The sequence below is a fragment of the Hirundo rustica genome, chromosome 1 (assembly GCF_015227805.2).
Source record: "Hirundo rustica isolate bHirRus1 chromosome 1, bHirRus1.pri.v3, whole genome shotgun sequence".
Lineage (NCBI taxonomy): Eukaryota > Metazoa > Chordata > Aves > Passeriformes > Hirundinidae > Hirundo > Hirundo rustica.
In genome coordinates, this window is record NC_053450.1 from 70,536,929 (window position 1) to 70,825,286 (window position 288,358).

Consider the following 288,358-nt stretch of genomic DNA (forward strand, 5'->3'; position numbering starts at 1 on the left):
TGATTTTGCAAGCCATAAATGAGAATATATAGTTTGAACTCTATCTCCTCCTATTGTCATATAATTTTGAATTTTTCTTCTAGTGTTATTTGGCATCCTAGTTAAAAACATATCATTCATCAGGAAAGCAGCTGACTTTGATTTGGGGCAAGTAATCACTTTTAAAGTGTCATTTCACTTAACACCTTTGATGTCCAAAAGTGCCCATTTTTTTCATCACTTCATTGGAACTGAGAGAATACAGCAATTTATAATTCTTAGTGTTGAATCAGTCTATGTGTTAATTTTGGAGCTAGCAGTAGGAACAGATGTGCATTTGTAGAAGGGTGGGCTGAATGTACTTGTGTTTTAAATGTAGTTTCTGTTTGAATGATCAGTATCACTTAAAACTCCCCTCTCCTCCACACCACCTTCAGTAACTGCTCTATTTTGTACAGTCCAGGAAGAGCACATATCTCTCGCTAGAGCTTAGGACTCCATCTCAAATTACAAAATGTCCCTGACTATTCAGCCTTTTGAAAAAGCTGTAAATAGAGATATAACTTACCTAGCAACAAAGAGTAGGTCTCCACAATGTGGTCTATGAACACAGGGAGTTTATTCAGTTATGGTCATGCCATAGCTTTTCTTTTTTTCTTCTCTTCTAGTCTTTAGACATAGACTACAGAAAAAAGTCTTTTCTATACTCAACTGATATTAAAAAACATCTTGATAACAACTGGGCAAAAGATGAAGTCTCTAAACTTCTAAAACTAATGTATTTGATTAAGTTAATCAGTTAAAAACCAGAACTGAGCAAATACTTAGTGGAAAACATGTAAAGTTTTGAAAATCTCAGTCTTTTCAGTCTTTTGGTGAAAACTGAAATTTCATTTGTATCCTTTAGCTCATACAGCTATATTTAGTGAGTGTTTTTACAAACTTATTTAGATTTTTTTTCTTGGTGCTTTCATTTCCCCTTTCAGCTTACAATCTCCACCATACATTGAGTGATAAAACTGCTTCCACCGTGATGTTAAAAAGGCTTATTTTTTTCTGGACAGCTTTTAAAAATATTTTAAGCATTTGCTTCATTTATAGTAAAAGCAACAGAAATAATTTTGAGTTGGCTTTGTTCCAGATTAAGCATTATTAAAATTCTACTGTGTTAGAAGGCTTCCTGTCTATTTAAGGTGAAAACTTTGTCCATGACAAAAGAAACTAATTATAATTCCAAAGGTTGGTCAGCACTTTTGCCTATATACCTTCCAGGCAATAATGACCAGGTTGACCCTTTTTAGATAGCTGGATTCTTTTATCAGTGCATTCTACTAGTTAAAGATCATGCTTAATGCCGACTTTCATATAATGCTTTCATGAAAGTTCCTTTGAGAGGGAAAGCATTGGTCAGATTCTGATCTCTCCTTCTCAGATCTTCTGCTATTGGATTTTCATTTCCTAAATCAACGTAATAGAAAAGAAAATTATGCCTGTTCTCAGTGTATATATGAAATATAATAATGTTTCTAAAGAAAATTTCATATCTACTAGACAGTTTTCATTAGTCTATTTAATAAAACTTGAAAATGACCTTTCTCTCTCTTGGAACTAACTGAATTGTAGAGCTTAATGTCCTTTGGCTAAATTCCAAACTGAAAAGTCACCCTGCAGAGTTCAAGTCTTTGTGGAAAGCAAACCAAGTCCACAGTATTCAAACTCCACCAGCCATTTATTATCAGGTATTGAGTCTTCAATGTAGTGCTAAATTGGGAGAGAATGCCTATATTCTGTTTATATTTTGGACCGGGTTTTGAACCCTTAACACATGAGAAACTTCTGTTAATGCAAGTTTCCTGAGGAGTATAAATGGTAAAAAGAGCTTTTTCTGGGCTTTCTGGATATCTTGAGGAAGTACTTTGGAGAATAAAATGGTATCCTAAGCCCAGTTGTGCCACAGGCTCTGAACTTGGAAGCTGCAGCAAGGGCAGCAAGACCTTCTCCACCTAGGAGGGGACTACGCCCCCATCCTCTTCTCCCGCAGTGGCCTGTATTCCCTTGAGCACAGCCAGGGACTTTCACTAATTCTTCCATCTTCTTCTTCTTCCAACATGGGTTAGAGGAATGTGTCTTAACCCAAAACTTAACCACTGCAGAAAGAAGACAGCAGGGAGCTGGGACAAACTTCTCCTGGGAACAAAGTCCTGAAGGCATCAAGGCTTTTGCCAAGGCTGTTTGCCTTTACTGTTTAGACTGTCCTTGAGCAGGAATAATGTTTACATAGTCAGAGTACATTACTGCCAACATTATTTCTTGTGTACTTTTTCATGCAGAAAATTATCATCTTTTTTTCTTATAGAAAATATCAGCGTTTTAGGCTGCTATTTTCATGATACAGCATTGTGTAGGGTGTTCCCAGAGATCCATTATTTAAGAGAAAAGATAAGCATGTTCTTCACTGCTACTGAAAAGATGCATTGCTACTTCTCCGCTTAACCATTTTAGTGGTGCTATTTTGGATAAACAATCTTATGACAGTACAGTTTTGTCTTGAACGATACAGCTGTAGTCTAGGAAACTAAACATATCTTTCCTAGTGTTTTTATTTGTCAGATGAGTATTTTCAATATTCACGTGTATCTATTTTTTTTAACCTACCACAAAATGAAAAATATTATACTAATAAGGCTTGGGCAGTTGCGCTTTTTTTGTATGTATTAGAAAGAAATTACAGATACGTGATTAATAATAATTCAACTGAACATGCTATCATTGTCAAAGGCCTCTTTAGAGGAATCCATCAACTTTTCTGATTTCCATACAAGTCAATTTACTGTCTTCAAAATGTAATGTTAATGGCACTCAGTGTACACACTATAATCCTTTAAAATAATGTACATGGCAAACGGATATGTTCTCATGCATTAATAATTTAAAAGTTAATTTTAGGTACTTAATATTATTAACTGATGGATCAGCAGTCTTATATATGAGAAAGAGTGAGCACACTCAAAGGAAGAGCATACTGGAAGACAGCCAGGTGGCTGCCTGCGTGATGCTTCAAAAATACCTGAGTTTTATTCCTCCAGTTTCCCTTCAGTGTTGGACGCAGAGCAACACAGTCATAAAGGTGGTCTGGTTTTGAGATGAAGCATGTAAATTTCCTTAGAGGTTGAGGCAGCAGGATTTTTGGGGAAAAAGAGGATGTTTTGGAAAGCGGGAATCCCTTCAATGCAATCCTGCTGGTGGCTGGCTGGCTCTGCAGCACCAGGCCAGTTATATAACTTCTCTGCTTTCACTTCTCACTTTTTGAGGACATGCTGTAACGCTGGGCTGTAAATTGATATTCTAGGGTGGAAATACTACAGATGACAAAGTATAACTGTTGCATTGCACAGCTAAGGAATGTGCCAGAGGCAAATAGCATTAAACAGTGTGTAGAAGAGGTATGTGTTGGAGTCCTTGGCCGTGCCCACAGCACCAGATTCCGTGAAAGCAGTGAGAATTGGACACCTATTGCACAAACCCTGGTCAAATCATACAGGTACATGTACGGCTGCAAAAAGACAGAGATTTTCTCTTTACAGGGAGGCACAGGGAACAGACAAGCGACAAGTACAAGCTGCATGAGGAGAGGTTTCACCTGATTTTGATTCACTGAAAAAAATTTTTTTTTTTTTTTTTACAGTTAGAACAATTGGCCATTGGAAAACCATCCCCAGGGATAGGGTGGAGTCCCCATAAGTGGAAACTTTCAAGATACAGTTGGACTGGGTGACAGTCTCATCCCTTTCCCATAAAAAGTTGTACCAGGCAGTCTTTGGAGCTCCCTTCCAATCTGGGCTGGATCTACACGTGCAGAAAGTTTCTTATGTGGGACTGTGATGGCAGCCTACTGTGAGTAAGTGCCTCCTTGCCTCTGGAGTAATCTCAGGCAGAATCTGATACCACCTGCATTCACCTTTTCACTAAATAGTAACCTGAACAAGAGACAGCTTCTCCTTTGGTGAGGCACCAGCACTCTGAGGCTGGACCCACAAAACGCAAGATCAGGGTGAATAGTGGCTAGCAGGAGGGCAGGACAGACCAGCCCAGTGGTTGGGAAGAGAGGGCTGGGAAGTGACAGCCCACAGAACAAGCTCCCAATGGACTGGGTCAGGACAGGACAGGACAGGACAGGACAGGACAGGCAGCAGTGGCGCTGACAGACTGAAGAGCAGCGCTCAGCATCAAGTGGAGATGGCCGAGGGAAGTGCGGTGCCAAGGAGAAGCTGGGGGACCGGTGGCATGAGCAGCGAGCAGGCAGCAGAGTGGCACGTGTGTCCAAGAGGCTGAGGTGACACACTCAAGGAAACGGGAGAGATTATTTGAGGACTTGAACAAGGGAGAGCGAGTGGTGAGAACAGAGCGAGAACAGAACAAGACCAGAGCATGGCTGGAAACACGGGGACCGGAGGGGCAGGCTGATAAGAAAAGCATTCCTTTAAATACAGTAAAGAAGAGCCATGGAGGAAGAAAGAGCAAGAGCAAAGAAAGTATCATGTTACATTTCAAAATACATTCAGCTCGGGCGCTCAGCCACAATACTCCCATTAGTGTACATGCATCTGTCTAGAGGGAAAAGCCCAGAGATTTCTCCCACTTCTCCTTGGGCTCGATTTCCTTTTATAGGGCTGACCACTTTCCTATGAGAGGTGTTTTTGCATCTAGTGAAGCAAATACTCCTCTCCTCACGGAGAGTGTGACGACTCTTGTTGGAAGTCAATACGTTTTAAAACGTGCAACTGTGCTTCCCTTTTCTTTTCAGCTTTTCCACAGCCCGAGATACTTGCAAGCTCCTTGCAAATCGGATGGCTGGAGCTACCGTGGTGAAATAGCAAAGGTCCCAGCGCACAGAAGTTCGCAGCAGCAGTCTGCAGGAGTGCAAGTGGCAGCCTGAGGATCCCGGGAGAGCAGGGCACTTTGCAGTACGGAGGAGCTCTGAAGAGCCCACGGTACTGTGGGCACACGCACGCCGGGAGCCTGCTCCGTGCTGTCCGGAGCGTAGGAAGGGGAGCTGGGGCATTTGCCCTGCGCGGTTTTGCGGGGAAAAATGTGAAAACAAGACCGATGAGGTTTAAGAAAAAGTCCAAGCACAAGTGCCTCACGTGTGCAGATGCTCCGTCGGTTTTATTTTAAAGAAAAAGCAGCCTTTCCCAAGAAAAGCACGCGCCGGTGCTACCTGCGGCTGAGCTTTTGTTAGAGGGCAGGACACCCGCCACAGCCCCACGATCTACCGCTTCCAGCGCCGCTCGCCCCGGGACGCGGCAGGGCGGGCAGGGACGCCGCCGCCACGCCGCCCGGGGCTCCCGGCCGCCCCCTGCCCTCGGCGGGCCGGGGCCGGGGCTGCGGCTGCGTGCGGCGGGGGCGGGCGCGGGGCGGGCGCGGGGCGGGGCCCGCCGGGAGTCAGCTGGGCGCGAGGGGAGAACGCGGCGGCGGCGGGCGCCGTTAGCACCGGAGCCGGCGGCGGCAGCGCGGACGGGCAGGCAGAAGTTTTCCCCGCGGATTCCTCCCGCAGCCCGGGGACGCCTTGCGGAGGCGCGAACGTCGTCGTTCGCGTTGGGTGTGTTTTGCTTTTTTTTTTCTTTTCCCTTTTTTTTTTTTTTTTAAACTTGTTTATTTTTTTTTAAATTTTATTTTCAAATTGTTTGAGTTTTAATTTGATTTTTTTTTTTTTGCAGTTTTAATTTTTTTCTTTTGTTATTGTTGGTTTTGAGGCGCGTGGCTCCGAGAGCTCGCTCTCTCCCGCCCGTGCCCCACTCCACGCCGCCGCCCGGAGGATCCCCCTCCCCGCCCGCTCTCCCGTCCCCGCCACCGCCGCTCACGACCCTTCCCCCGACTCCCTGCGCCCGCCCCAAACTTGGCGGGTGCGCGGCGCCCGGCGGGGACGGTGCCGGCCGCCCGCCCGCCCAGCAGGTAAGGGGCCGAGGGGCGGCGCGGGGCGCGCAGGGGGTCGGCGGCTGCTGCTGCGCCCGGGGAGCCGCAGCGGGGTGAGGTCGGGCCGGGGTGGGTGAGGGCTCGCCGGCTCCTCGGTAGCGGAGGCCGGTGGGAGGAGGAGGAGGAGAGCAAACTTCCTTTTCCTGGGGCCGCCGGCGAGCCGCCCCCCCCCCCCCCCTCCCCTCCCCTCAGTGCCCGCGGGGAGCGCCCCCCGCCCGGCGCGGAATCCCCTGGGTCGGACGGGGTTCGGCCTCGGGGCTCGGCCCTTTTCCCCGTCTCGGGGCTTCCTTGCCGCGTTTTGTTTGCTCGACTGCTGCGCGCCTCGCCCCGGCGGTGCCGGGAGCCGGGCTTTCCCGTCGCCCCGCGCTGGAGGAGAGCGAAGACCTGCCCCGCCAACTGCTGGTGCTGCTGCTGCTGCCGCCGAAACTCCCCGGCGTTCCCCCCGCTCCGCTTGGGGCTTGCGGGAGGGCTGGCGGATGGGCAGCTCGCAGAAATGCCACCCCGGAGTGCTGCCACCTTCCTGCTCATCCGCGGCGGGGATGTGCGGCGGCAGCCGGGCGGCCGTGTGCCCGCGGGGGAGCGGGCCTGCCCTGCCGAGCCCCCGGCCCCTCGCTAGCCCGGGAGACCCTCCCTGGGGGGCAGTGCGGAGCTTCTCCTGCCCCAGCTCCCCGCCGGGGAGGGGCGCGCACGCATGGCTCTCATTGTATAACTGTGGAACTGCAAGCCGGGGCTGAAACTGTGGCATCTTTGTAAGAACAGTTTGCAGTTAATTGGTTTGGCAGATGAACTCCTGCACAATCCTCTTGCCCGCTTCTGTTGCTTAAGTGCCAGCGCCCCCTCCCACCCCTTTCCCCCTTTTCCGCGCTTTGCTTTGAAGCGTCGCATAACTCTGTATTGCCAGCAGGATGGAAAGTGCTGATTCAGCAGCCAGGAGCCCCGCTCCATCTGAAGTGGTGGTCTGCCTGAAACGCTCCCATTTGTTGAAATGGGAACATGTGTTGCTGGTATGTCAAAGCAGCATTGATCAGGTTTTCTAAAACAGACCCAAAGAATGTGGTTTGCTTTTCTCTCCACTGAGGCAGAATGAATTTGGGTTTGGGGCAAAGCAGGAGGGGCCAGGATAGAAGGGATGTGGGCATCTGCCACCTTCAGTTAGGCTTCTGAGGGGTAGCTGAAATCGTTTTGCCTCATAAAGGTGCTTATGTGTTTTAACGGAGATGTCGTGGGATGTGTAGCAGGGATGCATTAATACTCCAGCTCCATCTATTCCTGCGTTCTGGGGTTGGTAGTTGTACTTACAGCCCTGCAAAAGGTACAGAGAAGGGCAACAAGGCTAATCCTAGGATTAAAAGGAGTGAGTTATGAGGACAGGTTAAAAAAAAAACCACCACAAACACATGGAGATTAGAAAACCGGCTTGGAAAAGGGGAAATATGCTTGAAACTTTAGATGAGAGCTCTGGCTGTGCTTCACGATCGTTTTGGGGCTGAGGCAGTGTGCGGGAGGTAAGCAGGATGCTCTTTCCATGCTTTTAGTCTTCCTCCAGGGCTTTACCTCTCAGAGCAGCATAAGAAGGAGAGCTGTTCCAGGGCTGTATTCCTCTGGCTGCCTTTGTACAGGTATATGTTAATATCAGAGCTGCTTGGGTTTTCTTTCTCTAGCACTGGATTCTTTTTAAAATTCAGCGCAGTGTAGAGCAAACAGCAGAGCCAGTAGAGTACTGTTCGGTAGCCTTGCTACAAACAGTAAACTGACAGAGCAGCAGACCCTGACGCTTGCCTCCGGTGATCATTTTACCATGTTAAGGTCTGATTTATTTTCTTCACTTGGACGTTATTTGTTCTTAAAGTAGGTCTTGTTTGCCCTGGCTACATATTAAAGAACTTGTGGTACTTCCATGGTTTTCCTTGGTTTTGTTAATCAAACTATCCCCTCTCTTAGCACTGTGTGAGTTGGCTTTTATCCTCACATACAGCCACACCTGGATTTCAGTAGCGTATTCCTGCGTTTTTTAATGCATAGGCCAGAAGCTCTGCCTAAATGCAAAATGGATCTCTGCATCTCAGTTCTGCTGAAGTGTATAGTGTGCACTCTGAATAAAACAAGTGTTTGCAGCCCTCTTTGCGAGTACTTAAATGACTCTAGCAAGAATAGTTCTGAAGGTTTTTCAGAAATCTTTGGTCGTGTTCTCATCTCTGCTTGGGATGTAAATGGGCAAAAAGTATCTGGATCTTTCTGGCAAAGGTATCCTTCCAAGGCAGGGAGTTCCCAGCTGGCAGAGGAGAGGCATAGCTGGGTCATGCACTGTTTCTGCCAGCAGCACCAGAGTGTTGTGCTGGGAATTTGTTTCCTGACAGCCCCAAATGAGCAGATGTCCCTCTAGACTATGAGGCACCGTCAGCTTCTCTGGGTGCACGTAGCAGTGGCTGCAGGCAAACTGAGGGGCTCAGTTTGAGCCCCAGGGTGGTGTCACTCTGGGTGACACTCTACTGTTACTCCCTTTTGCTGTGCCTCACTGCATGTGGCTATGGTGGTGGGGATGCTAAATGAGGCCAGATTTCTAGGTATAACTTTTGCTTATACTGGCTCAGTTCTGTCTTGGGAAGTGTGTGTGAAATGCACTCAGGTGCTTCTTCAGACCACTGAAACGTGGGAAATAGGTGGAGGGGTGCCTTTTGATGTCCAGTGGTACGTACTTTTAGGATGCATTTAAGTGTTTGCTCAATTAAAAATTTCACTGGCTGCAGCAAACACTGTAGTGAAACCCCTTACTATTTTCTGCTAGCCTTTTTATTCTAAACCTCTGAGTGAACTTTATTAATGGGGTCAGGGGAAGAGCTTTTCCTCACTTTGTGCCAACATTGCTGTCCAAACTAAAAACTAAGAAAGCCTGCTTTTCTTTGGATTTATCTCAGCTATGAAAGTATTGATGCCGGTTCACAGTGCCGTGTTTCTCAAGTGTGCCCACCTGGCTCAGTGTTTTCATAAACAAGGAAGATAACTCCTGAGACCTCTGCCTCTGTCAGGATTGCATGCAGCTTGCCAACTGGCTTGGCTACAGTGTGATTGCATAAGCTTCCTTCTGTAGGAAAGCAGGCTAAGAAGTTAGGATTGTTTTTCTTGGAAACTGGACCTGCTCCTGCCCATGTCCAAAATATACCGGTTGCAGCTCTTCACCCAGGGAAATCTAGGAATGGAGATCCTTTACCAAAAAGTTGAAACCCCACAATCTTTTTTAGGAATTACCAGGAATGAGGTTGCCAAGGAATCCCTTTATTAGCACTGAGCTTTATTTACAGGTTTGCTATCTTTACACTGCCTGCTGGTCAGGAGAGCATGTTGCAATCCAAATTTGGATGTGGCAAAATAGTCTTGATTCCCATTACTTTTTCTCCCAAACCAGTGGTTGTTTTGAAACGTAATATTATGAAGTAAACAGATGCCACCTCACTGATTTCTCTTTCTTTATACAAGTTGAACTGTGCACTTCTGAACTAGTCCTGTGCCAGGTCCATCCTATTCTCATGCCATCTGTTGAATTGGACAGCACTTCTCCCATTAGCTCAATATGGCTCCTTTGTCGTATTGGGGATGTGGGGAGTACTATCCTAGAAAGCCAGATTCCACTGTGCGAGCATCATTAAAGAAAACTGTTGATCAGTATGAGGCAGCCTGTCTACAAACAGTCTCTTAGTGTCTTCAGTGATGAAACAATTAGAATAGCCTGACTTAATAAGATTTGGTTGGATGTGTTCAACATTCTCTTTTCTTACATGCTTTATTCCCCTGGATACTATCTTGTCAGCAGGTACTTGTGTACAGAGACAGACAGGCGCTACGTTTTTCTTACAGGTCCATTCATCTGAAGATGGTGGTGTTTGTGGTTTCGAGCAGCTTTTGGACTTCAAATGTACATAGGAGCACAGGCTATCAGTGCCAAGGTGTCCTGAAACTCTTCAATAAAGAGATGTTCACATTCACACTAATGTGCATCCATTGAAAACTTCTTCCCCTCTTTGCCTTCCTAGGATCTTTCAAAAGTCATAGATGTATCAGTTCGTTCAAAGCATATGGACGTGGCTCTCAGGACTGAAGGCATTGCAAGTTTATCCTCTGCTTTAGAGTAGTGCCCTTGTGAACAGTTCTATCTTTCCTGGTATCTGTAACTGAAAAGACCAGGGAATTCTGTTTAATGGTGAGGAGTCACTCACAAAAATATGAGATTATGAGCACTGGGTGAGTCACTTTCCATTAGAAGGTGGCAGCAGCTTTATGGCTGCTGCTTGGGTTTTTACAGGCAAGCAACCTGTAGTGGGATTGACCAGAGACTCAGGTGTAAATTGAACAAAAATATAATCAGGATGAATAACGATGGGTTCTTCAAACCCCGACACTAATGCTCATTTACAAGTCAAGAGAGCTTTTAATGAAACCTGCTAATTGCATCCCAATTAGTTAACCCATGGGGAATACAGATTACCACCCTTGAATGGCTGCAGCAAATGCTGTCATGAAGATCAGTTGTTTTAAAGTAGATGATCTTTTTAGCAGAGTAGGACACCTTCTCCCATATCATGGATAATACATGGATAATGTAACTACTGCTGTGAATTAGTGTGAGGGACCTTCTTCTTGAATCCTTTCAGAAATCTTTGGTAAGTCATTATATCCCTGCATATCAGATGGTAACTTTGGAGCGAGTAAAATGGTAGAGGAAAATGTGTAGTTCTTTGACGTATGATGCAAAGTAAAATTACTATCAAGCTTGTAGATTGCCAAACTAGGTCTGGAATAATCTAGGCACGTGGCATGAAAGTCTGCCTCATTGATACTGAGAGAGGTGAAATGTGTCTCTTTTGGAACTCTGCAGCTTTCAAGACTGCTGTCTTTGAGATTATGCTGTTTTGGGTATGATGGGATAAGGCATATTTGCTAGAATAGTTTGACTTTTTCTTGGAGAAAGGAATGAGAAATTACCCCTTTACCACATGATGATGGAACAGACTCTGTTTATTCTTCTCTAAAATGACAACTGGGGAGAGGGCGAGGGGGGTTGAAAGTCTAGATTATGTTGTGCTGCGTATTTCTGAAAAGAGCTTTGGGACAACTGTGATAGTCACGGTCCTTAGATGCAGAGGTCATGAATACTCTAGACAAATTACTGGGAACACCATGGCCATCTCTGCATTTTCTTCTTGTGGGCAGATGCAGTAGAATATTTGAGAAAGTAACATGATGCCCTGTTTCTGTTGTATTCTTTTGTTGGACTCCAGGTGAAGACTGCAAGAGCTTTTCCTATTACCTTGCCTTCCTGCTGTTGACCTGTCATCCTTAGGCCAACACCAACAAGTTGAGCAGTTCTGTTGATCTTAATGCCCAACAGTTGCATTAATGGCTGCAATATTAACCATTGGACAGTTTTGTTGCTCTAGCTGTAATATTCAAACAACGTATTTCTTAGTGAGTCTGTTTCAGATTTTTTTGGAGGCCAAATCCAAGGACCATGGGGACATTCCAAAAAAGACAGTTTTGCACAGACAGGGATGAATGGGGTAATTGTAAACACATGTTTGGTTAAACCACTTGCAAACCAACCTCTCATTCTTCCCAGCCTCCATCAATGCCAGCTTCTACTAGCTCATAACAGGACAAAAATAGGAAATTATTTTCCTGGCAGGCAAACCATAGAGGAAATACCATACCATCCTGTTGGAATAAGCCTATAGCCCAGTGGGAAGGACCTCTCCTGCTGAACAGCAGTGGAGATTTCTACATTTGTTCACACAGTAAACATCAGAGCGTGGTCCTTGCACTCCCTTCACGCTTTTGCTGCAGAATTTGTGTCAGCAGAGAAATCTGAGAAACCGAGTGTCTGCATCCAAGCTGAGCCTGTGGTTGCTGAAGGCAGCTAAGGGTGAATAATACTCCATGAGACCAGTATCATTCTTCCATTATGCATCCCTGATGAGAAAATCAATAAGCAGGGAGAATCTGTAAATCTGTAGACTTTTCATGTTGGAGATTAGCACTTGATGAACACTTAGAGACTTCTTTCAGCACCCAGCATCTAAATTTTCCCTTTTGATGACGTGATCTAGTGGTTGCAGCTCTGTCCAAACCCCTGTTGTTGGTTTGTAGCATGGACTAAATTTTCAGAAGTCACCTTTTTATTTTGCTTATCTTTATTTCTAGGTTATCTTCAGGTATTAATTTAAATTTTGAAACTGTGAGGAAGGGAATCCATTAAACGTCAGCCAGATCTCTTTCACTGCTGATGTTGCTGTTAGTGAACGATCTGTGCTTCTGTGATTCTGATTTGACACTTAAACATATTTTTGATCAGGGAGTTGCAACAGGGCTTTGTGTCTGTGCATGCTTCATATATTTGTAGATGTCAAAACTAACTGGCAGCAAGGATTTGAATCCTTTTCCAGAGAAAAAAAAACTGCTAGAAAAATTCTCCCAGATACTGCCTATTGGAGGATGATAGGACAAGATAGTTGTATATTAGAAAGGATTGGAGCAGAAGTTTTCAAGGCTGAAATAAAAATGGGGGGCTGGGGGGGGGGGGGGGGTGTGATTTTTTTTTTTTTTTTTTTTTTCCTCCCTGCTTACTTCTTTCCTTCCTGTCTGTGATGTTCATATCTGCCAAACTACTAGGTACAGATTCATATAGGAGAACGTTCTCTCTCCTTAAATGGGAATTGAGAGAGGGGGTGAGAAGGACTGGGGGAAGGTAAAATCTGTAGGTTGGTCTTGCTTAGTGTACTGTTAAAGCTCTGAGCATCCTTGGAAAGGAATGAGGAGCTTTTATTATATCAAAGCACAAGTAGGGAATTAAACTTCAAGGGGTTGGAAAAGCTAAAATTTCAGAAGGCTTTGGCACAAGACGAAAATATCACAAGCTTTCTTAAAAGGCCTGTTTTCCCTTCTGGCTCAAATGTATTAAAGTCCATTTAGGAGAATGTTTGGGGAGAAATATGTATTGCAAGACCATCAATTATTTCTGAATTAATGTCTTGCGGGGGATCATTCTTCATTCTAATAGCTGCTCATGCTGACATCACCCGAGATGTCAGGGGATTATGTCAGAATTCAAGCCTTGATATTGTGCAGAACAATAGCTCAAGTGCTGGCAGATGCTTTCTTGGTGGGTCAGGTTGCTTTTGTATATTCTGACCATCTTTAACTGTGATATTCCAGTTACTGTACATGGTCATAGCTGGAGATGGAGTAAACAATTTCCAGGAGAAGGATATCTGTGCAGCATGATTGTGAGGACAAAGTACTTCTTGCTCTGCATCTTATGCTGGAGGCAGATTTGCCGTCATCTAGATGCACAGTGCATGCATTTTTAATGCTTTATGAAAAAGCTCACCAGCTGTAACATTGTTGTCTCTTGTTTGTTTCAGTTATTTGTTGTATTATTTTGTCAGTCATTCCAGGAATTCTGAAGTCAAAAAGTTGAGGCCAAAAGTGATTGGGTTTGGTGGTGGAGGTTTTTTTTTCCCCCCCGGTCTGTCAGTTGTGTTGTTTTTTGGTTGGCTTTTTTCCTCCCTCCCTGGCTGTTGGGCACCTAGCTTTAGTTTTTAAATGATGAATATAATGAAGGTCCTTGTGGTTTAACCTGTCAGACAGTTAAACACCACACAGTCATTCACTCACTTTCCCCCGTGTCAGTGGGATGGGGAAGAGAATTGGAAAGAAAGCCAAACTCATGGGTTGAGATAAAGACAGTGTAGGAAAACTGAAAAGGAAGGTAAAAGAGTAACAACTTAAAAAGAGTATACGAACAAGTGATGATTAGTGTAATTGCTCACCACCTGCTGATTGATGCCCACTCGTCTCCAAGCAGCAGGCCACTGGCTCTCCCCAGATTTTTTGTTCAGCAGAATTACATATAGTATGGAGTATTCCTTTGGCCAGTTGGGGTCAGCTGTCCCGGCTGTATCCCATCCCAGCCTGTTGTTCACCCCAAGCCTCCCTCACTGGTGGGGTGAGAAACTGAAGAGCTGTCGACTTGGTGTGAGTGCTGCTCAGCAATGACTATAACATCAGCGTGTTATCAGTGTTATTCTCATCCTAAACCTGAAACACAGCTCTGTACCACTTCAAGTAAGAAGATAATTCTACCCTAGCTGAAACTTTGGGACAGGCTTGTGAGGGGTAAGCAATTAAAACATCCCATTATGATGCTCTAGAAGTGAATAAACTGGAATGTCACAGTCTAGGTGTTATATTCGTGAACCAATTCTTTCGATATACTTTACTGGTAGGTTATTATAACATGGCATGTAGTCATCACATTTAGCAGTTGAAAAGTTTTGGAAGAGGCATTGTGGTTATTTTCTAAAAGGCTTCAAGAGAATTGAGCAGCGAGACTGAGATGAGCTGTAGGAGTGGAGAGCAAATGCTGTTCGAGTTGCTGACAATGTCTAATGTGTACTCAGACTTATTTCACATTTGGCATGCATTTTTTTGTTCTAGAGTAGATGCTAAAAAAGGTCAGGAAAAATCTCTATGGAGTTCCTTGCTAGCAAAGGTGAATTATTCTTTTAATGCATGAGAAGTCAGAGAAGCATTGCAAAGCCTGTTGCAGCTGATACAGTTTAGGTGTGCGATAACACTTGTAGTGCCTGGTTGAGTTGATGGATAATTTTCCTCCCTAGGGTCCTTTGAACAAGTGTTGATAACAGCCTTCAGTAGGAGAATGGCATTGCAAGGTCTTGCTAGTCTAAACCTTATCTAATTTTGGTAAATGTGTAATTTGTCTTCATTTACGTGGAAATGATTCCACTCTTCTTCCCAGGAGCAGGAGAAGTTCTCATAGGTGTTTGGAAAATAGATGGTTCTAAGAAATTCAGTGAAAGAGTCCTGTGCCGTAACAGCCTGATTTTGTTTTACTTGTATTCATCTCTGGGAACTTCTTACGTCCTTTATGTCCAACAGTCCAGCTCTTCCTTAGCAAGATTTATTCCTCAGGGGTCTCATTTAAAATTCACATGAGCTAAGATGACATGTCCGTAGGTGATGTGAAGTTGCCTTTCAGGTCAATTTGACAGTGCTCAGTAGAGTTTCAGGAAGACAGCACACATGCAGCTGTCAGAGAGGCAGGTCACTTTTACCTCTTTGAGTATTTAAATACTAATTTTTTGCATATCTGAAAGCTCTACATTTTGAAGAGGTCAAAAAACTTTTCCCTTGGAAGAGAGGCACATCTTCATTTCTCAAATGATGTGGGCCATGCTAAGAGCTGACTACTATCAAAAGCTGATAATGTTTTTTTGGAGCATTTGGGTGTCTTACCTAGGGCCATCTTGGTGGTTCTCTACGTGCGTGCGTGGCTGACTCTCTGACTGGGTAGGAAAGCTATCCTGTGTACTGTTTTATCTGGGATTGGTTTTCTTCTGGGTTAAAGGATGGGATCGGTTCTTGGAAGCATGTTGTGGGGCAGCTGAGGTGAGCTGAGGTGCTGTTCCAGGGAAAGGAACTGAAATGAGAAAAAGAATAGATCCCATCTCGTTTCAGTGGCAGCAAACTCTTGGGCCAGCTTGGCAACCCATCAGCTTTTTTTTTTTTTTTTTTTTTCCTTTGTAAATTTCAGCAAATCTTATGGAGCTACAGAAGCAAGCAAGCTAATGACTAGACCTGGCTTTGTAGAGGGTCTCCAGAGCCTGCCTGTATTTGCAAGGTTTACCTGGTGTGAAGGGAGTTTTCTGCAATGTGTGGGAGTTAACCTTGTGTTTGATCTCTTTGCTGCCCTGGAATGTGAATTATGTGATGTCGATGTTGTCTTTATTCGTGTCTTTTTAATTTTACTCTTTTTCTCTCTTTCTCTCGCTCTCTTTTTTTTTTTTTTTTTTTTTTTTTTTTTATACAATGGACCCATGGTGCTGGGTTGTTTTCTTAAAATGTATATGAAATGTGTCAGTGCTAGGTGGGGTTTTATATTGAGCAACTGAGCTGTAACAAAAATGTTACTATTGCTCTTGAACATTTAAAGAAGATAAAAATAGCACCTTCAAAGTTTCAGGAGATTATGTAAGGTATGTGTAGCCGTATCTTATTATATGATCATCATGAAACAGAGCAACTGAGGAAGCAACTGGCAATAAATCCGTCATTATTCATATTATGAAAAACAGCAAGCATAATAGCTGTTCAAACACCAGAGATTTGGTTGACTTGCTCTGAAACGTAGTGGTAAAACATATTTGTTTCAGACCAGTTACCAGCTGAAATGTGGCTTTTTGGTTTTTGGGTTTTTTGTTTGTTTTTTTTTTTTCCTGGAATGTCTCATCTGTTCCCAGTCTCAGAATCCCAGAACTGTGAGCTGGTTCAGCCATTCTGCTCTGATCAAGAAGGGTTTCTGTAGCCACAGTCAAATAAAGGCATTTGAGGTGACTGCCCTGGTGTCTGCTAGGAACTGGTCTTGATGGCTGTGGGGCAGATCTTGTTCATGAACTCCTGTGATTCTTGAGGGGCTGCCTTAGAGCTGCAGTTTCTCAGCCATGCTGAAGGTAGCCTGCTTTAGCCTGAAAAGATCCCCAACAACCAACAGCTCTGCAGACTAAAACCAAGTTAAGTTCTTCAGTAATTTCAGCTATTATTCTTGTCTATGGTAAATGTGGAAGGATTTTGGCGGCAAGGTGGTATGTCACAGATTCTCTTCATTTTACCAAACAGAGTTTGGGAAGACTTGGAGTTCAGGTTCTTGGGTTCAGGATTGCACAGCAGGGACTGGGGTTTCTGTGCAGAAACATTTCTGAATAGTTTTTTCCATAATTTTGGCACAAAAAAGATTGAGTTTTGACTAGCTTAGTCCTGGCTGGATATCAGTTCCATTGTATGTGGACTCCTGGATGGATGGAGGAAGATATCTTTTCTCAGCCACTGTTGCAGGGACTTGCCTCCATCTAGAAACAGTTTCTGTCTTTTGCAAGGTCATTTGGAGAGTGACAAAATGTGTGTTCAATGTTCTCCCAGTACCCTGTGTTTTACTTTGAGCGCTCTCTGTCAGCTGCTGACTGAAGTTCAGGTTTTATAACAAACGCTACTCATGATGCTTCAGTTGCTTTGCATAGCTGTGTTAGGTTTTGGGGCTGTTGAGGTGAAGGAAGTAGTGAATGAGCAGTATTTTCATGGGCACACTGATGTGGTTGTGTACAAAGAGCAAGTTTCTTCCTCTTCTTGGGATATCTGGCCAATTTGTACGCTTGCCTGCAGCCATGTCATATCTGTACTGACTTTGGCAGTGGTTCAGAGAAGATTCATCCAGCTAGAGAAGCATTCATGGGACAAGTACTTTTAAAAATTAATTGCTTTACATATTTTTTTAAAGTATGTGGGGACTAAAGCTTTCTTCCTGTGTGCAACTGTGGCTTGTCTAAAGTCAATGTTTGACTACAGATCAAGTGGTGTGGTCAGAGTGAATTTTTGCCTAAACCTATGTTAGAGCCATGAATTGTTGCATTTTGTGAGCACTAATGCTTTCATCCAGTACCTGGTCTTAGTCACCTCTTCCTGCCGATATCCCCTAATTCTGCAGTTGTAACTCTGTGAAACCAAGCAAGGAAGCGTGTGCTTTGTGTGAGGAGTTGAAAACTTTAAATCCCGACTCACCGTCTTGAAAACCTGAAGGTTTCCAAAATGGAATATATATGTACACTAGATATATTTCTATATTACAGAGCCCTTTTAAGGTGTCTGAGAGAGGTGTATCTCCTCTGTAGTTCAGTGCATGCTGCATCCATCATTTCTTTGGAATCCCTGGGACCTTAGGATGAAGCCTTTCAGCAATGTGGTGTGTGCAGGGCTGGTTTGTGTTGAAGTTCTGAATGGGGCTAGGGGGCTGCTGGGCTTAGGGGTTGTGTGGAAGCTTTGTAGGGCTGTGGCTGTGTGTGGAGCTGAGAGGCTTGGAGGAGGGAGCTTCCGGTTAAGTCTTCCTAGAGTCTTCTGGGATCCTCTTAAAAGTAGAGCTGTAACGGGGTAACTCAGGATACCTGACACCTTAGACATGTCAAATGAGGTCCCTAGAAAACCAAGGGACTAAAAGGTTTTATTAAAAGTGATTTTCACTGAGATGCCGTCTCTGAAATCCATTAGCAGTTTAAAATTAACCAGATATTCTAGGTAGCTTAAATGAATTTTAATGACGTTCTGCCACTTTTATAAGAGTCTATTTACGACCTTGTTGCTTTAAGCGCAGCTTGGATTGCAAGTGTTTTATTTTATCAATGGAGATGATTTCGTAGCATGGTAGTAATCTTCCTAAAGCTTTGGATTTGCCTGGTCAATGGAGAAGTAAAAGGATTTGTATAAACCAAAGCAGAGCAATCTGAAATAGCTGTATCCTAAAACTGACCTGCCCTATAAAGCTTTGAATCTTCATGTCATCTTCCACTGGGAGACACCACAAAGTCTCCTGCTCTTTGGCATCCTGTAAGAATGAATTGAGCCATCCCGTAATTAGGGAGGAAAAGCAGAATACAAACTAAAGATCTAAAATTTATCTAAGAGTATAAATGAAGTCCAGCTAAAAAGGATTGGATTTTTTTTTTTAAATTGTGATACATGCTGAAAAAGAAACATTAGAAACTGTTTCAGTCTGTTTTTGAGCATTTGATTAGCAGTTTCTAAGTGACCTCTCTGCTCATATGTGTTTTGTAGCGCTGGGAGAGCAGCTTTGCTGCTTTAAAGACCCTGTGCTGAAAACCTAGAAGAGAAGGCACAAAGAAGGGCAGTATTGATACAGCTGAACTTTTTTATCCCCTTGATCTTTTGGAGTTTTTCCCTGCTCGTAGTGCACCCACTTCTCTGCAGAGTGAGGTGAGACAGAATCAAATTGACTTCCATAGTCATGTGTGTCTTTCTAGTGCGATATAGGGAAAAGGCAAAGTAGCTGCACCCCCACCCTTCTCTGGTGAACATGATGTGATGGGTGGGGGAATGTCTTAACCCACAGCATGGCTAAGTCATAGCTCTGAAAATGATTACTGATATGATTATCTCTTTGGAGTAATGCTAACACTTTCTTGGAGCTGCTGTGGGGCATCTGTATGAGAAAAGCCTGCAGTTCTTGGTGGATGTGTTTTGCCTGTGTGGTGGTTTTATCATTCTGTGTTTGTTTTCACATCCCAGCTAATGGAAGTTAAATTCTCTGAGAGATGATGGCTTCTCCAAAGGTGGAGGAAGTGCTATGAAAAAAAATGGTGAGAGAAGTAGTATTCATACCGCAGTGCATAGTAAACATCCATCTTGTGATACAGGTAGCTAAGTTGTGTCTAAAACTTTGCCTGGCTTCAGTCCTGGTCTAAACCACGAGTGTTACTTTGGAGTGGGTGTCTGTGTGCTGTCTCCTGTGGCCTGGTGGCCATTTGGACAGTCAGGGATTCCAGGGATAACCACATGGTGAGGCACCTGAGCAAAAATCCTTCTGCTGAATGCAAACAGTGGCACAGTTGAACTCCGTAAAATGGCAATGTACACTTAGCTTTCTTGACTCAAGTGTCTACACCTACTGATTTTATTTTTTAAAACCATTTTATTTGTCTTTCTTCTGTTTTCCAGTCCTGTTACTATTTAGGAGTGACTAGTGCTTTGCTTTTGTGGACTGTCAGTCTCATGCTCCAAGATCCCAGTATCTGCGATTGTAAATATGCAAAGCAGAGAGCAGAGGGTCATTCCTGATAGGGAGGGATGGGCACTGCCACTAATCCTGTAAATCCACAGTGGGTCCCTCCCATGCACAGAAACTTGATCTTTAACTCCTACATATTAACATCTATGTCTCTTTCCTTCGCTGTGATATTTACATATAATTCCTACTTCTTAAAACAAGAGGGAGTTGAATCTAGTCAGATTTGAGGAAAACTGCATGAGCTAGCCTTATGAATATTTATCTCTGCATCAGCATCTTACTCAGGGATACTCAAGAAAAGATGACAAATGACTGTCTTTTTGACATGCACAATATAAAGCAAATGCAGTTTCAAAGCCTCCCATAAGCCTCTGTGGCATGCTTAAGTGACTTCCAGTTGCACGGTTAAAAGCTGAAATAAGTCTTGAACCCTGGATTTGGGAGATTTGTGAAATGCCGATCCCCGGCTGCTTCCATTGATGCAAATGGTGGAGGTCGAACCGGTGTTTGGGGAGGGGGGCTAGAGTGAGAAAATTGGCTGAATAAGGTGATAGTGCTTGCAGTTATGTCTAATCAGAGCTCACTTCCTGTAGATATTCCCAGAGGTTTTGCATAGTGAGAACAAATGCAAATGCAGTTTGGAATACACTGGTGCTCGCAGTCCGTGAGCTAAAAAAAAAAATTGAAGGGATTGAGGTTCTGTTGGTTATCCCTGCCCTCCCCCAGCTTCCAGAGATGCTTGCTACTGAATGAGTGTTAGTGCCAAGCTTCGGCATGATAGGATTGCACCTGGCAGTACTGGCTTCGCTTAGTTGTGCTGGGGTAGCCATGTGAACCACCTTCTGCAAGAAGAAGTTTCTCTGTTCCCTGCGTCCTTCAAAAACCTGACAGGCAGTGGAACCATGGGGTTTCGATCCGCAGATTGTAGATTGGGGCTAAGCATAAAAAAATACATGACATTACAGTCAATGTGGTGTTTGTGCTATTTGTCCTCCAGACTGAGCTTGAAGAGCAGAATTCGTAGGGCTGAGGGTATGGCCCATGTGTCTCTGTTGTCAGGTCCTGGTTTGTTTGTGGTGTTGGGATATAGCTGGCTCCGTGTATCGACAGAGTGCCTGTGTTACACTTCTTGAAAAGGTATTTTAACACCTCAGGTTTTGAGTTGGTTGGGGGTTTTCTGTTTTTTTTAGGACAATTCAGCCCTGAAGGTTACAGTTGGTATGCAGCTTGTTGGAATTCTCATTTTGGGTACTGTGCTTTGAAGAATGAGAGGAGACAATGCATCTGTTAAGCTTATTTTTCTTGTAGCACAGTGGTAGATCTGGAGAGGAGACTTGACACAAGTAAACTAGTCAATGAAAAGCTGGAGTGTAGCTGTGTTGCTGATGGCAGCTTGGTGGCAGTGGTTGGGGGAAGCTGTATATTCCTCACACAGTCTTGGGTATTGACTCAGTGTTTTTTCTCCCCTTTAGCGATTTTGACTTGGTGCTTCTCTTTTATCTTTTCCCTATGCCCTCACTCCACCCAGTGCAGTAATGTTTTCCTAAATCTTTGCTTTTTAAACCTTTCTGTTTCTTCTGAAAGTTGTGGGCATGGAGAAGATACTATTCCCTCTTTCTTTGCAGCAGGCTTTCATAGATTGGAAAGATTTCACCATGACCCTTACTTTTGCTTCTTTTGGCTGAGCTCCAGGTAATTCTGTTTTTTTCTTTTTTCCTCCCAGATGTCATGTTTTTCTAATTCTGTGATGTTCCTATTGCTTTTGCTTGGATTCTTTCCAGTTGATCTTTTCTGAAATTTGCTGAAGATTGGGTACAGCTTTGTGCTGGAAGCTTTATCAGCCACAAGTAGAGCAGATCTGTTGCTTCATGATTCTCGCATATGTTCCTCTATACGCTCCTCTATGGTATTTGCCTCTTTCTCAACAAAGAATTTTCCAGTTTCTAAAACTTGCTTTGAATTAAGTCTTCCAGCAAGCCAACAGCTTTAAGTTAGCAGCTTCCCCAAGTTTAATAAATGTCATTTTCTCCTTCATTATCTAGATCATTAGTGTTAGAATAGTGTGGGACCAGGGCAGATCTCTGCAGAGGTTATTCAGTATGTCAGGCTATTATGTGAGTATTTCAAATTTTTTTGACAGTCCAAGCAAATATAAGTCAGTGCAGTTTTCTCAGTCACTTTCAAATCTGCCATAAGATGACTGTTTTCATTGATAACAGTATGACAAAGTTTTCTTATCTTTTTGTAAGAAGGCAGTTGGAATCTTTTGATGTGGTTTTGCTAATGTCAGGATTCAGTTTCAGTGTCTGTTGCTTCTATGTTCCTAAAATACATTATTCTGACATAGTAGGATGTTGAGTTGGTTTGACTTGGCTTATACATGAACGAGCAGTTTTTGTTGAGTTCAATCTTTTATTTTCTTCTTGGTGCTAGCAGATGGATTTAATGGCAAATGTGTGAATTAAGCAACAAGTATCATTCTTTAAGTTGTTCTTTCCACTCTTTTCCCCTCCCACTTCTGTAGGAAATCACTGTTTGCCATTCTCCAGCCTCTGCTACCTTGTCAATCCACTATGGACTTTGAAAAATAACTGCTAATGATTTGAAGTTTAAAAAAACCCAAACAAACAAAAAAACCCCCAAACCCCCAAAAACCACCAAACGGTTCAATTAATTACTGAGTTTCATGAAAACCAGCTAATGTGAGAGAAAGTGGGTTCATTTTTAGTTTTTTTTTTTTTCATCTTCTCTTTCCTATCATCACTAGTAGTAGTTTGGGTTTGTTCGTTTGGTTTTTTTGTTGTTGTTGGGTTTTGTTTTGTTTTTTCTGTTTTGGTGTTCTTACCTGTAAATTTTTTGAGAAAGTGATGAGTTGACTGACCTTTCCCTTTATTATTATTTTATTGCTGTGGAATTACAGAATGAGTTTTTGATGTCTCTTGTTTCACTTTCACTTATTTTGGTCTTGCAATAATTGTCTGCAGGCTATTGCTCTTTTAGTGGAGTGCAGATGTATGGCCTTTGCTTGACCTCTTTACTTAGTAAGACAGACAGACAAACTGTTGCTTGCTTTTTGTCATGTATGGGCAACAGCAAAGCTTAAATATCTTGGATCTGAGGTTTAACTAAAAACTGAAGATGAGAGAGAATAAACACTCAGTGGCAGAAGGCTCTCTTCAAATTCAAAGCAAGTTCTTTTATCCAGAATCAATATACTGAAATGGTTAAAGGGCAAATGGCAAAAGGCTGAACTTTTGCTTCAGCTTTTTTGTCAGACTTGGGTTTGAGAAGAACGTTTATTTGGTGCCCCTGATCAGCTCAGCCATAATTCAGAAGCCCTGAAAGGTTTTACATATGTTGCTTCTGCTACTGTTTGAGGTTAGAATAATTGAGAATAGGAGGTACTGAAATATACTGATGAACCCAAAATGATGAGATAATGATATGATAAACTAGAGGCTTAGTCTTGTGTCACCACCAGATCTAGAAGCATGTTGGATAAGGGGATGTTGACAGAGTGGTGAGAGTGAACAATGCTAATGCTGTTCACAAAATAAGAACCCTTCTGAAAAGGAACGTACAGTTTCAAGAACAGATGGTCTAGTGGTAATAGAGACTAACAAATTTTTTTTGGCTGGCAGCCGTCTTTCAGGTTAGGATTTTGTCTTTAAAGCTCTTTCATAGAGTTGACTTCCTTGCTGCAAAGTACTTGGTAAAAGGACAGAGTAAATTCCTCCTGGGAACTTGTTCTTCCTGGTCTAACAAAAACGAGATTATAGTGGGAGCACGAGGCAAGGGGCGGTCAGCTCACGGTGACAGGTAAGGCTTTGTTGGAGCAGCCTATGGATATTTTAGATTTTGTTCTGCTCCCTGCACTCCAGAATTAGCATGCTGCAGGACGGTTGTCACCCCTGTGATAGAAGGTGGGAAGAGGAAAGACTGACTTGGAAACATGCACAAGTCTCGCTTTGATCTTCTCATTTCTGCTGCAGAAGAAGCATATTGTTTGTGAGACAGAGCTTACATAATCCTCCTTCTGTGGTGTGTATAAACATATTTAACACAGGCCTTTTGTTTCTTGGCTAGTTTAAATTTTATCAATAGTGTATGTGCAGTATGGAAGGGGACAGACAGAAGAGGGGTGAGTTAGAGTGCATTTTAGATTTATCCTCTCCTCCAGCGCCCCAGAACTCGTGTGGATGCAAACCAAGCAAAATGGAGATACAACAGTCCCATTCTTGTCTTCTATCTGTGCCCTAAAAAAACCCTGTCTCTAACAAATCAGTGGTATCTCTAATCCTCAGTTTTCCCTTGCTGGGTTGGTTCTCTTGTTGCACAGTAGCTGGGAGAGAGGCTTTAAATGCAGAATTAGCATATAAGCCTGTGCCATTTTTGGATGGCTGTTAATGTTTAAAGTCGCCCACTGAAGACAAGGCAGCAGAACAAACGTCGGCCTGGGTATGTGGCATGTGTGTTCTTGTTTAATAACGGAATCTCTGGTATGGCCAGGGATGCATGCCAGCTTTGGCAGTACAGGGCACAGTTCAGATACTTAAGTACTGTACTAAAAATAACAGGACTATTTTAGACTGGGACCCAATTAGGGAGGGAATGACTTGTTGCTCTGCAATAAGTAATCTGAAGTAGCAGGCAGGCTGCAGCGCGCACGTAAATTCGGCTGTTTTGCTTGTGGAGCTGCCAGTTTTTACACTGCTTCCTCGCTGTTTTCCTTAGATGCTTTTCCAGAGGTTAAAAAAAAAAGAAAACAAACAAAAAAACCCACCCCAAAATACCCCTCTTCTTAAAGCAGACTTTATATGCATTAGTTCGCATTTTGATATTGCAGTGTTTAATAGCATTACAGCTCCTAATCCTCCAGTGCTGGCTTGGGAAATTCCTAGAAGGCAGGGAGCAGGAGGTGAGGAGCGATGCTCTCCCTGACACACTGGGTGAGCTTCACTCTGCCACGCAGAAGGGCAGCAAGGGTGAACTTGGGCAGTCAAAGAGCAACGGGGCTGTTTGAAGACAGTTGCTTTTCCCTTGGTTTGCCTCCTGGACATGGAGGAGAAGGGAGTGTGGTTCCTGACATTTGTTGCTGCTGCTGTTGCTTTTCAAGAAGTACGGTGAAAATAACTTGCACATTTAACCTCCTGAAACAAAGCATTACTTTATACTTCACTAGTTTCTCTCTGATGGTTTTATTTTTGGTGATGCTGCTGGCTGCCACCTTGTATTAGATTGCTTGGATTTCAGTGAAGCAAGTTAGAGGAATCTGAATTTCTGTGCACAGTGTGTGTGGGGTGATGGGTAAGGGACAAGCATGCTCCAGCATCCAAATCCTCTGGTCCTGGAGTGCTTTCAAGTGATTGGCTGCATCTGATCACAGTTTTCTGCTGCTGATCAGAGTGGGGTTGTGGGTGAGGGAATGCTTTATGGAGTCTTACGTGAATGCTGCGTTGGATAGACTTGAGCTGATGCTCGAGATGAAAGCGAAATGCACCTAAAATTTCTATTTTTGTAGATGTCTTTCTAGCATGCTATTTTGAGAACATGAAAAAGCCAGGATCTTTCTGGTGTTGTGACTCTCATGCTGTTTTGAAAGTAGCTCTGCATTTTTTTTTCAAAATAAAAAGCTGATAAGAGGTATTCAAGGCTTTGTTCAGCTGTGGTCTCTTGGCAGCTATCAGTATGGTGTTAGCCTTGTGATTTTGGGAGGACTTAATCAGGTTTCCTTAACCATGCAGAAATGATGTTCTTTAAAATCTTAGATTTCAATTTGCCCTTGCCCTGGCCTGAAATGCAAAAGAAGGGTCTTCCTAGATGCCCATTATGAAAACAGCACCTTTTGTATTCAGTGCTGAGATCATGGATGTAGTAAACTCCCAGGGAAACAGTGGGAGAGGCACTTTGGCAAAGCGGATCACGTTGTGTGTTGTGGAGAGCCAGCATTTTGGCATGTGCTTGTCAACTTGTGGGCTGTATTCTACCTTCTGCATACTGTAGCATGTATTCTACCTTCTGCATACTGCAGCAGCCTGCAGGACTTGCTGTTAAAAGTAAATGTTACATGGAGGATGCCTAGCAACTGTAGTTTTTAGGTCTGTGCCAAATTGTTAAAGGTGCAAATCTGTTAGATTGGTGCAGTGTTTTCTGGAGGATGCAGTGTGGCAGTGCTGAGGTGGTCCTTCAGCACCACGGTGATGTGCCTGTTCTTCCAGCTTTTCTTTACCACCATCCCCATTAGGTTAATGTTTAGAGCCCACAATGCTCAGCCAGGAGTATTAATTAAAAAAAAAAAAAAAAAAAAAAAAAAAAAAAAAAAAAAAAAAAAAAGTTGATTTGAATTGAAGTTGCTTAGGCAGAAAGCCAGCAAGGAGGTTTTTTTCTGCTTTTAGACCATTCTGCTTCATGGTGAGCTGTGCTGCAGTTATCTGGAGTGTGCACATCTATTACTATCATTGCTATCCCTTATGAGCTTTCTCCAGTGCTTGCCTAAATTTATATTATTATTTTAACATTTATGTTAATTATTAATAGTTATTAGTTATTAATTATTCATAAATACAGTTACCCCATGGGAAAGATTTTCATATTTCCTATTGGTTTCAGATTTTCTGAATTTTTCTTTTGAGAGGGAATGTTTATTCTCTGGGTACTTTTTTCATGTCCTCTATAGCTGACTTGATGTCTGCCTTCTTTTCTTTCAGCTGTCTCTTTTCTGTGCCAAATGATCCAGGACTGTTAGTTTCTTCTTTAGGAATTCCTCTTCTCTGTACTCTTTCTAATTCTGTTTTACCCTTTCAATGTCATAACAGCCCACAGTTTTCAAGAAGTGGGTGTGCCCTGGGTTTAATGGCTTGTCATGATTCTGCTTTGCTCGTGACAGTTCCTTGATTCTTAATACTGTATTTCCTTGTGAGATATTGCATGCTTTTTTTTTCCTCCCCTCCCTCTTTCCTCTAAGATGATACTTCAAACAAGACTTCAGACTCCTGACACTTAGTTCAGTGGTACACGCGGGCAGGGTTATTCTTCTAGCACATTGGCTTGAGTTTGTGGAAATTAAATCAGAGTTTCCCTTTTGGCTACCCATTTGTCTGTGATCATGAGATCCTTCCGCTGTGCTTTGCAGGAAGCTGCAGCTCTGACTGAACACGTCATACTGCTGGCAAACGTGATGTCACATTTCAGAGAGCTTAAGGGTATGTTGAAAAGAATGGCCACTATGGTAATTCTGAAGACCTCTTGTACAGAAAAAAAGCTCCATGTTTTCCTACCTTTAACTGTTATCCTTTGGCTGTGTGTTAAAGGGGGGAACCACCCCTGCAAGCTACAGCAGCTCAGGTCCTTCGAAGAGCCCCTAGGGATAATGCCCACTTGTGTCTTGTTCAAGCAGTGCCATAAACTTTGGGTGATTTTGAGTCTTAACATCTGCAGAAGCTGTACTGACATTTGCTCATGCCATCTTGTTGATTATTCATGTCTGTGTTACCTAGTTTTAGCTAGTTCTTTCAGAAAAGAAGTTTCTTCTGGATTTTTAAGTTCCCTGCTTTTACCTTGAACTCCTTTCTAAAAACATATAACTTAGTATCTTTCATGCTATGTCCAATTCCCTTTAGGTATGACAGGGAGAATGCAGCAATTAACAGCTTGGGAGTTTGATGTCTTCCTTTAGAAATCTTGGCTGAATTGTTTCTATTGTGCAATTTATAACAATCTTTTAATGCTGTTTTTAAAATGTAATGTGTGAGCAGTTTTTTAGTATACGTGGTGCCTGGTTGGCTTATCTATTTAGACTGTTTTTAATGTACAAATGTTACATCTCTTAAGGAACTAAAACAGTCCTTACCTTTTCTTTCTTTCAAGAATCTTTGAAGACGTTTGCAGTTAAGGTGAGTTTTGATGCGAAAGGTGGGGGGAAAGACTTGATTTCCTGTGTTTTGCAGCAGAGCTGGTATCTGATGCCATTCTAGTGTGGCCTTTGGGTTAAGTCTTTTGCCCCAAGTTCTCTCTGGGCATTTGCTTGAAGGCACCATAAACATTAAATTGATCTTCACTATCCTGACTTCTGGGGCTCCTGCCTTAAGTTATAGGGCATGCCTGCATCAGTACATCCTGGGTTTCATTGCTGAACTTGTGTCCCTCCTCTGCATTGCCTGGTCTCAAATTACTGGGACACCAAGTTAACATCCTCGAGTACACTTGGCAGAACACAGTCAGAGGAATGTACTTCTGGGTTAGAAAACTTAAATCTCCAAGTCCTGCAGCAAAAAGACTGATAACAAAATTTCCACACCTGAGTGAGAAGTCAGGCAGGCTTCCCACTAGCAAAGGAAAAGACTTGGGGAAGCCCTCATGTATCTTTTGCAATGTTTCTAATACAAAATTAAATGCTGCTTTCTAGTCCCGTCTGAGAACTTGTTTATGAAACCTAATACTGCTCCGTGAAACTCAACACTTTGCTGCTTAATACTACAGCTTTAGTGATGCTCAGTGAGGTGGACAGGGTGCTTTGTGTATCCGCTGTTCCAGGCGTCGTGAAGGCTAAATACAGCACTTCCTTCCCTGACATTTGGAAGTGCCATTCCTGGGGATGGGGGAAGAAATGTCCGTGTCAAGGTTCAACCCTGTAGCAAATGCATCCTTAAAAAAAAAAAGAAATAAAACAGCTGAGTCACTTGTTCATTCTTCTTCCATGCTGCCGGCCAATCCCAATCCCCTTGTATTTCACACGGGAGGGAGAATGCAGACAATACTGTCTTTTATTATCCATACCCTGCAGCTCACTATCTTCACAAAATATGGGTGGCGTCTGTCTGTCTCCACTTCATGGGAAAGATTAACAACAATTAAGGTCAGCAATTAAGGTTGTGAAAACCTTTGAATAACTGCAACATCTGTTCTTATACTAGAATAAATAAAATAAAGCTGGAGCTCTAATTGCCAACAGAGTGCTTGCTCATATCTGTTTTGTAATTGTGGGCTTGTGAAATTCGTATTGTTAACTGGTCCCTTGCTGGCCAGCATCACTGGTCAGCAGTCAGTGCAAGCTTGCACACTTTTCCCAAGAGCCGCATGCTTAAACTGAGGGTGTTGGATGAGAATGGGAACTGTGTGTCAAGTGTGAGGCACTGTGGCAGTGGGGGTCAGGTGGTTCCTGAGGTGGCTGTGGGATGTTGTCAGCCCCTTACCTTGGACATAGCAGTTTATCCTCTGAACCTCCCATTCTGTTTCAATGTCAAATAAAACCGTTTTTCCTAAACTGCTCTTCACTCTGACTGGTTTTCCTCTTACTTTGAGACAGAACAGGACTGTTGATGGGAAGGTTACTTTTTCTCAGTTGACTGCTGTTTTTTCCATAAGCTCAAATTTGATGGCAAGAGAGCACCTGAGTATTCTGAGATGGGCATTTCTAGAAGGAGTTATTTCCAGTGCTGCCTCAATGCCTGACTTATGTCAGAAAAAATAAAATTACAAATTAAAGAAAGAGAATGTCCTGAACTTCAATTAAGACCATTCACCCAGATAAATAGATTTTGGTATTAGAGAAGGTTCCTTGAATGGAACATTGACTGATGAATGGAATAGAACATTCTGATTGGGAGGTACTTATAGTGGTCATTCAGTCCAACTGTTGACCACTTCAGGGCTCACCAAAAGTCAAAGCATGTTGTTAAGGGCATTGTCCAAGTGCCTCAAATACTTCAGGTTTGGGACATTGACCACCCCTCTAGGAAGCCAGTCCCAGTGTTTGACTACCCTCTTGGTAAGAGTTTCTGTGTACCTAGTGTGAACCTCCCCTGACTCAGCTGTGAACCATTCCCGCACATCCTGTCACTGGATATCGGGGAGAAGGTTTCTGGTAATGAATGACACATTTGCTTAATTTTGTCTGACTATACAGAGTGATTTCTTAACGTGTCTGCAGTGCAAATGATCAGGTGGTGTCGTACTTTCCATCCAGAGAATGAAAACTTCATTGCTGCTCGAGTGCCGGGAGCTGGAGCCTTGTCCTTCTTGGCATATGTGGCCTCCACAGAAGGAACTGTTTGTGTTCTGACTTGGCGCAAAAGCAGAGTGATTCTGCACTTTCCAGTTGTCTTTTTTGGTGTGTTTGAAAGTGGATCTCATTAGGCCTTTAGACCTTAAAGTATTTAACCTGCCTAAGACAGATCTGTGTGAAGACTTAGGGCTCTATCATCGAAGTCTGGTGGAAAATCAGTCATGTCTCTCCGTCCCTTAGACCATGGGGGCGATTCAGGTGCTTGTTTCCTGGTGTGCTCAATATTTCTCCCTCCTATCACTCCCTCTCTGGATTGGTAGTGATTTTCTATAATCCTGCATTCCTTACCTTCAACTGCAAGCTCTTTTCTGACCAAGTGCTGCTACTTGCTGTCATGGGAAAAAATTATAGCTGCGTCATTCCTGCTGCTTGCTTGTCCCACTGAGACTGACTGGAGTGCTGTGTTAGGCAACGTGTTGTTGCCCTTCTGCAGGAGCAGAATACGAGGGTATGGCTGCAGCTTAAGAGACAAGACTAGGAAGTTCTGCAACTGGGACCTTCTCTGGGAACAGTGGCTATCATCACCTGCCACAGAGAGAAGAGCACTTCTGTATGGAGCAGCCTTCTCAAACCTGACTCCTGAGAGGCATCCAGCATCAATGAACTTTGGCTTCTGTCTTGTGTTTTGGAGAGAAACCTTTTGGGTTTGTATAATGAGGAGATTGTCATTTAGTTAAGTGGGAGAGTCCTCATGAAAATTGCGCTGCTCATTTTAGGCTGTTGACTTACACAAGTTATTGGGCTGGAAAAGATGCGTAGGCAAAGATGTTGCGGGAAACAAATGTGGTAGTTTCCAAGCCATAGTGCAATTTATCTAAGTCCAGTAACGCTGTAGAGAGGAGAGACTATCAGGCGTTGGTGGCAAATTCTGTGGTACCGCTGTCCATTTGAAGGAGATGGGGAATATTACAAGCTAGTGATTGCTGAGATCTGTAAGCGTCAGAGCACTAGGTGAAGGGAATATTCTCCCTCTTCCAGTGACAGAAAGTAGCACGAAAGCCTGTGGGAGGTATTTGTGTAAAACAGGCAGTTGTGTGAAGCCATCTCTTCATGCAGAGCTGGTTTTTAATAAAATAGAACTGCTAATTAGCAAGGCTGAAATGAAAATCAAGACTTTTCTGATGCATCTGTCAAATTGTATTAATGATGAGTAAATGGTTTTATAGCTTAAAATACAAAATAGCAAAAAAAAAATTAGAGTTGTTATTTTATCAATTAACAACAGCAATTGGAAATTCAAATTTCTGATATTCACAGAGGCTTTTGGAAGAGAGCTCATCTGCTCCTTTGATAAATGTTTTGTTTTATTATACTGTAGTGTATTTTGGGAGAGGGAAAACTTTTTGGAAGAGCAAAGTGTGAACAAAATCTCTGCATCAAATAGTGAAAGAAACTCAGGGAAGAAAACTGAGATTTTTTTTTATTTTTCATGAGGTTGACTGAGTTCTGCCATGTCATCTTGCATTCTGTGCTGCTGCTGAAGAATCTCTTCATCTAGAGTTCATAGGGCTCACAGGCACATGTGTGTAATATATGGGTATAATGCATGTATTGTACCCACTGAGTGAAATTAAACCCTAAAAGTTGCTGGGAGAAACTGGAACTTTGTCAGGATTGACTTCTGCAGTACAGAGACCAAAAGTCTGGGGAGAGTGCATGACTACATAATCGTCAGTCTTGTCCAGAGGTGTTGCTGAGACTTTGACGTTTCAGTGCTGTACACTGAAGAGGGATTCCTTTGGCTGTTTTTTGTTCTCCAGATCATGGATGGCTACATCTGAACCGGTTTTCTAAATTCCTGTTGTCATCAATGGAAAGAAGCGGGTGCTCCAGTGGTATGCTTCATTGAATTGTGTAGGTTGTAAGTAGCTTCTTGAGCTCATCTCATTCAAACCCCAGCTTTCTCTGACATCCAGATAGCTGCTGTGGAGTGAGATGGACTGCACATAAGGAGAGCCTGTTTCTCCTCTCTGACTGATGGCACTGCAGGCATGTACATTTCTCCTATACCACCACCACCTAGGGTATGTGACTGCCTTCATATCCTGTCATAGTGTTGTGGTTGGCTCCGTGTGCAGCCTGGCTGTTGATTTGCTTCTGTGGGCAATGTACTACAGGCCTATAAAACCATGTTGTGTAGGAGGACACTTACATGCTGTCTTCTCCCTTCTTTCCACTGCTGCCAGTACCAGTTGGACAACCTTGGAGGTGGGAGAATGCAGATGGGACCTGTGTGTGGGTTCCAGGCTTGGAGTACAGGTATTTTGTGGATTAAAGGACTTTGGTACACAGGGAAGGCACTTTGGCTACATCTGAAGCCTACACCCTTGGAGAACAGATGTTCCCCTTCGGCATCTTTGGACTCTGAGGGGACTAGGGATGTTCCTTGTTTAATGCACATCTAGTAAACCTTCAGTGCTGGAGGTATTCAGCATTTCATACCACTGTTAAACAGCCTCATAAGGCCTGAAACAACAGATTTCCTTTATGGCACCCTGAAAGTACAGGGAAGTAGCTCTTAATGTAGGTAGCTTGGCGAAATAATTCTAGTCGAGTTACTTGGCCTGCTACCCAGCCTTCGATATGCAATCTTTCGGTACTGCCAAAATACCATTCTAATTAAGTTGACATAGTCTGTGAAGCCTGGGTGGTATTACTTCAGTTTTCTTCCCCGTGCTTTCCAACACTGCATTTTGAAAGCGTTGGTGGAAGCTGTGACACCATAGTCTTCATTAAGCTGGGATTTTGGGCACCTTGTGACCTTCAGAATCAAAGGAGGAATATCCTCTTTCTTCCTCTCTGCAGGTACAACTTAATAGCAGTAAATAAGTGCTCACTAATGCACATGAAACATGTGATCAGTTGGCCAGATTTCAGCTTTTTGTTGAACATTAGCTCTTGTACAAAAATTAACCTATTCTGTAGGTTTATTTTCTGTTTTGTTTACTCTTATTTGAAAGAGCTGTGCCCTGTTTGTCCCAGAGTGGTATTATATTTGCAAGTAGGTCAGCATACTCGCTTTGGAGATGTCAGCTTGAAATTGTTTTTCAAGGGCTAAAAAATGTTAGAGGGTAAGAAAGACTTTTGCATTGCTGATATCCTCTATTTTTTTTTTTTTTTTTTTTTTTTATTTATTTATAGAAATTCTTAGCCTGCTCTGTTCAAGAATAGAGCACTGGTAACATTTTAGTTGTGTTCTGAAAGTCAGCACTGATTGCCTGCTGCTAACCGTAAGCCACCCGTGGATTTGAAGCTTGTGTGTTGCATAATGCCAGCAAATGCATTTGAGATTACAAAATGGTCCCTTTGCTCTAAGAAGAGATTGCTGTGATTTGTTAGTGAGGCGGCGTTAGAGTACGCGTGGGGCATCTGTGACATGGGTATCTTAAAACCACGAGCAGTTTTTCTGCAGTTGGGCGAGCTCTGGCACTGCTGGTGCTTCATTGCATGGGAGTGAATGAGCGCAGTCTCCAAAGTGGGTACAGGTTATGTTCCAGTCAATCGAGGCTGTACGTATTCCTTTAATTTCTGTGTGTTATCCTTTGCACTTCTTGCACTTCTTTATTATAGCCCTCTTGAACAGACAGGGTTTTCTGTTCATCTCAAGAGCGGCACAGTATTTGTTGGAGTTGCCTCTTCGCACTCTTTGCAACTAGAAGCAGTGTTGGTCGTTGCCTGCAGTTGATGTAGTCCAGGGTTCTCCTGTCTGGTGAATTATCACTTACAGGCCATTCTGTGGTAACCCTCAGCCCTCTGTGCATGAGAGGTAAAAGGGGTTTGCTTGTTTATTTTTTGCTACTCGCTACTGTTACTTACTATGGTGTCTGTGTCAGAATTGTTTCAACAGTTGAATTCTTTGGAATAAATAATGTTTGGGAATAGTTACAAAACTACTTGGAGGGTGAATTAACATACTGTTGAACCTGGGGAATGCATCTCTGCTCACAGAATGTGATTTTTTTTTTTCAGAGGCTGAGCAGAAAGTCTTTATTTTGGGTGTTCTAACCATACAAATTAGGTATACTGAGAGCAACTTTCTAACTGAAGTGTACCTTTTATGGTATCTCAAAAAAGATACCATCTTGAGAAGCTTGCAGTTTGAGTTGAAATGTCTAAACTTGCCTTCTAGCTTCAACCATTTGTATGGGATGAGGCTATGTAAAATAAACCAGCGCTTATTCATGAACATAAATCACAGATAACTGTAAAAGCCTCTTTCAATTGATTTTCCTCAAAAACACAAAGCTTGATATCTATATAAAAGCTTCTGATAATCCTAGCTAATAACTCTTCCCAAAAAATCTTGTACCAAGAGAACAGCAAGTGATGCATGTACAATTACCGTGCTAACTATCAGCATTAAACCCTGTAAATTGTCAAAGTAAAAATCCTAATGTCTGATGCCATTGATATGCAATAATGAAGTTTTAAATCCAAGAAAAGTATTTTAACCCACCTGAAAATGCTGGGGAGCAGGAGAGACCCTAAGGAAGAATGTGAATGGTATTGATAGGTATCTGCCTGTCCCTTTCTGTGCACAAGTGTGAGTGTTGAAGTCAGCCTTATGGTCAGCCCTCTGTAGCTAGTGTGGTGAACCTAGCAAGTTCTTTGAGAAGCTTTGGAGCCACCTGCATAAAGATCCAAGTAAAGAAAAATAGGCTGTGAATAATTGTGATGATTGATGGATGCATCATTTGGATAAAACAGGCTTAAAATGCTTGGAGAACTGATCAGTAGGTCATGTGATAGGAGATTGCCTTTTCTTCTTTGTTTCTCTTTTTTTTAATATATCTTTGTATTTTGCATCGGCTAGGAGGGGAAAATGGCGTTTTGCATGCCTTGGAAGATTCTCCTTCAAGATGAAGGAGTGTTGTAGAGAAATAAGAGAAGAGAAGCTGGAAGCAGGGCATCCTTGCTGCAGATTGTTACTGTGTGAATTTAAAGGTCTCTCTATCAAACCTTTGTGTATATATTTAAGCTATTATTATGCTCTCCTCAGCAGTTACTTTTACAGCCTCTTGACTTTTGTCAGGAGGCTGTAAAAGTAACAGCTGAGGAGTGGATGCTGCCATCTTGTCACCTTAGTAAAAGGCAAGTTGAGTCTGGTAGATATTCCAATGGATGTTTATGGATAGGCATGTAGATTAAGCTGTGGTTTCAAACAGAATCTGTAATGATATGACTTTCTTAAAAAAAAAAAAACAACCAAAAACAAACAAACAAACCCCAAACAAACAATAAAAAAACACAAAACAAGAGCAACACTGTGCAGAGCGTGATGAACTTTAATTGTTTAGAAGAATGTCTTTGTGTAGTTTAGTTTCTGGGTTGGGGGAATCTAGAGCCCTTGGCTTTCAAGCCCCACCGCAGAGCAGAGGGAAGGACCATTCTCACCAGTTGCCTGTTGGAAGCATAAGGGCTCAGTAGTGTGTTGAATGCAAAATGCTATGTTTTGGTCAGTATGCAACAAAAGCAGATTTTAGTTAGAGTTGGTACCAGAAGGTGAAAGTAAATGCCTTTGAGAAAAACTTCATATTTTGTTTGGAGATTTGGAGATCTCTCTGAATGTTTAACTTCTGTGAGATGCCTGGAAAGCATTAATTCTCACGGATGTGCAGTAGGAAAGATTTGCCAGCTCCTAATGGCAGTAAACAAAGAAAATGAAAGTTCACAGGTTGCCTTGGCCGATGTAATAGTTTGCTGCCACTGGAGAGGGGTTGATCCTGTTCGCTTCCCCTCTTGCTCATGGTCTCCCGCCGTTCACATTGTGCCAACTGAACTGCCTGTCAGATCTAAGTTTATTGCATTTGCTTCCTTAGCAGAACACTAACCCAGCAAAACAAGTGTGTTAATTAACACAAGCTGAACTCATTAAGGGCCATACATGACACAAAAAGGGGAGAAGGAGGGAGTGCCATGAAGCTGCTGGGAGGAAGTGGAGGAAGAAAGCAGAGCAAGGGCTGATGAAGAGAGTGGGATGTCTGTCCTGTTCTTGGCAGTAACAAGCTATTAAATCATCTTGACTGTTGTATAACTTCACTCTAAGTCTTCAGGTTGGATAATAGAAGCTTAAAATAACATAAGGAAATAATTATTAAGACTGCTTCCCAAAATTATAAAATTTTGGATTCTGTTTTATGAGAAATGTGACTAGGTTGGGGTGGGGAGGGGAGGCAAGACAGTGACAACACAGAGAGAATGGAGACAGTTTTTCTAGCTCTCTGGAGGCAAAGGACGTAGCGAGAAACAGTATATGCAGAGTTGGAGACCACTAGTCATGGCATTGTCAGATGAAGTTCCCCTTGGGCTGCCTCACTCGTGTACGTCTCATGTCTCAGTCGTGCATCCCTGCACCTTCCCTACCTCTGCATATGGCTTGCTGGTGGGGTTGTCTGCTGTGTACTACATGGGTTTTTATTTCAGTTTCTGTCTAATTAACGTTTCATTTAGACTTTGGTACAAGTCTCTGTTAAGTTGCCAAAGTTCCTGCTTCAAAGCTATGGATTTGAAGCTGTTAGGAGACAGAAGAGGATTTTCAAGGAAGACAGTGAAACTGCAGAGTTTTGTAAATATTTGCAAAGTTCATTATTGGCTTGGGATTTGTTATTTGATGTTGTTTTTTTTTTTTTTTTTTTTTTTTTTTGGGTTTTTTTTTTTTTTTTTGGTGGTGTTTTCCAATATTATTGGGCTAAATGCTGGGGTTTTTTTCTCAGGACCTTATCTTTGCTGTCAATGAAGCTGTTCTGTGAGGAGCTGACCATGAATTCACAGGCTATGAGTCTTAAGCCCTTTCAAAATTTTAGGCAGATTCAGGAAAACAAAAAATGCTGAACTGAATATATTTTATTTAATTTTATTTGGCAAGGCTCAAAGTGGGATGGCATCAGCTCTTCTGTGCTTCTTCTGAAGTATGTATCTGTTTTGGCTTTCAAAAGCCTGAATTGCCGTTGCCAAGATTCTTCACTTTCTGGCAAAAGTACAATGGCAAATGGCTTCCTTTACAAGGTGTAATATTTAGACTAACAGCTTTGCAATTAAGAATGGCAAAAGAGAATTATATTCCCTTTTTTTATAAGACCAGATTTTTTAGTATGGTTTCGTGGGAGTGTTTGGACGTAACTGAAGTGCTTTTGATTGATGATTTATATTTTGAACAGTGCTTTTCATTTTAGTGCGCAACACTCGCTTGAAATTTTAGCTAGAACAATGCTTTGTTTTCAAAGATGTTCAAAGTATTCCTCTAGTTATGCAGTTGCTCCATATCATAGACTTGCAAATGCCTTTTGGGTATGTATGTGTAACAAAATGAGTGTGAAGATATCAATTCCTGTAAGGGAAATGGGGAGAAATTGGGAAAGCTGCAGGTATTCTTAAATATTACCTGCTGCTAATCTCAGCAGGCCATCAGGGTGTTGATGATCATGTCATTAAGTCTTTTGTGGCTGGAGAGTAATTCCTTTCTGGAGTGTTTGGGGACGTGTTTTGGAGGAAAAACAAAACAAAACAAAAAAACCCAACTTGTTTGAAGGGAAACTAGCCAGGTGTTATGTTTCAGCATGGGCAGACTGGAGACTCTGGGTGTGAGGAGGGACATGAAGAGCTGAGAAAAGAGGCAAGTGTGTGTTTGAGCTGAGTAAGCTGAGAAAGTGGTCAATAAAATTGAGGTGATGAATCCAGTCCTGCTGACCAAGCCTTAGGGAGGCTGAGGGGCATACTCAGTGTTGTAAATTGACAGTCTCTACCTGAAGCTATCACTAAAAGAGGGGAAGATGCTTTAGAAATCCTTACATGTACTGGCTGTTGAAGCTATGATGAAATCTGATCGCAGACTTGTGTGCTGCCAAGGGTGTTTTAGTCTCCTTGGTCCAGCCAGCTGAGGAATCTGATGGCACTTTCTTTTCAGCCCACATAGTTATTCAAGCTTCATTTTCGTGAGAAATTGTCTGGGTCTTGCATGCAAAAGCACATCTGGGCCCTGCGGTTTCAGTGCAGCTGGGGACATTGCTAGCTGTCAGGTCTTTCAGCTACAGAAAATTCACTGGCATGCCTCATGCTGCTTGTATCTAACTTTATTTCCATTGTAACTATGGCAATGGGAGTAGACTGGTAAGAAAGTGTCAGTATGGGTACTCGTGCCTGTGTTGCAGAGGGCTGCTCCATGTATCCACGTAAACCTGGATGCACCTCATCTTGTAAAACTGCTTCGGTGATAAATGCTCGTGTGTGCATATGTGAATATATGTATGTATGCACATGTCTGCAGAAAAAAACAAATCACTTTCCTAGTGATGATGTGAAGTATCACTTTCCTAGATGATATGAAGTAGTAGGGAGCATACAGCCAGGAGAACAGCCAGTTGAAATCTTGGAGATTGCTTCTTGTGTAGACTGAGATGAGAGGATCTTTTTCTCTCTGGATTCTCCATGATGGGAAATTTTAAGTCCACTAGACTTAAATCAGACAGTCCTGAGGATAAGTTAGAGGAGAATATTGTATTGATTCAGTTTTAAGACCTTGTTCTAGTTTCCTACGAAAATCCAGGTTTGGTCTGCTAAACCTCTTTCAGTATTTCAGTGGGGAGAAATGGAATAGTGATACTTAGTGTCTGAGAGAATAAAAGATATACGTTAAAAGGAGGAAAAGGGTTTTAACTTGTATGTAAAACCTGAGATCTTAGATCAAGGTCTTCAGGTCAGAATTAAGGCTACGTTGAAGCTTTCTCTCCTTCCCTCTTTCACAATAGTTCAGCTATAGAAAACAGAACATTATAGAAGAAAAGTGATTAAACACTTAAAAGGGTAAAACATTCAATAAATTTTTTAAGTTACCTTTCATGAAATAGCATAAATCCAGTTTTCAAGAGCTCTGGAGCTTGTCTTGCAACTCTGCCAGGTTAAAATCCTTTTCTTTTTTTTTTTTTCCTCCTCCTCCTGTTCCTAACTAATCTGCAAGCAATTGCGTTTTAAAAATTATTTTTCTCTTGAATTTAAAGACTTTGACAGATGGCACATGTAGAACCTGGAAAACTTCCTGAATTGGCAGAGTGACCATACCCCTGCCATTTTCCTACCACAGTATCTGTAGGTGCGTAGGCTGTGTCTGCTTCCAGAGTGCTGGGCGAGATGCCGTTTCCTCTGCTGGGAATGTGCAGATAACAAGTGATAAATCAGAAAAACATACCTGGTGATGGGCTTAATATGCAGTTAATAGACAACTTAATCTGCTGGTTATCTGAGTAATTTGATTGTGACTTAAACAATCCATTCAGAGCAGTGACAGTCTCTAGGGTTCATACATGCAGTGTCTTCCATGTGGGATTAATATCAGTCTTTTAGGTGGTGTGAATTTGTTTAACACTTTTGAGAGCTCGAGACATCAAAGCTGTGCATCACAATAGTCCGTTCTTTATTCTGGAGAATGTCATACCGAAAATTAGTCTCATGACCTCTGAAACGTGGTTTATCGCGACTGTCCTTTCAGGGCCTCTGCCCAAGGCAGAGCTCTGCAGCCAGTAAAAGCACATGGAATCGCTTGGTTCTGAATGCGCCCAGGCTGTCTCACTGGATGCTGCGTGACAGTTCTCACCACTGGATGTCCTGAGTTTTGTAACAGTAATCAACTACATAGCTTGTTTCCTATTTACAGTCCTTTGGAATTTCCCTCCCCCATCTAAGGCATTTTAGGAAAAGGGCAGTAAGCTGGCACTCAAATAGCCCTTTGTGATTTGTTCTGTGTAAATTGTGTAGAAAGAACATGTATGTCTGTATGCAGCTACAGTCTCAGATGAGAAGTGACATGCTAATTACCATGTTTAAAGACAACAGCGCAGGAAAAATGGATCTATTTTTCTTTTTAAGCTCTAATATTTATCTACTGAGCACGTGAATTGGTGTAGAGTTCTGTCCCTATGAAATTTACTACTTGTTGATGTGGTACAAAGGACCTTGGGTCTTAAAGGTGAGCAAAGGCTTTTTGTATTCCTGGGGTAGGACTAGGTCGATAAAATGTTTTTAGATGGACAAAAGAGATGAGATCTTAAATCAGTGTTAATGTGTGACTGACCAGGAATGATACCATCTAGAGATTATTGCTTTCCTCTGTTTCTGCAGCGTTAACAAATGAATACTCAGGAATGTATCAGTGAAGCAAATGGTTCTTGATAAATTACGCAGTCTTGACTCCAGCTATTGTTTGAGGTAATTTATGATCTTCCATTGGTGTAATGGGGCTGTGGCATAAACTGTAGCACGCCCTAGAGTAGACAAATTGGTCTGGTATTGTTTAGGAACATATTTAATCTGTCTTGCTATAAGTGAATTGGAGCCTTTTGCTGAAATGTCAGAAGACCAGTATTTTGATATTCAGTCCTAAATAACCTACCATTAAATCTGCAGCAGTTGTGCCTTTTCCTGATGTCTAAATACTGAAGTGGTGGTAAACATAAAAACTGTTACAGTGTAAAGCTCAGTTCTTTTCCCTTACCCCTTTATGTAAACTTTCTTTAGTCTTGGTGGGTTTAGAAGCTAATAATACAGTTCCCTTTGTTCTTGATGCATTTTACCAACTTCATAACAGCTATTTCAGTGGCTCGCTTAATTTCTCTGAAGATGCGCTAACAAGAAAGAAAAGAAAGTGCTACTCCCCCAAGTGAAAAAAAAATTAAGAGCTTTTCTTAAATATGTGCTTAATTCTCCTGGAACAGACTGGGTAATTAAAGTGAAATCTTCAGATTAATCTTTCAAACTGACTGCAAACTTTTAGGTGCGGAGAAGTAGTTAGAAGGCTGTAGACCACTGTTCATATGTTTAAAGACCAGCAGTAGTGAAAGTTGAGTGACATGCCTTTAGAGTTAGATGCTTGATGTGGCCTCCCCCTCACTTTGAATCCTGTAAGATTTTGAGGTTAAATTTTTTTCCCATAGTATTTACTTACCTAGAATAAACAATCGAATTTGAGCATATTTGGTTAAATGGACATTCAGACTTGCTTTTGCCAAAACCAGTTTCCTCCCAGGGTAATTGGCTTTATGAATTGATCACTGCAGAAGCTCAGTAACTACTTCCTGGAAAGCAGTTCCCAGGAGTTTGCCTGCCTTACTGATAGAGGAGGGAGCTACCATTCCTCAGCCAAACTCAAACTGGAACTAGGTAAAATAAAGCTTCCTTAGAGAGTGCATGGTTTGTGGACCGTAGGCAGGAAGCTGTCCGGGAACAGTTCGTTCAAGATGTTTTTTTACCCTTGTCCCTCACTTAACTGTCCCATAAATTCTGCTGGCAGCTTTGCTTTGGTGACAATTCATGCTTACCAGAGAGCAGTGGGTAGCCTGTTTAAAAGTGGGGCTTTTGTTTTGAACACATAATTGATAAATAACAGCGAACCAGACAGGAGCTTGCTTGCGGTAGAAGTAAAAGTTCTGACTGTGTTTTGCAGCCTGCTTTCTCTTCCCCAGTCATGCCTTTTTCATCTGCTTGGAGATGGCATCACTTCTCTTACACTGCAGGGATGTGTCCACCACTGGTAGGAAGAAATGCTGGAGCAGCAAATAGTGCTTTATTTATTTATATTTATTTTCGTTTCCTTTGTTATGAGGCAGTTAACTCTAATAACTTCCTTGACATTGTCTTGCCTTATTATTTTTAGTTCTTTAGCCATATGTACCTCTAAATGTTTGCAGATTTCTTTCCAAGCTCTATTTGATGACAAAGTGACGCTTTAAAGAAAACACAACTCACCTTGCAAAGTTGCTATTAATAATCACTCCGAAGAACAAGTGCAAGACTTGAATGAATTTGTATGTAACACTCTGATATATTGTGTGAGAATAAAACCCTGGGGGAAAAGACAGGCAGGAAAGGGTAAAGGTTAGAAGTTGTGTACCTGGGCATTGAAGGCTGATGCTGCATAATGATCTTGGTGATATTATGTGTTTTTTCCATCTTAAATGATTCTGTGATAAGTGACTGTCATCTTAATTAACTCAGATTTCAGTGTTTTCTTTCCACAGTTGAAAACATAGCCTCAGCTGGTGAAAGCCAGTTTTCAAGTAGCTAGGGTTTTGCTGTGAAGGGAGGCCTTCAGTTTTGTCTAAACAGTGGAAATAAAGCAGGAACCACACAGCCTGAGAATAGTTATATTGTGTTTTTAAATGAAAAATGTAATTGAATGTGTTTACTAGGCTCCAGGCAGCAAATGTGCACATTTTCTACTTCAAGTTGATGCAAATCCTCATCACCTCATCTTGATCTTCTCAGTCTTCCTCCTCCAACTGTTTTCAATAATAAGTTGATGAAATGTCTTCAGTATGGTTTCTGACAGTTTGTTTGTACTCTGCAGGTCCTGGGAAGCAGTAGATGTAATTTGAAGAAAATTTGAAGGAACAAATGGCTTTAGCTGGCTGCCCAGACTCCTTTTTACATCTTCCTTATCGGATAGTAAGTTGTGAAATTGCATGTTCGTGTCAGCTTGTAGCATCATATTGCTGTGTGCCGGTGATGGATTGTGCATTCAAACTTTTCATCAAACTGTTAATAGCTGTCTGGCAATTCCCTGGGCTTTGCTAACATTTTGGAAACAGAGCCTCTGTTACCATCCTGTAGTCAAGTTCTGCTGCTGAAAAACTGGGTCATTAATGTACATGGATTTGATATTTGTCTTTGAAATAGCCACTTCCTATTTGGGAGAAGGCACTTGTTTCCAAAGAAAATGTGGCAAGCTTCAATACCAGTGAAATGCCTTGCACCAAAATGTATCAGTTTGGAGAATGCTATATTTATAGGAACAAAGGCAGAGATTTTTACACTTGCTTAGATCCTATGCTTTTTGAGTCATTGTGCTGTATCTAAGCAGCCAATATGGCATATTACAAAGAATATATTTTAAAAACCCTTCAGCTAAATTTGAAGGTACTTGACAAAAATGCACGTAAAAGTTCTCTTTTTTGCCTGGGCAGTTTTAGTTGGCATAATGCTTGCTTTGTATTTTTTATGAAACTGTAAATTGCTAGTTTGGATATGATCTTTTCTTTGCACTTTTCTGTTTTCATAATACGATTACCACCCGGAGGATTCAGTTATGATTTTGGACCCTGCAGAAACACAAATAATTAAACAGTGTCATGTGATATTAGAACCTTTTCCTCTTGTCCCAAGAGAAACATTGCTAGTAGTGATTACAACAGTCATGCTACTCATTTGGAAGAAAAGCAAAAAAAACCCAGATAAAAACAAAAACAAAATTTCCAACAAATCTTTTTAGGATTAGGATTCATACATGTTGTGTAATATGTCAACTTAAAATATTTTTCCCAACAGGAAACCTCTAATTAGTTAGAAGTCTAATGTTAGTATATGCTGAGTTGTCAGCTGAATGTACCTCAATGCTTTTCCCAATAACAGGAAAAACATAACAGTTCTTTCATAGCTTCTTTTGCAGCTATATTTATAGACTGGACTTGAGAAATGGGAAAATCTGTTACTATACTTGGATCTATGAGTTTAAAAGAATATGTGATTAGATGTGCCTGGACTTCATAATTTTGATGCGCTGTGAAATTATGTTTCCAATTCATTTAGAGCATCATCTGAGTCATGGTGTGAAGCTGAGAGAAAGGAGAGCTATGTAAGAGAAACTTGACATTCTAGGCAGTCATTTTTGAGCCACAAATTCTTTAACTGAGTGTCAATCTCTTCTGTGAAGGCACTGTGAACCACTCTTCAGTGGCTCATAGGAAGTAAAAATGTAAATTTTCATTTTGGTACTTCCCTTTCTCTGACAAACCCTGTAGATAATCTGCTTTAGTCTGGGGCAGTCAGCAGACTGGAAGTGTCAGAGGAGCATGGGATGACTTAAGATGGTGGGAAAGTGACTCAGTTCTTTTTGGTCAAAGCTTACTGTGTATTAACTACCCTAAGTGCTTATACCCAATTTGAAGACTAGCTGTGGAAGCCCATTCACAACTACTGTGCCTTCTGTCAGAACTGAAGTTTACATTAAAAAAACCCTGAACATCTGTTTTTCCACCCCTACTAAATCTGACTTAGGAGCTTTCATCAACTTGTCTTTCAAATTTGGCTGCAGTGAAAGCATTTTGTTGGTAAAGGGCTAAAAGAAGGTTAAACTAAATATGTTCTAGATGAGAGTGTAAAGAAGTATTCTATTTTTTCAGCACATTTTCTTACTTAATGTGAATGAAAAGCTGTGGACACAACCCCAGAGATCCCAAGGTTGGGACCTTAATGCTGTAAATTCAGTTTTAGAATAAATTGACGCGTTGGAGGTTGGGATTATATTAAAGGCAAGAAAAATGAGAATCTGGGTGAGAATGCCCTACAGAATATCTTTTAGAATGTCTTGCTACCGGTCCACATTTTCTCTCTCTCTCTTTTTTTTTTTAAATGTGTTTGGAGAGATAGGCAAGGTACAGATGTCTGACTTTCTTACTGGGCTCTTTGTTTGTAAGGTCTAATGCTTTCAGAACCTTTCAGGTCTTGTTTAAGAGCTTTTTTCTTCTTTTTCTTTTAACTTTCTCAGGAGTTAGCACATAAACGAGGCACACTGAGTGCATTCTCCTAGGAACAATCTCTAGCTCTGGGGAAAAAAAAAAAAAAATCAATACTATCTTTCAGTGGCTTTCAGGAGTCCTTTCCAAATTCTTGAACTCTTCAATAAAAATCCAGCAGTGAGAATTGGCAGTATTTGTCTTCTGTTCCTGGAAATTCAGTCCCAGAATTTCTCAGAAAAAACAGGATGATTTACTCTGTTTCCGTTCTTTTGCAATCTGTAGTCACAACAGTATTTATGTGCAGTGACTTGAACTCTTGGGAAATATTTAGTTCTTTAACCCTTTGCTTTAATTGTACAAGTCTCAGTGACATAAATAACAAAAAACAAAAAACCAGGTTTTTTTTCTAAGTTGATGAAGATAAAATTTTAAGCATACAGGAATGTTTTGTTCATCTTCCACCTTCTGCTGTTTGTTTTCTCATGATCAAGATGTAGATATGGCTTCAGTAATAATTAATATAGTTTGGTTTTAGTGAGCTGAATTCTTATTTGAGAAAGAACTTGTAACTTGGTATAAAATGGACTACAAACACTTGGCCACAAAGTAAGGAGAAAATGGAAATTGCTTTCTCTTATAGGTACAGAGCTGTGGATTTCAGGATTGCTAATAATCCTCCTGATCAGATAAGAGTGCAGAATATTGCACATCATACTTGAGAAGCTTTGTGCACTTCAAGAGGAGTAATTAAATACATAAGAGAATTAATCAGACAGTAGCTACTATAATGAAAGTCTCTTTCAGTGATGTCAGATTTGTGGATATGAAGGTGATTTGCTGCCAGTGCTAGAACTACAATAGCAGCATCGCTCTGCCTTCATCTGGAGCAGCAGTTAGGCCAAGGTTCCCCAGGTTTTAGTATGGCAGCTTTGATCCCTGTTTTCAATCAAATGATACTGTAAGTTGGGAGACACCTTTGGAGGTCATCTGATCAAAGTCCATGGCATATTGTTTTCCTAGAGTGCTTCATCTTAGTGAGTGTGGTTTTTCGGGAAACTTGCTTTTTTTTATTTTCAGGGGTGGCTTGCTTAGATTGGGCAGTTAGAGAAGAGAGGGTTTCTCTTTTATTGAAAGGGGAGGATAAAAACCCTTTTGATATGAATAAATCTCTAATTTAATTAGAGAATCACCTTGATGGATGCAAAAATCCTCACCCTTGTGACAACCAGGTGCCTTCTATATGACTCAGTCATCTCTGCCACTTTGGTGTTGAACATAACAGTCTGTTATTTAGTGTTAATATACGTATACATGCTGCAGTCCATGTTTGTGTGCATAAAATGTCTTTTATCACAAAAAAACCTGCATGAAAAACATTTGGTTGCAGAATTTGTCTCCAAGTAGGCTTGGAAAGGGCTGTCGAAACCTATGTTTTGGCCCTCATTGTCTGCCTGACACCAAATATCTTTGTTAGCTTGGTTGTTGACAATGTTTATCCATTCTTTGGAGATATTGCTTGCCAGCTGTGGTAAGAAAGACACCAGGCCAGAGTGGTTCTGGTCATTCCCCTCCTCAGGTGGATGGCGGAAGAAAATATAATAAAAGGCTTATGGGCTGGGATAAAGGCAGGGAGAAATCACTCACTGGCTACCATCACAGGCAAAACAGACTTGACTGGGGGAAATTAGTTTAATTTATTACCAATCAAATCAGAGTAAAGTCATGAGAAATAGAGCTAAATTTTAAAAACATACTCCCCCCACCCTGTCCTTCTTCCCAGGTTCTACTTCACTCCCAATTGGCTCGCTCTCTTCCCCTCCAGTGAGAAGGGGGATGGGAAATGGGGATTGCAGTCAGTTCATTACACATTGTCTCTGACAATCCTTCCTTCTCAGGAGGAGGACAACTCACACTTTTGCCTTTTTCCAGTATGGGGCCTTTCCCAGGGAGATAGATCTCTGTGAACTTCTCGTGTGGGTCCTTCCCACATGAGCACAGGTCCTTTCCATGGGTTGCAGTCCTTCTGGAACAGGCTGCTGTGCCTTGGCGGGGTCATAAGGCATAACCTGCTCCAGTGTGAGCTCTTCTCTCCATGGGTGCACAGGTTCCTGCCAGCAGCCTGCTTCAGGGCTTCCCACAGAGTCACAGCCTCATTTGTGCCTCTGCATGCTCTGGCACAGGGCCCTGGATGGGCTGTAGGTGGATCTCCAGCTCCCCTGTGGGACTCCACGGGCTGAAGGGGCACAGCTGCCTCACTATGGGCTGCAGGGAAACCTCAGCTCTAGTTCCTGGAGCACCTCCTCCCCCTCCTTCTTCACTGACCCTGGTTTCTGCAGAGCTGTTTCTCTCACATATTCCCACTCCTCCTCGTGGTTTAGGAATGGCACTCCTTGATTTCGTTCTCCCACTGAGACTCTCCAAACCACACCATGACTGGGTTACCCCCTCCAAGCCCTACCACTGGGGGTGGCCAGAGAGGAGAATTGGAGGCACAAAAGATAACAGGTTAAGATGAGAACAATTTACTGGGAACAGCCATGAGATAAGAAAAGGAACAGTAACAGCAGCAATATTGACAACTAAAGTGTTTCTTGAAGAGTGATTTCACATGCAAAATGCTCATGCAACCTGACCAGTTCCAGGCTTGCTCATCAGGAAGAAACCCCTTCTCCTCAGAATCCCACTTTTTCCACCCTGGGCAAGGAGGTGAGGTGGTATAGAATAACCTCCCTGTCCTAGCAATGCTGCCTCCCAGCTACTGCAAACAATAACCCTGTCTTGGTCAGAACCAGGGCACAATTGAACAGATGGGTTTTTTTCTACCTGACAGAAGCCACCTCGTCCCTCCCTGCACTGCCAAAGGCTTCTCACACAAACCCAATATGTGATTTTCAAGATTCAAAACAAACTGGTTTGGATCGTAAGCCTACTCTTATTAGACTTAAACATACAAGGATTCTGCTTGCATAAATCTAGTCCCAGAGCTTGGATTTTTCATGCTAAGTGGACAATATGGAAGGACCAGAGTACACAAGCAGGCTTTCAAAGTCCTTGGGCATAGCTGAGTGAAAAAACACCAGATGCATTATTACATTGCATCATTCTTCTACATATTGCATAAAGAAAAGCTGAAATGTTGCTACTGCCAATGCAGAAAGTCATCAGATTTGTGAAATATGGTGTCAGTAACAAATCTTTTATTGCCGATACTCTTGCTTTAACAGTTTACATGTATGTGGTGTAGAGGGTTGACGGACTGGAGCAGACAAAGTACAAAGCAGCGCGAACATTAGTGAATGTTTTTACAAGACATGTTGCCTCCGAGATGAAGTTATGAAATCTGTCTCCCTGAGTGCAGACTGCAAATGTCTTTTACAGATAGAGTTGATGCTGCTTGTTAGTTTTCATTGAAGACCAACCAAAGCTGGATTTCTAGCCTTTATTTTTCTTGGAAAGAAATCTGTTTAAAAAATTGTCCCGAAACCAGTTGTTTTCATTAACATTGAAATAGAAGTGTGGTGCTTACCTCCTAAAGAGGAGTGGAAACGCACTTGCCACCATTATGATGTGTCATCAAAATACTTTATAAGAAGCAAAGTAACATCAAAGAAATTTGTATCTCGCAGTAAGCTTATATATAATTGGTTATAGTTTCCCTTCTTACAAAAAATAATCGTCAATTTTTTTTGTTGTTTTGGTGGGGTTTTTTTTTGTTTTTGATGTACCCATTTATCTTTCTACATTTCCATTCACAAGTGTGTACCTTACTGTTTGCACTTCTGCTTTTGTATTGTAATTTACAGAAGTTGGTTGACAAAAACATGAGGTCTATTTTTGAAGGTGAATGCAAGCAAGAAATTTCAAGTGGCTCAGTCCACATTTTCCAATTACATGAACGTTTTCAATCTATTGAGAAAAAAGACAAAACACTCTAGTGGTCAGTCATACCATTTGCTGCTTGCATTACTACTACCACTGGTTAGGAAACAACATAGGTGTTGCAAATCAAGTGAGGAAATAAAGTAAAGAAATATAATTTTGCATCTTCCTGTTAATGATTTCATGCTTAAACACTAGACATACCCTGTTGTTAAATGCAAGCAGTCTCTTGATTTAGCTCTGGTTTTCATTTGTGCTTAAGCCTACAGTTTGCTGCTTTTATACTTGAGAGAAAGTTGAGGGAGGATCTTAGGAATGTATATGAATACTTGAAACATTGTAAAGAGAATGGAATCAGGCTCTTTTCCTTGGTGACCAGAGCCAGTGGACATGATCTGAAACACAGGAGGTTCCCTCTAGATATTGGGCATTGCTCTTCTACTGTGGGAGTCACGGAGCACTTGCAGAGGTTGCCTAGGAGAGGTGGTGAAATCTCCATCCTTGGAGATGATCCAAAGCCATCCAGACATGATCTCAGGTAGCTGTCTGTAGGTGGCCCTGCCTGAGCGAGGGATTGGACCAGGTAACATCCAGAGGTCTCTTCCTACCCCAATCATTCAGTGATAATGTGAAAATCAAAAGCAGTGGGTCTCCTTTGGTTCTGACTTCTATGCAACTTGTAATATGATACTTCCACACTGAAAACATATCCATGTTGATAAGAAGAGATATATTTTCTGTTGTTGTCTTACAAAACTTCATGAGAACATTCTGAAACAATGGTAACAGTCAGTTTAGCAGACTATAGCACCAAAATCTTGCATATTTTTTCATGAGTTGGATCTTTTCCAAATGAGTAAATATTTAACAAGCTGTTTACCAACTGGTTATTTTGGAGAAGTACCAGTATGAGTTTTTTCATGTTAATAACAGCTCTAATTTAACAGAAGACAGTTGATGTACCAGTCCTAAGACAGCTTCACACTTCAAATGCCTGCATAAATATAAAAAGATAGAAACCTGAAATACAAAGGAATTTAAGCTTTTTTTTTTTTTTTTAACTGCATTGGTTATAGCCAACTGGAATACATTAGTGATAGTTTGGGGAGTGTGCTTTTAATGTGAACCTTCCTCCTACAGATGTTCTGTGCTCTACATGTGAGTAAATAGTAACCAGTGGAGAAGATTATTTTGTTTTTTAAGGGAAGATAATATCGCTGTGTATTTGGAGCTGTCACTTTTCAAGAAAGCACTGTGGCTCAGATAATTCTTAGTGTTGTTGTCCATGCCAGTTGGCTCAGAGAGATCTTTTTCTATCCTTGGAAAAGACCAGTGATACAATGTTGCCTTATATTTAAGTATTTCCAAGAAATATATCTAGATACAGGGCTTGCATAAAATTGTGCCCAGTACATTTTCTTGCCTTACATAGTCTAAAGAGAATCTGTTTGATCAAAGGAAGGACAGTATTTCATAATCACTTATTTTTATTTTTTTTTTTTTTAAAGTTAAAAAAGAAGGGAGGAAAAAACTCCTCCAAACTACCACTCCAGATCCTGTGATTCTGCATGAAGCGGTTTGTGTCATGAAATCTGAAAGAGAATTTTCCTGTTTCTAGAAAGAAACTGTGGGTACAGTTTCTAGACTTTATTGTTCATGTGATGCCTCATGGCAGAGATCTCCTTGTTTCTACACTTGCAGACTTTCTACTCCAAATTGAAGCTGCTGATTCAAAGAAGGGTGGAGAGCCTGAACTCACCATGGCCTTGATGTCGCAAAGGTGCCATTTACTCTGTAAAGCCGGAGATAAATGCATCACGTCTATCTCGTACTAGCTATGACTGAAAACAGTCTTTACCTGCTCTTCTTGCATCCCCTAAGAACTGTGCTTTCCACTCCTAATATAATGTAATCTAAAGTGTTTTTTTTAAAAAGTTATTCCTAGGTTCCCACAGAACTCTGCTGCTTTTTAAGGTGTATCTTTCATTCCTGCTGTTGCAGGTATGTTCCCATCGTGGAGAGGTGGGATGGGAAGTGCTGCACAGAGCAAGGACTTTAATCTTTTATGGCTGAGTTTGCTTTTTCAGGATGGAATTTTACCAAATGGATCAGCTTTCAGGAATCCTTCACAAACGAAGGGCCAGATTATTGGTATTAATGGCCTTTTATGCTAGATAGTATTGATATTTTAATCTGAGGCATTAAGATACAGTGGTTTTATTTCTGGTTTTGAAAGAAGCATGAGCAATCAAAAGTAGAACACAAACGCCCAGCAAAGCTCTCAGGCTTCACTTCTATTTTAAGATAGCTTTGGCCTGCGTACTGCTACGACCAGCGTGCATGTTTGAAATTCTGGTCTCTACAATGAAAAGGCAAGCCCTCGGAAACAGCCAGTGGTTTTGGAGCATGCTGGTCCTTTGCAAGCTGAATGTTAAACAATGACTTAAGACTCTACTACACACTGGCTGTAGCTCTTGTTGTCTTACACATTGGCTCAATTTTTTGACATAATTTTGGCAAGTGGGGGAGCCTGGCAATCCTTCATGCTAGAGGCCTTAGCTCTAATAAAGCGCTTTCGTTATTAGCACAAGTAAATAGTTGTCCATTTGTGCTTCATTAATGCATATTAGTCATACGGTAAATACTGTCATGTTGGCAAGTTCCCCAGAATAGTGAATACTTCTGTACAGTTCAGGAGGGGGTTTCTGACAAAGTGGTGTTGGCACCTTTCTTGAAGAAGTTCTTGAAGCCATTAGTGTAGGAGAGTGACTGGCCATTATTTCAGCTCATGAGATTTGTAGAATTGATGCTTCGGTGGAGGCGAAGAGGTATTTTTGATGAATTTTATGCTGTTGCAATAGGTTCTTCTCAAGTATTCAGTTGACTTTTCTACAGCCTTCAGCTATATTAAGGCAGGTTGCTTTGGGCTGTGGGGAGTAGAAATGAAGTGCCTGCACTTCTAATGAAAATAGATGTTCCAAAAATCCCATATGATTGTCCAGTATTGTAAAATTTTAACTGTGTATTTGAAGAAACCTAGTATGTGCAGCTAAATGGTTTCTACGTTTCCAGCTAAGTTTCTTGAGAGATAAGACCCTTAGTACAAGTAGTATAAAATTGCAAACAAGTATGACTTGTTCTTTGCAACGTAAAAGTTGCCTTTTTTTTTTTTTTTTGTCCTTTGAGTTCCTGGCAGTGACTTCCAGAAGGACTTGCTCCATAGTCTTGCCAAGGCTGACCAGTTCTGGTTCTTCATATTGTTATCCTCACCTGTTTTGAAGAGGAATGTGTTTTCTGCCTCTGCAGTCATCAGGATCATCTTCTGACTTACTCTTTTGAAGATGAGAGAGTAGCCTTGCTAGCATAGTATTGGCTAGTGTTCTCAGCATCTTCTAATGCATCCTATTTGCCCCTACTTAGCCTGATCCTTAACTTTCCTTTGCTGTGAGTAGTGGTTCAGTCCTCCAGATGCTGACACTGTACTCAAAGAACTGGGAGAAATGAGGAGCAATTGGAAAAGCTGAGGCAAAAAACTATTGATCTTTTTTGTCTTTAGCTGCTGGATCCTGTGCACAATTGAGAATTAACAAAACTAATATTAGCCATCCTTTTGTCCTTACTTGTCTATATAATAATTCCTTGTTTTTTTCTTGGCATCCTTTGCTTGCTCCAGCTCTTCTGCACAATCTCCATGTTCCTTTGGTGTAACCTCTTCCTGCTTCAGCCTTCTTTGCGTTTCAGCATTTAAGCTGAGGCAGATGCCTGTCCATTCAGCTGGCTTTCTACCATTCCCCTGTGACTTTCTGCATGCCACAATGGACCATTCTTGAGATTTGAGGGTGCTGTCCTGCAAGATCAGATTGTTCCCCTTGTTCCCTTGGTTCTTCAGAGAAGTCTGCCATAGGAACCTTGCATGCCACGGACCTTGAACACGCCAAAACTCTGCTTTCCCACAGTCCAGGACTGTAATTCTGCTGGTAGTCTTGCTGTCTTTGCTTACTCTTTACTGTCATCTCTGCATCATCTCCACTGCCATCAACCTCTTCTTCCCGAAATGGCTCTTCTTGGTCTATCAGATGGCTTTGCCAGCTTGTTGGTCAAGCAGGAAAATGCTTTCCCAGTTGGCTCACTGATCACTTGTGAAGTTACCTTCAACCCACTCCAGAAATCTTTGTACTGTCTAGTGCTGGTTGCATTTGGAACAGCACTGTTTGTTTGTGAGTGGGTCAGAAACATGTTATAGCCAATTTGTGTGAAGTTTCTCCCCATCCCATGCACCTGGCTGCAAAAATGGATTCATTTGGTTTGAGCAAGACAGGTATTCTGAACATAAATCTTCTTAAAGATGGTGGGTGCTTCTTTTGGGAAGAAGTATTGAGGTGGAAAATGAGGGGCTTGGCAGTGTGACAGAAGGAAAGGAGAACCTAGAGGTGCTAGCTAATTGTTCAGGTGTTTTCTGTCCCAGCACTGTCCTTTTTGACTTCCCAGCCAGGCTGTTGGTACTTAGTCTTCTGTCATGGCACTCTCCTGGCTTCCCTGATGTTTACTCTCTCTCACAAGGCTTACATCCAAGTGAACTGTCCCCCAAGCTGTCTTCTGTATCTCTGCCAGCTGTATCTCCTCAGAGCTGTCTTTGGGGTGGTGTAGGGCAGCTCCCCCTTGCTGAGTGGCTTATCAGTGTCCGCCCTCAGATGTGAGTGATGTTGCTCTCCTTTGGTCATGACTGCCTCTGGCTCCGAGTCATTTGGTGGGGAGGCACTAAATGTGGGAGAGTCCTGGCCAGATCTTCCCCTTTCCTCACCACTGTGGGCCCATTGCAGAAGAGATGCCATCTGCATGCCTGGAGAGCACGGAGGCAATGCAGGTCAGGGAGCAAGGGCTGACAAAAGCCTTGAAATGCATGAAGTGTTTTATTGATTGTAAAGGGTTCATGCCTAACCTGGCAAAGCTAGCATCTCTCTTTCCTGCCTGTGGGTTTTCTACCTCTTCCATCTCTGGCAGAGACCTGACCTCCCAGGATTTCCTTGAGTGGTTATGTTTAGGGTGATGGAGAGTAGTGCCTGGAGGAGCTTGGGAGAAGGTATTCTAGCTCTCCTGGAAGGAGATCATGGGCTCTTTCAGGAAGACATCTTGGCAATGATGATGTCAGGAGACAGTTAACTGTGTTTTTGGCTAGTCCACTTCCATGAGCCATCTTTCCTCATCACGCTCTGTGGGCTCTAGGTCTCCTGCTACCTGGCTAAGTGAAGCTCTTTATCCTGCGCCGTCTTTCTGTGCGCTTGTACCCAGTTCCCTCTCGGCATATTCTTCTTCTTCTGGAGTTCTTTCTTGGGCTTATTCTCCTTGGCCACACCACTATGACCTCTTGTCATGACCTCTTGGAAAGATTTCTGCAGAAGGTAACTCCAGGATCATATGTAACACACATGTTACATACATACATAAATAATCCATTTATTAAAGCAACTTAACATGTTTACTCATCCATACATGCCCTCTCAAGTTAGGTGAATTTTTTTCCTTTTCAAATTCAGGACAGACCCAAGGAGTTTTTCAACGCAAATGTGTGTGCTAGTATTTGAGGTAGTCACCTGAGGTGTTTTGTAACTGGAAGCATTTGTAGAGCCTGTTTTGTAAGGTAAATGTGAATTGAGACTTCAGAGGGCCTGTTTCTCTACTTTGACTGTATAGAAGTATGTATGGTAGTGTGTTGCAAATTTGATAGAAAAAAATTCCTTCCTATGTGGTTGCTGGTGAGATTTCTGCATGAAATACATTATTTTTTGCCATGGTATGAACAAAAGGGCTAACTGAAGTGTGCCAAAGATGTTCTGAAAAAGGCATCTCTTGCAATCTTGTTTTTTCTGGAGTCCTTTATGTCCTCAAAATTATGACAAGCTGCTGGCTGTTAAACATGAACTGTCTGTATGGTTAAGTCTCAAACCATAACTGCTATGCTGGCTGAGAGCAAGTTGGAAAAATAGTTTTCTGACAGCATATCTTTTGAGTGTGACTTGCCCTGAAGATTAAAATAAACCCAAACCCACAAGACCAGAAACTTCTCATCCATCGACTGTGCCAGTAGCATCTTCTGAAACAGGGATATTGACACAATAGCAGGTATTCTTATGATGTAAGATTACACACATGCTGTCAGTATTGTGGTGTGCTAATGGGCTTCTAGGTTAATCTGTCACAATTAATTTTTTTGTTTTAGCTAAATAAGTAGACTTCTGTTTATCTGCATCCAGAAGGTGGCCCATTCTTCTCACCCACAGTTTGATTCTGAAGCCTAGTTCAAAGTTTTTCCTCTTCTCCTCCTCATCCTATGATTTTTTTTTTTCCGTCTCTGATTTGACTTTAATATCAGCAGGAATCTTTTCCACTGCCTTTTATTTCAAAGACCTGCATTTTTGGGTTAGAAATAATAGCTCAAAAGTAGAGAAAGCAGTACAATAAATACTGGTTGTGCTGTTAAAGGTACCATCCTGAATTAATCACCATTCAGCTGAAGTGTGGTAGCTGCTCGTGTGCAAGCTGCCAGCCCCTTGAACTGCAAAGTAAACAAGTTACTTCCCCTCCCTAGTCTTAGCAGTGGTTTCACAGAAGAGAAAGAAAAGCCACTTCACTACTGATGGAACACCAGCTCACCTATTTGCATCCCGCCTTTTCTTGGAGCAAACAGTAGAAATCCATTTGCAGAGATGTTTTTGCAGTTAACAGCAGTAGTGCTTCAGTGTTGCTAGAGCCAGCATGATGAAACATTGCACGTGGATTTATTACAACTGTGGGACTTCTTGAACTTTTCTTCTGGCTGACCAGCTTTGTAATCTCTGTTCGTATCTCCTTGTTTGGAGACCCTTTACCTGGGCAGGTCTTTGTTTGAGGTGGTTTGCTTGTTTTGTTTCATGTGCTGCCTTGGCAATGCTTGGCACACCAGACCTTCCTCCAGTAGCATACTTGTAGTTATGAAACTCTTTTTGATCTGTTGAGGCTTTAATGTAGCCTCAGAGGCTTTGTGTGGAATTAAAGCAGCTGCTGCTATCCATGTAGAAGAGCCTCAGTGTGTGTTCTGATGTACTGTGGATAACTTCCTTGGATGTCTCCAGTAGGTGTTAAAAGAAGTGGGGAGGTGCTGTATAAAATCAGTGGTCACTTGATACACTTACACTGTGAACAACTTTAAAAGAGAACAAAACAAAAAGAAAACCTTCCAAGCATGAAGAGGTGATTGACGTGCTTGCTTTTAGTGTGCCAGCTTCTGCAAAAACTGAAGATTTATATTTTGTAATGTGCTTTCTGGTACAGTGTGCAATTTTACATATAATTTGTTACTATTTAAATGCAAATTGCTGATCTTTTGTAAATTTTCTTCCTTCAGAGAATGTTAAGTCAATAAAGATTCTATGATAAAGCCATCTTCTTAATGCAGGATAACTGGTAGAGCTACTTGCAATTAACTCCCTTTCCTCAAGGAAAGGAAAACATGGCAGGCACTACCTTGAGGTGCATAGATACAAGTATATATTTTTATTGATACTGGAACAAGTGCAACAATGAAGCATATTTCATATGGTACTTAGATTTTTGAAAATTAGACAGATAGGTAAACAAGGCAGAGCACTGAGAGAAGTTCTTAGGCTAAGAAGTACCTTTGAGGTGCTTGGATTTTACTGTAGTCAAACCTAGATACTTCTTTTTCTAAGGACAATGAAGATGAAGAAAACCAGAATCATTTAGGTTAGATAAGACCTCTAAGATCATTGAGTCCAACCTTTGGCAGATAACCACCCTGTCAACTAGACTATGGTGTTTAGATCCATGTCCAGTCATGAACACCTCCAGGGATGGTGACTCCATCACCTTCTTGGGCAGTTTGTGCCAATGTTTAACAGCCCTTTTCGTGAAGAAATTCCTCTTGATGTCCAACCTGAACTTCTCTGGTGCAGCTTGAGGCTGTGTCCTCCCATCCTGTCGCTGGTTTCTAGGGAGAAGAGGCTAACCCCCACCTGGCTACAAACTCCTTTCAGGCACTTGTAGAGAGTGATAAGCCTGAGCCTCCTTTTCTGCAGGCTGAACAGCCCCAGCTCCCTCAGCTACTTGTCGCTGGACTCATTCTCTAGACCCTTCACCAGTGCCGTTGCCCTTCTCTGGACTTGCCCCAGCAACTCAATGTCTTTCATGTAGTAAGGAGCCCAGAACTGGACACCCAGAGACTCAAAGTGGGGCTGAGTACAGGGTGACGACCACTGCCCTGGCACTGCTGGCCTTTTTTTGATGCAAGCCAGGCTGCCATCAGCCTTCTTGGCCACCTAGGCATGCGCTGGCTCATGTTTTGCTGCTGTTGACCAGTGCCCCCAGGTTCTTTTTCGCTGGGCAACTTTCCAGCCACTCTTTCCCAGCCTGGAGTGTTGTTATGGGGTTATTGTGACCCAGGTCCACAGCTGGCGCTTGGACTTGTTGAACTTCATATAAATGTCCCTTTGATCCAAATCCCTCTGCAGAGCCTTCCTGCCCTCCAGCAGATCAGCTCTCCCACCCAACTTAGTGTTGCCCATGAGCTTAGTGAGGGTACACTTGATACTCTCGTCCAGATCGTTGGTAAAGATACTGAAGAAGACTGGGCCCTATATTGAGCCCTGTAAGTTTCTTTTATTTTGAGAAATTGGAGTAAGACAGTGATGCACTGAAATAGTCTGGTTGGCTCCTATTGTTAGTCTTATTTTAATTTTTTTTTTCTGTCCAGCTGTTATGAATTATAGGTATTTCTGTAATGCAGGCTGCAGCATCATTTGTGTTTAAGAAATTTTGTCCAACCACTGTGTGCTTACATTTGGAGGTGGCAACTTAATGAAGTCTGATAGAGCATCGCTGTGAGGGTGTTTGGGTTTTTTTCAGGCAAACTGTTTTGTACATCGCTGTGTGTCCGAGGGTGACTTCATGATGCTTTTATCCCCAGTTGTCTGTTCTGTTTGTGCTGGATATTGAGTTCTGCACCTTTAAGACTGGTTCTGAGAGCAAAGGGAGGAAAGAAAAAGTGCACAGTTTGTTTGCAATAACTGCACTTGCTTCCCTGTGTTTTTCTCATGGACTGTGTTGTCCGCAGCATGGACAGCAGGACAGAGCTCTCCTTTGCTTTTAGGTTTTGTTCAGCTAGCTGAGGCAAAGAAGTTCCCTGGACTGGGCCTTTTCTTTTTCTTGGAACTGATCAGCCTGCTCTGGACTGAAAACCCAGAAAGCACTGGGAGCTCACGCCTGTGGCCCACGAGGGGCTGGGATGTGGCGTTTCCAATGCAGAAGGGGCTGATAAGAGACTGAGACAGCCAAGCTGCACCCCATGAAAAGGACTTTCTGAATTTGCCATCTCTTTAGAACAGGGAGAGGTGTTATAGTTTAATATTATTCAATTTTTTTATGCTTGTGTATACTTTGGTTGTTAAATAAACAGGTTTTTTTCTACTTTCCTCCAAGGAAATCTTTTCCTGAACCAGTTGGGCTAGGGGCTCCTTGAATCTGCTTTATAGAGGGGCCCCTTTGGAAGTTTCCTTCCAAATTTGCCCTAAACCAGGACACAGTGAAAGATATGGTTATGTATGTGACTTTCTTAGAGCTGCCCAGGTTAAATGAGATTCATGCATGATTAAGGAAAGAAATGCAGACATTCAGGCATGTTGTTCTGTTGGTAATGATGTGGGGTTTTTTGTGTTTTTTTTTTTTTTCCTATTCTGAAGGCTTGCAAAGTAATCCATTACTGCTAAATATGCAGTACAAAACATACCCATGTATTGCAGACTGTTTCTTGGACTCCAGCTTTTTTTTTTTTTGCATCAACTACATTACTGATTTGCTCTGATTGTAACGCTGATGTTTGGTTGGGGGGAACACAGCAGTCTGTTCCAATACAAGATCCGATGCTAGGTGATTAATCATGTATAGTTAGTGTGCCTTAGACTGGTGTCTGTGGTTTCTGTGGGGTTTAAGTAGGGTATAGAGCAGTCAACTGAAGTGTAGAACATAGAAACATTTGCCCCATATCTCAGATTCTGAAACGTCTTTTTTTTTTTTTTTTTTTTTTTTTTTAAATACTTGCTGTTTTAGAGGTGTGTAAAGAGTTAATTCTGTATCGAATTGAGAACAAGTCACCTGAACTACAAATGCCCTTGGCTGAAGTGAGCAGTGAGTTCTGTAGAAGATTGTACCATGTAACAGGAAAATGGATCTTTATCTGGGTAGAAAGGTGTGTGGTCCTGGTAATTAGTATCATAGGTTTGATCAGCTGGGACAGGCACATCTACACCTAATTAACTGTGTGTCTGGTGCTAAGGTTCACTGTCGTGAAGGAGGGGAGGGGTACCAAGGACACCCTAAATTGCAGCAATTGAGCAAATTGGCTAGAAAATAGAGTGATGAGGTCCATGTTGCTAATAGTTGAAGCAAAGAAGTATAGCAAAGTAGTCTTGTATGAATTTGTTCAACATGATGCTTGATATTGGTCAGATTATCAGTTTGAAGAGCAATTTCATTAGCAGGTGAGAGTTACTTTGCTCACTGACATCCAGTAAATTTTAATGGCCTGTGTGGGCACTGTGGCTTCTTCCCCACAGGAGATTTATCCTTCTATCACTTCTGTCAAGGGCTGTGAAGCACCTCTTCACTTGTTGGCCCATTTATATTCTCAGTTTGAATCTGAACCATCACAAAGGAAAAAGGGAGATAGCACTATTGCTGGTAAGAGAGCAGACCCACATTCAGATGGTGTGAATTTCTTTGTGTTTCATGCTACTTGCATTAACTTAAGTTTCATCTGTCTTGATGTCTAGGGCTTCCTAGGTATAAGCTTACATACACTTAAATGTAATTTAGGTTATCTGGCTGTGTTTGCCACTTCCCAAAGCATAGAGACTTGAAGATAAATTCCTGAAGAGAATGCAGTTGCATGGAAACAGTTATTTCTTCAACCCAGGTGGTGTCTTCCCTTCTCTCCTCCCTCCCCGGGCCTGACACACACAAATGTGTTGCTGCAGTGCAAGATCCAGAGTCCACCAGCTCATCCTTTCAAGCACTGAGCCTTCCAAGTTTAATTCAGGGCATCATTAACCTGTGCTGGGACAGACTGTCCAAGGCATTTTGCAGAACATCTCCTGTCCACGTGATAGAAGGATGCTGTCAAAGCCTGACTCCCAAAGCCAGTGTTCTTGGAAGCAGCTGGCCAGCAATGCTGCCATAACCAAAGCTGTAGTAGATTTGATGCCAAGTAGAACAGATGAGCTCCCTTGTATTTCACAGGTCTGGGCATGGGAGGCCAGTGTGTTGGAAAGGATCGAATATCTTGTATCTTCTTTTTGTGTTACAGCTTCCCCCCAAAAGAGTATATGAGATTTGTTTTGTTTTGTTTTTAATACAAGCTTAAAGAAAATAATTTTGAAGATGTTTTCTCAGATTGGACAGGTGTGTTAGCAAGTGTGTGATACTGAAATTTGCCATTGCACCGGGGTACAAATACTCATTCCCGTTATGTTTCTTTTTGTCCTTCCGATGAAGAAGGAGTATAGTCTGACCATGCACTTGAGAAACTTGGACAAAACATTGAAAGTGACCCTGGTAAGGATTCTTGCAGAGGCTAAAGGTTTTATGAGCAACAACACGTTGTGGGTTGCATTACTCCCTTAGATTGCGTGAGCATCATCCAGTATAGTAGTTAACATGTATGAACTTGTGCTTTTGGCTCAATCTAAGTACTGTAGTCTGTTAAGTGTCAGTTCTTTGATACAAGATCTCACTGAAAAGCCTCTTTTAAAAAAAGAGGAATATGACGTACTGCTTTAGGTTATATGTTCTCATAGTAACAAAACTCAATTTTTAAATTCAATTTCTATTGATATGTACAGTTCACTCTCACAAAAACCAGATTTTTCAGGGTGTCTTGGTTTGGGACAAATTTGGGAGAAAACTCCTGTAGAGGATCCCTCTAAGGAAGCAAGCTCAAGTGGCCCTTCCCTCTAACTGGTCTGGTAAAAAAACTTCTTTGGAGAAAAGTGGAAAAAACTATTTTACTAAACAAATGAAGTGCATACAAGTATAAAGAATGAATAATATGAAACAATAAACCTCTCTTTCTGAAGTGAGATGGCAAATTGAGAAAGTCCTTGCCGTGGGTGTAGCTCGGCTCTCTCTCAGTCTCTCCTCCATCCCAGTCCCTCCGGCGCTGCTGGAAAATGCCGAGGTCCAGGCCCCGGTGGGCCGCAGGTGCAGCCCCCAGTGCTCCCCTGGGTTTTCAGTCCAGAGCAGGTTTAAACAGTTCTAAGAAAAAGGGGAAAAAACAGTCCAGGGAACTTCTCTGCCCGAGCAAGCTGAAACTAACTAAAAGCAAAAAAAAAGATCTCTGTCCTGCAGTCTCTCCAAGCCTCCGCCGAACACCCCGTCCGCAGAAGAATGTGGAGGAGTCAGGCAGTTTTCTCAAAACAAACTCCACGCTTCTCCTTGCTCTTAGAACCAGTCTTAAAGGCACAGGACTCAATATACAGCACAAACAGAACAGACGATTGGGGATACAAGCATCATAAAGTTACCCTAGGACACAGGGGCTTTAATGTTTGAGACAGTATTGACCAAAACCAAAGAGCTTAGAAAATGCAGCAAAGAATGTAGCTTAGAACGTGGTATCTTTGTCAGTGGCAGTCCCTTGCCAGTGAGAGTGACTTGCTTTGGAGGTAAGGCTAATTTACAATTAAGTACAAGCTAGAAATACATTATTGGGTTCTGTGGGTGCCAGCAGAAGAAATAAAATTTCCATATACGCATGTGACTTTACTACTGTGAAGAATTTCCTAATATAAACTTCATTTATTCTGTGGTGTTTTGTTAGAAATGAAAATAAACCTAGTTTGTTTTAAAATAAGGTATTAAAGGATACTTGATCAGTAAGTAAATCCTTCATTTTTCTAAGTACCTTAGAGGTGAAGACGCCTCTAAGGAGTGACCGCTTTCACTGACAACTATGTGCAATTATTTCTTTTCTTTCAAGACTTTATTTCAGCTGTAAACTATGTAAACTGTCTCTAACAGCCACAGTGGTTTTAGTCTCATTAAAAACAGAACAAAGCTTTTAGCATTTCTAAGCTTGTCAGTTGGATTCCCTCATTGCTAGCTGATTAAAAGACAGCAACCGTGATGCATTGAATTTTCTTCTACCATAATAAATGGCAGTCTGGTCCAAAAAGTGCATACTGTGGAATATACTATCCATTTTCTCTGTGCGGAGTACAGGGACGCAGCTCAATTTTTGCAGAAGTGCTTGATTCCTACTAAGAGAGGACTGCATCTAGTGGGGGAGTTCTTGCCAAATTTTGGGTTCAGGAGTTTTGAAAGCCCTGTTAATGTCAGTTTTGCAAAGATCAGCCGAGAGAAGTTGTCTCTCTAATGTTAGCCCTCATGCATGCTGTAAAAGTGCATTGCTGGAGCTGTCAGCTAACACTCACTATTTCACTCCTGCTTTACTGGAGAAAAGCCTTTTAGGAGTAAACAGCTGCTACCAGATCCTGTTGGAGATTGCTAGCTGTGGTCCAGCTCTTGCTAGACTACATTAATTAATTGATTAATTTCCTGGATGCCAAAGAGACACTGGGAGTTGGGGCAGGGGTGACAGGAAGAAGCAATGCAGGTAGTGATAAGTCACATAACTAGACTCCTAAAAATAAATCTGTAGCACTTTCAGAAAAATAAGCTTCTGGCTCAGCTGTAGCAGTGGCTTCTGTAAGTGTGTGGGGCTATAGCTTTTAGGAAGAAACACTTCAATGGCTCAGGGCATGCACACTATGGGGTTTCAGTGTTGTCAACAGGGTCCCAATCCCCAGTTTTTTTTAGACTTGAAGGTTTTCTGATCAGTGAGTTGCTAAAGCCCAGAAGGGGTCAGGAGATAAGCTCCTCCAAGGTCAGACTGACAAGCCTTTCTGCCTTCCCCTGTATCATGGGACGTAATATAATTCCTGTGATTCATTTAACAAATTCTCTGCCACTGCAGAGACATGGACCACAGTTGCAGGTCTGTCATGTCTGTCAGCCTCGTTTTCCTTCTCCCTTTTCTTGTTCCTGGTCTGTTGTAGCTATCATATATGTTGCATGGTGGGCTAGTAAGTCTGCTGAGGGTTGTAGGAATGTGTGGATCACAACAGGTCTGTATGCCCTGCCGGGGTATCGCGTGTTTTCAGTGATTTGTGGCACTGAGGATTGGAGGTGCTGTGGCGTGTCAGGAGGAATGTGCTTCTGCTTTTGCTGCTCCTGTAATCCCAAACTGGCTTGTTTGTTCTTGGTCTCTAGGGTTATTGCTCCCAGTCTTGACAGCCAGGACTGTAAAATCAGAAGGATTCTTGCAGTTAGTGGCTTTGCTACTTCAGGAGAGAGAGCCCAACTTTTGACAAAGCTAAGTGGCTTTATTTTAAGCCCTTGTTTGTACAAGCTCTCTTAGCAATGGGAATGCTAAAATTCTAGGTTCACACTTACTCTGTTGACTTACTGAGCCTTTCACTTGGCTCTTACCTAGTCAAATGACTATAGTTAAGAGGCAGGAAACCAGGTTACAGGTCTTTAATTATGTAATATGTGGGTTGTCTGAGAATGCGCTTTAAAGTTTTTGCCTAGTGTGCAAAGCCTGTGTTTTCTTTATTTGTATGACATGTTAAACCCTCTGGCAGAAAACAGTAAAACATACACACTCTGTTTGAGTAAACTTGAAATAGTTTGCAAAGCAGTGACTTTGGACAAACCCAAGAACCTTGCACTTCCCTTGGGACTCTTAATTGGAACACATTTCCTCAAACTCTGGAGTGTCAACTTGCTGAAAATACGTTGTACCAAACAGCTGTCTGGTAGGGGACTGTGCTGCTGTGTTTTGAAGAAAGGAGCGTCACATGAATTACTAATTGATCTGGACTGTGGAGTTTGGATTAGAACTTGAACATTGGTCTGGATATGTCAGTTGGATTTATTCTTGTAATAGCCTGTGTGTTTGTCGTCACAAGGCTAAGAGTAAAATTGAGTGAGCAGGAACTCCAGGTGGCTGTGGGTACCAATGAGCTGTAGGAAATGTTACTGAGATGAATAGCTGGCTACTCAGCCCTCTGCATAATTGAGTCCTATTATCCTCTTTGTACATTTGATGCTTGAAGTGAACCAAAGCTGCAAAATCATGGTATAAAGAATCAGCATAGCTTAAAAAGCAGTGCAGGAAGTTACTTTACATAAATGCAAACAGTCCTTTGTTTGGAAAGTGAGGAATCTTATGAACCAGCCTCAGAAGAAATGCTGTCTAATGTGTTCATTGCCTAAGGAAACTCCGGGGGCATGTTAAGAATGACAGTACTGAGTGAGATAAAGAAATGTTTGTCTGTGTCCTTCTAAGAGCAACAAGTTGCAGGATACAAAGAGAGAGTGTAAAAAAAAGTACCCCGTTTGTGCTCCTGAAGCCTGGAGCTGCATCCACTTTTTCACAGCCCTTGGTGTTCACCTTTTCAGTGAATTTTTGTAGTTGCTTTTTTTTCTGGGAACCACTTACGCTTGAGCACTCTGCAATAGCTTTCTCAGTTTGTGCTGAGATAAGGTACTTCATTTTGTTTTACACAAGTTGCCTGAACAGAGTAAAGCCGTGGTGGTTCAAATAATGAGTTTGGTAATTTTCTCTTTACGCCCAGCTAGTTTTAAGACCTGTACCTTGGCATGGTGGAGGAGCACCACCAAGTTAGCAGGGAGCTCCCATTTGGCAGGAGTGCCCTCTCTGCAAACTGAGGCATATCTGCCTTGATAGTCTCCTAAATTGGGGTGAGTCCCGTCAGCAGGGCTGACTTTACTTTCTGTTGTGCTGGACGGTGTGCAAACATCAGAAGTATGTCATGATCTTAATTTGTTGCTGTGGGACTGCTGGCATGAGTACGCGTGACTCTTGCTCAATTGAACCTTTTGTTCAGGGGCACGGCAGTGTGGGTTTGCAGACAGCTACAGTAAATCCAAAACCAGGGACTGTCTTCTTGGTGGTCTGGACATCCTCAGTCTGGCCGTGCTCCCAGGAGCTTCCGAGAAGCTGTGCTGCCGCTTGTAGCCTTTCTTCTTCTTGTAAACTTCCAAAGACTGCTGAAATTAGAAGAAGCTGGAGCCTTCAGGGGATTTCCAGACTTCTCCAGAAAGCTGCTCTGTCTCCTCTGATGCTAGACCCTTTTTCTTCACAAAGAATGAGGGAGAAGGGATGTATAAATGATACTTCATTATTTGTACATTCAAATCTGCCTCCTCCCTTCTCTAAGCGCTATTTACCTGTGAGATGACCCTGAATGACTGACTGGATAACCTTTGCTGCAAAAACTAGGATGAGAGAAGCAGCAGTAGAGTGGTAGCAACACACTGGTCTGTCTAATAATGCAGTCTCATACTGATAAATACTCTCCTGAGCTAAACTGCAGGTGGGAACAGTGGCACTTGGAGCCAAAGAGGTGATTAAAGGGCACGTGTGCAGACAGCAGAGCTGCTGTAGTGTATGTCTGGCTGATTCTCTGATTAAAAGATGAGATTTAATGTTTTCTTAGATAACCGAAATGCTTATCGTGCTAGCACAAACAGCAGCAAACACTGTATGTCATAGTTTAGGGAGTGCAACTTGAAAGGCTTGGTTATAGATTGAAAAATAAATCTAGATTGTCCTGGTTACTGATACGTGGAGATAACACTGTCTAGGAGTGGACTTTGGCCCTGAAGGCGATGCAACCACGTCACATTTTGTGTCGTGCAACATAGGTTTGCAAAAGGACACTGTAATCTGACCTATAATGACGGTGTGTTTGGCTTTGGGAAATGCTAATGCTTTAAATGACCCTGCTTCAGATTCTTCTAGCACTCTTGCTAGCCACTCGATTAAATCATCCTTGGTTGCAGAGGCTGACTGACAGAGAAAACAGCACATGCAAAAAGTCAGCGAGGGCTAATGCTCAGCTAGCTTCTAAAAATACTACAATAGCTGGATGGTACAGTAAGTTAAGTAACATGCTTTAATTTCATATTGAGAGCATTTATTGGAAGAGGAGGGAGAGCTGGGGATTAAACCATGAAGCAAACAAATGACTTGCTTGGAAGCCGCTTTCAGCTGCAGCAGGGCGCATGGTGATGGACCAAAGCAGGTGCCCACCTTGCCCCCCCGAGCTGGGGCCTGGCAACAAGGCTGCTGGCACAGAGTAATTATATAACTTTATTTCCTGCCCCCCTCCCCTTTCTTCTTTTACCCTTGTTCCAGCGTGTGATCTCCACTGCAGCTGGCCCAGCGCCAGCGTTTGTCTGGGCACAACGGACACAAACAGATTCTGGAGGGTCATGTGAAACTACCCCTGGCTCTTTAAACCTCACCGCCCTTACCTTTTCCCCTCCACTGCCTGCACTGCTGTAACAGGCGTGGCTTTGTTTATGCACGGCCTCGCTTTGCTTTAACACCTGGGTTTTGCTGGCCCGCAGTGTCCGGAGGAAACCTTTGCCTCCGTGTTTTGCTCAAGCTGCAGGAGAACTCTCTGGAGCTTGTGGGCAGGCCTTTGCACCAAGCGAAACAGGCAGGGGCATCAGCTTTATAAGGGCAGCACCAGCAGTCATTAGTCACTGTAACCTCTGCTGCGGAATACTTTGATCTACCTTACCTTGGCTTTGGCTTGACTTTGTGAGTAAGGCCTGTGGTTCTGAGCATCTTCTGGTACAAGATGTGAGGCGATTCCAGAGAGGGTGTATCCTGTTCGTGTAAATTTTTGGCAATTGCTAGTTACAAAAAAGAGAAAAGTCCGGTTTAATTGAAGAGTTACAGGCCTGGAGCCAGATGAAACCTTGAAACAAGGTCTCTCAGTGTAGTGTTTGTGTGTTACTGCTGCGGGAAACCCAAATGTAAAATCATGCTTCTCAGACCCATTTCACCTTTGTTACTATGTAGTACTTAATGAATCTTGCCTTCCAGAAGGGACTTTTATATGCTGGGGCAACTGAAAACACATTTAGGTGTGTGACAAATAGCTTATAGCTGGTTTTCTTCTTCTAACTTCTCTTACTCTTGGGATGCCCTGTTGCTCTTCCCAGCCAAGAGGCAATATGTCACTGCATCCATGCGTTAGACATTGTGACTTCTTCCTGGGAAGTGGAAGTAATGCTGCTAAAACTGCATGTGTGAGGTTTTATTTACCCCGTAAAAATTGGCCATGTTGAATTTTGTGGAGGGAAATGCACAGAGAACAGCTCTGGGCCGGGGACAGATGTTCTCCTGAGTTATCTGTGCCTGTGATGCTCAACCTCTTAGCCTTTGTACTGAGAGCAGTCAGCTTCAGCTTTAAGTTTTGACTGAAACTTTTCCTAGATAAGAGTCTTCTCCCCGCTGTTGCCCTTGGCACCTTGGAAAAATTACAACTGAACTTTCTGGGGAGCAGATTCATAATTTTGTATGTTCTTTCTGCAGTTTCCTTCTTACCCTGAAGTCCCAAATTTCCTGCCTCAAAGTTAAAATGGAGATGATTTTGGTCAGGTCAGTGATGGCTGTGTGGTGTCTCAAAGAAAATAAGTGAGAAAAATCCAGTGAGAATTGCTAGTGTTCCAAAAGTACTACTAATGTTAGACTGTGATACCCTGTAGTTGCAAGGGATTTGATGAAAACAGGAGCTCGTGAGTTGCTTGTTCCTAGTAAGTGTTCAGTTAGCTCCAGTGAAAGAGCTGACAAATACTGCTGTGTTTCAAGAAAGTAAGAAGAAAGACAGTTGTGCTGACAGAAGGTCTGATGTGGTTTGGGGCGGTTTTGGTTTTTTTTTTTTTTTTTTTGATTCCTAAGAAGCAATAACAAAGACTCATGAGATAAGCGATATGTGGCACATGAAACAGCCAGTGTTGTGAAAATCAGTGCAAAGAATGTAAAGAGCTATAAGGGGAGATAGCCAGTATGGAGGCAGAGGTTTGAGTGGTCCCAGTTGTATCTGGCATAGATAGATGGATGCCATTTGTATCTTACCATATAGTGTTTACTCATAAAAACCTTCTGTAGTCATACCACTGTTGTCACTTTCTGTCCTGTAAATACCTGTGGGCTCCTGAACTGATCCCTGAAGGTGATGACACTTGAGAACAGTGCTTGAGCCCTTGAATCAAAGCTCAAGCATTTCCCGAGACAGTCTCTCTGATAAAGAGATAATTTGTTTCATATGCTGTATAACTATATACAGTTCTAGTCCTCCAAACACTACATAGATAATGATTTTGAGCATTAGCTTATATTTTGTCAATGCTGGACTGAGGGCTCACGGTTGCTTATGAATTGCCGCTCACTGTGTGCTTGTTTCTGCTCTGCCTTAGTTGCAATGTCATTTGCCATGAAGGTGGTTCCTATATTTTGACATAGAAGCAGGTCATGCCATTGTGTATTTAGCCCACACTTTGGGCTCAGTGGGATCATGTGCACAGTCATGTATATCATTGTGGCAGTTTATGCTTGGTGATGTATCAATGCAGTCAACTTTGAGCACTTTTCCATACCCACCCTTAACTTAGTACATGCTAAGGTATGCCAATTTTGTAAAACCACACACCTGCTCTAAATCTCCTTCTCATACTTCTACGCTGTGATTTATCTTTCTTTCCCTATCTTCTTGTTTATATTTCAATTTTCCGGCTTTCTCCTAGTTGTCTTCTTTGGCAAGATCTGTGAGAAATCGTGATATTTTAGACTTAGCCAAATTCAGTTTGTGTTAAAACTTCATGAAACAATCTTGTGAGAATTCCAGTATGAAAAAAACCAACAGGTTGGCATCCAGAGCCATGGATGTTTATCTGAACTGAACTTCTGATTTCTCTTGAGGTACAGTAATTCACTACTGAATCTGTTTCAGTCCAGTTAATTAGTTACAAAGCCGTAAGCCACAGACTTGGAATTAAAGAAAGCACAGCCCCAAGCCTCCGCATAATTTGATGCAGGAAGAAGCTTTTGTTAAACTAGGAAGTGCATTTACATCGCTATTTCTCTGTTTGAAATGGGAACTGGTGTACAGATGAGCCAACAGCACAGTCATTGATTCTGGATCCATGCCACATGTATTAATGTGACAGCCTGCTGTCCCCCTGTGATCTTTTCCCCCACCTTCTCTGACATTGGTTTCTCCTTCCAGAGGCATGGCAGGGTTTTTTGTTTTGTATTGATGGTTTGACTCCATGTAAGGTAGCTTGCAGGGAGTACAGAATGCCTGGTTTTGATCAGAAATTTTGCTCTTCTGTTTTTAGGACAATGTAGATCAGACTTCAGCTCATGGTCGGCGGGATCTGGTGGAACCAGGTTTCCAAGAACCATCTAACCGCATCTCCATGAACCACCAAGGTAAGGAATAGTGCTTGGAAATCCAGGCTTCTCAGGCGAGTACAGGCATGGTTTTTCCTCCATGTTGCCATTTCTTCTTCTCATTAAGGGAAAAAGAAAATGTTCTGGATGGTTGGAGAAGGAGAGATGAAGAAATTGGGTTTTGTTACAACTCTCCTTTGAGCTGTGAGTGAAGGTGATAAAGGACTTTTATGCATCTCAAACCTTGTAGCCCAAGATACGATTACTAGCCTGGGTAATAGGAATATTCTCCTATTTTTATGAGTAGGGAGGAGGGAAGTACTGATATTAAATTCAACATTTGTAATGTTAAGGTTGCATTTAAAAAAATCTTTGCCATATGATTTGGCCTCTGGCCTCTGGCTCAAAGTCTGCAGTAGGAGAAGAAAAAAAAAAAAAGTTTATTTGCTTTCCATGACAGAAATCAGCTCATTTGTGAAAAGAGCCCTGAACTAGATGTTGTACGCAGGTGTAATAGTTTAGTTTCTGTAGTTCAACAGGACCATTCATAAAAACTTAAAATAAATCTTCTGTCTTCAGAAAATTCTGTCATTACTTATTTCTGTCTGTTCAGAAACCTGAAAGACAACAGTTACTATTATTACAGAGACTGTTCAGCTCAGCTTTATTGTTTTAGGTTTGAAATAATTGATAATAGTGTTTTTTAAGCAGTGAACCCTCTTACCCTCAGGCTTCCTGATGGTTTAATTTGAAACGAAGTCCTTGAAGGTCATCTTCAAATGTTGTTTCATCGGTGCAACAACTAATAGTAATGCAGAGAGAACAAGACTGTGGAAACAAAAATGGTTACAACCATATTACATAAAATATTTGCCAAATATGACTTGCTTAACTTGTCCTGTAAAAATTCAGCTTTTTTTAATTTGTTAAGGGCATCAAGACACAAATTTCATGACTTGTAGATTATCAAGACAATTAAAGTTGCACAAACAAGTCCTAGAGTGTAATGAAGATTGTATTTTAACTTGCTCCCCTTTCCACGCTCCAGGTGTTTTGGTATTTTTAAAGCTTTGCTTTCAGTTGGAAAGAGAAGGCAACAGGTTGCAATGTAATCCAGTCCAAAACTTACAGTAGCAGAGGCAGTGTGTAGTGGCATGTTTGCATGCATGGTACACATTTTATAAGTTCTGTTTTTCATGTGTTTTAGAATTAATAATGTTTGTTATATTATTTTCACTTATGCCAGGATGTGCAAATTGTGGAACAGATCTATACATGTGACTTCTGAAGCAATTTGTAAATATCCCCCATTAATCAAAGGATTTTGGGAGGGGTGGGAACACATCCTGTGTGGTCCAGGTTCATGTGTTACAGTGCATGTGTCTGCTGCTTTTGAAGTCTGGACATTTATAGAAGATATAGGTAATACTGTTCTTAGATGGCAGAATGCCAGCTTTGCAGCCTGACATTTTCCCACTTCCTTTTCAGATACTTCTTTTCCTCTGTCAGTATTGTTGTACTGCAAAAGGATCTGTACAGCGTCGCCTAACATGTGGCTCTTCCTCAGCCACTTTGAGACAAATGTCCAAATTAATTTAGGAAGCAGCTGTTTTTAAAGAAAATGGTTTGCATAGGGAGTACTGGCAGTTCAATGCCTGTTTCTCAGGCAAGACCCAGTTAATGTTTTTCCCCAGTACTTTTTGAAGTATAGATTGCTTATGCATTCATAATTTGAGATTTTTCTTCTCTTATCAGCTGACTGACAGCAATCAAATCCACTGTTTCTAAAATCTTTCTAATTTTGTTGCTGCAGTAAGTACCTAGTACAGTATCAGTCTTGACGCTGTCATGTTAGTGGTCTGGATTAAGAACTCAAACCTAAATGCTCAAAGGTGACCTTTAATGCCGAGCTGGGCTGTAGGAGTTCTGCCTTTTTGCAGTGTTGGAGGGAAGCAAGGTACGTGCTGCTTTGGTACCTTCTTGGAAATGGAAGGGGCCATAAGCATGATGTTGCATCGTGCCTTGAGTTCTTGCTCTGTCCAAGTAGGAGCATCTACTCTCTTTTCATAGCATATGAAATAAATATTCTTGTCCAAGAACTTACAAGTATTTTTAGAACTGGCATATATTCTAGAATTCCAGATTAATGAATAGAACACAGAAAAATATAACAAAGAGCTTCAGCTCAGGGAGTTGTGACATGGTCTGAACTAGCTCCCATACAGTCATATTAGTCACATAATAAATGGGAAGATTAGATTATTAACATGAAATGGATTTTTACATTCTGTGGCCACTATTTGCTTTGGTTTTTCTTGCTCTTACACTAAACTTTGTTATCCATTCCTTTCTGTTAAAGCGTTGCTGGCACTGACACTGGTTTAAAGCTTAAAAGAGTAAACCTGCATCCAGAAGCAACTTGTAGAGGCACTGCAAATTAATGTTTGGTGGTGTGCCTTGATTATGTTATTGATAAAGATGTTTGCAACAGACTATGGCAATTATTGCTTCCAGTTATATGCAACATTACTTGCTGACTTAAGCACATGCCTATTAGGAGACCTAGCGCTTTCTGTGATTAGCGCGAGCAGAAATTGTGAAAGGATTAGAATTGGCCAAAGTAATTCCAGTGTTAGATATTCTCTGCCTTTTTCTCTGTAATGTGCTGTGCCTTGAACGCTGCAGCTGAACTTTGAGCAACCATGGTTGTTACGTTGTTTTATGTGTGCACTTGCAATTCACACCTGACCACCCTGCTCAGTGAGCGCAGCTGATTTGCCAGTTTCTGTTGAACATTAACTTGTGCTCCTTTGCTTTTCACTGGGAGAACTTTTGGTACAAGCACCTGCAATTCTGAACCAGGGCTGCTTTCCACAGCCTGTAAAAATGGTGATTAGCTTCTTCCCAGGCATCTGAATCCCTTTAACACAAACTGGAAAAAGAGCATTCAAGTGGAGACTGAGATGGCCCTGCCAACTGTCCCCGCGTGAATAAGCCCTTTCTTGTAAAGGGTATTTCAAGTACGTGTTTCCTGCTGAATCACTGTTTTTACACAAGCAGATGCTTTATAACTCTTCAGCTTCTTCTTTCAAAAGAGTATCTTGTAAAGATTGGGGAGCAGAAAGTTCTGTAAAGTGAGGAGTCTTTAGAACAGGAAGGTTTCATGTGAAACTAATGTGCAAAATTGAGTGCAGATGGAATAGTATTTTTTCCTATAAATAGTTTAATAACTGCTTTTGTGTAGGTATGCTAATAAACTTGCTTACTTTAGCAGTAAGTATTTTTATGTCTAAGCCATTATTCAGTTTATCACTTTTCAGTGATTCTGCTAATTGGGCAAGTTTTCTAAAGGTACTAAATGCAAAGAGTTTGAGCTATGTTGTTTTTCCTATACTCCCCAGAGGATACTTCACAAATCAAACGTAATAGGAAAGAACAAGCTCTCTTGCTGAATGATACTAGTATCTACTAATGTAAAGGAATAGATGTGCTTCAGATACCTATTAAAAATTAGAGAAAGTTAAGAACAGCCAGCCAGGATTTGGCATTTAATAATCAGCAAGTCTAAATATTTCTGAAACAGTCCTTCCAGAAGCTGTTGTAAAGCCTTTAGGCTTGAAGAAGAAAAATGTGCCTAAACTATGTAGCTTTTTCTGAAGAGGGAGAGGTAGGATATGAAGATACAAGCAAAACAATTATTTACCATCTTCAAAAACACCAAGAGGAAGTGAGAGTGTGCTTAGAAGGTGACGACAGGTATTGTTCTTTTCACTTTGCAAAAGATTCAGCAGTCACAAATGTTTAAAATTTCGCAATGACACGTTTTCTGCAGTGTGTAGCCTGTAGTACTTGTACTCTGTCCAGTAGTGAGAGGCAGAGCTGGGGACCCATAGCAGTGATTTTACTTCCAACCCTTTCATTCACACAGGGATGCCATTTAGAGGCCTTCTTTAGAGGTGATAGGCTCCTACATTTGTTCTCCCTTGTCCCTCCCCATAGGATGCTGCTGGTTCTCCTCTCTCCCCCAAGTACCCTGGCAGTGCAGCCTTTGTTCCTCTTGGCTGCTCTGTGATGCCTCTGTGCAATGCCACCAAATTTAACCTTGAATGTGTCTCAGCAGCAAGACAAAGGCATTGTATAGATTTCCCCGTGCTACTGTGGAAGAGCTTTGCTATATGAATTATGATGGCAAAATGCACTATGCTGCAGAAAACTCTAAGCCCAACAGAATTTGTTGACTCTTGGACTTCAGGGAATTTAACCTGCCCACCATACCACTGCTGTTTCTCTTCTTGCTCTGAACTTTTGGGATGTTCTTTGTTGATGCATATTTTGGAGCTCATTTTTTCTGTTTGTTTTTCTACCAGGCAGCAAATACTGCCAACTCCAGTCCCAGATGTGAAGTTTATGAGCAATGCTTTTTATTGATACTTGACATGTAGTTTTTGAGATTGTGTAGCCACTTCTTATTCAGAATTTTAAAGGCAGGCATAAATAAGGTACATTCTGTCACCTTGCCTTTTAGTGGAAGTATTAGACATGCAGTGCTGGCACATTCTGTACGTATGTATTCATGGGATGATTGTCAGTTTCTGTACAAATGTGTTTTGCCATGGGTCTGTGATGAAAGATTTTATCTTCCTTTTATTAGTGCATTCACTCAAAGTCTTCCTTTCCCAAGGTGCTCTCAGCTCTTGTTGGGCTTGATGCTTTGTATCACTGCAGTTTGCAGACAAAGCAGAGCTGAACCTTATGGTAACTCCGGCTCCACAGCCAGGTGGCTCCAGCAGCAGAAAGGAAATGGTGATAAGGTTGTTTTAGCCAACAGCTGTCCTTTCTCAACAGCCTTTGGCCTTCCTTCATTGATGGTGGCATGAAGTCTTGCCTGTAGTGAGACGATGAATATGCTTTGGTTGCGGAATGGGTGGGCATTAGATTTCCTGCCTGTGTGCACAGACCACTTGGCTCCCAGTGAAACTGGAGGGATCCGGGGCATCTGCCAAAACTTGCATCACACTGCAGTTGACTCTTGAGGTGGATGCTGTCCTGTACCTTGCTGGTAGTCACTAATACATTAATTTTTATAGAGACAGTAAATGTCAGCATAGTGGAAACTTTCCTTCTAGCACACTGGAGCAGTCCTGTGTCCAACAAATACAAGCTCGTGTAAATACAGGCAGACTTTTGAATGAGCATGGATGTAGGTGAAGTATTAAAATGCCTAAGATTTAGCCCAGAGAAATAATACTGAGTAGCACTCTTTCTCCACCACTGTTGTTATTACTTGCTTTTAATATATTTTCTTCTGTATTTGCCTCAGGGTAGACATGGGAGGTTGAGGCGTTGTTATTCATTCTGTAGCTAAGGAGGAGTTTGTTTAGTAACACTCGGTGCTGCTTCTGAAATGCTTCATTTGGGGGATCTGACTGGGATGAGGTGGTTATCTGGTGTATCAGAACTAACCCATGTTTTTTGCAGAATCCAGCTGGTACTGAATTGAAAGTGTAGAATGAAAAACAAACATTGTTTGTATTTCAGAGACAATACTGCCAGACATTCATGAATTCTCGTGCTTTGTATAAATGTTGTTGTCATTGTCCAGCCTTAGAAAAAAACCACCATTAGTGCCAAAATGATTTACACTGACTAATCTTACGCGGAGAGCGGAGGCTCTGCTTCCTGCCTAGCTCATTACAGTACCTTTGTCTTCTTTTGGAGAATGCTTCCATTTATATTTGGTGATGAATCTTGTTAGCATGGCTGCTAGGAGAGCACCCATAATAGCTGCGTAGAAGTTTAACTTCCCTCATTAGATTAGGTTCCAAACCCTTGGACTGACAGAACTCTGAAAAAAAACAAAAAATGAAAAGAGAAAACAGTAGATTGGTGTTTAGTACAGATTGTTTCAGAGATCTGCAGCGAGTTACAGGAGACAGATGAACTGAACTAATCGAGTTTATCTGGAAGAGTCTGTACATAATGTAATGAAGATTGAGTGAAAACAGTGAACTGAGAAGAAACAGACCAAAAATTATTTAAACTGCAGCATATTCAAAGAAAATAGTTTGTAGGTAACCGATGGATTTTTCTTCTTTTTTTTTTGTCTTTTATTATTATTATTATTTTTTATGTATCAACCTTTTAGTATCAGCTTGCAAGTCATCAATTTTGGACATATTTAAAATTAATTGTGTTCCTCTGAAGCCACAGGATATGAATTAAAAAACACTGTAATATCTCATCATTGACAAGCATGGTATTTTTAGCCTGTTTATAATCTCGGGATTCAGTGTATCAATCTGTTGAATTTCTCTGACAAGGTAGGATTCAGTGGATTCAGTGCAGGGAAGGAGCCCACTGTCTTGTTTGTATAAGGTTCACCCTGGGGCCTTTGTTCACTGGAAGTTTTACAATGTGAGATATAGAAAAAAATTAAGAATTTTAAGCCTAAACCAAGAAGTACTACAATATTAAAAATTAATTTTAGCTTTTTTTTTTTTTTTTTTTTTTTTTTTTTTTTTTTTTTTTTTTTTTTTTTTTTTTTTTGCCTACGGAAGAGTGTAAACTTATTACCAGGTTTGCAATGACCTTCTTGCTGTATGGAGGGGAAGATGGTTGCTGGGCAGAGCAGTTGTTTTGCTGGAAGAGCAAGTGGAGCTGGACTGGGAAATTTGGTTCCTTGCTCAAGATAGACCATGATGCACTATACTCACCCCTCAGGGACTGAAGCTGTATTGGTATATGACATCTGAAAGAGTGGTTTGGGATTTTTTTTACTCTGCAGATAGGTGTTCCTCCACCTTCCAAAATTTGTATCTGCAGTTACCATGGCACAGGGGGGGAGTAAATTCACAAAGTGTGAATTCAGGGTAGTTAGAAGCTCCTTTCTTGTTTTTGTTAAATTCTTGTTTAAGGCTTTGGGAGGGGAAGGTGGCATGTGGATGATGAGCTTCTCTTTAGATCCATCTCAGAAGAGGGCATTTACTTCCCTCACCCCTTGGAAACAACTTGGCTTAGTACTGGCGTACGTGTTCAGCGGTGACTCATTAAGAAACTCACTGCAAATCAAATAGGGAGAGACACTGCAAAATCAATTGTAAAATCAAATGTCCTCTTTAATTCACTTTTGTCTTTACTATTAAAATATATGCATTTCCTGCTGCCACTGAAGAAGAGCAAATCTACTTTTTGCATCCTTTGGCAGGATAATGCAAGAGGCAACATGGGATGCCCTCTCTCTTTGTTGAGGGGTGTGCACTCAGGGGCATCTGGTGGAAAACTTCCTCCCTGTGCTGCAGCTGCTACACAAGGACGGCTCAGGGGAGCAGCGCGATTTGGGTGGGGGCTCTCGGTGAGGGGCTGGGTGCCAGGGGTGGGCACCTAAACCACTGCTCTGTTAGGAGTGTCTGCTCCGCTCGCAGGAGGCCGACGTTCACGTCATCTATTTGCTTACATTTGGCAGCTCCTCGAGCCGTGTGCCAGCTCCATGAGGTGATGCCAGTGGGGCGCAGACACTTTCTGTGCCGCTGCCACCTCTCCAGTGGTGCTGGGTCACCCGGCCCCTCGCTGAGCAGGCGCCTTTGTGCGGGCAGCCTGGCGCGCAGCCTGGCTGGAGGCTCCTTGGGAGGGAGAGCATCTTGAGTGCTCCTGGAGGGAAGCAGCCTGCAAGCCCTTCATAGGGATGATGTTGTTCCAGGCATTCCGTTTCTCGGGCTTGAGCTCATGGGTCTGACGCATCTGTTTGAAATGGTGTGCCTGGGGAAATTCAGATAGCCGAGGGAAACCAGTGGTTCAGTATCTACCTCGTGATGAGGTGTTTCTCCAGGTATCAGAGTTGAGCTCATTTCTTGTGTTTTATCTCACGCCTTTCATGAGGGAAAAATAGTCTGTTATCCTATGGGTGGTGCACTCCCTCCTCTGTAAGTATATTTGCTTAGCAAATTGCACCATTCCATTGCTAAAGCACTCAAATGTGATACATTTCACTATTTCCTAAATCGTTTTATATAGTTATTTATACTGTCCAACAGGTATTGGGGCACTTCTGGTCTGATGTCTTCCTCTGCCTCCTGGGTGGCTTATTTCTTTCATTTGAGTTAGTGGTCCAAAATTGAGCTTAGTGATCTGAAATATCCTCTTCTAATTTAGTCAGTGAAAGTTAACTGTAAAATCATGGGACAAGCTCTTATGTTATCCAGCATAACTGTATTTATGCGTTTATGCTTTCTTTTGGAATCTGACTAAATTTCTACTGTCAACATGTTAGTGCAAAAGGATGGAAATTAATAGTATCAACAGAGGCTCTTTGGATAGCTGCTGGATGACATCTTTAATGTGGCCGAGTTGAATTCTTGCCTGTGCTACTGCACCCTCCTCCTTCATGTTCTTGGACTTTGCATATTCACTGTTAGGGGGAATGTTTTAAGTGTATTTAGCTTTATGTAAGGAGCTTTTGAACCTTTCAGTGAAGGTGTTAGAGCCAAATGTCAAAACATGGCTGTGGGCACTTAAAATAGTCTCAGTACTAATGAGCTTTCCAGCTAAGAAAGTTGATTTATTATGTAGCCTGGCTTTTAATCACGCCGTAGCAATGACAGTTGTTCAGTAAAAGCAGTGTCTCTACGACATCAGAATATTAACTTTGAATTCTGACACCTTAACCAAAATCAAATTCTAAGTTTTGAAGGCAATTTGATATATAAAGGGGAAGGTTATATTTAGAGGTGGAAACAGTCCATACTCACTGCAGCTGTACTGTTTTATATTTTGAAAATAATCTTTTAAGAAGTATCTCTAATTTTTCAGATAAAAGTACAATGTCACTATGCAAGGTCAGCTTTAATGGAGAGAGAACTGACTTTCAGTATCTGATTACATGGAAAGCTCTAGGGCTTTAATCTGGTTTCATGACTCTGTTTTCAAGTCTGAAATAAATCTATTCTGCTTATTCAGACTTTTAGGAGTATCATCTGTCAGAAACTGATTGCCATTTATCTGCAGCACATGGAATGTTTGAAATCGCTGTGACTGTTGACTATTTTATTTTATAAATAGGGAGGCTGTTTTATTTTATAAATCTCTTTGCTTTGGTAAAAGCAGGCAGATTTCTCAAGAGAACAGCGTTAACTGTGTCTCTGTGCCTTCTGAAGGTAATGGGGGAAAAGGGACCCCATTTTCTATGAAAATGATTTCCAAGAGTGTGGTAGTAGTAGTGTGGTGAAGTAGGGGCAGATGTAATGCCAGAAACTGCTCCCTGAATTGATATTGGTTAGGCTTATCTTTGCAAGAAACTTTGTTACAGCCTTACTTCACCTGAACATTTAATTATTTTGGATTTTTTTTTTTTTTTTAATGAAATCCATTTAACCAGATAAAGTCCCGATTTATTCCTATCCCTGTTCAAAGCACACTGAACTGATTTTTGTTCTGTCTCTGACCAGCCATGCACCTTTGATCTCTCTTGTGATGCAGGTAATTTTTAATAGCTGACACTGTGCAGCCCTCTTGTCTGCAGACAATTCTGAGAGAGACGAGTATCTGAGTTTTGGATTTTTGTTTTACCCTGACCTTCAAAGTTATATTTTTGGTCTCTGTCAAAGTAGTGAGAGGGAGGAGAACAGGCAGTACAGCTCTCCGTTTCCTTCCATTGTTTGTCCTAATAAGCGTCCTAACCTTTGGTTTCTGTCTCTTCTTTCCAATGCCTCAGGTGAAGAAAAGTATGTTAGTTTACTTTTTTATGAGCTTCATCTTTAAAGCAGAGCTTTTATCATCTTAGAAATTAATACAGAAGTTTACTTTTCTTCTCTTAAAAAAAAAAAAAAAAAGGAAACACCCAAGCAATTGCTAGCTCTATAATATTTCTAGGGGTGAGATTTCTGATACTGCAGTTCTCCTGGCAAAGGCTTCTGGTACTTTAGGATTCCTTGATTCAACTACTTCATGCTCTTCCTTTTCACTTGTTAGTTGGTCTTAATTAGAGGAAGAATTATAAATGCTAAACAAAAGTTGTCCTTGTGCTTAAAAATTAAATGGATTTTAAAAGTCGGCTGACAGTATTATAGCAAATTAGGTTAAGTAGTCTGAACAAATATAGAATTAGTGTGAGGTTTTAGTGTCCTTTTCTGCGCATTAAAATAATTTTCAGGCTAAAGTACTTAAGTACTAGATAAATGGGATTGTCACATATAGACATGACACACTGTACAGCTGAGAGGAAAATGCCTGGTTCAAGTTATAGCTTAAACATGATCTTCCTTAGAAATGTCTTTTATAATCTGTATAGAAAATAAAGACTGGTTCTGCCAGATGACTGGGAAGTCGAGGACTGCAGATTTTAAGATTTTTCTAGCATGGGAACATATCTCTTCTAGTTGAGACAAACAAATTACACTGGAATGCACTCATGGTCTTCTATATCAGCAAGTATACCTTAACTTAGTTATGTCAAAAATATATATACCTTTATAAGGTCCTTGTTGGGGGATGGTTATTTTTCACTCTGTTTGGAAGTTGCATGGAGTAACGAATGTCCAAAGCCTGCGCTGCAGGGTTGCATGGACTCTTAGGCACAGATGAGAACGGGCGGTTGCAAACCGTAGCGGGTAACGATGGCAGCAGCAGACCTGGCTCCCGTGGTGATAGCTAACCATCTACGACTCGGGCATCCGTAGGCTGGACTGCAGAAATCATGGCAGGATGATGACCAGTGTATGTTTCTTTACATGAGCATGCAGAAGCAGCCGTGGGCTCTCCACCCCAAAGCCCACAACCCCCTCCATGTAGCAGCTGGGAAATACTTGCTGGGGTTGGCCACTGTGCCTGTGTGGAGCAGGGCCGAGTTAGAAGCACTCGTTCAATGAATCACCTTCTACGTGAAATTAAACAAATAGCTGTAGATGGTCTGCCTACATTTTCCCCATCAGCAAAATAGGATATTGCTGTTGCAGAACTTCTGTCAAATATGTGGTTGAGATCTGTTTAGTAGTGTGCATGGTCTTTTTGAGGATGAAGTCTCACTTCAGCTTTTTTCATGGTATTAAGTTGAGGGCCAGTTCTGCAGAGATGAAGTCAAGACTGAGATGAGAACATGGGTGAGATTGTATCCTAATGCATTGGGTAAGCCATAGGATATTACTTTGATAATGATGGTAGCCTTTCTGTAAATTGACTTGTTTGTATGCAGCCTTTGACATGGAAGTGATGAGAGATGATGCAGCTTCTAAGTAACATAAATGTGCTTTGATTGATGGTGCATAAGTCTTGACTCACAGTAGAGAGGAGGTCAGTGAATTAAGCTGAAGGGTACTTGAAGCTTTGTGCATGTGGGGGTTGAAATTAAAGTGGGAAGCAGTGACCAGACTTGCCAGATAACATTTACTACAAAAAAAAAAAAAAAAAAAAAAGGCATTAAATGTGGGATAAAGAGATGAGTTAAAAACACTTGAGGCATAAGTGAAAAGCCATGGAGTTTCTTTAAGATGGTTTTAGTACTTAGCTGAAATGAAACTATTGAAAGAGATCTAATTTGTTTTCATTATAGCAGGAGCCAAGATGTCTACTAATACAGTATTTATGTTTGTGGTAATATCTTTCTACCATTGTGTATCTCTATAAACTTTCTGTTTAAGAAAACTACTAAACAAAGCAAAACAAAAAAACCTCTCAACCCTTCCTCCTTATGGCAATAGTGCAGAGATTTTTGGGCCAGGATACATGTCTCCTGCTGTGTTATGCTGGTGAAATACAAAACAGAGAGATCTCTTTCTGAAGAGCAAGTTTAGAGATGAATCTGTCAGATTCTTGGCTCCGAGGCAAACTGAGATGATCAGAGAAATTTGCTGAAGGCATGGCTGGGGTGAATGCCTCCTTTCTTACAGTGAGGGTGTTTGAGCAAGAAGACTTGGTGATCTCCAAGCTGATGACTTTCCCCTGAAAAGAGATGTTCTCAGACCATTTGCATTCCCCTGGGGTCTGGTGTCTCCCAGGAGTTTGATGGTACAGCTGTGCTGGCGCACTTCCTAATGTACTTGTAATAGCAAAAAACCACTTTCTCTGAAGGAAGTTTATTCTGGTTCGACAAGTGAAATGAAATGCAGCAATAAAAGCAGTGTCTAAATTCTTAGACACTTATACTGGGCTAGAAGTACAGATATTTTAGCAGGAAAAAATAGTAGAAATGTATCGTAGTTTCTATTGAACTGGTGGTTCGCAACCTTTCCTTGTATTTCAAGCCAATGTGCAGACCTATACAAAATGCATTTTAGTGAAAGTGTGGAGGAAGACAGAGTCTTCTAGTGCATCCTCAGTTTTGAGGTGCCAACAGACAGACTCGCTAATGAGGGCAGAATTGGGAGATGTTGTTGACAGAGTGGACACTAGAGAGGTTAATAGGGTAGAAAAGAACATAAGTAGCTCTCAATGAAATGGTACCCTACTGCGGTGAAAGAGGAGGACAGTAAGAATCTGAATCCATATGAGTCAAGTATAGAAGAAGGTGTTGCTCTTCAGGAAGATAACCCTCAAATTAGTTCACTGCAAGTTGAAAGGAAGCCCATATAGAGTGTCGACTTTGGAGGGCTGTTGGAGATGGAGAAAACTTTGAAGTGGTTTCTAGTGCTTTACGTGGAGCAAAAGCTCTTAGTGCAGGTCTTTCCTGTTCTGAGACCATAAGATGGTGTTTTATTCATTTTATGGTTAGATGTAAGTGCTTAGGTACATAAACACATCAGAAAAGAGAAAGAACCTTCATTTATTTTTCACTACTAAAGATTAAAAATACTTTTAGGTAACTATACATTGTTAGGCTGCAGCTGCCTTGGCTTGTGCTTTGAGTTGTAAATTTGTCAAATAAGGAAATAAAGTCTGTGCTTGTTGGTTTGTTTGTTTAGAAAAATGTCAGATGGTCTTCAGGTCCATCTAAGAAAAGATTGAGGAACATCAGTGAAAATATGTTGTCATACCAAAGAAAATGCTTTTGAATGTTTTAAGGGGGAGTAAAATAGCAAAAGATAATATTGTAGTCTTGCATTATTTATGGTGCTTGTCGCTTTGAAAAAAATCTTGTGATGTTAAGGCTGTCCCAAAATGAACTGGAATAGTACATTTCTGTAACTCTGATTTCTTACTTTGTCTACAAAGCAGATGTAGCAAGCTTGAGACTTGTTTTAAGCTCACGTAATAAGGGGAGGGGAGAAAACCCCTCAAATTTCATAACTTAATAAAATAAGCAAAATCTCTAGAAAAACACTGTAGTAATTTGATGTCAGTTCTGCAGTAAAATCTTTTACCACAGTGCACCACTGTAACAATAAGCTTCAGTCATCACTGTCTTTCAGCTTACCTGACTATGATAAGCAGCACAGTATTTATTTCTGCCTTTATGTAAACATTATGCTGCAAGTGGTTCATGACAGCACTGCAGCAAGCTGTGTCATGTGAGGATACTTGAGAAATGCATCAAAGGAGCTGACATTCTTGCATTGAGGTTGAAAAAGGTTGCAGCACTTCTCTTAAAGCCAAGAAGCTTCAAGGGGAAGATCAGTCTGAATTTGTTACATTTTCCAAATCTCTTTGTGCCTATTAAAAAGGACAAGATTCTGTCAAGCTAGTTGCATTTTCAGCTTAAAAAAAAAAAACAAAAACAAAAACAAAACAAAAAAAAACAACAAAAAAAAATAAAAAACCCTTTCAGAATATAGCATGAGATGTAGCTAAATTTGGAGTTCTTAACAGCAAGCAGCTGCTTAAGTAATTAAGGTATATAAGGTGCTACTGACCAAAGCAATTAGTATGTAATTTCATTAATGACATTAGGATTGCAGTAACAATATTTAAGTCTTTCTGTCCAAATCAAGATTGCAGGCAATTTGTGCCGTGTCCAAGATGAGGTTAGAAGCAGTGCAATGTTAGGGTGTGTTACAGCACCACTGTCTGAGTGGATCAGTAACTGCGCAGGAGCGTCTTGTACTGGCCGTGCCTTGTCAACCCTCCTAAATAACATACTTTGCTTGAGAATTTACATGTGCATGCTAAATTTTTATAAGCTAGGATGGTAATAAGTTCATATTTAAAACAAGGCTTTGTGGGGGCTGCTAATTTTTTTGTTTATCTTTGCAATTAATTTATGAGCTTGCTGCTGTTCAAGGGCAAAAGGGAATTACTCTCTTTGTGTATGTTTTTGTGGTTTGTCCTTAAGTGGTTGAAAAATCTTGGAGAGCTCAGGCATAGAAGAGCGTTCCAAGTCCCTCTGAGATCCGAAGTACTGCAGATGATAGGTTTTTAAGTTGCAAGGTCTGCAGCTCAAAGACAACTGGGTGATGAGCCCAGCAACTACAGTTAGGTAGCTTCTAGGCTCCAGAATAACCATAAATATTCTTCAGAATATTGTATGTAACCATAATATCTTCAGAAAGGTAACAATGAGTTTTAGAGCCTAAGTAGAAAAGAAATACGCGCCAGGGGGAGAATGTGGAATATACTGAAGTCCAAATACAGGTCGCTTCTGTGGCTAGGGTGGCAGCACTGATGAGTCACTCAGTCGGAGAACCGAAGCTGGGAATGCTTGCTGCTGGGACACCCATGGGTATTATTCCCATGGTGGCTAACCTGGAGGTGCTGACTTTGTTAAAAACCCACTGAGAGAAGTCCTTTAGAGCCTGCAGGCTTTGCAGCAACGCTTCTGGCCTACCTTGAGCTCTGCCCTGTTGACGCATTGCCTCTTTCTAGGTCTAAGCCTTTCTAGGTCTGTAAATACGTGGGCGTGCTTTTGGCGGAGCAAACCAGTCTTCTCTGCTTTTCTGGGCTGTATTTCAGATGTGAAACAGAGCGAGGTGAGCAGGTTGTCTCACCTCTTGATAGCACTGACCCTGTGTCCACAGGTTTTTGGGGGCTTCTCTCCTAAGAGGAGTGGTAGGATGAGTTAAAGCAGCGCAGTGCAGGACATCGGCGCTCTGCAAGCTCGTTTGAGCGTGCCAATGACATCCTTGTCATGGGTAAAGAAGTGGAGACAACCTCATAAGAGGTGATGGTCTGTTAACAGAGTACCCTTAAGGGAAAATATCTTGTGCTCTGCTTCCATCCTTGTTCTGTGGGAGTGCAAGGAGGTGAGTCTAGGCAGGGGATTGGGCTCCATGAGCACTGACTAGATGGAGAAGAGCCACAGGCCTATTTCCCAAAATCTCAGAGTGTGCCCTGTGTACCTGAACTGGGAATGCACGCAGCTTGTGAAATCAGGCACGTGCATCTCACAAGGAAAACGGGCATAATGGACAAGCTTGTTTTGACTCACGCCGAGCTGTGATGAGTCTTCTGCATAGCACACCTGCAGATTTTGCCTCTGGGTGAGCCTGATCTTGACTGATTTTCACCAGTGCAGCTTACCTGTGGGATATAAGTCATGAGGGACCAGGCTTTGCCTAGCTGAAAAGAAAGGAAGCTCAATTTGGTGAGTTCAGAAGAAATATTAGCACATGGTTTCCTTAGGCTTAAATAAAGTTAGGCTGTTGTTACTAATTTTCAAAGAAGTTTTGAATGGTAAATGTAGATTACTTGCTCTTTTCTATTGTTGCTGGTCTCGGGGTTGTTGGTGGTGATGTAATCCTTCATTGGGGTTGGGGTTTTTTTGGTTGTTAATTTATGTTATAAAAACGAAAATAGGTGGACTAATGGGAGTTCTTGGAATCAGTGTAGTCACGGCAGAGGGAGGCATCGCAGAGCTTTTATAAATTTTTAAAATGACTCTCTTCCTCCTGAGCAGAGTGGGGTACAGACACCTTCAGCGGTGGCTCCACACCGCCATTTGGGATGAGACTGCAGCAATATGCTTTGCCATCTGGGGATCCGTGCGGCAGGATTGTGGCGTTCCCTTCTCGTGCAGTGGAGGTTCACACTTCGTTACAGCAGTAATTCCTCACAAATTATCCACTCTCTGCTGACAAGGCCAAGGGAAGAGATCTCTGTATTCTGCACCCCAAAAGGCTGAGATTTTTCAGAAGCAGCTGCTTGGCTTGCCTGAAAGGAGAGCCTAAAACAGCTGATTTGGGGACAGCGTATCTGTATGCAGATGAAATTAAATGTGTGCCCCAAAACACTGCTCCTTTCGTAGGCAAAGAAATGTAGGGAAAACTTATATTGGGGTGCTGCCTATGCAAGAAGAGGACATCTGGATGGCAGCTGCCTTCATCTCTGAAGTGAAGCTAAGGTACTTAGGCTTGCTCATCATTATTTGTCAGGTACTGGGTTTAAAAGTCAAGTCAGAGGCAATTTCTAATGTTCTACAAGTAAATTTATTTTAATCCCCAGCAGGCTCTTAAAGGAGGCTTTTTTTATGCAGTGTTGCAATTCCAAACAACTCTCCCCCAGTTCAGTCTCTTGTAGATATTTTACCAAAATGACAATTGCAGTTAATACCAAACTGTTGAAGCAACTGATAAACAGAAACCAAATGCTTAGCCCTGGCGCTTAAGCATTTTACTTTTTCATATGACTTTCGTTCTGTTAAGTTTGACAAGAAGTACCTTAAATATGGACTATTCCAGTTGTCTACTTTGTAAATCCATCAGTCATAGCTAGGTAACTATTATATGTTGAAAACACAATATTTAATTAGCTTGGAAGAATAGCTGATTCATTAATTGCTGTGTGCAACTATTGGAACTTATATTGCATCCTCAAACATTCCTTCCAAGCCAGCAACAAACCTGTTTGAAGCAAAATTTAAAACTCATGGTTTAACCTTAGTAGGAATAAAGGTTAGCTCGGGTATCAGGTGATGAGGGACATGCTTAATTTAATAATAATAATAATTAATTCTTCAGCACAAGCTCTGGAGACCCGTCACTTCCCGAAGAGAAATGCTAATGGACTTTCTGGGTTAATCCAACCACTTCTTACTTGAAAGCTCTGTTGAAGTTGCTGTGGAGTGGATTTGAAATGAAGCCCCCCACGGAGCAGCCGCCGGCGCTGGTGCTGGAGCAGGCAGGGTGCTGCAGGCTTTGGCTGCAGCCACGGCAGCACGTTGGGAGGTTACACATGATGTTTCCCGGAGCAGGGATAAAGCTTGGGCTTTCTTGGCAGGATGGGAGGGACTAATCCGTACAGTGGTACTTACATTGATTTGTAAGGATTGTTCAACTGGGATTCCTCCGCTGGGTCTTGTGGTGTTTAATCAGGGAGGGAGAACACAGGGTCCCAAAAGGAAAGCAATAGATGCTTTGACTCTTTTTAACTTTGCCTTTAATAGCTTTAGATTTGCAGCTCTTGCAGCTCGTGTAGCTCTTCTCATCTGTGTGAATTTTTAACTTCCTTTTGAACTGTGACTTGTGTAGTGGTGTTATTTGTCCATATTTGATTTGCGCTCTCACTTTGTTTCTTCTTTTTCTCCGACATGGGCAATAAGAATAAAATATCCAAGTGAAACTTTAGAGGAGCGCTTTGAGTAGAAATCTGTATATAGGAAATGGTAGAATAAATTGGGGAAAAGAATGATTTTTTTCATGTAAACATAAGAAAAATATTTAATTATTAGTTATTTTAAAGCTTTTTATTCTGTTTTTGATGTAGGACTAGGTAATCTCAATGAAAATGCAGCTAAACCTGACCTTTTCTGTGTCAAATTGCGGCTCTTGCTGATACAAGATACCTTCTTAAAGCCAATGTCTCATTAAATATGACTGTCTAATATAATATGCAGTCAAGCATTTATCCTGTGGTCAGATGACAATATTTCAGTTCCCCTCTTCATTGCCACCCAGTGCTGTGCTTCTTGAGCTCTGACTTGTAAGTTCCTTAATGGCTTCGTAGGTTAACATGGATTTGCCTGGTGTCTGGAAAGTTCTCTGGATGTTCTGTTTGTTTTGTATGGGCTGCATAGGCCAGAAGCCCTTCTGCTGCCCAGGTGTTCCCACACCCATGTCCTCTTGAAGGATAAGTGACAGCCTTTCTGTGATCATCATTTTGGGATATACTTCTCAGTTTTGCTGTTGAGATAATGCATCAGGAGTGAGGCACCCATTTAACTTCACCGGGAAGGTAAGACTTGAATGGAGAATCCCTGGGGTCAGTTGATCTGTGTCTCTCTGTCTTTTCTGTCTCTCTTTCATCTGTCTATGTTCACTCTTGGGTTTTTTTTGTCCTGAGTTAAGGGTGGGCCACAGCAAGGCTGTAGGTTCATGACTACTCCTCACAAAGTTTGACTTAGGCTTTACCTTTCCTTCTGTTCCTGTCTCCTTTTGGGCCAGGAAAATCCATCTAGCCTGTGCACCCTGTGATGTTTCGTGTCCTTCACCAGTGTAACCACTCTGTCCTTGAGAGTTCTTATTAGGATTAGTCTACTCTGACCCCAGGTTTGGCCCCAGAAGGAATATTCCATTCTGCCTTCTATAGTGCTGCTTCTTTTTGGGTAACTGAGGCTGGTTTGGGTTTTCCGTGCATTGATAACCCCAAACCAGGAAATGCTTTCTTTTTAAAGTCAGTCAGTCTTTTTATCAGTCTTTTTCTTAAATCAGTGAATTAAAAGCAGGTGACACGAGAAAATGGTACAGGAAAACCACTGAACCTTGTATTCATGGAAAAAAACTGCAGATGTTACCAGTTACTTGAAAATTAATCTTTTCACTGGATTATGTAATCTGCTCAAGAATTACGGTTTCCCGGAGGTCTGCTTAATCTGGTATTCTGCTTCAAGTGATGTGTTTACTCCATAGTTACTATACAGCAGTGGCTGTGCAGGCATTGGCCTGCAAAGAGGGCTTTGAAAGGCTGATTGCTGTCATCAGCAATAGATGGATGGGGGTGTGTTCCCCCAGCAGGACGTGGGCAGTCCCAGTGTGCAGGAACACCCGATCAGCTGGTGTCCTGTTTGACTTTGGGGTTCAAACTTTGAGAAAATGGGTATCGGGAATTCTGTTTTCTAAACGATCTGTGTGAGTCCAGAAAAGGGACTGGCCGTGACTTACATATTTTAATCTTATCTCTTATAGTTGGAACACGCGTAATCAGAATTCTAGGTGGATTAGATGGTTTCCTTGGATTTCAGGCCCCTCTCTCATACTGCTGCCATTAGTGCTTCAACACTTGTGTGTGCAGTAGAGTCAAGCAGGAGCTCAGCAGTGGTGGTGGTGATACCCACCTACAGCAATCGTCTGTCGAGGCAACCAATGTCTATCCACTCCACAAAAGGACCAGCCTGCCTGATTCTGCAGTCCTTGGGTTAGAAATGGGAGCATTCACAGTGGGAGGTGCTTCTGAATGTTGTCTGTGAATAATTGCAGCACCATCAAAGGGCAAAATCATTAAAATCTACATCAGAGACATGCTTTGCCGTAGTTTTGTCCCTGCAATTAACAAATATTGTTCTCCCTTCCTTCCCCCAAACGCATAGTTTTCATCACCTTCACTCTTTAGGATGGTCAAGCATTAGGTGTGAACTGGACAAAAACTCAATTTTTCATTTTTTAACCTTCCATTTTTTTCTATCAGAATTCCTAAAATGCGTTGTATCCACTAATCCAAGTGTACAACTTCATTCCTTCCTGCTGCAGGGAACCTATAGCCAGTCGTTCCTGTTACTCATTGAAGCTTTGGTTTTTTATGGGCACCTTTCATTTGTAGCTTATTCCTATAGTTGTTACCTAGCAACATTAATTTTGTTCAATTTAGTTTGTCTTCTATTTCAAGAAATCTTATCAGGTGTGTTTTGAGAACATATCTGGAGTCCAACCATGAACCCTTAGAAAAGAGGTGTGAAATAACAGATTTCTCTCCAGCACCTGTAATTAATGTATGTACCCTTGGTGTCAGCCATCACAACCGTACTGGCAGAAATGGGAATAGATGCGTGTGGCGTTTAAAAATTACCTGGAGAATACTGGAGCAGTTACAAGTTCACTGTTGATTTCTCTGTGTGGTGTTTCAGTGTGCTCAAAGAGCACAGATGCCCATCTCAATTTCATGCTCTTTTACCAACCAGTGTCTCTGTTTCTTGCCTTTCTCTCCATGGCACGGTCCATTTAGCATTTTGCAAGCTGCACATGCACTGATGTGACATTTTGTAGGCCAGCAACTGTAGTTGCAGTACAAAATAGAGGATTTCACTTAAGCTGAAGAACATCAGAATGCAATAAAAGAAAGGAGTGCAGAGGCCCATAAGGAGACTTACAGGGCACATAAAGTTTTAGGGTTCAGGCTTGTAATTTTCAATTCAGACTGTGGCTACTCTGGAGGTGGTGACTGCCTCCAAGACAAAGTTGTGTTTGTTTCTTCTGCTTTCGCTTGAAATGAACAAAAAACCCCCCCTTTAAGCTTCTAATGTTCAACTGAGGCAGTCTTGATATTTTTATAATTCTGTCTGACAGTCTTCTCTGATCTGGAGAACAGTGTGAAAGCATAGGGTTTGCAAATTTTTTTTATATTGTCTTTTTGTTTCTTGTGCTAAACTTCCCATCCATATGGAGCTTTCAAGAAATCAGGAGGGGAGAGATTGCTTAGAATTGGAACTGGTATTGGGAACAGAGGATGTCATTCAGCTGTAGCATCACTGTAGAGGACACAGTGGGGTTTTTAAAAAATTGTAAGAGATCTTCTTATTATCATCCACCTTCTGTTGCATGTGTCTCAGAAGTGTAGAAGCTGCCAAGTACTAAATACATGCATCCATGGGGGGCTGTGGATACCAATTGTATGAAAATTGCAGATCAACTGATGCCTGTGGCATTAGTGGAAGCTGGAAATGAGACATTTATGTAAACACAGTGAGTGTAGTTATGTACTCAGAGGGAGAAAGTAAGAGAAGAGTATGGGTGTTACCTAGAATGGACTTCTTTTTGCGTCATTGCAACTGTGTGTTGTCAGTAATAGTACGCTTTCAAAACATTTTACTGATGGAGATTTCTGAAAAGTCTCTTCAAAATGGCATTTGGACATGGTACTGGAGGGACATGCTTCAGTGCTCTTGGGCAAGGGATCCCCTTAATACTAGGGGTTGTCTTATAAAAGGAGTTTGTATACATATCTCACTGTGGTAATCCTTACCTGCATTTTTGATCGTAAAACATGAGATTTCCACAATGCCTTGCAAAACATAATTGTATCATCAGTATGAATCAGAATGACTTACATGTGATTTTAGAGGATTTGAAGCAGGATCTTGAGGTAGATAGCACAAGTATTGTATTTGTCTTTTTTTTTGTTTCCATTTTCAAATTCTGGTACAATTCTTCTGTTCATTTTACTATAAATGTATTTTCCCCGTATTACCTGTGATTTACATGGTGTTTCACTGCATCATCAGTGCAGGATGGTAGGCTGCATGCAGCTATCAGTTCCTTTTCTTTCACTGTTTTTGTCTCATTGAGGGTTAATTTGTGTGTGCTGGAGTGGCTGCTCACATCTTGGATACCATGCTCTACTCAGCTAACTTCAGTGAAATCTTATATTAGTTATATCTTAGCTTTTTTGTTTTGTCAAGATGGCTCTTGAATGTGCTGCTCTGAAACTCATTTTGAGGAGCTGATTGCTGGTGTTAGGTTGTCAGATAGGAATAGGTGATCAATCAACAGCTGCCTTACTGTATCAAACATTTGTTTATATATGTGCTGTTAGGTTTTGTATACTATCAGACTTAATTCCATGGTGACAGAAAAGTGCTATAGTCTTTTTATAAATCATCTCCTGAATACCTAGTAGTTCTTGCTTCAGTTATCTCTGGGAACTGATATGAGGGATAATGCTGGATGATTAAATTCAAAAATGAGCAAACAAGAAGGATTTTTTATTATTATTATTAAATAAAATGTTTTTACAAGCCTCTTAAATCACTACTAATTTATGTCCTGTGATGTTTTTCAAAGTACTCCCTATGAGCTGTGGAACATATGTGAAAGGGAAGGGTGTCGCTGTAGGACACGAAAGAAAGATGAAAGACTCCAAGTATTTCAGAAGGCAAAGAGTATAGAAGGCTTTATTGTCTAATTCTTACCACCTTTTATATGGTGTTCCGATAATACAGACTTAACATGATTGGTGAATAGGAACAACACCTTTCTAATCCCATTGGTGAAGCTAGAGAAACAGCAAAACACCACCTGGAGAAAGATTGTTTCGGGAAAGGATACTTGTTTTGCCAAGATTGTTTTGAGAAGAGGCTTTCTCGAGAACTTTTCCCTTGGGAAAAAGTTAGTGCTGCTAGCAGGCTAAAATCTCTTCAGACTTAGAAGTGTCAGGCCCACAGAAGGGCATTTGCTGAACTGTCATTTAGAGACACAAAATGCATCCTGGTCTGTTGTCCGAAGCTGAGATTTTCTCTATGTTCATCTCTTTTTCAGTAAATAGAGTTTCTGTGATGCAGTGAGCCACTTGACAGCCATGAAAATACCTGCTTTCTTCAGGAAGCTGCCACAGCTGAAGATGAGTAGGATCATTTCAGCTTTATGTCACTTCAGAATAAGTGGGATCCTGCTTAGTCTTGTTAGCTGAGCTTTACGAGGCCAACAGCAACCAAAATAAGTAAATAAATGAGGATCTAGGGGATGGAGAAGGGTTAGAAGCAGAAAGGCAAGTGGACATGGTTAAGTACAGTATAGATCAAAGTTTGCTCAGACCTAATTTAGGGGTTATCATCTCTCCTATGTTATGCTCAAAAACATTAAAAATGTATTGAAGGTGCTTTTTTTAATGGAGCATGATAGCTTGCTTCACTAGCTTAGCAGAGTTTTTGTAACAAAGTTTTCCTCTTTCCTTGAATTGAACTTTTAAACCTTTTCTTGTAACTGAAATAATGATTTACTTTACCAAAAATATTACTTGCAATATCCAGTGGAGCTGTTTTCTGAACAAAGCCAAAGTTTAACAAGTTGTGGGCAAAGAAACAAAAGGAAGTTCAGATGGCTGCCAGTGTGTGTGCACTTTGGTTCCAGTTTGGGAAAGAACATTGCTCACAAAAGAGTCTGCAAAACTGCCAGTACCCTGTCCACCACCAGGAGTATGTCAGAACTCGGTTTTGCAAGTGTTCTCCCTTAAAAATGACAGTCAAAAGCCAAGGGCTGTTTGCATGTTTGTGCGTGGAAGTGATAGGTAGCCTCTGTGCTGTTCATTTGAAATGGAAGAATAGACCTTGAATATCCACTTTTGTGCTCCCTGATTTTATGACAAAATGCAACACACATAAAGGAAAATATCATTTTGTATTCCTGGAAGTGCATGTACGCAAGATATTTGGGGAGCTGGAAGCTCCTCAGCTACCTGCAACTCTGCCTGCTAGATTGTGTCATGTCAGTCACAAAATCTGTGTGTGCATACTTAGAGGACCAGCATGGCGCTGTGTTGGCTCAAAGTCCAATGATTTGCAAATTTTGCCATTAACTAGCAAGCCTTCTGAAAGTCAGTTTCGTCAACTTTTTTTTTCCTCTCTTTTTTTTTTTTTTTTTAAATTTTTTTTTTCTTTTTTTTCTTTTTTTTCCTTTTTCTCCTGCATAGAGTTGTCTTCATGGAGGCGGGATCTCACTGGTTGGTAGTGAAAGATACTTTTAAGGATTGCACTGTGTATGAAATACCCTTCTGAACAGTATACCTGCATGTGATTAAAACAGTTAGAATCCTGTGGAGGGCTGATTAGATTTTTGTTTAGTTAAGCTCTGTGGAGAGCCATCACAATAGCACACTGGATTACTTGGCAGGCTGAGACATCTGCTGGCACTTCCGAGGTGTAGGCTACAGCAGTGAGGTTTCCTAATGCATCATGCTGGAATCTCTCCAAAACATTATGGTATTTAGTAGTAAATGCCATTGTATAGAGATGAAATTGTATGAAATTCAAGATTGCAGGCTTTGTCTTCAAAAAGCTCAAGGAACTTAAGGATCTTTTGCTCCTGCAAAAGTTTTATAGCAAGACTGAGGGCTATTATTAACAGTAGTGCTCCCGCAGAGAAAAGGAGCTGACAGAGGAGTGAAACCAGATTCTGGACTTCAGTGGAGCATATTATTTGGAGAACTCTCTATGTACCTTGTCAGTGCCTGTCCTGTTAGAAATTGAACTTAGGTATGTAACTGATATACTTAAAAGCCTGCTAATGGTAATTCAATGCTTTAAACTGTGTGCTTGTTTTGCTTAGTGTTTTGCATGAAGTGCCTCATTTTATGCATATTAGGCTACATGGGACACCTTTGCAGCTATTTGCTTATTCAGGGATAGCTTGAGATGACTCTTAATCATTCCTCCCTTGTTACAGTCACCTGAAAACTTAATGATCTTGAACACTAGTAGCTTTATCTAAATTATTAATAAATTAGCAACCCTCAAGGACCAAGCCATATGGACTTCCACTGAATATATGCCTTGACTTCCTTTCCTTTCTGCTTTTCACCATGCTAAACAATTGCTGTTAGTTGCTGTAATTTACTCCCTGACTCTGTGGTCAGGGTCTGTCTTTTATGTCTCTTACATCCAACCCCTAAGCTTTTACTTGACAGCCATCTGACACCCTACACTCGGTACTTTAGATGAATGATAAAATTTAAAAGCCTTGTAATTCGGCCCCTCCCTCTTTATTCTCCTACTTCTGTGGTTCCCTTGTGATGTCTCAAGAAGTGTTTTTGATATGTCCTCTCCAAATAGGATAAGAATCTGGAGGATGGAATGAAATTTAAATTGCAGCTCTGTCTCAAGATCACTAAAAATAGCAGGAAAATTATTGTAGACTTTGTCCAAGCAAAGCAAAGCTTAGATTGTTGAAAATGCATCAACTAGTTGACATACAGAGAAGATGATGGTGTAGCCTAGTGAAGGTGAGTCTTAGTAGTAGTGTAGTAGCTGTTAAATACAAAAATTGAGGGAAATTAGCATAAAGAATTGAAAAAGAAGAAACCTGTTTGTAGGGTGATGTGGGGTTTTTTCCCTTTCATTATTTTTTTTGATATGTGTTCAAACCTTGAAATCCTCTTGAGTACATTCTAAGTGAAAGCTAAGTGGCTGTTACTCCATAGTAAGGAGCCTACTGCCTTTCGGTAAGAAACATGGTATTTCAGCTCTAAATGGAGCTCCGGTATAGGGGCATGACCAGAAACCTGCTTTAATTATGAGCAGATCTTTTGTTCACCCAACACTGAGAATGGAGGTCATCAGCATCCCAACACAATTGCCATGTAAATGCCATGTTCAGACCTCATTATGGTTATCAAGGCGTGCTGTTGGTGGATGGAAATTGAGTGATGCTGTTATAGATTATATCCTCAAGAAATGCGATATTTGTACAAAATCATTTTTGGTATCTAGAAGAAAATAGTGCAGCTGGTTGCAAGCTGCTTCTGATGATTCATTTACCTAGAAAACATGGCAAAAGAATGGATATTGGAAAATATAGTGTGTTTAAGCTGCATAGCACTGTGTGTTTGCCAGCTCCATTACTTGTCTCTAGTTTCCGTCCCTGTCATGAAGAGTTGTGTGAGATGTTTGCAGGCAGCAATGGTATGTTTTCCCAGGCCAGTTGATACAGCTGGAAAATAAGGGCACATTTTTGTCTGCACAAAGTTCTGCTTGGTCAGGAGTAGCTGTTCAGGCAGTGGCTGTGCTGTAACCAGAAGCAGATATCGATGTGTGTGTTCATCAGCCCACTGAACTCCTGATAGGGAGTGATGTAACTTGTGGCTAGGGAGTAATTACAGCGCTCTGCACACGGAGTTCAGAGAGTGGTTAGTGCAAAGGGCTTGCAGAGTTCTCTTGTCTTGCAGAGTAATTATGATCGTTAAGGAGGAATGATTGAGCACAAGTTACTTATTTACAGTGAGGTAAGGTGGCATATATAGAAAGGTTGGTGCCCTTTTTAGGGACTGATGTTCCTCCAGCCAGCCACACCACATTCTTGGTTGATTTACTTTGTGCTCTTGAAGGTAGAAGTCTATCTATCACACTGCAAGAGCAAGGGTACAGATAGATCTTTTTATGTGAAAGTCATGGGACTGCCCTTCAAAATATCATATCACAAAAATATGGTTGGTAGGATTTTTAACAAGATATAATGATCATATGTATAATGATGTCTTCCAGCACTGCAGCACTGTCTTAGGGTGTTTGTTTTCTTCTAAATTATTCAGTCTTGCAAAGTATTTTTTACAGCATTGGACAATCTAAACTTGATACATTGCCAAGCCAAACTGAGGTTTTTGTAAGTGGTTCGCTTTGGAAACGTATGGCAGTTTATCAGTAAGTGAAGTGGTGCTTCACATTAGCATTGTCATTGTTAAAAATCCCACCAGATTCTGGTTTAATACACACACGCATGTATCAGAGTAAATACTGTAATATTTATTCTTTGTCCATAGCTTTTCACCATGGAAGACAAAACAAATGTCCATTGCTGGCTCTTACTAGTCATGGTTTTCTCCTCCAAAAGAAATACATTATTTCTGCAATAATAATTTGCACTGTAAAAATGTATCTAAGTAATTACGTGATCATTTTACAGAAACTTAGTCTCTGCTCTTGCCACATATCCTTTGCCTGGGACTTCCAGATGTGTCACACTGTCTTTATTTTGTCTTTCAGATGACGATGTGGACCTGGAAGCTTTGGTGAACGACATGAACTCCTCGTTTGAAAGTTTATACTCTACGTGCAGCGTGCAGTCAGAAAGCACCCCCCTCCTCCAGAACGGCCAGCTGAACCGCAGCCAGCTGCCATCCTCGGGGCCGGGCACGCTGCAGCCCATGTCCCCGAGGCAGAAGGTGCAGCGCTCCCAGCCAGTGCGCATCATGGCGGTCAGGTAGGGACAAGGCTCTCGCCTCCTTTCCCAGAGGTTGTCGTGAACTGGCTTCAAAAGAGCTGTATTTCAAAATAGGAGATACACTTTGGTAAGGAACTTAATAGTGTTAGACTGGACTTCTGCCTAGAAAAATGTACTAAGTAGGTGAAGGACATATTTCCGCACGTTATCACCCTTCTTTTAGTCAAGGTTTGATGTTTCTGCAGTAGCTGATTCGTGGAAGTGTGTCGTTGGTACCAGCTGGCAGAAGCTATATCCATATTTGGATTTTTTTCCAAACTGCTAAAACCAGGGCTCTCAAGTCAACTGTCTACTGATGGCCTATAGGTTTTATTAAACATAAGAGATGATGTAGATAGATGTGTGTATGCTCAACTACGTTGAAATACAGAAAGTGCCTCTCTCTTTGTGAAGGTTTCCTGAATGGTTTAAGACCAATAAACAAAAAAGGAGCATATCTTAGTTATTTATCTGTTCTTCCCAGAGCACTTTCAGTTCAGTCACTTGAGTGTAAGTCATTACAAAAAAAAAAAGTGTTAAAGTTGTCCCCCTGTTGTAAGGCTGAGGACTGGAATTCAGGCTTTGAGTGGAAAACTCTTGATGGTGATGGGAGAGTATATAAGTGTTGTACAGGTTCTTAAAATCTTTTTAGGCAGCAGAAGGAAGCGAGCTCCTGTCAGCATGAGTAGGTAAATGAATTTCTTTCCTGCTAGTTAACAGTTTCTTCTTTGAAGGAAGTGAAAAGTAATAATACAATAAAAGAAAAATTCCAAGTATGGAAAGGGTGGCTTCTAACTCTTCGCACTGATGTATTGCTTATAGGAATGGTATACTTAAAACAGGTAACTTTTCTGTTTGAATGGGTATGCAGTGCAACTAAGTCAGCTGATGATGCCATCAGTTCTACCAGTATTTCATAAGTTATTCTCAAAAATGTACTCTCTGGAGTACTGTAGCTGTTGTTGTTTTGTAAATATCTCAGTCGAAACACTTAAATTATTTTTGGTACTTAAAAACTTAACAACTCTTATTTTGAGAACACTCTGCCTTTTTGAAATCTGTGCTTCCACGCACACCAGAACATCCTGTGTTTATCATCATCAAAGAAGGTAACGGTGAAGCTTCTGTTCAGGGTTATCTGGATCCATCTTGTTTGCCACCAGAACAGAGCGATTGACTGTGGCCTCCTAGGAGCACAGGTTTATGTGTGTATCAGTTACGAAGTAAATGATCCACTGGCAGCAGTACAGGCAGAGCAGAGGACAGCACAGAGAATTCCCAGCTTCAGGAAACCACACCTTTTTAATTGTACTGAGTCAGGGTTTTAATTCTTACAGTGGAGATCAGTCAAAAACTTGCAGTGCAGCGTGGTGTTGCACAGATATGACATGTCTGCTGGTCTGAAGAAATCTTACACTGTCCTTTTACCCTGTGCTGTAGAGAACTGCATGCATGGGGAGCACAAAAAGTAGTTGTTGGCATAGTTCATGGTTATGGTTGGAAGCTGCTATTTATTGCAGCCCCCCAGGTCTGTAAGAGTCATTCATGGAGCACCAAGGCGACTAAATTGCAGGACAAGGTTACCTGTGGAGCAGATTTCACAGTAGTTAAATTTTGTCATCCCCCAGGTTCTGGTACAGGCAAAGACAGTGAGAGTGGGACATCCTGCTGGGGGCAAACCCAGCAGTTGTCTCCCAGGCAGCTCTGTTAAAGAGGCTCTGCTTGCTGAAGGCATGCAGAAAAATGAGAGCAAACTGGGTTTTTAATGATTTGCCTTTCAGATCCAGGAGTTAGTTGATTTGGAAACTTTCATGATTGCCACTAGGTGGTGCCTTCTGCTTAGGCATGGAAGGGCAGCCTGCTGCAGTCAGCTGGTGCATCTTCAGTGGTGATGCCCTGGCAGCAGGGGAACCAAAAGCCGTCTGTGTAGTCATGAATAGGTCTTAGAGCTGTTTTGGTATGTTTTAGTTTTTCTTTTGTTGGTGTGGGCACTGCAGGTGTACTGAAACTCTCTTATATGCAGGCTCATGAGGAGTACTTCTGTGGATGCAAACTTGTCTGAACAGTAACTGTACAATGGGCGTAAGGTGGGAGGGTGTGATTCCTTATTGCTTATCGCTAAAGCCGCGTCTTTGCATTTTCATTTCTCCAGGAAATGCCGAGTTGCTTGGAGATAGAATCTGGTATTATAATGAGTTGACAATATTGGTTTAAGTCTCAGCTTAGAAAACTTTACAGTGGGGTACATGTTTGTTTTCAAATCCACTTGGAATTTGGCTCTGAGTGACTGCCATTGTTTTCTCCTCTTTCACATTGGTTTGGAAGAGCTTTCCTGACTTTCTGGCACACACAGCTTAAGCTTGTAATCTAGTGCTTACAACAGCGAGTACAGATGGATATTTCTGTTTATTTTATTTGCACAGTTACCTCAGTTACTCACCCAAGTAATCAAATTATGAGCAACAAAACAAGCGCAGATGCCTGACTGGTCATTTTTCACATGCAATTACTTTGTGCTAGGAGTTGCTGTAACTGTATAGTAGTTACCTAGAAAAATAGTGGGTTTAATTCCTTGTCTTCAGTGTCATTAATCACAAACACTGGGGCAGGAGAGCCAGGTCTAGAGATGCCAGTTTACTCCTCTTAATGCATAGTGCTTCTGTGTTTGTAGGCGTCTTCAAGAAGAAGAACAGCAATTCCGAACATCGTCTTTGCCGGCCATCCCAAATCCCTTCCCAGAACTTTGTAGCCCCGCAAGCTCTCCAGTGCTGGCCCCTGGATCTTTACCTCAGAGTCAACCTGCTAGTAAGCATGTGAGTATGGGATGAAGCTTTGGGTCATCCATTCGCGTGCAAACCAGCAGTGGACTACTTCATTTTGAAGGCAGAAAGAAAGCTTCCAGATAAGTAAAAACACTTGTAGACTTTGTCTGTGAGTAGGGCAGCACTGGCCGAGAGAGTATCTTCAGGTAGGCTTCAGACCTCTTTTGAAAGGCTTGTAAGAAAGAAGTGTAAAAATGAAGTAAATACCTTTCAGATAAATGCATGATGTGATTGGAGCAGCAGTGCTTAATAGCCTTGAGATTTTGTTGTTCAAACTAAAGGTTTACTAATTCTAAAGCGAAGTGAATTAGCTTAGAGTTGGATGAGGATCTGTGCCTTTTATACTGCTTATTCTAGGTGCAACAAAAACACTGAACAGCTGAATTCTTTAAAGACATTGGTGGTGCTTTCTTTGCTGTTTTTCATGAAGCTGCTCAAAAAGCAAAGGTGTTCTTAGAACTTGTAACTAGGCACAGCTCATTTTCACAGGATTTAAGTGGAAAGTTGTCCCATGGAAAGCTGATGGAGTAATTTTCTGGCTTCTTGGCAGTTAAGATAGCCCAGACTGAGTTCTCATGTGGTCCAGAGCAGTAACCTCAGTGACACAGGAGTTTTTCTTCTCTGTCTTACTCCACTCTGTAAGAAACAGCCATCTTCTTTTGTATCATTCCACAAGCACACTTGAAGACTAAAGTTGATCTCTTTAAAACCAACCTTTATTTTGTAAACTGTGCTGACCTGCATGGTATTGTAAAGATGGGTTACTCTGACTATTGGCTTACAAGAATTCTGTTCTTGATTACCCAAAAATATTGAGAAGTTCTGTGTCACTGCTCAATTAGTTTGTAATTAGCTCCTACATCCTCTCTGAGAGATAAAGGGCTTGGGTGGGCAGTTGAGCTACAAGCAGTAGACCCAAACGTGTGTGCTCCCATGTTCTGTTTTGTGTTACAGCGCCATAAACAGCTGCCTCCTTTCCTGAGAGACACAGTGCATCTCCACTGGTTTTACTCTATTTCTTACACATACAAGACAGACAGGTAGCCAGATCATGCCCTGGGAAAAAACTGAGCCGTCCCATTGGGAATTTAGCACAGGACCCTGTGTCAGAGACCACGTACTGGCTAAGCAGGGAGGCTGTTTTGCCAAGTGTTGATGTGACTCCGGGGAGACAAAACCAGGGGCAATTCCGCCTCCTGGCACTTGCCAACGGGACAGCAGTATAGCTGTCTTTCTGAATAAACTTTAGTTTCTGATGAACCTGTGTTTACCTCTCCAAATATTCCCCGGGTTTAGGGTTTCTTTGCCTTTTAGCTCTATGTTTTACTAAAATTACCCGAGCTACCCTAAACTTGGCTCCATAAAACCTTAAGGAACCCTAAATGATCTGTGAGTCAGTTTTTATTCCAGTGAGATGGAATTTGGAAACTGGCAGTTTAACAGCAGATAGATATAAAAATAACCAGTCTTTTAATGTATGTAACAAGATGGCTATAAAGGCAGAAGATCTTTTTGCAAGTTTTACCTTAGAGGGGTTTTTTTCTAATTACTGTACTTTACTTTAAAATAAAAGTTTTTGACAAATGTTTTGAAAGCGTAAAATGAAATCATTTATATTGTATAGATATGTTTGCTGCTGAATTTTTTAATCAAAGACAACCATTATAGTGGTAAAACCTTTTAGAGTACAAGCTGATGAGGTAAAGCATGTTGGGTAATTTACAGGTAAATAAGCAAATAGCAGTTCCAGCCAGCAGTGCTGCAGCTCTGAGCACTCAGGGCATCATGGCACACACGTGGCGTGGAGGAAGCATTACCTTTGGCCAGCTCATATCTATGGCACTTGAGAGGGTCTCAGGTTAACGTGACCTTTAGGGATTTCAGAAAGAAGTGATATTTTGTTTGCTGACCATGTGAAACAGTGGAGAGATCACTGGGAAGTTGGAGGGTCTGATGACTTCATAAGAAAGGCAATGTTAGTATTGTTCCTCCTGGAACTCCTCAGTGTTACTTAATAATTGTAAAATACAACTCTGCAGTGGTCAAATCTAGTAGTCATTATGCAAGAGGGATATAAACATCCAGTTTTGTTAAACACAGAAGAGACTCATGTCATATTGCAAGCCTTAGGCTTAAAGAAATGCCAGCTCTATTCAAGTTTTACTAAAAGTTATACTTTCTCCCAGTATATTGCTCCCTATAGGAAAAGGATGCATGTGTGAATGAAAGAGTGAGTAAAGGGGATTTCAGATCATAAAGCTTGAATAATATTTTTGGCTGAAAAAATGGATATAGGCTTTTTTCATATGCAAAATATTATTTTGTAGCTGGAGCCTGAGATACAAAATTCTTCTTTCTTCTGAGTCTCTTTTTTATTTTTTCATGCAGTTGCCACTGCTTTTTTTTTTAATAAGCAGTTCACAGCATTGCTTTATGTACTGCTCTGCATTTGTTTCATGCTCTTGGCTCAGCAAAGAAAGGTAGAAACAGTAAAACAGTGAAAAATAACTAATAAACCTTTCTTACTTTTTTATGCCAGGTTATTTTTTTCTGCCTTCTCATGGTGACAAAGCATTTTCTTTATTGTACTCAAAAAAGTGCCATAATTTCATTTTTTTGAAAATATCTTTACGAAATATGTTGGATAATGGTACTAATTTCACCACAGCAGGAAGCAGTATGCCACCTCTAACTCTCCTGTCAGTCAGGCACTGAATACTGCTTTGAAAGCTGATGGCTGCAGCAGTGTACTGCAGCTGCTCCCCAGAAGACAGACAACAGTGAGAAATAACAGGTCTTGAGTACTAGCACAAAACTAAAACCACGTGTAGGCAAATGGGATAGTCATTTAATGGGAGAGGCAATCTGGGAGGTAAAACGGGAATGTTAGGCCTATTGAAATCATTTCATATTTGTTTGTTAGAGGTTTTTTTTGTTTGTTTTGTTTTTTGTTTTTTTTTTTAACTCTGGATAATCTTCTTAGCTTTCAAAAAAGAACTTAATTTTGTGGATAATTTTTTTCTGAGCAGACAAAGGTTGAGAAACTGGCACATAATTTAGTAGGAAAAGACTTAGAAGAGAAATAACTGTGAACTTTTGGGTTACATTTCAAAGACTGTCCTGCACTGAACAATATCCACCATGGCAGCATGTGTGCTAATAGGGTTGTGTGACCAAACAAACCTGGTGATAGACATTCAGAAATTATTTGCAATTAAAGAGATACACGACTCTTTAGGACTCAGCAGTATGATCCTTTACTACGGGTCTGTTGGTGAAAATGGCCCACTTTGAGCTTAGTTTTACAGTGAAAAATGTTAGATGTCAGGTTGTTGATAGTGAACAGCACATGGGTCTGTAAAAATTGGCACAGCTGAAGTTTTAGTAATGTAGCCAACCAGCTGGTGAGCAGCTGTATGAAAAGAACCAACCAGTCTTGCTGTTGAGTCAGTGGCTACTTCAGTTGCTGGTGTGGTGAGTGGGACAGTACAGATGTCTTGTGCTTGGAGAAACCACGATCCTTCAAGTGGGAGCTGACAAAAGAACTCTTGAGTCCTTGAGTTGAGAGCAGCGCTGTCTGTGAGCTTGGACAGGAGGCTGACAGGAGAGGAGCTCCCTGATCAATGCATGCCCAAGCATTCCCCTCTTCATCATGTTCCTGATTGTTCTCTGAGTATCACCCATCTGCCCGTCACCACAGAGCCCAAAACTTCAGCAGACCTCTGAGAGCACTCCCACTTTCCATGCATAGGAAGGGCAAGAAAAGGCAGGAGCAGGAAGGACATGGTCTAGGTGACACTGTGGCATTGGAAGACCACTTGATATTTTTCTCCCTTTTCCCCACATCTCTGTATGTAAGGCTCATGCACACCTACAAACACAAGATCACCCCATGTCCGAGGAGGGGCAGGGATTGCAGGCCAGGAGAAGGGACAGCTGAAAGTTTTTAAAACATTGTTTACTTAACAGGATAAATATGTTTGTCTAAGAAAAATGGAAACCAGAAAATTACACCAAACCAAGACCAAACATTTATCCAAAAGATGGCTAAAAACATCAGACAGCTACCTTACTGCCAATTGAAGTCCATCTTTGTGTTGCTGGTATAAACGAAGAACTAGTTGGTAACTTAGGTTATAATTTCTGGTTGTGTACAAATATTTTGGAAAAAGCATGCAATAATTACATGTAGGTCACTGCAATGCCACAGGATATTAGGCTTAAGTATCTTGTGTGAGTCAATGAAGCTTTCAACTGTAAAAATAGGGCAAATTTCTCACATCCCCCCTCTATACAGCCCAGGCAAACTTCCAAAACGCAGTTTGATGTACCCAAATTATTTACTCTTTTCTAGCAAATTAAATTCACAAATGGATATGAATTAATGTCATTCTTTTTTCTGGATTTAGTTACCCTTCAAGGGAACTTGTATAAGCAGACTTCTTAGTTTTTATTGTTCTAATTACATGTTATGATGCACATTTTTTTTATTTTTCTTCCCATAAAACTTTTATATTGGCTCTTTTGAAGATGAGGATGTTGATTTTCTAAAGAGAAACTGTATAAAAATACGAACTTCTGTATAATGCTGGCATTATGTACTAAGTTAGATTTTGCATGTGTCACAGCAAATTTTGTACTTGATCCTTCAGTAGAACAATCTTTAGCAACAAGATATTTTGAAAATCAATACTGACATCTGAGTGAGTCAACAGGGCATTAGTTTCTCTAAACAGGCCAAATCTATAGCTGGATATAATCTGGTCATTTCCTTAGGTCCAAGTGCAGGCATTCCCTTTGGCCCAACTTTAAAACGCGGGTTTTCATGAGTGTCTGCCATGACACATGATGTTGTTTCTCTCAAATCTTCCTTTGAAGCAAGTCTCTTACACTGAGTAGATAAATCATAAATAAATTGCTTTGCAGCATGTTTAACTCAGATGCTTTTTTTAAAGGCAGTTGCAGTTGTGTTTGAAAAAAACAGGGGGAAGAGCTGGCCTCTGCTGCAGGGCTGTGATCTAACTGCATGAAAGCAGGCCTTTGGGTGCCCCTCTCTCGTTTGGAGAAATAACACTTTCCCAGACTGAACCAGCTAAATTTGATGGACGGCGTAGGAAAGGTGTTGCATTACTTGTCGTCTTATCTCCTCCCTCATGGAAACACCTTGTCCTGAAAGTCAGGGTGGTGATGAGTTCACGTCATTCTGAAAGTCACGTTTGCTCATCACTGACGAAGAGAGCGATGAATATCTGAGGTCGAAGGCGCCTTCTGGACCAAGCTAAAGAGCGGCAGCCCTTGGTGCTGTTGGTGCTGCTCACCAGGTGGGTCGGCAGGCTCCACGGCTGGAGCCCTGCACGTGGCTGGCTGAGGACTGGGATCAGCACAGAGCAAAGCTGCTGTTTCTCCTTCCTCACGCCTCTTAGAGCGAGAAGCTTTGCGATAGAAGGAAATGAGTCTCTTTGTTCTCGCTTTTTGGAAAGTGCCAGAACAGTAGTTGCAGTCCCAACATGAATTACTGGAAATACTGAGGGCATCTCATGCTCAAACCCAAGACTGCGTTATTTGTTGGGATTTTTTTGTTTCTGATGACACAAACCTGGCCCAGCTCCCAGGAGCGTTTTGGCTCCCTACCCGGAAGTGATGCTCCGGCCGCGGGGGCGTGCTGGGAGGAGAGCTGTGTGGTCAGGGCCAGCGGGGAACACGCTGTCCATCCGACAGTGGTCTGGCACACAGGGCAGGACAGAGCCGACCTGGCCCCAGCCCGCCTTGCTCCGTGTGTGCTGCTACCCCTGCTGGGTCTCCAGCCACACAGTAGCATTTGCAGTTGTTGTAAAAAGCTGTCGCACAGCAATAATGCTGAGCGGTCTGTAGTATTTGCACCAGTAACACACATGCATTAGTGTGTTCACGCTACATTTTTGGGTGTGCGTCTTTGTTACGTGTGCCCTTGCGCGTTTTGTTGCACGTTCCTCTTGCTATATTTTATTAGTGGCAGAGTAAGAATATAAATTTGCTGTTCTGTGCTTTGATCGGGAATTGACAGAACTGAGGAGCTATCAGGCTGAGAGGGCAGTGAAAAATGGGAAAGCATAATATGAGTGGAATTCTAATTCTCTCTGTGCCTAGTGAGGCAGGCAGGAGTGGGTTTTGGTGTAAACATAGGTGCAGTAGGGAATTAAAAAAAAAAAAGAGAGAACTATAATGAGTGACTGTAATCATACCATAAACGAATGGTTGAGAAAAATCAGAGCTGTCATAACTTTGTGCTGATAGCCTTTAGGGAGTCATTCAGCAAGGTAGGAGTGGCCACACTGAGTCTGTGTGACAACTGTGCTGTCTGGACTCGGGGTGTGAGTTCAGGTCAATTTCAGACATTTCATATAGAAGCGTTTTTGGACCTCTGCTACCCAGTGGGGCAGGTGAAAGAAAGCACCAACTCATAGTTGTGACACACACTCTGGTGTGTGTGTGTCCTATGTGGCCTTGTGGCACCAGTTTGTTGCCAGCAGCTGGTAGGTGAGCTGACCACGAGGTCTTACCCAGGATAAGCTGTCTGGGCAGCTCTTGCAGATGAGCTCTCTCTGCAGTTGAGCTGCTGGTGATCCCTGGAGGATGCTGTGGATGTATGGAGTGCAGGACTGGGAAGACACCCAAGTTTTTGCTTGCTTGCTGGCATCTACTTCTAGGGATGGAAGGCAAAGCCAGTGTTTAGTTTGTTCCTTTCCAACCCATCAGCACAGTTGTTGTTTAAGTATGAGGAGGAATGCTGTTCATTCAGAGCAGGTAAAAGGCTTCTTTTTACTTGTTTTAATTCCATTGACAGTGACCTGTGCCCACGATTAAAAGGGAAATCTATTTGACACGTCCATCTTCCCTTAGGTGGTGTTTGTGTCTGCACGCATGGGGAAGAAGGAACTTGGAGTTAGTTCGTTGTTTTGGTAATGGAATGTTCTTGCATTGTGCCAGAGCTTGCAGATACAGTTTTATTCCATTTCCTAAACAGGGGGAAATGTCAGTAGGAATTTAATAGCATTTTTGTATTAGAAGAATACCGCTGAGTTAATTAAATCATTGTGGGATGAGTTTCAATTCTCTGTGCTCTTGATTTATAGCCTCCTATTGCTATCAAATTCTTATTATATTATTCTTCCTATGAGTGCAGAATTACTATACTAAAATGTGATTTTGTTTAATTAATGTAAGTACCTTCAATCTTTGCTTCAGCCTGGCTGTAATCTGAACATCATTTACAAAATTTACATTAAAGTGAGTTTAATCTGGACTTGCTAAAGGACAAGCCACCACTGGTTCATAGAAGCTACATCTCGTGTTTCTCCATTGGCGTTAGGATTGCTCGTTCTCTCCAGCAGTAGACCCTGCTGCTCCCGGGGTTACTCGAGCTGGTTTCTCCTGCTGCTTTTCAGGAAGCAGCAGAATTGGAAATACTGTTGTGCTTCATGCCTGGAGTGTTTGGGTTTTTCTGGTGTTGCTGAGGGAGAAATGAACAGTGCTCTGAAACAGAATGGATTGACTATCAGCTGGAAGTTTGGATCCAAGATTCCATGTTAAACATGGGATGTTTCTGGGGAATGTGAATAAAGTAGCTTTGTCACAGCAGACTTATTTCTAGTGAGATTTCATTAACAGTAAAGAAAACACTGTTCTCTAAGTTTTTATAGGAGAAGGGGATGAAAGTGGGAGAGACCTTTGAAAGCTGCTTCTGCGTCTTACCAAACAGGTGCCACTTTATGGGACCCAGGTCTTTTCAGCTAGCCCTTTCATCTGCCAAGATCTCTTGTCTGGCCAGAGTGAGGAACTGCTCTGTTTTGGGGGGGTTATTTAGAGATGGGCTATGAGGACACTGCTTCACCCTGCACACACAAAGTTTACAGCGTGCATTGTCCATCCAGACGTTTCCTAGGAATGTTATCTCCTGCTCCGTGCCTCACGCCTGCCAGTTGTCCCTCACTGCTGGAGGAGGAATTGGGCTCGCTGAATCCTGCTCAGGGAGCTGCAGAAGAAGCAGCTTCTGAGTGCTGGAACTGATGCCTGTGCCCGACAGTCACCAGGGAAGGTTGGCTGCCTCACCATGTGCTGACCTTGCTCGTGTTCCTCCTCTCGCCTTTTATGTTCACCTTTAAAAATTATCTTTCCTTACCATCCTTGCCAGAATAGGTAATGAGAATGGGAAAAAGCTGTTCATAAGGAACAAACATTGCTTAAAAAAACTGCTGGAAAAAAAAAGGAGGTGCAAAACTTTAATGAGAGTATTCTAAGCTAAATAACAGTGTCCCCATAGTAAAACACCTGAATTTAATTTTACAGACGAGTCACCCCCAGGCTTCTATGAGTCGTTTGTGAACATGTCCTTGCCTGCAAACTCCAAGAGTAGCTAATTACACTGAAGTAACTTGCTTGTCACATTGTTGTTAGTTTCACTAATTTTCTATTGCTTGCTAAAATCCACTGAAAGCAGGACAACCGCAGTGTTTCTAGAGCTTATAAATGGCTTTACAGATGTTTTCAGCCATTCTCATTCTCCAAGTACTCAGTTCTGCAGAACAAGCTATAGATGGGATCGTCAATAAGCATCAGGTATCAGGTACAGTTTTAGCATTGAAAAATACCTGTTGTGCTTCAGTTAATGAATGCTTTTTACTAAGTTGTCACAAGCTCCAAAACAGTGTTATGTTTAAGCATTTGAAGTATATATATACACACACATACACATATATATGATTGTGCATAGGAGAAAATCAAAAGATTGTTTGCAGTACTGTCACTTTATGATGGATTTATGGGACAGCTTGAAAAGAAATAAATATTAAATATATAAAGATCACCCTCCTCTTCATGAGGGAAAGAAAAGAAAGCTAGTATTACAGAGATAACAGCATCTAGTCATGCAGGTAAAACCTTGTATTTTATATTTTCCATGTGTTTTTCTGTGTTATATGCTGGTTTGTTCTATGGATTTTTTTTTCCATGGCTGACCTCTGAACTTTTTTCTTTAACAAACTAGCTTGTTAAAGCTTTGTAAAGCTCACCCAAGTGAGGCTGAGCCTTGCCTCTTGTTACAGCCTTGTCAAATGAGCATGCTCTAAAAGGCAGATTCAGTGTTTCGCTGAAAAATACTCTTGCTGCGCTTGAAGCTAATGTCATTTCATTTCTAGCATTTAAAAGGTCCTAAATATACTTGAGAACCTCTTTTGTTGTCTTCATGGGTGGTGCTGAGATTGGGTTTTATTCCTGAATGTGGATCCAATCAATGTTTTAGGTGAAAGTTCTGGGTTATGCTTTTTGGGTTTTTTGAGCATACTTACCCACCCACCATGATTTGCATCCTCTTCTCTTGGGGGTTTTGGTTGTTTGTCTGTTGGGTGATTTTGTGTTTTTTGGCTGCATATGTGGGAAAGGTAATCTAAATCCTGAGTCTTTCATCTTCTGCAGAGGGCGCCTGTCATTCCAAGGGATGTGAAGTGCTTGTCCGCTGGCGGGCCATGAGAGCACCACATTCAGTCCCAGGGATACAGATTGTCAATTTCTAACCATTTGTACAATGTAACACATATTTTAGTATTTTTTAGGATATTAATAAGGAGGAGAAAATCAGGAGGCTGCCAGCTATATTTGTGCAAATGTACCTTCAGTGTAATTTCCCTTTGCTCCCAGTGAACATTCAGTTCTGCGTTACACTGCATGCAAGTTACATGTGAGCATTTGCTTACAGCCTAATTAAGCATAGCTTAGAGCAGTACTTAATTGCAATACTTCAAGTAACACAGAGGAACTTCAAGCCAATCTGGCTGGCAAGAAATTAACTTTGTGCTCTGCCCAAGGTTGTGCTAGCTGCTGTGTCTGTGAGGTTTTATTGTGTCTTACCCTCTGTGTCCATGGAATAGCACTTGGACAATCTTCAGAGGACACAGAGAAATCTTTTAGGATTTCAGTTACAGCAAGAAATTCTGCAAGAAGTGAGACAGAGCGTGATGCAGTCTTTCAGTGAATAGAGGAATTGCCTGTGCAGCAGATGCTGGCTTTGGGTGTCTCCAGGAGTTTGTCCACTGATGTCTGAATGGCTCTGAGATGAAAGACTGCTATGATGGCTTATAATCATTAAAATGAAAGAGCTGAATGAACTTCGTAGGAAGCTTTCTGTATGTTACTTTTATGCCTTAAATAAATAAATAACCTAGTAGCTCTGAAGATGGTGAAATAAATTCTACAGCACTGTAAACAGGCTCACATCAGTTTCTCTGCTCTGCCTCTTTCCCAAGCTTTCTCCAGCGTGCAGCTGTAAAAGCTGTGATGTTTAACTTGTCTATCAAAATGCTCAAGGATGATGTGCATGCAAAGGGCTTGTTTTATCCCTGTGCCAGGGGCCTGGATTTGCTAAAAACCCTACATTCAAATTCTAACCATTAAGAAAGGGGAGACCCTAGTAAAATTCCCACAAAAATAGTATAAAAAACCTGTACAGTGTCAGACGTGATTCATAATGACTGCATTGAGTTTGCAGCAGTCTCTGCTTTCTGCGTAATTGAGTTCATCTCTGCTACAGCTGTGTCTTTTCTGAACACATGAAGTGTAACTTCATGGCAATATCTAGGTATGAGGACTGATGGATTGTGGGGAAATTAGTTGATTATCTTCACTTCTTTATTTTAAAATACATTAATGTAGGGAAGGAGTAAGTAATTCTTTTTCTCTTAAATTATGTCACAATATTTATATAAAATTTCAAACCAGTAAGGTCTCGCTGAGTTCAAGAAGTACATTAGAAATATTTGAAGAGAAGGTATTTATAGACTGACTGGATAGTAGCTCAGATTGCTTGGCTTAGACTTGCAGTCAATGCAGAACTCTGACCCTGATAAAGAAGGACTTCTTCCATCATTTTTTGTACGAACCTAATTGTGTTGGTACAAAAGTTTTGCAAGGCAAATTTTCCTACAGTGGCTTAACAGATCTTTTGAATGGCTGTTCAGAGAAGAATATTTATTTAGGCTGGGCAACTCTGCTTTTGCACTACAACCATAATGAAGTATTTTTGAAGGACATATTTGCAACCATGCATAATATGGTTGCAAATTAGGTTTGTGTGCTGCAGCTGAATTACCAGTATCTGGAATTAAATACCTATTTTGATTATTGGTTGCATATTGAATTATAAAACATGTGCATTAATGTAAAACAAACTTGGAGGTCTTTACCTACAGCAGACAAGTAGTAGGAGTGGCCATGCTTTTCGTATTATTTGCTCTGCAATGGCATTTTTTTGCTGCTGGAAAGTGGCATGTAGACCAATGAACATATCCAGCATAGTTGTTTTGCCCACCTACAGGGAGCCCATTTTTGAATCTCAGCTTGGAAGAAGTGGAGATAAAAACCTTTTAATTACAGAGGATGATAGTGGGATTTCTTGGTGAGGGTACTCTTCACATTTTTGTGTCCAGCTTCATATCATGAGTGGTCAAATTAGCAGTTGGCTCAAACTCAGTGCATAAGTCTGGTAAAAGCTCTATCAGAGATTTGGGTTTAATCACCTTTAGATGGCCACATTCCTGCTGTCAGATGCAGACATGGTAGTCCCACCCTTTTACTGTCCTGTTCACAGACCTCTTCAGGTAGATGCTTGCTTCCTGTCAAAAACAACAGTAAGTGCTATTTTGGGAAGGTGTTGCATTCCATATTTTGCTCGATGAGCCTTATGGTCTGACCAAGGGGCCTTGGGGTGTGCTCTGTTCCTCCTCACCTCTTATTAGGGTTGCTTGTCTCCAGTTAACGGTGACATAGGGAAGTACCTTAAACCATTCAAGTGCTTTCAAGCTGTCTTAGGGTGGCAAAGCTATAAAAGATGGTAAGTTGCACAAGTACCTCTTCCTCTTTCTATTGACCACAGTGGGAACCTGAATGACTAGTGAAGACAGGATGTGCTTTGACTCAGGTGGCTAGTGACGGGTGAAATGATTGCCACCTCTGTGTGGTTCAGGTGGAACGCAAACCAGGTAGTGATCTGTGATCATGACGATCTTTTCCTTCCCTTCCCCTAAGTTACCAAGCTGTTTTATTAAGACCGAATTGGGCCTTGTTTCTGAGTGGGAAATTTTTGTTGACCATGTGCATGAATGGCCAGTGTCCTCAGTTACTCCTGGAAGAAGCAGCAGAGTTTGTTTATCTTATTTTCTTTTCTTATTTTATAGCTTATTTTCTTCTATCATTTGTTAAGGGCTTATAAAATATGATGAGTTTCATATAAGTCTTGTTGTGCAAATTCAAGTCAGTACTCTTCCACATCTGTTTAACAGTTTCACTTCCATGTGCAGTGTTCAGACATTTGAGGTAGCCTTTTCAGTACAGGAGTATAGATAAGATTTAGGGGGGAAATACAGACTTTCATGGACAGATAGTTTTAGCTATTGGTACTTGATACGCACTAGTAATGCAAATTTTTGATGAAAAAAGAAAATTTAGTAACAAATGGGAATCTGGGCTGCGGAAATATCTCTTCTTCAAGAGCCAGTAAGCCCACTGATGGGAGAACAATAGCGAGAGTTTCTAAGGGAGAGGGTTGAGGAACTGGACTGCCATTTCAGCTAGTAACTTACCTCTGATTTGCTTTCTGATTTTGTACTAGGGAAAGCTACCCTTAGCTCTTGTTTTTTGTGGAAAACCAAATGCAAGAAACTTGAGTTGGTTTGTGAAGAAGGAAGGAGGTTTAGTTTCCCCAACTGATTATCTTTGTAATGGACAATCAAAGTCATTAAGATCTCTTTCTGATGTTTTAGCTAACTAACAAGCTGATTTGTCATCTCAAGGTGCTTTCCATGTTGAACCCCAGAATGAGGCTACTTGGTTATTTATCTAATCTAGTCTGTACATATGGAAAATAATGGTGTCTGCAGTGAAGATTTAGACATTTGGCTTAACAAGGCGCTGTCTGTGGCAGGAAAGTGTGTTATATCATACTTGAAGAGGCTGTAGCTTTTCTCATCTTCTTTAAACAGGGTTTTCAATGTATAGCTGAAAGAAATTCACGCACTAGCTATTTTGTTACACTTTAAAAAGTGAAATTCATTGGGGTACACAGGATGGCAAAGCCTTGGTTGATGTAAGCCAAGCAAACTTGGGTTGTTTTCTATTCAGCTAGGTTCACTGAAAGAAGAACCTACAGAACTCTGGAAACAAATCCACAAAGCCACTTATTTATTACACGTTACACTTTAGGGCTGATTCGTGTCAGTTATGTTGAAGAGTATATAAGCAACAGTTGAACCAAGAATAGTTTCAGTACTGAGTATTTTTTGTTAATACTCTGCAGGTAGCAAAAAAAAATCTACTTTTGCCATGTGTAATCTTGCGCAAGAAGATGGGGCAGTTGTGGAAGAAGCAAGTGTTGTGTCACTTTTCTATGCTGTACAAAAGGCAAGATTTATGTTTCTCCAGTAAGAAACCTTACGCTCTGCCACCACCCAAAGCCACCAACCTTCTGAACCTTGAAAAGGCAGTAAAGTTTTTCTTATGTGTAGAATTGTCTCTACATGAATGAATTGAAAGTGGTAAGTCCTGAGATTTGCTGAAGTCAGCAGATTTGGGTTGACCCAGTTAGAAATTAAGAAATAGTTAATAGTTAATATTATTATTTCCAGTTGTTAATACAATATATTTTTAATGGACACTTCAAAATAAATTAGTTTTCTCATGTACAACTATGTATTTAACCTATGAAGTTCTACATGGTAATTGAATGGAAGAATTAGATATTGAAATTTGAAATGTATAGAATTAACATATTTAAATGTATGTTAGTAGTTTACATAAATACAAGAAGCAATAAGCATAGAGTCTAAGGGAAGCAGATCTTGGTATTCAGATTCATATCAAGCCCAAGCTACTGTTTGGGGAAGGAAGGGAAGGGAAAAACACTGTTTACGTTGAAGTATATTTTATTCAAGTTTTGTCTAGAAGGGACTGTTTAATTATTATGTTTCCCAGGACTCTAAGATCCTGAGATGTATACATGTCTTCCATTATATGTTGATCTAAATTGTACTTTTGCCTTTTGAGGCTAGCTTTCTTAAACTTATGTAGCTGGGTCTGTGAGCCAGGAGCACAGCATTTTAAAAAACATTTTATTTTGAAAGGGAATGGCATTATGCACTCTTGGAAATAGAAACTTTGGAATAAGAAGGATGTCCAAAGGTTGATCTACCTTCTGCCAGTCAGTCTGCGGGGAAAAATGAGCTTGGGAAAAGGCATTTTCCTTTAATAAACCTGACACCAGTGCCTTTATATTCTCTTTCATTTTCTCTGTGGTTCAGTTCAAGAAGGTTTCAATGACCCAGATTTTTCTCAGCATAATCCTAAAGAAGATCCATGATATAAATACAGAGCCATCGAAATCCTTTGAGAAAAAAATTACCATTTGTGCCAGGACAGAGATAAAGTTACTGGTATCTTTGCATGGTGGATTTCTTTAACCTCTTGACAATAATTTATGGAGGGGAGAAAAGGGTAGAAGGAAGCATGCTTGTAGGTAATGACTTTTATGTGTTATCTGTAGCACATAAAAATACAGAGTCAGCTTCCTTCTCATTGCCTTTCGGAGTGTTGGAAATGGTTGGTTTCTCTATGACCAGCTACAGTAAAAAGACCACTGTTAAAAGATTTCCCACTTAATATCATGCAGAATTGGTTTCTAGGGAGTGTCTCTTATCTTAAAAGATTCACCCAGTGTTTGCTCTTTTCCTCTTGGGATTTTTTTCATACCCTTTTGCTTACACTAAACAAAGAAACTAGGCATGTGAGCTATTTGAATATAATTGTCTTTTTAATAGGCTAATTATTTTGAATGTTTAAGGGGATCTTCATGAAAATTGTTGCATAAACTTTTCAGTTAGAGAGAAGGCTCTTTGATTGCATTTGTGTAAGATATTTAATTGGGTGGACAGCACAGAATGAATGTGTTTGGAAATTATCTCAGATTACCTGCTTGTAGGGGGATGCCTATAGGGAGGAGAAAGCTTTGCTTCCAATTAACTTCAAAGATAAGATAGCTTAATTGGAAGCTGACTGTGCCTTGACAGCTTCAGAGCAGCAGCGACTTCCATGTAAAATAATCCGAAGCAGATGCTGAATGAAAAAGTAGCATTTTCTTTCATGCAGGCTTTGGCATCAGATCTCTGGCATTATGTTATCTAGTTCTATATGAGGAAGCATTTTTTTTTATCGTGACATTGATTTCAGCGCACTAGTTCATATTTTTACCTACACTGTTCAGTTCATCAGCCTTTGACAAACCGACCGTAACACTAACTTAAAGGGAACTTTGAACCACTTTGGCTTGGCTTGGGAAAACAGTGATGAAGAATCCTACAAAAAGACACATTTAAGATTCCTGATCTATGATCAAACTAGATCTTTTTTATGCTTTTAGTTAATGTTGTGGTTATGTAACTTTTCACTATCTGTATAAGAGCTTAGAGGGTAGAGAAATGGCCTGCAAAAAAGCTCATGAGGTTTAACACAGGCAAGTATAAAGTCCTGCACCTTTGGAGGAGCAGCCTCAGACACCAGTACACGCTGGGAGTCATCCAACTAGAAAACAGCTTGGCAGAAAAAGACCTGGGGGTCCTGGTGGACTCCAAGTTGAATGTGAACGAGCAATATGCCCTTGCTGCATAGAAGAAGGCTGATGGTATCCTGGGCTGCCACAGGCAGAGCATCGCCAGTGGGTTAAGGGAGGTTTATTCAGCACTGATGAGGCCACGTGTGGACTACTGAGTCCAGTTCTGGGCTCCCCAGCACAAGAGAGATGTGGAATTATTGGAGAACATCCAACAAAGGCCTAGAGATGATATGGGGACCGGAGCATCTGTGCTGTGAGGAAAGGCAGAGAGAGCTGGGGCTGTTCAGCTTGGGGAAGAGCAAGTTCAGGAGCATCTTATGAATGTGTATAATTGCCTTGAAGGAGGGTGCAAAGAGGACAGACCCAGGGGCTTTCCAGTGGTGCCCAGGGGTAGGACCAGAGCACAAATGGAAACACAGGATGTTCCCTCTGAATGTGAGGCAACACTTCTAACTGTGAGGGTGACTGACTGCTCTCAGTCACAGCCCACAGAGGCTGTGAATCTCTGTCCTTGGAGATACTCCAAGGCACCTGGATGCTGTCCCGGAAAAAGGGCTCTGGGTGACCCTGCTTGAGTTACAGGGTGGATCAGATAACCTCCACAGATCCCTTCCATCCCTCAACCCAATGTGAGCCTGTGATTGTTCTTAAACTTTTATAATGAAAAAAGCCCTCAACCCAGAAAATGGGTAAAGGGGTGTTGATCTTTAAACATATAATCTCTGTCTCATGTCTTTAATAATAAAGTTTGGAGTTTTGAGGGTAAAGCTCCTTGTTAATTAATTTGTAACTACTGAGTTTCTAAGTGTAATATTTTTGCTTGCCTGGCATGCACCAGCATTACCAACATAATCTGCTTGAATATCTTGTAAGAATTCTATTAAAATTTACTTTAGAGGAGGGATTTCTGTGTTGAATGTTTGGTTCTTATTTGATTATGAACAGTACTGAAATTGAACAATGGCAATTGAAGTACACTTAAATATGTGTTCTATGTCAGATATCAGTAAAAATAGAGGAGCCAGTCATCTGATTTATAAATGATGAGAACCTGGACCAGGGCACGTAGAAGATGATCTGTTCTCTTGGGAAATCCTCAGCCTTAGAGGCACTAAAAATAACATCACTCAAATGCTTATTCAACTAGTCACAAGGGATAGAATGAAAGATTACCAGTTGGCAAAAAAAGATGATGGAAAGCATTTAAGGGCTGTGAAAAGAGGTTTATATGATTCAGTGCAGCTTTGCACTGAAATCTGTTTGGTAAGCAGCAGTGGAATACTGATAATGATGTACCTGCAAAGGAGAAAGACACATGTAGTATGATGGGAAGGACTAGGTCGGGAGGGTGTTTTGATGTCAGGGTAAGAGGAGCTGCTCTGGAATCGGTGTTGGTACAAAGCAGCACTCAAATCTCTGCACTGTGACTTGCAGCAGGAGATGCAGAGAGCTGACATGTTAATCAGGAACAGGCTGAAGAGAGGAGCTGCAAGAGCAGAGGGGTGGAGCAGTTTTGTGATACTTTAAATCAGGCCGCTGAGAACTGGGGAGAACATATGAGAAGAGAGGCTATTACTGTTCATCTGCTATGTGGCCACAGGTCCTCTAAAGCAACTTGTGTATGCCTACTGAATGTCTTCCTCATTGTCGCTTTAGCAAAGTAACCTTCTTTGTAAAAGTTGGCATAAATGCTGCAGACTTCAATCCATATAATACAACCTATAATGAGCTAACTACTTCACTTTTGAGCCACTGCTGCTCCAGGAATTAATGCCTGGAAACCTCAGTACATGTAGATGATAGGGGAGAGCTGAAGGACATTGTTGTGAGTAGGATTGTATAGAGGACCATTTAGTTGCCTTTGTTTCTCAGCTTTTGGTAAAAACTGGTTGATTCCTTTCAGTTCATAATAGGCTGAATACCAAGCTGTTTCTATAATGTCATGGATTGCTTGTTCGGCATCTTTTTAATTAGTGACATTTTATTTAGTCCAAATTAAATATGCCAGATGTAGCTGATTTAGTGGCTAACAATGATGAGTGAGGGGAGGGAGAGCTAACATATAGCCGTCTGTTCTCAGGGAAGTTTTTTTTTTTTTTAATTTTTTTTTAATTTTTTTTTTTTTTTCTAGTTCCATAGGAGAAGTTGGAGTGGTAACCATGGCAGCAGGGAATTTGTCCCTGTAAGCTAAGCAAAGGGTTGGGTTGTGTGGGGTTTTTTTGTATTTGTTTTTTTGTTTGTGGTGCCCCTGCTCAGGTGAAGGGGTCTGCAGAGTGGACTCAAGCAAGCCTTGGAGAGAGAACTTGGAAATAGATAAGTTGGAGATGCTTGCTGTGGACTTAAACTCAAGAGTTGATCTTCCTGTAGTGTGCACGGATGGATGGGTGCAGCAGTGAAGCAGGGCAGTGAGAGATGTGAAAAATTTCTTGGTACCTTGGATCTCTACATGAAGTATTTTGGGGTGGGGTAGTTAGTACACTGCATGCTAATAAATCTTTTGTATTACAGTTTTTGGATTCATGCCAATACTTTTCTCACTTTTTTCCCACTGAAAATGAATAATTCTTAGCAGGTTGGAAGAGAGTGAGATTTGCATGGGGCTAGTTGCATGCAAGAGAGAATATCCAGCTTAATTGTGCTGTCATAACCCTAGATCTTACATCAGCCCTGGAAACTTTTGCTATATCACACCATTATTTTCCTCTGATACTTCAGTCTACCAAAAATTAAACAGCAGAGCAGTTTCATGGAGCGTTTTTTTTCCCATTAAAGAAATCACTGAAAATGAGAATTACACATGCCTTGGGGAGAGGATAACATAGGCTCTCTTCTTCCACGGACGTAACTTTTCCTGGGTAAAGATCTGCAGGGGGTTAATTCTGGCCACACAATCGGCGCTTACACAGTTGCACGGAAACCCCCTCCCCGCCCAGTGTGAGCAGCTCTCTTAAAAGCATTTATTATGTGCATGTGACAAACTGACCCATAAAACATCCTGAACATTGCAGGCAGCAACAATTAGCTGATACTCGGTGCTTGGAATCGCCGGCTTCCAGAGCCGGTAGCTTGGGAGACGGGAAGTTAAGCAATATCGCTGAATACTGTACAGCGCGGAGGCGGCTGACGGCCGGGCATTAGGGATGCTCTGCCATGCTGCTGGAGTTAAGCCTGTCACCCTCTCCTCATAAAGCACCCTGCTGCCACTGTCAGAGCAGTATGAACTCAGCCCGGTTGGAAAAACCGACTGTGCGTTGCGCCTGATGCTGTCGGAGTGCGGGAAGTTTGTATTTCCAAGACGGGCTTAAGCTTTTGGGATTTTCAGCGCACGGAAGCCATTGTGCTGTAAATTTCATGGGCTGTTTGTACTTTAAATGGTCATCATTCCTTGAGTGTCTGTAGGTTATGGCTGGTTTTCATGAGGAGTCTTTCTCCATGTTTTGCCTTATTTTTCCAGTAGCTTCCATTATCTTTTTCACTGTCCTAAGTTGTTCTCATCTTCGTATTTTCACACTTAGGTTGGTTATAGCGCTTGTATTTTGTCTCCATGTGATGTATCATACTTGATTCTTATCAGGCTACGCATGTTGAATTCATAGAGGTTTTTCTTTAAAAGTTTCTTTTGTTTTGCTTTCCAGCTTCCCCCTCTCTCCTGGCATCTTTGCTGTAACTTCCTGTTCTGGGATGTCATTGCTTCATCAGGATGTGAGTGTGTGTGCGTGTGTGTGTGTGTGTGAGGAATAAAGGAACTCTTGTAAAGATAGATAATTGATTTTTTTTTCAAAATTTTTTTTTTAAGTGCCAGTGCAGCACTGTATCTGTTTCTGAAAACTATTCATGCTGCTGAAGTCAGTCCTAGCACGTCTAGGAACTGGGGCTTCAGCTAAGAACTTGTTTTCATATTTTCTTTTAATTCATTTTAGCCCTCAGGGATGCAAAGGAAACCTTAGGAACTCTGCTCTTGCGAGCACTGGGGAACAGATTCACAAGTCCTTAAATCCTTGGCTTTTTCACTCCTTGTGATTACTTTTTTGGGAGTATGGAGGAAGACATGGGAGTGGGAAGAGGGTCTATCTTTGTCTTAGCCAGTAGTGCATTCTAAGTTAAATTTCTGTCCAGCCCTACATCTTAATGCTAGCTTAGATTCCTCTGCTACCAGACTAGGTAAATTTGATTGCATTTGTTCAAAACAAATTTCATAACTACTTGTTCTTAAAATAACGCGTTTGTTTTGTTGTGTCTGGACATTCCAAATATAGTTTATTTGGCATTGTCCCCTATTGTTGGGCTGCTGTTTTCGTTCTATTTGTTACTACATCAACCACAATCAAAATCCCAAGGTCCTGTTTTATCACATAAGAGACAGTCACCACCCCAAAGATTTTCTCATGCATTAAAAATGCGTACATTTTCAAATACTAATCCTCAGTCTCCAAAGACATCTTTGAAAGCAGTCTCTGGCCCCTTTCCTAATAATATGTGGCTGGACCTGGAGATGCAGATAGAGTGCTGGAGCCAGATCTGGGTGTGTGTGCAGCCCTTAAAGGTCTTGCTGTTGTCTGCTCTGCAACCTCTCTGCTCCTCTCTCCTCAGAAAACAGGCAAGGGAAGGGGGGGGGTTGTGGGCAACCCACGCAGAAGTTCTGCTTGGATAACCATAAATCAAAATGAGAAGCCAATTGCACGTTGCCGAGCCCTGTGCTGAAATGACTTTTTGGCTCACAGGGTGGCCTGGACCCTAGATGACAAGGGCCTCAGCTGCTGTTGTCACACTGGGAAAGAAGGAGCTATCCAAGTCTTGGGAACCTGTACCATTTTCCTAAATCCTGTGGGAAGCTGCTCCCTGGAGCCTTGTTGCACCCTCTGCCAAACTTCAAATTAATGTGGTTCTTGTGGTTGGGAGCCTGTGCAGCAAGGAAGATGTGGTAATAATTCCTTTTCTACAGAGTGATTTATAAAGGCAAAGCAATTTAAAATACTCAGTAACTAGCTTGGTTACTTAAGGATTTAATCAAGAAATTATTATGGTTTTTCTTTGTATTACCCTTTCTAGGGTTGTTAATGATTTAAGTAGTGTTTGCAAGAAGTTCTGTACTAAACCTTTCTCTTGGAGCAAATTCAGACAATAAATAATGCATTCTGTAAGCACAGCTGAGGAGAATTGCAAACTATCTAGGGATAAATTGCACAATAAAATATATGAAAGATAAAGGTTAATGCCAGCAAAATCATTTAATGCTTTTCATTACATAATCAAAGGAGTGTAACAGTGTCTGTAACTGTCTTTTTTAATGTATGTAAAGGATCTTGAAACCAGAAAGGATTTTTGCATAAAAAGCAATTGCTGTTAGGAGGAGCTGTGAGAAGAGAAGGGAGCACATTTACAGAGTTACAGGCAAAACTAACAGAAAATGCTGGAACAGTCTGGACCCCCAGACCCAGGACTGAGTGAGCTGGCTGTTGCTGCACTCTCTTCCTGCTGGTGTGGACGGACAAACCTATACAAACTACTTCCCAAGCTTTCTCTCTTCCAGCATTCTGCAAATACCCTGAAGCTTCAGCAAAATTCATAAATGCCTATTGTTACACTTAGAAGGATTGAAAAAGTCTTTCTCCTTTCTTTTACCCAAAAATGAGAGGCAAATAAGGAATTGAGTGGGAAGATGTGAAAATGTCAAACAGGTCAAATGTTCTATCTGAACATCTGAACATTAAACCAAAGTGGGAAAGAGTTGAAACAGCTTTTGGGAATACTGTCACAAAATTGATGTGTTGTCTGTAGGTATGTATCACTTAAAACTGCATTCCGCTATTTATTTTTAAAATATGGAAATTACAAGGTAGCAGCTTACAGTTTCCAAACCTTCAGCCTCTAAGTATGTGCACGCACGTTGAAATAAATCTTTTGTTCATGCAGGCAGTGGTTATGTCTTGCAAATGTTCTCTGCACAGTTGTAGGTAAATAGCTGAGATTTTTGAAGATGCTTCGATGCAGTTGCTATACAATGGTAAACCAAGACAGAGAGCAATACTTTTAGATTTAAGAAATGCTTGAAGTTTTGAGAAGATAGAAGCAGATAATTCAGTGCCTGCATAGCAAATAACCATTTTCACATGCAGTTTTGAATTAGAGTAGGAAAAGCTTTGGCTTATTATTACAATATTTCTATTTTAAACTTTAATAATATCTGAAATTGCTCATTGTATATGTTCCTTTAAATGTGATTTGTATACATGCAATCTAAAACACTTCGTTTATTTCTTTGAGCTCAAATGTCAACAATTGCAGTGTGTAATTGTGCTAGTTTTGACTGGGGTAGAGTTAATTTTCTTCTTAATAGCTGGTGTGGGGCCATGCTTCGGATTTGTGATGAAAGCAGCGTTGATAATTCCAGAGATGTTTTAGTCACTGCTCAGCAGTGCTTACACAGAGCCAAGGTCTTTTCTGGTCCTCACCGCACCCCTCCAGCAAGGAGGGGAGAGGAACACAAGAAGCTCAGGGGGACTCAGTCGGGACAGCTGACCCCAACTAACCCAGGGGAAATCCTGCACCATGTGGTATCATGCTTGGCCTATGAAGCTGAGGGAAGAAGAAGGATGGGGGCAAGTGGGGGGGAACATTTGAAGTGATGGTTTTTGTCTTCCTAAATCACCATTACTCATGATGGGCTTTCCTGGGGGTGGCTGAACATCTGCCTGCCCATGGGATGTGGGGAATGAATTTCACATTTTGCTTTGCTCATGTGCATGGCTTTTGCTTTCCTGATTAAACTGTCTTTGTCTCAACCCATCAGTTATCTAACTTTATTTCCTTCAGCTCTCTCCCCTGTCCCACTGGGGACAGTAAGTGAGCGGCTGTGTGGGGCTAAGCTGCTGGCTGGGGTTAAACTGTGATGTAAATAGTGCAGAGGGATGTTTGCTTGATTAATCACCACAGTGGCCTGAGTTCAGCCAACATAGCTTACAGCATCCATCCTAAGTCCAGAAAATCAGGAGCCTTTGTCATGTGCTTTAGATGCTAAGTTACTGCATCTCTCTCCCTTACTTTCACAAGGAATGTAGCTCTCCAAAATTACTGGGTTCATGTGTGACTGCACGTTCATACCATGATGGCTTCAGAAGAGCTAACCCTCCAAATACCAACACTGACTTGAACCAGGCACTAATCCTGCCCTGCCCATCTCTGTGATTCCCAAAACCTCTCTTGCTGGTACAATCCTCATGACTTAAGTATTGGTTTTGATGACCACTGAACATAAGATGATACCATGATTCTCCTTCAGGTCAGGTTATTCCTCTGACCCTTGGAAATGGGTTTAAAACTTAATAGCCCAGTGAAGGGGGACAGAATGAGGGTTTTAAAACATGGCCAACTAAGGCGGGGGTTTGTGGGATTCTTTTTTTGAGGTTGCTGTTCTGAATATGAAACTCATAGACTAAGATCTTACAACAGTTGTTCTCCTTCGTTGTTCATAGGCTTTTAAATGTGTACCTAAATATAGTGTATGCCAGAGGAGAGAGTTAATGTTGCTATGAGAACCTTAACCTCAGCATTTCCAAGGGTTTTATGTCTACATGTGGGGAAAAAAAAAAAAAAAAAAAAAGGCAATGATCAAATACCTCACAGGTTTTTTTTTCTTTTATAAGGAAGTACTATCTGATGCCTCCTGTATAAGTGATCTTATCCATGACATATTGCTGTTACTACTGCTGTTTGTCTGAAGGGCTATTTTCCTGCATGAGCAGTGCAACAGAGAAGGCAAAAAGAGCCATAGGGTTGACCTATATATTTATTTCATTGCAGCAGTTGAAATTTCCATGTTTTATAAAGCTGCCTTAGTGCTGCTGGGCAAGTAAAGGCTGGGCAAGGTAAAGACTGGCTGGTGCTCCAGCATGCAGATGTGGTTGATCGAGTTGCTTGCTTGTCAGGTGTGCACAGAGCATGCTTAGAGGCCTTTCTTTTTCTAAGGTTTGTAACTTTAGGAAGCAAAACCTTCCTTTATTTGTTGCTTTTTCAACCAGGCAAATAGCAGTTCAAGGGTAGCCTGCAGGCTGAGCTTCAGTCTTCAGCAGCTTTGAGTTGACCTAATTGAAAGCTTCCTCATTCCTCCAGTGACTCTGACTCTACTCTTGTGAGCTGATAAGCTTTGATTATAAAAAGCTTTTAGAAAAAAGATCTCATCAAAACAGGGTTCCAGTGAAAATGGCAAGTACCTGCCTGGTACATAGGTGCCTTCTGCAGTAAATAGCTGCTTCTGCTTGCACAAGGTACATGCATATATTTCAGTTCCATTTTCCTTCTATTTACCTCACGGATTGTATGATTGTCATGTCTGAACAGTCTTGATGAGTGAAATTGTGGGATGGAAGTCAAAACTTGCTGGTCTGATTTTCTGTTTGTACAGCTCTTAGTAATGACTCTTCAGTGTATTTTAATAGCTTTCTGTGAAGTCTCTGATCTACATCTCTTATAAGAGGGGAGCTCTCGAAGAACTAGTGTACTGAAACCTTTTATCTATTAGATTTCAATCAGAGGGCCTTCTGATAATTGGTGCTTCCTTCTTATGTTTGGAGTCATAACCCAGGATAACACAGGTTGGTCTGTACTGATATAAATTACACTGTTTTAATTTCAGATTGTCGATCTGCTTGCCACTGAAGGTTCTCAGCTTAACATCATGTAAAAGAGTGAATTTCTGTGATCATCGTGTATAGTCATAGGTTTTTGTTTTGAAGAAAAATGAAAGAAATAGCATAAAAAGTGGAGAAGAAATGATGTGATCATTACATGACAGTTTGGGTTTTCTGGTTTTTGTTTTGGGGTTTTCTTGTTTTTTGTGGTTTTTTTTTTTTTTTTCCCCTTCATGTTCCTAAAATATTTGCATTACTTGATACACACAAAATACTGCAGTGAGGTAGAGGAACTGAGGCTGGAAGATGAAACAGCCATGAAGATACTCAAGATATGTGACCCATTATGTGAAACCGCTGAAGTGATGAATATTAATGTTCTTTTAAATTTTTAATTTTTTAAGTCTTTTTGTCTTTTGAAAAAAGAAAAGGAAAGAAAAGAAAAGCTTGGGGGAAGACTTCTTCCCAGAACAATGGTGCAGTCTGTTATCTGCTCCTTTGCGCTGTAAAGCACTGAATGTTCAGCCAATATAGCGCTCTGGTTGGCTTAGCATTCTTAACCTTAATTTTGAATAGAAGGTGCCTTGTGCTGCTGACGTAATTAGGGCCTTTTGTAAATCACTGTTGCAGGCAGTCTGCTGTTGCATTTCATTGCATTTCTCGGAGGGATGCAGGGCAAGAGTGTCAGACTAACTTTTTGAACCTCTCATCAGGCTAAGTGTTTTCATTATTGGAGTATTTTATTCAAATGAATCCTGCTTCATTCTCCTTTGTTGATAATAAGCCCCAAATCAATTTTGGAAGTGAAACAGTGTTTCTGCTGGAAGGAGTTTGAATAGGGAGCCCTTAAAGTGGGAGGTGGTTCCTTAGGGGAAAAAAAGAAAAGTGAGAGTTGGATTTGACCAATTGACTTTAAATTCAGTCCCCTCTGTGATACAGGAATACTGTTATCTGCGTCTTTTGTTACAGAAACTGTCAGAAAGTTGGAGGTGAAGCTTTGTTGTCAAGCTGGTTTAGTATTGGTGGTTATACAACTCTACAGCATTGTGTGGGGGCATAAAACCCCCTTACTTTCCATGTAAACCTCGTAGGGGCTGTTTGCACTCTTGCCTCTGCAGAGGCACAGGGTTTCATCTGACTTCTGCCTCTCTCCTGTCCCCTGGGGCAGGGTTCAGCTCAGGCCATTACATCCCCTCCTGATGCAGTGTTTTGTATCTGTGATGTCAGTGGTGAAATATGGCCTTGCACTGTCCTTGATGGCAAACATAGCACTATTAATAGTCAGTGAAGTTAACTTGCTCATCACTGCATTCTCACTGCCCACCCACTGCACTCCAGTCCCTGGGCTTAAAGGCAGTGTTGAGACCCCAAGGGCTGACTGGTCCTATGAATGAACACATTAATGTTTGTAACCCAGCTCCCATAGTGGCTGTGGTGTGGGGATGGTGGGTGCTGCCTCTAGGGCCTGACTCTCTGGAGGAGGGAACATGGCATTATAGTAGTTGCACACCAGACTGGAGCGTTGGGTATCCAATAGTTTGAAATGCTGTGGTACTTCAAGGAGGCTTGGCATCAGGATCAGCTCAGACTCTGCGCAAGGAGGGGGAGGGTGGGACACGTACCCATGACCCCTTTACTTCATACCGAGAGAGCACAGCATGAATGAGCATAAAAGACAGCTGCAGCTTTCTTCAGTGGCCACACGGCATTAAGGCTTTCCATGCTTGGGAGCAGAGAAAAGTGCGGTGGTTGTGTCACAACTCTCTCTTTTCCACCTGCACGGGCTGGAGAGGCACCCTCAGCAGAGCAGCTCTGCCTCTCTTCTGGGACTTGGCACTGACAACGATCAGGTGCAGTCCGTCCTGCCTCGTTCCTAGCAGGAAAGGAAAAGAGGGGAGGTTTGTCCTCCAGGTGTTGCAAAAGTGGTGATTGCTGTGGCGTATTCCTGATTCGGGCTCCCCTGTGAAAGCCGAGGCGGAGAGCAGAGGGCTGTGCTTCTCGTGACTAATGAATGAATGATGTCACCAGGTTGGTTCCCGAGGCAGGAAATCCATCCAAAATAGTTTCGTGTCAATACAGAAAGTGAAGTTACGTGCACAGAGTAAGCTGAAAGTAGAAAGGGATTCATTCACCGTCACCTTTTCGGTCCAATCTATGGCTGTACTATAAACAGTAGAAGAAAAGAAGAAAAAAAAAAAAAAAAAAAATCAAGCGGGTGTTAGTCCCTCCAATTCCCCTCTAAAGCAAACAAAATAGTTACTTTCTGTCTTGTTGCATACCGGCTTTTCCGTGCGCTTGCCCATCCTGGGAGGGAACACGAGAGCTGCGCTCCCGCTCGCACACTGCGGTGCGATGCTCGCGGGCTGTCGCGGGCATACATCCACCCGTGTCCCCCCGTCCCACGGGCGCGCTGCCGAGCGGCGGAGCCGGCCGGGACCGCTGCGGGTGTGATGCGGGGCTCTGCTGCGACACGGCGCTAGTGACACAACAGAGACTTGCCCGCAGGACTGAAAACGGGGGCACCCCCACGCCCAGCAAATCCTCGCGTGTGCGAGGATGCCTCTGGCTTGGCTAAGCGCTGGCAGGAGCGCAGCCGTAACATTGCACAGCACGCACGCCTTCCCCTGAGCAACCGGGATTCCCCCTCCTCTCCTCTCCAGAGCCCACTTCTGAAAGAGCTGGCTCATCCCTGCTGTCAGATGAAGCCGTTTCCTGAACGCGCGGGTTTGAGTCACTTGGGCCGGATGAGGCTTTAACTCCTCCCTCACTGGGCTCGAATTTGTGCGTAGCCGGGGCACCGGGGAGCGGGCGGTGGGGGCGGCGCCGGCCGTGCTCGCTCGCTCCCGGCGCGGTGGCACCGCCGGGGCCCGGAGCGGAGCCGGAGCGGGCGGGGAGCGGCGGCGGCGAAGTTCAAGTGCCCAAGTTGCAGGCGATGACATCAGCGCGGGCAGGCCGGGCTGCGGGCGGGACCGGCACCGGCGGCGGGGCAGCGGCACACGCGTGCCGGGCTCCCCACACCCCACCCCGCCGCCGCCCCTGGGGTCTCAACCGCCCCGAGGTCGTCATAATAAAACCCCGCATTTCCTTTGTAATTCCTCCTTTTTCTTTTGGGGGGTGGGGGAGGCGGGAATAATTTGGAAGTCTGATAGTGTGTGGGAAATGATTACATCAGTCGGAGGGAGGGCTAGGATTGGTCTGCACAGTGTGGTTTGATTCACTACCGCAAAGATTGCGTGTAACCCTTTGAGTGGAGCTCTGGCAGAGTTGTTTCCCTCCCCAGAAACAGTCCCCATAGCAGGGGCTACGTGACAGGTAGGGTACGGCCGCCCCTGACGCCGCCGGCACCCCAGGCGCCCAGCCGCAGGCTGCAGAGGGTCGGCGGAGGCAGAGAACTAACTCTCAAGAGGCAATCCCCATTTAAAATGCCATCTTGTTCTTCCGACTGCTGCCTTTTACGTGCCGTTGAGGTAAGATTTTTCCGTATCGAATTACCCTCCAGGTTTTTGTTAGACTCTCCTTCTCTGGCTAGGATGCGGAGCGTTTTAAACACGGAGTTGATTTAAATCTGGGACCTGCACGTTTGCCCGGAGAAATAATTTTGTGGGAAGTGTCTCTCGCTTGAGCAGAACAATGCAAGGAGGAAAGCATCTGTATGATTCAGGAGGTGGGGGAGAAGGTTCTTGACTTGTTCTCTCACCCCCATTGATATTTAGGATGTGCAGCGTATGCACATTTGCTTTCGAACTACTTTCAAGCTAGGATCAAAAGAGAAGTCAGGGCAGGGAGAGAAATATGTGTACTGTGATAGGTAATTGATTTGCCGGCAAACTGCAAGTGGGACTTCCCCATATGAAACAATCAAAAGTTAGTGGGGAACAAGAGAGCCTTTTTTAATCTTTGGGATCTTGGCCTGCTTCTTCCTCTGTGACTGTTCAGAGGCCTCCGATGGGATCGCAACGAAAATTGTGTGTGTTTGACTGGATGTGATTTCTCTTGCCCACTGTTGCCAAAGTACTCTCTCGACATTGTTTCACGTTTGCTTACCTTACACAGCTTTATACAGAACCTGCTCTCTCACTTTTCCTGTGTACGTGGTCGTGGTTGTATTAACCCTGCTGAATCTTTGTTTAGTGCAGGGAGGTGTTGGGGAGGGGGGAGGGGAAATAGGTCTAGGGGGCGTCGAGAGAAAGTGTTATAAAGTGAATCATCCATTTCATTTGTCCTGGCTGCCAAGGTGCTTGGAACCCTCACGCCAAGAGGTTGATGCTTTTCTACGGTAGCTGTGTGGTTTGCCTATGTTCAGAGCTGTTGATCTGTAAGTGTACCCTTTATGTTGCAGGATGTAAAAGTCTTTAGTGAAGATGGAACAAGCAAAGTGGTCGAGATTCTAGCAGACATGACAGCCAGGGACCTCTGTCAGCTGCTCGTTTACAAAAGTCATTGTGTGGATGATAACAGCTGGACTCTAGTGGAGCATCACCCTCACCTAGGATTAGGTAGGGAATGGTCAAAGGGGTGGCATGGTTACCTGGGAACATAAAATATGTGTAATTCATATAAATGTGCTTCCAGATGGAACGTTTTCTTTTCCACTGCTTTTATTTGTACAATTAGCTGAAGTCACATAAGTGCTTTCTGTGTATTACAATTTGATGTGTTAAGCGTTTAAGCCATTTAAAGTCTTTCTCTTATTTCCCATCCTCTGCTCTTCTTTTTAATTAAAAAAAAAAAAAAAAAACACAACAAAAAAAACCCAAAGAATTGTCTAATCTTCACGCTAGCGCTCTGTTGCTACCTTGCTGTGTCTGAAGCTATTGCAAATAAACAGCTTAGGCAAATTAAGCTTGATCCTTAGAGTACAGTCCTATGAAACAGCTCAGCTCATCACCAGCTGGGAGACCTGGGTGAACAGACTCAGCCTTACGTACCTACAGTAATGCTTATGAAAGCTTGACATGCTGAGGTGGGGGAGGGGGTTGGCTAAACTTGACTTCAGGCAGGGAAAAAATGGTGGCACCACCCGCAAATCCATGGGCAATTTCTGGACCAGCGGTGGTATCTGCTCTCCAGGCAGCGGCTCCTCCACCTGATTGAAATTAAGGTGTCATGGTTACAGTTTCAAGAAGGCAGCAAGAGGAAGAACCGTGGGGAATTAAATAACACCGTGAATTGGTTTAATTACAGTACCTGAAAGGATCTCATGTTATTCAGTCTTGCTTTTCCTGTTATTTTGTGGCACTGATTAGTTACAGGGTTCTGCTGTGCAGCTTGCAACAGCGTATCGCTCAGATAATGCTACCTATAATTCTCCATAGCATACAATAACGCTTTAAAAAGTATAGCATTTGGAGTATTAGTCGATATACTTCATGGGGAATGTTTTTTCTAGAAAACAGAGGAAGGCTAATCATAAGCTGCAATCGCCAGCACTGGAATTGTGAATGCTATCTGTAGCTAACAGAGGGAGTTTTATGTCTAAAAATGTAATTCAGAACCCTTACGAATAAAAAAAGGAAATGATTTGCTGGAAATGTGATGCCTTAAACCAATACTGTTAAATACTAATAAATTCACTGCTCTGCAGACTAACACCTAAAAAACCTCAAAACACATAGGATGTTTTGATTATTTAGTGGTTTTATTATCTCTCCTAATGTAGAAAGATATGAAAAAATTAACATGAAACACTGGTCTTATGTCTGTAATATACTTTCAGTTCTGAGGACAGAGGCTGAGGTGAAGAATTAAGGTATAAATTACAGAATCTCCATAGTTTAATACACCACATGCGCTTCTAAATCCTTTACAAATTTTCAGTTTTATCAATGCTCATTAAACTACCAGGCTTTTTCTATATTTTCTTTCCCATCATTGCTGATTACCAAGGTATTGTGTAAACAGAAGCCTTCTCCTTTGTAACCAACATCCTTCTCCTGCCAGATTCATTCAATGATGCCACAATTCAGCATTTGTGACATCACAATAGCTTCCATGGTGACTAATTGTGCTGTCAAACTCTGGTGTGTGACATCTCTGAATGAATCGGGCAGGAGGCTGATTAGGAAATCAAAAGCTTCTGTTTACACACAAATAACTTGGTAATTAACAATGATGGGAAAAGAGCAAGATACTTATCGGGCTGCATTTATATACATGGGGACCTGCCTGCCTTGGACCTCTGTTTCACACTGAAGCACAAAGCGGGCCCCCAGAGAAACGGGTGTGCAGGTTGGGGCTTCAGCAGCCACTAGACTTTGTTCCACAGGGCTGTCCCCAGGGCTGTCCCCTGTAGGCCAAGCAACTTTTAGAGGTGTAAAGCCAACAGACAAAGACAAAAAAATATTTAAATAATCCAAAAAAAAAGAAATTATACAGATTTCGCATATTTGAAAAGAAGAGGACAGAAAAGGGAATAAATGAGTTCATTTAACAGGAGACAACACCATCCAGTTTCTTGAATATTTGGGATCGAAAGTATACATATTCAATAAATTTGAAATACCAACTTCCATGCTTCCACCAGTTTTGCTTGCAGATGATTTTTTTATTATTTGGCTGCTTATTTCTAGCTCCTCTGTATCTTTAATGTTTTCCTGTATTTTGGAGACTGCCAGATCAAGGGTAGTCTGCAACCTGGATTAAGTTATCATCAGGCATCTGATGGTCCATATTTGTTCCTCTAGACATAAGATTGCTGGTATAAGTATGAAACAATGGTGAATAAATACTTAGTGTGAAAAGAAATATGGTTAAAAAGCAGTCAGAATTCTGTGTTTCCAGAAGACATTATTTCTTATACAGTACGTCCTTGCTGACTTAATGCTCTAGCTGATAGTCTTGAAGCTCACCAAAAGAGAGGAGTTCCTTCATTTAGTTCACTTTCTTTTTTTTTCCCTTCCCATATGTTGCCTGACAGTACTTTTCAAAACAGCTTGGTTTGCAGAATCAGTTCATTGTTTTACAATTGAACAGGCTGAGGACAAGACCAAATTTTTGAAGCCAGCTGCATTTTTATCATTGCGTTGGTCTTCGAGGTCCCACTTCGTAAGGAACCCTCAGCTCACTGTTCACTTTGCACACATAGCCAAGTATATTCCAGAAAAATAAATGTTCATATTCCATATAATTTGTGTGCTTGCACATAACTTTAAACAGCTATTTGACTGAACAAAATAATTGCATTCTCACTGGAGGCAGTGGTGTGACAATTTGCCATCAGACTTTCTTGATTTGACATTTGAAAGTGGTTCCTGCTGCACCATACTGCTAATATCTAAAGCATTTTGTAGTCAATATTTAAGCAGTCTGTGAAATTCAAAATGGTCTCATTATTTCATTTGCTACTGTAAGTATACCTAACCTGTTTATAAAATGTGGTATTCTCCCTATCTTCTATTCCATGCTTAACTATCATCAATTTAGGATGGGGACAGAGTTCTGTGTACTGGACATTAACAAAAATAATAGTGGTGAAGACATTCACATGATTGTATGTGTCTGGACACCGAAAGAATCCCTCCCTACCTACAAACTTCATTTTTCCAGTTCCAGAATTGACTGTACACCTTATTAAATACAGTTGAAGCAGGAGAGAACATCGTAGGGCTCTGAAATATGTGAGGGTTAGAAGAAAGCATTGCTGCAGTTTTATACCTTGATTTTTTTGATAACGTGCATTGATTGCCCTTAATATGAGTGAATTAAAAGTGCAACAGTTAAACACAGCACTTGCTTAAATGCAAAATCAGGGGGGGCTGTTTCATACAGGGGTCCACCTGTCATTTGTAGTGATTCTCTGAGAATTTTGGGTTATGCCTGTGAGTTGTTCATTGTAGAATCTGGCTCCTTTTCCCACCTTGTGTCACTGCTACAGTTCAGTAGAAGTTCTGATTGTAATGGAGGTTAACTTGGGTGTGGGGGAAAGTCTGTTCCAGGAATTGTGTAGAGGAGACTGAGTGGGGCCTATCAGATGAGCTGAAAGGACACATTTCTGGTCACTTCAACAGCAATGCCACTTGAAGACAGACTGACCTATTGAACTGAAATTAACAGGCTGACATCTGTGCTTTTGGTTCTGTAGCAGGAAGCTCAAAGCAGGGCTGAGGCTGAGTTGCTCGTGTGTCAAGTTCATCCCGTTTGTACCAACCGAGTGCAAATTACCAAGCATTTCCCAAGTGTACAACTTCTATGAAGTAATAGCAAACTGACCAGGACTAGCTTCCTTTTTTTTGCATGCATGTGCTATGAAATGCTGCACCTTTTCTCCAAGATGGCTTTGACCATCAAAATGAAAATATAAACATTAAATCAGCCGGAGTATCACCACAGAATCTCAAAAGGGTCTTGATGTAGTAACAGAATACATCTAGGTCAGTTGTCTAAAGTGTCTAAGAAACAGGTACTAAGTATATTTACACAAACTAAACATTGAAATACAAAACAAATTGACAAATGTTCATCTATACTTCATTTCCTCAGAGCAGAATAAACAGTTTGTTGCTGACAAGTAATTCTTAATGTGTTAGAAAAGCGAAGACCACAACTTTAGGTGGCGGGAGAACAAGACTGTAAGAGCACGTGGTCTTTTGGGTTCATACTGTGATGGAGCTTTATACCAATGTAATTAAATGTAGTTTGGAGGAAGCATAATTTAAAAAATAGGTCCTTCACCCTCATAGGCCCACAGTCCTCATCACAGTGTGGAGATTTGACTTCACCAGTTGCTTAAAAACCATGATTGTAGCACCAGATTAGCAATACCTGAAACTTTTATCTGTAAAGCCCCTAGAAATGTGTAGGTTTAGGTGATGAATGCTGAGGTGGTGCCAAATGTCCTTTATTAACAGCCATCCTGCACCAGTATTGTTGCACACATTAGTCAAAAGATCTACCCCTTCAAAGTGGTGTTACGCCTGATGCACTGAGAAACAGCTCTTTGTTTGAGAGCAGCCCACTATGGAGGATTTTCATGTTAACCCCTTTGAAAACACAATCTGTAGCAAGGCTGGACATCACAAATGCACAGTAAATGCTGAAGTCATCAACGAGCTGGTGATGAGTGACAACCTAAGTGCAGGTGAAAAAGATGATGGGTCATTCCGTCATAGGTTAAATTTTCGATCAAAGAGTACCGTCCAATCTGCTGAGTTCAGTAATTCAAGTGATATTCCAGAGCTTGCTCTTTTTGAGATGCCAATGACTGCTTGCTTTCTATCCTGAAAACACCCCAAGAGAGCTTGGATGGTACCCTGGCATTTCTTACTATAGGAATACAAGGATTGCAGGAACACCAAGTGGGGAAGGGACTCTCCGAAATTCTTTGCTCAGCAAGTCATGGGCATTTTGTTTAAAGCACTGCAAAAGTTATGTTTTGTTTGACCTAATTTTTAAATTTAGTATTATATAAGGCATAAAAGCACAGACTGGTTAAAACTTTAGAAAACTACCTAAGTATTTTCAGAGGAAGTTCTGAAGACTTATCAAGATACTGAGTTCATTAAGTAGTGCGCACATAGCCAGTTGCCTTCTTTCTAGTTACTGCTTTCAGTGAATTTGGTTTGTTAAGCTATCTGTTCATGCTTTGATGTGCCATTCTTTTGACCAGAGAAGTGGTGGTTATGGGGAGTTACCTTGTAACCAGATCTAGAGCAGAAAATTGCCCTGTCATGTGTACAAAACATTTGTCTCTGTCAGTATTCCTGTAAAGTAGATCCTGTGACCTCTTTCATAATAAACTCCATTGTCTAGCATCTACAGTAAAGGCCTGAAGTTCACCTTGAAATGAACTGGTTTTATAGAGTGTGATCAAATACAACACTGTATTTCTGTGATAGTTCAAGACCTAACAGTAGCCTTTCTGTAACTTTTTTCTCCCTTAAACCTGTCCACCTTGCCAGTTCCACAGCACACAACCAGTGCCAAAAGAAGAGGTTTGTCTGTATTATTGTAGCTACTGAACACAAAAAAAATCTATTCCTTTCTCAAAAGTCTGTGCTTATGAAGCCCTGATACAGGAATCCCTTGAAGAACACTGCCATATAATGTTAAACCTTGTAATACTTTGCAAAGTATTGCCTCATGGCAATATGGATTGGAAGCTAGAATCTGTTTTGCTAATTTCTTAAAAGGTAATGGAATTACACTGGGTTGTTTTAACTCCTGTTCTTAGTTGGTCTCACTTCTGCTGGTTGGCTCTGTGTTAACATCGTGTTCTTTTTCCACAGAGAGGTGCTTGGAAGATCATGAGCTCATAGTTCAAGTTGAATCCACAATGGGAAGTGAAAGTAAATTTTTGTTCAGGAAGAATTACGCAAAATACGAATTTTTCAAAAATCCCATGGTGAGTCTCATTACTTAGTTGTTTACACCACAGAGGGGTGGATTGCAATAACATTGCTGGGCACTGTTATGTCTTAAACATTTATTTTAAAAAAAATAGGCAACCAACTAATAGAATTCTTTCCAAAGAAATTTTAACCAATGTTTAAATTCCTTGTACTTCCTTCCCAGCCTAAAAACCTCAAGTGTTTTCAAGTTACCAAATACATTTGTTTCAAAATGTCTGTAGTTACGTTGGAGAGGGATCAAGACAGGGAAATCTTCATTGGTTTAAGGAAAGCAGTCAGAAGTGCAATTTACTCATTATCATCAAAGTTACTCGATGCAAAGCAAAGTCATCACATAACAAGCAGTATCCAAACTGTTTAATTTCTGACGGTAGTAATTAATAAAACACCAAACCCATCTGGTTAACCCCTAAAGCACTTACTCCATACAAGGAATTTCCAGTTTATCGTTCTGTATATCGAACATTGTTTCACCTATGGCTGTGCTTTACTAGTGTGCTCTGCCTTCTTTACTGATCATGGTAGCTTGTGTCCTCTCTGTGTCTTCAGTATACCCATGCTTGAAAAGTATTGTATGCCATAGCTGTACCTATTCCTGCTTTTATGAGATCCTTTGAAGGTTGTAATTTCAAGCTGGTTACTATGTAACTGCTTATCTGAGGATGACTTTTTCACATTTTATCTAAACAATTATGTTGGACAGACTGTTGGCATGAATCAATGTCAGCTGGTGCAACCCATCAAGATAGCTGAGGAAGGGTAATCCAGAGGTGGTTGGGTAAGAACAGATTTTGGGTCAGTCAGGCATCTGTGGTGTGAGAAGAAGAAAAGATACACGAGGTCACGTTTAAAACTCATTGCTGAAGTAACTGCGGGTGATAAATTAATTCCTTTCCTTGTAGATGCAAGTGCACAGTTGCTGCAGCCTCGCATGTGTGCTCGCATGTACATTTGTCATCTGCTGGTGCTTGTTTCAGAGTCTGTGCCTTGACTTACTCTGTGAAACGTTTCTGTACATGTAGTGTTCCTAGTTTTCCACTTCTGTTGATCTCACCATCTGATAACCTAAGAACATCTGAACAGTGTACAGAAGTTTTGGTATCATAGGAGTTAGCGCATTAGTTTCATGTGGTGTATTTTAATTAATAACAGAGCATGGGAGTAAAACCCAGAATGCTTGGCATTCAATCCCAGGCTCCTGCAATCACAGAATAAATCATTCTTGTGGTGTAAGAATGCAAAGGCTCCCTATCCGTTGCATTAGCTGTTGCCATATGGCACTATTTCTACTCAAGAGAGGCTGGTAAATGTTAGCTTTCATAACTCATTGTGTAACTTACCTGGCAGAAGGGTGGCTCCCATTCATCCCGTCTCTTCATGCCCTAAAGACTGAAATTTATATTGCCTGAAGAGTGACAAATGTTCTAAACTGGAAATGTTTTTGTTGTGATTCATCTTGTTATAATCAGTCATTGTTTTATTTCAGGCATTTCTGTATGTCTCCATGCTTCAAATAATGTTTAAAAACTTCAAGAATGATTTCTTGTCATTGCTGTGTATAGTAAATTCAGTGTACCAAATTACACAGGAGTTTTACAACGCAGCAGATGAAAGGGGAACTGGAGGAATAAATCTGAAGTCAAATCATTGGTGCAATAAGCAAAGAGTCACTGCATACTCAGCATGCAGGACCATTCATTCCTTCCTTCCCAAGAAAGTAGAGGCTGTTAGAGATCCCCAAAAGTCCTTAGTAGAAGAGGAAATGAGAGGAAAATGCACTTACGAAATGCTGCATATCAGATATTTTAAAAACCCACAATCTGTCTGCATGGGCATCTGGTGAGCAGAAGGAAGGGAAGAGCTGCACTTGAAAAGCCCTAGTATTACTTTTTGTGTCAGGGGATCTCCAAATCGATTTCATACTGACAGTTCCAAAAAATTAATGACCGGAAGAAAATGTCACTAGTTCTCTGTAAGTGTTCAAATACAATATGACTTCCAATTGTCTTTTTTTTTGTGTCTAGAATTTCTTTCCAGAACAAATGGTTGCCTGGTGCCAGCAAACAAATGGCAGTATCCCACAGTCACAACTTTTGCAGGTACTGTAAATTATGGACAGAGAAAGCTTTGGAATTGGAGAGGGAGGGGTTGAGAGGAAGGAAGGGAGTTCAGAAGTCTGGAAAACAGTCAGTCAGAGAAAGGCCAGTATAGCGAATTAGCATATGGGGCTAATGTTGAAAATACCTGACAAAGATCTTACCCAGTGGCATTGAGGTGTAAATTGTAAACACAAAGTATTCATAGCTATGGTCATACGTATTTGTTCCATTAATACTCAACTTACTCTGTGGGTATTTGGTTTAACCACCTAATGTTGCTCGCAAACAGTCTTGGCAGATATATTTCTAGAAAAACAAACATACCTTTTATAAAAGGCAGAACAGAAATACTCTTCTTTACTCCACATCATAGCGCAGGAGAAAGTGTAAAAATGCAAGTGGATATTAGAAGATGAGTTTGAGATGATGAGTGGTTTTGCTTTTGCTTTTTGTGTCCCATGTTTGTGCCTGGCAAGAACTGACAATAAAGACCAACTACCCCATGGTTCAGCCAACTAGCTGCTCTTTTGTATAGAAAAATAATGCCCTAAGAAGTAAGTGCAAGTAGAAATTTGTATTTGTATTTGCAAAGTCATCCCATTTAAAGCTCCCCAGGTTAAATTGCAGGGGTGTGTTCTTTATGCATATGTGTTGGTAGAGTTGTGCAATTTGCGTGGTAGTGGCATGTGAGCTGCATTTATGCTGAAGTTTTGGTGTCACTACAGTTTCTTGCTTGCTCATAAAGGAACTGTGGTGATGGCATAGTCGGTTGGCCTTTAAGGATGGTGCTGGAGGGTGGGCTACCTCTCAGTAGCTGATCAGTAGCTGATTCAGTTAAATCTCTGAATTTTAGCACTCAGATCTAAGTCCGTAGTCTAGATCCTTTTCACTTCACTTGTTTTCTCAACCTGTGGACATTCAACTCTGGAGCCAAATTAAAACACAGTTTATTAAAGAAGTACTGTACTAAGAACATACAACCATGATGCCTGGAAGACAGTATAATGAATAACAGACAGATTATAAAGCACAAATATATGAAGAATATAAACATACAAATAACTGATTTTAGCTTGATGTCTGTCATTCTGCATGTTTGCAAATATGCACTGACTCTGTTTAAAGACAAGTTTCCACTGACTTTTGATCCGGAGCACTCATTTTGTCCCAGTAACTGTGCCAAAGTCTGTTAAATTCTGGTTCCATGTTCACTGAGAAGAATTTAAAACATTAGCATCCACTTAGATCTGGGAAACAAGCAAACAAAAAAAATCAAGCCAATTTCTGGAATTATAAATGAAAGTCATGTGCAATGAGATTGTAATCAGGGGCCAAAAGTGGCATGGAGTGGCATTGCCACAGACTGATAGGAAGAGAGGTCTTTACACCTTGGACCCTTCTTCCTGTAGTTTAAGTGAAGAATTGAATTTGCTTGTTAATACAGGCAGAAGGGCTCCCCAAAAGAGTGAGATATTCTTGAAGATAGAAAAGTTTTGAGGGTAACTCAAGTAGTAGCAAAAGGAAAACCGTACAGCCTCGTGAGGTATGAGTTTGCTTCTGGGAAGGCTCAGAAAGGTACAGTCTTGAGAAGCGTAAGTCATGGGGATTAACAACACAAGAGGGTCGGGGAAAGAGGGTGAGGAGATTCCCTCTAGCTCATTTTTTACCCATACAAAAACTATTTGCCTTAAAATTTTTATATCAATTACTTATTTTCTTTTAAAAAACACACCAGCATTTTTCAGAATTTCAATGGCAATTGCAATATATTGAAGGTAAACCTCCTGCAGCCTAGCAGTCATTAAGCATGTTGCATCTGAGGCCACCTTAAAAACTGAGCAATTTTGCTGGTTTTAATTACACATGTAAGAATATTAAATATCATCTCCTGATATCATATACTGCATTAAGAGCTAGTATCTTTAGTCATGACAATAGCATTAAAACCAGTAGGATCTGTTTTCCCTAGTCTCAACCTGGCTCAGACATGCAAAAAAGCTTACCATCTTAGTTTTCATTTGTTTTAACTGACTGGACAAAAAGAATCTATTCTCCTTTTGGTCTTTCCCTTCCATAGCTGAGAAGTAGATTCATAGTACAAATAGCAAGAAAATCAATTGTTTTTTCCTGTTATGTTAGATGAGATTAGGGTTTAATACAAGTAAGAATTCTGACACAGGACACCGGTTTTGGTTTTGTTTTCCTGTGGACATTGTCCACACCAGAACACAACTTTGAAAAATTGCAGAGACATCTAGGCCAACCAGGTTTATGCATTTTTCTTCATACTTGTTGAATTTATTAATCTGGCATTTAACTTCATGATCAAGCCCTCTGTCATTTAAAAACCTGGCCTGTTGTAATAAGGGAGCAGTCCATCAGTTCTCCTACCATAATTAATTCTTCCTTCCTTTGATATATCACAAATCATATTATTTTGTATGTGGTCCCTCTACTTATGTCAAGAACTTAAATAGTCCTCAGTCCTGAAGTCTGGTATAATTGCTGGCACTTATTTGACTGCTCTACATTTAATTTTCAGTTAAATACTCTGTTGTCTGTCTGTTATACCTCTTGTCTTGGGACAACTTAAAATCCTGAAATAGGCTCTTCCCTTTCAAAAACTTTAGGATAAAGGTGGAGATTTTGGCCAGCGTTTCCAAATTAGACAATTTGCCAAAAATTGCTGTGACAAGGAGAATTTAAGAATTAATAAGCTTACTTCCTCTCCCTTCAGGCCGGGTGCAAGGCGAATGGGGATACAGAGAAGCAATAGCTTTTTTGAGATTTAAGTCTTGATGCAGAGAATAGGAAGGTGTCAGTTGCAGGAGGAGATGGCCAGGTAGATGCAATGGAGGAGCAGGAATATATGTTTTGGTCATAAATCAGATTAAACATCTAGGTCAGTTGAAGCCTAGAAACTGCACCTCAAGTCAGCAAAGTGATTTGCCATTCTCTTCTGCATTCTGCAAATACAGTGACAATTTTATAATTCATCCATAGGATACAATGTTCATCTACATTTTCCTCTCCAACAGAACTTTTTAAACTCCAGTAGCTGCCCTGAAATTCAAGGTTTCTTGCATGTGAAAGAGCTGGGTAGGAAATCATGGAAGAAACTGTTTATGTGTTTGAGGAGATCAGGACTTTATTGTTCTACAAAAGGAACTTCAAAGGTAAGATTAAAAAAGAAGTTGCACAGTACTAGCATGTGAAAGCATTTTCTGCTTTTACAGTGGGTATTTTTTTCTTTTTTTTCTTTTTTTTTTCTTTTTTTTTTTTTTTTTTTTTTTTTAATCTCCACACAGTGTTCCCTTTTTTTGTTCCATAGAAAAAGATAAGTAAGGCATGATCAAATGTCAGGCAAGCCCCAGGCTCTCAGTGCATGAACACAGCCATACAGTTTCATTATAAAATAAAACCAAAGCAGCCAGGCAACATCAGGGTGGACACTAAAGTTTTGCTAACCTTCAGATTTCTCTACACCAATGTAATAGGCCAGGCCATTTTTAATGTGAATGCTTTGCATAAGTATTTTGTGAATTTCCTGTACCAAGCACTTTCTGCTGGTAGGCTGATCTGTAAGGGGTGTGTGCCATGGCCACTTGAGGCTGCCTGGGAGAGGAGCAGTGTTCGTGCACTGCCCTCTGTTGGAGGCTGGGCCTGAGAGACTGCAGAGCTTGCACAACATCTTCCAAAACCTTTCACTTACCTGTGCTAAATCATGTTATTTCCCCAGGAGCCAAGACATTTGCAATTGTTGGCTGACCTAGAAGACAGCAATATCTTCTCGTTGATAGCAGGCAAGAAGTTGTACAATGCCCCTGCAGAGTATGGATTTTGTATAAAGGTAAATTTTCTGAGTTCTTCCAGAGTTCCAGGCAATGTTGGTAGCTCAGAGTCACCCCAATCCCCAGCTAAATGGGATTTGTATGTAAAACTCTGCAAGCCTTTTCTGTCACAAGGACTTGATCTTTAACATCTTCCATTTGGCAGGCATGTCCTGTGAATCTTGTCATCATTTTATGTGACACTTTTAACACTTTATCTGGTGCTCCTTTGGTTTGGGGAATTTTTGTGCAAGAGCAGCTCAGTGCTGAAGCATGGTGTGCTTGTGAGGTGGCCTTGGCTCACCTCACAGATGAAAGCTTTTTCCAAGTTCTCTAATCAAACAGAAAAGTTTCTGTGGACAGGAAGCACCAAAACTATATAGCTGCAAAGGCTTAAGCTCTGATGGGGTGCAATTTTACCATTACTGTGGGCCAGAGGTTTGCCTTTATTTAAAGAGGAAGACTGTCTTGGAAAAATGAATATGAGAATAACCAGCTGCCTTTGAAGATTTTTAAAACTGTTGTGTGGAAAGATTCATTTGGAAGGTGTTTCAAGGGCTTGAAAATTGTAATTTTCTGAGAAGAAAATAAGGCTGGGAGCTGGTTTTATGACAGTACTGCAGTAGTTTCCTTCCTAGCAGCCATTCCCGAGCTAGATAACAAGGGTTTGCCTCAAAGAATCTGGCTGCAGGACAGATCCTGAACTGATGGAAGCAAACTTTCACTTACCGTCACTTATGGAAACTTCCATTCTTCATTTCAAAATGGGGGTTTATAAAACTCCTTACAGATTTGGAAACAAAACAAACCAAAACAAACAAAAAAACCACAGATAAACTCCTAAACAAACAAACAAAACCAAAGCTATAATAATAATAATAAACAAAACCAAAAAGGCAAACAAAAAAATAAAATCAAACTACCAAAATCAACAAAACTCAGTGCCCAGGTCTGGTTCTAGTATGGCCTGAGTACCTTGTTCCTATAACTTGCTAGGACTGCAGGTTATTTCAAGCCATAGAATCACAGAATAGCCTGAGTTGGAGGGGACCTACAAGGATCAATGACCTCAGCTTCTGAACGTCAGGAGGCATCAACATTTGATCTTGTTGGACCCAGCTGAGAAAGTGATTTCCTTCAAAGCATGCTCAGCCTCTCCTGAGCTTTAAATTCAGTGTAGTGGGAGCTTTTCTGACTACTTCCTTAGACTGATACTGTACCTTGCTTTTACGCTGCTTACAGTGATTCTAAGCTTACAGCATTGTTGGTTTTCTAATGAATGTATCTGACTTCCCTCTAATACTTTAAAGCCAAACAGAGTGAGAAATGAAACTAAGGAACTGCGGTTATTGTGTGCTGAAGATGAGCAAAGCAGGACGTGCTGGATGACTGCCTTTCGACTCCTCAAGGTAGCTAATCTCCTCTACTTTTGCAAAGCTACACCTAGAGTTAAGTGGCATTTGTTACTTTGTTCATGAGAAATTACCTATGTGTTCTTAAATATCATCTGCTCCAAAACAATATGGATAAGAGCAAAATACCAAGCAGACCTGTCCCACGTAAGAATTTAAGCACAGGACTGAGATCTATTTCTTCCACATATGAATCAAGTATAGTTTTAGTTTTGGATCGAAATTTGAGATATGTGAATGAATTAAAAAACCTGCTTAACAAGGTATTTTCAAGTTATCATAAAGCTAAAGCAAATGTTTTCATGATGGTAAGTAGTTCTCTTTACCAGAACAGAATGCCTTTAGCAATTTTTTTTTTTTTTTCATTTTTCTGAAGGTTTTATTAGAAGATGTAACAAAAATAAGTAACCCTGTATCTGGGTGAAAGTTACTCATATCTGAGAGCGCATAGTTAAATTTCTTGATAATATGATAGGAGGCTTCACTGCTTTTTGAAACAAAATCAGGATGGAGGGAACTGAGGAGAAAGCTGACTATTTTGTGCCCTTTGAAGAAGAGAACTTCCTGATATTCATAGGAAAATGTGCCTAAATTTTTGTTTGGTTTTAAGGCTTTTTCTGAATGTGCTGCTTTGAAAACTGCTGTGTTTTTCTCTCTACCTTACTACATCCTACACACAGAGAAAACGACTGTTTCTAAGACACACCAAAAGATGATTTAAGTTGTATAGTCAGCGAAAAGTAAAGCTTTTCCCTAAGGCTGTGTCCATAACCCTCCTTTTTATTCACCATCTCATTTAACTTTCCATACTCCTATATTACCCTGTTTGGCACTAGTATAAGCTGTTTTCAGTTACAACATTCAGGAAGCAATGTTGCTCTACTTCAGCACTAGGGAGGGCACTGAGTAGGTGTTTACCTACCATCCTAGCTACTAGTGTTGCTAAAATGCATCATGTTCAACCAAGTGCATGACTGGAAATCAATCACTTTATTATTTTAAGGATGAGAAAAGAACCAAGTGATAGTGAAATTTATTGAAAGAGCTAGTGAATTGGAAAGGTTCTTACTTTTTATCATTACAAAAACAGTTTGAATGTCTTGTGCAGAATTTTTTTAAGTTCTAGAAGGTAAAAAGAAGGGAATTAATATGTGTGTTCTGATCTTGACTGAAAGCTTGTGTTCTACAAGGAAAACGTGGTGGTAGCTGAGAGTGGCAAAAATAACCTATGTATATCACTCAAGCTTGTATTTTCTTAAATAAAACTTTTTGTGCATATTTACTCTTTGATTGCCACCTGGTAATCACTAGTACTCAATGCAAATGGCTTTGGGAGAGCTTCTGATCAGGAAAATAATAAACTGTGGTGGCAACTTGCTCCAGTTAAAGTGGTATTATGAAATCCCTACAGTTTGTTTCCTAGGGCATATATTTGATTAATAATGTCCTTGTGTTTCTGTTGGCAGTATGGAATGCTACTGTATCAGAATTATAGAATTCCCCAGCAGCGAAAAGCCATGCTTCCACACTTTTCCACTCCAGTAGTAAGTGATGAACTTTACCTCCCTGATGTATGTTTGTTGGAAAAGATGCATTTGCTTTTGCATTTTAAAAGTGGAAAATTTTACGCTAAGAAATGTAAATTCAGCATTGTGTAGCAAATCAATGTAAAGTTCATGTTTTGCATGAGTACAGTTTCCGTGGTTGGCTCTCCATTATCTTAGGCTTACATGATCCACATGATTGAAAAATCTTGGCTACATCACGCTCTTCGAGATGTATGGCACAGAGACATCTGGCTGTCTCCGCAGGAGCCAGCTTAGGTCTGGCAAAACTAACACGTAGATTTCCTAAAATATGTTGGGCCAAGAGCTGACTGTTAACTACCTAAAAGGGAAGAGCCTATATTTGGATCCCAACTGGCCCTGAAAATGACTGTAATAGGGCAAGTGGGCAACCTGAGCAAACAGATTTTATTCTGAGCCTTTGAATTGTCTCTCTCTCCTACAATTGAAAAAGAAAAACCACCTATTTTTGTGTCTGTGAATCTTTTGAAAGGGAAAAAAAAAAATGATGTATTTTCTGTGCTGTAGAAGGAGGACTTTAGACAATCTTCTGAAACCAAAACAGTTTGAAATGAAACTCTCAAGCTGGTATTTCCTTTCCCTGTTTTTTGAAACAAGTGAAAATTCCTTTTCAGAGAAGTGTATCTGAAAACTCACTAGTAGCAATGGATTTTTCGGGGCAAATAGGAAGAGTTATTGAAAATCCTGCTGAAGCACAGAGTGCTGCCTTGGAAGAAGGACATGCTTGGAGGGTAGCTATTTTCTCTTCTTTTCTATTTTTGCAATCAGTAAGTGTCTGTTGAGAGCCAAAACACAGAGTGTGCTATGATGTTAGTGCAGTGCTGGTCACAGTATAGCTTAGCTCCGACCTGAAGCAATCACACTGCAAGCATGCAGATCTGAAAGTCGATATCCATCTTTAGCAAAACTGTCACATTCACAACAACCTTCTACCACTGCTTCTCTGTCCCCCTAGTGTCCAGAGGAAAGTTGAGGGGGAAAGCAGACCCACCAGAACTTTACTGCCAGTTTGCAAAACCAGTCTCTGAGGAGGAATATGTCAAATTAAATGCTTCCCCACATGGAAGAGGCTGGGGCTCTGACTAATGGCTTGCTCCCAGTAAGTTTAATTGCAGAATATACAAGAGGCAGGACCTCTTGCAATGAAAACTGATGTAACTTGTTTATAGTGTCTTGTGGACAGACAGCTGCAGTACAAGTTTTCCCACATGCTCGTCTTTTAGGGAAAAGGAGTCATTACTGAAGCATTAGCTGGTGCTTTATGTACGGGAGGGAAATACTGCTTGATTTACTGAGTGCCTGGTGTTTTGCCTGAGCAGAAACATATCAGTCTTTTCTTTTTTTTCTGTCTTTTTTTTTCTCCTTTTTTTTTAAGATACTGAGCATTCATCATTAACATCTGGCTTGTGTTTTAAGCCAACTGAAATGAGCTGCTGCTTGTAGATTAGCCCCCTTCAAAGTTGCATTTCTTTTTCTCATCCTCGCATTAAATCTGCCCGGCCCCCAGTTTCCTGTAAATTAAATCTATATTGCATGTGCACTAATTCTCTTCTCCTGAGGCATTAGTGTGGATTTAACGTTAATTCATTTTCTCTATAGAAACGTAGCACAAGAATGAACATCTTGGGTAGCCAAAGTCCACTCCATCCCTCCACACTGAGTACAGGTAAATTCTGACGGTTTGTCACCATAGTATCAGAGGCCTCTGTGGGGAAAGAAAAGGTACATTTCATAGAGACACAGAGGGCAGCCATGTACTAGGAATGCCTTGATGTCAAATACAGTCCTTATCAGTAGCTTCATTAACATGCCTACCCATATGGACACTGTAGAAGGAACCTGCTTCCTTTGATGGCCCACTCAAGCTTTTCTTCAGGACTAGTCTTTTGAAACTTGTATTTTGTAAAAATGGACACTCCATAAATGTTTCCATTTAAAAGAATACAGCAGTTAATTCGTTTTGGATAAGGAAAGTCAATGAGTGATCTTTTAATTTTTAAAGAGTGGAAATGAGAGTTTTCAAAACAGAATTTGTTCTGTAATAACTGAAAAATGTGAAATACGCAAGTCATAAACATTTATTTGAGACTGTAAATTTATTAAAACAACAGGAAATTTCATATTAATATCCTAAACTTCTTGGAGGAAACACAGCTATCTTCTCTTGCTGTTCTGTTAACAGAATTTTAAAATAGCATTTGAAAGACAAAACAACCAAGATGAAAAATATTGGGGGCTAATTTGACTCTTGAAAGCACCATCTAAAGTGCATTTCTTTATCTGAGATTTAGAGGGACTTGCTTCTAACTCATTAGCTTAGACGTTGAGTTCTAAGGGTTGTTAGTCCCAATATGTTCAAGAAACTATGAAAAAGCAGTATTAAAAGAGACTTCTCTTGTTTACCTAATTATATTTCTGCAAATCAGAAAATAGATGGAGATAATGTCTCTTACTTGGTATATTAAGTAGATGCATTTTTTTGATACTGATTCTTTTTTATATAGGTTGATGGAAGATATTTTATATTCTGTAAGAGAACTATACCCACTTTTAAAATGTTTAAATAATTAGTATGTGGAAAAAATGGTTGCTTGTGTAACTGTTTTTAACCATCCTCTCCCTCTTTTTCCTTTCTCCCCCAGTTATTCATAGGACACAGCACTGGTTTCACGGCAGAATCTCTAGAGAAGAATCTCACAGGATTATTAAGCAACAAGGGCTTGTAGATGGGTAGGTATTCGTGTTGTTCAGTATTTATGATCTGACAGTAAGCTTTATAGACGAGAGCACAAGTTCTGCTTTAACAGTTTACAGGTTTATGAGCACTTCTGAGTAATCTGATTGTCAAGTAGTCTTGTTTGGATTCCAGAAAGTCAGTGTGTGTTTTTACAGGAGTGGAACCTAACTTTTAATTTGAAAAGTAAAATCTTAGGAATATACTTAAGTGTCTTTCTTTTTTTTCCAACAGAGGCAGTCAAGTTTTAGATGATGCTAGAATTTGAAAATAGTTAATTCTTGTAATCTGTATTGAGGACATATTTTTCAGGCAAAGCTGTACCTAACCATTTGCCAACAAATTTATAATCAGCCATCCATGCTCCTCTGCAAGAATCAGAGCAGCTAATGGTGCTTGCTCACTCTTTCTGTTCTAGAGCAAAGAAACTGCTGTTCCAGCAGTCTCTAAAATGTCTGTGGTTGAGATTTAAGTATCTTCTGAGCATCTGTTTTCCTTATTTGTATGGAGTTATGGTTATTGAAGGGAAGTTGCTTGAACTGCATTCAGCGTTGTTCATTTGTAGGGTGGGAAAGGCAGGGTTGCCTTTGGTTCACTGTCTTCACTGCTATCAGGATTAAGGGTAGAAACATCAGTGTTGGCTTTGCAGGGGACAGTGAAGTTCAAACCTTTCTTCAGCATTTTCTGATTCAGAAGCAATCTTTCTGAAGACCTAAATACATTAGGGAAGTAGAAATTAGTAATGCATATATATATATTCATCAAGCACTGTTTGCTTATTTTTGGGGGGTTTTGTCTAGGCTAAGGCTAGACAGGGGGTTTTAGCTAAGCAGGTCCAACAGAAAAGAGAAGCTGAGAAAGCAAAGGAGCTCTGCTGACTTTTTGACTTTCTGGTTTTCTCAGGTTAAAATCCTGGGCTCGTCTTGTTGCCTTAGGAATCTGGTGGCCCATCATTCTTGGGGTCTTCATAAATGTGTTCATTTGTGCCTAATCAGCTTACTCTCTGAAATGTGAAAATTGGTTTGTTTGGCCATAGTAAGGTCCACCAGCAGTGACAAAAGAACTGTTACCTATGTGCTCTGAGATCTAATGGTTGTGATTTTCAGGGTGGAAAACTCTTGCCTATGTTTTCCTGCTTTGTGTGTTCTTGAACAAAAGAAGGTAGAAAGTTAACAAGTCTCCTGATGGTTCATGGAAGAGGCTTAACACTATATACAAGCAACTGATGGCTGCTGTCTTGGATATCTCTGGAAGTTCTCGCTGGGGATGCATTTCTCTTGGTAGTCACTGTTTGTGTGGAAGCTGGTTGCTTGCCAGAGGTTGAGTAAACAGTTGCAGCATCAGTTGGTGCAGACCTCTGCTTTGTGCCCCAGCTTACGGTACCATGCATTAACTGAAACAGCTAGATGAAAAATAATTGCAAGATATCTGTATGAACTGCAGTAACCACAGGGCAGATAAGGTCTTTCTCCCTCACATGGATCCTAATTTATAAAGGCTCTTGTCCATTTTGCAAACATCTGGTCTTCCTAGGATTACGATGGAATGTTCAAATACCATGCATGGTTTCTGAGAATGGCAAGACATGCTTGTCCCTGACTACTGAACTGACTCTGGTTATGATGGTGCATTTTTGTGGAAATGCCATTTCTCAATCAGTTCTGAGAAGCTGGAGTGAATTCTTTTGGGTTCTTAAAATTACAAGCAGTTCTTGCAACTGCACCTTGGAAAAGTGTGTTCCTGGCTTAGTGGTCAGCAATTAAGAGGCCTCCCCCAGTCCTGTGCTCAGTCATCTCACAAATCCACTAGTGATTAGTGCTGTAAGCCTTCTGCCAAAGGTATATTCTTGTTTTCTGTGGCATGGAGAGGAGCTGCTTTCTTAGTTCATAATTCTTATCTAGCTTTTTTTCTCCTCTTCCCAGTATGGATGTTAAATAAAATCCATTTGGGGTAGGACTTAATTTTTTGTGGGTTAACTTCAAAGTGACAGTTACATAGTGTATGATGTACGCCTAATGTACAGTTTTTTCCACTAATGCTGATGGAAGAATACTTTGACTGTTCTAGGAGGAAAAACCAGTGTGTGTTTTCCCCATCTTGATAATGTAGAAGCTACTTAACTGGTAAATAATTTTAAGAAAGTATTGAGCTGTTTCTGTGCAATTGTAGCCATTTTACCTACACAAAATGTTGCTGACACTGGCTTTCTGTGAACTGATGCAAGGTATTGTAGAGTGGGAGCAGATTCCCATATATTATTTCCCATCCACAGAAATTCAGATTTTCTCTAGAATTAAATGATAACATTTTCTTCATGAGAGTACATATCAATAGTGGAAAGCTGAGTTAGAGGGAACATTAAAAAAAGCCTCATAGGTACATTCTTGGTAAGAACTACCATCATGTATCTTGCACTTCTTGTTTCTTCATCCGTTAATGTTGCATAGCCATGGTATAATAACTGAAAGCAAATTGCCAGTTACAGAATCACCTCTCAATGCAACTAACAAAGAGTTCAGCAGTGGCACAAAATTACTTAGCAGTTCTGATTATTTAAGAACAAACAGATGGGGGTATTCAATTTGTTCTTAAAAATGTTCTCTCCTAGATTATTTCTTCTCCGGGACAGCCAAAGCAATCCAAAGGCATTTGTACTTACGTTATGCCATCATCAAAAAATAAAGCATTTTCAAATCTTGCCGGTAAGTAATTATTTTTGATGCTGATAACAAAACCCGAAATTTTAAACCATGAAGCTTTTGCCAACATCTGAAGAGATCTCTTACTGATGTTACTAACAAGAATGTTTCCATAAGCAAGTATATAAGCGGATATTCTTTAGAGTTGTCAAATGTCTAATTAAAATTATTAATATTGGTGAAAAACTAGTGTAAGTCACTACATTTCACGAGTCTGTGTAATGCACAGAACTTTTTCTCTGTAACTGTCAGCGACAACAGCAGCTGTTGTCTCCATTCTCACTTAAGCAAACATAGAATAACTTTGGGAAGCTTTAAAAAGTTTTATTCTGGAGGTTATCCAATAATATTGAGCTTCAAATAATGTTACACTGAGATGTTGGAAAACAATTTGATTTTTATCTTGATCCAAAAAAGCATGAAGTTTAAGGTTATGCAGACCTTTTTATTGTTCCAAATTCTCTTCTGTTGTTTAGCCTGCCAATTTTACAAACAGCTAACAGTTCCTTTTGGAGTATTTTTGTTTTACCTAATGAATGGCAGTGCTGTCTGTACAAGTTTCAATTATTCTGCCCTCAAGTTTTCACTTTCATAAGCAAAACGTTAATATAAGTTGGGTTAAGGTATGTTTTTTCTAGCGCTGTGCATGGTTTCATATACAACTGCAGGCACTGGGTTGTTTGGACACCCAAGTGCCAACCGAGTGCCCATCATTTATTTATGTCAAACACTAGTGGTTTTTCTGCACGTGTATCTCTTCATGTATAGCCTGACTTGAAAAGGATGTTTTGTTTCCCTAGTGTGAAGATGATGGACAAATATTTTTCAGTCTGGATGATGGGAACACCAAATTCAGTGATCTAATCCAGCTTGTTGAATTCTATCAACTAAACAAAGGTGTCTTGCCCTGCAAACTCAAACACCACTGCATCCGAGTGGCCTTATGACCTCAAATCTGACTCTCACTGAAGACTGGATTTGATAGAAGAGTAATTGTAAGAGAACGTTGACACTGGGGAATTGGCAGATTTGTAAGTTGGTAAAAAAAAAATAAATATTATGCACCTTGGGACTCTGAAAGGGATGGATTCGACAGGTGCCAACAGACCAAGATTGCTGGTTTGTCTAACACCTAGGAGTGATTGCTGCTGAGTGTCCCAGCATCCCAAAAATGGGGGGAGGGTCTGTAAAACAATGAGTAAATTTGAAACAAAACTGGAAACTATCTTGGCTGGGCCACTTAACAGGAACAAGTGTGAAGAGAAATCTTTGAAAAGAACTCTTGCCCTGGAATAATCTTGACAATTAAGACTAGTGTGTTTACTTTTTGTATTGATCACTTTTTTTGCACTCCTACTTTGTTTCGGATATTGTATGCAGCCTATATTAGGAGCTGATGTGGCTTTTAAAATTCATGCAGGAGTTGGGTATTAATCTGCACCCTAAAATGTATGGAATGCTTCAGCCTAAAAGGATCTAGAAGAAAATCAAGAAATGTGTGTGTGTGTGCGCGCGTGCGTGTATGTCTCAGTACTTCTCTGGAGACCTGAGGTTCAATGATCTGCAGATGTCTTTGAAGAAGCAATGAGGACACAATTCTAAAAGAACATACCACCAATATATGTACTCTTAAAACTGTTGACTTGTAGCATTATGGCTGTAGTATGTTGATGGCATATTAGTGGCATCCAGTCATGCAGAGACTGTATTAGATTCTATGCACAAATTTTTATTATTGGAGTGGTGGTTTGTTTTTTACAGCCTTTTGACTGTTTTCCTGAGGAAACTTACTGTTACTAAATAGAGTAGGACTGAATGACTACACTTGTATTTGAAACCACCATATTTTGTGAGAAGATTCTTCTGCAGGTAGTCTTAGTATGACAAAATAAAAAAAAAAGATTAAAAACCAGTGTTTTTAGCTTTATAACTCCTTGAATTTTCAGACTGTTTCAAAGAGCTCTTTCGATATAGTAAAGCTACAGTGACACAACGCTCTCCTGGGGATAGGGCATAAGAACAGAACCCCTTCTGCTTTTTGTAGGGCCATGAATGTTTACATGGTGAGAAGGAACATGCTGGGAATAGAAACAGATTTGCTTGTGAAGTAGCTGCTGGCAATATCATCCATTAAGGTAACTGGTGATCCCTGTGTCATGTGTGCTACTGCATGCCAGTACCTGTGGCAGACAAGCACGTATCTTGCTCTGGTGCTGGTTTGTCATCAGAACTACTTTATTGTTAATGTTTAAATGAATTATTTAATGTTTACACAATAACTCCTTCTGATGATAAATCAGTATTAAAGTCAGACAAGTCCCACCTTGATCCTGCTGTTCCAACCAACCATTCCTTCAGCAACTGTCTGAACTGAAGTAACTTCCCGGTGCTTGGTGCCATTAGCAACAGTGAGAAGTATTCCACCCTGGGAACTTGCAGAGTGTAGTGCAGAACAGAGCATTTGTAAAACGGTAAATTATTTACACAGGCTAGTTAATCCTTAATATTTGCCACTGGGTTTGAAATCCTAGCCATCTGAAAGGGTAAAGAAGGAAAACCAATCCTACACTTTTAGGTCTTCATGTAGTGTTAAGAATAGCTTAAGACAAACCATAACCTGCCTGAGTCGTCCATATCAGCTTAAACTATGTCAATGGTATAGAAACACTGTATTTTAGTTTACAGAACACATTTAGTATTTTTTTCCATTTAATGTCTAGATACTAAAAATGAAGAAACTTGATTTTGTTTTTAGTAGAAGCCTCTTTTGTTTCGTTTTGTTTTGCTTTTTTTAATTGTACATAGTGAAATGAGTGTTCCTGCTTTCTAGACAATGTATTTTAAAACCTTGAAATTAAGCTAACTTAAGTCTGACTTCACTTTGCATGCTTCTATTTGGCCCCTATTAGGAGAAAAAAGATACTTGTATTGACTACATTACCAGTTTAATAAGACCATTTATGCTGTAGTTTTAAGTTTTTCTGTTTACATAGCTTAGTGACAACCATGCATTTTTCCCAGTAGGCGGATAGTATTTGCAGTGTTTCATATTTATAAAAAAAATAAAAAACTTTGCATCTTATTTAAATTGAGAATAAAAGTTTGACTATGAACCATGATTTTTGTATGTAGATGGTTGACTTAGTATTTTGTACTCTTCCCAGCTAAAGTGAGCTGTTTTGAGAAAGTGACCACCTTCAAAGTGGCAACAATCTTACTTAAGCAGATCACTGCTTTGTCTTCTTTCTGCTGGAAAACAGTCAATGCCACCTTAGTTTTCCAACAGATTCAGCTGGCTGCCAGCTCAGAATACCAAGGACTGAAGGACATTTGACTCTTATTTTTGTATTTAAATGACATGAATGTAAAGGGGATGCTCAGGGTTGTTTTGGAGCCTGTTGAATTTTTATCTTTTTGCCTGTGATTTTATTTTCTAAATAAATACTTCATGTAGCAATCTTGAATATGTTGAGAAGGAAAATGCCAAACCATTTTGGTAATGAGGTTACTAGTTAAGTTATGTTACGATAGGTGTTAAAGTACAAAAAAACTTTTTATTTGTTAATTAATCTTGAAGAAACACGTGCCTCAGTTTAGATGTTTTGTCTTATCTTTTCTGCACTAAATACCTGACAGTTTGACCAATCAATGCACCTTTCCAGTGGCAAGACTTGCTTATCGTAAATTATATTGTCACAATGCAAGATTTAGTGACTGTAAAATGGAATAAAGTTTAAAGTTTCAGGGAATGCAAAAGGTATTAACTTAAGAGACAAAACCTTTATTCAATATGCTTTGCTTCATACTGTAAATAGCTTTTTGGCTTGTGAACCTAATTGTAATCTTTCAGGTATTTTTGTACAAATAAGGGACTGATATTCTGTTTCTTGTAATTAGAAATAAACGTTAATACAATGCTATTCATTTTATATTGGAATGAATGTCGTCCTTTGGATATGTCAGTATACTGTGTATCTCTTGCCTTAATTCAGGTTAATTGAGTGGGTCATGTTAAAGAGCTTTAAAAAAGTGTGAAGATGAAAATACAATCCCCAAGATACCTTTATTCTCGCTGTTCTGTCTTTAAGGTTCCAATTAGGATAGACTCCATTTTTTTTAGAAAGTAACTTCTTCACTCCTTTTGTTTGTATTGAGAATAAATACTGGGGATATTCTGCTATGATATTTACAATATTCATTTAGGAAGACTGCTAGAATCATATCAGAACAACTATGATCAACTTTCAGGTCATGAAGTTATAACTCATTGAAAATGCACCCTGCACAAAACACTTTTATTGGCCTGATAGCTATTGGATCAGAAAACTTTTCAATAGCACTTCCAGAAAGCAATTATTTACCCCTGAAATCCTTGTATTTGAGTGGTCTATCAGACTTTGGGTGGAAAAGCACCATCTGCACAAAATACATCTTTACTTAAAAAATCTGGGAGGGGTGGAGGAGTGGGGTGGAAGGATTGGTGGTTCTTCTGGCAGATAGAAAAAACCCAGAAGGTTGGGAATATTTCACTTTTGTTTTTTTGGACAAAATCTTTTCCTATTTCCTCCTTGTTAATCCACGGAAGCCATCAAATGCATTCCACTTCAAGACTTTGTTACACTCTGGCTTCTGCATGCTATGTCTCCATGTGATGTTTCTGTGTTGCACTATATATAGCACGAGTTAATTAATATGTTAGCATGATGAAATTCATTCATCAGCACATAGAGGCAGAATACTTCCTTTGGATTTTGATATTCCTCAAGTTTTTTTCTATCTGGGTATACATGTTAAAGTGCTTAGAATTCACTATCCTGTATGCAGTGACTTATTTTTTTCAGTAAGTTAACAAAGGGGACTGCTTGCTTACAAAAGGTTTGAGGATGCCTATTTCCTGCTTGGCTAGAGGAGGCCATACTAACATTGAAACCGACTCCCACTATAATCATTAAAAGTCACAGACAATAATTCTACACAAACCTGTAAAAAAAAACAAAAAAAACCCCACAAAAAACCAAAACCACCAAAACCCCAGCTTGCTTTATTGCACATATTGCATTTGGAACAGAAGAGAAGATGGCATTAAGAAAAAAAACACAACATGGTAAGAAGATCTCAGTAAGCCTGCCCTGTGGCGAGGTAGTGCTGTCAGCATGTTTGTCCAAACTGCCCACCTCTGTGGCAGATGCAAAATGATACCTTTGAAATCTGGCTGCTGGCGTTAGCAGTGGGTCCTTGGGCTATCAGAACATCGCCAGTACAAATTTAGTCTGGGCCAGGAGTGGGTCTGTGGTACAGATTTGAATTACTTGCCTGATAGGTTGTGCTGCTTTTACATTAGTTGCAGAACAACAGACACAATTAGACATCTGATCCCACATAAAGCATTCTAGCATGAAGTTCACCAGGGAAAACAGCTTAAATGCATTTGGGCCTATAAGTAAATTCCTATCAGACTCATGTTTTACGGCACGTGGCTGCAGGACTTTCATCCTGACACAAAGAACCCTTAAATTAGGATTACTTTAAATTGTTGCTTCAGCCTGTACCTGCAAAACCAGATAAGAACGGCCATTTCTCTTCAAGTTGAACTTTAGATGACTTTTGGTCTTCATTATTGCTAATTTAGTAATGCTTTAGTCTGGTTTGTCAATGTCCAGTCTGTAGACTGTTTTGTGTCTCGGACATTGTTTTTCTGACATCTTGGAAAGTTCAGTAACAATGTCAGCAGATGGAGAAAAAAGATACCTTCCTCTGAAATATCTGTGCTGTCTTCATTTGGGTTGCTTCTGCATCATAAATCTTAAGTATTCCTTCCTTAACTTGAAGCACAATTTAATTGGTATTTGAAAATCCAACATAACTGCAACTATGTCCAAGACTTACATGGTTTTCATTAGATATTGTGATCAGTCACATCTGGGACTTGAATTAGTTTGTGTAACACACATTGCAAACCCTTAGCCCAAAGACAATTCTGCTCTAATTGCTTGTCATTTTGCACAGATACCAGCAGATGTTTTAGCAAGAAACATAGGTTCACACAAGACACTAAGTTGTGATGAACAGGGCCTTACAACACTTGTTAGTTGCCCAGGTTTGTTATGCTTTTCTGCAATCAGGTGTTTTCCATCCATTGGCTGCAAGATCCTGGTGCCACAATTGGGAAACAGGAAGGTGCAATTACAAACAGCTGCTGGCCCTGAGCAAAAGTACAGCCTGGGTTTATGGGCCCTGAAGCTCAGCTCGGCTGTGCTCAGAGGTACAACTCCTTAGAGCTCAGAAGAGAGGGAGGGAAGTGGAAGAGAGGAAAGAATTACCCTTGGGCAGTATTGTCCAAGGGGTGGCTTGGGTGTGACTAGGAACACAGTGAAGACAGTGCTGCGATGCCCTGCGTGCGGCTCACCACTCCCTAAGAGTCAGTTTCCCCTCGTCTTCCCTCAAACTTGTGAAGACACTTCTACATAAAGACTCTCACTGTACTTGCTCTTTGAAACATTCTCCAGAGGTGTTAGGACTGGCATCTTGCCTTACCAAGGAGAAAAACAGCAGTGGAATTGGTGTTCTCTACAAACTTGCTCGTTCTCCAAAACAGCCTGTCCAACTGCCATTCGAAGAAAGGGAAGGTGTGAGTATGGTTCTGCCAAGAACAATGATGGTTAAAGCAAATGGCTAAGCACAGTCCTGAAAGTGTACAATATCATTGCTCCACAAAGAATCCTAGGCACATCCTACTTTTAAATAATTTAATTACTTAGACCTTTCTTATTATTCAGTTCCCTCCATAATACTTCTCTTTGCTGCTGAATTTATGCATGATAATAATGTGCTGTGTAACTCTTACCAACTCCTAGCTTTCATGTTGCTGTAGCACTCTCAGAATCAAAAACAAATACAGAAATGAGGCAAGCTGTGAGGATTAGAGCTTCCTGAAAAGGAACTCTGCAACACATCTAGTTATGAAAGAATGTAAATTGGTAATTACAGATTGGTGGATAGAACACTTACTTGGGTTTTTTTTCGCTAGACAGTAAGGTTTGTGAAAACATCTGGCTAAACAAGGGTGAAAGTCACTGAAGACTCACAAAGTTTGACTCAAAATACTTCAGATCAATTGTTGGAACAAACATTTGACCTGCTCTAGAAAACAGAGAGCTTCAGAGAAATGCGTGTACCTGGGTCGGGATTGCATCTTCTCTCCGTAAAAGTATAAGAGAGCAGGAACACCAATGACAGCAGAAAAGGAGAACTTAGGATGCCGTAGAAATGGAAGACCAAACATGAGGGACACAGGAACAATCAAATATATAATAAAACAGTATAGTGGGCTAGTGTAATAGATTTATAGATAAACATAGGCAGCTGAGCAGAAACAAAACCATTAATTATGAGATTTCTTTGATAAATCACCTGAAGTATGCAGAGGAACAATTCAGGAAAACCAGAAGTATTTCTTTGTAAACTGCTAATATAATCTCTTGCATTGTCCACTACAAAATGTAGCACTTTGCAAAAGTTCACATGGGTCCACAAAGGGCTTCTATCACATCATGATAGAGAAAACTCAGCTGATGGATAATAACTACAAAAATACCATCTTTTTCTCTGAAACTCCATTGGTCACATGTCACCAAGTGCCAGGAGCGGTCTTCGGGGGAAAAATCATTACTTGACAGCACATACGTAAGTAAATCTTCCCTGCATGTCCACTACTAAGACAAGGGCTAGAGATACTTCTTATCTGACCCAGTAATGGGCCCACCAGAGGACCAGCTCATACAGAAGCAACTGAAGGTAGCACTTAAGACCTGAGGAACAACTAAGAAAACCGGCTCTTCAGTCAACTGCAGGGTCCCTTTTTAGGGACTGAATTAAGGCTGCCCTTAGCGAAACAGCCATGTAAGTATTGAATTTGCTTCCTACCACCCCACCCCAGGAAGTGATGCCTCCGGAGTCTGCAAGAGCTGTCCTGTCCTCGTGTGCCTTCCCCAGCTCCAGTCTGCCACTGGGAGGGTTTGCTGTGGCTGTGGGGGCTGCCACAGCAGAGCTGAGTCCATAGGGGCTCTGAAGCTGTTCGAGAGTAGTGTCTGGCTTCAGTCAGCCTCCAAACTGGGTCATAATTGACAGGGAGTGAGCTCTAAAATAAGCTTTAAACAGAGAATAGGTGCTACTCTCTTTCAAGTCCGAAGTGAGTATACTAAAAGCTGAGTACAAATGGGTATCTCCAGGCATCTTTGTTCAGCGGTGCACAGGGACGCGTTGTGAAGGGTTCTCCTGGGTAAAACGCAGGTTTTCCTTACGACATTGACAACTGGGGAACAGAAAGGGGTGCACACCTGCTCAAGCCCGGTGATTTTTCTTGCTGGAAGCTATGGTGCAGCTGGAGAGAGAGCACTGTGCTGGGGTGGGCAGGCTGGGTGTGAGGGGTACATGAGGAGCTGCCGAGGCTCTCCCAAGCCACCCAACGGTTGTTCAGGCAAGGAGAGAATGGAAAGAGTAAATCACAGAACTTTTGGGGTTGGAAGGGATCTTTGGAGACCATCCATTCCAGCCCCGCTGCCGTGGCACAGTCACCTAGATCAGGTTACGCACGAATGTGTCCGGTTGGCTTTTGAACGGCTCCAAACTGGAAAAGTCCACAACCTCCCTCAGCAGCCTCTTCCACCCACAATGTAAAGTTCTTCTTCATGTTGAGGTGGAACTTGTGTTTTAGTTTAATGGCCATTGGTCCTCATCCTGTCTCTGGGCACCACTGAAAAGAGCCTGGCACCATCCTCTTGACACCCGCCTTGGAGGCACCTTTGTGCATTAAGATCAAATGCTGGTGCCCGGCCCGGTTCCACCCCGCCCTGAAGGGTCCTGCTGCCTCCCAACAGCAGGCGGCAGAGGGTGGCCGGGCCTGTCCTGCCCCAGTGAGGGGCTCACCCGGGCTGGCTCCGGGCAGCTGCTGCCCTGCGAGGGGCCCGGACGGGCTGCGCACCGCCTCTGACAAACAGGAGCCGGTGACAACGGAATCCCATTTTGCTGATTTCTAGTCTCCGATGCTGACAAGTCTAAATCCTGGAGTAAGTGCCATCAGCGCGGGCCAGCTGACATACAGCCCGGGCTGTGCCCGGCCGCAGAGCCGGAACAGGCCGGGCCGGCGAGGCCGAGGCGCCGCGGGCACGGCGGGCTCCCGTCCCTGCCCCGCGCCGACAGAGGGCGCGGCGCACGGGCCTGCCCCACGCCAGGGTGCGGGGCTTTCCCGTGGCTGGGGTTCCTTTGCTTTATGGAGGCACCCTGGGCGTCGTCTCCTGTGGAACAGCTGTAAAACAGCTCTAAGCGCAGGCAGGGCGCCTCCGGCGGGGCGGCTGCTGCAAACGGCAGCGCTGGCGCACGGCGGGCACCGGCGCCCGCCCCGTCCCCGCCAGGAGCAGCACGTCCCGGTTCGTGGACATGAGGGTTTCCTCCTCCCGGCAGTGCCCCTGAGGCACCGGCAGGCGGGAGCCGCCAGGCAGCCGCTCCCCGGGAGCTCCCAGACTGACCCACTCGCTTGCTCGTATGACTCGCCAGACATCTCCGTGGCGTGGATATGATCGCCGGCGTAACCCCGGCAGAGGCGGGATGTGCCGGGGCTGCTCGATCGCTCCATCGCACGTCTCGTCGGGCTTTTCACCTAAGGCTCCGTGAATAAGTGGGAAATCGCACGTCCCTCCTATCGCAGTGGCTGCGAATTGCGGCTGAACGAGCCCACGGGTTTTCTGGTTTCCCCGTGTGGAGAAAGCTGCTGATGAAGCTGTCCTAGGGCCACGCCTGGTTAATGGTTAACGGAGGAGTGAGTGCAGGGCGAGCACAGTACCAGGTGAAGCCCCGATAGTTGCCGGAAAAGCCTTAGAAATTTCTTGAGATTAAAATTCCTTAGCCACTTCTGGCGACCTCTTCTTCACAGGGAGGCTGTGAACTACAGAGAACTGTAGGGAACTAAAACCAACACCTGTTTACAAGATACCTGGAAAAGGAGTGAAATCCCCATAAAGGTAAGGATAAATTTGGTAATGTCGGAAAGTGAAGTTTACCTCTGCACTTTCACCAAAAAATCTCATCCAACAAATCCACATAATTTGTTAGGTATTAAACTAGTCAGTGTTTAGAAGTGCAGCATAGTAAGCTACACGTAAATATTTTAACTGACGTGCTTAAGCCAGTTTTGATGAAAGAGTGAGGAGTTCATGAAGTATTTTGAAATCAAAGCTTTGCAATTCACAGCATTTTTAAGAGAACCTCTTCTTAACTGCTGCTACAAATGGAGTTGAAGGAACTGCTGCTTAAGGAAAGCAATCTGGAGGGATGGCAGTACCTCTAAATGATATACTGGGCAATCTTGGAGCTGGATCCCAGCTGACAGGGTAATTTTATTAATCTTTTCAAATTTGGTCAGGAGAAAAGTTCTTATTTGAAAATTTTGTGCTCCTAGTCTTTGAGCTCAGTTTCGTTGTAAACCTGTCACATGAGGTGTATCTTCTTCTAGAGATCCTGTTTATGGCTCGGGGACTGCAGTGATCTTCATATGCTGACATTACAATTTTATGTGGGGCTAAATGTGAAACAGCAAAAATTATTACAGCATTGCTTGCATTCAAAGAGTAAGAAGATGCTGAAGTTGGAAAAGGAAAGGAGAAATAAAATTACAATCATTATTTACATTACATAAAGTTACGGGTTTGTAATGGTAAATAAAAGGGAAAAAGAAGATACTCTAATGAAAGTTCAATGAAAACCAGATTTGCAGTATACCTGTGATACATGCTGGAAGGGTTTCCTTGGGTGAGTGATGCCTCAAGGAAGAGCATCCTGGAATTCTGGTGTTCAAAATGTGCATCCCCCACAGGCAATGCAAAGTGAGGAAACTGGAATTTCTTGCTAAAATTGCCTAAGGTTGTTTAAAATCGTAAGAGAGATTCTTTGACTGGTCAGTTGATGCACATCGATGGAAAATTTCTGTGTTGCTTTAGCATATGTTTCTTACTCTGTTCTTTCCATTATGCTGCGTCCAGTTCTGAGACGCTCAATTTAGGAGGGTGCTCAAATGTGTTCAGAGGAGGGCAACAAGGCTGGTGAAGGGCCTGGAACACAAATCCTTTGAAGAATGGCTAAGGGAGCTGGGGTTGTTTAGCCTGGAGAAGAGGAGGCTCAGGGGAGACCTTATCACTCTCCACCACTCTCTGAAAGGAGTTTGCAGCCCGCTGGGGGTCAGCCTCTTCTTCCGGGCAACCGCTGACAGAGCGAGAGGCCACAGTCTTTAGCTGTGCCAGGGGAAGTTTAGGTTAGACATCAGGAAAAAAATTCTTCACTAGGAGAGTGTTTGGGCACTGGAATCCTCTTCCCAGTGAGGTGGTGGAGTCACCATGAGTTAAAAAAAAAAGTCTGGATGTGGCACTCAGCACCGTGGTTTAGTTGATGAGGAGGTGTTAGGTCGTAGGTTGGACTTGATGATCTCCAAGGTCTTTTCCAACCTAGTTCATTCTGTGATTCTGTGCAGAGCTGTTCACCTCATTCTTCTGGGGCACAAAAAGCATATTTTTTTCAATCACACATAATATACTTTGTAATCAGAAAAATACATGGCCAACAGTATTTCATTTGCTAAGAGAGGAAAAAAAAAGTTCAACATATACAACAAACTCAGTTTACTTCCAGCGTATTGTAATCCCAATCCTGTTACTCATCTCAACCATCTGTTGCCTCTGCATGTCCACAATCTTCCAGTGTTCCTCTGATGAGTGTCTCCCCATTAAACCAGTTTATGATTTACTTTTTTTTTCTCCTAGAAGTGATATCTTTTCTGTAGAAAATTTTGGAATGAAATAACTGTTTTGTTGTACGTTTTTCCCCTTTCTTGATCCTGTGTGATTGTATCGCTATCTATTCAAAACCAAATGAATAAGCAGGAGAAGAAATACTATGATAAATAGTCATTTCTTGGAAAATAAATTGGGATTTTAGTGTCAGGCTCTTTGTCAGAGAGCTGGCAAGAGCTTTGTATGCTTAAAAGGTTATTCTTACAGTTTACTATGAAATAATACTGTATCATTCCCCCTTTCCCCCCTCACTCTCTGCTTGTTTTGAAAGGAACATTTTGTTTTGGACAAGTTTGCTAAGCTTTGTGAAGGTGTAAATAGAAATTAGTTTTATCTTTCCTGGTTGTATGTTTTCAGAGGAATTGGGTGGTCTACATGGAGTCAAATGTAGTTTAATGTTATTATTCCTGTATTATATCAGACATATTACCTTATTCCTGAATTTATTTTTTTACAGCTTCAGAGGCAGACAGAGAGATTCTGTCCCTAAGAGTGATGCAAAGATTAATGGCAGCACATGATTTTTTTTCATTTATTCTCCCTCACTGAAGTGCTGTTCTGTGAGTCTCAGTGTAGGAACATGGGATGACCTGAAGGCAAAGATGTGACTCCAGTACTGTGTCACCTATCAAAACAGCCTCTGTAGAGGATGTATCTCCCCATCTGTTAGGTACAGCCTGTCTTTACAAGACTAGATATGAAGGAGAGAGGTTAGGAATGTTTTGAAGTGTTTTGAGCAAAGATAAGGTGGAAAGGTTTCAGTCACTGAAAGGATTATAAGGAGGGAGGACATGGGACTCATCTGATCTTAACACCGGAGGCAGTTGAAGCCATAGTAACAGCAACTGTGCCTTCCAGTAGAAGCTGGAATATGTATAACCTTAAGTCAGGGTTATTATTAGCATTTCAGAGTTTGAAGCCAGTCGTGCCAAACTTGGGTTTGTGACATTCCTTATGCTTCAGATTTTTTTTTTTTTTTTTTTTTTTTTTTTTTTTTTTTTAACTATACCGAGTACCATCTACTGTCTGATTGCTAGGGCAACGTCAAGTACTGGTGTCAGCAATACTGGCATGTAATTTAGAGTTCACTTTGCAAAAAGGAAGGTAATAATCACTTCCTTCTTGGTAGACAGGATATAGGTAGCAGACTAAAACTGGTGGAAAAAGAGAAGCTAGGAAAAAAATGCACTGGACTGTATTGTTTAGGAAGCCTACAAATTCAGGGTCAGAGTAATGCTGCTTCTTAAGTTGCTTATAACACCTCCCTGTGTTTTGGCCTCATTTGCACTCAGTTATGCTGTTGACAAATTTTCATTTAAATGACTAAACCTCACCGGTTTTAGATTTTCTTTTTTCTGACACATGACAGTGCAGGTATAGCTAATGTGACATAAGAGAGAAGCATCATTACTGTGACTACTTAGTCATGCAAAAAAGCGAGATGGGAAATTACAGATATACTACATATGGTGCTTTCTGCTTTTAAAAACAATCTGAGCTTAGAGAAGTAGAAAGGATCCAGCTAATCGTAGAACCAGCTCTGTGAATTTCAAGGCAAATATACATTTCCAGACACATGGGACAAGCTGAAGACTGCTGAAATGCCAGCATGCTGGGAGATTGGCTGGCAGACACCTTTTCATCTCGGACAATACCCTAAAGGAAATGGCCTTTCAGTGTGGCAGATATTGTCCCCTTTCTGTGCTGCTTCTTTTAAGAGAGGGGGAGAGAATGAATGCAAAGGATTTCCGAGGAGGTGTCATTTCTTTAACGGCATCCTGTGAGTGCATTATCTTGCAGAGACCTTTTTCTTTGTCTCTCAGTCTGATTAGCACATGTCTTTGTGCAGTTTTAAAATGCTTGGACAGTTTTCCCTGAGGAAATACATGTGCCTTCCAGTAGTTTTAAATTGCTCTTGATATGTTTGATATCCTTATACATCTGCGAACCCATCAGAATCTTGCTGAGTTCTTGACTGTAGTTCTTCCTGTGGTATTCATATTTTTTACAGTTTTAACCACACATGATGTGAAAAAGTGTTACCTTCTGTCTGTTTTTAATGTGCTATCTTTAATTTACCAGAATTGTCCCTCTTGGGCTTTTAGAATTTGAAAAACAGAAAGAAGTTCTTTGTCTTCTCCCTGTACTCTTTCATTCACTTATTTTTTCCTTGGTTTCTCTCATGTTGTTCTATTTTCAAAGCTAACCAGACCCACTCATTTGAATCTTCCCCAGAGGACAGCATAAGTGCCTTTGAAGAGAAATCATCTCTTATGCTCCAGGAGGGCACTGAAGTCTTTTTGAAAGTGAAATTCTGAGAGAATATTGAATGTTCAAGAAATACTCCAACAATTGATCAAAAGTCACTAGAATATTTTTCCTGTAACTCTCCAGCTTGTTCTTAGTGGATCCAAACTTCTTGCTATTCTTGATCGTGCTACTTATTAAACAGAGGTTTTCATCCAACATTGGTTAGACTAAGTTTGACGCTTAAGACTTCTTAACCTTCTCTGTATCCTATGTTACTTCAGATTATTTGTACTGAGCTTCCTGCAATTCTGTACTGACTATTCAGGATGTGACATTCCTAGCTCTTCTCCCCAGTTCCTATGGCTGCATCTTTAATAGGAAAAAAGAAGAGGGGGGAGAGGGATAATGGGATGGTGGAATGATACCCTTTCACTGCAAGTTTTTGTATCTCACAAATATAAAGGCCTCCAGGTATTGCGGCTTTCGTATGTTTTAGGCAGCTGAAGTAGAGGACTCAGACCTCCAGCTGTGGTTAAGATGGGACATGGAAAGAGTGGACCAGAAAGAATACTCGCTGTAATGATGGATAGTGAGAGGTCTGGGATGGGAGATGATGAGTAAGCCTGCATATTCTAATAAAAGACAAATAGCTAAGAGAATTTGTGGGAGAGAATGAGGAATATTGTGTGTATCTCTTTTACGAGGACAGGCTGAGGGGGCTGGGCCGGTTGAGTCTTCAGAGGAGACAAGTGGGAGGGAACCTCATTAATGTGTATGAATATCTGAAAGGAGGATGTCAAGAGGATGGATCCGGGTTCTTCTCAGTGGCACCTGGCAACAGGACAAGGGGCAACAGGCAGAAGCTGATGCACAGGAAGTTCCACCTGAGTATGAAGAACTTTCTTGTGCAGGTGACTGAGCACTGGAACGACTTGCCCAGAGAAGTTGTAGAGTGTCTCTCACTGGAGATACTCACAAACCATCTGGACACAATCTGGTGCCATTTGCTCTGCGATGACCCTGTTTGAGCAGGGAGGTTGGACCAGATGACTGCCGTGGTCCCTTCAATCTGACCCATTCTGTGCTTTTGTTGTGTGTTGGCCATGATTATTGACACATAATGAAGATGTTCCACAAGATGATCGTATTTTCTGTCCAAGTATAAAAGACCAGCTAGCTTTATGGATTTTGCTTTGCAAGTGGAAACAAAAGAATTGATTTTTGGAAGGAAAGAAATTATGGCTAGAGAGTATCTTTTTGAAACATTTCTCATGAAAAGTGGAAACTAGGAAGGTGTTACAGATGTCTTCATATTAAATAGTAAAAGTTTAATAATTAAAAACAACTTAGTGATGATCTTAATCTATGAAGAAAATTCCTTCATATCAATAAGTTTCTGCAGTAATGTTCCAAAATAATACCACAGTGTAGAATCAGATGAAATACTTCATTGTGAGGACTTGAAAACCTCTTCATGACTGCTTAACACTATTATTATTAAGGACCAGTGATAAACTGGAGTAGAAAGTCAAGCTTCATAACACATGTAGATACAGAGCTATAATTGCTCAGAAGTCCTGAGACTAAATACATTTTTTGGTATTCATTCATGTTAATTAACCGATTCAACTGATTAATTCAAACTAACCTGTTAAGCAATAGAAAGCATTTGTGAAGCTTTGTAAACAATAACAGGATAACCCTAGCTTTGAGGAATGTGCACACTCAAACAAAAAGCATTTTGCACCCCAGCTAGAGCGCCAGTACAGGCATCCCCAGGCAGTCACCAGCCAGCAGCAGGGCCATGGCCTGAGCCAGCAGGAAAAATGAGCAACCTCTGACTGGATGCACGTTACACATAGTGCTGTAATTTTCCTTTTAAAATGTTTTTTTAGCCTTTTAATCTTATTTCTTTCTTTTGGCATATTCTTCTGTTTCTTCAATATTCTTTTTCTTCCGAGGAAATTTATATTTAATGTTGGCAACTGTCCCTAGAATCCTCCTTTTTATCATCATACTAGAATTTATGTAATTATTTAGCCATATGTTCCTTGTTTGTTGAGGCTATTGACATACAGCCTTTACTCAGGTGGGTATAGAAGTGCATGCTTAAATATGTTAAGCTTCTCTTACAAGATCTTTTCAGACTCTCAGAAGTCCTTCATTTGCTGGTTGCTAACATGACAGGTGCCTCACACACGCTCCCTCTCCTGTTTTCTGTTGCCTTGCACATGCCAGGATTTTTTTCTTGGCACTGCTCAGGGAGACGACGACTTGTCTCCTCGATTGCCTACCCTGCCAGCTCTTAAATGGGCCCGTGTTGTGCCGTTCTCCTTGGGTGCCTGGGGACCAGGTACAAAGGTGTTGATTCCTGAGCAGGTGTTGCAGGACCACTTCCTGAGGCCTGCCACACCTGACAGGATGGGAGCCTATTTTTGTGCTAGGCTGCTGAAAATGACATTTCTTACAATGAAAAGCTTAAATTCAAAAAGTAAAACCCAGAGCCTTGCAAATGTGTTTTGTGCTAATGAAAGATAAAGCACAAAAAACAGAATGCATTATTATGATTGTAAGTGTGAGGATTCTCTGTAGCTGCATCAGCAGCTCAGCTAGTTATAAGGCTGATCTCAAGAATATCTGCCCACGGCACACAACTGTTGTGTGAATTCATGCCCTGGGTTGTTCTTACGCCTACCTCTGCCTCCTCCTTTTCAAGGTTATTGATACATATTTCTATTGTACATCCTAATGAGTATGTTCGTGCCTTTGGGTGATTTCCATTCTAGCTCTTTCCAAAAATTTGAGATGCAAACATATTTTTTGTCTGTTTAATTTTCCTTTTCCTAAAAAAAAAAAGTATTTTTTTTTACCATCGCAGTAATTTGTTACCATGTTGACTGCTGTTCTGTTCAGCCCAGTAATTACTTAATTGCATACTAGTCCTTAAATGACTTTAAGATTGAGTGGTGAACTACTCATTTGCTACTACTGTGGCTTTCTTACATGTTTTCTTTCAAGGTTAAAAAGAAAATAAGACAAAAGATGCCAGTCTTCTTTTCTACAGCTTTTGCTTTATTCTGAAGGTTCTTTTGGACAATGTTTTTTTTAACTTTTCAAGAGCAGATTGTTACGCTTTTGAATACATATTTCTTAAAAATACATTGTGCCCTTTTGGAGCAACAGTTTTGATGAAATGTATTTTTGATGTAATACCTCTTTATGAATAGTCATTTTTAAAGCACATAAATTAGGTCAAAATTTCATAGTTGACAGAAGGAGTAAGATATTAAAGTGGTATAGGGAAGCCAGCGTTATTAATATGACAAAATAAAAAATGTTATCACAGATCAATAAGTACTGTGGTTTTGTGCCTTCTTTCTCACCTGTTTTTATTTATCCTACTCTTGATAGTAGCTTTTAAAGAAACACTTTTTGGTTACCATTTTTTTTAGAAAATCATCCCTAATTTGAATGTTTTATTGATTTTGAGGTTACGCAGGTTCTTTGGTGGACCTGTAGGCTTCTTTATGTTGTTTTACTAGGAAAGGCATGTTGACACATCTTTAATTTATCTTGCTTGTTTTGAGGATCAAGTTCCATCACAAGAACAAGGCTATAGAGGCTATTTGCTGCAAATTGCTATCAAGTATTTATTTTTATTGTACATATGTTTGGTACACAAATTACAAAAAAAGTTGTGTGGAGAAAAGTGTTTGCTATTCTGAAGTTTTGAATGTCACTGCACCATGTTATTACAACAAAATTACAATACAAAGTTTATCACATCTAGTCCAGCTGACCTTGCTACCCGGTTCTGATCTGTCATCTTTTTGTGGTTTCTGCTGCTCAGCACAACTGCATGTTAAAATACTAACTTAAAGTACTTGTTTTCAGGAGAGGATTGGGACCTTTTTGAAAAAATACAGTTCCTACAGAAAACTGGTAGTTACTTTAGCAACAGAAGCCTCTGATAAGTAGTGATGTTTTGAAATTGCTAAGATGATGAATCAAAATTTATTATCCAAAGCAGGCTAAAACATTCTTTTGCCCAAGAAAAGTACCTGTTAAAGGAAACTGGAAGGAAAACAGAACAAACATAGATATAGAAGCACCATTCATTTATCTGAAAAACAACAGAAAGGTTATCTTTTCAACCAAACAGGAATGGCTTATTCAGTAGATGTTTAACAGGACAAACATAAAGAGAAATATGAAACAGCTAGTGCTAGATGGTGGAGTGTAACTGCACTGTGAGTACAGGAAATTGTGTCCCCTGCTGTAATTTGGACATCATACCCATTGAGAGGAATGAGATTTGTCTTTACAAACAAGCTCTGGGTCTGCTAGTGACTTATTAAAGAAATATGGGTATTGATCTAGTATCGATACCCAGCTGTGATGGACAAAAACTCTCTAACAGTTTAAAGTTAGAAAGTGTATGTTTATTACGGCCGGGCAGCACAGCGGGATATTTCCCTAATTCGAACTGCAAAATTCACAGGTAATTACAAAGCCTTTTATTTACAAAAGTGTTGAATACCCAAAATACAAATGCATATTCATACCCCTGTCACCTCCCATTCCTCGCTTCGTATGCTAATTGGCAAAAAGGCTATTAAGCATGCGTACTTTGTTTCTTAAAATGAGTCGGGGGTCTATTTTAGGGAGGGGTCACCCAAAATGAGGAAGTAAGATGAGTCTTCCTCATCCTGACCTTTCTACCTTTTCAATGCATTCGTGACAAATGATTCCTTGGTAGAACTTAGAGTTTCCTGTGTTCAATGGGTCCTTTAAGCAGGAAATCTGCAGCTATCTTATGTCCTATTTACCACGTTTTGTTTTTCATTACAAGCACAACTACATAAACATAAACCTGACAAGAAATTAGTTACAAGATCCCGGGTAACTTATCTAAGATCCGGCTTCTGTTAACTGCGAACAAAGATTACCTATCTATTTCAGCTAGTTCAGCAACTTCCTCAAAAATAACGTCTCATTCCCCACTTCTTCTTTGAAATGAGTAAATTCTTTTACTCAGTGTACAAAGTCTTCCTCATCTGTGCAAGCTGTACAGCTAGTGTCTCTCAAGACTAAGCCATATGCCTTTGACAGTGAGGTTAAAGCTGCCACTCGTCGTAGCATCCTCCAATTCCAAACAAGTATTACAATGGCAAACACTAAACTTATGCTGACCAAAATAAGCAACACAACTATAGGGTGGATTAAGGTGTTCAGTATTCCGGTTGCTGTTGGTGACTACTCAAAAAGCACATCCCACCAATGATGAAACAAATGTTCCTCAAGCCTTTTAAAAACACCTTTGATGGTGTATAGTCACAGCCTTTCTTGGCACTGGTGGAGTAATTTTGGTCTGGTTCTTATGGTACTCAGTACATACCTGAGTGATGTTAAAGTCAATGTCATACCCTCTTATCGCACACCCTTCTATTTTGAGCCTAAACTCTAGACATTTACTCAAGCATTTAGCACAGCATTCAGGACTAACCCTGATGAGTTTCATGGGTGGATGGTAAGCCTCGTGGAACCCATCCTGTACAAATGCATACTTACATCCCCAAACACTTCTTCCCTCCCACAAGCTTGCATTTGTGACTTTTAGTATCTTGTTTAAAGCCTTACGAGAGTAAGGATCATAGGCTCTTCCTTGGCACTGGTATATTCCAGTCACATTATATCTTTGTGGTATTGCATTGACTCCTGTTATGGATAAGGTAATTACTACAATAGTTACAACTTTCCACATAATGTCCAAAATAACTCTTAGTCCATTTATTCATTGTTCCGAGTGAGCTTCAGCTTCAGTTCGTTATCGCCTGGTGTGGCCTTCCAAATTCCTTCTGGGGCTTACTTCCCTCGGGAGTGATGGATCCAGGCCTTCTGTTCTTTGATCTTGATTGCAGTGACGGTAGTGAGGAGCACCTGGAATGGTCCTTCCCACTGTGGTTCTAAGGTTTTTTCTGCAAAAGAGTTAACATATACATAATCCCCAGTTTAACTATAACCAGAGGGTCCCCTAGGGTAAGGCCCTCCGGTTCCCTTCAGTCCTCTTTTACATGAGCAACTACTTTTTCCCTTTTCTGATCACCTTTTCTATGTTCATTACCCTTTCTTAATTCTGGGCACTGGTTTTTCCAGTGACCAAATTTCTTACAAAATGCACACTGATCTTTTCCTAGTCAGGGTGGTCCTTGTTTTGGTGGACCTTGCCCATGTTTTCCTTTTTCTCCTTCTTTTACTACTGCTGCTAGTTTCTTCATCCCTTGTTTATACCCTTCTTCCTGGTTACTAAAAACTCTCCAGGCCTCATCTAATAAAGTTTCTAAATTCCAGCTGTTTGGGCCCCGGATCTTCTGGAGTTTCCGCCTGATATCTCCTGTGGATTGTCCTAAAAATAAATTTATTAATTGCTGCGTTCCTTCATCAGAGCCAGGATCCAGGGTGGTGTGTCGGCGCATTGCGTCTTGCAGGTGATCTAGAAATTCAGAAGGTGTTTGAGAGGGGCCCTGCTTGATAGCATATAAGGCTGACCAGTTTATGGTTTTGGGGATTGCTCTTTCTAGCCCTTTTACTATCAGTTCTTGGTATCTCTTTAACCGTCCTAACCCCTCATCATCATTAGGATCCCAGCCTGGGTCTTGAAGGGGAAATACATCTTTAACATCCTCCTGTGTTGTTCTACAATCATCCTCAGCCAGATCCCCAGTTACTTTCAAAACTAATTGCTTCTCCATTTCTGTTAAGGCATCAAGTAGCAGTTGCAGATCTGCCCAATCAGGTGAATGCTGCTTAATCATAAACTTCATTTTCTTAGCAACCCCTATAGGATCACTTCGATAGCCCTTAGCAATCCTTTCCCAAATTTCTAAATCAATTGAGGAAAAGGGAACTTTAATCAGTTTTGTTTCCCCATCAGAGGTTATTGCTTGTCTTAGAGGTGCTTGTACGACAACTCTGGTTTGTTTTCGGGTCCTTGATGCTATAGGTCCTCGTGAGGGAACCTTAGGACGTGGTGAGAGGGGTTCAGGTTCATCCCACTCACTGTCACTGCTAGGCAGTGGTGGATCCCGGGGTTTAGGAGTGGGCGGAGAAACCCCTACCTCAATTGCTGTCCTCCCAAAGGAAGATGAAGCTAAAGATGAAGTGGGGGGGGGGTGGAGTCAATGATGGTTCTGAATTTGCGTCCCTCACCACCCTCCTCCTTTCCTGCCTCCTAGGGGCTGGCTTAAGTTTGTCTTCTGTCTCTTGTTCCAAAGCCTCTGCTTGGTATACTTTGTCAGGATGGGTGCACCTCTGATTTATCGAGCAGGTACTACAACAGTGTTTGGGCTTCCCTTTAGTAGCTTTATTATCCTTTTCAAGGGCTAATACTAAAGGATCAGATGGTGACCTCATTCCACAATCCCTTTGCCACTCGGGATGATTCCTGAGAGTGAAAAACATATCAGCATAAGCTACTTCTTGCCACTTTTGTTCACGCCGAAGGAAAAGCATCAATTGTAATAATGTCTCATAGTCCAGTGTACCGTTTATTGGCCACTTCACACCTTCATCAAGTTTATATAATGGCCACCATTGTGTACAAAGCTTAGCAAGCTCCCTCTTAGTTTCGGTACCACCACAGCCCACCAGTTCCTTCCAGTGTGTTAAGATACACCCTAAAGGGCTTCCTCTGGGAATCTCTTTGCTCTCATTTGCCCCCATGTTTAGAATCCCTTTTGGTCCAAGATGTTACAAAACACAAAGTGGACTACTTCAACTGCGCTTCTCAACACCAAAAATTTCTCGGCTATTTCTGCTAGCTCTGGGCATAGGTTCTGGGCTCTCTGCTTTCTGCACACAATCAAAGCCTTTTCTTAGAGAGACCCGACTCCAAACACCAACCGATTTAGGCTCGCAAAGAAAATAGCCAGGGGTCCCTCACGACCCCAAACACACTCCACCAGAAGTTTCAACAAGGTCCCGCCGAAAAATCCTACGGATTTCGGCCGGGACACCACCCACAAATCCCTCCGTGAGAAGGAGGTGGGGGGTAACCCTGATCCCATGCTGCCTCTCCACTCTGTGGTTAAGGACTACACCACCAGGACTTTAAAATATTGCCACACACTCTAGCAACTGCAAGCCTCACAAACAAGCAAAAACTTTTTTCCCTTTAACTAAAACACTCACTGGCCAAAAGAACTTCTTAGGGTTTTACAGGGAGTTTAGAGACACGGCCCGAGGCTGCAGAGCCTGGATTCCCCCGCGGTTACCAGAGAAACAAATCACCCCCTCCCAATTCCTGGGGCTGGCTCAGGTTTCAAACCTCCTTACGCCGCTTGCTCCTTTTAGCTCAAAAGATAAACAATTTAAACTTACACAAATACTTTTTTTTTTTTTTTTTTTTTTTTTTTTTTCCCACCTAACAAACCGTCAGCAAAATCTTGTTGCCAAAAGCACACGCTGTTCAAGCTCACACACAGTCTAATTCCCCTCCAGCACACAATCTGGATACAACACAAACACTTTAAATCCTTCCATCCTGCAAACAGAGGTATCCCTCCACTGATCAGGCGGGGAATTCGAAAGGCTTTTACAACTTCAAGCTTGCAAAACCCCTAAAAACACTTACACAGGTTACTAACACACTCCAAAATCACACAAATCAAAACGCTTACACAAACTCCCACAGACCACGATACATACAGTGCACCAATAATTCTTCCACACCTGAAGACACAAACACACAAAACCACGAGACCACAGAACACGGATCCGTTCACACCACGCACACTCCGTGCACTCGGGGCCGCAATCGGGATTTTCCGGGACCCACAACGGGACCCTTCGCGTCCCAGAACGGGCTCGCCACACGGATTACGGATTGTCAAGGTACCTTTGAACCACAAACTGTAACCGGAGCCACCGCTGCTCCTAATACACGACAACAACACCGGTTATTTTACTGCCGCCGCTGCCCCCGCACGGGACACGGACTACCAAGTCATCTTTAAACTGCAAGATGACATAACAAAAAACCCGTTACCGCTGTCCCCACTACGGGACACGGACTACCAAGGCACCTTTAAACTGCAAGATGACACAACAAAGACAGGTTGCCGCTATCCCCACTACGGGACACGGACTACCAAACCACTGATACCAAGCTCCGCAGAGCTGTCACAACTTTTACAAACAAACCCAAGAGGCGTATGTTGTGCACGAGACGTCTCTCAGTGTCTTACCAACCGCCTATACCAAGGTACCTATTTTCAAGTATAAACATACCTTTTGTCCGTAGTTCCAGCAGGTTCTGGTCTTTCCCCGGGTGGTCAGTGGGACCGCAGGAGCCCTCTTCCCAGAAAATTCCGGGTGGGCGCCCAGAGGGGTCCTGGACCCCGCTGGCCCCACGGCCAGAGAGAGCAGTCTCCTGCCTGGCTCGCCAAACTGACTTATTAAAGAAATATGGGTACGGATCTAGTATCGATACCCAACTGTGACGGACAAAAACTCTCTAACAGTTTAAAGTTAGAAAGTGTATGTTTATTACGGCCGGGCAGCACAGCGGGATATTTCCCTAATTCGCACTGCGAAATTCACAGGTAATTACAAAGCCTTTTATTTACAAAAGTGTTGAATACCCAAAATACAAATGCATATTCATACCCCTGTCACCTCCCATTCCTCGCTTCGTATGCTAATTGGCAAAAAGGCTATTTAGCATGTGTACTTTGTTTCTTAAAATGAGTCGGGGGTCTATTTTGGGGAGGGGTCACCCAAAATGAGGAAGTAAGATGAGTCTTCCTCGTCCTGACCTTTCTACCTTTTCAATGCATTCGTGACAAATGATTCCTTGGTAGAACTTAGAGTTTCCTGTGTTCAATGGGTCCTTAAAGCAGGAAATCTGCAGCTATCTTATGTCCTATTTACCACATTTTGTTTTTCATTACAAGCACAACTACATAAACATAAACCTGACAAGAAATGAGTTACAAGATTCGGGGTAGCTTATCTAAGATTCGGCTTCTGTTAACTGCGAACAAAGCTTACCTATCTATTTCAGCTAGTTCAGCAACTTCCTCAAAAATAACGTCTCACTAGTAGATAAAACTAGCACTGAGAGATAAGAGAAACAATGGGAAGTATTCTACTGATTGATGAATGGAAAAGAAGATACTTGCCTTTACAAACAAACCATAAGTTTGTTTGTAAATGAAATTGAATATTGAAAGATGAAAGCAACAATGAGGAAAACCCATAAATCCCATAAAAATTAAGAATTGGGGCGGCGGGGGGGGTGTGTTTATACATTAAAAGGGGAATCTTAGGTCTTAGGCATTTTGGGAAGTCTGTACCTCTCAAGTACCTCAGCCAATGGGGAAAGAGAGGGAAATGCAGCCGGGAAATTAGGATAAAAAGGAGGCTGCGTCCTCCGAAAAACTGAGAGACCCCAGGGGAAATGCCCCATGGCCTCTCCCTTTATTTGAATAAAGTAAAAGGACTCCTCTGTCTCCTTTTTGGACATAAACCTCTGGTGTTCGTGGATGAATTTTCCTAACACCATCTTCACTGCACAGTACCTCTACACTCCCATGTCAATCCCAGGCGCAATATTCAGCCCATTTTTCCCGTAATAAAAAAATTGATTTTAGATGCCTGATGAGGATATGAACAGGTTCACTGTAAGAAAACCCACAGCTCCACCTATCTCTATTTCAAATTCAACAGGCAGGACTATAGCAAATGTTCTGAGTTTTAACACAGATTCTGCATCCCTTATTCCCCAATCTTCTTCAACATGCTTGTTGAGGATGCTTTTGGTCACCTGGTAATCACAGTTTTACAGCTTGTCTTCCTGGACAGCAGCAGTAGCAGCCAGCAGAGCTGAAAGCTGCAGAGCTGAGGAGAACTGTATTTTCTTGAGCATCCAGAAATACTGCCAGCCTTTTTGTGACAGCTTACTATTCTAGCATTGGTAGAAACCAACTCTTCTTTGTAAGTATCCATTGAATATAGTGTAACACTATTTTTCATGAGGGTTTTTGTTTTGGTTTGGTTTTGGTTTTTTTTCAGTGAATGGGAAGTAAGGAGATCACGTAATTAATCCTTCATTTAACATAGCTTTGAGTTATATCCTTAATCTTAGCAGTGTTGCAGGATTGGAATGTGGTTGATATGCATTGTACTCACAGCTGAAGAATCTTGAGTTAGGCTTTTTTTGTTTATTTGTTTGTTTGGGTTTGTTTTTTTTTTTTTAATATAGTAAATTAATTTCTGCAATTATTTTTCTTGAAGACTACAATCACAAAAAATGTAGACCTGGGTGGTATGAGTTCATTATTGTGTAAGATAAAGTAAATAAATGATAATTTTGATGAAAGATTAGTGTGATTTTACATGCTGAGCACACATATTAAGAAAGAAAATTAGCAACCAATGTAAAATATAAACTGCTTTTAAATCAGTCACAAGTCAAAGAATGTAGATACATAGTTATTTTCTTACTTTTCGCTTCAATGGGCAACAGTAATACGTTTAGACTAGTGTATTGTTGAAACAGAGAAACTGAAAATAGCCCCTAGAATTCAACAGAAGCTATGGGCAGGTAAGTTATCTTGTTTCATTGTATTTTGCAATTTTTGTAACATAAAATGTGGCAGTGATTCTCCTTCCCTGAGCATTATTTCACACCAGTTTCTGTTCTCTGGGCACTGAAAAACAGTGAAAAATGACATTTTTTAGCCACTTTGTTCTGACAAAAGTTAGGCAGGTGGTAGAGGTGGAAGAGATATCTCTTAAGGCTACACAGAACAAGATCACTAAATAAGAGAGTGATTCTTTAAGAGTTGGCAGGAAGGAAGAAAACAGAAATCTCAACATTTCCAAAACTTTCCTAGATTGTCTTTCAGAGAGCTATGCTATAGAATATCAGACTGCTGTGAAAACAGTTTGCTTGATGACTGGCACCACCTGACCTTAGCACAGAGAAGTTCAAAATTTGTGCCTCTGACCAGAGACAAACACTACCAGAGTTTTGACAGAGGATGCTGCCACTTTAAACTTGGCCTACATTTAGGCTGTTTCAATTCCAAATCCAGCTGGAGCCAATCGTGGTAGCACAGAAAATTAAGCTGGAAGAGAACAACCCTTTCTAGCAAAATATTTTATGGAAAATTCCTCTCAGAACTTACCCAGCATTTCACAGCATATGGCAAAGATTGTATCTATACTCAAAAGCAGGAGCTTGAACTAAGGCCTCTGAGTACAAATGTAATGAATCCATTGGACTGTCCTTATTTAACTGCCTGTCTGTGCCACTAGATCCCGGCTAAATAAGAGCCTGTCTCTCCTAATGATAATGTGGAAGCTGTGATTATCTGAGGTGTGGAAGTGAACAAGATCATAAGGAGAACAGATGGCAAGCAGTTCTGAGTGGGGAGATGGCTGGCTGCACTGTGGTAAAGCTACCTGCAGCAGCTTAAGCTGTTATCTTTCCTGGCTCACTGTTTTCCCTCCTAGGTGGAGATGATTGCCTTTCTTATGGAGTTGGCAGGATGGAGCATGTGAACACTTGGTGGCTCTGTCACCTAAAGTCACACACACAGGCAGAATCTTTCAGAGATCCTTGGTAGAATGAGAATTTGGCACAGGGCTTTAGGTAGGTACAATTAGATCTTCATTACTGCAATTAAACACTTAATTTTCAGCATGGTTTATTGTTAATCTACAATTTTTAGGATTTAGTGTAGTTTATTGCTGCACAGTTTTTATGAATTCTACTTTCAGGTAAGCAAAATTTCTAGTAATGATTGTAGCTTTCTTACTATCTAGAGTCTTTAATTATCTACACTTTTAGTCACTTGGACCCTCTGCAGATCATGTCAAATTCTTAGTAAACAGTGCATGATACAAAAATCTTAATCTGGACTCAGACTTTATCCAGGAGAACATGATTCATTCAGTTTTCAGAGGAAGAAGACAGCGGTGGCTGTGTCCCAGACCCTTGGGGCATCATGGGTTTTGCTGTCCAGCATCAAGCCATGCAGCTGTTTGATTTTGTAGGCAGTATCTCATGTACTGTTACCCACGGCAAGGACTTTCTCAATTTGCCATCTCACTTCAGAAAGAGAGGTCTTATTGTTTCATATTATTCATTCTTTATACTTGTATGCACTTCATTTGTTTAGTAAAATAGTTTTTTCCACTTTTCTCCAAAGAGGGTTTTTTTCCGGACCAGTTAAAAGGAGAGGCCACTTGAGTTTGCTTCCTTAAAAGGATCCTATACAGGAGTTTTCTCCCAAATTTGTCCCAAACCAGGACACATGTTATGACTGTTTGTCTTAGGAGATGGCATCGGTTATGCTAACCATATTAGCAGGAGTCAGGAGTGGGGTCACATGGCTCAATGAAAAGACTTATCTTAGTGTAAATGCATCTTCCTACATTCAAGCAGATGTACTGTGTACATATATCACTCCCAGCTCTGAGGCAAAGACAACAACCCAGAGCAGAAGGGAGCAAATATGCTGGAGCCTCCTGTTCAAACACAGCCTCTCTCCCTTACTCATTGTTTCGGCTGTGAATGTGTGTCCATGACCAGGGAGACCCTGTGCATGTGGAAGATCTGGTTCCCACTCAGTTCTCTGGAGCTCTTGTTTTAGGATATGTGTGTAGTGGGTTGACCCTGTCTGGATGCCAGCACCCACCAAAGCCTCTTTGTCGCTTCCCTCCGCAGCTGGGCAGGAGAGAGAAAATGTAACCAAGGGTTCCTGGGATGAGATAAGGACTGGGAGAAATCACTCATCAAATATTATCATGAGCAAAACAGGCTCGAATTGGGGATATTAACTGAATTCATTACTAACAAAATTAGAGCAGGATAATGAGAAGTAAAATAAATCTTTAAAATACCTTTTCCCCACCCCTCCCTCCTTCCTGAACTCTACCTCCTCCTTCCTCAGCTGTGATGGGAGACAGGGAATGGGGGTTTATGGTCAGCTCATCACAGATTGTTTCTCCTGCTGCTCAGGTAGAGGAATACTTCCCCTGCTCCAGCATGGGATCCCTCCCACAGGAGACAGTCCTCCATGAACTTCTCCAATGTGCTCTAGTAACCATAGGGTCTCCTGGAGCTTTGCATTGGTCTTTTCTGGAAAGATGCATGTGTTAGCACAGACTGAAGGAGAGCCAAAGACCCCTTTGCAGAAAAGCTGATCTGGAGGTATAGCAAGAAACACTGGTGTAATCCCTTTCCAATAGTACTTGCTGTAGTCTCAGACAACTGGGTACCAACATGCCCTTTATGAAGAGACTCTAGGGATGTTCTCATGCTTTCAAGAATGACTCAAGTCTTACAGTGGTAGCAAATGCTCTTCCAAGCTTATTGCAAGTGCATGGCCCTCATGACAAGGTATTAAACACAGTTGGTGGCAAAATACCTTCTCAACCAGGCATTGTGTGTTCTTTGATATCTTTGTAAACAGTGATGCAAACAAATCACTTGCTGAAGAACAAGCACTGCATTGTGTTCCCTCTGTATCTCAAGCCATCTTAGTTCTTCCTGCCTCACCTGGATCTGTCTTTTCATCCACACAGGGGTTATTCCATTCGTAAACTATCTGCTATGACTTCCTTTTGTAACATGAGGTCTTCACAGCACATTTTAGGCCACATAGCAGTTCATCTGTCAGCCACAGCTTCTGTGAAGCTCACAATAGTCAATGCTTGAGAACACTCTCAGTGAGCAATACGTGGCTGGACGAGTGCCCTGGCAGTGCCTACGCCCCAAGGTAAGCACATCTCAGCTCACAGCAGAAGCTATTCCTATCTCTGTATTGGAAAAGTCTGCCTACTGCGATTGCAGCCTGCTCTCACTGTCTCTGTGACTCTTCACAGCCTGTCAGTTTTTCTGTTGACACTTTTTCAGTTCATCACAACCTCTCTTTTCTGTAGGCTTGCTTCCATAAGAGTAATATGCTCAGGCTGCCTTGAGCCAGCAAGTTGTACATTAATTCCTCTGAAACTGTGTGTGTGAGTCTGTGTCCACATTCACTTCGTTAGCAGTTCCTTTTTTTCTTCTTTGGTTTGCTTTCACATTTTCACACAACCAGCAATAGGAACTGAACAGGGAAAACAAGTCACACATAAAATATTTATGAAAAAAGAGGATAGTTACTTTCCCAGTTTGTCTGCTCTGTCTCAGATTCGTCTCCTGGCTAATCTGTTGCAAAGTCTACTTATGTTCTGCGGGAGACTTAGGTTTTATCCTCATGTGTTGAGAGTAATCCATCTCTTTGTGTCTGAAGGCTTTATTTAATTCTTACTTTCTTTCAAAGGAAATACACCCTTTGTTTTAATTAGAAAATTGTTAGTTGCACATTTTATCTAAAATAACTCTCTTCTTTCTTGTCTCATCTTTGTGCTTATGCAGATTTTGGCCTTGTTTACTGAACATAATAGGATTTTTCATTCCATTCTCACTTGTTTGTGTTTCTTTTACCTTCTTGTAGATAATTTCCTGTAACTAGTATTTTTTTACATTAACAGAAGAATATACTGGGGGGAAAAAGAAAGACAAAGATGGAGTTCTACTACTGTTCTCTTTTTGAAGGAGCAACTGCAAGGAAAACTGAAAGAAATGCCTGCAGTCACCAGATAGCTTCCTGCAGACACAGAGTAAATGAAATACAATAAACCAGTGAGGTTTTTTTATGCATAGGCAACAGTTATTGTTCCTTTGACACCACATGTGGAAAAGAGGCATAAACATTGCACTAGATCCCCAATTAATTGTTTCAAATTATTTTCTCAATGTCTGATATTGAGTATATCTGAGTCAATTAAAAGCCCTTCAGCTTATAGCTCAGAACAGTTTTTTCTTCAAATAATGTTAGGTTTAGTGAACTACAGCCCAAACACATTTTCATCAAATTTAGTACCTAGTACTACACCAAGAGGCTAGCATGAGAAGAGTGTCAGGCTATTCAGGTGAGGGAAAAACAAAGTTGGGAGTAGAGCCACCTAATCATAACTGGACTAAAAGCCTGAGGAAACTACCTTTTCATTTCTAACCTGCATTGTACAGTTGTGGAAGAGGGGAAAGCTGTTACAAAGTGGGTACAAACTGTTTAATCCCCTTTGCTTTGATCCATGTCTTTGTATATGGACTGACAGTGGGACTGCAGTGACTGATAGCACACTGTTTCATTTTCTGGTGCTGTGCTGGAGCCTCCTGTTCAAACACAGCCTCTCTCCCACCTTTCGTTTGCAAACCCAAGGGTTCAGTAATGGTAATAAATCGCTGCTATTAGTGCATGGGCACAGCATTGTTTCTGTATCGTCATCACGGTTGACTTCCATGTGCAAAAACATTGTTAGCTGTGAATAATAGGTCTGCTAGGTGCTTACCAACAAGCCTCAGCCTTTAAACCTTTTGCGATCATCTATTATTTCTTACACGCTGGTATCCTGAATTTTGGAACCGTTTGGCACTAAAGAGGGGATCTCTTATTTGTTGTGTTTCAGCAGTAAACGAAGTTGTTCTCTGGCTGTGAAATAGAGAGCAGTCTGAAGGGCCTGGAACAAATCCACAGGGCCACAACAAGTCTGACGTAGCCAGCATCTATGATAGAAAACTTAATGATCTTCCTTTTGTCCACCACAGAAAGAGCCTGTAAAACAAAGATTTGTTTATTGCCAACAATTGGTGATGAGAATTATCAAACTAGTACGAGCCAGAAGAATTTCTAAATTGTAGAACAGACATGGGACATGCTTTCTACAAGGGCGTTTAATTCCCCTTTTCCAGCTTGCCCACTGCATCTTCACACTTCATTTCCTTTTTCTTTCTGAGAAATTACAAAAAGAAATACTTTAATGGAAAATGTGACTATTGCCTCTTCACAGCAAGCTTTACAGGTACAACAGAGAAATAAAACCACATCAAGTGAGGTTGTATTTCAATACTCATTAAACCAGCATTTTAATACTCCAGTCCTAATTTTAGTTTCCATTTTTAATTTCCTTTGGAAGTTATTTACCTTTTGCAAGCCATTTGGATGAAACATTGAAGTGAGATTTCAGCTATCTTTAAGTTTACTAGAGACAACTTCAATTTTTGCGTCTCTTATACCCTCACAACCAATTTTGAATTTTCAGCCTTTTCAGTCAAATTCAGGAAAAAAGAGATAAATAGGAAAATTCTCCAAAACACTTGTTTTCCTGTGGGGTCCCAATATGTTGTGTGTGTAACCTTATGCACTCAGAAGTTGATTTGAGGTGGAAAACATCTCAGAAGCTATGGCAACTGGCTCTGAAATTTCTTGATACTTTTCAAGATTGAAGAAGTAATCACTACAACTGCCAACCCGGGCATTGGAAATGCAAATCATATCATAGAATAACATCTGGCACAAGTGCAATGACACCAGAAAGCTCACCTGAGGAGTTTAGGTCCTGTTTTTATTTTGAATAGGCTCTTCCAGAATTGTAGCAGAGTTGTCGTTGGTTTTATAACATTAGAAAAGCAAATGCAGTCATGACAGTTTTAAAAAGCTGTGACTTTTCTCTCCTTCACTAAAAGGTTTGCTGTAATAATACTGCAGTGGAATGGAGACTGGTCTGAGAGCAATGACAATCCCGAATCTGCCACACTATCTGGCTGTACACTATTTAGGACTATGAAGTGCTGATAGTTTCATTTATTTATTTATTTATTTATTTATTTATTTATTTATTTATTTATTTTAGATTAACTAGATTAACTTGGCTGAAATAAAAATGACAGGAAGTCACCTGGATTTATCTAGGAAAGACTCCACATACAACTTTTAGAATAGGAAAACAAATCTTAAATGCTTAGAATTGCTTTTAAGTGTACATATGATTAAAGAGAGAAACAGGAGAAAGTTGGATAAAGCTTATCAGAGGATATTAGTTCCACAGCTATATACCTGCTCAGAGCTTGCAGTCCCTTGAGTGATACTTCAGCCACGTCCGTGTTTCTTTCCTGGCAATAATGTTTCACAGAAGTGGATCAAAGCAGCTGCTTTTACTGCAGCAGCCTCAGCAGAAATGTCCCGGAGTGCGCGGCGCAGACGGGGAGCGTGTGTTCAGACACTCATTGCTGATGAACTTGTGGATGGAGCCCCTGGAAGAAAACACAGGGCACTGCGGAGTTAACCTAGGCAAGAGCCGTTTCTCGGTCGGATCCCGCTGCTTTTCAGGGAGCTTTCTTTGCGAAGTATATTTTGGAGGAGCTGTGGGAGGAGGGGGAGATGCTGCTGCTGCACGTTCAGTGCAAAGCCCGTGGCTGTGATAGGCTGAAGGGACCTGGATTCTCTGCCTATATATGCTGGCAACTGCATCCTCTCCGCTTTAAAGCTGTCACTGAGGAGCAAAGAAAGGCAGTGAGAAGGGCAGAGGAGAAGCAAAAACCTTACCAACTCACTGTAAGTAACATTCTTTGTCCTTAAGACTTTATGGTTATTAAATTCAAGTAGGTACATTTGGATTAATGTGACAATTGGTCATGGAGAGTGGGAGCTCAGTTAATAAACAGCCAGCTTGTGTTGTTTTAGGGATGATAATAATAACGAGAAGAAGCATTTATTTTTAATCTAAGTTTGCACAGTGTGGTGTACACCTATTGTGTTGTGTTTGCTTGTTTTTTACATCTGATGTATGTCAGATGTAACAGTTTATATACATTTATGTAGAATCCCATGTATACAAAAGTTTGCATCTTGTCTTTCCAAGTACAGCAGTGCTTCCAATAACCAAGCAGAACTTGAGAAATTCTTTGCCAAATATTCTGAATAATAAAATTTCAAGATAAATTAAATGAATGACTTTTTTAGCATGATATTTTCCTTAGAAATAACCCTTTGCCATCACTGTAGTTACATTATGAAGTTGTAGACTCTGTGCCAGTGACAGTAAATGAACACAGCCAGCAACTTCTGGAAAAATGTTATTCTTTAAATAAAATGTAGGGATTGTAACATATACTCCTAATTCTTGACTTGTGCAAAGGCAGACATACAGAGTAGATCCTTTTTACTCATGCTGAAATAAGATTCATCCTTTGGCTCTTTTTCTGGCAATATCCTATTGCCAGCAGGGGAAGTTCAGCTTAACAGTGGCAACAGCTGCAAAAACCTTCAGTGGGGTTCAGTAGCAGGATGTTCTCATGGCTTCAGTGGTGTCACTGAAGCACCATGAGCCCTTAAATTACATTTTGTTCCACAACAATCATTTGGCAGAATAGAAAATGCACTTGATTCATGTTTTGGAAAGATATGCAATCCTTACTTTTTTTTAATAAGTACAGCTATCAGTTGTAGGTTCTATTAATGTGTCTATGCATTCTTCCTGTATGTATTTATAAATAGGTGCTGCTAAAAACATTTTGTTAGCTGTTGTTTACTTTAGTTTGATGAACTGGAGAAGAGGCAGATATAAAATTAAAATGCGTCAAATATACATCTCTCCTCATTTGTTCTACTTTTCCTCTTTTCCCTCTTTTCTCTGCCTTTTCATCGTTTTTCTCTTTTTCTTTCTCATATTGAATTTCCTGGTAGGATTTAGATATATTTTACATTCATATTTAGTAAATATGAAAAAACCCCATCTAGATTCTAAAATCATAAACAATACTTTTTTAACAGAAATCATGAATAAGCTGAATGTTATCAACATAATACTATACCTATAAATATTGCATATATAAAAATATTTTTAAAATATATTTATTATATAAAAATATCTTTAACAGTTGCTTGTGTGTAAACTACTCATTTGTATGGTTCAGTTTCAGATAAAGTAGAAAACTGCTTGCAAATGAAAATATGCAATCTAATGACTAACAACAATTCTTGGTAACTTCAGTAAAATAAAATGTGGCTGTATTCTAATTTCAGTGCACTGAGGTAGAAGGAGTAGTTTACAAAAAGCAACAAGGGATATGTCAACTTTAGATTGTGCAGTGTACTTGTCAAATTACAAAATTACAAATTACAGCAAAATCAAAGACCAAGGAGTTTATGTATGAATAATTTAAAAAATATACACTGATTAATTTAAGGTTTAACATGATTTTTATTGATTTTACCTGCAGTTTGGAGCAGAACTCAATCTTCTCCAGCAAAGGAGGATTTTATCTGAAGTATGCAGTGGTGACAATAGCCATTGATTCTTGCTGGGAACAAAAATGCTCAGCTAGAATGTGTGCTTGGTGAAATTGTATTTTATCATTCAGAGTGAAACTGTCCATGAATTTGCATACAGACTGCTCACAGTGTGGTAGAGGTTGATAATTAGGCAGGGCACTTCCTGAGGAAGCTGTGCTCTCCCCACTTGGGGTTCAGCTCACAGATACTGAGTATGCTGAAACTCATCCTGGGAGCTGTGGGATCTCTGAAAGTGTGGAGACTTTCTCACTTTTTAGAAGCCTTCAAGAAGATAGACCACTATTAAATACTTTAGAGAGAGGCTTAGTTTTTTCTGAAATTTCCATTTCATTTTGGAAACTTGGCTTGCATTATTTTGCAGTTTAAGTTCCTTCAAGTTAAGTGGATATTTTGAGTCCATGCAGAGTGTAACACTCATCCCTTCAGGAAGTACAGATTTCCTCAAACAGTGTTTTCATTTTAAAACCTAAGACCTGACCTCAGTTGTCGGAAGTATTTTGCTTCTTAGAAATTCTCTATATTTTTAAAATAAAGAGGGCACAGAGGGAAGGTATCTCCCTATGCATTGTGTTGTTGCATGTACATGAGTTTTATGTGCATGCAAGAGGTAGAGATATTCTGTACTTGTGGAGAAGTGAAGTAATTTGCATTTTGGTAGTACTCATGAGTGAGCATTACAGTTGTCTGCAGGAGATGGCTTCCATAGCACGTAGTACTTTCAAGCAGATGAAGTGAGATCTATAGCAAACAGTTCAGGAAGAGAATAAAAATAGGGATGAAAGTGTAAGTGGGTCTTGTCACTCACAGAAAAACAGATATAAAATAGGAGGTGAAAAGGATGACCACTGTATTCCTGCAAGGAGTATGCCTTCACAGTTCCCCTGTGAGATACGTATATTACTATACATATGGAATTTTCAGGGAAGGACTTTAAGGAAGGAAGGTGTGTGAATAGAAATAAGTGGATTGTCTTTGGAGGAAAGAAGAATAAAATACTTTGCTTCAGATTGAAGCAGTTTGAATTGAAGCATCAAACTGAATTATAAGAGTATTAGAGGTTAAGTAAATACTAGTTCACATCAATTTATAACACTGCAACCACTGTAGCACATTTGGGATGGAAGGCTCAACCTTTGATTCTTAATATTAAAGTTTCCTGGTTCAGTTACTTCTTCAATGCAAAACAGTGGGTTTCCCCTGTAATTTAATATTTTACCTGAATTTTGCTATTGCAACAGTGATTTATGATAGAAGCAGTGCAGCCAAAACAATGTTAGGATGAGCCAGTGAACCTCCTACTCTTGGGAAGAAGTAAAGTTAGCCAATAACAAACAAGATCTTAGTCATTATACAAAATGTGTATTTTGTCAAAATGAGTTCCATAGCAATAGACTAAAACCAGAGAATGTGTATCTAATATTTAGATATAACATTTTTTGCTTATCCCGATATCAAAAAAGAGCTTTGTCCAAACTTCTAATAATAAAAATGACAATAAATCATATCAGCACGCTGTATAGCAACAAGATGATGTAAATGTTACTTGTACTACAAATTTCAGGTAAAAAAATTAGGTGGTGAAAAAATGCTCACATGCTATAAAACATACTATGTATGTTCTGGTAATACTATAAAGTAAATTCTTTTTTTCCCCATTTTTTTTCTGTGTGTTTGTGAGCTGTTTTGAGCTTACACACCTTGTGATTTAGTTTATGCCATTTGATTTGTAATATAGGAAAAGAACATGTGATCCACAGAAGTTTTTATGTTAAGTGGTCCCTTTGATTGCTATGAAGTAAAGCTAGAGAGTAGCTTAGTGATGCTCTTACACGGTGACACTCTTACCTGTCTTGATGCTGTACTTGGGGTTCACTGGAACGACAGATGTGCAATGAGATACTCGGCTGAACTGATCCATGTGTAAAGGTCTGTAGGAATAACTGTAGCACAGTAGTGAGCAACAGCAGTGATGGAAACACCAATCCTCATGTCCTGAGTCAGTTCAGTCTCAGGCATCTCCCACCAATTTGTCAGTTGTGCGTTAAATTATATTTTTTCACAGTTTTCTTCTCAGAAACCAGAGGAAAAAATAACAGTTCACCTCATGCAAGCTCTTTAGGTCATGCTATAGCAATGAACCCATGAATTAAGTAGCACAAAATAAATAACAATAGTATGTGTTAGCGGTTAAGTTAGAGATACACTGAAAAAAAAGTGCAACAGTACAATATTTAGATTTCTTCTGGCAAAAATATCTAAACCATAGAACAGAGCCTTGATGTGTAATTAGATTGCTGTCACAGAAATGCATATTGATTGCTGCAGTTCATGCTCATTTCTTTAGAAAGTTTATTAAAATTTTGAACAATGAGCAAAGATGTGTTATATGAAAATGCATGAAAGATTTAGGGGGTATGGAAGAAATTCAGTCATCCTGATTTTAAAGGAATAGAAACAAAGCTGCTTACTTAAACACAGCTTTTCAAAAGTGAGGTGACACACAAAGCTGCCCACTGCACATTCTAAGGACTGTAATGACCACTGGTAATGTACTTCCAGCAACTTAGTAGCAAATATGGGAAAGGTGCTAATACCCCTTTACGAAAGGTATAAACAGGGCCAAATAAACACTTACATGATGATTAAAGAGAATACTAAAACTCTAGTAAAATAGCAACAGGAACAGCCATCTCAGGGGACCTAGAAGTCCCTACTGCGCTCTCTCAAGCGTTTCATGACTTACAGCAGTACCCTGCCTTCTTTAATAGCAGCAGCTGCTCTACACAAATCCCAGATCCTCTGTTTGTAGCAGCAGAGATGTCTCTTAGACAGTGCTTATTAATGATGTCTTTCTTTTGTGATGTTACAGTACTAATTCAAACGTAGTAAAATGGAGGAGGTTCTTTTTTCCTCAAAATTACGTCCTCAGTTAGAAATCCTTATCACAAATACTTGACCTCTGAAAAGTTGTCTCCTAATTATCTAATATTCACATTCTGCTTAATATAATTATTTCCTTACAAAATGAAGATTTACAGGTGTGTGAGCTAAGCACAGTAGTTCTTGAGACCAGCAGTGAGTATCTTTTTTTATCTCTTGCCAATCTTCTGATTGGATTCCAAGGAACAGTATCCTTCAATCTGAGTGTATAAAAACTCTAGGACACTTTTTGGTACTCAGTGAAGAAAAAGTTTCGGCCACATATTCACTGAGTGCTCAAAATGCACAGCTACATAGAGTAATAAAATTGGGTGGGCCAGGGTGGTGGGAGCAGGCACTGTAATATCATGGATTTGCTTGCAGAGCACTTTGCAGTGCATCTGCACCTCATCTCACTAAGTCTTGCATCACCTTGGGTGTGCTCACACAATCTTCCCATCTCAAAGAACACCTGGAGCTGCAGCCCAACCATCTTGGAAATATGGACAGCCCCAGACAGAGCTTCCTCACATTCTCCTGCAAAACAGTACTTAATCAGATCAACTTAAAGTGAATTCTTTTTAAAACCTCACTAAGAAACAAAGTTTTGTAGATGACACAACATGTGTATTTACAGTGAAAGAGTAAAGAAGCTAAATCTTGAAGCAAGATAGGAGTCGAGAAGCAGATAAAATGACAGGGCAGCACAGTGGATCACTGTGAGAACTGTGATTATTATAGCTTGTTATTACAGATTATAATAGAGACACACAGCAGGCTATTTTCTTGCACTTCTCTGTAAGGCAGGAAGGAGCTGATTATGTGCCACTTAACAGTGCCACATCCTTGTGTCAACCAGCATCTGTAGGAAATAAATCTGTAATTTTTGAATCTTCATCAACGTGCTTCTACTGTTCTGTGCGAAACTTATCATCTATCTGTATTAATCTAATCTAATCATATCATGACTATGTGAGTCTTCCTATAAATCATATGAGATTTAAAGCTGTGAGAAATAGTAAAGGTAAGAAGACTTTCAGAAGCTGTGAAAGCAAGCCTCAGAAACAGAAAGAGCAGAGAACATAGAGCTAGTTACAGCTGCAGAGCCTGGAAGTAGAGAAGATACAATGATACAGTAAGCAAGGACATGAAACAAAAGTTTGAGTTTTTAGGTTTGGCTAAGATAGCCAAACCAGTTTTTAGGTTTGGCTTAAGTAAAATTTTCTTTCAAAAATGACTATTTTTTATCTTTTTTTTTAAAGCGCTTCCTGTTAAATCTTTGAATAAGCCCAAAAGTTTGATACCCATGGATGCTGCAGAATTCCGCAAGAGAGGGAAGGAGATGGTGGACTATGTTGCGGATTACCTGGAGAAGATAGAGAAACGACAGGTATTCCCAGATGTGGAACCAGGATACCTGCGGCCCCTCATCGCAGACTGTGCACCCCAGGATCCTGAGAGCTTTGAGGATGTCTTTAAAGACATTGAGAACATCATTATGCCAGGGGTAAGGAAAATGGAACTATAGTGCAATGTTCAATACTGCATTTAGGTTTTCAAACACCCTAAAGAAAGTACCCACACTCATTAAATATTAGAGGGCAGGAGTCAGCTTTCCAAGGTTGAATATGAACTAACTAATATTTTCCATTCTTCCTAGAAATAATCGAATTGTTCCTTTGCTTCATGCATGGTTTACTTTTGAAAATAATTCCCTTTCCTCCCTTGAACTGGTTAAGACAAAACTTCATAACTTTCAGTTCCATGTGATATTTTTACTACTTTCATAGCACAGTCAATATTTTACAAAATTGTATTTTTATTAGTCTGCTGTGTCCAAAGTGTTTCTTCAAGCTGATCTTTAAATGTTAAAATTCTCATAGGAGACTTCTTTTTATTACAGAGTTGACTAGAAAGGATTCTCCCCAATACTTGTTCTGTTGACTTACTCTCCTAAATGTCATCTCTTGTAGCTTTTGAGGCAGATGGATGCTGCCTAAATATTAGTCCTTGAATAGATCAGAATTGGACAGACAGTGCAGAACAAAGCACCTGGCATTTGTTCAGGCCTGAAATCTTCTTGGTTTTCCACTCATGGTACACCTTTTTTATTTTAAATATGTGCTTGTCTCCTAAAGCGTCTAAGTAGCTTGAAGAGGACTGAATTATTAGTAAAGGTTAATGAGGAATCTCTCCTTTGGATCTCTGCAATAAACCCTTTGGATTTCTTCTCTAGATGCAGCTAGGTGATATGATTGTGATGGGAGTGGACATCACAATCAAAATGGCTTTAGTTAGTGTACTATAATACCCATTCCTTTTAATTGACCAGTGTATATATTTGATATTCAATATGATTTCATCTTGTTTTCCTTGGAGCCACCCTGCTGTACTTTAACAGGCAAAAGCTCCACTGAAGTCAATTGAAATCTCTGCGCTCTTTTCAAAGGTTTATGGATGAAGTCTTAAATCCAAGAAAATTAAATCAATGCAGATTAGATAAGAGAATTATGTCCAACACATGCAAATATTTTAATTGCTGCTCATAGATATAACTGCCTTTCCTTTTTCATTGGAGGAAAATAGTAATGTCTGTGAAATAGAAAATACTTTGAACACTTGAGAACTTCCAATAAACTAATAGATTTAAAAAAAAAAGAGATTAATCACTTGAGAGTAGAAAGTGAGACATTGAATTCCAATTATATGCCATGTTCTCTCTTAACTAAATTGACTTCTTCTTGATATTTACATGCCCTGCAAACAAATTTACTTTTACAAAGTGATACATTCTGAAGAAAAATTGTTTTATCCTAAATTTTTCCACTGGTGTGAAGTGTTAGTGATACAAAGAGTACAATATAAATCTCAGTTCTTATAGTAACTCTGATTTTACCCATGTTGCTTATACTCAATTTCGAAGACTTGCTTGGGCACAGAACCATGAGGCCATGTATAGTAGAGATTAGATGGTACCTTGAGATCATTTAGTCCATCCCCGCTGGTCAAAGCTGAGTCAGCCTAGAGCAGGTTGTTCAGGATTGTGTCCAGCTGGTCACTGAATATCTCCAAAGATGAACTCTGCTGTCCTGTTCCAAAGCTGGATCACCCTCATAGTGAAAAAACTTCTTCTAATGTTTAAGTGGAATTTTCTCTATTTCAGTTTGTGCACATTTCTTGTTGTCTTGTCACTGGGTACTTCTGAGAAGAATCTGGCTTCATCTTCTCTACACCTACCCATGAGGTGTTGATACACATTAATACGGTACTCCCTGAGCTTCCTGTAGGCTGAGCAACCCCAGCTCTTTCAGCCCCTTGTCACACAACAGATGCAGCAGTTAATCATCTCCATAGTCTTTCACTGGAATCACTCCAGTATGGCCATGTCTTTGTTCCTTGTACTGGAGAACCCAGAACTGGATGTGGCATTCCAGGTGTGGCCTTACTGTTGCTGTGTAGAAGGGAAGGATCACCTCTTTTGACCTTCTAGCAGCAGTTTTGGTCCAGAATGCTCTTGGGTCACAGTGTAATAAAACAATAAATGACACAGCTACCTGCTTTACAAACTTGGATATACTTTTGTATAGCCATCTACAAGACATATATCATTTTTAAAAACCTTCCTAACTACTATTACTGAGAAGTTTTTAAAATATATTAAGAAAACTCTTCCAGATAATGCCTAAACCTAGCCAAGTCCTAGTCTTACCTAGTCAAAAAGTATGCCAAACCCAGGTGTTTTCTGCACCAACACTGTACTCAGGTCATTTTAACTTCCCAAATTTAAACCTATAATAACTAAACCCCCTTTTGAAGTGAATTTAAGAATCATACCTGAAAATTATTTTCTAAACCCCCTCTTTAAAATAAAGCTTGCCAGCTATTGCAGACCCTGAGTGATAGTACAGTATTTAGAGAACTGATAATGCTTGCTTTAAATCACCCTTCTATTTCTCATGTACTGCCAATTGCATGTATTATCTTATTTATTTCTGCTTAGTGTAGGTTTATTGTTTTGCCACATGTTGTTTTGCTTTTTATGTTACCTTCATGTTCATAACAAAAAGATAAATTTAATTCCTAGCAGAGCGATACTACTTTAAAGTACTTTAAAGTACTACTGATGTACTTGAGCACCTCAGTACTCAATATGCTGATTTTCCTCACATTGGGTCCATTAATCTATGAACTTTCAGTTGAAGTACCTATCCCTAGTGTGTGGTAAAGGAAGACTATTCCTTAGACTAAGCAAACCAGAGAAAGACATCCTTAGAAGAAATCTTAGAAATAGAAGGTTTCTGAGAAGCTCTAGAGTGATAATCAGAGTGAACCCAAGACATTCGTATATCATTTTTTATCAGCAGAGGGCTGAAAAAACAGGCATCAATTATGTCAGGCTCATTGAAATATTTAAGTGTATCTGTTCCAACATGGTGAAAAAAAAGAATTTTACAGTTGCTTCAAGGGGTGGGGGAAGGGGAGGCAGGAGGAAGAAGTGCAGCTGTACTTGCCCCAGGGCTTTTAGCTTTTTTGCTTTGTGTGAGTGGTGCAAGTAGAATCTGCTGTGTTTCATCAAGCAAATAGCTCCCAGCCAGCAGTCAGTTTAACTTGATTAACCCAAGATGAATGTCACAAGTCTTACAGATCACAGAGGATTAGAGCTGGGGAGACGAACAGTGGCAGCTCTGGCTCATTATGGACATCAGTGAAAGTCTGTGCGTGTGGATCCTATCGGGGACCATTGCTTCTTGAATATTTTAGTGTTTTCCTGTGAAGCACCACGTCCCATCTAGGTTTTGGTGGTGGTGGTTTTTTGGTTTTGTTTTTTTTTTTTTTGGTTTTGTTTTTATTTTTGTTTTTTTTTCCTGATTTGTGAAGGAAGGCATTTGCCACAAGTGCTCTAAAACTTTGTTACAGCAAAGAAAGGTATCCTGACCAAATACGATACAGAGCTGAAAAGGTTCACGGTGGTTTGTCTTTGGATAACTGATTTGACAGGTTTCAACCTAGTGACCAGTAAAAATGAAGTCTTGAACACAGTAAGTACAGGGCTAGTTTAGATGGTGGAAAATTATAATGGATAGGAGATGTTTTCATGTGAAGGAGATGGGGACATTCGAAATTGATACACTGCAGCAGGGAAAGTGATACCTGATTCACTCTGTCAAGAGTTAAGACAGTTTCCCCTTGGTGTGGACCATGTCCCTTAAAGAAGAGCTGGTTGCTGGCTTGAGGAAGGTTACAAGAGGAAAGAGAGGGATTATTTGCAGCATGCAAAACAGTGTGGTACAGCAATCCCTGAGTTAGCTCCAGAACCAGAAACCTTATCACAGACTGGGAGAGAGGAGTGTACAAAATCATCAGAGATGGGAACGTGGAACAAAACAGCACAGAAACACTGAACTCAGGCAAGAGAGAATGTATATTCTTACTATCCTCCAGTTGTAATAGAAGAATTCCAGTATTAAAAAGGAAACAAAATGATGTAAGAAAAGGCTAGCCTTCAATAACTCAGCAGCCTCTGGATTTCCAGCCATGAAAAAAATCTTACGAAGATCTGCTGAATTCTTGCTTACAGCTCTGGAAGCATTTTTTCAAAAACTTGCCTTTTACCTTGAATGTGAAAGCTGTTTTTGCCAAACGTATCACATTATTTCCACTGAATGCTGCTGTGTGGTCGTGCATTTCCTGCTTTCAAATTTTATTAGATTGGAGCTGTGGAGCACTATCAAGTATCTCACAGATCCTTGAAATTGCTTGGATTTTACATAAGATAATTCTAAATATTACTTTGGCAAGACAATTGACTACCATTTATGCAGTTACTATGTTGTTTTCTCATATTAGTTCATACAAAGTGGAATTGTATGTGAATCACAACTTGTTAAAGGGAGACAAGAGTTTAATTTTCTACAGAAGCTACTGGATACTGCGATGGTTTGTTTCATTTTGTGGCAAGGAGCTGTTTGGTCAGATTCAGTGCCTGAGAATTAACAAAGAACACAAGTGTGTGGGCAAGAGAGTTCTGTGGACCTCTGGCGCACTGAAGACGCTCTTCCTATGTCAGTAGCATGACAGAGATGGAAAAACAAAATACCAGAGTCCCTGACAGTAGAGACTCAAAGAACAGTGTCCTGCACAGAAGCTCAGGCTGCCATGACCCACACAATTCTTGTCTTCTAGGAAGACAAGACAAGTGAGGAACTCTGGTTTTGAAGCTGTTGGGGGTTTGGGGTGAGAACTTACTTATTTTTATTTTGAGTAAAAGATGGATAAAAAATCATGAAAAAAACAAGTTAAGTTTTTCTAAAAAATAGGATCCTGTGTTACAGCCAGCTAGTCAAGAACAGTTGGCTTGTCACAAACTCTAACCTTTTTTTTTTGAATTTGTGACAATTTGTTTCTGCTTCCTGTATTAGTTAAAAATAACTTTTTTCCCCTTATTACAGGTGACTCACTGGCACAGTCCGTACTTTTTTGCCTACTTCCCTGCGGCCTCTTCCTTCCCAGCTCTTCTTGCAGATATGTTGTGTGGTGGAATAGGATGTGTGGGCTTCTCTTGGGTGAGTTTACTGTGGCATGTATGGCAATGGTGCTTCACTTGCCAAGATTTTAAGCATTTCGGTAACATTCTACAATGAAATTACTGATTAATAGCGGTGAAGTCACAGGAGGACTTTTTTAGGTCAATTTCCTTGATTAATTAAGGGTTTTCACATAGACACTGTGAATGACTCCAGGAATAAAAGGCTATTTCCTCATACAAGTTTTGCTCTTGAAAAATCACCAACATTTAGAATTAGTGATAGCAATGCAAACAGACTGATAATCCAGTAATAAGTATGACTATTGTTTAGCACCCATTGTTGTTATTTCTTATTTAATCTGGATGAATGGAAAATTGTCTTAAAACCCCCACATTCATATGAGGTATACTCTTCTCAAAAGAGGCTGGTATTTGATGTTGAAAAAAATATGCAAAATGCTAATCCTAGCTTTGACATTTGATAGTTGTGGTTCTGTGTTAGGCCTATTTTGACATTTTTTTAGGAAGTGTTAGAAACTGTGTGCCCAATATGGTCTTCAGGTCCCTAACTTGGCAGGTGACATTATTCATCTAGTTCCTTCCCTTATAGCAAAAGAAAGAGAGAGAGAGAGAGAGAGAATAATTCTTGCTCTGATAGATCTGATTTCTCTTCATGGTCTAGTGAGATTATTCCCTCTGCTCTGTTTTTCAACACAGGCTGCAAGTCCAGCTTGCACAGAGCTGGAGACTGTCATGCTGGATTGGCTAGGAAAGATGATTAATTTGCCTGAAGAGTTTTTAGCTGGGAAGGATGGCCAAGGTGGAGGAGTCATTCAGGTAAGAGTGGACATCAGAAAAAAGAATACTGACTGAATTTATGAATCCATGATTTTGTAAAGTCTTTATAGTAGGACACTAATAAAGGAGATTTTTTTTTTTTTTTTTTTTTTTTTTTTTTTTTTTTTTTTTTTTGCTGCCACATGTGTTCCTTTCAAATTTCCAGAAGGACTGATGGTCTGTGAGAATGACAGTAGCTGGGGAGGATCATTCATTAAAGTAATGCTTTTGTTTTTAGAGCACCTGATTTCTAAAACACTTTACTGAAAAGAGTTGTTCGTAGTTCCATTTAAAATTTAGGCTTAAAATTCAAATCAGAATTGTGTAGGATGGAGACTTTAATTTGTTACTCAGTGAACTAAGCTCATACTTAACAGCGATATGCAGCAATGTTTCATAGCTGAGGTTAGAACTTTACCTTTTATATGTGCAATTATTTATTTCAGTCAGTTTCCACAGAACATTTGAGATAAACTTTGTTAAATAGAAATATCAGAAAGTAGTGGAAGGTCTAACAATTTTTCCCAAAGAGGTTGAAATTACTTTAAGTTTTTCTTATATAAAAAAATCACAATATTATAATAAAATGAAGAACTGCTTAAAATGTGAACTTAAGCAGTTCTATCAATAGATAATGGAATTCTGAGACAACACTGCATATCCAAACTAGAAAAAAATCCCCAAACTTTGACATTGAATGCTGAATGAAACTTAAAATGTCTGAACAGAGAACCTGAACAATGATGAATATATCACCAATGGGCAATCTTGCTTGTGTAATAGGGCTATATTGTTTGTCAGCAATGGCTCCACCAGCACATGGTCATTCTGCAAATGCAACTCTGGTTGTATCTATTAATCTATCTAAAATAGATTTCTTCTATGAAGAAGATTGAAATTTAAATGATTGTTCTGTGCTCCTATGATAATCTCTGAAGTCTGGTCACTGGAGGCCAGGGCACAATCCATTTTATCCTAAGACAGGCTTCTAATATACATCTGATTTAGATGCTAGAACTGGGGGCTTCTTTCTTTGATCTCAGCTGCAAATGCCTACAGTGTTTTTCCAGTGAATCCTTCCCAACATCTTCCCAGGCAAGAATGAATTTAACCCAAATGCTCTCATTCTCCTAGATGGACCTGTACCTACCCCAGTGTATTTCCAGTACAATTCTTTATGAATCTGCTTGCTCTGTTAGTATCTTCATCATTGCTAGCAAGGGCTTTATGTTCAAGAAATCAAGCTTCCCTCATGCATCATAGCAGCATCTATTTTGTACCAGTTAAAGCAAGCAATTATGCCTGATTGTTACCAGCAGGAAATATTGCCCCTCCAGGCTGACAGTGCTGGATTGCCCATAATTTTCATCAGAAACTGGTCGTTTTCAGAATCAAAAGTGGGCTCTGTGTTCCAGCTTATGATGCAGTCATTTGGGCTGCAGATCTTCTTGTCTTGGTCTTGAAACAATAATGATCCAAGCAAGAGAGCGTGAGGCAAAGACGTGAGTGTGTGAAAGTGCCAGTCATTCTGTTCCTAAATGCCAAGTAATTATTGTGCTATTGGATAAAACTGAGCCTGTGAAAATTGCCTCTTAATTACATTTGAAAGTCTATATCAATATGAAGCACTTTGTTGTTGTGTGCAAGATGACACTTCAAAATGGCAAAAGATGAAAGAAAATTTCAGTTCAGAGCTCTGGTGGACATGAACATCAGCTCTTGCTGATATTTGTTCCGCCTCTTGAGCTTGCTTGCCATGGCAACCTTTGTTTGCCTGTGGTAAAAGCAAAGGTATCATCATCCTTCACTTAATGCAGAATACAGCATTCAAGAGGAGAAAAACCAGCTTTCAAAAATAAGCAAGAAAGAAACCCTCTTCCTGAAGTTTGTATCCTGCTGTTCATTCTAGATAAATTGCTGGAAAGTGTACCTGCTTTGAATTTTAAAAAGTTTTCTTGCTCTGCAAAGAAAAACTATTTTAGGGGTGAGACAAAAATATCTTTGGCCTGGCAAAGAACACTGCTGATTTATCTTACTTGTCAGTTAGCCAAGTAGTTCAAGAACCAAGGTGGTTTTTTTCCTCAAAAATATTTAGCACAAGACTTTAGTGCCAAGTGCATAGAAGTGTTGCAAACCAGGCTCTGCAAGCAGTGTAAAAAGCTTCAGTGTAAAAAAGGTGAGTTAGTATAAAAAAAAAAGTGATTTATGGAAACTGAGGCGAGGGGAGAGCCCTGTATCTATCATGAGATGTCCAAAAGCATTTCCAGGTTGCTGGATTCAGGTACCTTTAGGTTGTGTCCCAGCTGTATATCAGGAGGCAAAATGCAGCTGCGCAATGGGCCCTTTTCTTTTCATCTTTGTTTCCGTAAAAGGAAATTCATGCAAGTGCTGTTGTATACATTGACTACGCACCAGCACAGATGAAGAGCCAGGATATCTTGGTGCACTCTTTAGAAAGCTGAGACTATTCTTGAGCCTAAGTCATTTGTCCACCCAGCCAGGGAATCACCAGAATAGTGGGGGCCTAAATTTCTGGATCTCAAATGGATCCCTTAACCTTTGTAATTTCTTACAGCCATTTTCTTTATCTATTAATGCCCATGTTTTGTAATATGCGTATTCCATACATGTCCTGGAAATACACTAACAGTGTAAATGGTTATTTTATTTCAGCTATTTTGACTTTCTAGACAGAAAAAGTAATGATTTCTCCTGGTTCTGATGTTGTGATGAGAGTTCTGTCTGGCTACAGACCATATATAGAATAACATTAAATGAGGAGATTGCCAAATTATGTTTTCTGTAATTAATAGACTGAATTTCCTCCACGTGGAAGTTCTGCCTTACTAGATCAAAAGGAGTAATTGTATCCTAATTCCATACTCTATCTGTAATATTTCCCTCAGTTGCCATAATACTGTATGCAGCAGCAGCTATAAAAAATGCACAAAAAAAGCAAAAAAGTACACAAAACTGTCTCCAGCTTGTGTCTGTGCCTGGAGGTCTACATTCCTCAAATCTTACAGTACCAGAAAGGCAGATAAAATATATTCATCATTGGCAATACATTCAATGAACATTCTGGGACTGTCCTTTTCCCTAATTACTCCATTGATGAGGCTGTTGAATTTCAGCTGGACAACATTCATTCACTGTTGAGATGTTGACATGTGTAGAAGTCTCATATGAATAGCTCAGCTAACTTCAGTGTAGGAGAAAGTCTGAACTCGCTGGGATCATTCTCACATATGAAATCTGTCAGATCAGGGTCACCTTCAGGGAAATAAAATTGCTTCCCAAATACTTACAACGTGTGTTGTAATTAGTAAGTATACACAGGTCTTCAACAGAGGGAGGAGAGAATTTTGGTACAGGAGAAGAGACATCACTCCAAAATTAGTTTGTTGACACTGGGGATATTTCTGAGACCTAGATATTAAAATAAGTGACTCTATTCAGAGCACTGTTATGATTCACATGATATTTGATCAGCTTTGAAATTACCTAAAACCTTTGTCTTGCATAGAGACTCCCCAATACACTGAAATTTATGAGCATGTATTTACAAAGTACTACTTATAGTTTTAAAAAAGTCATTTAGGGCAAGCTTCTGGTGCATGTTCTAGATAAAAACCATTTAAAGAATTTCTGGGAAGTTCTATTTTGTGAAATTTACAAATAAACTGATACAAAAAATTCTCCTTTTTGCTATCACAGAGTATTCAAGAGATTTTAAGCTGATGTTTTGTGTGTCACTGTGCTTTCGTCTCTTTTGGTGATGAAGAAAACATACATAACTAATACTTTGAAGTGCAATTAGCTATATTGAATCACTGCAGTTTTGGGTTTTCAGTTTTTGTTGTTGTCGTTTGTTTGTTTGTTTTTGTTTGTTTTTAGTCACAATAATTTACTTGCCCAAAGTAATTTAAATATGAAAGAAGACATAATTAGGCATGTTGCTTGATAGAAGTGAGAATTGGCATTGAAGTTGTGATGGAACTTAAATGTGCACAAATCCAGAGTAACAGAAATCAACAGTTACTCTGACATTGTTATGAGTTAAGAGCAGATTGATGCCTGGTTTGAGAGCCTTTTCACATACATTTAAGTCTCTGAGTCCAGCTTTCTAACACTTGGTTGTAAGGCTGTTGCCTAAACTGAACAAGGATAGAGTTTTAAAAGAACAGGCAGGGGCATCAGGAAGGAGGAGACCAAGATCAGAGACTCCTCCCTTGCTGTCAGACATTTTTAAAATACATGAGATTGCACAGTTTCTCATCTGTATTTTCTGTTAACTACTTCACAGATTCGTGCAGAATGAATGTCTCTTTTATTCTTCTGCAATGTTTTCATTTTGAGTCTTCTCTCAATTTGTCCCACAGGGAAGTGCAAGTGAGGCCACCCTGATTGCACTGCTTGCTGCAAGAACAAAGACTATCAGACAGGTGCAGTCAGAGAATCCTGAGCTAACAGAAGCAGAGATCATGGGCAGGCTGGTGGCTTATGCTTCTGATCAGGTGAGTACCTCTCATTAACATGGAAACACAGTGTCTGTACTTTACAATTTCAGCCATCTGAATAGGCAGGTGAATTTAGTATAAACTCTTTGGATTGGTGACTATTTGATTTTGGTTGTTTAAATATTACTGTATATAAGTGTGTTCTACAGGGGTCTGTATTGGGATCAGTGTTGTTTAACATCTTCATTAACAACATAAGCAAGGGGATTGAGTGCACCCTCAGCAAATTTGGAGATGACACGGAGCTGAGTGTTGCAGTTGACACACCTGAGGATGGGATGCCATCCAGAGGGACCTGGACAAACCTGAAAATTGCTCTGCGGGAATTTCATGAGGTTCAACAAGACCAAGTGCTGGTGCTGCCCCTGGGTCTGGGCAACCCCCAGTACCAACACAGGCTGGGGGATAAACAGATCCAGAGCAGCCCTGACCAGAAAGACCTGGAGGTGCTGGTGGGTGAGAGGCTGGACATGACCCAGCAATGGACACTTACAGCCTGGAAAGCCAAACGTGTCCTGGATTGCATCCAAAGCAGCGTGGGCAGCAGGGGAGGGAGGGGATTCTGCCCCTCTGCTCTGCTCTGGTGAGATCTCACCTGCAGAGCCGCATACAGCTCTGGTGGCCCCAGCACAGGGAGGACAGGGAGCTGTTGGAGCAAGTAGAGAGGATGGACATCAAGATGATCAGAGGAATGAAGCACCTCTTCTATGAGAAAAAGGCTGAGAGAATTAGGATTGTTCGGCCTGGAGAAGAGAAGGCTTTGGGGTGACATAATTATGACTTAAAGCAGCCTGTAAGAAAGACATGGGGGGAGTTTTTACACGAGCATGTAGTGGCAGGACAAGGGGGAGTGATTTTAAACTGTGAGTAGGGTGATTATATTAAAGAAAGTCTCTACTGTGGAGATGGTGAGGCACTGGAACAGGTTGTCCATAGAAGTTGTGGATGTGCCACCTCTGGAGATGCTCAAGGCCAGGATGTATGAGGTTCTGTGCAACCTGGTCTAGTGGAAGATGTCCCTACCCACAACAGTGGGACTTGCACTAGTTGATCTGTAAGGTTCCTTCCAACCCAGGCCATCCTATGATTCTGTGGTAAGTGAACTGGAATGTCATGTGTGGTATCATAATATAAAGGATAAATATCCAGATGTCAGTGTTAAATATCTTTATAAAGAGCTTGTTTAAAGTAAATAAGATCATTAAATAAGGTATTAATTTCAGTTATATTTAGTAACATCCAGTTATATTTTGTTACATCCAGTCTTCTATGTCCATCTGTGTACACAGTATTTTCCTCCTACAAGCACATGTGCAAACAAGCACACATACATCCTCCCCCTATATGCATACATGGGCGCAGATGCACGGACGCAGAAAAACCTAATGCATGAATATAAAGGAAATTGGTCAGAATACATGAGGAAGCCAAAATATTATTAAAAAAAAAAAAAAAATCTTGCAACGAAACAGAAAACATAATCCTTGATTTCTGATTGTGAGTAGTATTTAGTAGACTGAGTTACACTAAATTCTCAGCAGGCCATGACTATGAGAGGCTTTTAATGTTAATGAAAACAAATTCTGGCTCATGTGAATTCTGCTGCTGCTACATTTCTGACACAGTAATGCCACTGAAGGGCCATGCAATGTTGTTTCTCTTAATATGTGTAACATTTTCTTACCTACATGTGAATGAGACAGAAAAAAACCCCTCTCTTAGTGCTTAATGTTTATTTTAAAGTAATATCTGATGTGCAGAGTAAAATGGCCAGGTTTCAGCCCCACTTTGATTTACTACTAAGTGTATGTTAGAAAGCACTGTAGAAGAAGTTAATGCTACACTTGATCTTTGCTGGTGGAAAGAGGGATTCCACTTGCATGGTGAGAAGATTCAGGACAAGAAAATGAGGAAAGATAACTGCTTTCAAGAGGAACAAAGGATATTTATGCTTTGTTTTGTTTTGTTTGGGACCCTGAGGTCAATATTGCGCAGACCACCAATCCCAGAGCTCTGACCGACCCAGTGACGCACAAAATCTTTTACTTGTTTTGACTTTTTTTGTCCCATATAAGAGGCTGACCTGAAATGAGGACTGACAGGCCTTCCTGCCTACTGAAGGTCAGAGGATCTTATGTTTACAGAAGGATTTGCCTTAAGATACTGCTGACCTTTCCAAGCAGATTGTTACCGAGCTCACCGTTCCTTCTGTGTTAAGAACAGACCTGTGTGACTCATAGGCAATAATCCATGAAAGAAAGTTCAATGTAAGCCATTCTGTGGGAGGGAAAACCATTCACTGATAGAACCCAACAATGCCAGAATGCATTTGGAAAAGTATCTTGCTACAACTTCTGAGTCTTGATGAAGCAATTTAGGGGTTCTGACTGGCTAACAGCCTCAGTGTATTATTCTAGTTTGCTTATTTGCAATTCTAGTATAGAATTGCAATTTTTCCATTGTACACTTGAATGAAATATGGTATTGCTATGTCATACACCTTTTTTTTCCACTTAAAAAGTTATATTTCGAGTCTAGGATTCCAAATTTTCTCAAGTTGGTGCTGAATTAGTTAGCAAAACATGTTAACAAGAGGCACTACTGAGATACAAATTAATGGTACATCTGTCTTTAAAATATGTCATTCCAGGAATATGTTAAGATGAAAGGCAAAAATTTCATCTAGTCTAGTTCAACAAAATTCTAGATTGTTATTTTTGTGATTATATGCTAAATTAAAGTAGTCTTATAGGCACTGGAATAAATCAACAAGGAGATTGTGAATGAGAATGGTCATGATATGAAAAGGTGAGGGATTTTCCTCTTTCAATGATGATTAATGAAACTATAGAAGGTAAAATATCTTTTCTGTTTGTTTGTTTTAATCATGTTTTAAAAGAGATTATTTTATGGCTACTGTACTTTTTATTGTCAATGGAGTTTTTATTCCTGTTATTCTGCTGTACTTCACAAATTTATAAGAATTTCTTAGTGATATCATTGTTTTTATTTACAGAAATATCATTTATTTTCTAAACCAATATTTTTTTAGGGGAATTCATATTAATTGAGTTGTAAATAAAATTATGTATTGGGAATGATCCTTACTTGCCTAAAAAAGTGAATGAATGATCGAACCACAATTTAGTCAGTATGTAATCAGAAAAAAATGGTCACATAAGAAAATATCTGTTTGTACCATACTGTGACATGTATAATTTTAAGAGTTCAGAAAAACTATACACAATAAAAATATGCTATCAAGCACCTGAATAATTTTCAGACAAGATGATTGTCCGCACGTCTTTTGATTGATCTAGAGCCAAATCCTGAAGCTCTACATCAATCCTACCACATGAATTAAAACTCTCACTGAGGTTAGTAGAACTCTTGTCTAATGTGATCATGGCAATTGTCTCAAGGAAATGTCAGAGTTGATATTAGTTTATTGTGTGCATGTATATGTATATGAATATACATATGTGTGTGTCCATCTACCTATAGGAAAGGTGGAGAAGTATGTATCTATTACATACCATCAACAGTCCCTCCCAGGATCTCAAGTGTGACTTTACTTTTTTAGTTTGTAAATTCAAATGAACTTCTTATATTCCAGTAAAAGGTGTTGGCCTTAAAACTTGCCCATTTCCTTGTAGGCTCATTCATCTGTGGAAAGGGCTGCCCTAATTGGTGCTGTGAAGATTAAAAATGTTCCTTCAGATGACACATTCACTGTTTGTGGTTCAGCCCTGAAGAAAGTTCTGGATGAAGACAAAGCTGCTGGTCTTATACCATTTTTTGTGAGTTCTGGATTTTAACAAATCAGTGGATTTACTGCTTCTGATAAGATGCTTTTGACATGAATAGATGATCTCATCCCTAACAGAGGCACTGACAGGCATCTGAGCTAGAATCCTAGGAGAGGTTCCATGAGTGTTCTTCACATGCCTTTTTGTGCAGGAAGAGAAAATAACTGCAGCAGCTGGTTGCACATCTCAGCAGAATGATGTTTGGGGGCAATTTTGTAGTTGCATCTAGGGCTGTGGTGCTATAATGTCCAAATTCCTGAATGCTGAACTGTTCACCTTTATTTTTCAGGTTCCCGCTTACCTACAAATAAAACAAGTTTAAAGGCAATAAATTAAATTTTGCAATCTCAAGCTCAAGTGTCTTCAAGAAACAATAATTTCCCCTTGACAGTACATTAGCAAAGAAATTAACCTCCATAATATACCCCAAATATCAAGATGAGACATTGTCAGTCAGGTACTTGCGAGTATGTAACCAACAAGTGAGCTATAGGGAATGCAGCTGTGGAAATTTTAGGTGTCACCATTCCTTTCATCTGTCCTCTTTTTTCCCCAAAGACTCCTGTTTTCACAGCAGGACAGCAAAGGCAAATACAGTTATGTCTCAGTATCTTAAACTCATAATTCCCCAAAGTTTTGACATAGAGCATTGTTAGATTACATAAAATTCTAAAAGTTTGGTTCCTCATGATAAATACCTGATCAAAAAGAAAAATTGCTTATTCATCAGATCTACTCCTCCTGCCAGTTCAGAATACCGTGTTACTGCTTCAGGTTAAAGCAAGATTTTGCCATTTGGTTTTTCCCATGAAGTAAGTAACTTCTGTTGTGGTTTTGTACATCACCAGCAATATTCTTCTCTTATTTCCAAGCACTGTGCTCTACTAAACTTGATACAGACCACAGGCTCTATAGATATATTAATGGATATAACATGCTACAGAAAATATGTTTTTATTGGGCTACACTGAAGAAAAAAAATCCTCACACAACTAATTTGAAACTGAGGACTTCAGAAATGTGATTTTTTTAAGAGATTTAAAAATAAGTCACTTTTTTCACAGAAAAGTCATGTCTGACAATGGTTGTTTCTTTTCTTTCGTGTTATAACATTTTGAAAAGGGATAATGTGACTTAAATTTCTATGAACTGTTTTCAGAAGAATTAGAAGATTAAGCTTGCTTATAGTCATGGATTAGTGCCAAATGGCACAAAGAAGCTTAAATTTCACCAAGCTCTTTTGAAAATATAATCTTTTCACTCTTCTTGTTATTAACATTTAGAGAATGTTTTTATGTAATATGAGAATGACTAGAATGAGAAGTTGTTTTCATATGTGCAGAAAGCTGCTAATTTCTAGAGTGCCTAGACTAGCGAGTCCTTAGGATGACCAAGCATATCCTATCAATTGCTTTACAATATAACAAGATCCTGGCTGAGAAAAAAGCATCTCTAGGGATTCCAAAAAATAACTTATTTTCTGTGGGACACATCTGTTGAGGTGAAGAACATACCACAAGGCACGTTTTATTTCTCTGTGTTATGATCCCATCTCATAATACCTTATACAGGATGCTGTTCCTGTATCTCACTGTTAATCTTAAATAATTACAAGTACATCAGGATATCACATCTTCATGCAGTAATTATAAAACTAATGTCTTTTTTTCTTCAGCTTTTGTCCAGTAGCAAAAAAATGCCACTGCCCCCTCATAAATATTCACATCTTATTAATTTTTCTATGCATAGCAAGAGAAAAAAAAAATCTAATTTATGTATTCAGTGACACCTTTACAAAGGGTGATTTAACTGCTGTTTTTCTTCCTCTGTTTGTTTAGCTGTGCAAAACAGGCTTTCAAAGACAGCAGAGACGCTGCCTGAGTTAATACAGCCTGTATCGAGCCTTCCATTTATTTGTATACATAAAATATGTCAGCTTAGGTTAAACTAGATCTCATTATTGGTATGGTTGGCCTCTTAACACAAAAGGTGTGTTAATTCTCTGTCATGCTGAGCAGCAGTCCATGCACTGCATTAGTGCTCCCTTTGCTGGCTTGCAGATTTCTAAAGCCTTTCCATTTCTTTTGTTCTTGAGTAATTTGGTGCTGTTGTATTTTGTTCTGGCGACAAAGATATGCACATTGCCAAGGAAACACCTTACGCCACTCGATTCCTTGTTTCCCTGTATTCACTGATCCTTCACTAAGGGGAGTGGTTCGACATCAAAGCAACAAGTTTGATGGAAGAAATTCTGCCTGAAGAGACTTGTGACAGCAGAGACATCATTCCTAATGAAGATGTCTTGTTTGCATCCAAGCTGCTACAGTCTCCCTTAGAAGCAAAAAAAGCTTTTGTAACGGATTAAAAAGAAAATACAAGTAAATTGCAATGCCTTGTAGGCATGTTTCTCCTCTTATACTTAATGAATAAATGAAGAATCATTATGCTGAACTTGATAGCAGTGCTTTCCCTGTAGAAGTGAGTGGAGAATCAGGGTCAGGTTTACTTGGTGTGAAACAGGTTCTGTCGTTACAGCAATCTCTTAATTAAAGGTTTGCTTTTCACGTACATAGGATTTGGCAGCCTTTTTTGGGGATGGGCATTGTCTTTAAAAGGAATCTTTGCATTCCTACCCACTGTCAATGTCTTGTAGCACTAGTAATGTGTACATCATTTTGTCTAGTAAAAGCTGCTGCCACTAGGGTACCCGTATCTCTACTTTTGTTTTCTTTCTTTGATTTCTGAGTTCAGACTTGTGTTAATGTTCTTTCAAAATACTTTTGCAGAAACTAAAACAGCGATATCTTCATATGGTAAAGCAAGCAGACTGTGCAAACAAAGCACATAACCATGTCAGGTGCTGAGGCACTGAAGTTGCCACAATTTACTGAGGAGCCATTTCCCAGCACGGATGATGTGCAGCTCTTCATCTGTCCTCGAGTTAAAGGGAGCTTTAAAACACATGCTGAAGTCATGTCCATTTCATTAACTGTAAACACACTTGTGGTTAAGCCTGTGTGTAAATGCTCCTCTCAGCTGGGCCCTATGCTCCCAGCTTGAGACAGGCCTTGGTGTTGGCAGAATGTTGGCTGGGATGCTCAAAAGTGAAAACCACTAAGTTAAGCACTTCTAAATTCAGATAGAGTGCCCACTGCATTCAAGCCTAGCTTGCCTAAATGTGTGTAGGTGGCCTGTGAGCTTGGTGCTGTCTTTCATAAGTCAGTACTGACAGATTGCAGCTGGCATATACAAGATACAATATACTTCAATGTATATTGTATCATATACCACTATAAAGCTACTACAACACCATTACTCACCGCCCAGCATGAAATCTCTCTGATTCTAGATGAAATGACTCTTCTGAACGTGATCCACAGGAAATTAAGAAGCAGGCTTTTTGTATCCAGACTCACTCGGGAAACAATAAATCAGAATCAGACTGACAGAGGAGCCATCTTTTCAGGAGAAAACTTAGATCCTGACCACAGATTTCCATTTGGAAGAAACATTCTTGAGACATGTGCAGATGTCTAGTTAGTGAACGATTGCTGTTCTGTAAAATACTGAATGGTGGTTTAGAGAACTGTTGCAATTTTCTTCAGGCCATAGACATTCTCAGGAGTGCAAGCCGGCAAGAACTGAATAAGAGAAAAAAAAACAAAAACTATATGCGAACTTTGAAAATTCTGCCTCATTTTAGTTATTTGCAAATGAAAAGCTTTGTGGTGGAACCATGCAAAATGTGTCCACATCTTTTTCAAAAGCTGTAGGAGGTCTTCCAGTTGAAAAGATTGAGAGTAATTGCTCTCTGGATCATAAAGATTTATGTACGTTTCCTGACATAGCTCTCCATTTCAGGAAAGTAAAACATGAGATGACTGAATTAAGCATTTTAGCTGCTTTGTATTCACAACCAAGGGCTGAGTCAAATTTGAAGTGCACAACCTGAAAAGGAGAAGGCCTGCAGGCTATACTGAGGCATCAGTCCCATTTCTGTGATGCAGCCTGTCCCCTGCCCTTTGCACAAATGTGATTTTTCTGGTGTTATACAGGCTACAAATTGAGTTAGATTCATTCTGTAGTACTGAGGCAGGGTAATGAGAGTCCTGACGTGAGCAGATGCTGTCACTCTAAGTGGTTTCTGAGAATTAAAGCAAGTAGCTTTGAGGCTTACACACCTGCAGAGTGGAAAACAAAATTATTTTAGAAATAGAGGTATACTGTACAGAATAAGCCATTATTCAAACAACTAAGCATGTGCTTGAACTCATATAATCTCTCACTGAAAAAACATACTCCTTATCCTGATTAGGAGGATACCTTAACTGCAGTACAAAATTAATAATAACAACGTGTAACTTTTAGTTGTGAAATTTCCATCATTATTTTAATTGCTGGACTAACCAAGGCAATTTTACTCTAATCTTGTCAGAAAATTCATACCTTATTACCATAAAATATATGTGTAAAAGCAGAGTTAAGTCTATAGTGCACTTTTTTATTTATTTCCCAAGCCAATGGGTTAACTCCTATTCTTTATGCATATAGAAAAAATAGCATTTTTTTCATGGTACCCTTCAATGTGATAAATATATTTTCGCTCCATACGCACATGCCTTCTTAGGAAAAATAGACACAGATTTTTTTTCCTGCTATTTAAAAAATACCCTGCAATCTTTTCAAAGCAGCCTCTCTCAGAGGATGATTAGTCTTCCAGAGAACTCCTAAATGTACCTCAAGGCACTTCAGTTTTCTTTTCTTCTCCTGGGTCTCAGAAATATAGGAGGGCCCAGTATAGGTATAGATTGGATTATCTTGAAGCAAAAATACGTTAGCTTGCGATTTTACTAACTATACATAAAATACGCTTCTCATTTTCAGAACTGTATTTGTTTCAAATTCCAGTTCTTAGTAGCATAATATAGAAAAAATACTGAATTGTCTTTTTAATTTTAATAATGGCTTTTTGCAAGTTTTGCTGTGACAGAATGTTAGTTTCTTGAAAAGTCTAGTGGATGAACAAGTATAATTTAGGTTTTCCTTTCTCGTCTTCTTGGTCTCATCATGAATTTGCTAAGAGACATGGGCACACATACGCACAGAAATGTGACTAGTTCCAGATATATAGGGAAAAACTGTAGGAACAAAATATGTTGCATTGACAGTGTACTTGGCAGAAAAGGTAACCAGAAATACTAAAATGAAAAAAGCAAAATTCTGGGTTTGGCATTTTTATAATCATCTCCTAGCTGTACTGTAGTTTAGGTGTGACCTTGGATAAATTATCTAATTCTTTTGAACTTCAGTACTCTGACTAGAACACAACATACTTTGTCTATTTAAACTGTAAAGTGTCTTTTAATATGTAAAAATCTTGTAACGGACAAAAACCATACTCAACCTTTGTTAGTGCTTTCAGAAATAAGACGGGGTGTTTAAAACATAAACGTAGCAATGAAAAATAAAATAATGTCAGTTTATATGCCCTTGGTAGTTGGGGTTTTTTTGATTAAAATTCTACCTCCATGTTCCCAATAAATTACAATAGCTCATATTCACGTAGTTATATTATCTTTCTGCTGTGAAACTTCACGATTTTTGTTGCCTCTGCTTTTGGCCTATCGGCCGCAGAGAAGCATACATTAAATGTGACGTTAACACAATGAAGGAAGAACTGTTCCAGTGTTTTAGGATGAATGGGAGAAGTTTGTCTGTGAAAAGGTCTTGCAAACCAAATAGTGAACATGTTACTAGTGAACAGGTTCCATGTTGCAGGTCTCTTGAGCATAAACTGGTTACAGATTTCTGTTGCAGAGCTGTGGCTCTGATCAAGACAGCAACATTTGTTGATCAGTTCTGTCAACAATAACTTCAGCACCTTTGAGTTGCTCACGTTCAGAACTTGCTTATGTACCATGAACTGCAAATAATTTTGATGGGATTTGCATATGTTAATGTAGTATTGAGCCGCACAATAAGATGTGAAACATATAGAAAATAAAAAAAATACAGCATAAGCACAACACTGCATCTATACTACAGTATTTGCACTCAATTTTATATAAACATTTTATTTTATGCATCTGTTTCAATGGACTGTTATGGGAGTTTTGGAAAAAACCGACCCATAGTCTTAGAAGTTCAACTAAGGGTAGATAATGACTAGCTGCTTTTTTTTTTTTTTTTTTTGGTTCTGTAATGTCTGTTCTTTTTGTTTATTGCTGCCTTTGCAGACTGTTTCTCTAATTTGGTAATGCTGTAACACTTTGTTTGTTTGTTTGTTTGTTTGTTTGTTTGTCTCTGCAGTTCTGTGCAACACTTGGAACCACCTCTTGCTGCTCCTTTGACAAACTGCTAGAACTGGGTCCTCTTTGTAAGTCTTTGCTGCTTCTTGCTAAAGTTGCAGATACCAGTTTAAGCCACGCTGAATCATTTCCAGGACATTATGCAATGTCAGTGTTCAAATACAATAAAACTACTTATGGATGTGCCCTTCCATTACAGTTTTTTCTAATATTAGGTCAAGCAGCCAATGTGCATTCTTAAGCTGTTAAAAGAGTTATATTGCCTTAAGGGTTTTTTTCCTGAAGGGGGGACATATTTTGGAATACTGTCAGTTAAGAATTACTGTAAGTGCCTCAGTTTGTAACATATTTCTTCAAGTTCTTCAACCTGCAAGGCAGAAGGACTAGAGCAATGCTGAATATCAGGGAAAAGTTGAACTCTTAATTTTGCTCTGCACCAAGTGTTTTGTTCCTGCCTTCTAACAACTATAAAGGGCAGGGAAATATTCACCAAAAATCCTGATCTATTCTTATTCCTTATTCTCGCCTTCCCAATTTCATACTTCTTCCAAAAAAATAGGACAAATGCCAGTGTGTTAAATACAGTGATTGAGTCATGGATTCTTCATAAGTATTTCTTTCTGTATTATGTTTTTTTGTGTCAAGCTTTGATCTGCATCAGGACTTGGTCAAATCATGTTTGCTGGCTGATGATAATGGTACCAAAGCACACTATATCTCTTCAAGTGTACATTTAGAACAGGAAGTCCATAGCTGCAAGCAACTGGAAGCAACTTCATAGAGACACAGCTTGATTTGATGTCCTATTAATTCATTCAGGTGGAGTTGTAAACTTTGGAGCTTGTGTGGTGGTCATTTCTTACATGAGGTTTCCTGCCTTTCAGCACAAGCCACAGAGACTCGGTTTCTCCCAGTCCTTTTTAAACAGGTTCCTAGTAGTCTGCTTAGCAGCTGTTTGTGTTATTCCTATAGACCTATTAAAATAGTGACACCAATATGTTTAGGTGCAGCAAGTAATCATGTTTCACTTCAATGATTCCCTGCTTATGCAGCAGAGCCCAGCAGGAGGATGGCATACCAGTGAAGTCAGAAGTCTCATGCTAGCTTTCCTGATTAATTTTCTCCATAGCATATATGAGGAGCAGTCCTATGATATAAAGGCAATGTCTCAAACGAAGTGTATTTAAAAATAGATAATCAGTTAAACGTTCAACATGCGTTCAAATAAACCTAAGCTGTGGATGTTGTGAATAATATTTTACTAGTTTTCCCAGACATTCATGCAAAAAGAAAATTTAGGTCAGATTTTGTTCAGAAGAATGCAAATTTCAGCATGAACTTGGTGCCCAACTGCACATCTCGGCGGATATACCTCTGTATGTGGAAATAGCCATCAAAATTATTTGGTGGCCACTGTAAAGATGTAATGTGTGCCTCAGCCATCAACTGATATACCGTAATTGTTACTGGGCGCATTAAAATAGCGTTCTCTCGTAGAGCGTGATACTTAATTACAGAGTATACGTGAGCTGCTCATACGCCAAAATAGTTCTGCAGAAACCATTCAGTGACTAATCAAAAGCAGTACTTTCTTAGCATTTTAGTGCTTGCTTTTGCATAAGTGCCTCCGTCTTTGAAACAAATAAGTTTGCTGCACATAGTTCAAAAGCATGTGCGTGCACATTTATCAATATGTAAAAAATACTGTTTAGAAAAGTGTTTGTGATTCATGAGTTAGAAGCTGGGAGCACAGCTAATATTCCATCTCCTCCTGATAAAGTAGTTTTATTACCATAGAAATGATAACTAAATCTCAAGACACATTTTTTTAAAAGTCTATTTTATAATGGTTCTTAAATCAAAACCACAAAATAATTTATGTTGCCTGATTTTAATAAGATAAACCTAGAGATGATGATCCTTATGGGTCCTTTCCAGTACAGGATATTCTGTGATTCTATCGTTCTGTAACTTTTTTCTAGTAGAAGTGGGAAGGAAAAATAATATGTTATATATGCATTTTTATATATTAATCAAATCCCAGATGGTGGAAACATTTATTCTCTTAATTTAATTTTAAATTGGGAAAATAAAAACATCAAAGAGAAACCTCTCAGGCACTTGGTTTCATGCAAAATAATTGGGCTTTTAATCTGCTGTTTAATTTATTTCCTTGAATTATTTTTTGTAGGTAATAAGGAAAATATCTGGATGCATATTGATGCAGCCTATGCAGGAAGTGCTTTCATCTGCCCTGAATTCAGGCATCTTTTAAATGGAGTGGAGGTGAATGAATGTTTTTTTCCCTAGCAGCCTGCTGAAACCTTGCTCTTTTGTAGAATTTGTGTGTCTCTAAAGCACCCAAGATTAATGGCTCTTCCAGAATCTCTGAGTAAGCTCTGCCTCAGTTTTCACTACAATTCCCTGTACATTCTATTACATTGCTTAAATTTTTAAATTTTTAATGGTTTATACTGGGAGTATGCAAGTACTCCTGTGTAAGAAGAGGAGTCACACTTGTCATTCAGAATAACAAGTACTGAATCAATAATTAGAAAAGAGGAACTTTTCCCCCAAATATCGCTAAAGACGTATTTATAACATCCTAATTCTGCATTACACAAAAAAAGAGGAAAAAATGATTTTGACAAATTAATGAGCTCATTATGTCTGATTTTCTTCTTACATCCTGAAAGTCATATAGTATAGAGCCAGTAGCTGTATCTCAAACAGACAGGGTTTAATAACCAACAGACCTAAATGAAATATTCCCCCAACAGCACTGCTGTTCCTTTTTCCCCGCCTCGCTTCGCTACTTGGCATTCAGTTGCTTAGATAAGAATACTTCAATTTCCTGCTGTTCCCCTCAGTCAGATAAGTCCTTGTCTTCCACATCAGTGGAGAAAATATTGCTGTTTGGTAAAGCCAGAAGTTTAAACATGACACTGATAGGCAGTGACTAATGAAGAAGAGGAGGGAAAACCCCCTCACAAGTAAGGCATTTCTTTCTGTCTCTTTTTTATCAGCAAATGAAGCTGCTTGTAATTTCCTGTGGGGGAATATTTTTTAAATTATTGTTATTGGTTCCCGAAGGAAATGAAACAGCATCCCTTGTCTGGACCAGCATTTTTCATAAGAGTAAATATTTAACAACCATGAATAGATTTCCTACCTTACATAGTACAGCGTGATAGCTAGATAGATGTATAGATAGATAGCTGTAGAGACAGATCATCTCCTATTAGAGCAACTGTTAATTGTTTACAGGTGACAGGGAAGGTTATGAGAAGCAAATGAGAACAGAAAAGTGCTATATGGAATAGTCAGATCTTGGTGCTGCCAAGTCCCCATCCCCAGCTTTTTAAGGCTGGTGACTTCTGCCTTTGTTAAAACAGAAAACATGGATGAAACCTTTCCTAAATGGTGTCCATCTTACCCACCTGGGTCTCTTCTGATGCCCCACCTAAACATGTCAAATAAACCAGGCCTGCCACATGGTGTATGAATACGTATTTTATTGCAAGTGTTCACTTTTTAGTGTTTTCTCTTTTGATTTAGATGAAACAATAATTTCTACTGAAAGAAAACACCCTGTAAAAGAAAGAAAAAAAAAAATCTTAGTCAATTGTAATTTTTGAAGGAATATGATGTGCATATTCTGAATTACATGTATAATTTCTTGCTCTATATGGATTTTGTGTGTATTAGTTTAATATTCTTGGAAATAGAAAGTCTAGGGAATTGTTAATATAAAACGTGATAAGAACTCCAGTGAATGTTTCTGAGTACGCAGATTTATTTATTTATTTATGATCACAATAAGATATACACGTTTCCATAATGTACATATCAAGAAAGTATAATTACAAACAAATGCTCAAAATGTTGATAATACCACTAGCCTAACTGCATACCTAGCATGAATTCCACTCCCCAAATAAATGAAGATTTAGCTACAACAGTTACTAAATAAGGTGACATCAATATGAACATTATAAAGATTTCATTCAGGAATTGATTCATAATTACACAGACAATTTGACAAAGTCATATCATTAGTACAGGGATCCTTTTCTCTTTCATAATTCTATTTTTATTTATCCATTCTCAGTTTGCAGATTCATTTAACTTTAATCCTCACAAATGGCTCCTAGTGAATTTTGACTGCTCTGCAATGTGGTAAGTATTACAGTAAAGGGAAACATTACAAGAGACAAAAATGAGGTTACATTAGTCTTCCTTTCTAGCAGTAGACATTTCTTTATATTTCTCAATTGAAATTAAGAGAAACGCATAGCTTTAAAATCTTATAAATTATTTACAGAATTCAAACTTTCATTTAATCCAAGTTTCAAAACCATGAAATTTCAAAATAAGCCTGAGCTCTGTATTATGATCCAATAAGAGAGAGAAGCCCCAAAAAGTCTGCAGATTTATACTTGCTCCATTTTGAGACTGTTTAAAACATTAAAAAAACTTATTTTAAGGCTATCAGTGCAATGAACAGCATGCTAAACAGGGCTGGGTTTTTTTCTTACTTTTCCATAACATTTCTTTTGGTTTGATTCTTTTAAAAGCCTTTCTAAAAATGTTTAAGATTTGGCTGATGAAAAGCAGCTGATTTCAAAAAGCCCTATTTATGTAATTTTGTACTGACTTTCAATTTTCCCAGATGACAGCAGGGACGTTTTGATATTAAATGATGCCAAAATAGAAACCCATAGATATCCTTTCAAACAAAGCAAAGTATCATGGCAGTGATAATAGCATGGGTTTGTTAAAAACATTCCATAGTAGATGATCCAATTTTGTCCCAAACTAAATGATTACCAGCATCACAATTAATGATACTTATTAGCAAAACAGCTATTCAACAAATGAAGACTATTAATCAAAATAAATGAAAACATTAATTTCAGTTATAATAGAACAAAATTTGCAAAAGCGAAAAAAAGAGGACTCCAAAACATCATGCAGAAATAGGTCGCCTTATTTAAGAAGAGTAGATGTAAGACAGCGATCACTCAGTTGCTTTTGGTTAACTTTTGTCTCTCTTAATTTCCCTGGCAAAGTAGGTATATATTTTCAGGTAATATACTATGGTTTTTACACTACTATTTCAGCCGATGTAGGCATTTTAATCTTCCAACACATTGTGGGTTTCCTTAGTCAAAACTTGCATTTTGACCCTAATTCATCAGTAGTAGCAGCTCCTCATAACATCCTGTGTCTCTGCGTGTAAGGAAGTAGGAAGATGATGAAACAAACTCCTTCGCTAGTTCTGTCCATCTTTTTCTCATCACTCAAAGACACTGTTAAAAACTTGCAAATTAGACAATACACTATCATTTTCTTTGATGTTTGTAGAACAATTAAGAACCACAGTCTAGTCCCTAACAGTTTAGTTTCTCATTAATTCTGCTTTCCCTGAAAACCCTGTGGAACTATCTTAAAGCCATTTTACCTGGCTTTCCAGTAAAACAAGTTACATACAATCACAGTGTGAGTTCCCACCTCAGGAGATTTTAGGTTATTCCTAGACTTTAGACTTAAGAAAGTGTTTTTTTTCTGAATTTTGTTTCTTGTTGGTTTTTTTGTTTGGGTTGATGTTGTTTGTTTGCTTGTTTGGTTTTGTTTCTTTGTTTGTTTTGGGTTTTTTAGATAAGTCATTGCACAAAATGCATGTTTTCATAGGTAGAAAGCTTTCAGTACAAGGACTCTGAAGAGACCTTGCAACATCTCCTTACTCAAAGTGAAAGTTTCACTACTTAGCCACTCAGGGTTCAATTCAGCAAGGGGTTTATGCATAGGAGTAAATCACTTTATAAAGAATAAATGTATACTTAAACTCTTTGACTTGAAACCAAGTCCATTGTCCAGTTAATTCTAAGACCCATGTCCAAAATTCACCTGTCTTACCAATTGTTAAACTCCCTGAGAAGGTGAAAAGTAATAAATGATGAAAGATGGTAAGAGAAAGCAACTGTGAAGGATACGGAGTTCTCTTAGAATCTATGAAAATTATTAAGCGTGATACTATGGTAATATGGAAAGAGTTCAGTAAATACTGAACACCATTTCATAACCAAAGTAATCTGAGTTCCATTGATGGGCAGGCTTCAAAATAACCCAGACTCCTTAGCACTTTCCCCAATAAACACTCACATTTCTTTTCACTGCAAGCTGATTAAAATAATCTACTCATTAGATCTATAATATAATTAAGTAACTACCCACTGCAATATGTGACACTGATGTCATTTCAGATCTGGAGGCAATTTCATTATAAACCTTTTGTAAAATAATCTCAGACTTCCTGATGTACAGAAAGCAGCAGTCAGTTTCCTATAAAAAGGAATTTAATGCAGCCAGTGCAAGAAGGGTGTATTTTCTATATTCAAATGTTAGAGTTCTTTAGAGACTTTGTCTTGAAACTACAGTCAGTTTTGCCTGACTTGTTTAATTGATATTCTGTAATATTATAAAATAGGAAGAAGTGTCTTCATTCAGAGAGAGTGAGAATAATAATATTGCAAAATATTTGTATTTTTGACTTTTATTACTCTTGTCGGGGTTTAAGCGATAACTTTTGATTGGGAACAGTATTTCAGTAACTGGAAGAAGGTGCTTACAGGAAATACTTGTCTGTAGATCACAGAACACAGAATAGTTTGGTTTGAAAGGGAACTTAAAGATCATCTACTTCCAACCCAACTGTCATGGGCAAGGACACCTTCCACTGGCCCAAGTTACTCAAAGCCCCATCCAGCCTGGTCTTGAAGACTGCTTGAAATGAAATTGTATTTCACTTCCTGACTTCAGCTGAACAAACTTGAACAATCTACTTGAACACAAACTGAAGTGAAATTTTCCTGCTTCATAATATAAGGTCAACTTTTTATCTGTCATTAAAAATGCACAAAATACAGTGAGGCAGTTAAAAGTTGCAGATGTGCAATTCAAATAAGTCACTTCTCACAGATATTCATTACTTATTTCACCAGCAGTTTTGTTGTGCATTTTGTATTATGAATACTTAATATGTGGACCTGTGTTACTTAAGCTAGGTCTTGGTCTAGTAGCATAACATCCAGCCTCAAAAAAATTCTAGTTTACCAGTATAATTTGTGAAATATATTCACAGGAACCTAGATTCATTAGGGTTGGAAGGGACTTCTGCAGATCATCTAGCCCTATGATTTTCATCTTGAGAGGTAGTCGGGGAACATCTTTCAGGCTGGTGGCTGAGTGCCTCAGAGCCCCTTTAACAGAGAGTCGCCCACTACAGCCACTCAACTTTGCTTTTTACAGTAACCACAGTGTGGCTCCTGATGTAGGCTCTCCTTGTTTGCCTTGCTCACAGACATCTAAAACCTTTATGGAATCATACTTGATTTTGGTCTGAAAGCTGGAGGGTGGAGGTTGGAGCCCCGCTTTTTTTGATCACCAGGGCCCAAGGTGTCTCAAGCTCCATGTAATCCACTGTAGGTGTATGGTTCTGGAGCCACATATCTACCTCCATTTCAGTCCCTCTACCACCACACAGCCTGTTATCTGTGTCTTGTAATGCAGCCATCTGACAACAGGTCACCCACCTGTGCACACCAGGTGCCAGCCTTTTCTCCGGGAGAAGTATCTGGTGATGCCTAAAGAGGCTGATCTGGAACAGAGGCTAGACAGAGTTAAAGGAATAAAGTAGGTATTTATTGAAAGGCCTTCACAGGATACACCTTGGGCAGTACAAGAGCCCAGTCATGGCTACACTCAAGATAGACCCAAGATGGATGCAAGATGGACACCTGGTCACAAGTCTTCACACTTCTATAAGTTTTGGTCTATTTACATATTGGGGTTAATTGTCCAATTAAAGCTTCAGGTTGTGAAGTCCCATCCTCCCAGTTTGCTCTCTTCTTATCCACCATTGTTTACACTTTTGGGCCTTAGGCTGTAACAGCTGTCCTTGGTTCTCAAGCTGGAAAAGGGTTGTTTTGTCTAACTACCTTGTGACGAGAACTTGCTAACACTTCACATGAAGTTCAGAGAGAACTTGCTAACACTTTACGTGAAGTTCAGAGTCACACACTAAGGCAGTACAGAATCTAAAAAATACGAAAGCTAAAACTTAAGGCATCACTGGGTATCCGTTGCAAGCTACCAGCTGTACTGGCATCTTCTTCCTCAGCAGTTCTGTCTGAGTGGCAGCATCAGACTTCTCAATCGATACACCGGGATTGGCTCTGAGATGGGGGCCCACCATTATGGCAGAGACCTTGAGCACTGAGCACTCTGGCATGGACCTCCTGAGCGCTTAGGACTTGCCTGAGGTGTGGACCTGTTTGCAGAACGCAGCAGCACCCTTCCTGCATGCCCTGCCTACTGAAACTTCCATGTCATTTGTGTGCCTTCTAAGCTAGATGTTGCTGCAGAATAGTTACCTGTTCCGTTGTTTAGTGTGGCATCTTACAGGAGAAGAAATTAAGTGCTCACAAAACATCTAAAGACATTGCTTGTAACTTGGATTAGCTGCATAGAGAATGAGCTGCTGAAACAGGAATATATCAAAGTAATCAAATACTTCAAATAAACGTCAGTGAAACAACCTAGAACTTAAAAAAAATTATTTCTCCTAATTAGACCTGGTTTCAGTTATTGTTTTCTTCTTTTTGTTCACAGGACATTTCTAGCAATAATTAGGTTATTAATTGTTTTTATTTTATTTGAAAATCTGTTGCTATTTTTCATGTGTGCAGGTTTACTTATTTTCAGCTATGTACTTCCCATACCTGAAGGCAAATACTTAGCTGTTGATCTTAGTACTTCCCTGACTATTAGTGAGAGGAAGGCTCTTTGTTTGTTTGAATAAGATGTTTTATGACCACAGCCTAGATGTGAAGGAGTGTGAGAGTGCGCACTGGCTTATGCACTAAAATATTGCAAATTAGATTTTTTGCTTAGAAATTTAAAATTCTACATTAAACCATTAAAACACAGAAAAAAGGTTTGGACTTTTGTCATTTAGAGTATATCTGTGTTGATATAATTTTTGCTTGCTTTATAATATATTTATAGGCGCAATATAATGATGTAGCAGTCTTTCCCTTTTTGATTTATGGTTTCTTCTTCTCCTAACTCTATAAACCCCAACATTTGTGGAAGTGAGTCAGTCCTACTCAGCATGACGCATGAACCAGAAATCTTGTTATTAATCTCTGGCAAAACACAGTTTATTCTCACTGGCTTTTGAACCTCAGTCCAGTCATGCCACCCCTATCTGGCAATACTAAGTTATGCTTCTCAGTGTAACACTGTGCTGTAGAATGTCTGTCAGGAATTGTGTAGTGGATCCAGCTAATGGCAGGGTGGTACAAGAGGCGAGCCTGAGTCAGGACTGGGAGCTTGTCGCTTCCAGTGGCTGCTGCTGCTGCTTCCACAGCAGCAGGGAGAGATAGTGGCCAGCACCCCCAAAGGCTCAATGTGGCTCTGCGTGATGTTTAGGAAGCAACAGCTCTTCCCACGCAGCTTTGTACTGCAGTAATTTCAAGACAACTTCTGTTGACTGCAAACATTAACATTGCTTCAGCTAGTCTCACATTCTGGTGTGAGTGTCTATCACCATAAAAAGATCCACTCTGTCTGTTTCTTGTCTGTTTTTAAATATGCAGTCGTGCAGTCATGCTGCCCGTTCCTGCTGAGCCTTACACTTAACTACTTGTAAGTACAGTACTGATACGGCTGTGAAAAAGCACTGAAAATGGCACAGGCTGTGCTCAGGAAATATGCCAGTTTAAACACATTCAATTTGACTTCACTTCTTGTGGAAATTTAATCCCTTAAGTCTTTATTCTTAAATTTCTCAATTTGATTTCTTTCTTTTTTTATACAGGGTGAAAAAAAGATCAGATTTAATAGGTGCCTTTAAATTAGAACCTCTTTACCTGCAGCATCACCATCAGGAATCTGGTAATTTTATAATTAAATAAGATTATTATTTTGTTTGCACTCTGATATTTAATGGGGAAAAAGGGACTTAAGATAAAAACGGCAATTCTTAAACTACCCAAGTTGTTTAAGAGGCTGTTTCCATTTTCTGAGCACTCCAGGGAGCTAAGCTCATTAAAGTGCAAATACATGTCTAGTGAGATTTTAGTTAGTTAAAAGCAATATAAGCAAAGTAATTTCATAAAGCATTATGCATTACTACTTTTATACTGGGATTTCCCCAGTTTCAGACTTATCACTGATTGATTGCAGGAGTTTTGAGAAAATTCTTATTATCCTTTGGCCGTCAGATAAATGTATTGTTGGGTGTTGTGTAACAAGTCCCTTAGCCTGTCTTCCCGAACACATCTTTCTTCCAAATGATTTCAGGATCTGAATTGGTTTTAGAGTTTCTAAGGTCTGTGATTTTTTTCTTAGTTATTCATGCAAGCTGTGATTCAAATTTTTCAGAAATCCATGTGAGGAGCAAACACTCCCTGAAACTACAAAGAAGGGGGTGAACTGTGTTTGCTGTCTGTGCTCTGCTTTTGAGTGATAGCTTTCTGGGACATTATGCTGTGGCCCTCATGCTCTTACACTGGCTGTAGAGAAATGCAGTAAGAGCGGACTATCTGTCTTATACAAAATGCTCATGAAAGCTCTTCACAAAATGCTCACAAAGAACTTAAAAATCTCAGGCTCTGTACAAAGCTCCTTAATGGATTATTCAGTACTGGTCCTTGCACATACCTAGCAACTGCAGAGTGATATTTGCCCTCATGAAGCCCACTTTTACACATCTGGTTATTAACTGAATAATTTTGAAGAAGGTCACAGCAGTGCAGTGTCAACAATGTGGTGGAAATTCCTCCATAATTTTCTGAAGGGAGTGAAGCATCTGTAGAAGGTCTTACCATATACTCAACCTCCTCATTTTCCTGGAATTGCTGGTGCTGATCTATGTTCAGAAGTGTATCCTGTTGTGGCTATGAACTCACTGACATTCGAATTAATACCATCCAGAATTCCACTGTTCACTAAAAAGCCCTAGGAAAAATGGATTCACGTGCCTTAATCCTTAACTGGCATAAACCTTGTATTTTATTCCGTTCCTCCATTTCTAAGGAATGCAAACATAGAACAGTGCAGTAAAAAGGAACACACAGTAATTCTGGAGCTGATGTTCACCCTCTAAAGGCTCAAATTGTTAAGAAAAAAAGATATACTTTTTTTTAGCCTTTTCTAATAGAATATACAAGTTAAAAGCTAGTGCCTTTTACTTAACATACATTAAAAATATTTGTCTTCAGGAAAAAAAAAAATCCAGCCTTAATGTAAATATGTTCTTGGGACAACTGATTGTACTGATACAAGAACTTTTGGTCTTACCTGGATTAAATAACACCTGAAAAAAACCAAACCTTTCTTAAAAACAGGAATTTTCAGTAAGGCCACCTAGTTGACCCGAAAATTTATCACCCCAGTTGGAGAAAGTGTTTTTTAGCCTTCATCTTGCCTTTAGAAGGGTGATAGCATGTTATGTGATCTAACACAGGGAGATCAGCTGATTACTAGCAGTCTAGGGATGTTAATTTTTTTCTATGCTCCATTCCCATTCGATATCAATTTTCCAAGGAGTTGGACAACACTTCAAATGCAAATGCCTCTGGTTAAACTTCCAACCCCCACTTACTTCTTCAATAAACACAGTCGAATTTGCTACACGAAGGTGCTGCAGTCCCCATTGACCCCTGTGTGATTTATGAGATGTCAGCACTCCTGGAAATAAGACTTGCCAAATGGAGGGTCTTGAATTGTCAGTATTCTCAGGTCTGAGAATTCCTATCCTGGTTTACTAAGTAAATGAAGTAGTATTTCTGAGTTTGCTCATCTCTCACTCAAGAATTTAAATGAGCGGAAAAATATCTCTATCTGTGAGCAATTACTCTTAATAACCATATGGCAATTATGTGTGTCCCCAAGGGGACAGTCTTTATTTTCTCATTAATTATAATTTTATGTGATCTGCATCATCACACCAGGAAGATTATACTAGCTTGCCTGGCAACCCAGGATATAGGTCAAATCCTCATGGCAGTGTTAGAAGAATGCAGCTTTATACTCTATTGTGAGCACCACATACGCTCCCACAATGCAATTCCTCCTGCTTAAATACAGATGTAAGACTAAGGCTTGTAATCAAGGAATCAAGCACTAATCATTGATTACATTCTGCTTCACAGCTTGTGAAAGGCGTTGTTGTGGATCATTAGACATAGCCCCTTACAGGAGCGTAGGATTATTTATCTGTCACCAGTTGCTTTACTCTCTTTGCTACCAGTCTTGCAGCTATCAAACAGAAATGGCTGCTACAATGCAGAAGAATATGAATGTTATCAATTTACCTTGTTACCAGGCAAAGACAACCGCATTCATTTCCTGAAGTCCAGGAACAGGTTAATGGTTGGTGGTTGTTTTGTGGGTTTGGGGGGGGTTTTACCACCTGGAAACCAACATAGTAACAGGTTAAACAACCTAATGGTCTCCTGTTACAGAGAAAGAAGGACCGTGGCTTTTTCCGATGTTTTGGCTGCAAATGAGGGAACATCGGCAAGAGAGCTTGTAAAACAGGAAAAAGTTTTTGGGATTTTTTTTTCCCTAGAAAACATAAAGGCTGAAAATTATGTAAATGACATATACTGGTCAAATTCAGAAGCTACAGTACTACCTTCCAGCTAACAATTCCAGGAGTAGTTAGCATTTTCCCAAGGAATCCAAGTACATTCTCTCCTATGAAGCTTATCCTCCAGTGCAGAGAAATAAAGCCCAATAAAGAAGCTAAGCAGATGCTTCCTAAAGAAGTGCATTAAATATTATGTCAGTTTAATTTCTGTCACTGACTTACAGCAAGTAACTGACTGTGTTTAAGTTTACTGTGATATCAGTTCAATTCCTTGATTCAAAGAAAATGTAGGTGAATCCTGACACTGTGTGCTTATATAAAGGACATCTAATAATGCCCTCTACTTGCCTCCCTGGACTGCTTTGTGGCTTAAGTCCATCTGTGTAAGGGTCTTTCACTCCATCAAAAGAAAAAACATTAAAAAATTGTAGAATACTATTCTCCAAGCAGGAACAAGTCAAATTCTGAGTCAATTTTTCCAGTCACTTATTAGACATCCTGAAGAATTAGCAACAAATATATGTATGAATAGAAAAGGTATTTAGAAGTGGATTATTTTAAAGAGTGTTACCAGTTCATGAGGGTAAAGGTGATGACATTTCACAGCAGAGAATGAGTTATGAAGTGAACATGGGAATTCTGCAAACTGTTTAAACCAAAATTAATAATAGTTGTTTTATCTGCTACTTCTTTTCCCTCCAAGAAGAAAATAGGCATAAATTTGATCCATCATCTCCATAGTATCTGCAGTATAACAGAAAGGAAAATAGTGTTTCTTCTGTAAACTGTTTGTTTGTGGCATATTTTGACTAGCTAAGGAATGAAGGTTATTACAAGCACTTTTATTTAAATGCTGCCAAATATCCAGTTAGATATTTAGTGGTCCTGTTGAAACTGATGATGCTGAAGTTTGTAGCAGATGTAAAGGATAGCTAAGATAACAGCTTTTTCAATAACATTAGAATGATTAAAGTCTTTGGCTGTTGTGATGACGATGCAATGTGAACATTTTTTCTTTAAATTCCAGGTCTTGTAACAGATTACCGTGTAAGTACAGTATCGATATAATAATTAATACTACTGTATGTACTGGTATTCTTAGGACATTATTTTCCATTACTATCATAAACTTCCAAACTTTATGTTTCTTTACAAGAAGGATACAGCTCCCTATATTTTTTAACGTTCCTCAAACAGAAATTTGATTTTTTGTTTTTTGCAATTGTCTTCCATGTGCAATATCTTTAGATTTAAGCAGTAGAAAGAAATTTCCTAAAGTTGTGGGTTTGGTGGTTTTTTTTTTTTTTTTTTTTTTTTTTTTTTCCTTTAACATAGTGAATAACACAATTAAAAAAAAAATAAAAGTATCTCTATTTTAATCTTTTACCATGGAAACACTGTTGTTTTGAAGTGGAAAACACGCCTGTCTTTGGAGATGCTAGCCCCACAACTTTAAACAAGCCAATGTATATGAGTTTCTCAGATACTTGCTTTTCTAAAGCCTTTTAGGAGAATTCAGGATGCACAAAGAAAATTTGATTTGCCTCGTGACCCTTCCATTCTGACTCCAACCTCCTTTGCCAATTTTGAGTATTAAATGGTATTAATATTTAGGGATTGATAAACCAGGAATAGACATTTCTCCTATTATTTGATCCACCTCTAGCAACTGCCCCTAGGATGCGGCAGAGCGTGCTTTCTGCTGCGTCACTGCGCCGGTGATCTCTGACACGGGCTCTTCTCTCTGGGTTGCAGCACTGGCAAATCCCCCTGGGCAGGAGGTTCCGCTCCCTGAAGCTCTGGTTCGTGCTGAGGATGTACGGGGTCAAGGGGCTGCAGGAGCACATCCGCAAGGTGACTGGGAATTGCCTTCTTGGGTACCCTCTGGTGGGACGGGGAGGGAAAATGAGCTGGCTGCCTATCTGCTCTCCACGACTTCTGTACACATCAGAAAGCACAGGAAGCAGTTTTAGGCAGCTCAGTTCAGCACAGGTGCTGCTCGTTTGCCCCATGTAAGGTCACAATTTCATCTCTCAGCTGGATCAAAGGTGCCATTCATTTTGTGCTCATCTTGAGGAATTTGGAATTTCTACTGTATGGTACCACAGCTCCCTCTCAAATTAAGCCAGAGCACATCCATGGTTTTAATGTGGAAATACACAGATATTCATTATTTCTTTATTTTATTAATGTGCATGCATTGATAGGATGTTTAGATTATGATTAAGGGATACAGTGACTTATTTGGCATGTCTGTGTCTGCTGTTGTTTTTTTTCCTGTTTAAAATATATTTTTGTTAAAAAAAGAAGGTGTACAATTTACAGCTTGTTAATACTCTTATTACTAGTTTTATTCTTGGTGAAAAAAGTACTTTTTTTAATCACTAGAAAACACATGTAGTGCCTGTATAAATTATATATACACTTCCTCTGTAACAGTAAAGTCAAATTCAAGCATACCTTTCAACTTTATGAAGTTCAGGGAAACCTCTAGTGATGGGAGATCCATGACTTGGCTCTAAATATTTACAAAAATATCCATTAGCTAACAGCCTAGCCTAGTGTACCAAATTCCTTGCAGACACACATTCCTTTCAATTTTGGTGCTAAACAGAAGAATTTCTAAGTAAAGCTTTGGAAGACTCACATCAATTGCATGGCCTTTTGTCAGGTTGGTTTCCACAGGTCAGTATTTTCATTCAAAAAATTCCCTCTTTCCCTGTCTCCCACATATTTCCCTGACCGTCCTGCCAAAAGCTGCTCGGCTTCACAGAATCATAGCTGAGGACCAAGCTTTGATATTTTCTATGACAATACAGTTCAGGGAGGCTAAGCAAATGAATGTTTTCTTAAAGATACTGACTCCAAAGTAAAACACTTGTATGTTTCCTCATTTGTAAAGGTAATTCAGACAGCTAAGATTTCCAAGGGTTTGTTGAAATGAGCGTGTTTGGTTTATATTTCTAAGGACTAAATTGTTCTTCAGTATAGTTATAAAAATAAGTTATGAAAAGCCAAGGGGATAATTAGCTGAAGAATTTTTCTCACTGTATACATCTTCAAATTGGAACCATTAAATTAATTTCTCCTCATACCTCCTTATCAGCCCCCAATGAATGCTGGTTCAAGTGGGTTCCAAAGATTCTTAAAAAAAAAAAAAAAAAATTCTGTCTCCAGCAAGCCTCTGTTCAACTTAAATTTCCAGAAATAATTGCATTTCATTTGCACCCTGCTCTAGCAGAATTTAAGGTATCTCTTGTGAGATATGTTGATAAAATTATATCATTAGCTGCAAAATAAAGATTAAAAATGCATTTCTTATACTTTTCCCCATCTTCTCTCGAATTATCATGAGCTCCAGGTAGACTGTAAGGACTTCTCTTTTGGTAGAGTAGTAATGAAGTATCTAAACCAGCCTGCCATTGGTTGCAAATTTCAAACTTATAGACAAGTTTCCAACTGAAAAATAATTTGGAATTTAGCTTTAGTTGTTAGCTGAACTCTAACATTGTTCATGCCCATGCCTGGCTTTGAGAAGCTGCTTTCTTTTAAACATGCTGCAGCATCTTGCAAATAAGTTTTTATATTCTCATTGCTGCCCAAGGCAGTCCCAGGCTGGTACTGTCTCCTGTGTACTTGGGACTTTTAGCTGGGTTTTAAGAGAAGCCCTGCTGGTGCCAGAATTTTTTCTGAAGTTTCATATGATGATTTGGAGATGCATTTGAGTGGGTGTTAGAGTGGACATGGGTAGATGAGACCTAGGAACAGTGGCACAGGCAGGTAGTGCAACCTTCCAGAGGAGAGCAGAGGGGCTGGAGCTGGGGAAGCAGGAAGAAATGGTCTCTCTCTCTCGTGTTATTAAGGAGTTGCCCCAAGGAAAGGGTAACAGCTGGGCAGAAGAGTAGAGGTTTGAAGCAGCCCCTTGGGCTGGAATCTGGGGAAAGAGATGACTATGTTTGCTCCCAAGTCATAGAAAACTCTAGGAAGATCTGTGCAGTATTTATAGATTTCTAGTTAGGCTTCTTTTGTGCAACCCGGTGTTACTTACAAATTTTTACAGATTTGAAATTTTCAATAGTGATGAGCTTCTGACATGGTATAGAGGGAAAAAAAACCACTGTAGAACCTCAAGAACCCACCCTATTTGTTGTGTGTTAGCAAGTCTCTATGTGGAAGACCAAAGACATCTGTAGCTGTCTCCTCACAAGCTTTTTTCCTTGATGTAAATTGTCACAAAAATTATTCCCCCCCTCTTTATTAGTATATTTTAAGGAAAAGATATTTATTGTGTTTGCAGCCTTAAGGTCTACATCAAAATTACTGGATAACCACTGCAACTTGGCATTTGCTTGAGGATGACATTTAGGAACTAAAATATTCTGAGGAGATGAGAATGTGTGACTTGGATTTAGATACAGTAACTTATTTTTGTTTTCCAAACATTCCAGTTATGCACTCTTTTCACAAACAGCATGTCATATTAATCTGTTGCAAAGTATAGGTTTTGTAGCAGTGGTAAAGGGAAGGATAGTCATCTTTGAAGGATGTGGGGAGAGACAAATATAAATTTTGGAGGTAAGTCCCAAAGCCACAGAGGAGATGTAAAAAGAGGGCAAACCCAACAACAACAGTCTTCTCGATTGATGCCAACCACTCAGAGTCTGTATAAATGTGAAATCTAAACGACCCATTTGTAAATGGCTCATTTGCAAACTGCTTGACCATCTATTATTCCTTTGTGGTTCAAGTCTTCTGAAAGAGCTCAGAAGTAATTTGAGAAATTTAGGAGTTAGTGTGTTTTGTATGCAATCCCTATGAACATTGTGACTCAGCTGAATCCTCCTTAGGATCAGAAGCAGTCAGTGTACTGAGGATAACGAATGCCATTAAAAATTAACAGTAGAGTCCAAGAAACTGGAACTGTAAAGAACAGCAATACTAGAGATAGTATTTGAACTAGAGAGTGGCACAGTCCAAGTGGCTGTTAAGAAGACTCTTCTGACAGCATTTTCCTTCAGTGTAGTGGGATGCAGGCTAAAGCAGGCAAGGAAGTAAAATTTATAGGAGAAAAAGTATGAAGTGATCAAGACTAGGCCAGTATGCTTATCTGCTATGCATTGTAGTGTACGCTGATGCTTCAGAGAAGCTCCCTGCAATCAAAATCAATAGCAATCAAAAGCTAATTTAGCTCTTGAAAGCATTGCCCAAAATTTAAAATTCAGCTTGAACACTTCAATGCAGAAGCAGTTAGTTATAGTTATAGTTATAGTTATAGTTATAGTTATAGTTATAGTTATAGTTATAGTTATAGTTATAGTTATAGTTATAGTTATATAGTTATAGTTTAGTTATAGTTATAGTTATAGTTATAGTTATAGTTATAGTTATAGTTATATAGTTATAGTTTAGTTATAGTTATAGTTTATAGTTATATAGTTATAGTTTAGTTATAGTTATAGTTTAGTTTAGTTATAGTTATAGTTAGTTATAGTCATTTACTCTCAGACATACATAGAAAAATACAGGTTTTTTTTAAATAGGGACCACATCTTAGTGCCTTGCAAGTTCACTCCTCCTATTATTGATTATGTAAGTCATTTCCCTGAATGCAGAATGCCAAATTAATTAGATCCCTTGTTTCCTTTCTCACTTTTCTGCAGAAGAGCAATGGTTATTTACCTGAGATACTAGTGACACATAACAATTCCTCACAAGCCTCTTTTTTCAATCAGCTAAATTGCACTGCAAAGACTGGGGCTGTTATTCTGTTCCCATATACCAGGATACTTGAGGACACTAACACAGTCCATGTGACTCCACTCTGAGAACCCACCTGATGAAGAGATTGCTCAAATAGTAGTTTTAGAAACAGTATATGAGTTTGTTTTCTTATGTCCACGCTTTTGTTAAATCGAATAACACCCCTAGATAAAATAATTTTGAAAAGTTGAATAACATTTGAATGCCAACTTTAAGATAATGGTGCTAGGGGCACAGCTTGACACAGATGTCAAAATCCAAAGCACTTGGAGGGTTAACATATCCGTAGGTCAGGCTTGGTATGTACACATTCAGCAGAAAACTGAGAACAGCTGTCAGCTTTTACTTCTTCTTTCCTATCCTCAGTTTCAGTGCTTGCAGTTTTCCAAACAGGACTTTATTTTCACAGGGTACCTGCCTGTCTTGAAAAGCTGAAGCACTAAAGCCACACGTGTCCTCCTGTGAGTTACTGCCATGCTCATGTCCAGAGCGTGGGTACAGCTTTTGGACTTAGAGAGCCACGTGTGACACCTGAATGCCCTGAAGTTCTACAGAACTTGAACTTCAGGCTTAATAATATTTAACTTTACTGTTGCAGCAATCTTTGTAAGAGCAATTCAGGATAATAGCTTATGGTTCAAAGGTGCAGGGCCTTGGGTAACTATACTTAGGCAAAGCTATACACGTGAAACTCCAGTTAAATCCCCACTTTCTCGCCTTCCAGTTCAGTAAAACCTAAAACGCTTGGTGCCCCCCAGTGTCTTTACCAATTATTGCTGTTTGTTAAGACTTGCTGTGGATGAAAGTATTTGCATCCAGACATGAATGCAAAATACTTCCAGAATTTTGGCTTGTGACTTAATTTTTTTTTTTTTTTTTTTTTTTTTTTTTTTTTTTTTTTTAATATTTTCCCTTGCTTTTATTTCTTTCAAAATCCTGAAAAATCATTTTGTCCAAAAAGTGGACGTAAGTACCTGCTATAAAATGCACGGCTTGGGTCTGGAGTTTTCTTGTACAAACTTTCTCACAGTAAGCCAGACCTTAAATGTTTGCTTTATTAAATTCTTACCCAAATAAATTTTGATGACATTCAGCTGGTGAATTTAAATTCGACTGGGCAGTTGTGAAATTCTTATCTCATTGAACATGATTTGTTTTATGGCTTTGATTTCCAAGACACTGTACATTGCAGTTCAGAATTTTGTGGAGCTGTGTAAAAGACATGTTTGGTTAAAGCTATAAAACGTGAAGATAGTAGAAGAAAGTAAAAGACCATTACAACACCAGTGCCTATTTCACATATGTTTTTCATAAACTTATTAGGTATACAATTATCATATGTATGCAGATACTTCTGGTTGGTTTTCACAGCTGTAAATTCATGCTCTTCGTATTAGCAGAACATTCAAATGCCTTGGAAAGGATTGAGGATTTTACTGCTCTCATTCCTGACTCAAAGAACTTTCAGGCTAATTTTAGAGGGAGATGATAAATGGATGTAGCAAACAGCAGAGCGGAAGTGGTAACAACAGGAAAACTGACTGGTTGCGTAGTAAGCCCAATATGAAGGTTTTGAAGAAATATTTTGATTCAATCTAAACTATGTTTCTCTATTTTAAGAAATAAAAAACCACAAGAAAGCTATGATTAAGATTGCAAAATGTGTTGGCTTTTTTCCCCTTTTCTGTAGTTTTCATTTTGCCTTGTCCTTTTGGAGGAAGTTCTTATGAGATGAAACACTCCACATTTAACTTTGACACAAAGTGATATGTTTCATTTTAGTAGCTGTCCTTGAATTTACAAAAAGTCAAAATGCAAAAGCATGGGCTTAGTAATTTATTTTTTGTAAAATTATTTGCAATCCTCAATATATAAAAGCTGAAGAATCTTTAAACATGATTTTTAGATGTTTCAGATAATTTTTGGTATAGACTAGGCTATTGCATGAAGATAAACTATAATTCAAAGGGCCGGTTCCTGTTGTTGTCTTACCTTTTTTGGTTGGTTGGCTTTTTCTAGGATAGTGAGCACTAAGCTAATGATATAGCCAGTAGGAGGGGGACTGGATAAGGTACTGCAGGTACCTTATGAGGATATGGGTTGGTTTTTTGAAAGTGCTTTTAAATTAATTTTCTCTCTGGAAGAAAGCAAAGCAGAACATGGTATGAGTATGCAAGTATCAATGACTGATGTTAAGACTTCCCAGCTGATTTTTACTATGTCTTTTGGTATTTTTCCTATTTATTTGTATTTTCATTTTATCTGCTTCAAAATAAATGCTCTGGCTTGTTGCCCAGTGTCATTCTTTTTTGCCTCAGTAACTTCTCAACAGGTCTGCTGAGGTTTGCTGTCCATTTGCTTGATTATGCTGCCATCAACTCCTTTTTTTTCAACTGAACCTGAGCATCCAGGTCAGAATAGTGAGCAAGTTCTCTCCTTCTTCACAGATTTCTCATAATAAATAAACTATTCTAAAAATTCCAGATCAATTTTCACTGAAATTGTGACAATTTCTTCCTTGTATATTCTGTGCATTTCCCCCTTTTCCTCTAATGACTTCTGGATTCTTTAGCCATTCCCAGTCAAAACTAACAGCGGTATAAAACCTAAAGGAGAATTATTAAAACTATTTACTCTTAATGTGGTATCTTATCAAGTCGTGCTGAAGTGTCTCAAGAAGTAGACCAGCACTGCCTAAGACAGACTGAGATACTAATACAGCAATGGCTCCATATGCTCTCTGGAAGTCATAAATGGGATAGAAGTTAACACAAGCAGATGGCAATATATGAGTATTATCACACATCAGCAGAAGGAACAGAGGAATGGAAAATACTTCAGCACACCTTTTCTCTTGGTGCATCAAATGTATTCAGTATAGATATCCTTTCTCTTCTCAGCACATCAGACTGTCGCATCAATTTGAACACTTAGTCCTTCAGGATGAAAGGTTTGAGATCTGTGCTGAGGTTATCTTGGGACTGGTCTGCTTCCGGCTGAAGGTAAGGCAGCTAAGATCTCCTCTATCTTCTCTCATGGTTTATTGCAGCACCATAACCTGCAACTGAATACAGTCTTTGTAGTTAATATACTTGATTATTTTTAAGGAAAGTAAAATGAGTTTGTTTAGAACAAAGCAGAAGAAAGAAAAAAGCTTAAGACTATTTTATTAAAACTGAATCAAAAGCTTAAAAAGATAAATTAAAGCATATTAAGGTATGGAAATATACAGTCAAGGCAAACAAATGTTTTAACTAGTCATACAAAATGACTTACATTCTATGTGTGATGAGCTTTGATAAAGATGATTGTTTTAGTATATCTCCCTAGACTTCGGAAGGAGTGCGTATTACTTGTTTCTTGTCAAGTTAATTTCTTATGTGTATATTTTTAATATTAAATTTCATTTAAAAATTACTATCATAGATTAAAATCAGCACTAAACACGTTTTTATTGTTTTTTAAAAGACTGTTTTTTCATCTATAAAATTTTATGGTCAAACTGGGAAAATGGAAGTAAGACATATTTATGAACAGGTTACATGGGAGGACAGCTTCCCTGGTTGCTTTTTATTGCTGAACATGATCCTATTGCCCAGTTTGGCCTTTTATTCCCCAAATTCTCTCAAAGTGCCAAGTTCATTGATATAGAGACCTTGCCCAATGGAAACTAGAAAATGCATTCTGCACTTGGAGCATAAAAGCTGCAGTAGTTGGGAGAGCTAATTTATTTTAATCAGACATTAAAAGGGGATCAGTGTCTCAGTTTAGGTAAAGAAGTCATTTTTAGAAGAGCTTGCAGCTGAAGCCTCTGCAAAGGACTGGATTGTAACACTGGATCTGACCACCAAGCAACAATGACAATAACAACAGCACTAGTGTTTTCTAGTTAACGTGATACCTAAATGAGCTTTTAGCTTTCCTGAAGGCTTGTAAGCACATCTTTTCTCCTTCTGGGTAGTTTATTTTTAACAAATACTTTTTTCAGTCATTCAGTTACCTGAGTTTGATGCAACTGGCTGAAGAAGCTAACAAGTAAATAATAAATTAATGGTGAATTATCTGGAATAGGAAAATAGTTTTGTTTGAATTTATATTGTTTAAAATAAAATTTAGAAATTGTGTTTAGGGGATTGGACAGATTACAGAATGTAGTTTTTTTCAGTCAATGGAAAGACAAATATAATCTCTTTACTATCAAGAACTTTTTAAAGATATTGAGGTATTGAGGGATAGATTCTGTGGCTTTTATTGCTCAATAACAAAAGGTTGGTTACAGTCTGCTCTCTCACATGGAACAAGCAAACACTAGTTTTGCAGATCCAGACACAGCTGTTAGTCAGTGCTCTACATTTACTTCTAAGGAACAGTTCTGGTGAAATAGAGCATAGCAACACAGGAATTGTCACTTTTGATCAGACCAGTAGCTCATCTACATCTATTCTCCTGTCCCTCATGATTCAGAGGAAGAAATCACATCTAAAGGGAAAGGCAGTTTTACAATAGAAGGGAAATATTGGATATTTAGCTGAGACACCTTTGAACAAGTTGTAAAATAAAGGCCTGATTCCACTGAAAACCAGTGTTGAAAGAGCAGTGTTTTCATTTCTTGCCTACCTGATTTATAAAAAAACCAAACAAACAAACTAGCAAGCTTTCAAATTAGGAGGTTTTTATACCTATTTAACAGCTTTATTTGCTTTTTATATCACTCCTTCAAAAATCTTTCTGTCATTTTTATGATTTGTATTAAAATACATCTTAGAAGCAGAGTATTTGTAACTTTTATGTAGTTACAGTAGGACTAAGGGTCAGGAGGCCTGAACTATATAATTCTGCATAGCTGTAAAAGTATGAAATATTTGTTCCTATTTCCTTTGTGATTGAGAAGCCCTTTTAAAGTTTTTTGCTTAGCTGTAACTTTTAATTTTTTGCCTTTCACACTGTTGAGCAAATGGACTAATTACCTGTGACTTTCATATTATAATTATTTCATCAAAGATGTCGTGCCAAAGGGTTCGTTTTAGGCCTCCTTGTCATGACTGTAGATGAATACAAGTCAAGCTAGTAATTTCTCCAAGGGGGTGAGAATGCTGTCTTATTGAAGCTCACAGACTCAATCAAAGCTGCCTTCTCAAAGCTCTGGGAGAGGATTAGTCACTACCAGCTTCAATTTGACATGACACCCGAGTGTCGCAGCAGCCCTAAGGTGGAGCTTTGAGAGCAGAACAGAGGAAAGATAAATGAATCTTTCTCCTCCCTCCCTTCACCCCTGCCAACTTGACATCATAAAACTGCTTGTATTGCCTGAAAGTCGGTGCTGTGCATTTGATATTAAAGGCAGGACTGTCATTTTAATAATGCATTACCTTTGATAAGAAATCAGGACATCATTGTCACCAGTGACTGACCTGTAAATAGGTGGGGACATGCAAAACACCAAAGTTGGTCCATTTTCTTGATCAGCAGCATTTCAGTCACAATTATCTCCTAGAAGAGTAAGGCTAAGCCATTAATTATAGGACGTTGCACCAAATTCGTAACAACTTCTGCTAAGACAAAACAAGGTTTTGACTTGGGTTCAGTCTTAATTCTTAATATGATCTAAAAATGTGAGAATGACACATTTATCCTTGCTGCCAATGGGAAACTGTCTGCCTTATGCTTTGGTTTTATATGGAAAAGGCTAAGCAGGAAAGTCAAAATTGCCCAGATTTGAGAGAAGGTATTTTGTGGTCAGGATGTCTTCAAGAAGACCAGTGATGCCACAGTAACACGAGTGCTGCTGAACAGATGAATTTGTCCATTTGCAACTCTTCTTCCACAGTCAGCACTCAGTGAGGGGACACTGGTAAAAATGCAGATGCTCCCAGAATCTCTTGCAGTTTGTGTGTTACCACCAGTGTAATAGAGAGAGTAAAGACTGCACAACGTGTAAGATACTTCCTCTCATGGATTCTGTGCTGGATAACTCCTATAAAACTTGAGGCAACTACTTTTTTAGGGTTTCCACTGATAATATGAAACCTACTTATGCCAGGAATATATTACCTTAAAAAAATGTTTAATTAAGGGCAAGATTTCATATTCAAAAGAATCTCTCACAGCATGCTTAGTGAGGAAAGTTAGTATAGTTTACTGCAACACTTCCTCCTGTGTTTGTTTGATTAGATCCAAGAAGAGTGTAATAGTACAATAATGAATGCTTTTAACATAGCTCATGACCTTAGGTCACAAAAAGGCAGTCAGACACCACAAATGCCCCTGTGTGAACACTGCTTCTAAACTGAAGGTAATCCCTAAATCTCTTTGTGGCTCAAAACTTCTCTCTTACATCACCATCTTTTTGTGATCCTTTGATGGCAAAGCACTGAGAGATGAGAAAGTGGCTGCTTGTTACTCATGCTACTTGGGCTTGGCTGCTTGGTGGGATTTACATTTTCCAGACTTGTTTCTGAAATTCATTGCCATATCCATTGAATTACAATGATTTCAGGGCTCAAATGAACTAAATGAGGCACTTCTTAAAAGCATAAATGATGCCAAGAAGATCCATCTGGTCCCGTGCCACCTGCGAGAGAAGTTTGTGCTACGTTTTGCTATTTGCTCCCGCACAGTGGAATCCACCCACATCAAGTTTGCCTGGCAGCACATCTCACAGCTGGCAACTGATCTTCTGAAAACATGGGAGCAAAACCACCACCAGCAGAACCAGCAGTGAAGTATAAGTGTAGATGACGTAATTAACTGGCTTTCTCTGTGTTGCCAAGTTTTATTTTAGGTGCAGGTGGGAAAGTCAAACTACGAAGGAAAAAAGTACAAAACCTGTTGTTATATAGCCCAGCTGCAGTAGCAAAATCCTTGCCAGCAAGTTGAGTTGTAACTGTAGTCCTTCCTTCTCTGTACTGTAGTTTCATCTTGCCTGTTTCCAGGATGCACATAGTCAAGGAGACTCAAGCTGTCATTTCTTAATAGTTTGTTGTCAAGAGCAGTTGTTCAACCAAGCAATGGAAGGGTTGGTGCTCCCTCTGTTGTCCCCGGTTCACCTCTAGCGTGCCCCCTCTTTTCTTCACACATGAAACTAAGAGGTGTTATAACCAATTAATTTAACATTACTATGACTTCAGGAGGAACCCAATTTCGGGAAGTTTAGTTCGAGTTCTAAATATGTTATTATCTGAATAGGCATGCACAAATGTAGTTGCCAGGATTTTGGGCACTGTCATGTCATGATACCTTGCTGCAGTAATTTTGTAAATGAACAAAGGACAAAGGACTTCAAGACTTCCTTCACTGCATAGCCAGACCTAGGGGAATGAGCAGTAACTGATTACTAATCAACCTTCTAGCAGGTTCTCTACTTTCCCCTAAATGGTTTGCTTTTAAAACAGCCATTTTGTCAAATTCCAGCAAATAGGTTGTGCTGGCTATTGGTTTCCAGATTGATCATTCATAATGAGGTCCCTGAAAAGCTCCTCCTGAAGAGTTTTGTCAAAAATTCCATGTGCTACCTGGTGTTCTATACTTCAATCAAGTTATTATCAGCAGTGATTACTTGAAAATAGTCTGTAAGATATGTTCTGTGAAACTGAGTTGATTTGGTTTTATGGCTACCATTTTGATTACTTCATGGTATAATAAATCTTTGACAAAATGTGCTTAGAAATGTGATGTCAAAAATGTTATTCTTAATTTCTCAAATTAGCAAACAAATGAGTAAATAAGTGACAGTAAAAATAGGAAGTAAGAGGACAACCCCCCCCCCCCCCCCCCCAAATCAGCTGTGGTGCCCCCGTCAGTTGTTTTCTTCCATTCACAGTGGTGAATGGAAAATGAAAATACTGGAAAACCGCTTTCTGAGAAAGTCAAATCATATTTATTTGACACAAACCATGAACATGCCATCCTGTCAAAGTAAAGAGCTAAAATGAAAGTTAGAGGTTAAAGTCAGAACAATATCAAGTCAAGAAGTACTTTTGCCACTTAAAAAACATAAATTCCAGACAGTTATTTCTGTGTAAATAAGAACAACATAAGTAGCTGCTCCAAGAAGAAAATAATATGTAGGATTAATTTCTACATTACTTCCTTTTAATTCTCGTATTAACTTCTAAAGCCTTTTGAGCAACATGCACAATTATTCAGCTTTCTTCCTCCATCCCTTTCAAGTATAATTCCTATTGCTGGGAAGTTGCAAGTAGACCAGGGAACATGGATTGGGACAGTCAATTTGGCACACGGTCTGCTTGTACCTCTGGTTTTCCTAAACTCTCACTTCTAGGGTGGAAACCTGGAAGGATTATTATTTCCATAAGAAACTGATTTCCCAGGCAACAGATGAAGAAAGGGATACCAATGAATTTGGTAAAACCCAGTAATATTTGAGCAAGTGACTGACACAAGACACTACTGTCAGCTACAGTGTCAGAAATTTTGATAGCGTCATTCTCTTCAGCAGAACCAATATGAAATGTAGCTTTTCTGTGGTAGCACAATGCAATAGATTGGTAGACTGAAGAGAGTGGAAAACGCTGGCAGTTGTTCCTTTTCTCTGTTACTAATTTTTTTTCTAAATGTTACTCACATCTCATGACCTGGAAAACAATGTTTGTCCATAACACATATCTTCCACACTGATACAATTTTACAACTTTTACATTATGAAAACTTTAGAATCTTGGAGCCAAAGAAGAATTACACCTTCTCTGTGAACAGATCAGTATTTTTTTATGTGAAATATATAACCAGGTCTGTTCAGGGGAAAAAAAAACCAAAAAAAACCCAAAGAAAACCCCTCACAAAAAAACCAACAACAACAACAAAACCACATGGATTTGGATCAAAACTATCCCAGAGTAAATCCAGGATAATTCCACTGAAATGAAATGGAGTTGCTTCAGGCTTAGGTGACTATAATTGAAATTAAAAATCTGACTAGTAAGTGCTGGAAAAGAAAGGCATAAGGTAAGGCACCACTAAACTGTACATAAGAAGATTCTGCTGGAAATCTGCTCCATGGAAACAAGAGCAGAGATGAATGATGCCTGCTTGTGTGAGCCTCAAACTGCTGTAAAACCGGGATGCAGGCAGGCTGCACACCCAAACCTAGGAGAGGTGAAATGTCCCCAAGAGCCCAGAATTAGACATAGATCCCTTTAGAGGTTTATGGGAAAATACTGCCAAAACTGACATTCAATTAAACATTTTTCAGTATCTGGATATCAGTTTTAGAAGTGGCTGTCGTCCAGATACAAAAACTCCTCTTGGCAAAGAATTCAAGATAAAGGCTAATTTAAAATATAGATAGAGTAAAAGTTAATTTTTGTTTTGGTTTTTTTTAAAGAAATTATGTAAGTAAATCTGGCTAATAAACAGTGATAAGACCCATGGAATTACATTTCCCCATGTCTAGCCCAATACAGAAACCTGAAGCTCACAGTTCTGGTTTTCCTGAAATTCTAGGATGATTCAAATATGCAACTAGTGAAGGCCTTCATAGTATTCAGTCTCTCATACCCTCTTTTTTTCATGGGATAATTCCTTCTTAGACTATTAACATTAGATCATCTGAAAAGGAAATAGGGGCTATGTAATCAACTCAAGAAGAAGCACTGAAAGGAACATTTTGAAAGAAGAACCTAATTGCTGTTTCTGTTCTGTAGCTTTGCAACATGTCTGCAAGTGAGAAACACTGTATTTATGAATAGTTAATGTTAATCTGGATTTATTGTGCCTTGTGTGCAAAAGCTAATACAGTCTGTGCCGATGAATACTGTTTGATATTAAAAATAATTACAAAATCCCAGAACTGTACTTCAGTAGAATATCCATATCTCAAGGAAGACTGCAGCTTTTAGAGAAGGAGGGAAAACCCCTGACTTCTACTTTCAGGAACCCCAATTTTTTTTAACTAGCAGAGTACAGTACTTACATTCTTAATGACAGATTATAAGTATATTTTATTACTGATGGTGAAATATTGGAAATATATGTATTTATGAAAGTATTGGTAATATATTATACTCTGAACTGCATTATAATTATTACATTTAAAATTATTTTCTTGTCTTTACATACAAGATTCTGCTCATGGCTGTTTTGTTGTTGTTGGTTACCATATGTGATGAGCAGTGCTCACATTGAAGTTGCCTTACAACAGCAGTCTAAACCTTGAGATGTATAAACTAAAATTGCTCAAAGATAGAAGAAAATGAGAAATAAAACTAAGAATCCTGAAGACCAGCATGATTGGTGGGGGCAGGTTAAATACCCATCAATGGATAATATCTATATAGCCTATGTAAAGTTTATATGTTCTAAATGGAAAAATAATCAGAAGTCTAATGCTCTAATTATAATTTGCGAGCTGTTGAACAGACATATAGGTTTTAATTGGCAATATTAATAAATGGAAACAAAACTACGGCTATTGTCTCTTTGTACTTCACTAAGCTTTTCTCGTCTCATTCATGCCAGATGCACTGCAAGAGGCCCAATTCTCCCACTCATAACAAGTCAGTGCCCTGATTTTTACCACCGAGGACTACTTCTCAATGTGTCCTTCAAATTACTTTGCAAGTGGGTGTTTGCAAATTTTCCTGCAGGAAATTTCCTCCTCGGCAAGAGGAGTCTGAAAAATACCTGGCCATATGCAGGGCCAGTGCCGACCCTTCTGCCAAGTTCTGCGCTGTGCTGCAGCTGGATCTGCCGCTGGAGCCACCTGCTCGGCTTTGGCTTTGGCTTGTAGCTCCAGTGCCATCGTGTAGGACAGGGAAGGGGCCCATGACATCAGTCCTGCCTGGTTGCAGCCTGTGTCCCCAAGGCTGCCTCACTCCCTGCCTCTGTGCAATCCCAGGGAATTCGGGCAAGTATGCCTTGGGAAAAATGTGATGAAGCAGCGTCACAAACTTTTTAAATGTTAGCCCAGTCGGGTCTGAGATGATAGCTTGCATACCAGCACAGTCAGTCTAATGTGCTGTCTGTACTAATGGCATAACAAGCCTGATGTGTATCAAAATCCTGACAGTAACTGCTGGAAAGGTTCCTTACGGGAAAGGAAATGTTCACCCACACAGAAGCGTCTGTTAATACCAGAGGTGTAACTGCAGCTTAGAGTGCTAATTTGCATCTAGATTGGTGTGCTAATTTGAACGTGGCTCGGTGTGATCTAGATGGGGACTCCACCACCTCATTGCGTTCATGGGATACTTCCACATGGACCATCATCTCATGCCCTGTGAAAAACGTGTCATTCACCTTGTCCTTGTCAGAGCCGTTCTCCCAAAAAGGCCTGTGCAGCAGCTGTTGTGAGTATTTGACAGCATCCCCTTCTGACACTGCCGCGGTGGCCCCGCAGGTGTAGAGATGAAATACCCACAGGAGTAGAGATGAGATACCCGCAGGGGCAGAGATTAAATAGGTGGCCGTGGAGGCGAAGTGCTTGCGTGCCTAAGGGCCAGGTATCCATCACTGGCTGTGAAGTCAACACCAGACTTAGGGTTAGAATTAGTTAGGGCTTTGTGCTTGGGCCGTCATTCATGGAACCTGTCTCCTGTGCAGCCCGTCCTGCACGGAGGGCTGTCGGCAAGGACAGAGCCCGGACGCCACCGGCCCGGCTGCCCGTGAACTGAGCAAAGGGCATCCAGAGGGCTCTCTGACCGCCACGAGAGAACACACGGCGGGCGCCAGGGGAATGCTGGTGGGAGGTGGCCGCCCTGCCGTTCCGGGAATGCTGATGGGAGGTGGCACCCTGCCGTTCTGGGAAGCCAAAGTCGAGCTTGCCACAGGAAGAGCCACAGCAATTCTGCCCCTTCAGTCACCGAACTGAAGGCAAAGACCTCGCCTGCCTCACAGACATTGCACGTCTCCTTTTTCTACTGCTACTGAAAATGGCCTGGACAGGCAATAAAGGTGACAGAACCTCTCCCATCCTCCAGCCTCTCCCTTCTCGGCCGCTCTGCCCTTCAGCTGGGGAACCAAGCCCTGATCAGAAAGGCTTTTCCGAAGCGTGCGAGCAGGGCTGCCAAGGCGCGGGAGCCGAGACACCGGCACCAGGGGAGCGCCCGGGGCCGCCGGCAGGGGATTCGGCGGGAGAGACCCGGGAAGGACGGGGTGGGGCACGGGACGGACCCGAAGGGATCCTGGAGGGATCCGGGCGGGAACACGCGGAGCGGACGCGGGACGGACCGCGCACCCCGCGCGAAGCAGGCGCGCGCCCCCCCCCGCGCGGCGGACGGTGCGAGGCCGGCCCCGCCTCCCAAGGCACGGACCCCGCGCCCATTGGACAGCGCGCGCCTCAGCGCAGCCAATAGAGAGCGCCCGCTCTGCCGCGCGCCCTCCCTCCCAGCGCTGCGGTGACGTCGCGCAGAAAACCCGCCCCGCTCCTGCTCCGCCCTCCCTCCCGGCCTCTGATTGGCTGCTTCTCCCGGAGCGCTGTTATCCCATTGGCGGGCGGGGCCGAGCGAGGAGCGGGCGCGCGCGGTTCGCGGCGGCGGCGGCGGCTGGTGGGTGCGGGGTGCGGGGAGCGGGAGCGGGGAGCGGGAGCGGGGAGTGGGAGGGTCAGGACTGGCGGAGACGGGGCGGGGGGGGAGGGAGGGAGTGCGGGGCCTCTCGGGGCTGTGGCCTCCGCCTCCCGCGGCCGTGACGGGGGAAGCGCCCGCCGCCGGGCCGGCCAGGGCACCCGAGCTGAGGGGCCTTGGCTGCGGGCTGTGTAGGGCTCAGCCGCGCCCGGACTGCTTCCCGGCTGGATTCCCGGCCGGAGGGCAGTCAGTGAAAGGGCGAGTGTGCTCGGCTGTGTTTCCTTCGTGCTCGTGTGCACCAGCAGCAGATCCCGGCCTCTCCGCGCTGAGGCGAACACGCCCCCGAGTGCCAGATCCATTGGTGGCAGGGCTTGGATACAGCCCCAGCTTCAGGCGTGCACAAAAGTACGGTGTCGTCCGGGAACAGTTCTGGCTATATTGGAGAAAAGTTGAAAGGTTATGAGGACAATTAATACGGATTAGACTGGGGGCGGGGAGAGTGATGCTAGACGATGATTAAGATGCAGATAAATAGCTAAAGGGAATATCGAGAGGATGGATCCAAACTTTTCTTGGTGGTGCCGAGCAATAGGACAAGAAGCAAAGGGCAGAAACCGAGGCATAGGGAATTCCACCTGGGTATGAGGAAGAACTTCTTTCCTGTGGGAGTGACAACACCGGAGCAGATAGCCCAGAGAGGCTGTGGAGTCTCAAGAACTCAAGAACTGTCTGGACACAATCCTGTGCCATGTGTGCTGGGATGACCCTGCTTGAGCAGGGAGGTTGGACCAGATGGCCACTGTGGTCTCTTCCAACCTTCCCCATTCTATGATTCTGTGAATAATCAAACTGAAATTTCAAACTGGCTACCACTGTTCACTTGTTATGACCTTCCCTCAGTGCTATGAAGGTGACCACTGAATCCTTAAGAAAGTGGCGGTGAACCTGATATTTCATATTCTGAATTATGGAAGTATTTCATGGGGGCAAATACCTGCTATTAAACTTTTCCTGAACTTAAGCTTTTATGTCACTTTTGATTCAGCAGTTACAAAAAAAAATTATGTGCACAGTGGCACCTGTTTAGAGGAAAGAAATAAAAGGCTGCAGCCTTTCATCTCCTGTTCACCTCTCACTCAGCTATGGATGGATGATGACATGAGTTTGTACCAGATTCTTTAGGGGCAGGTTAGACTTCTCATGGTGCAAAAGTTGGCAGTAACTTTTCAGAGAGAGTCTTACTTTTGTGGTTTTGTTTTGTTTGTTTTAATTGGATTTGCATGTTGAGGTGCCAGATTTGCAGGTAAAATGTATTTTGACTTTTCTAGACAGTTCTACAAATTTGGGCTGTAGTAAAAAAAGATATTCAAACCAAAATGATTTATATCCTCATTATTGATCATGTGTGTAACCATATTAGCATTTGAGCAGTAGTCATATTGTGCTCTCTGCTGTCTAATGCTGATGCCAGACTTTTTTGCAAATAATTAGGGAGGACACCTCCACATAGCCTGGATTCCTTCAGTTCTGTCTCCCCAGCCTCGCATGAACATTGCACCTGTACCTTCATCTGCACTCCCACAAGGTCTGTAGCTGATGCAGAGGATTGCTACCTGACTCATGCTCTGTTGGGAAGGGTGCAGAATGTACGGACATGATACTTTGCAGAGAAAGACAATGCATCGTGAACGTGAGCAAATCATTTCAAGTCAAACAAAATATTCCTCCTGAGCTGAATGTCTTCTTTCCTATTTCTTAACCCCAACACTAAAGGAGTTTAAATTCTGCTTTCTGAAACTGAGCAACAAGCATTGCTTTAAACACACAAGAGCTTTGTTTCTCTAAGGGAGATTTTTGTGCCTTCTAAAGGGAAGAAGTAGTTTCGAACATTTGCTATTAATCTGTTGATATTTTCTTAATCTGAAAGCTTGCTACATTCAGGATGGTTAATTCTGTTTTTATCTCCCCTCAGAGACACTGCGTGCAATTTTACTTACTAGCTGAATTGTTTCATTTTTATTGCCATCACTGTAATAATTGAAATCATTCTGACAGTGGTGTATCCTCTGTCCTCTGCTGCACTGTGCCATATTCTGTCAAATAAGAATGAAAGCACTGGTGATTTCATTTAACAAGGCCAGTTTTTGCTTGGCCATCTGTTACCATTCTTTGCAGCCTACTTACCTCCCCAGGAGACCTCTGGTTAGAAGCAAGCTCTCTCTTTTTTCTTTTTCCCCGCTTTTTTCTTTTCTTTCTTTGGACAAGGAAGAAAAGAGAACCTCAGTCTAAACGCCTTTGTGCCACAAAGCTTGTTCCTTTTTGAAAAGTGTAAAGTGTCCAGACTGGCTAAGTAGCTTGCAAGACCTCCTGCTCTGTTTCTCTCAGTTAAAATAACATAGGTTTTCCTGTGCAAGTGTGTGGGAAAGGGGGGAAGCAGCTGATGCAATTGGTGTGAGATGGCATTTTGTAACTGCAGGTATTTTCTGTCTGTTCCAGCGTCAGTGATGGAGGCCCCCGCCCCCAGCGCGGTGCACCTGAGTGACTGGCAGGAAAGTTACTTTGCTGTCACCTCTGGCACCTGCACTCCCGGGCAGAAGGCAGACGGATTCCGCGCCAAGATCCTGCGTGTTCAGTATGCATGGGCAAACTCCGAGATCTCCCAGGTCTGTGCTGCCAACCTGTTCAAGAAGTACGCAGAGAAATACGCTGCGATTATTGACTCTGGCAACGCCGAGACAGGCTTGAATAACTACGCGGAAAACGTTTTGACTTTGGCAACGTGTCAGCAAAGTGACAGTGACAAGTGGCAATCTGCCTTGACAACAGATAATGTGTTTGAATTAAAGTGTGTGCAAGAGAGGATGCAGGCTGGCAAAATTTTCCGGAGCTCTCAGATGGCACCGACAGATGCCCGTGTACGAGCTGATAAAGGGGTCAGTGCCTCCGCTGCTCCAGCTCCTCCTAAACTCGATGTCTTCGGCGGTGCCGGGGAGACTGAGCTCACTGCTGGCTCAGCAAAATGCGCAAGTCAAGGACCAGATCTTCTTGGGCATCCCTCATCTTCCAAGTCCCTTCAAAGCAGTGTGCCTCCTGTGGCCAGAACTTCAGACATGCTCCCTGCTGCTTCAGCTTCCTTAAGCAAACAGATTCATCCCGGTTTCCAGGTAACTCCGCTCTTTGGAAGTAAAGAAGCCACTAATAGTAGTTCTCTGAAAATGTCAGGTAACTGTTGTGATGGACAAAATTTGTCTCTTTTCAGCCAGTCGGCTGTACCTGCCTGGTCTGCAAATTTTGGGAAAAGAAAAGCATTCTATGGTCTGGCTGATGAAGGCAGCACAGCTATTCCTAGCCTTGCTCCATGTCAGGCTTCCATTTCTACAGAAACCAATGGTTTTTCAGGTCAAAGAAACAGAAATGAAGAGAGCAGTGCTCCTGGGTTTAAAACTGCAAAGGAACAGCTGTGGATGGATCAGCAAAAGAAATCTCAAAACCAGCGTGCACCGGTCTCGTCATATGGAGGTGTCAAAAAATCCCTGGGTGCAGGCAGGTCTCGGGGTCCCTTCGGCAAGTTTGTGCCTCCAGTTCCGAAACAAGAGGGAAGTGACAATGCAGGAGCGCAGTGTAAACCTCACGGAGGGGAGTCAACAGACCCATCGCTGCCTGTGGATGAACGGCTGAAGAACATAGAACCAAAGATGGTTGAACTCATCATGCACGAGATCATGGACCACGGGCCTCCGGTCAGCTGGGATGACATTGCTGGAGTTGAGTTTGCCAAAGCTACCATAAAAGAAATCGTGGTGTGGCCCATGCTGAGACCAGACATCTTCACCGGCTTGCGCGGTCCTCCGAAGGGAATTCTTCTCTTTGGCCCCCCTGGGACTGGCAAGACCCTCATAGGCAAGTGCATCGCATGCCAGTCTGGAGCAACTTTTTTCAGCATCAGTGCCTCCTCTCTGACTTCCAAATGGGTGGGAGAGGGGGAGAAGATGGTCCGGGCGCTGTTCGCTGTGGCGCGGTGTCAGCAGCCGGCAGTGATTTTCATCGATGAGATCGATTCCCTGTTGTCCCAGCGTGGGGAGGGGGAGCACGAGTCGTCCAGGAGGATAAAAACGGAATTTCTGGTGCAGTTAGATGGGGCAACAACCTCCTCCGAAGATCGCATCCTAGTGGTAGGAGCAACGAACCGGCCCCAGGAAATTGATGAAGCTGCCCGAAGGAGACTGGTGAAGAGACTGTACATCCCTCTGCCAGAAGCCTCCGCCAGGAAGCAGATTGTCACTCGGCTGATGGCAAAGGAGCACTGCTCTCTAAACGAAGAGGAAATCAAACTCATAGTCCAGAAATCCGATGGGTTTTCTGGGGCAGACATGACACAGCTCTGTCGGGAAGCTTCTCTGGGCCCTATCCGCAGTCTGCAGTCCATGGACATTGCGACCATCACGCCGGACCAGGTACGGCCCATCTCTTTCCTGGATTTTGAGAGTGCCCTGAGGACGGTGCGGCCCAGCGTGTCCCCCAAGGACCTGGAGCTCTATGAAGCCTGGAACCAGACGTTTGGCTGCGGCAGATGAGCGGCATCACCGCTGTTTCACAGGAACCGCGTGGGGCTGCGGTGCTGCCATGTATTAAACCTGTGGCCATTTAGTGCGTCTGCACTTCCTTTTGTTTCTCTCCTGGAATTAAACCTCCTTATGTTGCGCAGGCAGATGTCCAGGCTCTGGCTGAGGCTTTGCCAGCTGAAAAGACTGTGAGGAGCTGCTGGTCATGATATGAGAAATTGCTGAACAGCGAGTGGCATTGAGAGGCTGACAGAATTTACAGACTGCTGGGAGAGATGGACAAATTTCACTGATGTTTGAGGGGAAGGGTATCAAACCTCACAAATAATTGAAAGGAATATTGGGGAAATCTTGCAAGGTCCACCATGCTGTATCAGTAAGGGATTCAAGTAGTAGCAGAAATACCGATTTTGGGTAGGGGTATGGCAAAACTGGGATGGATGAGGAAGAGTAATTAGAGGTGCTTTGCTTGGGCAGAGACAGGAGCAGAGGGAGGAGAGGGAGGAGGTGGCTGTGGACTTGTATGGAAAAATGGAAGGGGTGACAAAAGAGGAAGGTCTCTTGAGCATTCCTCTTGTCTGACAGCTTTTTGACTCATCACTGCAGTTAATCCCAGCTTCTCATTAAAACTTTTTTTGATGATTTTCTGCTTGACCTTGCTTTCTGTGCTGCATCAGCATGTATGGGTGTGTTTTATTGGGAGGTCTGGACACTTGCAGGTGGAGAAGAGGCTGTGGGTCACAGGGGCTTTAGGATCTGGGCCCAGCCGTGGGGTAGCCGGTGTGGGCAAGCAGGTGCTGTAGGGATCCAAAACTCACTGCCAAACTAAAGGCTGGACAAGCTGGCAAGGAGGAAAAACAAGATTTGGGAAGAGCCCCCCGGTGGCAGGATAAGGGGGCCCAGGGTCTGGGCATGGGTGTTTGATAAACTTAAATCCCGTGGCAGTGTCTGAGGGCTCCGTGAGTGAGGTGTCCTTGTGAAACTGGGGAGTGTGGGGCTCTGTCACTGCCACGCACTGGTGACCTCGGGTGCTGCGAGGCTGGAGCTGAGGGGCAGGGTGGGGCTGTGGGTGGGTTTGTGGCAGTGCATTTGTGTGTGTGCTGGGAAAGACACTGCTCCCTCTCTGTCCTTGTCTTTGTGTGTGTGGAGGTTTGTATCCACTGGTTTGGATTAGGGGCTCAGCCTTGCTCCTGGCTGGACCCCGATGCAGAAATGCAGCAGCTGCATCCATCAGATTAAGATGGAAGATGCCTTACTCCAAGAGTGCTGGGTCAGTGAGTGGTCAGGAAGGAGAAACCCCGTGTTCCAACACTTCCTGGGTTCCACTGCTCCCTAAAAAGTCCTCATGCCTCAATGGTAAAATTCCTGGCTAGCTTGTCTTTGTCATTCATACCTAAGGAATGAAAGAATGCGCAGCCTTTTATTCACATAACCTGTCCTTGCCCACTGGCTGAGCACAGCTGCCCCTGAAAGGAAAATAAATGGAAATCTTTCCTTTGGATTCCTTTGTCAGTGTGGCAGAGCTGGCTGCTTTGCTGTCTGCTTCATTTTCAGTTTCTCTAAAAGTCTTTTTCTCCTATTGGGGAAAATGCAGAGCTTAAAAGCTGCTCTTCCTGAGATTTCTCTGAAACTGGATGAATGCTGTTTAACCAGCATTTTTAAAAGACCTTTGGAAACTACAGGGGTCAGGAGACTATAGTGAGCCTTGAATTCAGAATAATTCGGAAGGCTTGGAATTTCTCATTTCTTAAATCATCCTGATTTAAACAGATGGGTCAGTTTTATTCACAGCTCAAAACTATATTCACAGTTTTTCATCAAGTCTGATATATATTAGAAATTGTTTTGCAGAGATGTAAAAATTCAGGTATGGGAATTGATCTTCATTTTTGAAATAGTGAAAACAGAATAATTAGATTATTTTGTAAGAATAAATGTGTGATGTGGTCCAAATCAATTGACTTTTGTGCCACTTGGGTAAAGATCATGAGATTAAGTCCATTATTACAAGTTCAGTTTTGGAGAGCTATAAACACGTACTAGGTAAGATTTTTGCTCTCTCCAAACATTTATTTAAAATTATTGTTCAGTCAAGTGAATGAAACACCAGAGAATTTTAATTGTTTAGTCAAATTTAGGGTTGCTCAAGGGTTAATGAATGCCTTATGTATGATTAAATAATTGCCTTATTTATGCTGGGAATTACTCTGGTGTGCTATGGGAGCATTCTGTGGTCATCGCTGTATCTAATTTTTCACATTTTAATGGAAATGCTCTACAAGGAGGGACCAGTGAAAATCCACATGGTGACAGAGAATGAAGCTCCTCTTGAGGTGACAAGGTCTGGGATGAAAGTTCTGTGCCTCTGTATTTGTCTCCTGCCAAGTGGAAGTTGTCAAACAGATAAAAGGTAGAGCCAGACAAGGCTGTTCTTCCTCCTGTTTTTTAAGTTATTAATTTATTCATTACAAGAATTACATGAACAGTCTGCCTTTTTTTTTTTTCTTTTTTTTGTTTTTTTTTTTTTTTTTTTTTTCTTTTAGGAAACACATAGAACTAGTGAACGGTGAAGTTTATTGTGTTTTAGTAATGATGCAGGTGACACGACCATCTCTACAGCCATGTAGCATTATTTGGGCTTTGCTGCAGAGCTCAGAGCCAGCAGGACTTGCAGTGTCAGCCCAAGATGAGTTTCATAACCCTCTGTCACAGTGCCACCACACAGCGATTCGACTGCCAGGAACATAATTTCACAAAATACAGAAAATTGCACAGGAATAGGGCATGATTGTAATTTAAGGGAAATGGTGCAGATAAATCCACTTTAATGGATCTTAGTGTATGCAGAAACCTATGTACTTCATTATTTATTCTTTTTGGCTGGCTGATCTTTGGAAGAAGAAATGCAGGACTCTCTGGTTTTGTGGTTCAGCAACATTGGGTGCACAATCTCTCAGCTTCTTTTAAAGGTAAATAATTGCAGTCCTGGAAAAGTCAGGTCTTATTAATAAACAAGGCAATTCAGACTCTCAGTGCATCTTGGATTTGAGTTTGCTAAATTGTCTCAGAGCTGTATGAAGTCCCCCGGGGGATTTTCATTTACGGAAAACATGTAGGGGAAAAAGCTGATGAGGCAGAAATGATCATCACCTGTTAATGGCGAATGGATGGAAACCAGACTGACCTCTTAAAGCACCACTAAGATTGTCCTTTTGAAATAAGGCATTTTCTTTCTAATAGAAATTATGGAACTGGTCACAAGCCAACATGACATTGGAAAACCAACCCACCAAACAAACCTGTGTGGGCTGTCCCCTGGGCTGCAGCGCATCTGCTCCATGGGTCTGCTGGAACTACTGTGCCCTGCCCCAGGGAAGCCACCCCTGCAGCCCTCCCCTACTGACACCTTCACACCTGCACCCAGCACAGAATAAGTCACGTAAAAGCAGGGCTCTGCAAAGATACAGACACAATATTCCCAAAGTCCACATTTCTTAGCCTTGCTTTTTAGTATTTTGTTACCATTCTATACCTTACCTTTAGAAAATCAGTCATGTAAGGTGCTGAAGATATAAGCAGCTGTAGTACTAATAGGTCTCTAGTACTTTTTTTTTGTCCCATTAGGTAAAAAACTTCACATAACCTTGGGTCATGGCTGTGAAGCTGAAATAGCATTATCATGGAGTTATAGGTCTGGAAAGGACTATAAGAAATCCTCAAATTCCCACTTTGTGTTAGGTGAATTAATTTTTTGATTCCTGGTGAATGTTTTGCCTGGTTTGTTCTTTAAAAACATTCAGTACTTATAAAAACTTTGGTGTCTTTTTGGACTTCACTCCCATACCAGAGATATGGTCACACTCGGGAGTTGATGTACTCAGTAGATGCCACAATGCAAACACAGAATTGTAAATGTGTTTCTTGCCTGGATTCTTCTTTAGCAAGATTGAAGGTGAGTAAAGTTCTTCCCTAATGCCTCATCTTGTTACTGTGATGCAAGTGTTCTGTGCCTTATCCTCTCTATTGCTCACATCACAGACATGGGGAAAGGTTTAATCATCCCCTTTGTAGCAGGTACCTGAAACAGTAGAGGTGTGTCATCATTTAGCACTACAATACCACATGTACTAGATAAATGTCACTCCTCCACTCCTTTTAATAATTTCCTCTTGGTCAGTATTCTGATCACTTCCGTGTGCTCATCTCTCTCCAGTGTGGATGCCCCAAATGACAGAGTGCTTGTCAATGAAAAGGGACGAAACTGGAGCAGAGTAGGACTGACCACGGGTGCAGGGTGGTAGATGAACTTTTTGGTGTATTGTTCGTTTTCAGCAAAGTTGTTCTGAAGTTGCTGTGTGTGGTGTGCAAGAGTTGTTTTATTAAGTTCTTAAGTAATTTATGTAAGTTCTATAAGAAGTTTTTGTAATGGTTCATTCCACTGTGCGCCCGTTTTCTGTAATAGTTTCCCCCCTATGAGTTAGTTATTTAACTGGACGTTTTATGTCAATCATTCCTTCCCTGCACCTGTCCCTGTCAATCGCCCCTCTCTCCTTGTGGTCGCCCTGTCTGTCACTTCGAGATCCTTCCCTGGATTCTGGAAAGATCCAGGAGAGGCGTCGAGTGATAGGCTGGTGCCTGGGGAATCCCCTCCTCCCCTCTTGTGATTTGTTAATGGTTCAGAAGTTAACACCCCTGTTACATCCTCATGTTCCCTGGTTGGCTGACCCGTTGTCACCACCCTTGGATCCTCCCCTGTTTATAAGTGACCGCAAGGCTTTGATCTGTGCTGTCTCTGGGCAGCAGTGGTCTGAGGCGGAGCTCCTTGCCGGACTCCCCTTTAATGAACTACCTTTTACCCTGCCTAAAGAGAGAGGACTCTTTTTCCACCGCCACCGTCGTAACTCCATCAGGTCCACTCACCTTTGTGGGGAACCAAGAGCCCACCGGGAGGAGGTTACTCGCCCTGCCTGTAACCCCGACCGATCCTCGCTGTGGCAGTGCAGAACTGAGCTAGCCTGTGGTCAACGCCTGCCAGGCGTGAGGGACACAGCGACAGCTGTGTTTTCCCATCTTGCCCAGGTTGGTTGCAACAGCAAAGTTAGACAGAGGAGCCTCCCTCTTCCAACACTAATAGTCACCAATGAACCCATCCTCACTGCTACGAGAAAGACCCAAGGGAAATCTCTGTCATGCCTTGTTGTTTAGCTCTTAATGCACTTTGATTGTGGCTTTACAACTAACTGGGCAGAGGTGTTATGATGATTTAATAATTTCTATCTTCAGAAAGTATCACAAGAAAGTCTCAGAGCGGGTGTGTCCTGTGTCCATATTCCTATATTACCAGGTGTTCTAAAGGAATATTGTTTTTTTCTGGCAAAGATGGAGCTGTAAGCAGAAGGAAATATTGTTCTCTTCCAGAAGCTGGGGGTCAAAGAAAGTGAATGAAAGCTGCAGGGATGCTGTAAAGACACCAGATCTGCTTTCTGGCTGGGGGAGAGATAACACAGTGCTTCCTCACTGTAGGTCACTGAGGAAAAGGGGAACAACTGCCCTTTCTTCACCCAGGCATGACTGGAGTCGTTAGCTGGGCAGGGAAGTGGGGGGACAGGAAAGGGGAACCTTCGGCTGTCCAAGCTCCAGCAGGGACAAGGCTGCTGTGATTCGGGTATAGCATCACAACCACGAGCTCATGGCTGCAGCTGAGGTGATCTCTGAGATTCCCAAACAACACCCTAAGCCCAAGAGAGCCCCTCTGAGCTGGGTTGGTTTTCAGTGGTAAGGAGCAGAGTGGCATCTTGTGTTCTGTCCTGCCTTTGATCTTATCACAACCTTTGGCTACAGCGCGTGCAGCGCAATCAAACACAGCCAGGCTGCTCTGAGGCTTTCCACCAAAGCCACATGAGAAAAGATCCCAGGAGCTCAGGCCTTCCCTAAACTGTGCTGATAGAAAATTCCAGTTTCAGATTAGTTTGCCTGGTTATGGAGCAGGCATGCTGCAATCTGAAATTCTTTCTGGGCTTTGTAAAATGGAAACACCTGAGCACCAAGAATGAAATGATGGCCAGCCTGCTAATGCATTGGTCTGAAAGACTGTCGGGAACAATTGTGTGTTCACTGGGAATAAAAAATGCTGGCTTTTTTATTTTCAGAAGTAGATCACAAAATTCTGGACAGTGGCTTGTGAAAATTCCTACCCAATACTTACAGGTGTTGAGTTCTGTACTATGGGTTAAAATGTAATAAGATTAAATTGCCTGGGCTTCTGCTTTTAAATTTAGAGTGGGTTTTATGATTTTTGATAACTGGTGTTAGTAAAACTGTCTCTTTATAACTTTTTGCCTACAGCCAAAGGCAAGTGTGTCTCTGCCAGATGGGGCAGTTCCACCTAAACCTGTTGGGCAGGATTATATAAATAAATGTCCCCAGTCCCAAATATTCCTCAGTGGTGGTGAAGACCTTCAAGTCTGTTTTCTCCTTTCCCAAATGAGTAGTTTTGTTTCATGACACTTGCAACTAGTGACTGCTTCTCCTTGCTGGTCTGATGTAACCAGTGAGATTTCTTACAAGAGTTGTTATGAAATGGCTCGTGCTCACATACTTAATTCAATATTCTGAAGAAGGAGAACTTATTTGACCTGTGGATTTTTTTTTTACTAAGTATGGAAAGAAAAAAGGAGTAAATATTGACATTGTGAGCTTGAATTCACTTGATATATTGTGTGTTTTGCACACTGATTGTTTGCACTACAGAATGGATATAAATGTGGTGTAGTGAAGGTTATAGCCATTTACATAGCATTATAGAAACTCCTGGTTTTTCTTAAGTGATGGAGGATTGTTTTCCGGAGAGGGCATGAGCTCTGGAAGCTGGTGTCTGCAAGCTATTCTGGTGCCAGCTTCTCTTAATAAAAAAGAGAGAAAATTCAAACAGAATCAACAGAGAAAATGGAAAAGCACTGTGGCTGAGATCAATTACACGTACAGGCACAAATTAACGTATACTTTCAGCTGTTTTGTCATTGACAATATATTTTTCAATACCTGTTGATGGCTTAGTGTTCTATAAAAACATACATTTAGTGGTGATGGCACAGAACAGGAAAAGAAAACTCCATTTTCAAGAAGATCACAGAACCTCTGGGCTGGCATAGCTACACCTGGAGAGAAAGAAAAAGCTTGTAGTGACAATTTGGTGATCAGGTCATTATTTTCTGAACACGCCTGGGGTTTTGTTTGTTTGTTTGTTTTTGTTTGTTTCTGTTTGTTTTTGGTTTTTTGGGTTTTTTTTTCTTTTTTTTCTTTTTTTTTTTTTTTTTTTTTTTGTGATCTTAATGCTAAATTTAAAAGGTTCTACCCTGCTTAATGCGGTGCCTTACAATCATATGACAGTGAGTCTCAGAGATGACTGAAAAAAATTAAATGTGATAATTAAAACATTGTGATATCAGAAGTCATTCCAAAACCAGAAGTTTTGCATTGCAGAAACAGAAGATCAAATTTTCAGAAACTTTTGCTGTCATCTGCTGAAAATGCACACTAACGCTCTGTCTGTAAATGCTTCGCAAGGGACAAGGCTGAGCACGCTGGGGACTGCTCCACTGTGGTTTCATTCATGAAAACTAATTTTCATGTGCTTTTAAAAATAGTTGTGGTACTGCAGCTCCCCGGATAGTCATGGTAGTATATCTCACACCTTTAGTCACCCCAGAGGAAGGGGAATTCATAAGGGAATGTTACCTTTTGTCTGTAGAACAGTCCTATTTTAAAAAAATATCCATTTAAGAGTCTCTATTGCCCCCAGAGCAGAGGAAAAACAATGCTGCCTTATTTACATCACTAGGGAGGAATGAATGTAGTTCTTGTCTGTGGGTGAATCCCAGTATCCTGGACACATACACCTGCGGATGCAGGTGGCAATGGCGCTGCTGCTCCTCATCTTCCGCAGCCTGGGGATGTCTCACAGCAGCAGAAATTGTACAACGGGATATGAGAGTCAGGTGAGCTCAAAAGCTTCAGCCCTGCCTCCATTTAGGACAGGCCTGAAAGATGCCCTGCTCAGTCTGTGAATCTTAGTTTACGGAGGTATAGTTATCCCCAGGACTCTTCTCCATTTCCAGTAACAGCAGTCTTTTCCAGGGAGAGGAACACAGCTGTAGCGTTTGAGTTGCTCTTTTTTTGTAGCCTGCCACCAGATGGAGTTCTTTTCCTAAAGAAGTCCATCCAATTTCTTAAGGAAAGCCCAAGGCTAGCCAATATTTCACCCTTCTTTTTTCACTTAAAATTGCCCAGTGTCAATGACTTGTTACTGGACTTTTATTAGTTTTTGTGTTTATTTTTTTTTTTTTTTGGGTGGATTTCAATTTTTAAGGGTGCTTTTTTGTTGTTGTTGTTGTTGGTGGTGGTTTTTTTTTTTTTTTTTTTTTTTTTTTTTTTTTTTTTTTTTTTTTTTTTTTTTTTTTGAGGGAGCTGTGAAAACCGGGCTGACACTTAGAGAACTTCCTATTTAACAAAGCTAAGATTGTGAAAGATTCATTTTACTTGGTGTCTCAGGTCAACTGGGGCTGGGAAAAGAGGTGAAAATCCTGCTACAGTGCATTTGTATTTAAACTGATCCTCGATCTGGGAAATTTCAGTAACAGAATAAGTGAGCAGATAGAAGCAGTCTCCCAGGCTGAAGATCCTGAAAATGCATTGACATGTAGATACACAACAAGTAACTGAGTCCAATTAACTCAAAAGTCTCAACTCATCTGAGGTTTGGTTGACAGTGAATGAAATTTGCTGCCCTCTTGGAACTGTCTCAGATGTGAAAACCATCGTGCTCTTGCAGCAGGGCCCAACACCAGCGCGGCCCGTGGCCAGCGGCGCAGGACCCTGTCCGGTTCCCCTGACGGGACTCCTTTGTGCGGGGTAAGGAGTGAACTTTTTGGGAGATCCCTCTGCCAGGGTTCGACTGAGCTGTCTGGGCAGCGTGCCCACGGGCGTGGAGCTTTTGTGTCTGAAGAAAGCGCTTGACTGATTTCTCTGGAGAAAGAATGCTCTGGAGACGCTGAAAGCTTCGGCCCCTTGAGCAGGTTTCAAGGGGAAATCGCCGATGCCATCCACGGTCACTGAAGAAGGATATTAAAACCCCGTATATATTCAGATGGCTGATGTTGCTCTAGCTCCTTGAGTCCTGCAGTTTCTCACTTCCCTGCTTTGCGGGTCAGATGCTCTGAAGCCAATTTACATCAATTCCTGGCACTGTTTTTAAAGGAAGCAAGAGGGAACGGCGTGAAGTCTCACTTTCTGCCAACAACAGGAAGCGCACGCTCTTTGTCGGGCAGCTTGTGTCAGCCATCCCTCTTGTCGAGCCAACAAATTTCTGGACTACGCATTTGGTTTTCCACACAGCGCCGCTCAGCAAATCCTTGGAAAGCCAACGTCACAGTGTGGCAGCATGGATGGTCGGGGGAAAGCCCAGTGCTGCTGCAATTCCCTTTTTCGAAGGGAGCGTTTCTTTAAAGAGCAGTCGCCTGAGGGAAGGGAAAGGAAATGGTGATAACATCTCTCTCGTTCTGTGCTGCTGCTGAAATCTTGCTGAGGGTGATGGCAGCAGGAGTCTGCTCGGGGCGGTGCCGTGTGGCGCGGCTGTGCTGCCGAGCGGGGCAAGGTGAAGAGGGGCACTCTTGGGACCTGTACTTAATTTTTGTGCCTAAAGCAGGCCAAGGTATTCTGTGGGGTCCAGAAATTTGTTGTAGAGTTTTCTGAGATCATCATAGATGGATCCAATATCCCTTTTTTTTTTTTTTTTTCTTTCTCCTGACACATAATCAAAATTGAAACTGATATGAGACCACCATAAAAAACCAGAAAGCCCTTCTCTGTAATATCCATCTTTGGGGTAGCTCTTTCCAGGCCCACTTTTTGTGTGCTGACTGCATGATGCGATGATTGTACTATTATTTATATTTTTTTTTCCTTATCACTGCTGCAAAACATTTTAGAAAGCTCACTGCCGAAGCCAGTGTTTCTTACACTTACCTTTACTCCTCCCAGTGTTTTCCTGGTGCAGAGGCAGACTTAGCCTAAAGAAGCCAAGAAGAGCAATTTCCTGGAGAAATTATTTTTTGTATTTTAAACACACACACCCACACACACACCCCGCCCTGATTTTTTTTTTTTTTTAATCTTGTACAAGTAAATTTCTTTTCACCCTTCTACTGCCACCAAACCTGCTGGCATTTGTTTCTTCTAGGCATTCCCTTTCTAACCCCATGCTAGCAAGCTTGTTGGGGCATCCTGCAGGGCTGGGTGGCTCCAGCCTCTCCCTCTCCCCCCTGCCCTGAAGGCTTAACTTGGTTAGCACTAGTGCAGTCCTGGGCTTGAGAAGAACTGCCGTCCTGGTACAGTACTCGTGACATAAAATTATGGAAGTAGCAAGAGACCTTGTAGCAAAAGCACACGGCAGAGTAAGATGTGGAAATGATGGGGTTTGAGTTGAATATTTCCCTGGTTGCAAAGGAAATTAGGCAAGCAGTTTATACAGGAGAAGCAGAACCAAAAGGAAAGCTCTTCGCTTTCCCCCTCGGCACATACTGTTTCTCCACAGAAACTGCGGTGATCCTGCAAAGTTAGACAAGGAGGGTGTAACAAGTTCTTCCCTATTTTCTGGAAATCCCACCCTCTTTCCACAGCTTATCTGAAGTTTCTATTTTGCACGTTCCTATTTGTGTGAAGTTTGGGCAAGTCTCATCTTTTCGGTTGCCTCTAACTAAATGAGCCTCTAACTAAAGCCCTCATAGGCCGATTTTTAAAAAATTAATTTTTTTTAAATTTTTGTTTTGTTTTGTTTCTTCCCTAACATTGTTGGAAGGGCAAGTGGGGGAAGTTTTGTTGTGTTTTTGAAGGCTTAGAAAAGTATCCCAACATGTTAAATCAGTTGGTCACCACAAGAGGTATTTGAGCAGAACATTACTTATCCATAGAAAAGCTGAGAGAGGGCCCTCAGAGCTGTACATCAGACAGAGAGCCCCTGTCCCAACATTGTTTTCCTTTTCTATCTGTGCATCTTTTAAAGACATTTGCAAGGCAAAAGCTGCCTAACTTCAACAGCTAATGATGGAACAGATTATATGTCTTGGTGTGTTCGGTCAAAATATTTTGTGAATTTAGGCAACTTAAGATGCTTTTATTAACAGAGAAGTGGAAGGAAACCTGGTAGTTCTTGGTTAAAAATCTAAAAATTACTGAATATTTTGAGTTAGACAGACATGTAGTATTTACACATATAGTACATGTGCACAAACACACACATACTTTGATGTATGTAAAGCCTGACTTCTTTTTTCAGTTCTTAGCTGTTAATGCAAGGGTCTGCAAGTGGGGTTTCCTGAGTTTACTGTCCACCAAGGAGGAAGCCCAACCTGTGGCTGGAGGATAAACAAGTATTAGAAGGCCTGGCTCCCAATCCTGATTGTGTCAAAAACCTATGGCACAAGCTTGCATAAGCAATTCAGGGAGTGCTGCTAGTGTGAAACAACCTTTCAGAAAAAGGTTTCTTGAATCTTGGAAACTAAAGGTATCTTGAATTTTGGAAACTATAGCATAAATTTAAAGATAACAGGAAGAAATTTTATCATCTTTTGGTTCAAAGTAATTTCCACTTGTAATCTTACACACACAGACACACACTCATCCTGAAGTCAACAGAGCTCCACACCTGCTGTATTGGAAACAAAAAATTATATTCTTCAGAACTCTCTATCTCCAGAGAATGGGATAGTAAGAAAAGAATTTTTTTTTTTTTTAATTAATGGCACCATCAAAAAAATTGTTGAAAAGGACTTACACCACACAATTCTCTGCTTTGTCAGGTATTGAAGACGAAAAGAAAGTTGTGAATGTACAGTGAGAACACCTGTGTTGGCTGCCTGGATTTGGCGGGGGGGAGCTGGTAGCGGGGTGGGAGTTGTCACTGAAATACAAATAGAATAGTTTTAGTTCAGAAATTGATTTCAGATTTAAGGATAATCAAGGAAAGAGAAAAACTCTCCCATAGTATAGTAGGAACTATAATAGGCATGCAGCCATTTAGAAAAGTGGAATTTTTTTTTCCCCTGAAATGCACTGGGTTTGGCTTTTCTTAATTCTGTGGTAATAGCCCTTATGGTAAAGAGTCATTTCTTCACTGCTGAACTTGGTATGTTAATTTTTCCACCCAATCTTCTATCACCCTTCATTTCCCTTCTGGTCTGCCTATCACTTATGGTACATTTGCTCCTACCTTCAATGACCAATGGTTAAGCTATCAAGAAGTAGTTAATGAAACTCAGACAGATGCCTGTAGTCTCCTTCTCCTGGCCTGGGCTTCAGGATTCTTTGAAAATGCTTAATTTTAGATGACTTGTTCTATTAACACATGCATTTCATTGCTTTCCTAAAACCGCTCAAGCTTTTCTTCCCCTGCCCTTTCTGCTGATCAGGATCCCACCTTTGTTTAAAGGTCAGTTAAACGTGGTGGAGTTGTGACTCGGGGAGAAGCAGCTGCAGGGTCTGTTGGTGCTGGGTGTTCCTCAGGAGCCTGAGCACTCTCACCTACTCAGTTTTACCCTGCAGAAAAGAATTCTCTTGTCAGGCACTACCATAATATAATTACAATATACCTTATGAGACCGGTTGGTGTCTCAGCCTCAGTCACAGAGAGGTGGTGAGACAGATGTTTCCAAAGCAGAAGTAACCATTCTAATTTGTACCAATAGTTAATGAGTCCAAAAACCCCCTACGTACATGTTAGTGCTCAGCACAATTCCCATGTGCATTTGCTAGACTATGCAAATAAAACACTACCTATATTATTAACCAGGAACTAAGTGACTGGATGCAAAGCAAAAATAAAGAGTTTGTGAATGTTTCAGAGCTGGACTTGAGGAGGTAAATCACTTATGTGCTGTGCTAAAAAAAACATGTGAAATTCATATAACAGGGCATTGGTTACTGCCCACAAATATGTTTTTGGCAAGTATTTACACCCCCTTCTTTTTCTTCAACACAATGTTGAGTAAGTCTATATTCTCTCCCATAGCTATGCTGAGGAATCTCTGTAAGGTGATAAATGTATATTTTGTACACTGCAACTATCAGTGAAATAAACCTGCAGTGTTGGAATCCAGATTTGAACAACCATTGTTAAGAGCTCTGTGGATCTCTCTTCTGATTCATATAATGTATTAAAGCTGTAGTTTCTTTAATCCTTGCCAATGCAACAAAAGGATTTGTAAAAGTAAAAGCCGTGGTCAAATTGACATTACTATCTTCTTTGAAGCAAAATAAGGAGGAATAGAAAAAGAAAAACCACTCTTTTACTTGTAGTATGCATCCCATCTCTGTTTTAAACTACCCCCTCACTATTCAGGTTATTTTCCCAGTTATTTTGGTATAGTGCATGCAGGGCTGGCAGGTGCAAAGTCTCTGACGTGATGTTGAGGCTTTGCAGCCAAAGGCTCCTATCCCTGCTCCCCGAGGCAGATGATCTTTTCCCAGGAAGGGATGCCAGGCTTCTCTGGGGCCCTTGGCTCTGTTCTTAGTGGTAAGGAGATTACAGAGGATGTTAGCCGGACTCGCGGCATTCCCCTATCTAGGATCCATGAGTTTTGGTGCACGCAAATAGAGGAGAGGAGCTCAAGGTCAGTTCTGCTGTTTGTTGAAAAGTTTATGGACTTAAGGTTGAAAAATCAGAGCATGCTGAAATTGGTCACTAAAATGTCAAGTGACTGAACAGAGATCAGGTTTTTAGCCCCGAAAGCTTCACTGGAGACCTGAGGACTCCCACCAGAGGTTTCCCTAGAGAAGAGCTGAGAGCACCCCCAGGCAAACAGTCGGGTCACATTTAAGATTTAATCTGGTTGAACCTTGAGTGGGAAACAAGAAGTGAAAACTGTCAACTGTGCCCAGATCCATTCAGATCACTTCTAGGGACAGTTTTGATACCAAATTATCCTTGTTATGCAAAGTTCCTCACCAACCGGCTGGTTCCCAGTTATGCATGGGGAGAAGCGGTGGCCACATCTGCTTCCCGTTTTGCCGTTTCAGAGACGAGCCATCTGTTTGGCCTCATCCCGAACAGCCTGCTTGGGCCTGATTAACTTCCTCACCCCCACCAGCCCCTGGCTCACTGTCTGCTGCAAGGTGTAGATTTTTTTTCTACTTTTTTTTTTCTTTTTTTTTTTTTTTTCTTCTCTAACTGCTCATAAACCAGAACCTTCACTTCTCTCCCAAGGGACAGGAAGGCGTTGGTTTGTGTGATTTGCAGCCGCCACCAGCAGCAGGAACAGCAGCAGCTGCCCTCTATCATTCACATGTTCCATATGTGTGGTCAGGACAGATAATACCAGGAATTGTTCCATGTCCTGGGATGGCTTTAAAGCAGTGAGACCTTTCTCTATATGAAAAGAAAGGGGGGGGGGGGGGGGGGGGGGGGGGGGGGAAGTAATAATAAATGCAGCAGCAGAAATCTCACTGCAGTTAACAGGGATTCTGTTCATGTGGCAAGAGTGGGGTTTCAGTCATGCTCATGCAGTCTCTCTCTCTTTTTTTTTTTTTTTTTTTTTTTGTTTTGTTTTGTTTTGTTTTGTTTTGTTTTTTTTAAATGTGATTAACTTCTGCTGTCTGAAGCCTGGCTTTGTATTTTTCTCTTCCATCTATCCCATTTTCAGCAAAACTTTGCAAATTTTTGTCCTTCCTGTTTTCTGCATGCCCATCTACTGGCCATTACAGCAGGATTTTGGAAATGCTGCATGTCTGCTGCTGCCAGTGACTTCAATGCAGCAGCCCTGAAAAGTCAAAGTCTGTGTGGCCAAAATAAAGCATCAAAATTATGAAACTGGGATAATGGATATCCTGTTAAGATTAAGACTTCTGTTGCCTTCCACAGGCCAGATCTGAGGAATTTTTGTCTTTCATGATGCATTTTGACCAGAATTTGTTCTCATGTATAATTTTCCTTCCAGATAACAAGCTTCCTGAGTTTTGTGCTGCTGGACACGGCCAAGCTGGTCCATAACAGGGAAGGATGCCCTGGAGATCTGACCCACAAGAAAGGTATGAGCAGCTTGTCCAGAAATCAAATATTTCAATTTTCCTGTTGCCACATTTTCAGTTTTCAAATTGTCGGTGCTGCTGCTGAAATGAAGCTTTCAGTGAAAGCTTTTCCTTTTCTTTTGACCATCTCACAAGCTGAAAAAAGGTGTGCAATATCCCCAGTGTATTGGCAAAGCCAGGAGCATTTTCTAACTCCTTTTCCCCAAGTAAGATGTTGAGTGATGCTCACACACACACGCACGGACACACACACAAAAACACACACACAAGCACAATATCAAAAAGCCAGGAAATTGTTACATTATTCAGATCCACGTGTTCCAGGTCTGGCTCTGAGTTCTCATTTTGCTATCTCTAAAATATTCGTGTGTCTTTTAGTGTATTTCTTGATTTGAAAAACATTCTTTGTTGAGCAGAGGTTAAAGCTGTTTTGGTATTTTGATGCCTATAAAGGGATTGGAAAGCTGGTCTGGGCACTCGAGGCTGAAAATACTCACCCCTGGTAGCTGTAGGTTTTGTCTGTGTAACGATTTGTGCCTTGGCAGTTGCCACAGTTTCTGATGTAATTTAATCAAGCTATTGGAGTAGGAAAAAATATAAATGTGTTGATTTGAAGGAAGCCTTTGAAATGTAATATATAAGAGACCCAGCACAGATTTTTAGGTACACAAACTTGCATTTAAATTTGTGGATGTCTCTAGCTCAAAGATTTAATAACACCGACTGAGAATATTACATTTGGTCTATTTTTGTGTTGTTTATTATTATTATTATTAAACAGATTGTATTTGTTTTGGAGAAAAGTCACCAGCTGAAACAGAAATCTGTAGTTTGTTTCATTTACTGAGAACCAGCTGTGATGGGGAACAAAGAAATTAGAATGTTAGTTCCTTCTTATATAATATTATGTAGTCATAGTTTATGATGAAACTATACCACAAAAACTTAAGGAACTTAAGGAAAATTTAGATTTTGGGAACCTGTAAAAGAATTACTTGCAATACCATTAGGGTTTGTTTTGAGGTTGTTTTTATCTTTTTTTAAATTTCATTTTGCTCGTAATAATACAGTTTAACAAATGAAAATATTTCTGAAACTTTATAAATGGTGCCTTTTCTGAGCAAAACACTGATGCTTGTTTGCATTAAATATGTGATGTGAAATTTACTGTGCTGGAATCCAAAGGAAACAGGGACACCCGCAGAGAAATCACCTTTGTTATGGCAAATAGTAGAAATAATTTCTCTGTGTTTTCTTTTGAATTACCATGATTCTACATGCAGAAGTAATTTTGTTCTGTAATGACCCCGTCTGGCTGGTGGGAGGGAAGGGTGTGAGGAGAGATCTGGAGGGGAAGCGCTTCTAAAAGTCGGCTGCTTGCAGGGCCCGGACGATTGGGATGGGCAGGGACACTCTGGATAGCAGGTGGCCAGTTTGGGACCTGACCTTCACTGGAGCTGGCTGAGCAAGGCTGCCTCTCACAGGGGGCGAGGGCAGCGTGGTGACACAGCCTGGCTTTTTTTGGCCATGGAGATTGGATTGCAAGGCCAGCATGGATGGACTCACCATGGCGCAGAGACAACATGGATGGACTCTCCATGGGGCTCTGTCTACCTGCGCCTCACCTTACTCTGTGTCCCCTCCCACAAAGGCACCACCCACAGACACAGAGCCTCCAGCTGCGCCCAACGCCTCCACCCACCAGGAGAGGGACAAAAATATTCTGGGTCTTGGGGTTTTTATCTTGTTCTCTTGTCTCAAAAGATACATCTCAGTTTGCAGACATAATTTAATAACATTTCCAATTTTTATGAAATTGCCTTTTTTTTTTTTTAAATACAATATTCTCAAAGAAAATGAAGTTACAATATAAAACCACAGCAAAAAAAAAAAAAAAAAAAAAAAAAAAAAAGGTGTAAATACAACGTTTTCTATTAGAAAAGGCAGTGCCTGGGGAAGGAATGGGAAGCAATTATTTTTTACTTTTTAGAAACAGATATCAACTTAAAACCACTCACATGTTTACTCCTTTTAAAGGTCAACTAAGCTGTATCAGGGTATTGCACCATAGCAAAAAAAGAGAGAAAAGAAGATTACACTAAACTTTTCTGAGGGCACAGTTTGTTTCAATGTACACAAACACTACATCCTATTTTCATGCCATCCTTGAATATGTTCATAAATAAAATTACTGAACCACTCGTTTCTAAACAAATCAAAGAGGATTTTGTGCAAAAGAGAAAAACACTGGAAAAAAGCAAACCTATAAAAGCCCTTTAGTGAACAGAAAATGCCATTTGCTCCGCCTTTAGACTATGCCCTGATACACTGTGTCTTAATATACTTACTTATACTACTGTACTTTTCATTATACAACATCAACATATTCTCTTATAGTATAAATAAGAAAACTCCAGAGCCAGGAAACAAACCCACTGTGAGTGACAGTGCATCATCATGTCATACAAACCATTTTAGATATATATACACATACAAATGTATATAAAATATTAATGATGTACAAAGCCGCAGAGAGGGTGTGTGCATGTCGACAAGATGAGAGACACAAGGACTCAGACACGTGCATGTGTGCACAGAGATGTGGTGAAGGTAGCAAACCTACCAAGGAATCAGAAATCACCTTTCAAAGTTGTACTTGAGGCACACTCGAACTCTGCTGGAACTGTGCTTTTTTAAACGGTTCAGGAACGTGGCTTTATTTGAGTCGGGTTTTGGTAAAAGCAAAGAAACAAAACCACCTGAGTGATCTGCTGTTCCCTTCCCCTGTATAGCTGAGGGAGTCTTAAAATGAAGGGTGGGAAAAATTATGACAGGGTGTATATAGTGACCTGAACCTAAGAAGAACAGGAAGGAGGTCTGAGAGCAATAAAAGCAGAATGTTTCAGCCAATGTCTGATTTCAAAAAGGACATTGCAGCAGGGCTTAGAAATTATTTTGTCCTCTCTAGTTTGACATCAATCAAAATTGGAGAGGGGTAAGAACAACTGAATGTATTCCTACCAGCTATGCAAAATGAACCTATTTCAACTGTACCTAAAGAAAGGTAAAAATTGAAGGAAACTCATCCATGGAAGTTACCCCCTGGAAAGTCCTCTTCAGATCATTCCTATACAAAATATTTGGTAACTCCTTGTTGCCAGGTACAGTCTGTCTTGAAGCTAAATGTGTAGCCGGCATTGATGACAAGACCATGGCTGGGGCATGAAAGTGGCCGGGGATTCCTTGTGCCCACCCCTCATGCAGCCTCTTGGGCTGGAAGGTAACAAGCAATAAAGTCTCAGTTGAGTTATAATGCGGACGTAGTGGGCATCAATAAAGTCCCTTAAGGCCACCAGGTTCTAAGGTGGGAATAGAGGTGATCACCTTTGGGTCTGCAGTTCAGGCTGCTCATTTTTGGGGAATAACATGTACTAGTAATGTTCTTCTTGCTGTGGATGTGTGCACCAGTCTGTGGGCATTCCTACACAGCATTCACCTCTGGTGACAAAGCCACTGCATTGTGAGGCTCTCCTGCATGTTCAGTGTGATAACACCGCCATGCCCACGTGTCCAGTGAAGCAAGTACCTCACGGCTGGCATGAACAGCCAAGGCTTGAGGTTTTATAAGCACATGTTTGTGATTCATTTTTTCATCAGAGTCCTTCCACAGCTTCAGTGTTGCTGCTCCTGACCTACACCTGCAAAAGTGAAAGCAGAAGGAACTCGGCATGCCTGTAATAGTATGTGTATATAGGAAATGTTTATCAAATATAGCTGCAAATGTAGTATCAGGCCACACTGGCCCAGGTACAAGCAGTTCATGGTCCCCTCGAATCTGTTTTATAGTAAATATGTGTGCTTGCATGCACTTGTGAATGGAAAATGTGTAAATGTATGACAAGACTACTAGTCTTGTTGGGTATTTGTGTTTACTGCAAAATATCCATTTCTTATGCAGTGGAAGTATTTATACATTAAGTTAATAAGATGGATCATTTTTATGAATTTTTATGCAGTTGCAAAAATTTTTTTTTTTGCCCAGGCTTAAAGCATGAGGGTGTTCAGGGAGAGAAATGAAATATTTGGAAGAGGAAGCTAAGTAGAAGCTTTGAAAAAGAGGGCTTTTATCAGATGCATTTGGAATTAAAATCTATTTGTCGTAGAAGTTTTGATTCAAACAGAAGCTACAGTACCTGCAGCAGAACCCACCATGGAGAAAGATTTTGGTGGACTTTCCTGCACTCTGCAAGGTGCTGCAGCCTCTGGTCTCCATTCTGCAAAACCAACATTTTTTTATATCTTAAGGTTAGCTCTACCAAAGTAAAAGTAACTCAAAGCACTTAGTGAAATGACTGGTTGGATAGGAAGTAAAGGCTCTTCCACACCTTTGTGGGCCTTGGTCCCTCATTAAATGGCAAATGCCAGGAAAAAATAAGACGGCTGCAAATTTTGACTGGCTGGTTTAATTAATCTCAGTGCTTTAAAAATAATCAAGTGCAACACTTATGAGTAGAGCCACAAAATTTACAAAAGGATATCTTCTGTGCAGGCAAAATGGGATTTTTTTTATATCTAAGAGAGGAACATTTGGATATTTTCCAGACATTTTAAAAAGATGAAAAATGTGCTTAAGGAGACTCCCCACACATATACTTATAAACTTTCTCAACTGTACACCATACTTTTCTAAATAACTAAATCTTTAAAGAGAAAGAAAAATTAAATACATTGTAACTTTTATATGCAGAAAGGAGGGGTTGCTTAACAAAAAGTAGGATAGGAAGAGAAAATATTTATTCAAAGAAGAGCCAACAATACCCTTTTTCTATACATTAAATGCAATTCATACTTCACAGAGTATATCACAAGGGTGTTTCTTCTATCTTTCGCATTCCTGCTCACCTACATAGTGACACAAGGCATGTTTTGATGTCAATACCAGTAGCACCCTTGCAGGTGGAAATGTTCTACTTCTTACCACCAAAGCAGTTCAGAACCTTCTGGCTGGGGGGGGTCCCATCCCACCTCAAGTGTCCGTGAAGTCATCTGAGATGGGTCCCTCCACCTTTATTTGAGTTCAATCTTCTCAAAAGAGTCAAATAATACCAGAAATAAAAAAACCACACATCTGGTAGAAGATCCCTACGCTCAGGGTGTTAAGAGAGAAAGCCTGGCCACTGCTGCCTGCTGTGCCCTCGTTGTGTGGAGCAGCCTGCACGTGGTTAAGAGTTCTGGCAAGGGGGGCTTGCAAGAAGCATCAGTTCAGGGAAGGGCTTTCAGCTATGTGACTACAAAAGCGCCTACTTACATTACTAAAGGTTTTTGGTGATCAAACATTTTCAGTAAAAACTCATTTTAGAAAAATGAATTGCAATGCATGTGACCAAAACAAAATCCCTGTTCTCGTGGGAGAGCATTGCTGAGCTTCTGATTCTCTTGTGACTTTTACTTTTGCTTTGTTGCTGTCATGGCTCATGCAGCTCCAGTAACGCAGCTGTTGAGGTCGATCTGTGCCAGTGTTTTAACCCATGTGGAAACGGTGCTCCCCTCGAGTTATGTGGGAAGAGAATTCGTACCTGTCCTGGCTGTGGTAGCCACACATGTTGCATTCAAAAGGATCACGGAACCCATGGCAGCCCATATGGATCGTATACATCACATGATCCAAGAAAAGGACTCGACAATGTTCACACTTGTAAACCCTTACTTGCTCCCCATTGCTGCTGATCACTTTGAAAGCATCCTGGGAATTGTCAGTACCCGCTCTCAAGACATCGTATTGCCTGTTTTCTTCTTTAATAGAGATGCCATTTCTTGCATGAGCACCTATGTGGTTTGTCAGGTAGATCAAACCACTGCGCTCCTCATTATTGCTCTCTGTATCTGTTGAGTCTTGGCAGCTGTTGCTGGGAGAGACATCTCGTTCAGAGGAAACCGACTTGGTTTTGGAAAGCAGCAACAAGTTTTCCACTGCGCTGTCCTGAGGGAGGCTGGAGCGAATCTGATTGTCCCCGAGAGGTTTGTGGAGCTGATACATGGGGTTGATGACGGGCACCACCTCAGAGCCACTCGGCGGTGTCTGGACGAGAGGACGCAGGGACTCCGCCCCCAGGTAACTGATGGCGTTGTTGATGGCCTGGTCGATCACGTGTGTCTGCATGAGCTCGTTCTCCTTCTCGTAGTTGATGCTGGCATCATATGGAAGATCGGGCAAACATTTGTCACCTGCAGTGAAAAACAGTGAGGAGTTAGAGGGCTGATTTCTACATGATTAAGGAAATGAACATTATGGATTAATGAAACAGGGAAGAGGAGAGTTGACCGAATCCACGTCTCAAATCCACCTAAGCTATTCATAGTTCTCTAATACAGCTACTCAGAAAAGTGGTGGGTTGGCAGTCTTTTTTAGCATGCAAAATAATTTGAGGGCTTTGGAAAAGCAAATGGATGAAAGAAACTCTGTAAATAATTATACGGAGATTGATGGGAGCTACAGATCTAGTGCTTTGTCATGTCTTTCTCCTTTCTCACTGGTGCTCTTCATCTGCCTCCTACAGTGAGCAGAGGCACTGCCTGTGGGCTGGTGTGCCCACACAGCCACGGTGAGCTTGGCTGGATGCTCCAGAGCTTGAAGCACATTATCAGTATTTTCACCTAAAGTATGACATTCACAGACTGGAAATTGTATGGTTTAGTTTCAGACCTTCAGTTTCTTAGAAATAACCCACATCAGCAATGTGGTCACATATATGTCATTTTGGAGAAAAATCAATAAAAACTATTTTTCATATTGCCACCATCCCCACACATCTCCCATAAGCCTTGTTAGACATTACCAGAAGCTACCCATGTTCCTAAATATTTTGTGTCAAAAAGTTATGTACAGGACTAATCAAGAACCAAGGGAAAAATGTAAGTGCATTTGTAGTGGGACCATATTTTTCCTACTAGGTAGAAAGCCCTATCTAGAGCAAGATTACTTGCGACTGGTAACTTGGATTCTGATGGGATGCCAAAAGTAAGGGGTAATTTTTTTTTTTTTTTTTTTTTTTTTTTTTTTTTTTTTTTTTTAAATCAGACTGTATATTTAGCTAGATACCCCAGTATTGAACGTTGAGTTTCACTACAATTTTCCCCAAAATTACTGGACAGATAGCAAAACACAGAAGGCAAAAGTTAGGAGTGGAAAAAAAACTATTTAAATGCACAGATGCTGATTTTATGAACTTGAGCAGGCTTCTCTAAGGGTATAAACCATCAAAGTTATTACCAGGCCCTTAATGAATTCATTCAAATGCAAAGAGGGAAAAGATTTTCACAGGCTCCTAAGTTCTACCAGTAACATATTGCTGATAGTCTGGATGGATTTTCTAGCTCTTCAGATCTTAGGAAACACTAAAAGCCACAAACATCTCTGTGAAGTGCTGTCACCATTTCCTGATCAACATGAAATTTACTGGCAGGTCTTGGAAAGCCCTAATTTGTCAAAAGAAATGGTAACAGAAGCATGGAAATTTTACCAGAAGATCTGCACATTAATTTATCAACAATTTCCCACCCAGTTGCTACTCAGATTGACCATTCAAAGTGAAGAGACCAAAAACCTTCTAGCACAATGCTTTTGCAACGATGGGGGCTAAAGTGTAGGATGTCCTGTGGTCTACATTTCCCACAAGATATGGCTTCATACCAGTTCCACACTCTGCAAGCAGAGAAGGAAAACCCTGAGCATTGCATAAGTTCCTATAGGGGATGTAGGGTACAGACACTTTCTAGCTGCTATGCCACACAAGCTTCCAGTTCCTCTTGTTTTCTTTCCCAATCATTCTGCCAATTTGGGCTGCACTCTTTTTTATTCCAGATTTATCCTTTATAATGCTATACTTTTCAGGCAGAGTCAACTGAGATTCAAAATAGGCATTGTAAAAGACTCTTGAATTAAATACAGAAAAACTCTCCTAACATGAATGTATACACTTTATTCAAGGAGGAAAAAATTAAATCAAAGTCATTCATATTCCACGGGCACTGCACACCACTGAAAAATGGGACTGGTCTATTAAAAACAAAATTTGGGGCATTCAGAAATCATGATTTTAATATCTGTTTCTTGGGTTGTATTTGCTTTATGTAGCATACCTGGTTGGTAGTTGTGCTGAGAGGATCAAGCATTCATATAATTTTTTTTTTTCCAAGCAAAGGTTCTGATACAGACACAAAGTTAGGTTAGGCAGGTAACATTTCTATATCTGGGCAATGCAGTAATACTTGCACTCATTAAAAATAATAGCTCATTTCTGTGGTTATTAGAGCATAAGTAAATGAAACTGCTAATGGTTTGATGCACTTCAAGGTTTGCACTACTCAGGATTCTGCTGCAGGTACTTAAACAGTAAAAAATGCACTCAGTGCATCTGGGCACCTTTTCTTTTGGTATTTTTTAATCCCTCTCTTGGCTGCCATTTCTTTTAAACATTATAAATATATATCAACTTTTCATGCAGTTCTCACTCTCTGGTTTGGATGGCCCAGGTCTTTTGGGTTTGGGAACTATTCCAGTTTGGAATACAAAGAGAATTTCACAGGTAACTGGCTGAATTTGTTGAACAATCTCATTTTTGAAAGGTAATTAATTTAGTCTTGAGAAAAACTCGTGAAGCAGAAGATACTCCTTCCCTTTCATGAAGGATGTCATTTGCTCCTTCTCATTGGAATTCAGCACAGGTACTGGGACAAAATGATAATCTACAGGAGCAATAAACATATTTTAGTACCCAAAAGCTCTCCTCACCCTCCAGCCCAACCTTGTGTTAATCAGGAATTTTTCTGTTGTATGAAGCAGCAGATGAGGATTGTAAAGGAAAGGATTTGGGAACACTTTTTTGTTAGAAAAGTTTTTCCTTTTGAAGGCTAGCAAATTTCCCTAAATATCTGCTGTCAGTAGGTTGTCTTCCTCCACTTCACCCTGAAAAAGTAACAGGAAACTCTGCCCTCCTAAAACTTATAGTTGAACTGGTTGTCTTTACTGTTTCTCAGGGTGAACAGAGAAAAAAGAGAGCAAAATAGCCACTCCACACCCAAGGATACATCGCAGACAGTATATTTGTTAGTACCTTTTCAATTGTAGCACTTCTGGCCTTCCTGGAATGTTCATAGAATTAGTATCTTGCCTAATGCAAACAGTTACTAGAGTGTCTAAACTAGTCTGGTTGGCCTTACGTATATGTTATAGTTAATGTATTTTTGGTATCTATCTCTACTGCAACTTTTGCCCTTTTATAAGCAAAAGCATAAGCAAAAGCATAAGCATAGGCATAAGCATTTCTTATCTTTGACCACCTCCTAGAATTGTTGTCTTTGGACTTGAAAAAAGCCTTGGAATTTAATTTAAAACCTTTTGTTGCACCTCCTGACATAGCTGAAACTCCTCTTTCCCCATCCAGTAAATACAAATTTTCCTTTCACCCCTGTGTCCTTGTTGAAGAAAGTACATTTGCATTTTCTGTCCCATAAACTGGTCTTTTTTTGTCTTGACTTTTGACTGAAGACCTTCTTAATGTGCATTTTGTTTCAGAGACTTTAATCTGATTGTCTTCTACAGAATGTTTTTTTTAACTGTAGAGAGAATTAAAAAAAGAACCTAACTAGATATATGTTGTCCTCTGATCTCCCATGTTTTTATTTCTTGAAGACTAACCTTACATAGCTGACAAAACATTGTCTGTGGATCTCACCAAACTGGTGTAATTCCCACTTAGCAGACGCCTACTAAACAGAACAATATGTGCAGCCTTCCTTTTTATAGGCTTAATGTCAAATATTTCATTGTTAAGACAAGAACAGCTCACACAAATGGGAATGAAGTTTTTGCATCGTTCATAGAATGTACACAAAGGTTCTTTCATTTAGGTACTGTTTCCAGACATTGCAATTTGGGCTGTAAAAATAAACAGATTTTATCAAAGGGTGAAGAATATCACCCAGTTTATGTTCAACTATTCACAAATGCTTTCAGAAACACCAGTATGCCCAGATCTGAATGTCATTCAAGAATTCAATAAAATAACTCTGAAAGTGTGGTCAAATGGTATCCCAACAGGAAACTTCTATTCCTATCTTCAGGTTCTTAAGGGAACTTCAAGAACCTGTTCAGATTTTGTAATGATCTGGTCTATAAGCTTTTAAAAAGTAGGAAAAACTTAAAATTGATCTCCAAATGTGAAAAATTAAACATGCAGAAATTTATGCTGGAGATGTTTAGTTCTTTTTTTTTCCCCCAACAAGTTTGTATCTGCTTCTATAGAGATACATATTGTTAATTTAGCAAAACAAGTAAAATTAAAGAGCAAAAGTAAAAATGTTAGAAAGTGATTTTAAGGGGGCTCTTTATTTTATTTTTAGGAGACAGCAAACGTTTAACTCTTACCAACAAATTTCTGAGGCATAGAGCTCTTACGTTTGGCGACGTTACTTGCTAGTCTATCCAGCACGAGGGCTCTTTCTGACCCTATCTTGCACAGGTCTTCAGCCATTTCACTCTGGTTACTTTCGTCTTTTATGACTGAAATCAAATGACATCAGAAGGGTTAGGCAGGTTCCATTTTAATGGAACTGTTGTCTTAGGTTATTGTTTGTCAGTCAATGTCTTTTAGCTCCCAAGCATCTGGATGAAGGAGCTCAGCATATGAGACAGAGGACAATTCTGACTCTTGGTAACAAATTCCCTCACGCTTATTAATCTATCTACATGCTGCTGTTTTTCTCATTTAGGCCACAAAAATGAGATAGCAACTGCAAGGTTTGTGCCTGTATGTCACATAATCACCCTACCCTTGTTCTACAGCCAGTCTACATTTCTGTGAATAAATGAGGTCCTAACTTTGTCCTGGACACAAAGCAGTTTATCTTTCCACTCTCCCACTGAAACCCCCGCAATGTCCTTCTGCACCTCTCCTAGTGAAACCCCCTACGATAATTTCTTCCTCAGCATGAAAAAATTGATAAATTTCTCAACTCCAGCAGTGGAAGATGTATTCACAAGCTATGCCAGCCCTTGTCTCCAGCCCCTCTTATCCCACATCAAATATTTCAATACTTCCTTGATGCTATTTTAGACTGTAATGATTTTCATTGATAAAATCACACCTTCAGTGGAACACTGTATTCCAATACTCAAACCTGTTTCCCAACCTCCTGCTGCTGCTGGGACTCTGTAGAATTAGGAGCTTAACTGTGAGGCTCTAGGAAAAGAAGACTATTTCCCTTTCAGTATATTTTACTTCAGTACTTTCCTGCAGAAACAAAAGGGATGTATGAAAATGCACTGTCAAAACAATGACTGTGAAAAAGCTATGGAAAGGTATTTCTAACTTCCAGCATCTAAGAGGAGGTGAATGCACTGAGATCACAGCACAACTGTTTTGCTGGTGGTTTTTTTTTTAGCGGGGTTTGGGGATTTTTTTTTTTTGTTTGTTCATCAAGGGAGAAAAAGGGGTTAATTTTAGTTTTATCTGCAACTAAGATATGGACATTTTTCCTGAACTTTTGAGCTGCTGTTGAAGGAAGGCACAAAAGATGGTTTCTATTCTTTGATTCTTTGAGCTGTTTCAATCAAGTGGCCTACTCTGCTACATTTTTCCCTCTGTGCCTGCTGAGAATTTGTTTTTTCACTAGATTTACTGGTTCACAGGACCCATTACTCTGGTGCCTGGGTGTTTCTCAATAGCTAAGAACATGTCGTTGTGATCCATTGTTATTCTGAAAATATACCACAGACATAAAAGGATGATTGTGACAATTTTGTTGTTCCTGAAATATATGAAATCAGGTCTGATGGATAACTGTGAGGAGCAGGAGAAGTGTCCTATTCAACAGCACCCTGAGGAGTACACAAATGGCTCTTAAGTCCCTGCTGCGGCAGCACATACTGCAGTGACAGTGATAGTGACAATGAAAATGCCAGTGCCAATGACAGTTACATGGAGTTTCATGGAATTATGTTCCAGCCCCATAAGACACTAAAGATTGTGACCAATGTAGGAAATGAGACTAATTTAGTATGAAGATGAAGAAGAGTAAAGGGTGTTTATGGTACATAGCCACCATTGAACAAGCACACACCAGCATCTCGTGCTGACAAAGGCTTCCAGGTACCACCACAGCAAGAGACTTGCAGAGAATGTTTTAAAGCAGATACTCAACAGGGACACGAGAGACTGAATATTTAGTTAAAAGTTAAAATTATCAAGAAATAATCTGTTCAGGATATAATAACATTCCTTTTCTAATCGGTTCAGAGAGGGCAAGTCATGTATTCAATAGTCAAATTTTCAAACTTCTAAAACTGTTATTAAAAAAGAGGGCAAATTGAATCATGTACTAATCCCCAGCACTTGCAAATGAAACCCACTGAAATCTGCTACTAAATTAATAGTATTTATCTATAATTTGGTGTCTGTGAACTGAAAAAAAAAATCTTTTATGTTTTCAAACAAAAATTCCCAGTGATTGAAGAACTGCAATTGACCCTTTCATAAACTACTTCTCCTGCTGTTTTATTTAAGCTTGGTAAGACTTCAGTGCACTTCCACTCAACTCAAATGCAAAACTCCAGGTAATACCTCTAAGAGAACTTCATATGGACAGTGAGATTATAGTCCTCTAAAATAAGAATTTTACATTAAATTTTTCAGGTTCCAACTTTATGTTATATTTTCTTCTCTTAAAGAGAGAAAAGATAAAATGTAACTACAATCTCTTGTTCATCTTCTTACTCCCTTTCACTCTGTCTTTCCCTTATTAAAGTTCTTTCTCAATTACATTTGTTAGATTTACAGGCTGATGGAAAGCTTCTACAAGTTTAGGTTCTTTCTACTGATATTTTTTCTATGTATACTGCAAAAAAAATTTTTAAAATGTTGTAAAAAGTAATCTTGCAGTGGCAGAATGTCAAATCAGATGCTCTAGCAAATATTTTTGTGCCAAGTCTATTAAAGGCTGGAGAAAAAAGGGTCTGAATAATGGCTCTAACAGATCCACATCACACCTTGAAATAGATTAAGAACAGTGATATTATAGCTACTTGCTTTTCTAGATGAATTATAGAATACAGTAAAATTCGCTGGACATCCGCTCATTCTCACCATTTTTTTCCCTACATTTTCATAATGCAAAATACTAGGAAAAAATGCAGGAAAATTTCATTTTTTAAAACTGTATAGAATTGATTTGTTAACTGAGGTCTAAATTTCTTTAAGAGTGAAGACTTTGGCTGATTAGGAGGTTTAAACCCTTTTGTTAATTTATTTTTTCCTAATTTGCAAAAGCAGTCCTATTATGTCAAATATGGAATATACAAAAATAGAAGGAGAATATACAAGAAGATATATATATATAAACATATACACAAGAAGAAGGGATTCTTTCAAAGCATTAAATAATTCCCCAAGTTTTTATCCTACTGAGTTATTAGATATTTAGTTGTAAGCTAATGCAAGCTCTCCTGTCAGGATTTTATATAAACAAGGGTCAATCTCTAAAGCTGTTAAATTTCTTACTCAAGTTTATGATTCCTGACATCAGTTTCATCTTACTAAGACTTTCATAGTAGTTCAGCTACTCATTTGTACAGATTTTCAAATTCCGCGTGCAGCTACTTAAATCAGTGTGCCAGACACTGAAGACTGAAATCTCAAACCAGAATATTTGCTTCTAAATCCTGTCACCTTATTTGAGAAATAAGTATTGCTGCTTACTGCATATTATTGCATTGAGGATTTCTATTCATATATTCTGCAGCCCCTCAATAAAATTAGAAGGGGCACTGCTCAAACATGTTGTCTGCAGAAGCATCTCAGTTATATTCACTGCTATCATTATGTGCATATACTTTACATTATCTGATAGCATGTAAAAACATATTCAGGTTATGTACAGGTATAAAATATCAAATGAAAAATCATTGCAAAGGGGGCAGAGAGAACTTTTAATTTTTGTTATTTGACAAACTAAATAACATATATTGACAGGATTAAAAAGGTATATAGGAAATGGAACTTAATGGCTAGGTTTAAATTCCACCAGAAAAGCTGGATCTTCTCCATCTAAAACTGCACACGAAAGAGGACATTTTATGGCTAATTACTGTGATCAATCCCATACAGATCTTCTGGATCTTTCTTAAAAAATATAATCGAAGCCCCAAGATCTGCTTGCTCTCTTTCTGGGCATAGTTTTTATTTTTTATATTCTCCAAGAAATGGACTTTACCTTCATCACTGTACTCAATCAAAGTCTCAACACAGGTCCTTACCTCCCCCCAGTTTTCTTTTAAAAGGAAGCTTGGGAAGAAGGCTGTCAACAAGTTATTAGCCATTCTGGACTGTCTCAAGTCAAACTGCCTAAATTAAATATCTCTGGCTTTATATCCTCTTGCTTGGCAGAGCTAAGATTAAAGCTCATCCTTGTTAGACGTGTTGGTCCCAGGGGTCAAATAAGCCCTTTAAGCCATGCCTGGGAAGGGGAGGAGATGTGCAGTGCAGAAGATTCTGCAGCCTTATCTAGAACACTGGAATTAAGTCTTTATTAAAAATACATCCACTAGTATATTGCAATATAGGCCTCCAAGAGAAGGTGGTGAGGTGATGTGGCCATATTGTCTTGAGATGACAAACCGATGTTTTCCAGGCCTTGCAAATGTTTTGCTATGTGTTTGAATTGTACTTTGGATTTTTACTGGAGATAAAAAAAGTGAAAAAAACAGCCAAATGTTTATTAAATAAAGAATAAATCCAGACACAGTATCATATATATGGGGAATGTGTGTGACTCTCCAAATCAAAAGTTGCTGCAAATGGTACTACTTTTGCACTCCTTTCTCTGCATTTATGACAGGACAGCAGTATTCCCCAAATGGACACTTTTATTACCTGGATAGATGCTGCTTGAGAGATTCATGGTTTGAAGGTAGTTATGGCAGCGTTCTTTATGTTCTTCCAAAGAGCTGCGCTGCTTGTAACTGCGACCACAATATCCACACTTGTGGGGTTTGCCAACTGGAGAAAACACAATTCATTATGAGATTCAGGGGAGGTATTCAACAGCATATTAACAATGGTAAGGACAAGAGATAAAAAGCCCACCCCAAAAATAAAACCATGCTGTCATGAAGGAAAATCTCATTAATTTAAAAATCTAAGTAAAAGACAACTAATGGAAAACCAGTTGGATAACTTTACATCAATAATTCTATGGGTGCTGCAAACTGATTTTAGACGATTCAGATCAGATAAAGGCTGTGACATTAAATCTTCAAAAACAGCATCTACACAGGTTAGAAACTGAGACACCTTCAAAGGTGTGGGAGCAGTTTCTTTAGTGTCCAGTCGCACAGAGATTGCCAGTGGATGAACTGGTGGTGTAGGTAGGGACTTGCTTGGCTGTAGGTCAGTTCTGCTGTAAACAGAACCAGCTCAACTCTTTTAAGACAATCTTAGATTTTGCATGTTTTCTGCTTCTGGAAATTCAAGATAAATGACATGACAATTTATTCCCTGGATTACACCAATCCAGGTCTAGCAAGTTCTAGGAACTTTTCCCCAACAGTACTGTTCTGTGTATTTCTGGACTTGAATTTTTTGTCTTAACATGACAAAACTGCAATTTCATATGTGATTTCACAATTTTAGATAGTTACACAGCTTAATTTCTGAATTTTATTTAAAGATTCTTAAGCAAAAATCAGATCCAGACATCCAACTTGTTTGATAATGTATTGGTGTCAATTTGCGAACTGCATTAACTAATCATTATCTATAGTTTAGGCATTAGCTCTTTAACTACAGAATCCTCAGAGTCTGCAAGAGTGTCTAGGTGAGTTTTCATATATATATATATGTGTGTGTGTGTGTGTGTGTGTGAAAAGCTATGTTTCAAATTGTGCATCCATGAAAATCAATAAAAACAAGGGAGAGGGAGGCAAAATGCTGTTTAAAATATGTGCCTTCCTCAATCAGGCTGGGAAAAAGACAGGAGAAATGGAAATTAATTTGGAAATCTGGGATCAACTCTAAGGATCTTATTATTCAATACGTGTGCTAGAGAAGAATTTCCCTAATTTTTTGGAGCACCAAAAAAATCACTTTAAGAGCTCCCTTTCTGCCACCCAGAACACAAAATCAACTTTCACAAGCATCGTTACCAGTGTCAATTCCAGCAATGTGCATTGGAAGTCTCCCATCCAAATAGCAATTTGCATTTGTAGCTTAGCTTGGGAAACTAGATGAGATGGCACTCTGCTTTTAAAGGCACTTTAAATATGCTAAAGTGGTTTTACTTCACAGAAGGTATGTGGCTGTGGCTTCTGTCAAACAATGAGAGATTCACAGTAATGGGAAAGTGCAGCTATTCAAAAATATTTATTCATATCTCCATATTACTGTTGAGACAGACACTGAAAAACTCCATCAGAGTCTTCTTTTGTGGAAGATTATCTTTCTTTCTCCCAACTTCTGCCTTCTGCCCACTTTCTCTTTCAAAGTACTTGTAATAACAACATGCAACAAATAACTTCTGCTAAGTGCTATAGGAAGTGTTCACTCCTTAGGCTGAAGATGAGCACAAGACTGTGTTTCAACTTTATATTATCTCTAACCCTAAAACATTCATCGACTTAAGTCATGTTCGTACTTCCATGAAATGGATTACTCACAGGAGGCTTGTAAGATGAAACTCTAATACAGAAACTTTGAATCAGCCAAGAAGTATGGGAAAAAACCCAGTTCTTCTGGTGAAGGGTCTTGAGTGTGACGTGTTTAGTCATTTCTTTGCTGCTAACATGCTGTGGCCAGCTCACAGCTTGGTTAACCCCAAGATGGGGTTACTCAGCTCCTCAGGGTGACAAGAGCTGTCAGGATAGATGGCCACCCCCATCTCCTCAGCAGGTATGGTGATCAGCAGCCCTGGTTATTCCCAAACCTTCACTTACCTGAGTGAGTCCTCAGGTGTCCCGTGAGGGCATCCCTGCGGCGGCAAGCGTAGTTACACAGGTGACACTTGAAGGGTTTTTCACCTGAGTGCAGCTTTATGTGGCGCAGAAGGTTGCCCTTCTGGGTAAAGGAGGCTCCACACTGATTGCACTGGAAAGGGCGTTCTCCTATGGGAAGAAGGAGAAAATATGTGAGAACAAAAAAATCTTATGTGGTAACAAGAGAAAGATTTCAGGGAGAAAGTTGTTTTCTCACTGCTGCTCTGTGACTTCCACCGGCTGCAGGTTTGATATAACATGAGGCTTTCAGACTAAACCTGCCAGTTTCTTAATGCTTCACTGGCTGGGTCAATTTGATCTGAAAATCTAATTTTTTTTTTCTAAATCAGAATGGCACATCACAATGCAAATTCAAACTCATTTAAATAAAGTGACTGCAACATTTTGTGTTGAAGAGCCACTCTTCCTGATCAGCAGTTTTGGAATAAACCAATATCCAATTTTGCATGTTGTGGCATTTGGTGGGGTTTTTAATGTGGCTTTTTTCAAAGGGTCTTTAAAATATGCCACTGAAGCAGCAAAATAAAAAGGAAACTCATTAAAAATGCATTTCAGGATCACAAGTTCATTTCAGCGTTACATTCTTATATTTAAATGAAAGGCACTTCATTATAACAGTTATAATAACTTCTTTTCATTTACATTTTCCCTGTATTTTCCCTTTCAATTTCTTCTCCATTACCTGTCTGTCCCTAAGCAGCCAAATCAGGAAAGAGACAGAGAAAAGAAAGAAAGCTAGAGAGTAAAATCACAGAAGTTAAGACAGTGCAAAGGAAGCCCTGTGCTGCCATGTCTAAGTCCCAACCCTTCTCTAGGCAAAGTATGAACAGAGGAGCTGCACAAACAGGCTCTGATGGTTTACACTTTGGACAGATGTGGAAAAACTCAAAGAGACACAACCTTGATTTGGTCTAAACTGGTGCCTGTTATCAAGGAAGTGAATCAAAGCCTTTGGAAAAATTAATATTGTTGTTTGCTTTTTGGTGTTGTTAAACATCAATAAGGTATTTTATTACTTTTTTTTTTTTTTTTCCCCTTGGATTTTGTTTATTTTTTAAATTTAAGATGGATGAGGCCTTTTCTGAAATCAGTGGGAAATAAAACTCATTTCCAGTTGTACCAGACGGGAATAAAAGAAAAATTATACATAAGAGCATTCTATCAGTATGAACTGCTTTTGCCTTTTTCTACACAGCTCTCTACTATGTCAAACTAGGCTTTAAAACACATTTGCAGAATTTTATTTCTCTTAGGCATCAGTTCAATCTATTGTAGTAATTATAATGCATCAACATAAGAAACAGCCCAAAGATTATCTGTTCTTAGTTATGATTTTTTTGTGTTACAATAACATTATATTTAAGATTTCAGTGCTGGTTAAAATACTAAAAAAAATTAAACAATTTCTTCCTTCTCTCTCACTTAAACATCATGTATCATTTTGCACACCTAGGATGATGTTTTATGTCCATACATGTGCATATATGTGCAGCATGATCATTTTTTGACTTCTGGGTAATGCAGCAGAACAGCTGAAGATCAATTAGCAGCACTGTCCCAACCGAAAAATATGAAAAACTCTGCCACCAGGGCTGGCAGCTCTAGCATTCAGCAAACAGCAAAATTAATCCCCTTTATGGCAAGACACTTTCATTGGTCAGTTTCAAGCAGAGCAGCACAGTGCCTGTCAAGCCAAATGAGCTCACTTTCTTTGTCCATCAAGTAGCTTTGTTCATCTAAACTATATCCACATCTGTTTCAGCTGGGATGGCATGAAAAAATGCCAGCATAAGCCTTACAGGACTTTGCAACGTGCTTCATAAGCCATGCATGGTATGGTTAGGGAGAAAACAGGTAACTTTACTTCTTATTCTTTGGGGCAGTTACCCAGTGCAGAAAACGTTTTTCAGAAACGGGCTGAAACAGTAAATAGAAGAACTCAGCTCAGCAAGGGGGACACATTCAGAAGAAATTGTTAATTCTTACTAAGCAGTGTTTCTAGCATTCATTTCTGTTACTTTTTACTCAGAGGACTGTAAGAAGACAAATCAAGAATCTTTAAAGTACTCCAGGAATGAATAAGGCAAAGTAAGAATGCAATGTATCTCTAGCCTATAGCTCTCCCAATTACAGGGTGAAGTCTTGCAGCAGGTGGAAAAGACAGATGAAACACTTCAAATGCGACTGCTGCACGCCAAATACTTCTACAGGGTTTCAGATGTAAGGAAACTTGAACTCATATTGCTGTAGAAGGGAAACAACACTGTTACCAAAAGACCCTGAAGCTGTATGTAGCTTGGCTGGCCTTTAGCTATCCATGTTGCAACTACTGGGGTGAGGAACGCCTCCTTTATGAGCCCAGCAAAACTCACAGACTCCAGGATGCTGATAACCACTGATGGAAGGTTATTGGGTGTGTTGATGCCTCCAAAAATGAAGATGGAACAGGATGGAAAGAAAAAAATACATAATGACTCTTTTTTCTAAACAGTCTGACCAGTGTGTTATTTTCTCCAGGTCTGAACAGTACATCCCTGTCCTGGGCAAGTAGCCATGGCCAAATATAGGCCCAGGAAAAAAAAACTGCAATGGAACCCTGAATTTAATCAACCATTATCACTATTGCAGTGATTTGCAACCCTGAGTAGGAGCTTGGGCCCTGGACCACTTATTCAGTGAAGAATACGTATAATCTTAATTAAAATATTTCCAATTTCTTAAGCAATGACAAGGTTACCTAACACTCGGAGCCATGCAGAGCTCTCTTTCTAAATAAATTTGAGACATTCAGAACCAAGTAACAAGATGTGAGTGAACTAAGTGGTGAATTAACTTAGTGTACATATGAGGAGGTGATATATACACGCCTATGACCACACATGCACGGATATGCATGTATATGCAGATATGTGCACAGTGAGCAAGAGAAGTCTGAATGTACCCTGAGGTTTCAGCATCAGGGAGCATGAGTTTCTCCTTTCAAGATCGCCTTTTACTTAAACACCAACCACAACAGTGGCAAGCTGGAGAAAATGAATGTGCTGAAAGGGAAGGAGAATGAGAAGAGTTGGGCATCTGTGAGTTGGGATTTGCTCTGCAGATGCAACTGGGTAAGGTGCTAGGAAGCAGTGTTGTACAGCTGCCTGCAGACAGGAGAGGGCAGAAATATCAGGTACTGCGCTGCATATCTGCACTTGGCAGGTGTATTCATTAAAAGCAATTATGTCTTTTATCAGGTCAGGCAGTCATTTTATTTTGGCACTTCAGTGTGCTAGAGTTTTGTTCACTTATCAAATATTTATTTAAGGAAACCTCACTGCATATGCAGGTTTTACATGAATTAGCAGCAAAGTAATTCATTTGTGAGGCTTATTCCTTCACCAGGCGTGTATTGAAATGGGCTTCGGCATAGTCAGTTAAATGTCTGTAATAGTATATCCCATTTCGACTTTAATTTTCACAGCACAGCTGAAAGGAAAAGCAGTCACCACTGTTTCCCCATGACATCCCTTTAATTTAAACTACCAGCTCTGAACTTCCACTCCTTTGCCAGCCTCTGAAAAACCACCTGAGCTCATTCAAAGAGCGGCTCAGGGGAGGAGCTGAGGATGAGGCAGGAGGGAAAGCAAAGGCATTATTTCCATGGAAGACCCCAGGGACAAAACTTCACACCCTTTAGTTTTATTGAGTGTAGAAGAAGGGGAACGACTCGAGCAAAGTGTCTCTTGTGGGGTGCTTCCAGTGCAGGCTTGAACTACATTCCTTTGTTAAAAAGAGGATCTAGTTGGCAAGGGAAGAGCTCTGCAAAGAGTGGAGAAATCTTCAAGTGACAATCCTTGTGTGGTAGCACCCCAAGAACCCATGGCAGACAAATAGGTCCTCTGCCAGGGAATAAGTTTAGGGAGCTGAAGGTCTGTGTTGTGGAGATGACCCGGCACCCAGTGAGACCCTGATGGTGTTGTAACAGGGACCAGACAGGAGTGCATGAGAAACAAAGGCAGCTGTGCTCACCACCACTCTAAAGTCAGGTGTGTCCTCACACAGGCCATTCAGCCCTGGTGCAAACATTGCCATGGATCCTCAGGGACCAGAAACAGCTCCTATGATCCAGCAACAGTGGGGGGCTTTTTAACAAAAGAGCAGTCTGCTTAAACAAGCACAAAGGCTACAACCTCTAAGTGCATTTCAAATTGCAACATATTGTTTCAACACTAAAGCATCCTCTTCAGCCCTTGGGTCTGTTTACGAGGCCTTACCTACAAGTCATTTTACATGTTCATTTTATCAAGTTTTAAAGGAAGAAAAGCAAAGCAAAGCAAAGCAAAGCAAAGCAAAGCAAAGCAAAGCAAAGCAAAGCAAAGAAAAGAAAAGAAAAGAAAAGAAAAGAAAAGAAAAGAAAAGAAAAGAAAAGAAAAGAAAAGAAAAGAAAAATCAAGAAGCACTTTGTTATATCTAGGAAGGTGGCTACAGCCACTCTTCTGAGTACTAATTGTGGCTTTTCCAGTAATTGTCTGCTCTTCCCTGACAGAGGGATTTATCATATAGAATTGAAGAGTACTTTGAAGCAGGCAATGTAACAGCATTGCTTCTGAATGTGACTAACCCGTGTTACACTAGCAGATCCCACGCTTCCATAGCTTGAACAGACACTGTGACAGATTGTAACACTGAGGGCAATGGAACACACTATGGGATTTTTCATGGATCCTCTCCATTAACCTCTGAAAGCACTTAGTTAATCTCACTACTTGATAATTCTGGGAAAGTTATTTGAGCAAGACTGTGAGAATATGGAGGAAGAAAGTATCTGTGTGTTTATTGGCACAACTATTTCAGTGGAATGTAAGTATAAGACATCATTCTTACCTTAAAAATATTTTACAATTCCCTTTCATTGGAATATTCATGTAAAAAATGTCAAATCCCCAATTTATTTTCAAAGCAACTTCTGTGAAACACAGTACAGTCCAGTTCTTCCCTTTTAGCTATGAATGACATTAAAGTTTAGATTTGGAAGCCTAAATTTTAGACATCTTATATCAGGCAAGATGAGACTCACTTTTTACTTCTTCATTTGTTTCAGCCTCTTCATTTTTTTGTCCTCTTTGAGACTAATCAGAATTAGAAAATTGAGGCAAGAATATTCACAGCACTGTATAATGGAAAGCCATCCTCTGGAACACAAAAACTTTACATGCCTCTTTTAGTGTCCCAGTAGAAACACTTTAGTGTACATTTGACCCATGACAATACTTTTTACTTCATGAAGCATTGGACATGAAATGTAAGTTTATTTTTTGACTAAGTCTGTAAATACAGTTCTCTTAGTATGTATTTTTCCAATCACTTTCATAATCACTGATCCATAATAAGCTTCACTGTTTTGTTGGAAACATCACAGCTGGGTTAGTTTAAGAGTTAGCTACAAATGGGTTTTTCTTCAGCAGTACTTGGAAGTTTCTTCAAAATTTCTTCAAAATTAATCAGGACTGCTTTACTTTTCTTTTAAATTTTGTTGTTGTTGTTGTTTTTGTGGGTTTTTTGTTTGTTTGTTTGTTTGAAACCAAACAAACAGCACAATTCACAATTTCTAGCCCAATAAGTGGACTTCCATGAAGAAGTCCCAATTCCTGCGCAGGCCAAAAGGATGTACCAAAATAACTGAGTTCCAAAGGCTCACCAATGCTCCATTACCTTACAAGAGGCAACATGTGCATGATACAGAAAATAAGCCTTAGTTACTAATACATGGCCAGTTCTTGTCAATTACAGGAAAAACTACGGCAGGCCTTACCAGTGTGGCTTCGTTTGTGAACCATGAGCACATTGGGACCGATGCAAATTATCCCACAGATATCACATTTTAGCTTTCCGTTAGGAAGTCGAATGCCTCCAACTCCTGACAAAGCCTTGCTGCCTGGGCCATTGTGTGAGCCATTCATTTTCTCTCCTGTGGCATCAAGCATTCGTAAATCCTCTGCACATTCTTCCCCATTCATTTCACAGGCACGCCCATTCTCTTCATCACTCTGAGTCTCTATTTTAATATTACCGGCTGAAAGAAACAATACAGGATGCCACTCAGTTTGGTTGCAGAACAAATAACGTGGCAAAAAAAAAACAATCACATGAAAGAAGATGACTTCTAAACAGCAGGTACAATATCATTAAATAACAAATGCTATGACCTCAAGCTGTAATTCTATGGGCAATGTGAGGAGTTTGTAACACATGGAACAACCAACAGAGAATATCAGTAAAACAAATACAAGGCATCCAGGGAGCTGGAACCCAAACAATATTACAAGTCGGTTTCTAGGTTACTTTGAGATTTTTGCATTTATAGCTCTCATTCTGACAATCAGGCTAATTGGAATGAAAGTTAAAAATAATTCACTTCATAGGGATTTGTCTAAAACAATTGTGAAAATAAGTAACTCATCTCAATGGGTAAAAATGAACAGAAAATGCAACATTCTCCATTTGGCAGGAAGATTCCAAAGGTGGTACTGAATCCAAATTTTTGGTTTGCAGTTCTGTGAGGTAAGCAACAGCTATAGGAGAGTAGAGTAAAAACATTGATATAGAAAGCAGGGTAGGGAAGATTGGAAGGAAGAATTTAAGGAAATTTTAATAGTGACAGTTGTGTTTCTAGGACAGCAGGATTAGGATTGCTGAGTAATAGGAGAAAATAACTAGAAAATAACTAGAGTCAGAGGCTATGATTAAAAACCATTAAAAAAAAAAAAAGTGTCTGGGAAAACTTTTATGACTTTATTGGATAAATCCTATTCATTGTAAACCCATAGGTGGCAATTGCTTGCAGCCAGAAGAAGAATTTAGGTTCAAATTTGCCATGGCCTCGCAACATAGAGGCTAGTAAATTTGATCTGATATGAACACAGCAGAGTTTAACATGAAGGAAAAGGGTCAAGATCCAGACAAGTTCATGCCAGTGTTCATTCCTCTTCTCTCCACAGGATTGTATGATTATATGGTGTTTTATGTAGACAAAAATAATCTTTGCTGTTATTTCCATCTTTTCTAATCTGGTGATTTTGGTGAATAAATGCTTCTTCATTAGATTGAAAAAGACTATTTCATTGTCCAAAATCTTGATTTCCATGCAGTAAGAAGCCCTCTATCTTCATCCCAGCCCACCCCCAAAAAGGCAGGAATTTACTTCACTAGACAGCTAAAAATACAGGGGATCTGTTTCATCCAATAAAGTCCAGGTCTTTTCCTTCTGCGGAAGAACATTTTTATGGTAATCTTATTCAAAAGCGATGGTGTAGCAATGTGATAACAATAATCTACAGGCAATAATTACTTCAAGAGATTGAAAGACCTTGATATTCCTTTGGAATGAAGGGTATTGACAAGCTCTTCTCTGATACATCCTGCAGCCTCAGAGGTGTCCCAGGAAGACTACATGGATGTAACTGACAAGAGTTTCTGACTCAAAATCCTATCGGACAACAGAAGCCTAAAGGTGTTCACATTTATGAATACTGCTTGTCTGGATGCCTCTCAAAAAGTCTACCAATCTTGGTATTTTAAGGATTATTCAAGTATTGCACTTTTAATAGAAATCATGTGCAAAACATGAATAAGTGCATATCATAAATAGCAGTTTTCCTTTAAAATGTATGTTCCAAAAAAGGGAATAATTTAGTGATAGACCAAAAAAAAAAACCAAAAAAAAACCAAACCAAACCAAACCAAACCAAAACAATGACCACACAGTGACTTAAAAAGATGGTTAAACAGAAATGATTCTGCAAATTTAATGGGCTACAACCTCATACTGCTGTTCTCACCATGGCAAATGGAAGTAATAGAAGTGTTTGGCTTGAGTATATAAGATTTTCCATAATTTATGTGTAATTTTTTTTCTTTCAGTTATAGGAATAATAGATATATATTTATACTAAATATTTATAAATTCCTTGCCTGCCAGGGATTTGGAGAAGGTGGCTTTTGAAGCAGATTTTAAGTTAAAACAAGATACACATGAACAAAACAAAAAGAGCAGACTACTTTAGTGCATGAAGAGAAACATACATTACTCAGAAATTAAATGACACAAACAAAAATCATAAAAGTAGGAACTAGATGGAAATGTTCTGTAGTGAACTGAGTTTCAGTATACTTACTGGAAAAAGATTTGGGAATTATTGCATGAAAGTCCCTAAAGCCTTCCGCCCCGTATGCAGCTGCAATAAAGAAGGCAAACAGGATGCTGGTTTGTGGTACTGCTAGCAGTAAGTGTTAAAGAAGATGGCACTATTGCTATAAGATAAACACCTAGGAGAAAGACAAAACTATCATCACAGAAGCAACATAAGCAGTTTAGGATGAAGGAGGAACAGGAGAAGGACAGCTGGCAGGGGAATCCTGACTTGTCTAGAACAATTCCCATTTGCGAAAATGCCCTTTTCTTCCAAAGCAGCCAGCAAGTTTTATCATGTTATCTAGAAGCATAGTGTACTCTTGGGTATTCCCCTTGCTTGAGCATTAATTCCTGCTGAAGTCAAGAGGAACTCTTGCTAATGTGTCTCAAAAGGGTCAATGCAGGCCCCTACAGTGCAGCTTCCTCAGAATTTATTTTTTTGCCAATATGCCCTCTTTCTGTGACAGAGATCTCTTCCTTACACATCTGTGTTTTTGGTCTCTGCAGTTATAAAAAGTGAAAGGTGTTGTTTTCTTCTTACGCCTACTGGTCTTATGCAATGGAAGAAGAGGGAGTTCAGGTTTGCATATATATGTATTTATTATAGTGTATATTGCTGTATTTTTGGTCTGTATTTTTAGAGCTTGTCCTCACAATGTATTTACAAAAAACAGTTTACAAATATATTATAGCCTGCATATTATTGGTAGCCACATACAAATTACCATGCCATTACCACTGGACATGCTGATGTAGGTAATGCTGGAGTTCATTACTTGACATAAGCAATGACAGGGATATTGATCCAGTCAATATTCACTAAAGCTCTCCACATCTACATCCTGGACTGCAGCAGCTGTACTGCTCAATGAATGTCCCCGTGCAGACCAGGCTGAATATCCAGGATGTGGATCCATTTGGCAGCACAGCTCATGATGGGGGCTCAGTTCACGTGCAGATTTCACTTCACCAATGAGAGCTGATGGACATTCAGGGCACCTGACTCACCCAGGGTCCTCACAGGAATTTTATAGGTCCAATTAACAAAAAAAATCTCTCCCTGTTCAAACATAATACTTCTTGCAAATCAGTCTGCAATATGAGAACGAATGAAAAGAGGCCACTGATGCAGGAGACAAAACAGGAGAGAGAAATCACTCCAGTAAAAATGTTAAGGACTTTTATTAAATCTGAATAATAGGAAAGGCAGAGTATACTATTTTTTTCTTTCTTTCTTTTTTTTTTTTTTTTTTTTTTTCCTTCCTATTTGGACTTATACTGGAAATAAAAACCATAAGTGTTTTCTATTTTTGTGAGAGTGATTCTTGTCCCTTCCTTGTTATAGTGGAGAAATCACTTGCGGAACAGCATCAGTGTGAAAAATACCTGTAAACCATATTTTTCTTGTGCACTGATTAAGAATATACTCAGACTTTGTACCAGTTTCTGAAACTGTTACCCGATACCGTTTCTGTATAAATAATTTCTGTGCACATCCAGAGCTATGTACACACATATGCAGACATTAATTAGCTTTAAAATAACTCATGGTAATAATTTCTCATTGGCTCTTCTAACACCATTAAGAAATGATTCATTAATTAATTTACTTTAATTTGGTTGGAGGTGACCTTAAAAGACTCTGTATTTTATTCCCTTTGTACACATTATCACAATTCAGGGGTGTTTAATACAAACCCCTTTTTCTACGGAAGGGGTAATGTCACCGAACTGACAGCTTTTTCCCACTCCTTTTTTACCTACCCAGAGTGTGGAAAAATTACCCAAAAGCAGGGCACTGGCTGAGTCCCTAGTACTCTTATGTTTACTGAGAATTTCACTTGGGATTTCCGGAAGAACATTTTCAATTAATGTTAAAACATCTATTCAGTATTCTATGGCTAAAGGTTATTCACACAAGTATTAGGAAAAAAAAATAAACTGATATGTCAAAGGGAAGAAGTGATGATATAATTTATCACAGAAGAGCAGTGTTGCTGGCTCCGCATCAGACTTGGGCCGGGACAGTCAGGAGAGCAGGACGGTATGAGAGCATACAGCGTCATGCTTCCCTGGAAGGAGCTGAGCAATGTGGAAATGGAAGGGAGGCATTTTGCAGTGAGTCAAAGAGCTCATAGCAAGAGGAAAGCAGAAATCAAACAGACCTCCTGGGAAACTGGACGTAGAGGGTGGCTTTCGAAGGACAGAGAAATAGGCAGCTGGAAAAAAGATGCATGGCAACAATTAGTAATTTGTTTTCAATTTACCTTCTCTTTTAGCTATGGGACTCCCTCCCAGCTGTCAAATCCTTTCAGTTTTGTGATACTTTGGCAATGGCATAGGTCTAAGTACCTTGACCATAATTCTATTTGGAAGGGGGCATTCACCTCCCAAGTCATATTGTTCTCCAGTGGGATTTTTAAAGAAGTAAAAGACGTAACACCTGGCTATCGAAGATATTTAAAAAGTAACAGAGAAAGACAAATCACACTGAAGCTTCTGAGGCATTTAAACAATAAGTTCACTTACTTTTTTTGATTTTTAATGGGATTTGACCTTTTATCCCAGTAAGTACCAAACTGTATCTTGTGATATATATCTGCCTTTAAGAACTTATCCTTTAAACTCTCTTTGAAAATAATCCAGATAATTTGGGTTTGTGTCATGCAGTGTCTTTTTTGTACTTTGTAGCCAAGAGCAGAGAAAGATCTCTCTTCAAGTTGCTACAAATAATTTAGGTGCATGTAATTTTTTGTTCTCATGGCTCACTTGTTATACCAAGACAAGTCAGAAGTATTTTGTTGATATTAGTTGATGCTTAAATGTAGCTTTAAAATCCAAGTGTTCTCATGAAGACACCATAACTATTCAACCAGCAGTCATACCTGACTGATTTGAACAGTACCTTATCACTGTAATGGTGAAAAAATATATATATATATATAAAACACCATCCTTTCTAACAAATGATAGAAAATGTTGCTAAATAGGCAGAATAAGATGAAGAAAACCCACTTATCAGGACAAAATAAATCACCTCAGCATGACAACATGTGTCAATAAATGTAGACAGGATCTCTTCTTGTTTACATAGGTACTCAGAAAATGGAATATTGTCAGCAATCCCACCTGTTATTTCTGATACAAGACATAACTATTCTGTTTTGTAATGGCATATGAAAATTTTAGCACTTGGCTTTATGCATTGCAGTTGTTCTCCCTTTTCTTTTTACATCATGATCACTTACTGTGGTGTCAGCTCTGTTCTCACCCCACAAGAGCACTGCAGGTAGAGGATGCCATTCTCAGAAATGAAAGTTGTTTTTCCCCAGAATATTTAAGGAGTCATTATTCACCAGCCAGACTTGACCACAAACAATGAAGCCCAATTCTTTAACTTAAATTATGTTTCCATTAATAGTATCTTTCTCTTATGAGCATTGAAGCAACAAGAAGAATTGTGTGGGTGTGAAAAATTATGACAAAAGGTCTGCGCAGAGGAACCATAAATACAACGCCTTGAGCTCCTCTTCAGTATAATTCAGATGACAGAACATAGATTGGACTGATCAAACTAACTGGTTATTTAGCTACAGAAAAAGCAGATGCACCCAAGTGCTCTTAAAAATTACTTTTCTGCTCCCTCCTTTCTACATATAGCACTACACTCGCCAGTTAATCAAGCATTTGTGGTGTCTCTCTGTGTAAAATGCTGAAAGTTAGAGGGCATTTTCAAAGGGAAACAAAAATAACAGAAGGAAGAGTAGTAGCAGGAACAGCTGGGACACACCTGCAGGTAGAGAGGCTGGTGCTAATGGATAAGGAGACCCTCCCTGCAGGGTCCATGCTGCTTCCTTTGACTCCAAGTGCCAATCAGCCCTTGGCAGCCAATTTCTTCCCTACTCTAATTCTGGCTTTTAATCAAATGGATGTTATTCCAGAAACACAGGCGTCCACAGATAAGCTATCTCCCATGGGACAACTGGTGTGAGGAACTCCACCCATGCCATCACCCATGTCATTACCCATGACTGCTACTTCTCCCTGCTGCTGTCTGGGGGGTGCTGGCACACCCTGTGTGCCAGCACCAGTGCCTGTCAGCACGCACAGCCTGTCCTCAGCAGAAAGGAGTAGGGAACTGTGCTTCACTGCATTGCAAAGCACATCAACATGTTTTTTCTAGGGGATTTTCTAGTGAAATCAAACTGTACAGAATCAAACAAGTGAAGAAAAAAGTATGCCCTCTCTAGGTACAAAAAAGTGGCTTTTGCTCCATTGTCCCAGTAGCCTCCTGTTAGTTATCTACAGGAATTTTCTAAAGGACCAATAAGGATGCATTGGTTAAAGACAGATTCAAATAAAGCCCTCAAATATACACTTGAAGATATGTGCCTTTTATATACTTTTCTAAATTTGTGTTTCAGTAGGAAATGATCTGTAACCAAACCAAAGGGCTGGTCTTGTTTATATTTCTTGTCTTTGTTGTGACACCTCCTGGTACATTTTGACCTGGATTCAAGTTGTTTTTCCAAAGGACATTTAGCTATCTGGCTGATTGATCGTCATCATCTGAACTACAAGTAAAACTAAATTTTAAAGGTGAGAAAAAGAACACTGTCAGGAAATGCCATACTAAACCTGTTTCTCAGTTTCTATAGGTATGTGTAATCCATGCTTCCTATACTGGAAAAGCTCTACATCTTTTTCTGGCTGCATGATGGAGAAGCTAAGGGAATAGCTTCAGGTTTGGTGGTAACAGATTTTATTGACACTTCTCTGCTTTGAGAAGAACAACACTTTTCATCCTCAAATCTTTTGTCTCTTCTGCTTTCACCAGATTTTTTAAATATGGGAATTAAAGAATGAGGGAGTAGTAAAAGGGCCCTTAGCAGGAAAATTTTAAAAAGCAAAGTAACCTGAAATAACAATGCACAACAGTGAGGTAAAAACACTACCATACTTGAAAACATTATCAGCTCACACGGGTGTGTCTGTGAATATACACGCTTATGTGCTGAGACTGGAACCTCTGAAGCTGCATTCTTCAAAAAGACTACAGGCACAATCATTGTAGCTTACGCTCTTCCCCACACAGAAACAGTTATTCAAGTAAAGCAAAGCCTCAGACATATGATATCCTAACATTTATAAGGCATTTCCCTTGTCTAATCCTACAACAAAGCATGCTTTAGTGAAAGTCACGGGTACTCAACTAATGCAACAAAATTCTAGCTAAAGGCAGTCACACGTGTCAGCTGGGAGAACATGACGGGAGTATGCACCTGCAAAGATTAGTGTTTTGGAGAAGAGGAATGCCTATATTGAGATCCAACAGGCAGACCAGAAGCTCCACAAAGGTGGAAGAGACAGCCAGGCTCTTCCATGAAGCCATGCTGTCAATGGCTGGAAGTTGTCCTTATCTGGGAGTTCCTGTGGAGATCTCTTAACAAGGCAAATGGGTTTAAAAGTGCAGAAATGCACTTAAAACTGGACAAGGTGATCAGTTACATATAAATAATGTGACATGTAGCTAGAGGGGGAGTTTTAAGCTTGCTTGACCAAGAGAAAATCTGAAATCTGAATACACACAGAGGGTATTGATCAGGTACCAGCTGAAAGCAACAGTCGCTGCCATGAAGAACAAAACTACCACCTGGGAGCAATGAAGTGCCCTTGGTTCTGTGGTTCAGGGAAAGGCAGGGGGATGAACTATTTTGTATATTGCTTGAGAGAACCTAAGTTTGCCTTGCCCTGAATGCAAAGTTAGCCCTTCTTTGCAAACCCTCCCCTTTTCATGTACCAGCTCAGTGAGCTGCTTGCACATCCTTATTTTTGTGCCTGGAGTGGCACAGAGCTACCCTGGTTCAGGGTCAGGCCCTTGCAAGTCCGTGCATATTAACAAGTCAATGGATGTTGACGATGTGCTGTGCCTTCACCATCTGTGAACGGACACAGGGAGTTTTCCAGGGACCATTCAGCTACCATGATGATGCCTTGAGCAACATTTTACACATTTGTACATAGTTCCCCATAGCTGTCAAAGGGTCAGTAGTTCTAAATTTAGACCAAGCAGCTGTGTTTAGGTTTGGGGAGGTGCCTTTGGGTGTCGTGCCAAAGCTGTGCACTGTCAATGTCCTCTTTTGAGAAGAGGTCAGAGGATGAAATGGAGAGGAACCCAGCCATTTCAGCACTTGTGAGGGAATACACTATAAAAATTTTATTATCTTGCCTGCTCTAAAAACAAATTGCTCAGCAGAGTCTTCTGTGTCCCTCCTTATCTGACACAGGGGAGAAAAACCCCATGGATATTGAAAGGTTTTTTTAGACTAAAGCAAATTAAATACAGTCATCACTTTATAAGTGATAAGTAGATGTTCTCTCTGAGGACTGTGCAAAGAAGTTGAAGCTGAATTAGAAAGCCTGCTTTAGATCTGTCAACCCTGAGTGCTCAGTTACTTTTCTAGATGCTATTGAATA

General features: G+C 40.5%; 4 protein-coding genes and 1 long non-coding RNA gene across 17 annotated transcripts in view; 4 read left to right on the forward strand and 1 right to left on the reverse strand.

The window, feature by feature from the left end:
• The first annotated feature begins 4,953 nt into the window (after positions 1-4,953).
• Positions 4,954-150,882, forward strand: GRB10 (growth factor receptor bound protein 10). Of its 8 annotated transcripts, XM_040088120.2 has the most exons (18): positions 5,447-5,578; positions 5,697-5,931; positions 41,989-42,086; positions 68,303-68,396; positions 94,891-95,107; positions 97,779-97,920; positions 126,524-126,680; positions 132,408-132,523; positions 134,555-134,629; positions 137,668-137,805; positions 138,369-138,479; positions 139,770-139,868; positions 141,338-141,415; positions 142,072-142,188; positions 143,057-143,123; positions 144,100-144,187; positions 146,800-146,893; positions 147,691-150,882. In XM_040088120.2, the coding sequence occupies exons 3-18, from the start codon at positions 42,036-42,038 to the stop codon at positions 147,835-147,837; spliced, it is 1,791 nt and encodes a 596-aa protein (XP_039944054.1). In that variant the 5' UTR covers positions 5,447-5,578; positions 5,697-5,931; positions 41,989-42,035; the 3' UTR covers positions 147,838-150,882. The 8 variants fall into 8 exon arrangements, with proteins under 8 accessions (XP_058275356.1, XP_039944054.1, XP_039944139.1 ...); XM_058419373.1 differs by lacking the exons at positions 5,447-5,578; positions 5,697-5,931 and adding an exon at positions 4,954-4,970; XM_040088205.2 differs by lacking the exon at positions 5,697-5,931.
• A 5,901-nt stretch (positions 150,883-156,783) lies between these two features.
• DDC (dopa decarboxylase) lies at positions 156,784-234,929 on the forward strand. 5 transcript variants are annotated; one of them, XM_058421376.1, is made up of 14 exons: positions 156,784-156,906; positions 185,348-185,592; positions 190,535-190,648; positions 191,329-191,448; positions 195,831-195,965; positions 199,625-199,768; positions 206,087-206,153; positions 208,277-208,371; positions 210,197-210,264; positions 215,969-216,045; positions 219,774-219,793; positions 220,502-220,600; positions 227,407-227,508; positions 231,003-234,929. In XM_058421376.1, the coding sequence occupies exons 2-14, from the start codon at positions 185,392-185,394 to the stop codon at positions 231,225-231,227; spliced, it is 1,467 nt and encodes a 488-aa protein (XP_058277359.1). In that variant the 5' UTR covers positions 156,784-156,906; positions 185,348-185,391; the 3' UTR covers positions 231,228-234,929. The 5 variants fall into 5 exon arrangements, with proteins under 5 accessions (XP_058277359.1, XP_039926042.1, XP_039926057.1 ...); XM_040070108.2 differs by lacking the exon at positions 156,784-156,906 and adding an exon at positions 179,303-179,426; XM_040070123.1 differs by lacking the exons at positions 156,784-156,906; positions 185,348-185,592 and adding an exon at positions 188,738-188,800.
• Positions 234,930-236,961: 2,032 nt separating this feature from the next.
• FIGNL1 (fidgetin like 1) lies at positions 236,962-242,232 on the forward strand. Of its 2 annotated transcripts, none has more exons than XM_040070143.2 (3): positions 236,962-237,009; positions 238,516-238,609; positions 239,521-242,232. In XM_040070143.2, the coding sequence occupies exons 2-3, from the start codon at positions 238,570-238,572 to the stop codon at positions 241,596-241,598; spliced, it is 2,118 nt and encodes a 705-aa protein (XP_039926077.1). In that variant the 5' UTR covers positions 236,962-237,009; positions 238,516-238,569; the 3' UTR covers positions 241,599-242,232. The 2 variants fall into 2 exon arrangements, with proteins under 2 accessions (XP_039926077.1, XP_039926083.1); XM_040070149.2 differs by lacking the exon at positions 236,962-237,009 and adding an exon at positions 237,281-237,429 and having other exon boundaries at positions 239,521-242,197.
• A 13,650-nt stretch (positions 242,233-255,882) lies between these two features.
• On the forward strand, positions 255,883-258,442 carry LOC120763605 (uncharacterized). The gene is made up of 3 exons (XR_005704111.1): positions 255,883-255,992; positions 256,574-256,664; positions 258,048-258,442. It is a non-coding gene; the product is annotated as an uncharacterized LOC120763605 (long non-coding RNA).
• Positions 258,443-262,059: 3,617 nt separating this feature from the next.
• IKZF1 (IKAROS family zinc finger 1) overlaps positions 262,060-288,358 on the reverse strand; it is a 64,202-nt gene continuing 37,903 nt past the window's right edge. The window contains exons 4-10 of the mRNA XM_058420538.1: positions 284,047-284,100; positions 281,865-281,924; positions 279,503-279,763; positions 273,649-273,816; positions 271,592-271,717; positions 267,091-267,225; positions 262,060-262,889 (exon numbers count right to left, since the gene is read on the reverse strand). Coding sequence (XP_058276521.1) covers positions 262,186-262,889; positions 267,091-267,225; positions 271,592-271,717; positions 273,649-273,816; positions 279,503-279,763; positions 281,865-281,924; positions 284,047-284,100 — 1,508 coding nt within the window. The 3' untranslated portion in view covers positions 262,060-262,185. The remainder of the gene's footprint in view (positions 262,890-267,090; positions 267,226-271,591; positions 271,718-273,648; positions 273,817-279,502; positions 279,764-281,864; positions 281,925-284,046; positions 284,101-288,358) is intronic.

Coding starts and splice junctions, on each gene's coding strand:
- GRB10 (XM_058419373.1), top strand. CDS start 42,036: ATGGCTTTAGCTGGCTGCCCAGACTCCTTTTTACATCTTCCTTATCGG. Junction 42,087..68,302: donor TACATCTTCCTTATCGGATA/GTAAGTTGTGAA, acceptor TTCTGTTTTTAG/GACAATGTAGATCAGACTTC. Junction 143,124..144,099: donor TCCCTCCACACTGAGTACAG/GTAAATTCTGAC, acceptor TTTCTCCCCCAG/TTATTCATAGGACACAGCAC.
- DDC (XM_058421376.1), top strand. CDS start 185,392: ATGGATGCTGCAGAATTCCGCAAGAGAGGGAAGGAGATGGTGGACTAT. Junction 195,966..199,624: donor TGGCTTATGCTTCTGATCAG/GTGAGTACCTCT, acceptor ATTTCCTTGTAG/GCTCATTCATCTGTGGAAAG. Junction 199,769..206,086: donor CTGGTCTTATACCATTTTTT/GTGAGTTCTGGA, acceptor TTGTCTCTGCAG/TTCTGTGCAACACTTGGAAC.
- FIGNL1 (XM_040070143.2), top strand. CDS start 238,570: ATGAACATTGCACCTGTACCTTCATCTGCACTCCCACAAG. Junction 238,610..239,520: donor TTCATCTGCACTCCCACAAG/GTCTGTAGCTGA, acceptor TGTCTGTTCCAG/CGTCAGTGATGGAGGCCCCC.